We start from the raw sequence: 288,358 nt of genomic DNA on the forward strand, positions 1-288,358 counted from the left end.
AAATTTGTTAAAAACAAACGAATTAACTATGAGAAATTTTGTTAAGAATCTACGCTAACTATTTTCCAGCTAACTGTTCCTAGCTAACTGATTACATTTTATTTTATCGCAATTTAATTCTCGCAATTTTATTTATTGTCATTTAATTTCTGTTATTTATTTTACGCGCTTTAAATATCGGGACACGTATACAAGGTTTTGACATATCATATCGACGCATCTATATATATTATTTGGAATAACCATAGACACTCTATATGCAGTAATGCGAGAGTTAGCTATACAGGGTTGAGGTTGATTCTACAATAATATATATACTTTGAGTTGTGATCGAGTCTGAGACATGTACACGGGTCACGATACGTATTAATTAATTCGAATATTATATATTAAACTATATATGAATTATTGGACTGTTACTGTGGACTATCTACTGTGGACTAAGAACATTGGACAATCAAATTGAATTAAAATATTGATTATAACATATGAAACTAAACAATTCTTCAAGTTTGCCACTTGATTTCATTCTAAACCTCATTTGTATCTAGACGATTCCAATCTACGTACAAACCATTCATGATTCTTGAAAACACATCAATCGAGAGGATGAACCGACCGCACTTCATCTATGTAAGAAGAGATTGATGCATATAGTTATGCACTTGAAAACTCTCGGAACCTGAGTAAACGTTTAACACGTATATGCGCTAATTCCTTTAGTGTTATTATTACCCAAAATAACTTGGTAATTCCTTTCAAAGTAGCAAATTTTGTCACAGCTCCAGCAAGTCAACTTCGACTTTTCGTTCGAAACAACCTTACTATCACCTTGATTTATATGTATGCTCTTTTATTGTTACCGGGAAACCTTTTATATTTCACCATACTACCATCAGCGTTTAATCATCTAAAAATACAATTCTCCTGAAACCATCTCGGATGGATAACCGATGATTCAGATATCGTAGCATTAAATGCAGAGGAAATAGAAAAATTGTAGATGGTCTAAACGGCCAAAAGTTTGATGATAAAGAAAGGAGTGTTAGGAACGCTCGATATAAAATTTGGTACTGAAAAACAGATTGAGCAAACCATGAAGGAGACCAAGGCCAAATACAAGGACCATACCATATATTCAAAGAAACCAGGTAATTCTGGATTCGATGAAACCTTCAACGAATATCTAGCTCCATACTCATGTTAAAATCTTGCGGAAAAATCTTTCTTCAACAACCATCGAACTTAGAAATTCCAAAATATCATCATAAATATCTTCGATATTTCTGAGGATATTTTCATAAATATTCTCGTCCGAAATTATTTATCTCTTCGTGCAATCTATATTACATCATAAATGAAGCTACTTTAGTTTCTAAATTTCTTTAAAATTTGAGTTTAAATTATGAATATTTTTGAAGTAGTGTTGGGAATTGATGTATGAGTTAGTATAATATAATGACACTTGATCAACGTGATTATATTACAGTAAGTCATGCTGAGTTTCTAAATGGAACGTGATGATTCACAGATTATAACGTCATCATGTGCCATGTTACACAACTCTTACATTCTATCTAATCTATAAACATATCAAGAACATACTTTCTTGATAGTCCTATGAATTTTGGTAATCTAACCAATCAAGATCGTACCATTACCATTTCCTTTTAGAACATTAATCATGTTCATTCTGAATTCCATACCTACGAATTCTGGACCATTACTTGAGAAAAGAAAACAAAAGCATGGAACTCCGAAATAGAAAGGGGGTATAAATCGCAGCAAATAAGAGAGAATATTAACTGTGAATGACAATGATTATAGAAGACGAAATCAGGGACTCCGATATATAAGGGAGAATATAAAGCCCAATAACAACACTGAGGTTACAAACCGTGGATATTAACACGAATAGCAATATAAAGACACGGTATAATTAAGAATAGTACCACCCCAAGGTAATAGAAAAGTAAACAGATTTTTCTGGTGGAAGATTGAAAAGAAGGATGACAGAAATAATAATTAGGAAAATATCAAGGATTAGAATAGAATTAAGCATTTTCACAATCTTTTGGATGTATGAACTAAGAAAGAAAGTATAGGAATGGTGAGAATAATGGAACGGAAGAGTTTAATTTATAATGGAAATATCAGACAGAGTAATCGAGATAGATCACCGTATTTAATTATAGAGATCTTAATTTTCTTACTCGCCGAAGAATCAAATCTCTTAGATTTCGAAGATTTTCTTTAAATCTCTTGAATTCCGGAATTCAACCAAGACAACGTCAAAAGTTAAGACGCACCTTATTTTCTAAATTCAACCATGACTAGTCAAAAGTTATGATGAAACTTGTCTTTCTCATTTCACTATTTAGTGATGGCTTCATTCGTACTCTTCGAGTAATCGAATTATTTTATCAATATAACTCAATGTTGATAAAAAAAACTATTTATCAACTCACATTCGTCATGAAAACATTTTTACTGTTAGCCATGACGACCACACTCAAATTTTGAGACGAAATTTCTTTAACGGGTAGGTACTGTGACGACCCAGAAAGTTTCGACTAATTTTAAACCAAACTCTTGATATGATTTAATATCTTTGACACGATAAGCAAAGTCTGTTATGTTGAGTCTCGAAAATTTTAGAAACTATGTTCATATATTCAAATTACCCTTTTGAATATTTCCGACGATTCACGAACAACTATTTGTAAATAGGTATGTATATATTTAAATATATATATATATATATATATATATATATATATATATATATATATATATATATATATATATATATATATATATATATATATATATATATATATATATATATATATATGATTTGAAATATAATTTATGATGTAATTGTTAGAAAATAATTATGTAAAAATAATAATAATTATTTAAAATATATCTCTATATATAAATAAAGTATATTAAAAATAAATATTAAATATTTGTAATACTCATTTGATGTTTCGATTGATATTAAGCAAGTTAAATTCAAACTATTGTAATTTTAAAATAAACGGTGATACGAAAATGAGTTCCATAAATTTTAGGCTTACTAAAATTATATTTAGGACCTAGTTATTAAATTTCAACACTTTTTATTTTTTCACCCATAAATGAGAGGGACAGTTAAGGTAATTTTTATTTAACAAGTTAATGCTCGAATTTTATACCATAATGACCAAAATGAATAAATATGGTTAATTTAAAAATTTGGAATTTTTTCGAAGACTTTTATCCGCCACTGATTTTCAATGTACCCCAATATAATAATCATAATAAAACTGTCGGTAGGATAAACCAAATATATCGATGGCTTCACTGTATGTAATTTTAGATATTTTCTTTGCATTTACTGTTTCCTTTTTGTTCCTTTCTTTCACCATTTGTTAAATTATGTTTTATCTCCAAATCCCTCATGTACGCCCACTTTTGTAAAAATTGTTTCCTTCTTTCTATTCAAAATTCGATGGCCCAGAACAAAGGATTTGGTATAGTTTCTATTTTCTGTCTCATCAATCTCACAACCCACTATCTCCTTTTCTATTTCTAATTTTGTTTACTAGTACATTCACACCTCACCATTTACATCTTCACAACATCATACGGGTTAAATATATTTATTTATACTAGTGTTATGCATATGTTGAAAAACAACTTGACACATTTCTTCTTCTTTTTATTTCCATCAAGAACTACCACCATCAATCACCTTCTTCATCATCACCACTTGACACCGCCATCATGTCACCACCCATTTCACCACCTCTGAACCACCTATCTTTTCTATATTCATATGCATACATGATCATACACCACCCTCGATAACCAAGAGTCAAACCACCACCTTCATTCTTTCTTGCTCGATCTCCACCCTCACCTATAACCGCCACCATGTGAAATTTATGTTTCTTGTTTACTTGTTCACAACCTCAATCACCTTCGAATGCCACAACCTACAACCTTGCTATCATCTCTCTTCTCTCCCCTCTATTTTGTTTAATCGTGAACTAACCTACAATCACCACACCTCTCCTTTCCTCCCTCTTCTTTTTCTGTTTTGAAACCAAAATTAACCATAGACGTCACCAATCACTAGTATGCTACTTCTGTCTTCTATTTACTTCTGACCGAGACCCAAATTAACACCATTGGTTGAACACCTCTTTAGCCACCAATCACCGCCACTACAACACCATAACCACCATGTCTATACTCGTTTTTCTTTTCTGTTTAAACAATCATCGACAAAGTATACACCATATCCACCACTACTACCATCTTAGCCACTTTAACACATTCAAACCGACACCACTAGATCACCTTTGACAAATCAAATTTATCGTGAGCCATTCCTACTGCTGTGTTTTTTTCCTTTATTTCCGTTTCTATTCGAACCTCAAAACACCACAACAATTGCTGCTACAGTAGCTGTTAAGTTGTTGTTTCTTGCTACTGCTATCTTCGAAATTCAAACCCTTAAAGCAACTCGATGCAGCTACTTCAATCTGTTTCTTTTATTTATATTTTTTCTTTCTTTGTGCTACCGTCGAATAAACCACAACCCACATACCTTATCACTTAGTATTACTGCAGCTACTAGCTGCTATTTTCTGGTTCCTGTACGGAAGCATATGACGATGGGGTATGTACACTTTATTAAAGTTTTAAAAACTTGGAAGTAAAATATATGTGTATATACGCATTATCAAATAAAGTTGTGGAACAAATTAGCATAGCTAGTCAACCATAGTGGACTTCATAAAGTGACGTGCAATATTATTTTATTAGGGTGGTGCCAGCTGTGATCGAAACTAGGAACATAAAGGATAGAAGCAACTTGATTGATCTATTCCTGTTACCAAAGACAAACACCGACACTTTTATTTTATTTTTATTTTTTTCCTTAAAACTTATCTGTTGAATCGTCGAGGGTTGATTTTCCTATATTGGGCCACAATCCAGCTTAAGTTATGTTGGGCCGAGAACTTAGTCACTTGCTTGGGTCGTGAGGATTGTTTTTGGGTCACAGCGTTTTGGTTTTAATATTAGGCCATCATCGAATGACTAATTAAAGTAGATTGAGATGATGAATTCGATGGTTAATGATGATGTACACGATGAAGCTAGATGATGATTTTGATAAGATTATGATGATGATAATTAAAATGATAAATGATAATAATAATGATGACGATAAATGTGATAACGAAAATGATGATGAACAGGTTATGTTATGGTGAGCATTATGAGGTTGTGGTGGTGCTACATATGATGACATATGATATATGATATATGATAATGATTAGGGTATATAGATATTGATTTTATGATGATAATAAAAAAGGATACATGAATTATGATCATAAAGATGATATAATTCTATGATAGTAATGATAATGAAAGACGATGATGATGACTATATATTTGATGAGAAGATGGTGATAATAAGTATGGTGATGTTTAAGTTAAGATAATGATGAAGATATTATGATATGCTAATAATGGATCAAAAGAATAAATGGTTAAGGGAGTTATCGGGTTAGCGGGATGTCGCGGGTTCAAACTCGGACTTGGGCATTTTTTTTAAGGATTACTTCTTTGAGGTAGTTACTTTTTTATTTTTTTTACTTATCATTAATATCATTATAGTTATTAAAATAAATGATAGTAATATTATTATTAGTAAAATCATTATTTTTTTATAATTATTATTATTAGTAGTATTATTATCATTATCATTAATATTATTATTATTATTTCATTATTATTACTATTATTATTATTATTATTATTATTATTATTATTATTATTATTATTATTATTATTATTATTATTATTATTATTATTATTATTGTTATGATTACTACTTTTACATTAACAATATTATTATAACAAATAAGTATTTTCTATATAAGTGTATATATATTCCAACTACCATAATATTATATATATTTATATATAAAGATTATTTATATAAATATTTACATATAACAAATTATTGATTTTTAATATAACATTAAACTATATAAATATTAACTATTTTAAATATGTACAAATTAAATATATAAGATATATAATTTAAGATATAATATATGAATTTGTTTGATTACAAGTATATGTTTTAATAAATATATGAATAATATAGGTTCGTGAATCCGAGACCAACCATACACTTGTTCAATGACGTCATATGTATTTTTACTACAAAATACAGTATGGTGAGTTTCATTTGCCTTTTTACCCTTTATATTTTTGGGCTGAGAGTACATGCGCAATTTTTATAAATGTTTTACGAAATAGACACAAGTAATTGAAACTACATTATATGGGTGAATGATCGAAGCCGAATATGCCCCTTTTGCTTGGTAACCTAAGAATTAGTAAACTGATCTACTAATTGACGCGAATCCTAAAGATAGATCTATTGGGCCTAACGAACCCCATCCAAAGTACCGGATGCTTTAGTACTTCGAATTCGTTTTAATCATGTCCGAAGGATTTTCCGGAATGATAGGGGATATTCTTATATGCATCTTGTTAATGTCGGTTACCAGGTGTTCACCATATAAATGATTATTTTTGTCTCTATGCATGGGACGTATATTTATGAGAAATGGAAATGAAAATCTTGTGGTCTATTAAAATGATGGAAATAAATGTTTATGATAAACTAATGAACTCACCAACCTTTTGGTTGACACTTTAAAGCATGTTTATTCTCAGGTATTAAAGAAATCTTCCGCTGTGTATTTGCTCATATTAGAGATATTACTTAGAGTCATTCATGACATATTTCAAAAGACGTTGCATTCGAGTCGTTGAGTTCAACAAAATTACTATTAAGTCATTTATAGTTTGGATATTAAGAAATGGTATGCATGCCTGTCAACTTTCAATGAAATGAAAGTTTTTCTTTAAAAACGAATGCAATATTTGTAAAATGTATTATATAGAGGTCAAGTACCTCGCGATGAAATCAACTATTGTGAATCGTTTATAATGTATATGAACGGGTCCTTTCAGAAAAAACCTGTTTATCTGGGGATGACATCGAGTCGGGTTTGGACCTTAGGTAATTCAAGACCCGAACTTGATTAAAAAAACCCGTGTCAAACCTGGACCCGCCGGGTCCCAATTTAGTTACTAACTAGCAGGTAAGCGGGTTTTCATACCAGTGTTCGAGTCCTCATTTACTTTCGAACTATCATGTAGACGGGCTTTCTCATAAGTATTCGAATCTTTTTTCGGGTATATGGGCTCGGTAATCGGGTGTAAGACCCGATTATTTGTAGTGTACATAAGTGTAATTAAGATACTTGAAGTGGGGTTTTGTTGTACATATTCATAAAGGGGGGACAGATTCTGATCTGGGGGTGTTGCGCGCCGCGCAGGGTATTGGCGCGACGCGCCAATGGTCTGTGACAGATTCCTTTCTTTTAATTAGATATTTTGAGGGCAAATTGGTAAATTCACTATAGGGCCGACTTTAAGGCTCTAGATTCAGTTTGGTGAGCCTCATAACACCATTTTCACCTACTTCACCTCTTCTAAATTAATTTAGTGGGAGAAAGGGTTTTCTAGAGTGAGAGAACTCAAATCAAGGAAGAAGAAGCCGATTTCGGGTCTAAGTGCAAGCTTTAAAGTTGTTCATCTATCCTCTAGCTACGTTTTGATTGTAGTGGTATGCTCTAATCTTGATTTCCTAATTTAATTTTGTGAAAGGGTTAGTGTTAGGGCTAATGGTGAACTTAAAACCCACTTTGTTAGTAAATTGGGTGTTTTGGGTGAATTTTGATCATGTAGACCTAAATATGATTAACTAGGGTTTTTCAAAGTATTAATTGATGTTTGAGAGCTTAAATTTGTTAGTTAGTTACTAGCACACCTATATCTAAGTAAATGGGTGTTGTGTGGGTTAGTGTATGACTCAAAATGGGTCTGTTGACTTTAAAATGGTCAAATGGGTTATAATGGACCTAAGTTGGTTAATGGTTGTGAAAGATGCATAAACTTTGTATTGAAATGTGTTTTAAACCTATCTTGGCTAATTTTAAGGTTTTGGTGTAAGTTAACCCAATTTTAGGGTTAAGGGTGCAAATGGGTCGAAATTGCACCTTAGGTCAAAATGGCACTAGAATGAAGTTAGTGGTTGACCACCTTGAATGAATGATTGATATGTGCATAATGTAATAGGTGCGTTACATTGAAGTTGAAAGCTCGGTTATCTCTCGCCAAGACTTTGAGGTGAGTGGAAAATCTATATATGTATGTATATGATTTACGTGCCGTATTAATGGTGTCACATAGCCGTTTTGTGACCATAGTTGTGAGACATAGCCGTTTTGTCCACGTTTAATATTTATGCACATAGACGTGTTTGTGCATATAGTGGCGAGTAATAGCCGTGTTTTACTCCCACGATGTATTCCGTATTATTTTGTGCACATAGCCGTGTTTGTGTACATGATTGTGAGTAATAGCCATGTTTTACTCACACATTGATCAAGTGATGCCATAGCCATTTTTGGAACACTTGGGGGTGATGCCATAGCCGTTTTTGGAACACCTCGGGGGTTAGTATACCATAGCCGTGTTTGGGAGCTAACGGTTGTTATGAACATCGATGACTTGTTTCGCGAAGTCATTCCCTTGCGAAGAACTTGGTTAACCATGGTTTATAGTTGTTGAAGTTAGCATTTAATTATTATTATGAATATTATGCTATTGATGTTGCTAGTTGTACGAATTGACGATACTAGCTTGTTTATTGAGACGTTATGCGTTTGTATGCGTTATATGATATCGTGGATGCGAGTAGGTAAGTCTTATATGCATGTATATATTTATTCTACTCACTAAGCGTTAGCTTACCCTCTCGTTGTTTACCATTTTATAGGTTCCGGCGTGGATAAGGGTAAGGGCATACGGTTGGATTAAAGATCCCGCTTATTGTTAGGGGACGATTTTTGGATGTGTTAGCTTTTGGAGTTTGACCATGACTTGGGTAGTTTAATCCCAAACACCATGCTCATCGTGTCGTTTGGTACTTAAACTTTTTGGTGGTCGAAACTCACGTTATGTATTAAACTCGTAAAACGGCCGATGTGGGCCCCGCTTTGTAAAACTTATTTTATGTTTGAATAGTGTTAGTTTTACATATTTGAATATGTTGTTAAAAGCGTTTTGTCTAATTATGTTGGGAAGTGGCCAATCTTTTTCGCGTTTCAAGACTTTTTGGACAGACCAGTTTGGCGCGCCGCGCCAGTAGCTGAACAAACAATTTTTTTTTTTTTTTTTTTTGATATTTTCCGCGGGTTCGATTGTGGCTTGGTTTGGGTTGTTACAAGTGGTATCAGAGCATGGTCTAAGGGATTTAGGTGACTTGAGATAGGCGCCTAGACTTAGACTTTTTGTGTGTGCGTTATGCGGGACTTGTAGGACTTCGGGTCGGATCGGGTTTTGGTTAGTGCATACGTTTATGTGAACTAATCATGCGCTATTGTTTTGTATGGTATTTGAAATCGTCAAGCGAGATAGACGTGGTACTAGTGAGTTAATGCGATGTGCTCGCGTAACAATGATTAGCTACCATTGTTACGGGTTCAAATCGTGTCAAACAAGCGACGTACGACGATTGTTGAGCAAGATGGGGTAGTGTGGCGTATATGTATATGTGTTAAGTCCTTTCGTTCTGTTGCTTAATTTACTTCGTTTTATAGAATGAAGATGAGAAATGGACACGACACCAATGACGAAAGTACGAGTGAGGACGTTGAACTCACGGCCAAGGTTGAGGCCATCTTTAAAAGGCTAAAGAAGGATTTTCTTGACGACGTTCGAAAGGTCTTCCAAGAGTCGGTCGATGGACAAATGACCGAAATGATCAATGATCGAATGAAAGCCGCAATAGAGGAGGCTTTAGAGGCTAGAAACATTTATCCTCGAGGCGAAGGGGGTGAAGGTAATGGTGGGGGTGGAAGGCGGGACTTCCACTACAAAAATTTCAAGGATACTCAACTTCCGATGTTTAATGGGGTGAGGGATCCATTGAAAAGCACTTGTTGGATTTCCGATATCGAAGGAGCGTTCCGTACCGCGGAGTGTCCTCCCGAGAAGAAGACAAGGTATGGGTCTAGCATGTTGCGCGAAGAGGGCAAGTTGTGGTGGGACGATAAAATCAAATTATATGGTGAAGAGCAATGCATGTGCTTGACATGGGAGGAGTTTAAGAAGGAATTTTTCCAAGAATACCGAACTTCTTCCGATCTTGATAAAATCCGGGACGAGTTGCACAATTTGCGACAAGGTTCAATGGACTTGGTTACTCTCAAGTCTACCTTCTTGGCAAAGACTCGTTTTTTTCCGGAGTATGTAGGTGATGATCACAAGTTGATGCTAGATTTCTACCGTACTTTCAGTGATGAGTTGAAGGGTAAGATTAGCCGGGGTATGGCTAAGTCTTTTGAAGATTTATACGAATTGGCTAGGGGTTTTGAGCTGGAGGTTCCAAGAAAGAGTGATTTCGCTTTTTCCAAAAGAAAGTTTGAAGGTTCTAGTCATTCTAACTTCTCAAACAAGAAAAACAAGAACAAGAAGGGGTCCGAAAGCGTCGGAAGTGTGAAGAAGGGTGGTTCAAATACTTTTACGCCTACTTGTTATAGTTGTGGGAAGTCGGATCATTACGCCCGTGATTGTTTGACCAAGTCGGTCACGTGTTTTAATTGTGGAAAGGAAGGGCACAAGAGGCCGGAATGTCCCGATTTAAATAATGATCATGTCAAGAAGTTAGAAAAGGCGGCGGGCACGGCTAGAGGTCGCAACTACTTGATGACCAATGATGAAGCAAAACAATCCAACGAAGTTGTCTCAGGTACTTTTATGGTTAACTCTACTCCGGCAAGGATTCTTTTTGATAGCAGTGCAAATTTGTCGTTTGTGTCTCCAAAATTTGTGCCTAAACTTAATAGACCGTTAGCTAAGTTAAGTCGTCCGGTAGAAGTCGAAATAGCGGACGGCAAGACGGTGCTAGTGGCTGATGTGTGTAAGAATTGTGATGTTGTTTTTGGTGCCGAAAACTTTAAGATTGATCTTATCCAGATGACTTTGGGCGATTTCGATATCGTTGTTGGTATGGATTGGCTCGATCATAATAGAGCCGATATTGCATGCCATGAAAAATATATTCGTGTGAAAACCCCGAGTGGGGGAGAGTTAATTATTCACGGTGATAAGCGTAGAAGACTTGTGCTGATATGCACTTTTGCATGGGCTCGTCGTTTCCTCGATAGTGGTGGCATGGCTTTTTTTGCCCATGTTATTGATACTCGTTATGAGCCACCACCCATTCGTGAAATTCTGGTGGTTAGTGAATTCGAAGACGTTTTTCCAGACGAGTTACCGGGTGTTTCGGCGGAAAGACAAGTTGAATTTCGCATTGAGTTGGTTCCGAGGGCTATCCCCATTACTAAAACTCCATATCGTTTAGCGCCGACGGAAATGCAAGAGTTGTTAAATCAAACCCAAGAGTTACTTGAGAAGGGTTTCATTCGACCGAGTGCCTCGCCATGGGGTGCTCCGGTTTTATTCGAGAAAAAGAAGGATGGAAGTATGCGGATGTGCATCGATTATCGGGAGTTAAATAAAGTGACGATCAAGAATCGTTATCCATTACCTCGGATTGGCGATTTGTTTGACCAACTCCAAGGTGCAACGTATTTCTCTAAAATCGACCTACGGTCCGGCTATCACCAAATGTGGGTCCGTGGGGAAGATATTGAGAAAACGGCTTTTCGAACGCGTTATGGGCATTTTGAATTCGTAGTTATGCCTTTTGGTCTTACGAATGCACCGGCGGCATTCATGGACCTTATGAACCGAGTGTGCCAACCTATGTTGGACAAGTCGGTGATTGTGTTCATTGACGACATATTAGTCTACTCGAAAAGTATGAACGAACATGAACGTCATTTGCATGAAGTATTGAAGACATTACGAAAGGAGAAGTTGTATGCTAAGTTCTCCAAATGTGAATTTTGGCTAAGGGAAGTTCAATTCCTTGGCCACATTGTGAACAAAGACGGTATTCAAGCAGATCTGGGGAAGATAGAGACGGTGAAGAGTTGGAGACAACCGACTACGCCTACGGAGGTCCGAAGTTTTCTCGAATTGGTCGGTTATTATCATCGGTTTATCCAAGACTTTTCTAAGATCGCTTCTTCATTGACGAAGTTGACGAGGAAGAACGCGAGGTTTAATTGGGAGAACGAACAAGAAATTGCTTTTCAATTGCTAAAAGAGAAGTTTTGTCAAGCTCCGGTGTTAGTATTGCCGGAAGGAGTGGAAGACATGACGGTTTATTGTGATGCTTCGTTAAATGGGCTCGGGTGTGTTCTAATGCAAAGAAGTAAAGTCATTGCTTACGCCTCTCGACAATTAAAGGAACACGAAACGAGATATCCGACTCATGATCTTGAGTTGGCGGCGGTGGTACATGCGTTGAAAATTTGGCGCCACTACTTGTATGGTGTCAAGAGTACGATTTATTCGGATCATAAGAGTTTGAAACATCTCTTTAATCAGCGAGATTTGAATTATCGTCAACGTAAGTGGATGGATGTGGTGAAAGACTATGATTGTGAAATACTTTATCATCCGGGCAAGGCGAATGTGGTCGCGGATGCGTTAAGTCGAAAGAGTCATCACCCGGCGTTACGATTGGGATTGTTACGTATGATTATTACTAACGATTTTCTTGAAAAACTTAGTGTGATTCAAATAGAGGCTTACGTTCACAACAAGCATGCGGAACGAATCGTGGGGCAATCAGAGTTCATTACCATGGGCTCGCGTGGTTTGTTGTCTTTTCAAGGAAGAGTGTGGGTGCCTAAGATGGGTGATTATCGACAAGTGCTACTTGATGAAGCACATAAGTCAAAGTATTCCATTCATCCGGGCGCGACGAAAATGTATCTTGATTTAAAGAAAGACTATTGGTGGCCGGGCATGAAACGTGATGTTGTGAAGTATGTTGAGCAATGCGTCACGTGTTTGCAAGTTAAGGCCGAGCACCAAAAGCCGTATGGTAAGTTACAACCGTTAGAAATCCCGAAATGGAAATGGGAACACATTACCATGGATTTCATCACAAAATTACCTAAGACGGCGAGAACCAAATTTGATTCGATTTGGGTTATAGTTGATCGATTGACGAAAAGTGCTTTGTTTCTTCCCATTCGGGAAGCGATATCGTCGGAGACTTTGGCTAAGTTGTTCATCAAGGAAGTCATCTATCGACACGGTGTTCCTATATCTATTATTTCGGATCGAGATACCCATTTTACATCTCGGTTTTGGGAAAAGTTTCATGAAGATATGGGTACACAATTGAAATTGAGCACGGTGTATCATCCTCAAACGGACGGTCAAACCGAACGTACGAATCAAACATTAGAGGATATGTTACGGGCGTGTATTATTGATTTTGGTGGTAGTTGGGACGAGCACTTACCTTTGGTGGAATTCTCGTACAATAATAGTTATCATACTAGTATCGGGATGCCACCTTACGAGATGCTTTATGGGCGAAGATGTCGAACTCCAATTTGTTAGGGTGAAGTGGGACAAAGGGAAATCGGGGGTACCGATTTGGTTTTGGAGACGAATAGCAAGATTGATATTATTCGGGATCATTTGAAGAAGGCTCAGGATAGACAAAAGTCGTATGCCGACAAACGTAGACGAACGATCGAATTTCAGGAAGGTGACATGGTGATGCTTAAGGTTTCGCCATGGAAAGTTAGCTCCTCGGTTTATTGGGCCATTTAAGGTTTTAGCTCGTGTTGGTGAAGTCGCGTATCGTTTGGAATTACCCGAAGAGCTTGCGGGGATTCATAATACTTTTCATGTTTCCCATCTTCGTAAGTGTCTTGCGGATGATTCATCTTGGGTGCCATTAGACGAGATTGAGCTAAATAATAAGTTAGAGTATATTGAGGAACCGATTGCCATACTTGATGAGAAGGTCAAAAGGTTGAGACATAAAGAGGTTAGGACTTTTAAAGTCCAATGGCGTCGTAGTAAAGGTTCCGAGTTTACTTGGGAGCCCGAAGAATTTGTGTTGGTTTATCTTCCCTTTTGTCATGCGACTTGGATCGCGAGGACGCGCCCCGATTCAAGTGGGGAAGAGTTGTAAGACCCGATTATTTGTAGTGTACATAAATGTAATTAAGATACTTGAAGTGGGGTTTTGTTGTACATATTCAAAAAGGGGGGGGGGACAGATTCTGATCTGGGGGTGTTGCGCGCCGCGCATGGTATTGGCTCGCCACGTCAATGGTCTGTGACAGATTCCTTTCTTTTAATTAGATATTTTGAGGGCAAATTGGTAAATTCACTAAAGGGCCGACTTTAAGGCTCTAGATTCAGTTTGGTGAGCCTCATAACACCATTTTCACTTACTTCACCTCTTCCAAATTAATTTAGTGAGAGAAAGGGTTTTCTAGAATGAGAGAACTCAAATCAAGGAAGAAGAAGCCGATTTCGGGTCTAAGTGCAAGCTTTAAAGTTGTTCATCTATCCTCTAGCTACGTTTTGATTGTAGTGGTATGCTCTAATCTTGATTTCCTAATTTAATTTTGTGAAAGGGTTAGTGTTAGGGTTAATGGTGAACTTAAAACCCACTTTGTTAGTAAATTGGGTGTTTTGGGTGAATTTGGGTCATGTAGACCTAAAGATGATTAACTAGGGTTTTTCAAAGTATTAATTGATGTTTGAGAGCTTAAATTTGTTAGTTAGTTACTAGCACACCTATATCTAAGTAAATGGGTGTTGTGTGGGTTAGTGAATGACCCAAAATGGGTATGTTGACTTTAAAATGGTTAAATGGGTTATAATGAACCTAAGTTGGTTAATGGTTGTGAAAAATGCATAAACTTTGTATTGAAATGTGTTTTAAACCTGTCTTGGCTAATTTTAAGCTTTTGGTGTAAGTTAACCCAATTTTAGGGTTAAGGGTGCAAATGGGTCGAAATTGCACCTTAGGTCAAAATGGCACTAGAATGAAGTTAGTGGTTGACCACCTTGAATGAATGATTGATATGTGCATAATGTAATAGGTGCGTTACATTGAAGTTGAAAGCTCGATTATCTCTCGCCAAGACTTTGAGGTGAGTGGAAAATCTATATATGTATGTATATGATTTACGTGCCGTATTAATGGTGTCACATAGCCGTTTTGTGACCATAGTTGTGAGACATAGCCGTTTTATCCACGTTTAATATTTATGCACATAGACGTGTTTGTGCATATAGTGGCGAGTAATAGCCGTGTTTTACTCCCACGATGTATTCCGTATTATTTTGCGCACATAGCCGTGTTTGTGTACATGATTGTGAGTAATTGCCGTGTTTTAATCACACATTGATCAAGTGATGCCATAGCCGTTTTTGGAACACTTGGGGGTGATGCCATAGCCGTTTTTGGAACACCTCGGGGGTTAGTATACCATAGCCGTGTTTGGGAGCTAACGGTTGTTATGAACATCGATGACTTGTTTCGCGAAGTCATTCCCTTGCGAAGAACTTGGTTAACCATGGTTTATAGTTGTTGACGTTAGCATTTAATTATTATTATGAATATTATGCTATTGATGTTGCTAGTTGTACGAATTGACGATACTAGTTTGTTTATTGAGACGTTATGCGTTTGTATGCGTTATATGATATCGTGGATGCGAGTAGGTAAGTCTTATATGTATGTATATATTTATTCAACTCACTAAGCATTAGCTTACCCTCTCGTTGTTTACCATTTTATAGGTTCCGGCATGGATAAGGGTAAAGGCATACGGTTGGATTAAAGATCCCGCTTATTGTTAGGGGACGCTTTTTGGATGTGTTAGCTTTTGGAGTTTGACCATGACTTGGGTAGTTTAATCCCAAACACCATGCTCATCGCGTCATTTGGGACTTAAACTTTTTGGTGGTCGAAACTCACGTTATGTATTAAACTCGTAAAACGGCCGATGTGGGCCCCGCTTTGTAAAACTTATTTTATGTTTGAATAGTGTTAGTTTTACATATTTGAATATGTTGTTAAAAGCGTTTTGTCTAATTATGTTGGGAAGTGGCCAATCCTTTTCGCGTTTCAAGACTTTTTGGACAGACCAGTTTGGCGCGCCGCGCGGGGTTCTGGCGCGCCGCGCCAGTAGCTGAACAAACAAATTTTTTTTTTTTTGATATTTTCCGCGGGTTCGATTGTGGTTTGGTTTGGGTTGTTACATCGGGTATACGGCCCAAGTAATCGGGTATACAGGTCGGGTAATTGAACTCGAGTCTTTTTTCGAATATACGGGCCGGCTAATCGATTTTGTGTCTAAAACATCCCCCGACCGGGACAAACGAAAAGTTAAAAACCATCCCATACCCGACCCCAGACCCATTTACCCAGCCCGAACCCGACCCAAAATATCGAGTTTTGTGTTTCCCCATCGGATACCGTTTTTTGCCATCGCTACGTTTACTTGATAGTTCGTAAGTAAATGAGGACCATTTGGAGAAAAAAGAGTTGGATTCTCACCAAACCCTAGAGAGAGAAGAGTTTTAGAGAGAGGAAGCTTCATTTGGAGAAAAAAGAGTTGGATTCTCACCAAAGCTCGGGTTTTTAAAGTTGTTCACCTCGTTCCTAGCTACGTTTTGGTTGTTGTGGTAAGTTCTAACTCCGAATTTCATTGTTTGATTTGATATTTAAAGTTAGGGTTTGAACTTGATTTGTAGAGAAACCCATTTAAAACTCTTGAAGTGAGTTTGTTGATGCTAGTAATCGGGTTTCTTGTTATTGTTGGTGGATTTTGGGTTGGCGAACAAATTGGTCTTGTTTATGACTTGTAATTGGGTTTAATCACTAGGTTTAGTGATTATGGAAGTATTGGAACCCTTTTGGTATGTTTGAAAAACTAATTTTGGAATTGAGTCAAAATTAGGGTTTTTGGGTGATTTTGAGATTGATAAGTGTTAAACACTTAAGTTTAGGTTCTTTTGGCTTATTAGGACCATTTTCACTTGTGATTAGTGATTAGTGGTTAGTTTGGACGCGTTTGGTGTTTGTAAGTGCAATTGGTCGAATTTGCACTAAGTGTCGAATTGAGTTGGTTTGTAAATCCACTCTAAGTGTGTTATTGTATTTGTGATAATGGATTAGGTACTTTCCATTGACGTGTTGCGGAATTACTCGGTTGCATTCATCAAGGCGAAAAGGTGAGTGTTAATATCCTATGTGCATATGTATGTGTAGGATTGGTGCGGGTTGGGTGAAGCGGTTCTCGGTTATAGAGATCACTTCACATATAGGTTCATGATAGCTCGGTTTGCACGATTATCTTATTGTTAAGTTGTGAATTTCGGTTAGAGCGGATTCATGGTGACTCGGTTTATACGGTCATCTTATTGTTAAGGTTAAGTGTTTAGCCTTGGTTGTAGGTTCGGGGATATTATATTATCTTATGTTTTGATATTGATGTGTTGTAGCTAGCCCTTCGGTTGTAGCTTGGTAGTGTTGTTCATAACGTTGTGAGTGAACTTACATTGATTTTGTAGCTAGTGGTATCGCAATTGTACGGTAAGCTTAGTTTTGCTTGCTATATGCTCGGATGATCCGGTATGTGTTATTTGATATTGTGTGGCGTGTCCATTTTATGCATATATATGTATGTAGTATATTCTCACTCACTAAGCGTTAGCTTACCCTCTCGTTGTTTACATTTTTATAGATTTGCTTGGAGACGGTGGCTCGGGTAAGCGTGGGAACTAGTGGACTCGCATAGTTGCTTTAGAAGATCTTGCTTTTGGATTGATTAGGATTGGGTAGCGTATCCCCAATCGCCATGCTCGGTCTTTATTTTGTGTTAAAAATCATGTGGTCGAAAACTTGTAGTTTGTACGAAAGTCGTAAAACGGCCGATGTGGGCCCGATCTCGTAAAACTCATTTTATTATTGGAACGTATTAGTTTTAACTAATATAAATTGTTGTGAAGAGCGTTTGGTCTAAAAGTGTCGGGAAGCAAGAGATCTTTTTGCGAAAATTGGAAAAAGTGGACAGCGGGCTGTCCGGCCCTATGCGCGCCGTTCACAGGTGTGGGAGCGCGCCGCGCACCCCATCTGGACAGCTCAGTTTTAATTTTTTTTTTTTATGCTGCGTTTTTGGTCGTTAACGGGTTGGGTTGTTACAAGTGGTATCAGAGCATGGTCAAAGGGATTTAGGTGACTTGAGATAGGTGCCTAGACTTAGACTTTTGTGTGTGCTTATTTGTTGCGGGACTTGTAGGATTACGGGTCGGAATGGGTTATAGTTAGTGCCTTTTTTGTAAGTGGACTAACGTTTATATTAGTAATGCGGATATTATTAATATATTATTGTGTTGTGATAATAATTCTCGCGTGTGTTGTTGTTGCGTGGAATTTGTTTGTGTTTGTTTATGACATCAAGCGAGGCGGTCGTTGTACTAACAAGTTGATACGGCGTGTAGGCGTAATAAGGACTTGCAAACCTTATTACAGGTGCAAATCATGTCTAACAAGTGATGTACGACGAGTGTTTAGCAAGATGGGACGGTGTTGTGCGTGTGGTTTATACGTTCGTGATCTAATCGTTTGCATTCCTTAGAATGAAAACGGAAGATGGATGCGGAACGAGTGAGCCTATTCACGAAGAGAAGGATGAGTTAATGTTAAAGATTGAGGCCGTGTTTGAACAGTATGTCTCGGTTTTCACCGGCAAAGTTAGGGAAGTAACCAAGGAGTTGGTCGAAGGACAAATGACGGAAATGGTCCGAGACCAAGTGACTAATGTTGTAAAGGAAGAGTTTGAAAAGAGGTTTCCTAAACCTCGAGGTAGTGATGATGAAGATGTACTTGCAAGGTTAGGATTACATGGTGCTCATGGTAAGAGGGCACGAAGTACGCCTGAAGGCGTCGGGAATGTGAAGAAGAAGAGTAAGAAGGGTTACAAGCTCACGTGCTTTAAGTGTGGGGAATGAGGTCATTTGGCACAAGATTGTACGGTGGTGCCTTTAGGCTCAATCAGGTGTTTCATTTGCCAGATGGAGGGACACCGAAAGTCAGAGTGTTCCGAATCGCATGACGATCGAGTTAGGAGGTTAGAGCGCGAATACATGATGGGTAGTGGTGCACGAAAGCCCAACAGCGCTACATCAGGTACCTTTAGTACGAAATTATATGTTGTTCGTTTGTAATAACATGCGGTATGTTCGTAAGTCTTAGCTAAACTTTATTCTCCGTTGGAGATAATTCGTAGCAAGCGGGCGGTTTACGTTTATGGTTCCGGTTTGCTCTCAGTAGAGTGTATAAGTGGTGTGTTGTGCCTTGATCCTATGGTGCGAATCCTTGGGTGCTTAAGCATTTTGGTTGGTATCGGGTGGTTAAGCTCGTTTGAGTGAGACCCTTAAAGTCTCAATGGTGTTGTGCATGTTATTGATATGGGTGACGTTCCTAATGGAAGTACCCTATGGTGACGTTTGATTGTCAGGCGAAGGGCGTAAGACTTGGTGCAACCAAGCATTCCTTAGTATTTGGGAAATGTTTCTACCAAACCATGGAAATGGGTTTTGGTGTTCGGTCGTTAAGTGCGTGTTCGCTTTCGTATTGAAGTTGATGAACCATGAGGTTCGTCGGGTAGATTGAAACTCTTGAAATCGAGTGTTGATCTCGATGCATGTTGGTAAAGGAGTCTACGTGACGCGACATTAGGTGTCTTTTTATACCTACTAGCTTGGTGTTCGACTCCGATTGTGTTGCGGTTACATTGTACTTAGGGTACCGAAGTGAAACCCTTAGGTTCATGAGCGATCGGGTAAAATTCGACAAACTAAAGCAATTGGATGATTGCGAGTGTATAGTTCATGTAATTTGTGGTACACTTTTTGTTCGAAGTGTTTAAGGATAGGTTAGGATCCTTGGTATGCTCAAAATTGTAGCAAGACGTGGTGATGGGCCGTGTGAACCCAATTATTGGTAAAGTCTACCTTTGGTAGCATTGTGCGGGTGTACGAGATGCGGTTATGGAACGTAGTTCCAAGTGGGGGAGTTACACTCCCGCAGGAGGAGGTTTTAGTGTGAGATTTCGGACAATGCTTTTGGTAGATCCGAAATTTGTGTCAGGACCTAGATTTAGTCGATTTGTGGTAGGGTACAATTTCGGTTAAATTGTACTTATGATTTTGGATTTGAAATATCACCAAGGTAGTAATGTGGTAAATCTCGTTGAGAGATAATGGACGAGTATGGTGAGCAAGGTGAAATCCCTCGGTTAAGGGATGTGCGTATCAGATCCTCTTTTAGAGAACTATTGTTGGGTACCTATGTTTGATATAGGCGGTTCTTGCTCGATTTTGTGAATGGTTAGTGGTATCCGTTAGGATTCACTATGGCGTAGCAGAGCGCGATGTTACGCTACTCGTTGTTCGAGGCCAAAAGGGATCGTTGACTGGTGAAGCATGACCTTCGGGGTCCTCTGACTTCATCATGAGATCATTGATTGGTGAAGCATGACCTTCGGGGTCCGCTGACTTCATCATGGGATCGTTGATTGGTGGAGCATGACCTTCAGGGTCCTCTGACTTCATCATGAGATCATTGATTGGTGAAGCATGACCTTCGAGGTCCGCTGACTTCATCATGGGATTGTGGATTGGTGGAGCATGACCTTCGGGGTCCTCTGACTTCATCATGAGATCATTGATTGGTGAAGCATGACCTTCGGGGTCCGCTGACTTCATCATGAGATCGTTGATTGGTGGAGCATGACCTTCGGGGTCCGCTGACTTTATCATGAGATCGTTGATTGGTGAAGCATGACCTTCGGGGTCCGCTGACTTCATCATGGGTGTAGTGTTATATCGGTGAAGCATGACCGTTGACGGGGTCCGCTGACTTCTTTCGGTGTTGAGATTTGGGAAGTGGGTCGCGTGTAGTTTTCTGCCAGCCTTCTTGTTATTGGATGTGTGATCTATTAGTTGTTTTATACGCCAATGGTGGGGTCGTAAGGGCCACGTTGTGTGAACTAACGGTGGTTTTATACGCCGGTGGTGGGGTCATGGGGACCATGTCGTGGGATTAGTGAGGCGATAGCCGTGTTTCGCTCACATGTTGTTACGGGTGTAACAATAGTCGATTTTTGTGCACCTTGGGTTTAGCGTTGCGATAGTCATTTTGGACGCTTTCGGTCTTAGCCGTTGCTTATGATGTTAGGATAGTGGCGTATTGGTTGTATTGCGCGCTACAAAGGATGTTTAGTGGTAAGTGTAATCCGTAAGGATTTTTGTGGTTCGATCTTCAACGTTCGGATTGTTGACTTTAGGTTGAGACTTGGTCACTTTTAGCGTTGTCCTTGGTAAAGGTACGCTAAGGAATTGATATCTCGGTTCAAGATTTGCTGAGTTTTCCCGATGTGAGGGATTGAGTAAGGTTTAGTGCACGGATTGTGACTTGATAAATCGCGTGTGACGATTTTGGTTGTTAAAAGCGATTCGTTGGGAAGAATTGCCTAGGAAAGTCGGTTTGGGACTTACGTTTAAGGACCGTGGAGCGTGGTCCGTTTGGTTAAGTGACAAGGATCACGAGAACGTGATCGATTCTAAGTGGGGGAGAGTTGTAAGACTCTAATATTTATTGTACGGGAGTGTAATTATGCTACGTTGAATGCAGGAAGTATTGTGGAATTAAACGAAGGTCAGAATCTGCCCAGACTGTTGTGCGCGCCGCGCACAGTTATGGGTGCGCGCCGCGCACCTTGCCAGCAACAGATTTCAGCCTTTTTCTATTTTGAGTTTAATGAAGGGCAATTTGGTCATTTCACTTGAGGCCGGATCTGTGGGCTTTATCAGTTGGTTTGGATCCAACTTTGGATCATTTTCACATCCATTCATCACTCTCATCTTCAAACTCTAGAGAGAGAAGAGTTTTAGAGAGAGGAAGCTTCATTTGGAGAAAAAAGAGTTGGATTCTCACCAAAGCTCGGGTTTTTAAAGTTGTTCACCTCGTTCCTAGCTACGTTTTGGTTGTTGTGGTAAGTTCTAACTCCGAATTTCATTGTTTGATTTGATATTCAAAGTTGGGGTTTGAACTTGATTTGTAGAGAAACCCATTTAAAACTCTTGAAGTGAGTTTGTTGATGCTAGTAATCGGGTTTATTGTTATTGTTGGTGGATTTTGGGTTGGCAAACAAATTGGTCTTGTTTATGACTTGTAATTGGGTTTAATCACTAGGTTTAGTGATTATGGAAGTATTGAAACCCTTTTGGTGTGTTTGAAAAACTAATTTTGGAATTGAGTCAAAATTAGGGTTTTTGGGTGATTTTGAGATTGATAAGTGTTAAACACTTAAGTTTAGGTTCTTTTGGCTTATTAGGACCATTTTCACTTGTGATTAGTGATTAGTAGTTAGTTTGGACGCGTTTGGTGTTTGTAAGTGCAATTGGTCGAATTTGCACTAAGTGTCGAATTGAGTTGGTTTGTAAATCCACTCTAAGTGTGTTATTGTATTTGTGATAATGGATTAGGTACTTTCCATTGACGTGTTGCGGAATTACTCGGTTGCATTCATCAAGGTGAAAAGGTGAGTGTTAATATCCTATGTGCATATGTATGTGTAGGATTGGTGCGGGTTGGGTGAAGCGGTTCTCGGTTATAGAGATCACTTCACATATAGGTTCATGATGGCTCGGTTTGCACGATCATCTTATTGTTAAGTTGTGAATTTCGGTTAGAGCGGATTCATGGTGACTCGGTTTATACGGTCATCTTATTGTTAAGGTTAAGTGTTTAGCCTTGGTTTGTAGGTTCGGGGATATTATATTATCTTATGTTTTGATATTGATGTGTTGTAGCTAGCCCTTCGGGTGTAGCTTGGTAGTGTTGTTCATAACATTGTGAGTGAACTTACATTGATGTTGTAGCTAGTGGTATTGCAATTGTACGATAAGCTTAGTTTTGCTTGCTATATGCTCGGATGATCCGGTATGTGTTATTTGATATTGTGTGGCGTGTCCATTTTATGCATATATATGTATGTAGTATATTTTCACTCACTAAGCGTTAGCTTACCCTCTCGTTGTTTACATTTTTATAGATTTGCTTGGAGACGGTGGCTCGGGTAAGCGTGGGAACTAGTGGACTCGCATAGTTGCTTTAGAAGATCTTGCTTTTGGATTGATTAGGATTGGGTAGCGTATCCCCAATCGCCATGATCGGTCTTTATTTTGTGTTAAAAATCATGTGGTCGAAAACTTATAGTTTGTACGAAAGTCGTAAAACGGCCGATGTGGGCCCGATCTCGTAAAACTCATTTTATTATTGGAACGTATTAGTTTTAACTAATATAAATTGTTGTGAAGAGCGTTTGGTCTAAAAGTGTCGGGAAGCAAGAGATCTTTTTGCGAAAATTGGAAAAAGTGGACAGCGGGCTGTCAGGCCCTGTGCGCGCCGCGCACAGGTGTGGGTGCGCGCCGCGCACCCCATCTGGACAGCTCAGTTTTAATTTTTTTTTTTATGCTGCGTTTTTGGTCGGTTAACGAGTTGGGTTGTTACATGATGGTTCCGGCTTCCGAGCGTGTTTTTTTAATCGGGTTCAGATCTAGGATTACCTAAACCCGAATCCTAGCTCAATGCCATCCCTAATCAAGGTTGATGATCTAGAAAAAATTGTAAATGTTACATGTCAATAAGTTAATTAGTTATTGTATAATAAGGATTTGTCATGGTGAGATGAGGAAAAGGACTTTCATCAACCGATAGCTCGTATGTTATGTTTTATCGCCATAAAACATAACATAAATATAGCAAAAGAACTTTCATTAATCGATAAAAGGACTTATCAAAAGATAGAAGGGGTCCTGATAGGTTTCGCAGTTTTAAAACGCAACCTAACCAAAAAAAAAACCACAAACGACTATCTAAAGACGAGCAGAGCAAGAACAAAAGAGATCCAAAACACACAAACACAACCAACAACAAAAATACCTAAACACAACCAACAACAAAAGAACCTCTAATATAAACAAAATCAACAACACACATGACTTTGCAACTAAAAACACCACAAAACAAAACATAACTCATCAATGCCACAACCAACCATCGCAACTTATAACGACGATTTCTTCCACGCAAGTTAGGTTGAAGAACCTTACCTTCGACCTTATCCATCGTCACAAATTCACCCAAGCAAGTCTTATACGAGTAAGATTTTGGAGAACGGACTCACTTTACTAGCTAGGAGTTCTACTTTCTAGAATTGAGCATATGCCCCCTTCTACTTTCTTTGCTTCCGTTGTATCTTCGCGTCCTCCCTTTTCTTTTGTACGAGTCACTGCCATTCGATGGTGTGAAAACACTTCCCGATGTCAAATTCCAAAACCAACGGTAGGTTCCCTGCTGGACGATATAACAAGTTTACTAACAACCGGTGCGAGCCCGAGCACTTTTTCAAAGAAAGAAACCGGAAATGCACCTGTTGTACCACCCAACTCGAATCCGTTGTCAACTCTAATATTGTCCGCTTAGCTCGTAGACACAACTTTTTCTCGGCGACCACTCACAAGGAACACTTTTCCTAGGAGGTCACCCATCCTGGTAGTTCCTTCGCTTAAGCACGCTCAACTGCAGCGTACTCACGCACCTGCTATGCTCGTCGTCTCAAAACGTGTTGTGTCATTTAAGTGTGACAATTACTTATAATCTCATGATCACTCATGTATATGGACAATGTGGAATTTGCCTAAGGTGTTAAAGGTGTGGGTAAATGGACAATATTGTGATCATGTTAAGTTGAGGTGTTACATATACATAGTAAAGTGGACACTTATTTTAAAACGGAGAAATTATACGAAACATATTCTAAATTGCTAGGGGCAATATATGAACTAAATACTCAAGAAACTTGTTAATTTCACTCCTATATTGTCTGATCAATGAAAAAACATAAAATTTTAGTCATGGTGGCTCAAAATAAGAATGGATTTTTTTTGTTCGTTAGATTTTAGTATATCCTCGTCGGTAATGAAGTTCTCATTTGTAATAAATATATACATATGTTATAAAAATAATATATGTAATATGTATATTATGTATTATTGAAATTTAAAAGGGGCGGGTGTATTGATTGAGTCTTTTCGAGCATACGAGCTAGAGGTAATAGGACTTGTATCTAAAACCGTTCCAGGATCTGAATCCGCATTTAAACCATCCCAATACTCAGCCCTAGACCTGCGGACCCGGCCCGACCCATCCCAAAAACATCAAGTTTCAAATTTCCTTGTCAGATACGAGTATTTTTGGCATCCCTATAAGTGCGTTAAGTTAAATACGAACTAATACACATATATTAATGGGCTCCATCAAACGGTTTTATTACTGTGTTATGTAACCGTGGGACAATCGTATCCCATTATATTTACGTCCAAATTTCATCCATTTGTCAACTTGTTCATCATATACAAATACATATAATGTGATAGATTTTTACGCAAATGAGTTAAAAAGAAATAAAGACAAACCATATCATTCTAAAGAAGAGCAGAAATAAGTAGTTTACAGATTAGATATGTTTAATAAAAGGACATAACCCAGTTCTATGGTGAAATTCCTTTTTGAATAACCATTACTACCTACTATTTAAGTCTAAGCTTCACAAATGTAGATAATCATGATGCTAACACACTGATCAATGAAGTTTGCACTATTTCCTGGAAAACAAACCACATGATCATAGTATCAGCACATGAATTAACAAAGGGTCCATGTCTGACTTTTTTGGGTCAATTGAGTTGAGATAACCTTCATATTATAAAGGTTATAACACGATATTTGGCTTTAAAAATATACATTAACACAAATACAGTAAATATTTGGCTTTAAAAGGTCATGTTCTTACCTAAGCAACCGATATGGACCCGTACAAGAACCAGTCATATTCACAATCCTTGTACAAAACCATCACTAGCTCGATACAAATGATGAACCGTCTCCTGTTGAACCAAACATACACCCCAAATCAAATAAGAGACATTATAATGAATATGAATTTTTTAACGAGGGCTGTCGTTAACACGCATAAAGGTATAGCGGTTATATGTACACTTTAAAATGACGGTTACCAAATAGTACAATACCTTTATGCACGTTAACGACAATCCTAAAGGCTGTCGTTAGAAATATTCTAATGCATAATCATGATTTATGAGCAAACACAATATTTTGGTTACTTACATTGATACAACTCCCTCCAACTTTTGTGTTCAAAACGGGTCCCAGTGGATGCACTCGATCCTTGTCACTTGAACCCCGAGACACTTTCATACCATTACTTCCTTCAGTCAACGAAAACCCAAAGAGTCTGCAACTATTTTTAGGCTCTTCCTGATGAATTTTCAATGGACTAACGATGTCTTGACGATTTTGACCACTTAACGGATTCATATTATCAGTATAACACAAACGATATGTGTTTGGATTTTGACTTATTGCTTGCTGAAACCGTAAAACAGATGACGGTGAAGATGATGTTGACGACGTAGGAGTCCAAAATCTTCCACAATTCGGTATTCTTTCACCATATTGAAGATTTGGACTCATTTCTTGACCTTGCAACACCCGATTATTAAATCTTGATAATTCACCAAATCCAACGCTCGTTTGGTTTCGGATATCATCTCCTAAGGGAGATATTTCATTACAACGGTAAAAACCGTAAATTTCTTGACCTTGCAAGACCTTGTGGAATCGCATTGATTCCCCCAAGTTTGATGCTCCAGTTGACCAATCTGTTAGAAAAAAAAGTCAACAGTCAGCACCTTTCACTATGTTTCTTAAATGTTTTTAATGTAAAAAAGTCAAACACGGACCTTTCGAAACAGGTAAACCAGTTCGTGTCCTTTTCAATAACGGTGACCCAAAGGTTCCGGTATCTGAAACCAAACCACATCGTTCGATTTCCCATGGAGAAACTCGATTTGGCCTCGTAATTTCTCCATCATCCCACCTTACCTGTAAATATATGCAGAATGTACGATATTTTAGACGTTTGGCCGAAGTCAAACCAAAGTCAAACCATTTAGAAGAATGGAGTAAATGTTATGAAAAAGTAAAGGTGTAGAAAATTACCATTAAGCACCTCCATTTTGATCCAGGCCACCTAGCAGGATCGATATCATTAACGCCTTTAATGACTCCCATTGACCTGTTAAAAGTCAACATAAAAAACTGTGTTACTTATTTTGCAAGATACAGTCGGGAAATTTTATTTTCAGATGACACTTCTAAAAATCATAATATGTTTTGAACCTTCGATCTCCTGCATCTTCTGTTTCGACGCGCAATTTAAACCTCGTTCCAGGAGAAAACGAGTTAGCAAGACTATGCATGAACCGAGTGTATGGCACTATGAACTCCGACGAGCCACCCCTAGAATTTGTTATTTAAGTTATAGGTCATTATGGTAATTTCACAACTTATGTACTAAAACTAAAACCTTACTTACTTTGGATTGTAATAGACATTGAATGAGCTTCTTTGAGATATGGAATTGACTACTGTTGAAAAGTCAAAGTACATAAGTTGTTGACTACAGAGAGAAGATGAAGTAGAAGCAACTCTCACTTGTGTGGCTCTTCGGATGCCTAACCTTAGTACTCCATCATCACCTCTGAAAAATATGAAAGAGTTAGAGTAAAATGACGAAAGTGCCCCTACGTTTCTAGCTCACGTGTACCTTAGGAATAGTACTGCGTCCCCGCACACAAGCTTTTTCTTATTTACATATGCGCTCCACCCCGTTGTAAGCAAATGTCTCCGAGGTTGACCTGCAAGAATACAAAAAAAAATTCAATTATGAACAGACAATTGACGGTAAACAAGGGTAAAATAAATGATTAAATAATTAATATTGTTTAGACCTCGGTAGATATGTCGGAATTTCCATTCAATACCATGGAGATCTTTAGCTATAATCTCTTGTGAAGGCCTTTGTTGCTTATAATCCTACCATAAATAACAACAAGGGAACCATTTAAGTCACACATTTGAACAAAAACCTTTGACTCTAAGTTTTTATATAATAATTTACCAGGGGCGGAAAGCAGTCTTCAGCGGCCCTACGAGGTACCGAAAATCCTCCATGAGTGCTAGTATCAGAGGCGGTAAGGGTCTTGCAAAACATATGGGGCGTTGTTGACTTTTCATATACCCCGTTATCATCTTCCGCATATTCTACTCCACGTCCACCTTCACGCCATTTTTGCTCTAGCTGTTTGGGGTCAATAAAAGCATTTAGAAATAAATTGATACTCAATCGGTAATTCATTAGTTGTTCATATTTTAAGTGTAGACGAACAATAGCGTAATCTTGCTTGAATTACTAAAAAACACTATAACTTCTGAATGATTCTAAATTCACACCACTTAACATTTGAATTTGTGGTCCTTTTATGTAAGACAAACACTAGATAGAACATCAACAGCCCCTTTATATAATGTGCATAGTTTCACATTCAAAATACTATTTTATTCATTAGTTTGTGTAATTAGGTTAAAACAAAAACAAATGCATCTTGGATCTATATAAATATTCATAAACTTATATTCTTCACAGCCAGTAACCTAGGATAAACAAACTTCATTAAACATAAACATTGTAAACATAAATTATTACTACAAAATCTTTAAAATTAAAATGCATACAAACCTGAGGATCTTGCACCAGTGAAACTTGAGCGTAAACATCATCAGTCCCAGCCTCAGCCTAATTTCATCAAATTTACACCAATTAAACCATATATTAAAACCCTATGAAAAATTAGTTCACTAACAAATTAATAAAAGCTTACATGAAGTTTGACATCAAGAACACGGCAGAACACATGAGGAGGAAGACCAAAGTCGCCGGAAATGTGAAAATTACCGGCGGATTGCAGTTGTTCAAGGTGGCCTTGAGGGCAGTATACTACGGCGTTACCTTTCTTAGGTAATGATATCAAAGGTCCAGCACAAGCATGCCATAACTCCAAACAGCACACCACCGGAGTTGAACCAACTGCCGGCAACAAATCCGCCGGAGCAGAACCAGAAGACTCCGACGACGTAGAAACCTCGTCCGTATCGTCGTTAACCGTATTCAAATCAATTAAACCACACATCATCTCGAAAACCCAGTAACAAAATCCAAATCTATTTCTAACCCGGAACCAAAATTCAATTTTCACCCAACCCACTTTGCAACCCACAAACAAAATTCAATTTTTCTTCAAACCCAGAAACAAAATTCAATGTTTCTTCAAACCCAGAAAGGAATTAGCAATTCATGAAAATTAAAAAAACAAATAAGATTGGAAACTTGTTAAATACAAATACCAACTTTATCTTTTTGTTCTTTTTTAGGGTGGTTTTTGTGTCTCAGTAAAAGCAAAGTTTGATTTTGCATAATTGGTTCCACATCAGAAATTTCACATCTTTTGATTGAATTTTGTTGGTGGTGGTGGTGTTTAAATAATAAATATATAACTGTGATTGCTGCAGAAGTTGCAGGTAAGTTTGCAGGGGTGTCAGTGAAAAGAGGAGAGAGAGAGGGGTTGGGTGGCTGCCGGTGACGACGCCCTGTAATTCCGGGAGGGTGTCAATTCTGTCCCCTTCACATTTTCAAACAAACAAATCTCTCTTGTGTCGTGGTTCTTAGTAACACATATGTGGCTTGTGAATGAGCTACTTTGTTAGCATTTCGTCACCATTTAAACCCAGGCTAATCATGTTGTATTAATTTCGTTTTTATTTTATTTTTTATATATACCAAAGGTTTTAAGAAAGTTGTTTGAGCATTAAATATTTGATTTCAAATCGTTTAATTTGAATATTGGATCGAATTTAAATTAATTAAAATTAAATTAAATTTTGAAAATAATTTTTCGATTGATTGAAAGAAACTGGAACAGAATTTTAATTTCAGTTTTTGATTTTAAAATTTTGAAATTCGATTAAATCGAAAACGAATTCAAAGTCGAGTTTAACCTAACAATGATATTTTTATAAATATATTAGTATACTATACATGTGTGATTTTTTGAGTTTAATTTGAGAAAATTATTAAAAATTAAAAGAAAAATAGCTCTAATATGATTGTGAATATATATATATATATATATATATATATATATATATATATATATATATATATATATATATATGATTTAAAATATGAAATTCACATACGCTAATATTTTCATGATTTGTGATTTCGAATATGGTTATATGATAACAGTTATCATTAATTATATTTAATTATTTTGTATTCTATACTTATACTTTACACGCTTTTTCTTTCTCTAATTGTTGTGCCATTATTGTTTTCGGCATCCACTCTCTGCCGGCCCACCTTTAGTGATTGCTCTCTATGTCGCAGCATATCTTCTTTGACGCTACCCTTTGCCTGGTTCTCTGGTTCATGGTTCATGTTTCTCCATGTTATTCGATGCTCATGGTTCTCAAGAATGGTGAGCATTCAGTTGTTTAATGTGTGATTTTTGATTGCTATTTTCTTTTTTCGATAGGTTTTCAATGGCTCCTCTATTTATTGGTGTTGATTGGGTTTGTGGTGGTGTTTATTGTGATTTTGTTGAGCCAATTACCTATATATTATTTAGATGATAAAATAGTTTTATGAACATTAACGTATTTATATGAAACCAGCATATATTTAATGTTTAAAATATATTAACAATATGTAAAGTTGTGTCTTAGTGTACTTGTTTGGTGATGCATGACTTATCAGCATAATATTAAGTCGAGAGTTGAGAGAAAGATTAAGCGATAGTAATTAGAATCCAATCGGATCCATTAACAATGGATATGAACGACTTAACATCCGATTCGATGAATATAAAAATGGATAAAATAAGAAATGTTACATGCAGAGTCATGTGTACCGCTAATTGACTCCTTACCCTCAACAATCAAGGCTAATGAAGTTTGATCCTTGATATTATCACCTATTCTTTCCAAACATATTAGGGGATTCTTTAAGATAAGTAAGATTAGGGTTTTTTGTTTGTCCGAAAATAACAACGGAAGTATTGTAGGGGGTGCATACAATTCTCTTGCTAATTAAAATGTTTATACTGTTAAGTAGATAATTAAGCAAATAATATAAATGTAACATCCCGGTTTTCAATCCCAGCTTTAAGTCGCACCACGGAGGAAAGGGGCGCGCCACGCCTCAGAGCTAGAGCTGAAGGGTGATCTTTTAGAAAATGACTGATGAGAATTTAGACTTAGGGTCGCGCCGTGGGCCGGGAAGCTGCGACGCGCCTTAACACTTGGTCGGGTGCTGATGTCTTTTTTCTAAAACAAATAAATGAAGGGTGTTTTGGACTTTTCACATTGTGGCCGAGTTTTAAGTCATAAATTTGGTCTCAAACCTTATCCTTATCCCATTTTCATCTACTCAAACATTTACTTCTAGTGAGAGAGAGTTAGAAACCCTAGAAAGAGAAAGCTTGTTTCAAGTAAAGAGGTAGCTAGTTCTCACCATTTGGAGCTTAGATCTTGTTGCATCCACTTGCTAGCCATCTTTTAGTGTTGTGGTAAGTTTCAATTTCAAGCTCTAGTGTTTAGTTTGGGTTATGGCTAGAGTTTTGTTCATGGGTTAGTTATAAGCCCCATTTCCATGATAAAGGGGTATTTTGGGTAAGATTCATGTAAATAAACCTAAAGATTCATAATCTAGGGTTTTATGTTGAAATTAGGGTTTGGTGAGTCTTAAAGGTTGGTTGAATCACTAGCACACTTAAGTGTTAGTGAAATGGATGTCATTAGTGTTTATGGGTGACTCAAATGCAAGTATTGACCTTGAAATGGGTCAAATGGGTGTTGTGACCCAACTAGCAAGATGAGATGTTTATTGCTCAAAACTTGTACTAGTTAGTGTGCTTAGACTTTAACCACTATCCATTAGTGATTTGTAATAGTCTGGACCTAATGTGGGTGTCATTAATGCCAATGGGTTATAATTGCACCTTGAGTCATTAATGCATTAGGGTTGTGAGTTGGTGTGTAGTCCAATTTGGTCATGTATTAATTGTGCAATTAATCTAATAGGTACATTGCGTTGAAGCTTACTAGATTTTGGTTTCACTTTCACCAAAGTGACAAGGTGAGTGGAATAATTATACGTGTATGTATATGGTGTATTTACTTGTGTGGGAAGCGATGTGGGTTTAAAGTTCGTGAGTTCGATACCACATCGTGTTTGCCATTAGATGAGGGTTAAAGTTCGTGAGTTTGATACCTCAATTGTCATGTGGGTTGGCGTGTGATGTGGGTTTTAACTTCGTGAGTTCGATACCACATTGTGCGTGAGGGGGGTTTAAGTTCGTGAGTTCGATACCACTCATGGGGTTGGTGATACAATGCGTATGTACACTAATGGTTGTTGTGAACACCGATGGTCTTTCGCGAGTACCATTCCCTTGTACTTATGGTTAACCATGATCGTGTGTCGGTAGTAGTAGCATTTATACCGTGATGATTATATGCTATTAAGTAATGCTAGCTTGTGATGGTATGAGAACTTTAGCATGTACTTTGAGATTGTATGCTAATTAGATTGCTAGCATGTATGCGGTAATTGTGTAGGTGATTGCAAGTAAGTAGATTATATATGTATATGTATAATTATTGCATTCACTAAGCGTTATGCTTACCCTCTCGTTGTTTATTCTTTTTAGGATCAGGTGTGGACAAGGGCAAGGGAAAGCTTGTGGATTAGAGACCTCCATTTAGTGGGCTATTGGAGGATATTTTTTGGACTCGACCTATGTTGGGTTGTTTAACCCCAAACGCCATACTCATGTTTTGTTTGGAACTTAAACTATTGGGTCGATGTTATATTTTGGATTGTATTAAACTTTTGATTCTCGATGTATTGTACAAAACGTTTTCATGACATTAAACTAGTATGGTGGTTGTTTATTTTCCGAAAACGTAACGTAGTGTTGTATAACATTATTAATGTTTAAAAAAAGTAGTCGGTTTAATGACGGGTTGGGTCATTACAAGTGGTATCAGAGCATGATCTAAGGGATTTAGGCGACTTGAGATAGATGTCTGGACTTAGACTTTATTATGCATGCATTTTATGCGGGACTTGTAGGATACGGGTCAGAACGGGATTGGTTAGTACCTTAGCGTAGGTGAACTAACTATGTGGTGATTATATTGATTTTGTGTTTTCAATCGTCGAGCAAGATAGTCTTTGTACTAGCGAGTTGATGTGACGTGTTCGCATAACAATGATTAGCTACCATTGTTACAAGTTCAAATCATGTCGAACGAGAGAGGTACGACGAGTGTTGAGCAAGATGGGGCGGTGTGGTGTGTGTGTGTGTGTGTGGTTTTCGTGTGCTTCGTTGCTTAACTTATTTCATTTTGTAGAATGAAAACAAGAAATGGGCATGACAATGGAAGTCCAAGTGACGAGAATGACTTCACGACTTGAGTGGAAGCCATCTTGGAAAGCCATAACGTAAATTTTCTTGCGAAGGTCAAGAAAGTCTTTCAAGAATCGGTTGATAAGCAAGTAACGATCTCATAAAGGAACAAATGGGCTCTATTATTCAAGAGGAGTTTGAACCCCTAGACCTCAAGGCATGTATGTGGAGGGTGATGCAGGTGATGTTGGAAGGAGAGACTTCCTTTACAAGAACTTCAAAATCTCTCAACCTCCCACGTTTGATGGTGAAAGAGATCCGCTCAAGAGTACTCGTTGGATCTCCGATATCGAGGGGGATTTTCGTACTAGTGAATGTTCTCTTGATAAGAAGACAAGGTACGGTAGTAATATGTTGAGGGGCGATGCAAAGCTATGGTGGGATGGGAGAATTCAAATCTTTGGTGAAGAGTAATGTATGAGCTTAACTTGGGAAGAGTTCAAGGCGGAATTCTTTAGAGTATACCAAACTCAAGCCGATCTTTCTCGGTTAAGAGATGAGTTGCGTAATTTGAGGCAAGGGTCAATGGATTTGAACACTCTCAAGTCCACTTTCTTTTCAAAGACCCAATTTTTCCCGGAGTACATCGGTAATGGTCGAATGTTGATGGAAGACTTTTATTGAACTTTAAATGACAACTTGCAAGAGAAGATTAGTAGGGGATCGGTGGATTCTTTTGATAGGTTGTTTGAGGTGGCGAGGGGTTTTGGGTCACTTGTCCCGAAAAAGAATGATTTCACTTTTAGCAAGAGAAAGTTTGAAGCTAAAAGTCATTCCAACAAGAAGAGCAAGGGTGCGGCCAAGAAAGTCGGAAGTGTGAAGAAAAGTGCTTCCGGAGTTCACGTGTTCATGTGTTATAATTGCGGGCAAAGGGCTCATATGGCTAGTGATTTCCCGAACACATTGATATCGGCTAAAAAGTCACGTTTTCACCCGGTATTAAGGCCCAAAAACAAGAAAGATTCAAACTTTATCGAAAAAATACCCACTTCGTCGGTTAGAATTGAAGAACAAGTAATTACGAAGATGGTGCAAAAAGAATCAAGAGAATCAGAGCTAAAACAAAGATTCTAGAGCGAAAACGGTGAAAGACAAGAAAACAAGTTACGATCCAGGAAAATCAGGCTGACCAGGCTAACAAATGGCCTGCCATACGGCTTGCCAAACGGCCTGCCAGTATGGAAAACGGCCTGCCAAACGGTCAGATCAAACGGGCTGGATAAACGGCTTGCCTTAGCAAACGGCCTCCAAAAATGGCCTGCCAAACGGCCTGCCAGCCGTTTGCAGGAAAAAAACTTGTTTATTTAAAGGGTCTTTGTCATTCATTCCAACACACACTTCAATTCACTTCTTTCTCTCTCTTGTACAATATTAGCCATACTCTCAAAGCCTTCGACTCCATGCGGGAAACCTAGTACCCGAACGCTGAAGATTGTATTAGGAGCGGTCTGGAGTCTTGAAGTTGTCACTTTTGTATTCGGAACTCGTTTAATCTACTGGTACTTCTATCCCTTATCTTTATATAATGTCTTCTATCATTATGTTATGTGATATTGTTGCCATGATTAACGAGTGGTTATCTTTAGTGTATGCTATGATGTAAGCAGTTATAATGCCGAAATAATATTATGGTTTGTGTATGCTGTTGAAATGCTTTCCGATTATGCTTTAAACTCAATCGCTTTTCCAACTAATAGAACGTAGTTATTGGCTTTGTTATTGGGAAGTCGTGAACCCCAATTCAGAGTACACTATCTGTGTCACCCCTTGGTAAGAGAAGTCTATCAGATACAACGTAAGATCGACTGAGGCACACCAGTTGTAGTAAGTCTATCAAGCTTTGGATTCCGACTGAGGACTCTTTCGTAGTGAAACATCTGACTAGACCCTTAGTAAATTGTCGGTCCCAGACCATGCTAGTGTAGTCATCAAGCATATAAACTTCGTACGTGCATGCTGAAGCACAGCGGTTGTTGTAAGCTGTACCTCTGCTAAGTAAGGCCATGGAACCCGGTCAGTGTTGATTAGTACACTGCTCCATAATGCGGTCTCAAGCATTGCACCCCGCTTGAGGTATTCTTAGTTAATTAAGGAACTGTTTGTTTAGACATATAAAGGATTGGACCGTTAGGATAACCGAACGTGTTCATGGAAGTCAGCTTGACTTGGCCATGGTGTTCTTTATGGTTGAACTCTTTTTAAGGGCCTAACTATCTTTTAAAACCAATCATTAACGAAAGCATTAAAACACATCACGTCTCTCGGATATGGTAAACCAAGTATTCTATTATACTTAAGAAAGTTTAGACCATTGTGGAATGTTAATACGTCACCCAACCGATTCACTCAATTAGATGAGCCGTCTGATCCTGTATGCCTGTAGTCAGACTGCACCGGCGTCGGGGGTAAGGGACGTTGCTGTCTATTCAGAATCTTCAAGCCTAACACAGTACCCAGTGACATGTCTTATGACATGGGCGTTTAGGACCAGTGTAATGAATACAAGACCTCTGCCTATTCATGAGCCAGCATTCCATAATCTCGGCAGAATAACTGATGAAGTCATAGTATGCACTCACTTTAACTTTATCTGAATTACGAATTTTATCGCATTTACTTTATCTGTCTTATAAATTAGAAAATCCCAAAATTAAGTAACCACTACTCCTTCCTAACAATCTTAGGCTTAAATATAGGTTCGATTCTACTGATATCTCAAAAATACGACCATACTTCCCTTACTCATACTGAGGAGTAGTACGATTTAGGCCCCGCTAAATATAAATTTAAAACAGTACCTTCCCCCTAGGTGGCTGATCCTGGCGCGCTGCGGCCCGACGACACCGCACGAATAAAAACCGTCCATTTCGGCCATATCACGGGGGAGTATAAGTTTTTGGCGCCACTGCCAGGGAACTGGTATCAGGAAATACAGCTCTATATCAAACTTATTCACAAGCATTTAGTGGAACCTAAGAAAGACAATTATACACGGACTTGGTTGTTGGATTTTCCTAACAGTTGCCAATTATATTGGGACCAAAAGGATCCTGCCTCTCCGTAGTCGGCCTGGCCACTTGGTTTGTTGAATAGTTCATGCGAAGCTCTGTTACCGAAATACCAGGGAATCTGTAGCCAGAACCAAAAACATATTCAACCATAAGAATAGTTAGTTAATTAAATTAGATTACCTTAAATTAGATTACTTTAGACTACCTTAGATTAAATTAGATTACATTAGATTACCTTAAATTAGATTACTTTAGACTAGTTTAGCTTACTTTAGATTACTTTAGAAATTTAGTTTATTTGCTAAAAATTAAAAACAAAAAAAGGCATACCCAGTGTATGACCCAAACCCGATCTAGACCAGGGCCGTTGTTATTCGTACCTAATCCAGACGCAATAATCTCTAAAGCACGCAAGGAATCACAAATCAGAAATCAAATGGCGTTACGCGTTACTTTAGCAGAAAATACTAAACCCTCGATTGAAGGTCGAGGAGGACCGATCAGATTTCTAGAAATTCCAGGACACTCGTTTGAGTTAAAATATCACATCATCCAGCTCATTCAGAATAGCTGTCAGTTTCATGGATTACCGAATGACAATCCTAATTCTCACATTGATAAATTCATATCTCTTTCGAACTCCTACAAACAGCCAGGGATAGGACAAGATATAATTCGGCTATACTTGTTTCCCTATTCTCTAACTCATCATGCTCAAACTTGGTTCGAAGGACTGGAAAAAGATTCCATCACGTCATGGACGGAGATGGCTACTAAATTCCTAACCAAATATTTTCCTCCTTTTAAACAAACCAAACTAAAGAATGACATCATTAACTTCAAATAAAGTTATGATGAATCTCTTTACACTGCATGGGAGCGATTCAAAACCCTGCTGAAGCAATGCCCTAATCACCAGCTAGAACGGTCAGCCCAAATATGTACCTTGTACAATGGTCTTACGGTAAATCATAGGACAACAATAGCTAAATCAGAGAACTGCTGATAAGCTGTTGATAAGTTGACTCAGTTCATTCAAGGACAACAATAGCTAAATCAGAGAACTGCAGCCAGACAAGATCAGACAGAGATACTAATGAGAAACCAATTGGCTCTGCTTAAAAGTCTAGAAACGCAGCTCAGACAGTTATCACAACGCCTTGAAACCCGACTGCAGGGAATATTGCCAAGTAATACTATCCAAAATCCCCACATAGAAGAAGCATAACAAATGGATTCCGTAATCCCAGAGAAAGAACCATGGAGAAGGTCAGCCAGGCTCAAGAACAAATCAACATATACTCAGAAGCTGACTCCGGAAACTCCAGTTCGTGTACCCTATCCTGGAAGGCTACAAGAAGAACCATCCAAGCTTGATTCCTTCAAACTTGATGGAAGATTCCTGGACACTATGTCCAAAGTTCCCAACCAGAAGAGATACATCCGAAGGCTTCTTTATACAAAGGAGAGGATACAAGACTCTAACAAAATTCCACTGAGTGAAGAATGCTCTGCATTACTCAGGAACTCTCTACCACCGAAGCTAGGAGATACGTTTTCCCGTGTTCAATCTACAAATCTGGAACCATTCATGCGTTAGTAGATTTAGGAGCAATATCAACCTAATCCCCTACTCTCTCTACAAGATATTAGAGTTAGGAGACTTGTCACCAACTAAAATGACAATCCAACTTGCCGATCATACAATTCGATATCCTAAGGGCATAGTTGAGAACGTCTTGGTGAAAGTCGACAAATTCTTGTATCCTACGAATTTCATAGTAATGGATATTAAGGAAGACCTACACACACCAGTAGTGTTAGGAAGACCTTTCATGAATACGGTTAGGACTGTCATTGATGTGTACAAACAAACCTTGATCTTACGATCACATGGGAAGAGCGTTACCTTCAAAATTGACTGACCAACCGATCTTTCTGGACAGGCAGAGATGTTTGCTATTTCCACCAGACGGATCACTTCCGATGACAAGTCTTTACCACCAGCCGATGATATCGAGATGGGTGTCGAATCACAGCCTGTAGACGACCCAGAAATGGAAGAAGAGGATCCTAACGAAGAAATAGAGGAATAGGAGAAATCTAAAGAGGAATAGGAGGAATCTGAAGAGGAAGAGGAAATGGAAGACGTAAAAGAAAATGCGACAATACCCGCTCCAAGCATTGAGCGTCATGAGGAAATAATGAGGCTTGAGACAGAAGATCACAGTTTAATCATTCGCTTCAAGAAAAAGACCGACAAGGGTGAGGTCAAGGATATAGAAATTGACTGCAAGTATCAAACTGGAGAATCAGAATACTGAAGAAACCCGTTCATCAGACGCATCCTCAGAAGAACAATACACCAATGATGACGATGTAGAGCAACATGAAGACATTCTGAATAACTCGCACTCTCCAACCGAACTGTAAGACCCTAATCAGTTTGTACAGCAGTGTAATTATGTCACATAGAGTGTGGGTGATGTTGTGCAGTTAAACAGAAGTCACTGAGTGAGATGAGCCTAGTGCGCGCCGCGCACACTAAAGGGAGTGCTCCGCGCACCCCTTACTGTAGCCGGGTTCCAGCTTTTTAAATCAGATATTTTGATGGGCATTTTGGTAAATTCACTTATGGACGGGTTAAGGACAGATAGGTCAGTTTGTGGAGCACCATTACTCCATTATCAACAACCTTATCACTTTAACTTTAATTCTAGAGAGAGATTGTGATTTTTGAGAGAGAAAGCTTAAATCCAAGAGGAAAGAGCTTGTTTTGGGTTAAAGTTCAAGCATTAAAGTCGTTCATCTTATCTCTAGCTTCGTTGTGGTGGTTGTGGTATGTTCTAATTTTATTTTCCTTACTTTGATTTAGTGTAAGGGTTAGGGTTTGAGTAAATGATGAACACAAAACCCATTATTTTTTGATCTTGGGTGTTCTTGGGTAAAATTGAGTCTTGAATACTAATTGGTGACTAGTCTAGGGTTTCAAAGTATTAAATGATGGTTATGAACCCTAATTGGTGAGTTAATTGCTAACACACCTAGTTATTTAGTAAATGGGTGTTGGTTAGTTAGTGGATGACCCGAAATGGGTGTGTTGTCTTAAAATGGTTATTTGGGTAATAAATTGACCTAGTTTGGAAAGATGGGTATGAATTACCTTAATTATGTATTAGTTGGTGTTGTTGGACCTTAATCACTAGCTTTTAAGTGATTAGTGGTGGTCTTGACTTTAATTGGGCGGTTTTGGTATAAATGGGCGATTTAATACATTAAGTCATTAAATGCTCATGTGTAAGTGTTAGTATTGAGTCCACTTAGCTTGTGTGTTAATCAAGTACTTATTATATTAGGTACTTTGCTTTGAAGCTTGTGGAGGTTGAAATCGTCATCTAATTGTTAAGGTGAGTGGAATAATTATATGCGTATGTATATAATGTATCTATTTGTTGTAGCATGAAATGTGTAGTGTCGAGGTGTTAAGACACCATGTTTCACGTGAAGAGTGTAGCATCGAGGTGTTAAGATGCCACTCGGGTGTAGCATCGAGGTGTTAAGATGCCACCTAGGAGTGTAGTGTCGAGGTGTTAAGACACCACTCCGTAAAATAATGAGTGTTGCATCGAGGGGTTAAGATGCCACTCGGGGTGATGTGCCGAGGTGTTAAGGTGCCACCCTAGGGGTTAGTGGTGCGAGGTGTTAAGTGCCCTAATGGATGTTATGAACACCGATGGCGTTTTCGCGAGCGCCGTTCCCTTGTACTATTGGTCGACCATGGTTACTTGTGTTGTAAGTATATTATATCATTTCGAGTTATATTATTATGCGGTTGTTGCTAGCTTGTGGTATTGGAGATTATAGCTTGTTAATGTGACGATAAGCTAATTGTGTTGCTAGCATGTTTGCGGTTTGTGTAAGTGTATGCAAGTAGGTATAATTATATATGTATTCGTATAATTATTGCATTCACTAAGCTTTGCTTACCCTCTCGTTGTTTACCATTTTATAGGTTCGGTTTTGGACAAGGGTAAGGGCATCGTATTGGACTAGAGATCTCGCTTGATGCTAGGGGACGCTTTTGGCTTTAGTAGCTCTTGGAGTTTGACCGGTAGTTGGGTAGTTTAATCCCAAACGCCATGCTCATTGTGTAGTTTGGAACTTAAACTTTTTGGTGGTCGAAACTCTAAACTTGTATTAAACTTGTATTTTGGGTCGTGTGGGCCCCGCTTGTAAAACATCATTTTTATGTTTGATTCGTGTTAGTTTTACATATATAAGTTTGTTGTGAAAAGCGTTCGGTCTAAAAATGTCGGGAAGTGGTCCATCTTTTTGTGTATTAAAAACAGTTTGATCAGAGCCTGGAACGCCTTGTGCGCGCCGCGCACTTTCAGTGGAGCGCGCCGCGCACCACACCTGAGCAGCAGTTTAAATTTTTTTTTTTTTTGGGACTGTTTATGGTCGGTTATCGGGTTGGGTTGTTACAAGTGGTATCGGAGCATGGTCTAAGGGATTTAGGTGACTTGAGATAGGCGCCTAGACTTAGACTTTTGTGTGCGCGTGTATGCGGGACTTGTAGGACTTTGGGTCGGATCGGGATGGTTAGTGCATAGGTTTATGTGAACTAATCATGCGCTATTTGTTTGTGTTGTGTTTAGCAATCATCAAGCGAGATAGGCGTTGTACTAGCGAGTTAATGTGACGTGCTCGCGTAGTAATGACGAGCTACCATTACTACGAGTGTAAATCGGGTTAAACAAGCAATGTACGACGATTGTTGAGCGAGATGGAGTAGTGTGGCATATATGTATATACATATGTAATTGTCCGTTCGTTTTTGTGGTTTAAACCTATCATGATAACGGAAGTACAAGCGAGGACGCCGAGTTTTCGGCCAAGGTTGAGGCCGTCTTTAAAAAGTTAAAAGCGGATTTTCTTACGGACGTCCGAAAGGTCTTTCAAGATTCGGTCGATGGGCAGGTGACCGATTTGATAAATGAACGAATGAAGGCCACTATCGAAGAGGCCCTTGATGCTAGAAACCTTTATCCTCGCGGTGAAGGAGGTGAAGGAAGGCGGGACTTCTATTATAAGAATTTCAAGGACACTCAACCCCCGATGTTTAATGGGGTGCGAGATCCTTTGAAGAGTACATGTTGGATCTCCGATATCGAGGGAGCTTTCCGTACCGCGGAATGCCCTCCTGAGAAGAAAACAAGGTTTGGTTCAAGCATGTTGCGGGAGGAAGCTAAGTTGTGGTGGGACGATAAGATCAACTTATATGGCGAAGAACAATGTATGGGCTTGACTTGGGAAGAGTTCAAGAAAGAGTTTTTCAAATAATACCGAACTTCTTCCGACCTCGATAGAATCCGGGACGAGTTGCACCATTTGCAACAAGGTTCCATGGATTTGGTTACCCTCAAGTCCACATTCTTGGCAAAGACTCGTTTTTGCCCGGAATATGTTGGTGATGATCATAAGCTCATGAAGGATTTCTACCGTACTTTGAATGATGAGTACAAGGGGAAGATTAGTCGGGGTATGGCTAAGTCTTTTGATGAATTGTTCGAGTTAGCTCGGGATTTTGAGCCGGAGGTTCCAAGAAAGAGTGATTTCATGTTTACCAAAAGAATGTTTGAAGGTTTTAGTTACTCTAACGCCTCAAGCAAGAAGAGCAAGAGGGGGGCCGAAAGTGTCAATAGTGCAAAGAAGGGCACTACCGGTGGGTTTTCTTATACGTGCTACAATTGTGGGCAACCGGGTCATATGGCTCGTGAGTGTCCGAAACCATCTTCCGGAAACAAAGTCACTTGTTTTAATTGCGGCAAAGAAGGGCATAAGAAGCCGGAGTGTCCCGACTTGCGAAACGACAATGTGAAGCGGTTAGAGAAGGCGGCAGGTACGGCTAGGGGTCGCAACTACTTGATGACTAATGATGAAGCCAAAGAATCGAACGAAGTTATCTCAGGTACTTTCATGGTTAATTCTAATCCGGCGAGGATTCTTTTCGATAGCGGTGCAAATTTGTCGTTTGTGTCTCCTAAATTTGTGCCTAAACTTAATAGACCGTTAGCTAAGTTAAGTCGTCCGATAGAAGTCGAAATAGCGGACGGCAAGACGGTGCTAGTGGTTGATGCGTGTGAAAATTGTGATGTTGTTTTTGGTGCCGAAACCTTTAAAATTGATCTTATTCCAATGACCTTGGGCGACTTTGATATTGTCGTTGGTATGGATTGGCTCGATCATTATAGAGCCGATATTGCATGCCATGATAAGTTTATTCATGTGAAGACCCTAAGTGGGGGAGAGTTAAATATTCATGGTGATAAGCGAAGGAGACCGGTGCCGATATGCACTTTTGCACGGGCACGTCGTTTTGTTGTTAGTGGTGGCATGGCTTTCCTTGCTCATGTTGTTGATACTCGTAATGAGCCACCACCTATTCGTGAAATTCCGGTTGTTAGTGAATTCGAAGACGTTTTTCCGGACGAATTACCGGGTGTTCCGGCGGAAAGACAAGTTGAGTTTCGTATTGAGTTGGTTCCGGGAGCTACTCCCATTGCTAAAACTCCTTATCGTTTAGCACCAATGGAAATGCAAGAGTTGTTAAATCAAACCCAAGAGTTGCTCGAGAAGGGTTTTATTCGACCGAGTGCTTCGCCATGGGGCGCTCCGGTGTTATTTGTGAAGAAGAAAGATGGTAGTATGCGTATGTGCATTGATTACCGTGAGTTGAATAAAGTGACGATCAAGAATCGTTATCCATTACCTATGATTGACGATTTATTTGATCAACTTCAAGGTGCAACGTATTTCTCTAAGATCGACCTAAGGTCCGGCTATCACCAAATGCGGGTCCGTGAGGAAGACATAGAGAAAACGGCTTTTCGAACGCGTTATGGGCATTTTGAGTTTGTTGTGATGCCTTTCGGTCTTACGAATGCACCGGCGGCATTCATGGATCTTATGAACCGAGTGTGCCAACCTATGTTGGACAAGTCGGTAATAGTGTTCATTGACGACATACTAGTCTACTCGAAAAGTATGAACGAACATGAACATCAATTGCGTGAAGTATTGAAGACGCTACGAAAGGAGAAGTTGTATGCAAAGTTCTCCAAATGTGAATTTTGGCTAAGGGAAGTTCAATTCCTTGGTCATATTGTGAACGAAAACGGTATTCAAGTAGATCCGGGGAAGATCGAGACGGTGAAGGATTGGAAGCAAACGACCACGCCTACGGAAATCCAAAGTTTTCTCGGATTGGCCGGTTATTATCGTCGGTTTATCCAAGATTTTTCTAAGATCGCTTCTTCGTTGACGAAATTGACAAGGAAGAATGCGAGGTTTGTTTGGGAGAACGAGCAAGAAATTGCTTTTCAATTGTTAAAAGAGAAGTTGTGTCAAGCTCCGGTGTTAGTGTTACCGGAAGGTGTTGAAGACATGGTGGTTTATTGTGATGCTTCCTTAAATGGTCTCGGGTGTGTTCTAATGCAAAGAGGTAAAGTCATCGCTTATGCCTCTCGACAATTAAAGGAACATGAAACGAGGTATCCGACTCATGATCTTGAGTTGGCGGCGGTTGTGCATGCGTTGAAAATTTGGCGCCATTACTTGTATGGTGTCAAGTGTACGATTTATTCGGATCATAAGAGTTTGAAACATCTCTTTAATCAACGAGATTTGAATTATCGCCAACGTAGGTGGATGGATGTGGTGAAAGACTATGATTGTGAGATACTTTATCATCCGGGTAAGGCGAACGTTGTCGCGGATGCGTTGAGTCGAAAGAGTCAACATCCGGCGATACGAGTTGGATCGTTACGTTTGATTATTACCAACGATTTTCTTGAAAAGCTTGGTGAGATTCAAATAGAGGCTTATGTTCACAACAAGCATACGGAGCGAATCGTGGGTCAATCGGAGTTTATTACTATGGGTCCGCGTGGTTTGTTGTCTTTCCAAGGAAGGGTGTGGGTGCCTAAGATGGGTGATTACCGACGAGTGCTACTTGATGAAGCACATAAGTTAAAATATTCCATTCATCCGGGCGCGACAAAAATGTATCTTGACTTGAAGAAAGATTATTGGTGGCCGGGCATGAAGCGTAATGTTGTGAAGTATGTTGAGCAATGCGTCACGTGTTTGCAAGTAAAAGCCGAACACCAAAAGCCGTATGGTAAATTGCAACCGTTAGAAATTCCGAAATGGAAATGGGAGCACATTACCATGGATTTCATAACAAAGTTACCTAAGACGGCGAGAACCCAATTTGACTCGATTTGGGTAATAGTTGATCGGTTGACGAAAAGTGCTTTGTTTCTTCCCAATAAAGAAGCAATATCGTCGGAGGCCTTGGCTAAGTTGTTTATCAAGGAAGTGGTCTCTCGACACGGGGTTCCTATATCTATTGTTTCGGATAGAGATACTCGTTTTACATCTCGGTTTTGGGAAAAGTTTCACGAAGATATGGGTACGCGATTGAAATTGAGCACGGCGTATCATCCTCAAACGGACGGTCAAACCGAACGTATGAATCAAACTTTGGAAGATATGTTACGGGCGTGCATTATTGACTTCGGTGGTAGTTGGGATGAGCATTTGCCTTTGGTGGAATTCTCGTACAATAATAGTTATCATACTAGTATCGGGATGCCACCTTATGAGATGCTTTACGGGCGGAGGTGTCGAACTCCCATTTGTTGGGGAAAAGTTGGTCAAAGAGAAATCGGGAGTACCGATTTGGTTTTAGAGATGAATAACAAGATTGATATTATTCGGGAACAATTGAGAAAGGCTCAAGATAGACAAAAGTCGTATGCCGACAAACGTAGACGAACGATCGAATTTCAAGAAGGCGATATGGTGATGCTTAAGGTTTCGCCATGGAAGGGTATTATTCGATTTCGAAAATGGGGAAAGTTAGCTCCTCGATTTATTGGTCCCTTTAAAGTTTTAGCTCGTGTTGGTGAAGTTGCGTATCGTGTGGAATTACCCGAAGAGCTTGCGGGGATTCATAATACATTTCATGTTTCCCATCTCCGTAAGTGTCTTGCGGATGATTCATCATGGGTGCCGTTAGACGAAATTGAGCTAAATAACAAGTTGGAGTATATTGAGGAGCCGATTGCCATACTCGATGAGAAGGTCAAAAGGTTGAGGCATAAAGAGGTTAGGACTTTTAAAGTTCAATGGCGTCGTAGTTGATGGAATTCATCATATTAACAAGTTTCATATAAGTACATGTCAAAACCGATTTCAACATTTAAGCGGAAGCATTTTATAAACAAATTGATATGAAGTTAACCTTTTATTTGAATTCCATGAATGCATCAAGTCATGAAATTATGCTTACAAATAATAACTAGGAAGTAAGAATGTATTTACCTCCTCAAGTCAATTGAGGGTGTGTATGAAGAACAAAGTGATGAACAATGTGTAAAAGCCCAAGCTTTTAATGCACCAACACTACCCTTGATGTAGTTAGACTTTGGAACCTTAGTGAGCTAGTAAACCAAGCTTCAAACCCACTTGTTTCTTCTACCAAAACCCGGACAGCAGCTGCCCAAATGATGATGACGAATGAAGTCTCAAAATGATGAAACCTCAAGGAGAAATACCCCAAACTTATCACTAACACCTTGAAGTTTAGTTAGGATTTTATTACACAAGGAAATGAGTTTTTGTTTTCACTCAATACTCCTTCTCTTACACACAAAAAGTCGGCCAGCTGCAGCAGTTTTTGAGAGAGGAGTGTTTTTATTACTTGATGGTTTTTGAATGCATGTAGAAGTCCAACTTTGGTACAAGATACAAGCATGCTTATTAGGACTTGTGCCACCTTAAACTTAACAAAAGAAACAAGGCATGGGTGTGTTTCTTGGGCACCAAAACCGTCCACCCATGGGGTGGTCAAAAGAGTTTTTTAATTTTTATAAAACATGTTATTTTTATACATGTAATAAAATCCAAGAATATTTGTTAAGTTAATTTCCTTTTATAAACCATTTTATAAAATATAACACAACTTAATTATTTAAAACCTATAAATAATTAAATCCTCATCATATAAATTATCCAAATAATTTATCTCAAGTAATAATATTTTAGAAAACCGATTTTCTAAAATCCAAGCGTTGCGTATACATTTAATGATCCATTCATTAAAATTAAATACGATTAAGGTGTCGGTAAGCTTGTTATTGGGTATGACCCGACTTGGATCATAACATATTAGCCACATTAATTAATTATGTCTCTCGGGCATACGAAAAACCTTCAATCTCCCACTTGCACGAGAAACATAAGAAATTAATGCAAGTGACGGATACCACCTAACGACCGTCCATCACCCCCAATATGTTATGACTTTTGCCATTCAATAACATCATCCCTTTCGAGTTCCATCTCGAATATGAATAGGCGAATCTTTTCATTGTATCTTTTCATCCTAGATGTCATGTTAAATCCAAGAGACACAGAGTGATCACTCTCTTCTAGATTTAACTTTATCAGGCCTTAGACATCTGACTCTCAATGAATAAGAGGGATAAATTCCATCTTGACTACATACGTCTTAAATATATACCTTGCATTGTACCTGAGCTCTTCCTTATGAACTACCATATTTCAGAATAGCGAAGGAAAGAATCAAGGCACAATATTTGGTAAATATCCGAGCCTAATATGCATCTCAGGTCAGAGGATACAATGATATTCACCTTTACTCAAGATTACCTGTGATCAACCACAAAGGCTCCATTTAGTAAATCTTGAGGGCGGGTCTTCCAATATTTGTATCCTACAAATATCTATGAACCTTGGTTGCAACCTTGCCCCATATTCATCCCGTGAATGCATACCAATCCAAGTTCATAATAGTCTAAACCTCACATTCGCTCCCACAAATGTGATCGACTACGGAATTTAGAATAATTACTTATTCATGGATAAAATATGCAAAATAGGAACATAACTCAAAATAAATTAATACCATAATTATATTAATGAGTTTGAATAATTTCGTTCCGTTACAATACTTAAAACAGATCATGACCAATCACTAGAATATCGAAGTCCTAATGCACTAACATGTCCTGCATGTTTTGGTCCATGTAAGAGCTTCGTGAGAGGATCCGCTATATTAAGATCTGTGTGAACTTTGCGAATACATATCTTTCCCTTTTCAACTTCATCCCTAATGTAGTTGAATCTCCGCTCAATGTGACGGGTCTTTTGGTGAGCACGAGGTTCTTTGATTTGAGCAATCGCACCCTCGTTGTCACAAAAGATCTCAAGAGGGTCCTGAATGGAAGGGACTACTCCTAAGTCGTCGATGAATTTCTTTATCCATGCAGCTTCCTGAGCTGCCAATGATGCGGCGATGTACTCCGACTCTGTAGTGGATAATGCAACAACATCCTGTTTTGAACTCTTCCAAGAGACTGCACCTCCATTTAACGTGAAGACATAACCGGATTGTGATCGAGAATCATCTCGATCAGTTTGGAAACTCGCGTCCACGTAACCTTTTACAGCGAGTCCCTCCTCACCAGATCCATATATTAGAAACATATCCTTAGTCCTCCTAAGGTATTTCAATATACTTTTAACAGCAATCCAATGACTGTTTCCTGGGTTATTCTGGTATCTACTTGTCAGGCTAAGAGCGCATGACACATCCGGTCTAGTGCATATCATTGCATACATGATTGACCCAATGGCAGACGCATATGGGACTTTCTTCATTCTCTCCTGTTCATCTTTCGTGGTGGGGCACTGAGATGAACTGAGAAGTGTTCCCTTTTGAATAGGTACCAAACCTTTCTTAGAGTTCTCCATCTTGAACCTTTTCATGATCTTTTCAATGTATGCACTTTGATTCAAACCTATCAGCTTCTTGGATCTATCCCTGTAGATCCCAATCCCCAAAACGTATTGTGCTTCTCCAAGATCCTTAATGGAGAAGCATTTACTTAACCAAGTTTTAACTCCTTGCATTGCCGGAATATCATTTCCAAATAATAATATATCATCCACATATAGTACAAGGAACATGATAGTGCTCCCACTAGCTTTCTTGTATATACAAGCTTCATCACCATTTTTAATGAAGCCAAATTTATTGGCCTCCTCATTAAAACGATGATTCCACATTCTAGATGCTTGTTTCAATCCGTAGATTGACTTCTTTAACTTGCATACCTTTTTAGGATATTTCGGATCAACAAAACCCTCAGGCTGAACCATATAGACATCTTCCTCAAGATGTCCATTTAGGAAAGCGGTCTTGACATCCATCTGCCATATTTCATAATCATAATGAGCAGCAATGGCAAGTAATATCCTAATAGACTTTAGCATCGCCACAGGCGAAAAAGTTTCATCATAGTCAACCCCTTGAGTTTGAGTGAAACCTTTTGCTACAAGTCTAGCTTTATATGTATCCAAGTTTCCATATATGTCGGTTTTCATTTTGAACAGCCATTTACAATCAACTAGCCTAGAGCCAGGAGGTTGCGCAACAAGTTCCCAAACTTGGTTGTCATACATGGATTGCATCTCAGCGTTCATGGCTTCCTGCCATTTATCTTTATCAATCCTTGATAAAGCATCTTGGTAGTTTGTTGGTTCATCCAAATCAACCACATAGCAACCATCCATGAGAAACCCATATCTCTCAGGAGGATTACTAATCCTACCAGATCTGCGAACGGCTTGTGTATTTTGATCATCCATTTGATCACTCTCAACATTTTCATGTTGAGTGCTAGTGTCAACCAATTGTGTATCATCTACTTGATCTTGAACCTCTTCAAGATCTATCTTCCTTTCACTATTACCTTCCATTAGGAACTTAGTTTCAAGGAATTCCGCCTTTCGAGCAACAAATACATTTTGCTCGGTCGGATCATAGAAATAGTATCCCATATCATCCTTGGGATATCCTATGAAGATACACTTCGTGGATCGAGCATGCAACTTATTAGCATTATAGCGCTTTGGATAAGCTTCACATCCCCATACTTTCAAGTATGAAAGAGAAGGAGGTTTTCCAAACCACATCTCGTGAGGAGTTCGTTCCACTTTCTTGGTTGGGGCCATATTTAAAATATGAGCCGCGGAGCATAGACAATAACCCCAAAACGATAGAGGTAACGAGCTTCTTGCCATCATAGATCGAACCATATCCATTAGGGTTCGGTTCCTCCTTTCGGACACACCATTAAGCTGTGGTGTCCCTGGTGGAGTAAGTTGTGAGATAATCCCACAACTCCTAAGATGATCTTGGAAAGCATCGCTTAGGTATTCACCTCCTCTATCGGTATGAAGTACCTTGATTGTCTTGTTGAGTTGATTTTGTACTTCGTTTTGATACTCTTTGAATGCTTCAAAAGTTTCGTCCTTATGTCTTAACAAGTAGACATATCCGAAACGACTGAAGTCATCAATGAAAGTAACGAAGTATCTTTCACCATTCCTAGCTATGGGCTTAAAGGGTCCACATACATCCGAATGTATTAATCCCAATAAGTCCTTAGCCCTTTCGTAGGTCCCTTTGAAAGGTGCTTTAGTCATTTTGCCTTGTAAACAAGATTCACATACATCAAACGAGTCTAGTTCATTTGATTTCAAAAGTCCATTCTTTTGAAGTGTATGCATTCGGTTCTTGTTTATGTGACCAAGGCGGCAATGCCATAAGTAGGAATCACTCAAATCCCTTTTGAGTTTCTTGGTGCTTGTATGGTATATTGAGCTACTAGATGATGTGTCATCATGAACCAATTCATAAATTCCATTTGAAGGTGAAGCCTTAAAATAGAATACATTATCTAAATAAACGTGGATATCATCATTAACAAAATTAAGATAAAAACCACATTGTTTTAAACGGGAAACTGAAATAATGTTTCGACATAAATCCGGTGCATACAAAACATTGTTCAAAATAAGTTCCAAACCACTTGGAAATTTTAATACAAAGTCTCCTTGAGCCTTCACTTGCACTTTGGCTCCATTACCCATAAAGAGACTTGATGTTCCCGTTTGCTTGCTACTTCTTTTGAACCCCTGCAAAGAATTGCAAATGTGAGTTCCACATCCAGTGTCTAATACCCATGTATTAGAAGAAGTAATACTAAGCTCTATATATACCATATATATGTTACCTGAGGATTGCCCCGCATCCCTCTTTTCCTTCAACTCCTTAAGGTAGACCGGGAAATTGCGTTTCCAGTGACCCATTTCACCGCAACCGAAGCACGGGTCTTCCTTGGGGTTTGCTTGTCCGGCAACCTTTTGCTTCTTGTTCTTGTTTTTGGTTGGGGTAACCACCCTCCCCTTTCCCTTGCCTTGATGGGCGGGTCCTTTCCTCTTAGCCGCCTTTGGCTTAGAGGTGTTGTTACCTTTGGACCCACCATCATTGATCATTAGCACGGGTGAAGCCCTCTTACCCATGCTAGTTTCCGCCGTCCTTAACATGCCATGAAGTTCACCAATGGTCTTATCCATCCCATTCATATTGTAATTAATTACAAATTGGTCAAACCTCTTTGACAGGGAGTTTAGGATAAGATCAGTGGCTAGCTCATTAGATATGTTGAGATTAAGAAGGTTTGCGCGATCAATAAGGCTTTTCATTTTGAGGACATAAGAGGATACGGATTGGGTGTCATCCATACGACATGCATGTAAAGCTCGAACCGTTTCGAAGCGCTCGACACGTGCTTGTTGAAGGAACATCTCCTTCAATTGCGTAATCATGTCATATGCACTATGATGTTCGAAATCCTTTTGGAGTTCGGGTATCATAGTCCCAAGCATTAGGCAAGCGACTTGCACCGAATTGGCGCAATACTTATCCCAATAAGCCATGCCTTCCGTATCATCCTCGTCGGGTTGATTAATGGGGTCTTCCAACACATATGCCTTATCCTCAAGTTTGAGGACAATTCTAAGATTACGGAACCAATCCATAAAGTTCGTATGGTTGAGTTTGTCTTTCTCAAAGAGAGACCTTAATGATAGGTTGTTTAGGTTAAGTGGTGCATTTTGCGTGTTGTTGATGTTATTGGCGGCCATCTACAAAATTTAACAAAGTTCATTTAAGTATTGATTTTAAATTTAATAAACAATACCCTTTTATATTGTAATTGACTTATTAAATATTAGAATCCAACGGTAAATCAAATTTCAGTTAGGTGACCTTTATCCCGTTATTTGATTTAGCTAGGTAGTCATTTATATGACAATTGCAATCTTTTTGCAACTTCTAAATTATGGGATCATGCAATCCTTTTGCATGGCATATTTATCCCATCAACACCTATTTGTTCCTCATGCTTCGGTGACCCTAAGTTCATGATTCTCAAATCAAGTCGTCCTATTTGTGTAAACATGTAAAATTAACATACAAGTGGTTAGGTGACCTTTATCCCACAAGCATGCGAATTTTACCTTAACCATATTAGTTAGCTCTTAACGGTTAGGTGACCTTTATCCCTTTATGAGTTCCCTACTATGTTCAAGTGTCCCACAAAAGGATGGCGTTTAACTTATTTACCTTATTTTAGTTTAAGGGATTTTAAGTTTTCATAAATTCTAGTTTAAGAAAACATTTGCTATTCACCAACATGCATTTGGTATATAGCCAATTGAAAAACCTATTTTCATGTCTTTAGTAATAAAACCAATTACTTGATATAAACCATTTTATATACATTGTCATCATGTCCTTAATAACCATTTATTAAGGTCTTTAGTTGCTTTTAATTTAACCAATTAAATTGTCATCTTGCATGTTATTAATACGTCTAATTTAACCAATTAAATTGTCGTTTTGCTTGTTGTTATCTTGTGATTAATTGTATCAACCAAACATACAATACAATAAACAAACAACCACACATGCAAAACAAGTATGTTCACAATCTAGCCATTTTGGTGGACATTTGTTTAGCCGAAAACAAATGTCACCGAGTTAAGGGGTAATAATACAAAGTAGGAGATTTCAAATCTCCCACTTAACCTTGCATCCATATGTTCCTTGTGTTCTTCAAGTCTTCATCATCTTGTATCTTCATTTTACAAAATATGTATCCTAATACATTTTTATCTAGAAAATGAAAATACAACCTATTCTATTTTACATACCAAATGTAAAACAAATTACATAGCCAAAATAAATATTACATCCATTTAATGAATTAATATTACATACCAAATGAATATTACAAATTAACCAAACATACAACCATAACATGCATTCAACACAAGGTCAACGCTATGATTGTGAACATGAACATGCAACCAAATATGACCAAATGAAAGAGCCCAAAACCTACTTTTGGAACCCAAACAATTCGGCCACCATTACAAACCCACCCAAACCCGAACATTTTTACATTCCATATTCATGCATGTGCATGGAATGCAAATATAGTGGGTTTAAAGACCATATTGAAGCATATTTCAACAACTTCGGCTCTACATACCATTGATGGAATTCATCATATTAACAAGTTTCATATAAGTACATGTCAAAACCGATTTCAACATTTAAGCGGAAGCATTTTATAAACAAATTGATATGAAGTTAACCTTTTATTTGAATTCCATGAATGCATCAAGTCATGAAATTATGCTTACAAATAATAACTAGGAAGTAAGAATGTATTTACCTCCTCAAGTCAATTGAGGGTGTGTATGAAGAACAAAGTGATGAACAATGTGTAAAAGCCCAAGCTTTTGATGCACCAACACTACCCTTGATGTAGTTAGACTTTGGAACCTTAGTGAGCTAGTAAACCAAGCTTCAAACCCACTTGTTTCTTCTACCAAAACCCGGACAGCAGCTGCCCAAATGATGATGACGAATGAAGTCTCAAAATGATGAAACCTCAAGGAGAAATACCCCAAACTTATCACCAACACCTTGAAGTTTAGTTAGGATTTTATTACACAAGGAAATGAGTTTTTGTTTTCACTCAATACTCCTTCTCTTACACACAAAAAGTCGGCCAGCTGCAGCAATTTTTGAGAGAGGAGTGTTTTTATTACTTGATGGTTTTTGAATGCATGTAGAAGTCCAACTTTGGTACAAGATACAAGCATGCTTATTAGGACTTGTGCCACCTTAAACTTAACAAAAGAAACAAGGCATGGGTGTGTTTCTTGGGCACCAAAACCGTCCACCCATGGGGTGGTCAAAAGAGTTTTTTAATTTTTATAAAACATGTTATTTTTATACATGTAATAAAACCCATGAATATTTGTTAAGTTAATTTCCTTTTATAAACCATTTTATAAAATATAACACAACTTAATTATTTAAAACCTATAAATAATTAAATCCTCATCATATAAATTATCCAAATAATTTATCTCAAGTAATAATATTTTAGAAAACCGATTTTCTAAAATCCAAGCGTTGCGTATACATTTAATGATCCATTCATTAAAATTAAATACGATTAAGGTGTCGGTAAGCTTGTTATTGGGTATGACCCGACTTGGATCATAACATATTAGCCACATTAATTAAATATGTCTCTCGGGCATACGAAAAACCTTCAGTAGTAAGGGTTCCGAGTTTACTTGGGAGCCCGAAGAATTCGTGTTGGTTTATCTTCCCTCTTGTCATGCGGCTCGGATTGCGAGGACGCAATCCGAATAAGTGGGGGAGAGTTGTAAGACCCTAATCAGTTTGTACAGAAGTGTAATTATGTTACATAGAGTGTGGGTGATGTTGTGCAGTTAAACAGAAGTCACTGAGTGAGCTGAGCCTAGTGCGCGCCGCGCACACTAAAGGGAGCGCGCCGCGCACCCCTTACTGTAGCCGGGTTCTAGCTTTTTAAATCAGATATTTTGATGGGCATTTTGGTAAATTCACTTATGGACGGGTTAAGGACAGATAGGTCAGTTTGTGGAGCACCATTACTCCATTATCAACAACCTTATCACTTTAACTTTAATTCTAGAGAGAGATTGTGATTTTTGAGAGAGAAAGCTTAAATCCAAGAGGAAGGAGCTTGTTTTGGGTTAAAGTTTAAGCATTAAAGTCATTCATCTTATCTCTAGCTTCGTTGTGGTGGTTGTGGTATGTTCTAATTTTATTTTCCTTACTTTGATTTAGTGTAAGGGTTAGGGTTTGAGTAAATGATGAACACAAAACCCATTATTGGTGATTTTGGGTGTTCTTGGGTAAAATTAAGTCTTGAATACTAATTGGTGACTAGTCTAGGGTTTCAAAGTATTAAATGATGGTTATGAACCCTAATTGGTGAGTTAATTGCTAACACACCTAGTTATTTAGTAAATGGGTGTTGGTTAGTTAGTGGATGACCCGAAATGGGTGTGTTGTCTTAAAATGGTTATTTGGGTAATATATTGACCTATTTTGGAAAGATGGGTATGAATTACCTTAATTATGTATTAGTTGGTGTTGTTGGACCTTAATCACTAGCTTTTAAGTGATTAGTGGTGGTCTTGACTTTTTGGGCGGTTTTGGTATAAATGGGCGATTTAATACATTAAGTCATTAAATGCTCATGTGTAAGTGTTAGTATTGAGTCCACTTAGCTTGTGTGTTGATCAAGTACTTATTATATTAGGTACTTTGCTTTGAAGCTTGTGGAGGTTGAAATCGTCATCTAATTGTTAAGGTGAGTGGAATAATTATATGCGTATGTATATAATGTATCTATTTGTTGTAGTGTGAAATGTGTAGTGTCGAGGTGTTAAGACACCACGTTTCACGTGAAGAGTGTAGCATCGAGGTGTTAAGATGCCACTCGGGTGTAGCATCGAGGTGTTAAGATGCCACCTAGGAGTGTAGTGTCGAGGTGTTAAGACACCACTCTGTAAAATAATGAGTGTTGCATCGAGGTGTTAAGATGCCACTCGGGGTGATGTGCCGAGGTGTTAAGGTGCCACCCTAGGGGTTAGTGGTGCGAGGTGTTAAGTGCCCTAATGAATGTTATGAACACCGATGGCGTTTTCGCGAGCGCCGTTCCCTTGTACTATTGGTCGACCATGGTTACTTGTGTTGTAAGCATATTATATCATTTCGAGTTATATTATTATGCGGTTGTTGCTAGCTTGTGGTATTGGAGATTATAGCTTGTTAATGTGACGATAAGCTAATTGTGTTGCTAGCATGTTTGCGGTTTGTGTAAGTGTATGCAAGTAGGTATAATTATATATGTATTCGTATAATTATTGCATTCACTAAGCTTTGCTTACCCTCTCGTTGTTTACCATTTTATAGGTTCGGTTTTGGACAAGGGTAAGGGCATCGTATTGGACTAGAGATCCCGCTTTATGCTAGGGGATGCTTTTGGCTTTAGTAGCTCTTGGAGTTTGACCGGTAGTGGGTAGTTTAATCCCAAACGCCATGCTCATTATGTAGTTTGGAACTTAAACTTTTTGGTGGTCGAAACTCTAAACTTGTATTAAACTTGTATTTTGGGTCGTGTGGGCCCCGCTTGTAAAACATCATTTTTATGTTTGATTCGTGTTAGTTTTACATATATAAGTTTGTTGTGAAAAGCGTTCGGTCTAAAAATGTCGGGAAGTGGTCCATCTTTTTGTGTATTAAAAACAGTTTGATCAGAGCCTGGAACGCCTTGTGCGCGCCGCGCACTTTCAGTGGATCGCGCCGCGCACCACACCTGAGCAGCAGTTTAAAATTTTTTTTTTTTTTTTGGGTCTGTTTATGGTCGGTTATCGGGTTGGGTTGTTACACGAACCAGGTCAAGGGGAGTCGGACTCTTCCTCAGATCGAATTTCGATTATATCCACACATGCAGACATGATCACCTTCATCAATGATACCGATGAATTTGACAACATTCTCGAAGCCATCCAAAAATTAACCATTGATTTTTCGCTACGCTTAACAGAACGAATTATGGCTATCTGAGAGGAACACAACCTCTATCTCTGAAGAGAAGACAATGATGCTGAAATCCTAGAAGAACGCATTCAATACTTTATCAATTCTCTTCACGATCATATCTACCAAGAAGAAAGGCAACGAGATCACAATTTAGTGGTTCACACTATTCTTGAGACAAGATTATGTCGAGATCAGAAGATCATTTACTCTAAGATCTATAACGCCTTAGCCGGATCTGCATTTCCGTTCTCACGAAACCAACAATCACTACTGACTCTCATCCAAAAGCATATGGATCTTTCCACCGGACGCCCGACTTATCACTCTGATTTGCAAATGATCGAGGACATTCACAACCTTTTCGCTCTCTTGGAAAGAGATAATTTTGAAAGCACACCAGACAGACTAGTGATTTACGTAACAATTGATCACCATGCTGATCTGATTATCAAAGAGTTACGAGATGCTGTTACGGAGGAAGTAAGGCGAAACAATTCGTTCTCTCATCTTGAACCATATCGAGTCAACATTCCCACCTATGTTACAAAACATATATCACGTATCTTCCACGAATCCACAGATCCTAGTTTCACATTTAAAGCTGGATGTCGGGAGATATACTCAAAGACGGTGACATTAATGCTCGGATCAGGATTGCTGTTCACTTCTTTTCAGCTTCGTCTTTTAACAAATCTGTGCAAAGCTACAGACTCTTACTGTGGAGATCATAATTCCGAAGACTTCGAGATTCTAAAGATACAGTTTCTAACGTTATTTGAAGACCTCCGAAATGAGCATCCTATCAGAGAAACAATCACCACCAGCACTGCCTCTATGATTGACATTTATAGGTCAACCAGCAGAGCCGTGGATCATATTCTCATCGGACTTAAAGACTTATCAAGAGCCGAAACTGCGCACTACTTATCATTCAGAAGATCTTCAAGAGAAGTATCGAATCTTCTTCCACTATTGGTCCGACACTTTCTCAGGATTTACCCGCCAAGACTCACCTTCCCTCGAGAAGACCAAGATCACAGCCATCAGCAAGGAATGTTTGCTTTTTAAAGCATCACTACGGTCGAGCCAACGACCTTAAACAAAAGCGCTTCTCGGGAGGCAACCCATGCAATAAAGTAGAGTAGAAGAATAAAGGATGACAAATGAGCCGATAAAAGACGCAAGGATTGGAAGCCAGCCGCATCTGCTAGGGGTATTTCTTTCTTTTCACTACTTGATCAAGATTCAAACTATGCCACATCCTAGCTTATTACTAAGTGTGGGATAACACCTAATTAAAACACTAGACAAATACTCCCAAATCTTCAACTAAAACTCCTAAGTGTGGGTGATATCGGCTAAAAAGTCATGTTTTCACCCCGGTATTAAGATCCAAAAAAAAGAAAGATTCGAACTTTGTCAGCAAAATACAGACTTCGTCGATTAGAATTGAGGAGCAAGTAATTACAAAGGCGGTGCAAAAAGAATCAAGAGAATCGGAGCTAAAATGAAGATTCTAGAGCAAAAACGGTGAAAGACAAGAAATCAAGTTACGATCCAGGAAATCAAGGCTGATCAGCACCAAAAACGGCCTGCCATACGGCCTGCCAGTATGGATTACGGCCTGCTAAAAGGCCCAGAAAACGCCCCCAAGAAACGGGCTGCCATTCAAACGGGCTGCCAAATACGGGCCACCATACGGCCTGCCATACGGCCTGCCAGCCGTATTTTGGCAAAATCCTAATCTATTTAAAGGGTCTTTGTCATTCATTCCAACTGATGTCAAAGCAGAGGGGTATAAAATACTATTAAATTTTATTAGAAAATACTATTAAATACGATACAATTTTACACAAGATATTTATTTATTTATAGAATGGATATACTTAAACCTTGCTACAACACTTATAGGCAGTGTACCTAATCGTACAGTAGTGTAGTTTTTAGTAAGTCCGGTTCGTTCCACAGGGAGATCTTTAAGCAAAGCTCAACGCTATATTAGTTTACTTTTATAAAAATACAAATATATATATAAGTGATATTATTATTATAAAGGGGGGTTTTTACCGTTTAATGACCGGTTTGTCGATTTTAAAACTTTAGTCGCAGTTAAAACCTAATGTAAAATATAAAATAAATACAAGACTTTAAATTAAAGCGTAAAGTAAATAACGATAATGAAATTGCGAATAATAAAAATGCGATAAAATTAAATTGCGATAATTAAAAGTACGATAATTAAAAGTGCGATTAAATAACAATAAAAGTGCGATAATTAGAAGTGCAATTAAATATAAAATAAAGGAAATTAAATATGAAATAAAAGAATTATGCTTATTTAAACTTCCGTAATCATGATGTTTGACGTGTTGATTTTAGTTTTATGCCCATGGGTTAATTGTCCTTTGTCCTGGATTATTCAATATGTCCGTCTGGTTTTTGTCCATAACAGTCCATCAGTCATAAATATAAATTGCAAGTGTCCTTGTCAAATTATTATTATACCCGAAGATAAATATTCCAACTAATTGGGGATTCGAATTGTAACAAGGTTTTAATACTTTGTTTAATGAATACACCAGGTTATCGACTGCGTGTAAACCAAGGTTTTACTACTTTGTTAACAATTACACCAATTACCCTTGAATGTAATTTCACCCCTGTTTCAATTATTCTAGTGGCTATTAATCCATTCCCGTGTCCGGTTAAATGAACGATTATTCGTACAAATAAATACCCCGCCCATCGTGTCCGATCGAGTGTATATGGTAATTTATAGGGACGCCCAATTGTAAATCTTTATATTAACATTAACAAACTTTCATTTAGTTAAACAAATATAAAGCCCATTAATAGCCCATAGCCTAGTTTCCACAAGTGTCGTTCTTTTATCCAAACCCCAATTATGGTACAAAGCCCAATTACCCAAATTTAATAATTAGCCCAACATCATGATTACTTCGTTTTAAATAAGCATAATAATAACTTAGCTACGAGACATTAATATAAAAAGGTTGAACATAACTTACAATGATTAAAAATAGCGTAGCGTTACACGGACAGAATTTCGACTTACACCCTTACAACATTCGCTAACATACCCTTATTATTAGAATTATAATTAAAATTAAAATATAAATTATAAATATAAATATATTACTTCGTATGAAGAGAAGGAAAAAATGATGATGTGTTTTGATCAGAATTCGGGTTGATTTATAGCCAGGAATGAAATTTGGGGCTCCGCGACTCGCGGCCAAATAGCCTTCAAACTCCGCGAGTCGCGGAGAGGTATTTTCACTTTACACCCTTGGAGTTTCTGGCTGCCGATAGTTTTTAATATATATATATAATATATATATAATTAATATAATTAATTATATATTATATTATATTTATATACATAGTTAACTTGTAATTTTTAGTCCGTTGCGTCGAGCGTTAAGAGTTGACTCTGGTCCCGGTTCCGGTTTTTTTGAACGTCCTTGCGTACAATTTAATATCTTGTACTTTGCGTTTTGAATCTTGTACTCTTGTGATTTTGAGACGTTTCTTATCAATAATTGGAACCTTTTTGATTGTCTTTTGTTCTTTTGAGCTTTTTGGTCGTTTGCGTCTTCAAATCGTCGAATCTGTCTTTTGTCTTCACCTTTTATTATTTAAACGAATATCACTTGTAAATAGAACAATTGCAACTAAAAGCTTGTCTTTCTTGAGGAATAATGCTATGAAATATATGTTCGTTTTTAGCATTATCAAATATTCCCACACTTGAGCGTTGCTTGTCCTCAAGCAATATTGTCTTGAAATACTAGAATCACTTTTTTATTCTTCACACTTTGTACATCAGTGATTTCTATACGGCGGTATAAACAATGGTAGTAACGATATGGTTTACAGTCCCACATGACTATAAAAATTTAGATCCATTAAGGAAATTGGATCTTTATGAAAACATTTGATCTTTCGAAATCTAGTTTTTACCCTAGATAAGTTTTCCGGAATAACCCTTTACCGGTGTTTGCAAAATATTTTTGTGGGTTTGGTGGGTTTCAGATTTGAAAATTTTAGCTCAAAACTTGCGGTTTTGTGTCACCCACTTGCTAACCTTGTATTTGGAAAGCAACACGTCCAGTTTACTTGTTCCGTATATTACCTTTCGGCAAACTACCGTCCGGTTGTAAAGGAAAGCGTTGAACAAGCAACTGTTAAGGCAATGTCCCGTGACATGCTTTTAATTATGGTCTATAACGTGTCGGATGCAATTACTATCCTTGGTAGGAGCAATAGTAAAAGCTCACCCTTATAATTTTTCGGTCTGGCACAAGGTCCTGTCTTTGACCATGCTATGCAACCACCGTTCTTACGGTTGACACCCGATTTAATTCAGGTGACCTAATGAATTCCAGGTGAATTCCTAGGATTTTACGTTCAATGGTAATGAACGCATTGAAAATGGGTTTTCAGAAAACAAATCGGTTTATAATTTTGATCAAAATATTTTCTCGTTCAAGCTCGAGTTTAGATATCATTGAATTCCATGAGTTTGAATTCTCAATCTTTAAGGTCAATCTCTAGGATTGAGTAATATCAGTCTTAAAAGCTGATTTTTAATCTTTAAGGAGATTATCCTTTCTGGGGATCTGATTCATTAGTCTTATCCAGCTAATTTGCACGGTGCCTCCCCATTGTACGAGATAAATCCTTCTCATGGTTAGGATAAATCTGACCACTTGGCGACCCTGTTTAATGCTGAGGTCCGTGGATTTCCTGCTGATTTTAGTGATGACTTTTCTAGATTTTTCGTCAACCTACAGCTGGTCTGAACGACAACTTCATGACCTAAATCAAGAAGCGCGTGTCTTTTTCGGAAGACTTTACTTCCTTTTAATGATGGAATTGATTCATCGTGTAGATCCATCTCTTCTTTTCTTTCATTGGGTAAAACAGTTTAGTTTAGTCCAAAGCAAAAGTATTTTCAGTTATTTGTTACAAATATATGTGACATATGTTTAAAATAACTTGGTAAATTTTCCCACACTTGGCTTTTTATTTTTCTTTTTATCGTCCTCTATTCCATTTTAAATGAATTTTAACATTTTAGTTTGTTTCTCAATTTATGTCCTTTCCGAGGTAACAATAATTTCGGTGTTAAAACCTAGTTTTATCGTTCATAAATATGTATAAACATGATTTTAATTCATTTAATTGAAAATTTTGAAAAATTTTACTAGAATTGGGTAGTCAGTATATAAGACTAGGGCTGTTCTTTTTTATCAGAGAGCACTAGATTCTAATACAACTACTGCTTTACTAGTATTTTTAATGGTAACCAAGTGTTTAATATAAAAATTTTTAAAATCCGAAAGAATTTAACCCCTTCCCACACTTAAGATCTTGCAATGCCCTCATTTGCAAGAAATCAGTAACAATTTAAATTATTGAGGGTGATTTGTGTGAAAATGATTAAATTTTTACCAAAGTTTCCAAATATATTGGCGTTTGTTTGCTGAATGATAAATGGTGCACGTCATTTGTTCATTCCGTCTTGTTGTTATTTCACATACATTTTGCATCATTGTCGTCAAAATTACTTGCTTTTGCTGAACTTAATGCCAGTCTTTGAAAACGCGTTATTTTACCCTGTTGTGTACATAAGATAAACTGCAAACATATATACATATTTTTGAAGTTTGGTATATTACCCCACATTCAAAAATTATTAAAATCTAAGAATAAAAGTTAGATAAATATAAAAATGATTACAATATTAACAAAAAATATTAAACATATCAATAATTACAAATTACAAAATAAAAATAAAAATAAGTAAACTAAGGATGATATTGGTACCAATAGGGGTTCCACGCATAACCATAAGTGCTATAGAATGCCTCGGCAGGGTCATACGTAGGATATGGTGGCTGCATCTCTATCGACCAAGGAGGGAAGACGGGTTTCGGTGTAGGAATATAGTTTCTACCTATATGTTGGCAATGCGCTATGATCTGGTTCTGATGAACTTGCCAATCTTCAAATGCTCTCTGTCTAGCATTTTCGTATTCCTGAGAAGCTATAAACCTTTGCATTTCTTGCATCTGGTTCCCCCCTCCTACATTACCTTGTTCCTGGTTTCTCTCTACCTGTGGATGTCTACCATTGTATCGTACTGCGGCGTTATTTCGCCGCTTCAACACTTTCGCACCATGGTATACATTTAAACCTATAGTGTCGCGGGGTTCCGGCTCTTCTACTAATAATCCCCCCCGACTTATATCCACACCGAGATATTCACCAATCAAAGTAATAAAAATACCACCCCCTATTATGCTATGTGGACGCATCCCTCGAACCATAGCTGATAAATAATAACCCACACAATATGGTATACTTACAGCGCTGTGTGGGTCTCGAATACACATATGGTAAAACAAATCTTGTTCATTTACCTTTTCTTTGTTTTTACCCCTTTGTGTAATCGAGTTAGCTAAAAACCTATGTATTACTCTTAATTCGGCTCTATCTATATCCAAATAAGAGTAGTTTCCCCCTTTGAAACGGTGGTGGCTTGTCATTTGACTCCACACACCGTGTGTATCAAAATTCTCATCTATTTTCCTACCGTTTAGTATCAATCCTCTACAATCGGCAGACGCTAATTCCTCAGGCGTATATATACGTAAAGCCTGAGCCATGTCCAGTAAAGACATGTGGCGCATCGAACCGCCTAACAAAAATCTAATAAAAGAACGATCGGTTAAACTGGCTACCCGATCATTCAACTGTATACTACATAACAACTCTTCACACCATACTTTATATACAGGTCTGCGTATGGTGAATAAACATATCCAGTCATTAAAAGAAGAATTACCATACCTCTGTACCAGTAATTCCCTAATTGGCCCGGCCAATTCTACAGCTTCCAAGGGTCCCCATTCTATGACCCTTGGTACCTCAACAACCTTGGAATGAAGAGTATGCAAACCCCGTTGATATTTTGGATAATCTATCCAAAGTCTGTCAAATCGCAAGTTCGGGTGCAACTGTTCCAAGTGCATATCTGAAAAGGTCATGACTGGATGAGGTACATCCTGCTTGTAGTAGTTATCTACCTCCTGTTGTTCCAAGTTCTCAGCAGGAGCATGGCGGGCTTGGGATGAAGATTCACCCCTTTCAGTCTGCAAAACACATCAAACACAAATTTTGTGCATCCAAATATGCATTAGTGTCAGCAAAATCATCAATCAAAATAATTACAATGACATTATCAATTTATATCAAACTTAAGCTTATTTTCACATTTTTATCAAATCTACACTTTTTCAAATAAGCATATACGAAAATTTTCGCCAAGTTCATAAGCATTCAACTCAAATAACATGTCAAAATAATCATTACTAGCAAATAAACAAGTCTCAAATGGCATTATCTTTCAAAAATCAAGTTCATGAATTTTGGACTTGAAAAAGTCCACTTTAATTCTCAAAATCATGTTTAGGCTCAAAGTTTGGATCATTTAACTACCTAGACATGTTACACTACTCATTTTAGCAACAATTCATGACAAAAATCGGCCATAACCTGTTTATATCAAAAAGCCCCAAATTTGCTCAAGAACACAAACCCTAGATTCTAAAAATTTTGAAGTTTTTGGCTTCAAATCATGTTAACAAGCATCAATCTAGGTTATACATGCATAATATACTAACAATTTAACACTAATTACACTAAAAATTAACAAAATTCAAATTATGAAAATATGCTCAAGAACACACTAAAATTCGGATTTAAAGGTGATTTGGGGTGTAATTGTACCTGTTTTCTTGAGTAGTTCCTAGATATCATCCTTCTCAACATGATTGTAGTGAAAAATTTGAAGATTAACGGTTAAAAATTGAGTTTTTGGGATGATTTTTGTGGGTTTTTTCGGGTTTTTACGAGCAGTATTTGGGTGTTTTTGTGTGTGTGTGAGTGATCAGTTCGTGTGCAGCTGTTTTATTTTTTTCTGTAATTTGGTCCCTCCGCGAGTCGCGGAGGTTTGTACTTAAAACTCCGCGAGTCGCGGAGTTAATTTTTTTTTTTTTTTTTTTTTTTTTTTTTTTTTTTTTATTTTTTATAATCTTTAACTTATAAAACAATTAAGAAATTAATTTTAAAATTTTGTTTCCCTTGTTATTTAGGACGAGGTCGTTTCGGATCGATGTCCTAGTCCGTCCCTCGACAAAATTTTAAAATTTGTCTTTTTGTAGCGATTGTTTTAAAAGCTAAGATTTTTGGGTTTTTTCAATGTTTTTGGCATACTTTAAATCAATAAGATTAAAAATAATGATAATAAAAGTTCTCGTCCCTCCCTCGGGTAAAGCAATTTCGGTTCAGAGACCTAGTCTTCAACTTACGACGAAATTTAAAAATCATATTTTTAACTTAATGAGATAAAGTAAATTTTTGTTTTTAAATTCACACAACTTAAATATAAAATTCAAAATTAAAATTAAAAATTCACACCAAACTCAAAATTTAAAATGCATAAAATTAAAAATTAATATTTTAAAAATTAAAAATTCACACCAAACTTAATTTAAAAATTCATAAATTCATATCAAACTTATATTAATTTTTCAAATATTTACAATTTTAAATATATTGTTTTTACAAAGTTTACAATATTAATTTAAGATTTAAATATTAATTTTAAAAACATGGTAAAAATAAAATTAAAAATCTTTTTGTCTTTTTATTCCACTTTAATCAATCAAATATTATCAAAAATATGCGCCCCTCTTTTCGGTAAAGTAATTTCGGTTCCAAGACCTAATTTAACTCATGACGAATTTTTGAAATATTTTGGGTTGATTGTTTAAAGATATTTATACCTTAAGAATAAACGTTAAATTTCGCAGTGATGTAATAAATTTTTGAAGGATATCAATAATTTCGGTCGCCAAACCTAATTTTATTTAATACCAATTTAATACTTTTTAGCGAACAAATTAGCGTTTATTATCAAAAGGTTAAAAATAAAAATAAAAATAAAAACTGTACAGACATACCTGTGAAATAGATTTCTTAGTTATATGATCTATTATATTCATAAGATAGTCGGTTTAATTGGTCTTCCATGGCTGCATAGGCGTAACCTCTAGCATTCATTGTCTTTTCTTCTAAACATATGAACGGTCCGTCTCTGCATAAAGTAACAAATTCGGTATTTGAATAGGTTTGATTATTTGAACATTTACCTCCATGTGACCATTTTCCGCATTTGTGACATTTTTCTAGGTGTCGTGCTCTTCTTTTCGCTGCGGATTTTGATTTTCCTTTACCAAATTGTAACTTATTATCTTCGCATCTGGATCCTTTTCTAACTCCGTCCATTCTTTCTCTGATTACTGATACTATTTCACTCGGGAGTATGTCATTATTACGTTTAGTGATCAAAGCGTGTAGCATTAGACCATGGTTTAGTTCACAGGCAGTCTTCATTACGTAAAAACCTAAAAAAAATAAAAATTCAGAATGGGGGGAGAAGACTAGTTCTTTAGGGTCTGCTAGGGAAAGACCATACGTGTTCCATTTTCGAGAACTACACGAAAACAGACAATCTAACTCTAACAGAGCTACATATTATCCTTTAAAGACTTGATTCTCCCCACACTTAGTTAGCTGTGGTGTCGAAATTGTGATTAACTTCGTTGTCGACTTCCATCGGACCATGTATGTAATGTTTAACTCTGTGACCATTAACTTTAAATTCAATCCCATTTGAATTTATTAATTCTATCGTTCCGTATGGGAAAACTCTTTTGACTATGAATGGTCCAGACCATCTTGATTTTAATTTTCCAGGAAATAGCTTGAATCGTGAATTGAAAAGAAGAACTCTGTCTCCTTCTTTAAATTCTTTTGAACTTCTGATTCTTTTATCATGCCATTTCTTCGTTCTTTCTTTATAGATTAACGAATTTTCGTATGCTTCATGTCTTAATTCTTCTAATTCGTTTAGTTGACTTAATCGTAGACGTCCGGCTTCATGTAAATCAAGATTACATGTCTTCAAAGCCCAAAATGCTTTGTGTTCAATTTCTACTGGAAGATGACACGCTTTTCCATAAACAAGTCTAAAAGGTGTGGTTCCAATTGGAGTTTTGTAGGCTGTTCTAAAAGCCCAGAGTGCATCCTCCAATTTAATGGACCATTCCTTTGAATTTGATCCTACGGTTTTCTCTAGAATACGTTTTAAAGCTCGGTTGGTATTTTCAACTTGTCCACTTGTTTGTGGATGATATGCGGTGGAGATTTTATGAGTTACTCCATATCTTTTAAGAACTTTCTCAAGTTGATTATTACAGAAATGAGTACCCCGATCACTTATTAAAGCTTTCGGTGTTCCAAACCTTGCAAAAAGACGTTTTAAAAAGTTGACTACAACTCGTGCATCGTTAGTTGGGAGAGCTTGTGCTTCCGCCCATTTAGATACATAATCAATGGCTACGAGTATATATAGATTATTATGAGATTTTGGAAATGGACCCATAAAGTCAATACCCCAAATGTCAAATACTTCACATACTTGGATGACATTTTGTGGCATTTCATCGCGTTGACTTATTTTTCCGGCCCTTTGACATGCATCACAGGATTTGCAAAGAAGGTGTGCGTCTTTGTAAATTGTAGGCCAATAGAATCCAGCTTCATAAACTTTTCTTGCTGTTAGTTGAGGCCCATAATGCCCTCCTGTTGGTCCTGTGTGACAATGGTTTAAAATTTTACTAGCTTCATCTCCAAATACGCATCGGCGTATTATTCCATCGGGACAACTTTTAAACAGATGTGGATCTTCCCAGAAATAGTGTTTTATATCACTGAAGAATTTCTTTCGTCTTTGGTACGATAATCCTTTTTCAAGGAATCCACAAACTAAGTAGTTTGCATAGTCTGCAAACCATGGGATTTCTTTATAATCTATCTTCAATAGATATTCATCAGGAAAGTTGTCTTGTATGGCCGATTCATTCAGAACTTCTAATTCGGGATTTTCAAGACGAGAAAGATGATCAGCGGCGAGATTTTCTGCTCCTTTTTTATCTCGGATTTCAATATCAAACTCTTGTAAGAGTAAGATCCAACGGATTAATCTTGGTTTAGCATCTTGTTTTGAAAATAGGTATCTAAGAGCAGAATGGTCGGTATAGACCACCGTTTTTGCTAGAACGAGATATGATCGAAATTTGTCAAAAGCAAAGACAATAGCAAGGAGTTCTTTTTCAGTAGTTGTATAGTTCGTTTGTGCTCCTTGTAATGTCTTACTAGCATAATATATAGGTTGAAATCGTTTTTCAATCCTTTGTCCTAAAACGGCTCCCATTGCAAAATCACTTGCATCGCACATTAGTTCAAATGGTAGATTCCAATTTGGTGTTATCATGATTGGTGCATTAGTGAGTTTTTCTTTAAGAATATTAAAAGATTTGATACATTCATCTGAAAAGATGAATGGCGCATCCTTTTCTAGGAGTTTATTCATAGGAGTGGCAATTTTAGAAAAATCTTTTATGAAACGTCGGTAAAAACCGGCATGCCCTAGAAAACTCCTAACTCCTCTAACATTGGTGGGATGTGGAAGTTTAGCAATTACATCTACTTTAGCTCTATCCACTTCAATTCCTTCTTTTGAAATTTTATGTCCAAGAACGATGCCTTCTTTAACCATGAAATGGCATTTCTCCCAATTAAGTACTAGATTTGATTTTTCGCATCTAATTAGCATTCGTTCCAGATTAACTAGACATGATTTAAATGTATCACCGAAGACTGAAAAGTCATCCATGAATACTTCCATGCATTCTTCTATCATGTCGTGAAAAATCGCCATCATGCACCTTTGAAAGGTTGCAGGGGCGTTACAAAGTCCAAATGGCATTCTTTTGTAAGCAAAAGTACCATAAGGGCACGTGAATGTGGTTTTCTCTTGATCTTCGGGTGCTATTGGAATTTGAAAATATCCGGAAAATCCATCTAGAAAACAATAGTAACTATTTCCGGCTAATCTTTCCAACATTTGATCTATGAAAGGTAAGGGAAAGTGATCTTTTCTGGTGGCGTCATTTAATTTTCTATAATCAATACATACACGCCATCCTGTTACAGTCCTAGTAGGAATAAGCTCATTTTTCTCATTTGTGATGACAGTCATGCCACCCTTCTTAGGCACGCATTGAACTGGGCTTACCCATGGACTATCAGAGATTGGATATATCAAACCTGCATCTAGCAGTTTAATAATCTCTTTCTTAACTACATCTTGCATATTAGGATTTAGTCTTCGTTGGCGTTGCACATACGTTTTATGACCTTCTTCCATAAGGATTTTATGTGTGCAATACGAAGGACTTATTCCTTTAATATCATGAATCTTCCATGCAATGGCTGGTTTATGAGCTTTCAACACAGAAATGAGTTGTGATTTCTCATTTTCAGTAAGAGAAGACGATATTATTACAGGTAATTTAGATTCACCATGTAAATAAGCGTATTCCAAATGGTTTGGAAGTGGCTTTAACTCTAATTTTGGAGGTTCTTCTATCGATGATTTATATCGATATCTGTCTTCTTCTTTTAGCATTTGAATTTCTTCTGTTGTTGGTTCATATCCATTAGCTATAAGTGTAGCTAACATTTCAGCTTCATCAATTGGTTCATTTCCTTCTCCTAAAGAACATTCTCCTGTTCCTTGTAATTCTGGAAATTCTTCTAATAATTCTGCATGTGCATCTATAGTTTGAATATAATAACATGTATCATCTGCAGATTGTGGTTGTTGCATGGCTCTATCCACTGAAAAGGTAACACTCTCATCCTCTATACTTAGGGTCAGTTTCTTACCGAACACGTCTATCATTGCTTTAGCCGTGTTTAAGAATGGTCTTCCTAATATGAGAGGAACTTGAGAATCTTCTTCCATGTCCAAAACAACAAAATCTACTGGAAATACTAAATTACCAACTTTAACTAGCATGTTCTCCATTATCCCTCTAGGATATTTTATTGATCTATCGGCTAGTTGTATGCTTATTCTGGTTGGTTTTAATTCTCCAAGGTCTAGTTTAGCGTATAGTGAATACGGCATTAGATTTATACTAGCACCTAAATCAGCCAATGCTTCTATTGAACTAAGACTACCCAGAAAACATGGAATTGTGAAACTTCCTGGATCAGATAATTTTTCTGGTATCTTATTCAACAGCACTGCTGAACAATTTGCATTCATAGTAACAGCCGAAAGTTCTTCCATTTTCTTTCTATTTGTAATCAGATCTTTCAAGAATTTAGCATATCTAGGCATTCCTGAAATCACATCAATGAAAGGAAGATTTACATTTATCTGTTTAAACATATCCAAGAATTTGGATTGCTCGGCTTCAAGTTTTTCTTTCTTCATTTTACTCGGATAAGGAAGTGGTGGTTGGTATGGTTTAACATAAGGTTTATCCTTAACTGTGTTATCTTCATTAACCTTTTCAACTACCGGTTCTTTTTCCTTTTCTTTATCAGGTTGTGGTTCTTGTGTAATAGGAATAGTTTCATCAGAAGTTACAGGTATTTCAGGTGGTTTAAGTGTTGTACCACTTCTTGTGGTAATAGCTTTAGCTGTTTCATTCCGGGGGTTAGCGTTTGTATCGCTAGGTAGACTTCCCGGTTTTCTTTCACCTATTAACCTTGCTAGGTTACTTACTTCTTGTTCCAGATTTTGAATAGAAGCTTGTTGATTTCTAAATGCTTGAGCATTTTGTTCATTGGTTTGTTTTTGAGATGTGAAAAACTGCGTTTGAGTTTCAACTAGCTTCGTCATCATATCTTCTAAATTCGGCTTTTTATCTTCGGTTTGTTGTGGTGGTTTGTTTTGAAAATTCGGTCTTTGCTGATTGTAAGTATTATTGGATACTTGTTGATTGCTAGGACCTTGTTGGTTGTTGTATGGAATATTTCGGTTATAATTCTGGTTTTGATTGTAAATCGGTCTTGGCGGTTGATAATTATTCTGATAATTATTTCCAGGCCTTTGGTTTATGTATGAAATATTCTCTCTTTGTTCCATTGTTAATTCAATACTGAGACAATCTTTTGTCAAATGTGGTCCTCCACACTGCTCACAACTAATTCGTATAGCATGAATATCCTTAGTCATCTTTTCCATTCGTCTCTCGAAAGCATCTATCTTTGCGGAAATGGAATCTAAGTCATGGCTAGAATCGGCTCTAGCTGCTTTAGATGATCTAATGATGTCTTTTTCTTGGTGCCACTCATGTGAGTGGGAAGCAGTATTATTAATAATTTTGTAAGCATCAGTTTCGGTTTTCTTCATAATAGAACCACCAGCTGCTATATCTATGTCTTTTCTTGTAGTGATGTCGCATCCTTGGTAAAATATTTGTACTATTTGACAGGTGTCTAAACCATGTTGCGGACATCCTCTTAACAATTTTCCATATCTTGTCCACGCCTCATATAGAGTTTCATTTGGCTTCTGTGTGAACGTAACAATTTCTGCTTGAAGTCTTACGGCTTTAGATGCAGGAAAGAATTGTTTAAGAAATTTGTCAATTAAAACATCCCATGTATCGATCGCCCCTTCAGGTAACGATTCCAACCAATCTTTGGCTTCTCCCTTTAAAGTCCAGGGAAATAACATGAGATATATCTGTTCATCCTCCACTTCTCGGATTTTAAATAGTGTGCAGATCCTATTAAAGGTACGTAGATGTTCATTTGGATCTTCCTTCGGCGCACCACTAAATTGGCATTGATTAGTCACCATGTGTAAAATTTGTCCTTTGATTTCATAATCTGGCGCATTAATGTCGGGATGAGTAATTGCGTGACCTTGGCCAGTGCGTTTAGCTCTCATTCGGTCTTCCATACTTAAAGGTTCCAGATTCTCCATAATTGAATTTGTTGACTCGGTATCACTAGATGGTTCTGATTTAATAGTTCGTTCCTCAACAATCTCTGTTTGAATGATTGGTGGTTCCGGAGGAAAGTTTAATGGTTCAGGATCTATGAACCGTTCCTGAATATTTTCTGGATTCTCAATTGTGAGGTTGGGTTCAAAAAATGGATTATCGGAAATTTGAACTGAAGTACTTGGTCGACTGGATGACGATTCTAAAGAAAAATCAACGGCGGTTATATTTGTTAAACGATGTCTTGATCGAGTTACAGGTGGTGAACGTACAAAAGGTGATGAACGTCTTGCTCGGTGCATTCACAGAATATCCTATTAGTTTTTAAAAGGAAAGAAAAATTATAATAAGTTATCCAATTAATAGACTTTTCTGATTTTGCCCACGTTTCGAATAGCCAAAAGATGCAGCAGAGGGGCAGGATTCGTTTGGTCTCAATATAATTGAGGACTGTTTGGCTCCAATAACCCGGTCCACGTACAAATCCAACTATTACTACGAACCAGAAAATTTTGATGTCTATCAATTTAACCACTTAAAATAAATTTTCGCAATTTTAAGAAATTTAGATAAGAAGTAGAATAAAATTCTAAGTCCTAAAAACTAGAATAGCGAGAAATAAGAGAGAAAAAGATTGCGCGTCGAAAAATGTCGAAAAAGAAAAAAAATGGTTGAAAAATAAAAGGTGACGGGAAAATAAAAGAAACTTATCAAAACTTAAAAATACTTAACTAATTTAACCTTATTACTACAACTAACTTAAAATTATAATCGCAAATTGAAATTACTAATTGGAATGATAATTGATACATAGTAAAAGGTCTAAAAATATTAAAGCTTACAAGAAAAACTAAATCCCAAATGGAAATAACTTAAAAAGAAACTAAAACTTAAAAAGGCGTCGTAAAATTCTAAAGCACCTAAATCTTAGTCTAAAGAAAAAGCACTTAAGGAATTCTACGGCAAAGCCTAAAAATCTAGGAGTAAAAATAACTATAGCTAAAACTAAGTTTAAAATTAATTATGAGCTAAAAAAAATACAAAAGTTACGCTACAACGATTAAAAAGGTACAAAATATAAAAATATATAAAAAGTTGTAAAAAGTACAATTTTTATAAAAAATATTATTTTTATATTATTTATTTAATAAACTATTAATTTTACAATTTAATAAAAACTTATTAAAACTAAATACATATATAAAGTAAAAAGTAAAAATAAAACTAAAATTAATAATAATAATAATAATTAAGTAATTAATAATAATAATAATAAATTAAAACCCGTGATTAGGGTTTTTGTCCGAGTGTCAGAGGCCCTCCGCGAGTTGCGGTGAATAAAGAGGAAAACCCCGCGAGTCGCGGGGATCCAGAAATCAGTTGACAGGTTTTGTTTTTACGCGTTTTTCTTTATTTTTTTTATTTATTTATTTTCTGTTTTCTGTTTTTAATTTAAATAAACGATTTTTAATAAAATTTATATTTTTATAAATTAAAATAAAGATAAAGAAACTTATAAAACTTAAATATTTAACAAAATCCTAAAAATACTTATATTTTTGTTTTTCTTTTTATATTTTTGAATAATTAAAACGTAATTTTTACAAAAACGACTTTTAATAAAAGTAAATAAAAATCTTTTTTTTTTTTTTTTTTCTTTTATTAGCGTTGCGCTTCCGGCTTTTAAGAGTTTCTCCCCGGCAGCGGCGCCAAAAATACTTGATGTCAAAGCAGAGGGGTATAAAATACTATTAAATTTTATTAGAAAATACTATTAAATACGATACAATTTTACACAAGATATTTATTTATTTATAGAATGGATATACTTAAACCTTGCTACAACACTTATAGGCAGTGTACCTAATCGTACAGTAGTGTAGTTTTTAGTAAGTCCGGTTCGTTCCACAGGGAGATCTTTAAGCAAAGCTCAACGCTATATTAGTTTACTTTTATAAAAATACAAATATATATATAAGTGATATTATTATTATAAAGGGGGGTTTTTACCGTTTAATGACCGGTTTGTCGATTTTAAAACTTTAGTCGCAGTTAAAACCTAATGTAAAATATAAAATAAATACAAGACTTTAAATTAAAGCGTAAAGTAAATAACGATAATGAAATTGCGAATAATAAAAATGCGATAAAATTAAATTGCGATAATTAAAAGTACGATAATTAAAAGTGCGATTAAATAACAATAAAAGTGCGATAATTAGAAGTGCAATTAAATATAAAATAAAGGAAATTAAATATGAAATAAAAGAATTATGCTTATTTAAACTTCCGTAATCATGATGTTTGACGTGTTGATTTTAGTTTTATGCCCATGGGTTAATTGTCCTTTGTCCTGGATTATTCAATATGTCCGTCTGGTTTTTGTCCATAACAGTCCATCAGTCATAAATATAAATTGCAAGTGTCCTTGTCAAATTATTATTATACCCGAAGATAAATATTCCAACTAATTGGGGATTCGAATTGTAACAAGGTTTTAATACTTTGTTTAATGAATACACCAGGTTATCGACTGCGTGTAAACCAAGGTTTTACTACTTTGTTAACAATTACACCAATTACCCTTGAATGTAATTTCACCCCTGTTTCAATTATTCTAGTGGCTATTAATCCATTCCCGTGTCCGGTTAAATGAACGATTATTCGTACAAATAAATACCCCGCCCATCGTGTCCGATCGAGTGTATATGGTAATTTATAGGGACGCCCAATTGTAAATCTTTATATTAACATTAACAAACTTTCATTTAGTTAAACAAATATAAAGCCCATTAATAGCCCATAGCCTAGTTTCCACAAGTGTCGTTCTTTTATCCAAACCCCAATTATGGTACAAAGCCCAATTACCCAAATTTAATAATTAGCCCAACATCATGATTACTTCGTTTTAAATAAGCATAATAATAACTTAGCTACGAGACATTAATATAAAAAGGTTGAACATAACTTACAATGATTAAAAATAGCGTAGCGTTACACGGACAGAATTTCGACTTACACCCTTACAACATTCGCTAACATACCCTTATTATTAGAATTATAATTAAAATTAAAATATAAATTATAAATATAAATATATTACTTCGTATGAAGAGAAGGAAAAAATGATGATGTGTTTTGATCAGAATTCGGGTTGATTTATAGCCAGGAATGAAATTTGGGGCTCCGCGACTCGCGGCCAAATAGCCTTCAAACTCCGCGAGTCGCGGAGAGGTATTTTCACTTTACACCCTTGGAGTTTCTGGCTGCCGATAGTTTTTAATATATATATATAATATATATATAATTAATATAATTAATTATATATTATATTATATTTATATACATAGTTAACTTGTAATTTTTAGTCCGTTGCGTCGAGCGTTAAGAGTTGACTCTGGTCCCGGTTCCGGTTTTTTTGAACGTCCTTGCGTACAATTTAATATCTTGTACTTTGCGTTTTGAATCTTGTACTCTTGTGATTTTGAGACGTTTCTTATCAATAATTGGAACCTTTTTGATTGTCTTTTGTTCTTTTGAGCTTTTTGGTCGTTTGCGTCTTCAAATCGTCGAATCTGTCTTTTGTCTTCACCTTTTATTATTTAAACGAATATCACTTGTAAATAGAACAATTGCAACTAAAAGCTTGTCTTTCTTGAGGAATAATGCTATGAAATATATGTTCGTTTTTAGCATTATCACCAACACACACTTCAATTTACTTCTTTCTCTCTCTTGTACAATATTAATCATACTCTCAAGGCCTTCGACTCCGTGCGGGAAACCTAGTACCTGGAGAAGAACGCTGAAGATTGTATTAGAAGCGGTCTGGAGTCTTGAAGTTGTCACTTTTGTATTCGAAACTCATTTAATCTACTGGTATTTCTATCATTTATCTTATATAATGTTTTATGATATTGTTGCCATGATTAGCGAGTAGTTATCTTTAGTGTTTGCTATGATGTGAGCAGTTATAATGCCGAAATAATATTATGGTCTGTGTATGCTGTTGAAATGCTTTCCGATTATGCTTTAAACTCAATAGCTTTTCCAACTAATAGAACGTAGTTATAGGCTCTGTTATTGGGAAGTCACGAACCCCGATTCAGAGTACACTATCTATGTCACCCCTTGGTAAGAGAAGTTTATCGGATACAACGTAAGATCGATCGAGGCACACCGGTTGTAGTAAGTCTAACAAGCTTAGGATTTCGACTGAGGACTCTTTCGTAGTGAAACATCTGACTAGACCCTTAGTACATTGTCAGTCCTAGACCATGCTAGTGTAGTCTCCAAGCATATAAACTTCGTACGTGCACGCTGAAGCACAGCGGTTGTTGTAAGCTGTACCTCTGCTAAGTAAGGACATGGAACCCGGTTAGTGTTGACCAGTACACTGCACCATAACATGGTCTCAAGAATTGCACCCCGCTTGAGGGATTCTTAGTTAATTAAGGAACTGTTTGTTTAGACACATAAAGGATTGGACCGTTAGGATAATCGAACGTGTTCATGGAAGTCAGCTTGACTTGGCCATGGTGTTCTTAATGGTTGAACTCTTTTTAAGGGCCTAACTATCTTTTACCAATCATTAACGAAAGCATTGAAACGCATCACGTCTCTCGGATATGGTAAACCATGTATTCTATTATGCTTAAGAAAGTTTAGACCATTTTAGAATGTTAATACGTCACCCAACCGAGTCGCTCAATTGGATGAGCCGTCTGAACGTGTATGCCTGTAGTCAGACTGCACGGGCTTCGGGGGTAAGGGACGTTGCTGTCTATTCAGAATCTTTAAGCCTAACGCACTACTCAGTGACATGTCTTATGACAGGGGCGTTTAGGACCAGTGTAATGAATACATGGCCTCTGCCTATTCATGAGCCAGCATTCCATAATCTCGGCAGAATAACTGATGAAGTCATAGTATGCACTCACTTTAACCTTATCTGAATTACGAATTTTATCGCATTTACTTTATCTGTCTTATAAATTAGAAAATCCCAAAATTAAGTAACCACTACTCCTTCCTAACAATCTTAGGCTTAAATATAGGTTCGATTCTACTGATATCTCAAAAATACGACTCTAGGTCATACTTCCCTTACTTATAAGGAGTAGTAAGATTTAGGCCCAGCTAAATATAAATTTAAAACAGTACCTTCCTCCCACGAGTGGCTGATCCTGGCGAGCCGCGGCCTGACGACACCGCGCGAATAAAAACCGTCCGTTTCGGCCATATCACGGGAGGAGACTAGTTTTTGGCGCCGCTGCCGGGGAACTGGTATCAGGCAATACTGCTCTCTATCAAACTTATTCACAATCATTTAGTGGTGTCTAAGAAAGACAATTATACACGGACTTGGTTATTGGATTTTCCGAACAGTCGCCAATTATATTGGGACCAAAAGGCTCCTGCCTCTCCGTAGTCGGCCTGGCCACTTGGTTTGTTGAATAGTTCGTGCGGAGCTCTGTTACCAAAATACCAGGAAATCAGTAGCCAGAACCAAAAATATATTCCACCGTAGGATAGTTAGTTAATTAAATTAGATTACCTTAGATTACCTTAGATTAAATTAGATTACCTTGGAATTAGATTACCCTAGATTAGATTACTTTAGATTAGTTTAGCTTATTATAATTTAGTTTATTTGCGAAAAATTAAAAACTAAAAGGCATACCTAGTGTATGACCCAAACCCGATCTAGACCAGTGTCGTTGTTATTCGTACCTGATCCAGACGCAATAATCTCTAAAGCATGCAAGGAAGCACGAATCAGAAATCGAATGGCGTTACGCGTTACTTTAGCAGAATATACCAAACCCTCGATTGAAGGTCGAGGAGGACCAATCAGATTTCCAGAGATTCAAGGTCACTCGTTCGAGTTAAAACATCACATCATCCAGCTCATTCAAAATAGCTGTCAGTTTCATGAATTACCGAATGACGATCCTAATTCTCACCTTGATAAATTCATATCTCTTTCGAACTCCTACAAACAGCCAGGGATAGGACAAGGTATAGTCCGGCTATACTTGTTCCCCTATTTTCTCACTCATCATGCTCAAACTTGGTTTGAAGGACTGGAAAAAGATTCCATCACGTCATGGAAGGAGATGGCTACTAAATTCCTAACCAAATATTTCCCTCATTCTAAACAAACCAAACTGAAGAATGACATCATTAACTTCAAACAAAGTTATGATGAATCTCTTTACACTGCATGGGAGCGATTCAAAACCCTACTGAAGAAATGCCCTAAACACCAGCTAGAACGGTCAGCCCAAATCTGTACCTTCTACAATGGTCTTACGGTAAATCATAGGACGACGATCGATGCAGCAGCTCAAGGGAATCTGATGAACTAAACCGCAGACGAAGCATGGGAATTGCTCGAGAACATGACAATGCATCATCATGACTGGAATAGTGGTGAAACAGCTTCATCATCTGCCCCACTCTCTGCACTTAAAAATCAAACGGAGGCCATCAAATCACTCACGGATAAGATGGAATCTCTTGCTAAACAACTCGGAGAACTGAAGACGCAGCCACAGCAGGTTAACCAAGCTCAAGCTTGTGTTAATTTTACCAACTCGCGACCTACTAAAGAATATCAAGTTGAGTACGAAAACCCTGACGGTTCAGTCTGTTATGTCCAATACCCAGCTCGTCCACCAAATCTCGGATTCAATCAACCACCTAGGGTTAATCAATTTCAGCGAAGCAATCAACCTTTTCGCTATCGCTATCCACCTTATCCAGCCCAACAATCTCAATTGACCAACGATCAACCACTTTCACTCACTGGTCCCCCAGTTGAGGAAAATTCCCCTACCACCCAGATTATAAAAGCAACTAACCCCACTCTTGGAGCTGATGATCAGTTAACTCAGTTTATTCAAGGACAACAACAGTTAAATCAGAGAACTAAAGCCAGATAAGATCAGACGGAGATACTAATGAGAAATCAATTGGCTCTGCTCAAAAGTTTGGAAACGCGGCTCGGACAGGTATCACAACGCCTTGAAACCCGACTGCAGGGAAGATTGCCAAGTAATACTATCCAAAATCCCCACATAGAAGAAGCAAAGCAAATGGATTCCATAATCCCAGAGGAAGAACAGCGGAGAAGGTCAACTAGGCTAAGGAACAAATCGACATATACTCAAAAGCTGACCCCTGAAACTCCAGTTCGCGTACCTTATCTAGAAGGCTACAAGAAGAACCATCCAAGCATGATTCCTTCAAACTTGATGGAAGATTTCTGGACACCATATCCAAAGTTCCCAACCAGAAGAGATACATCCAAAGGCTTCTCTCTATAAAGGAGAGGATACCAGACTCTAACAAAATTTCACTTAGTGAAGAATGCTCTGCATTACTCAGAAACTCTCTACCACCAAAGCTAGGAGATACGGGCCGATTTGTTTTCCCGTGTTCAATCTACCAATCTGGAACCATTCATGCGCTAGCAGATTTAGGAGCAAGTATCAACCTAATCCCCTACTCTCTCTATAAGAGATTAGAGTTAGGAGACTTGTCACTAACCAAAATGACAATCCAACTTGCCGATCATACAATTCGATATCCTAAGGGTATAGTTGAGAACGTCTTGGTGAAAGTCGACAAATTCTTGTACCCTACGGATTTCGTAGTGATGGATATTAAGGAAGACCTACACACACCAATAATGTTAGGAAGACCTTCCATGAATACGGCTAGGACTGTCATTGATGTGTACAATCAAACCTTGATCTTACAATCACATGGGGAGAGCGTTACCTTCAAAATTGACTAACCAACCGATATTTCTGGACAGGCAGAGATGTTTGCTATTTCCACCAAACGGATCACTTCCAATGACGAGTCTTCACCACTAGCCAATGATGTCGAGATGGGTGTCGAATCACAGTCTGTAGACTACTCAGAATTGGAAGAAGAGGATCCCAGCGAAGAAATAGAGGAAGAGGAGGAATCTGAAGAGGAAGAGGAAATGGAAGACGTAAAAGAAACTGCGACAATACCCGCTCCAAGCACTGAGCGTCATGAAGAAATAATGAGGCTTGAGACGGCAGATCATAGTTTAATCATTCGCTTCAAGAAGAAGACCGATAAGGCTGAAGTTAAGGACATAGAAATTGATCCTGCAAGTATTAAAGTGGAGAATCAGAATACTGAAGAAACCCGTTCATCAGACGCATCCTCAGAAAAAAAAGATACCGATGATGACGAGGAAGAGCAACATGAAGACATTCTGAATAACTCGCACTCTCCAACCGAACCAGGTCAAGGGGAGTCGGACTCTTCCTCAGATCGAATTCCGGTTATATCCACACATGCAGACATGATCACCTTCATCAATGATACCGATGAATTTGAAGACATTCTTGAAGCCATCCGAAAATTAACCATTGATTTTTCGCTACGCTTAATAGAACGAATTATGGCTATCAGAGAAGAACACTACCTCTATCTTCGAAGAGAAGACAATGATGTTGAAATTCTAGAAGAACACATTCAAGACTTTATCAATTCCCTTCACGATCATATCTATCACGAAGAAAGGCAACGAGAGCACAATTCAGTGGTTCGCACTATCCTTGAGACAAGATTCTATCGAGATCAAAAGATCATTTACTCTAGGGTTTATAACTCCTTAGCCGGATCTGCACTTCCGTTCTCTCGAAACCAACGAGCACTACTGACTCTCATCCGGAAGCATATGGATCTTTCCACTGAACGCCCGACTTACCACTCTGATTTACAAATGATCGAGGATATTCACAGCTTTTTCGCTCTTTTGGATAGAGATAATTTCGAAAGCACACCAGACAGACTAGTGATTTACGTAACAATTGATCACCATGCTGATCTGATTATCAAAGAGTTACGAGACGCTGTTATGGAAGAAGCAAGGCGAAATAATCCATTCTCTCATCTTGAACCAGATTGAGTCAACATTGCCACCTATGTTACGAAGCAGCTATCACGTATCTTCCACGAATCTACAAATCCTAGTTTCACATTTAAAGCTGGATGTCGGGAGATATACTCAAAGACGGTGAACCTAATACTCGGATCAGGATTGCTGTTCACTTCTTTCCAGCTTCATCTCTTAACTAATCCGTGCAAAGCAACATACTCTTACTGTGGAGATCACCGTTCCGAAGAATTCAAAATTCTAAAGATACAGTTTCTGACATTGTTTGAAGACCTTCGAAATGAGCATCCCATCAGAGAAATCATCAACACCAGCACTACTTCTATGATTGACATTCACGCGTCAACCAGCAGAGCTGTGGACCATATTCTCATCGGACTACAAGACTTATCAAGAGCCGAAACTGCGCACTACTTATCTTTCAGAAGATCTTCAAGAGAAATACCGGATCTGTTACCACTATTGGTCCGACACTTTCTCAGGATTTATCCACCAAGATCTAATAACCCATCCTAATCCATCTGGACGAATACATTACATTTGGTTACATCGCGAGGTACTTGACCTCTATATGATACATTTTACAAACATTGCATTCGTTTTTAAAAGACAAACTTTCATTTCATCGAAAGTTGACGACATGCATACCATTTCATAATATATCCAACTATAATTGACTAAATAAAATCTTGATGAACTCAACGACTCGAATGCAATGTCTTTTGAAATATGTCATGAATGACTCCAAGTATTATCTCTAAAATGAGCAAATGCACGGCGGAAGATTTCTTTCATACCTGAGAATAAACATGCTTTCAAGTGTCAACCAAAAGGTTAGTGAGTTCATTAGTTTATCAAAAACAATCATTTTCATCATTTTAATAGACCACAAGATTTCATTTTTCCATAAATACATCTCATATCAGGCATTTCGCAAACTGCATAGAGATAAAAAATCATTCATATGGTGAACACCTGGTAACCGACATTAACAAGATGCATATAGAATATCCCCATCATTCCGGGACACCCATCGAACATGATAATTTCGAATTACTAAAGCATTCCAAATTCCAGAATGGGGCTTGTTGGGCCCGATAGATCTATCTTTAGGATTCGCGTCAATTAGGGTGCACTAATTCTCAAAATTAGTGATGTTCCCTGATTCTTAGATTACCAGACTATAAAGGGGCATATTCGGTTTAATAATCCAACCATAGAATGTAGTTTTAAGTACTTGTGTCTATTTTGTAAAACATTTATAAAAGCAGCGCATGTATTCTCAGTCCCAAAAATATATATTGCAAAAGCATTTAAAAAGGGAGCAAATGAAACTCACGGTACTGTATTTTGTAGTAAAAATACATATGACGACATTGAACAATTGTAGGGTTGCCCTTGGATTCACGAACCTATATCATTCATTTATATATTAAAACATATATTTGTAATCGAACAATTTCGTATATTATGACTTTACATATTTAATTTGTATATATATATATTTGAAAATGATTATGATTTATATATATATATATATATATATATATATATATATATATATATATATATATATATATATATATATATATATATATATATATTATATAAGTACCTAATTTGTTATATATGAATATTTATATAAAGATTGTTAATATAATTATTTCATACTTATATGTAATATTACTTATAAGTTTATTTTTATATACATAATATCATATAATATTAATAATAGTAAGTAAAAGTTGTATTTGATTATAATGATATTAATAACATTACTTATAATAATAAGAATCATAGTAATAATAATATTATTAATACTAGTAGTAAAAATGATGATGATGATGATGATAATAATAATAATAATAATAATAATAATAATAATAATAATAATAATAATAATAATAATAATAATAATAATAATAATAATAATAATAATAATAATAATAATAATAATAATAATAATAATAATAGGAATTAAAGTAGTAGTGCATACCCTTGTAAATGCTTTTCTAAAAAAAAATTGGCCCAGAACGGAATTGAACCCGTGACCACTTGTTAATCCACAAACACCCTTAACCAGTGATCCATGTATTGTTTTTCTGATTTAGTTCAAAGACTAATTCTTTTAACCCGAAATTTTCTGTTTCTATTCATCTTCCTCTTCATCAATTTATATCGAGTTTTATAGTTTAATCAAAATCATAATACTATGATCATATTCATCAACTTAATCATATTATCAATTTCATCTGCGATTAATATCATCTCAATCACCACATCACCATGAGTATTATCTTCCATTACTTCATGCATCATTAAACATTGAATTTATATGGCCCAATAGAACAATGGTTCTCGACCCAACATTTATTATGTACACAGCCCAATAGTAAACCAGTAGCCCAACAGTAAAAAAAAATGTTTATGTTTAATCGAGTCTGGATCCACAATTTGAGTTGTAGCAGCGATAAAATAAGAAACAGATTTAGAAAGTATGCTTATTATAATATGGTTGTTTTCTTTTTGACTTAAATATATCTTGGACAGCTGCGATTTCCACCCACATCCTTTTCTTAAATCCAAATCGTAATTGCTAGAAAAATTCGGTGCCCCACTATTAAATAATTCCCCCGTAATATAAACCTTTAATAGCAAAAAGAAAATCAAGTGGGGGAGTGGAGTGTCGGCCACAGGAGAAAAGAAAGAAAAAACCCCTTAGCAGTCTAATTCGCTAATAAATATGTTTCTGTAGGTTCGAGGGTTTATAAAACTGAAAAGCAGAAATCATAAGGTGATGTTTGGGGTCGTTAACAGAAGAAGAAATAAGAAAACAGAATAGTTAGTAGCAACAATGAACTGCAGCAGCCTATTCTGTCCTTATTGCATCATAAACAATGAGGGTTTGTGAGATTCATTCGTGGGAGAAAAGAAAAATAATAAAGGAAAGTGGTTCATGGTGATCGACGAGTTATTGGTGGTGTTTGGTTATTCAAACAGAAAAATGAAAAGAAGAAGAAGAAGGCTAAAGTGGTTCATGGTGGCTGTTGTGGGCTTCGAAGTATGATTCTGTGTTGTGTTCAATGTCCAACAAAACAAAGGTAGAAACAAGTGAATTTTCGAAGGTCTTTGGTTTCGTTCGAACAGATACAGGTAACATATTTGGTTTATGAATTGACCCAATAATAAAAATAGGGATATTAGTGAGTAGTAACCTGTATTGATTTTCGTAGATAATGGTTTCTTTATGATTCTATGTGACAACAATAATGATTTAAAGATGATGTTCGTTGAACGTCGAATAACATGGCTGCAGTAATTTACAATGATAATGATGATCACAGGTGGTGGTGGTATTTGATGAGCTTGGGTGGTGATCATAGGTGATGTTAAGTTAAATTTCTATCGAGTAATTAATGATGATGGTGATCGGTTTGGTTTGATCGTTGAAGAGAAAAGAACAGAAGTTAACGAGCATTTTCTTTTTATTTTATGTTTTAATTCCTCAATATAAGTGAATGTAAGCTGTATATAAAGGTGATAATCGAATAATTGAAACCAGTACAAGATATAATCAATTTTTGTTTGGTATAGAAAACTGAGGTCGATGACAACTCATTCACAGACAACAAGTACCAAAATTATGTAGCGGATGAATAAAAAAAATAAATCTGATGGTTACGCTCAATAGAATTTATCTGCTTTGTGAATTGAGATAAACCTTTAACAAGATTACAGACAAGGAATAAATTTTGATGGTGATGTTAAACGGAATACGTATTTATTCATGTATATAACCGTATACATTTAATTATATATATTTATCTATGTTTTATACATGTATATGTATTTATATATATATATATATATATATATATATATATATATATATATATATATATATATGTAATTATATATAATTACATGTTTAACTAATATTAATAATTATCCATGTATTAAGGATAATAATATTATTAACATCTATATTAACAAGAATACTAATATTAATAACAATAAAAATAGTTTTAATATAAAAATAATAATAATACCATTACTGATAATACTCAATATAATAACTTACATATATATTAAATAAAGATACAATTAATAATTTTAATAATGCTAATATTACCAAACTAATATTACTAATAATACTGAAGGTAATAATATTATAACAACTATAATTAACTTGTAATTACAATTAATATTTAATTTATTAATTATATATTATTTTGTGATAACATCTACTGAATATTTAATATTTATATATTTGGTATATATTACAATATAATAATAATTATTAATAGAATTCATATATATACATATAGATTCATAATAATATTTTATATATATTCTGTTTATTACTTTATATATATTTTTTTAATTCCAATTGTTAAATGTTTATTTTATTAACTCAAATTATTATTTATACACTTATATTTATATTTATATCTTTATATATATTTACATAATTTATTTACACAATTGTTCGTGAATCGTCAGGAATAGTTAAAGTCAAATGATTTTATTAAAATAGTTCATAAATTTTGAGACTCACATTACAGGCTTTGCTTATCGTATCGAAATCATATAAAGATTAAGTTTAAATTTGGTCGGAAATTTCCGGGTCGTCACAGTACCTACCCGTTAAAGAAATTTCGTCCCCGAAATTTAATCGAGATCGTCATGGCTAATAGTAAAAATGTTTTCATGACACATGTGAGCTGATGAATAGAGTTTTATTACCATTGGGTAATATAGAATAAATAATTCGATTATTCGAAGAGTATAAATGAAGCTATCACAAAAGAGTGAAATGAATAAATGCAGATTCATCTTGTCTGGTGACGCAGTCACGGTTGATTTCTAGAATTCAAGGGATTTAAAAGAAAATCTTCGTAATAAGATTTGGTTCTTAAGGAAATTAGAATCCTTTTTGGTTAAATGCGATGACCTGTTTCGATTGCTCTGTCAGATATTTCACTATAAATTCACCCTCTTCATTTTCTTTATATTTTGGAGTTCCATACTTTTGTTTTCTCTTCCCGACTTTAAGTTAAGCGAAAAATGGTCCAGAATTCGTAGATATGAATTTCGGAATGAACATAGTTAATGTTCTAAGAAAGAAACGGTAATAGCACAATCTGACTTGTCAAATTACCAGAATTCAAGAGAAAGATAGAACTATCAAGAAATATATTCTTGATATGTTCATAGATTTGATAGAATGTAAGAGTCGTGTAACATGGTACATGATGACGTTATAATCTGTGAATCATCATGTTTCATTAGAAACTCAGCATGACTTACTGTAATATAATCACGTTGATCAAGTGTCATTATATTATACTAACTCATGCTTCAGTTCCCCACACTACTTCAAAAACATTCATATTTTAAACTCGAAGGTTTCAGAATTTAGAAATTAAAATAGTTTCTTTTATGATGTAACACATATAGCGCGAAGAGATAAATGATTTCGGATAACAATAGTTATGAAGATATCTTCAGAAACATCGAAGATATTTATAACGAAGGATATGATGATATCATAGAATATCTAAGATCAGAGGATGATGAAGAATATTATCCACAAGGGTTTAGAGTAAGGAGTAAGGTATTCGCAAAAGACTTCAGCAGACACTGAATCATTTGGATTCTTTGAAGGAAGGTTTAGTCTTTGTGATTTGTTCATAGCCTCCTTCATGTTTTGCTCAATTCGTTTATCAGTATCAAAACTTTTGAGCTTTTTCAGTATGTCGCTCTTTATTATCAAACTTTTGACTGTTTAAACAGTCTTCAGTTTTCGCTGCTTCATCAGCTTTTTCAGAACTCAGAGATCTGGTTCGTAAGCTAGAGTGCTTTTCAGAAATTCAGAGATTCCGAATTGAAATTTATCAGTCTAGAAGATATACATTATAGATAGATATATAACTGTTGATGTAGGAACACTGCGAGATTCAAAATATTGATTGCTGATTCTCAGTAATTGGTATGGCAATTCTTGTTATAAGGTGTGGATAAGTATATGATAGGGTTCTAATGAATGAATATAATGATTTTTCTGAGAGACTTAAGTCAATGAGTAATGAAGTTGCTGGTAAGTTTACTGCTAATGTGGTGGGATATAAACGGTTCTCCGGTAACAATAAAAGAGCACACATATATATCAAGGTTATAATAAGGTTGTTTTGAATGAAAAGTCAAAGTTGACTTGCTGGAGCTGTGAAAAAATTGGCTAATTTAGGAAGAGTTTTCAAAGTTATTTTTGGTAATAGTAACGCCTAAAGGAATTAGCACAGCTACGCGTTAAATGTTTACCTAGTTTCCAAGAGTTTTTCATGTGCATAATTATTTGCATAAATCCTTTCTTCCGTAGATGAAGTGCGGTTGGTTCATCCTCTCGATTGAGGTGTTTTCAAGGATCATGAAAAGTTTGAACGCGGATTGTAATCATCAAGATACAAATGAGGTTTAAGATGAAATCAAGTGGCAAACTTGAAGAAATATTTAGTTTCATATGTTATAATCAATATTATAATTCATTTTAATTATCCAATGTTGGTAATCCAGAGTTAGTAGTCCACAGTTAGCAATTCAATAATTCATATATAGTTTAATATATAATATTCGAATTAATTAATACGTGTCGTGACCCGTGTACATGTCTCAGACTCGATCACAACTCAAAGTATATATATTATTGTAGAATCAACCTCAACCCTGTATAGCTAACTCCAGCATTACTGCATATAGAGTGTCTATGGTTATTCCAAATAATATATATAGATGCGTCGATATGATATGTCAAAACTTTGTATACGTGTCCCAATATTTAAAGTGCGTAAAATAAATAACAGAAATTAAATGACGATAAATAAAATTGCGAGAATATAAATTGTGATAATTAAATTGCGATAAATAAAATGTAATCAGTTAGCTAGGAACAGTTAGCATGGATTCTTAACAAAATTTCTCGTAGTTAATTTGTTTGTTTCTAACAAATTTTATTTTGTCCAATGTTTTCTTCATTTTGCCACTTGTTGGATTCTGATAGGTCAAAATCCAAATATGAAATTGAATGAAAATGGTTATTCCGTGGTGAACAGATTCGTATATCTGTGGATGTAGGTAGGATAGTAAATGACTGTTGATTCAGGTTCGAAGAATGTACAGTGTAACTTATTAATGTGAAATCTAAATATTCCTCGGGTATTACCTACCCGTTAAAATATTTTCACCATTAACAGTTTGTACAAAAGAATTTTAATTACAATCTTTATGAAAACATATATACATATATATTTTCTTCAGACGTAATCATGGATTTAATGAGTCAATGTGATATTAAACTCATCAGATTTACGATTAGAACTATGATACATAATCTCTAAAACATTAGAGTTTACATAATCGTCATGTAGAACAAAGATGATTGATGTAGAACGTCGTGTAGAATGATGATTACGCTCGAGGTACAGATTGTGATGTTGAGGCTTGTGTTGTTGATGGTACGGGTGCTGTTGGTGAAGCTGGTAAGTTTTGCACCATATTTTCCAAGGCTACAACTCGGGCGCGAAGCTCGTTGACTTCTTCTATTATTCCGAGATGATTGTCGGTTGGAACGAGCGGACGAATAAGATCTAGAATCTGAGTTGTTATATAGTTGTGGCGAGATACTCTGGAAATGAGAGAGAAAATAGTGTTACGAACAAGTTCGCCGGTAAGTGCTTTAGGTTCTTCACCAAGAGTGCAGGTTGGTGAGTGGAAATGATTGCCTTCTTCTCGTCTCCATTGATTTAGTCGACTACGAACCATCAAATGAATTGGGGATGGCTGATTTGTTGATTCATTCTGGTGACTCTGCTTTCGGAGCTCGAGTGAAACTCTATGTCGGAATAGCTATCGGAATAACTATCAGAATTGCAATCGGAATCTAAAGGACTCGAACTGGTTGAGGGATTCATCTCGTACGATCAGATGAAGGATTTTCGATAAGAAATAGAATAGGATGTAGATTAGTACCCTACAATACATAATTTACATATGCATATATAATACTATAATCCCATAAGTTACGGAGGAATCTACGGAAGCTGTCAAGCAAAGTCTACAGTAACAGCTACGCTATGATGTGAATTAGCAGATATGCTAAGATATAAATTTTGTCTATACACTAATCATGCAATCAATGCAATAAGATGTGTTTAAACTAAGGATGATAAGCAATTGATTCCCTAAGAATGATATGCAGGTAATTTTCGACACGAAATGATAAGCAAAACTTTTGACATGCAGACACGGTCGAAGTCCAGACTCACTAATGCATCTAAACAACTATCAGTTAGACACACTAATGCAAGACCTGGTTCGCTAAGACCACCGCTCTGATACCAACTCTAATAACCTGTCCTAATCCATCTGGACGAATACATTACATTTGGTTACATCGCGAGGTACTTGACCTCTATATGATACATTTTACAAACATTGCATTCGTTTTTAAAAGACAAACTTTCATTTCATCGAAAGTTGACGGTATGCATACCATTTCATAATATATCCAACTATAATTGACTAAATAAAATCTTGATGAACTCAACAACTCGAATGCAACGTCTTTTGAAATATGTCATGAATGACTCCAAGTAATATCTCTAAAATGAGCAAATGCACAGCGGAAGATTTCTTTCATACCTGAGAATAAACATGCTTTCAAGTGTCAACCAAAAGGTTGGTGAGTTAATTAGTTTATCATAAACAATCATTTTCATCATTTTATTAGACCACAAGATTTCATTTTTCTGTAAATACATCTCATATCAGGCATTTCGCAAACTGCATAGAGATAAAAAATCATTCATATGGTGAACACCTGGTAACCGACATTAACAAGATGCATATAGAATATCCTCATCATTCTGGGACACCCATCGAACATGATAATTTCAAAGTACTAAAGCATTCCAAATTCCAGAATGGGGCTTGTTGGGCCCGATAGATCTATCTTTAGAATTCGCGTCAATTAGGGGTGCACTAATTCTCAAAATTAGTGATGTTCCCTAATTCTTAGATTACCAGACTATAAAGGGGCATATTCGGTTTAATAATCCAACCATAGAATGTAGTTTTAAGTACTTGTGTCTATTTCATAAAACATTTATAAAAGCAGCACACGTATTCTCAGTCCCAAAAATATATATTGCAAAATTATTTAAAAAGGGAGCAAATGAAACTCACGGTACCGTATTTTGTAGTAAAAATACATATAACGACATTGAACAATTGTAGGGTTGCTCTCAGATTCACGAACCTATATCATTCATTTATATATTAAAACATATATTTGTAATCGAACAATTTCGTATATTATGACTTTACATATTTAATTTGTATATATATATTTGAAAATGATTATGATTTATATAGTTATATATATAGATTATAAAAGTACCTAATTTGTTATATATGAATATTTATATAAAGATTGTTAATATAATTATTTCATACTTATATGTAATATTACTTAGAAGTTTATTTTTATATATATAATATCATATAATATTAATAATAGTAAGTAAAAGTTGTATTTGATTATAACGATAATAATAACATTACTTATAATAATAAGAATAATAGTAATAATAATATTATTGATACTAGTAGTAAAAATGATAATAATAATAATAATAAGAATTAAAGTAGTAGTGTATACCCTTGTAAATGCTTTTCTAAAAAGAAATTGGCCTAGACCGGAATTGAACCCGTGACCACTTGTTAATCCACAAACACCCTTAACCAGTGATCCATGTATTGTTTTTCTGATTTAGTTCAGAGACTAATTCTTTTAACCCGAAATTTTCCGTTTCTATTCATCTTCCTCTTCATCAATTTATATCGAGTTTTATAGTTTAATCAAAATCATAATACTATGATCATATTCATCAACTTAATCATTTTATCAATTTCATCTGTGATTAATATCATCTCGATCACCACATCACCATAAGTATTATCTTCCATTACTTCATGCATCATTAAACATTGAATTTATATGGCCCAATAGAACAATGGTTCTCGGCCCAACAGTTATTATGTACACAGCCCAATAGTAAACCAGTAGCCCAACAGCAAAAAAAAAAATGTTTATGTTTAATCGAGTCTGGATCCAAAATTTGAGTTGTAGCAGCGATAAAATAAGAAACAGATTTAGAAAGTAGGCTTATTATAATATGGTTGTTTTCTTTTTGACTTAAAGATATCTTGGACAGCTGCGATTTCCACCCACATCCTTTTCTTAAATCCAAATCGTAATTGCTAGAAAAATTCGGTGCCCCACTATTAAATAATTCCCCCGTAATATAAACCTTTAACAGCAAAAAGAAAATCAAGTGGGGGAGTGGAGTGTCGGCCACAGGAGAAAAGAAAGGAAAAAAAACCCCTTAACAGTCTAATTCGCTAATAAATATGTTTCTGTAGGTTCGAGGGTTTATAAAACTGAAAAGTAGAAATCATAAGGTGATGTTTGGGGTCGTTAACAGAAGAAGAAACAAGAAAATAGAATAGTTAGCAGCAACAATGAACTGCAGCAGCCTATTCTATCCTTATTGCATCAGAAACAATGAGGGTTTGTGAGATTCATTCATGGGAGAAAAGAAAAATAATAAAGGAAAGTGGTTCATGGTGATCGACGAGTTATTGGTGGTGTTTGGTTGTTTAAACAGAAAAATGAAAAGAAGAAGAAGAAGGCCAAAGTGGTTCATGGTGGCTATTGTGGGCTTCGAAGTATGATTCTGTGTTATGTTCAATGTCCAACAAAACAAAGGTAGAAACAAGTGAATTTTCGAAGGTCTTTGGTTTCGTTCGAACAGATACATGTAACATATTTGGTTTATGAATTGACCCAGTAATAAAAATAGGGATATTAGTGAGTAGTAACTGTATTGATTTTCATAGATAATGGTTTCTTTATGATTCTATGTGACAACAATAATGATTTAAAGATGATGTTCGTTGAACGTCGAATAACATGGCTGTAGTAATTTACAATGATAATGATGATCACAGGTGGTGGTGGTATTTGATGAGCTTGGGTGGTGATCATTGGTGATGTTAAGTTGAATTTCTATCGAGTAATTAATGATGATGGTGATCGGTTTGGTTTGATCGTTGAAGAGAAAAGAACAGAAGTTAGCGAGCATTTTCTTTTTATTTTCTGTTTTAATTCCTCACTACAAGTGAATGTAAGCTGTATATAAAGGTGATAATCGAATAATTGAAACCAGTACAGGATATAATCAATTTTTGTTTGGTATAGAAAACTGAGGTCGAAGACAACTCATTCACAGACAAGAAGTACCAAAATTATGTAGCGGATGAATAAAAAAATAAATTTGATGGTTACGCTCAACAGAATTTATCTGCTTTGTGAATTGAGATCAACCTTTAACAAGATTACAGACAAGGAATAAATTTTGATGGTGATGTTAAACGGAATACGTATTTATTCATGTATATAACCGTATTTATATATATATCTATATCTGTATTTAATTATATATATTTATCTGTGTTTTATATATGTATATGTATATATATATATATATATATATATATATATATATATATATATATATATATAATTATATATAATTACATGTTTAACTAATATTAATAATTATCCATGTATTAAGGATAATAATATTATTAACATTTATATTAACAAGAATACTAATATTAATAACAATAATAATAGTTTTAATATAAAAATAATAATAATACCATTACTGATAATACTCAATATAATAACTTACATATATATTAAATAAAGATACAATTAATAATTTTAATAATGCTAATATTACCAAACTAATATTACTAATAATACTTAAGGTAATAATATTATAACAACTATAATTAACTTGTAATTACAATTAATATTTAATTTATTAATTATATATTATTTTGTGATAACATCTACTGAATATTTAATATTTATATATTTGGTATATATTACAATATAATAATAATTACTAACATAATTCATATATATACATATAGATTCATAATAATATTTTATATCTATTCTGTTTATTACTTTATATATATATATATATATTTTTAATTCCAATTGTTAAATGTTTATTTTATTAACTCAAATTATTATTTATACACTTATATTTATATTTATATCTATATATATATTTACATATTTATTTACAGAATTGTTCGTGAATCGTCAAGAATAGTTAAAGGTCAAATGATTTTATTAAAATAGTTCATAAATTTTGAGACTCACATTACAGACTTTACTTATCGTCTCGAAATCATATAAAGATTAAGTTTAAATTTGGTCGGAAATTTCCGGGTCGTCACACAAGACTCACATTCCCTCGAGAAGGCCAAGATCACAACCATCAGTGAGGAATGTTTGATTTTTGAAGCATCACTACGGTCGAGCCAACGACCTTAAACAAAAGCGCTTCTCGGGAGGCAACCCGTATAATAAAGTAGAGTAGAAGAATAAAGGTTGACATATGAGCCGATAAAGACGCAAGGATTAGAAACCAGCCGCATCGCTACTACCTCAAGATTCAAACTATGCCACATCCTAGCTTATCACTAAGTGTGGGATAACACCCAATAAAAGCACTGGACAAATACTCCCAAATCTCCAAGTGTGGGACATTAGGAACATTGAGGACAATGTTCGTCTAAGTGTGGGATGTTGGTATCTTTTTATGCTGTATTATAATAACCCATTACGAAGATTCCAAGTCCTTAAGCCAAATTTCAAATTTTTTGCAAAAGAAACCCTTTTTGAAAGAGTATTTTTGAAAACCTGAAACGTTTGTCAATAAAAATAAGGCTTAAGTAAGGTGGAAATCTTGTTAGATTAAAATCTCTAATAGAGCATTGCATGACTAAGGCATTATCGACCTAAATTGATTATGGTGAGGCACCCCAAATAAGACCAGCATTCATCTTTAATGCTTCACTATTTTCCGTTGAGAGTGCCGATGTCTGTGCTCAGAATCAGAAGTTGCTTTAGATCTACATCTCCAAGCAGCGAAACGTGATTCGGTTGTAATCAAAATAGCTAGCCATTTGTCAAACATAAACCTTCTGCACCTCCACTACTTCTACATCACTACCACATCCACATCACTATTTCTCGAAAAATCCAGAAAACAAGATTCCTTCCGAAAACTCGATGTTATAAACCTCTCAAGTATCATGGCAAAGGTCTTGAAAAAAGTTTACCGGCAAAAAGTTTCTCGAGATGAAGTCTCCAAAAAAAAATGATTTTCAAGTTATGAGAAAAGGAGCAGAACTATATAAAGAGAAACGCCAAAGAGAACTCGACCGGAAATGATTATTAAATGAATAAAAGTTCCAAAGTGCTTCTCGAAATACTTCAGCACTCCTATCTATTCGAATAAAAGTCTGTATAAAGACTGCATTACCCTTTTATCTCACCCCTCAAAAACAACTTCACTACCACTCCAAAATTCCTTTCCCATCATTGACAAATGACCTATAAACCCGAGATTACTACCATTCTCGCATTAGCAGCAAGGATTTGAGTTTTTTTAAAAAGCCTATGACGATGGGTGCAGCATGACTGGCTATGAGTGTATTCATTTCTTAGATCTATAGGGAACCCTAAACACTTGAGTGATTTGAGTGACCCGTGAAAGCTAGCCTATGTCATGTAACCTCCTCGCATGCTTGCAGAGATAATTTCAAATCTAACATAGATTACTCACCTTATCTTTTTTCTCTTATAATAAAAGCAAACCGCTTAGGCTATTAGAAAGGAAACACCGAAAATATTCTTAAAAAATAAGAGTTTGCTAGAGGACAAGCAAAGTCTAAGTGTAGGATATTTGATATCGGCTAAAAAGTCACGTTTTCACCCCGGTATTAAGGCCCAAAAACAAGAAGGATTCAAACTTTGTCAAAAAAATACCCACTTCGTTAGTTAGAATTGAAGAACAAGTAATTACGAAGGTGGTGCAAAAAAAATCAAGAGAATCGGAGCTAAAACGAAGATTCTAGAGCAAAAACGGTGAAAGACAAGAAATCAAGTTACGATCCAGGAAATCAAGGCTGACCAGCACCAAAAATGGATTGCCATATGGCCTGACATATGGCCTGCTAGTATGGAGTATGGCCTGCCAAATGGCCCAGAAAATGCCCCCAAGAAACGGGCTGCCAGTCAAACGGGCTTCCAAATACGGCCTGCCATACGGCCTGCCATACGGCCTGCCATACGGCCTGCCAGCCGTATTTTGGCAAAATCCTAGTCTATTTAAAGGGTCTTTGTCATTCATTCCAACACACACTTCAATTCACTTCTTTCTCCCTCTTGTACAATATTAGTCATACTCTCAAGGCCTTCGACTCCCTGCGGGAAACCTAGTATCCGGAGAAGAACGCTGAAGATTGTATTTGGAGCGGTCTAGAGTCTTAAAGTTGTCACTTTTGTATTCGAAACTCGTTTAATCTACTAGTACTTCTATCCTTTATCTTATATAATGTTTTATGATATTGTTGCCATGATTATCGAGTAGTTATCTTTAGTGTTTGCTATGATGTGAGCAGATATAATGCCGAAATAATATTATGGTATGTGTATGCTGTTGAAATGCTTTCCGATTATGCTTTAAACTCAATCGCTTTTCCAACTAATAGAACGTAGTTATAGGCTCTGTTATAGGGAATTCGCAAACCCCGATTAAGAGTACACTATCTGTGTCACCCCTTGGTAAGAGAAGTCTATCAGATACAACATAAGATCAACAGAGGCACACCGGTTGTAGTAAGTCTATCAAGCTTTAGATTCTGACTGAGGACTCTTTCGTAGTGAAACATCTGACTAGACCCTTAGTACATTGTCGGTCCTAGACCATGCTAGTTTAGTCACCAAGCATATAAACTTCGTACGTGCACGCTGAAGCATAGCGGTTGTTGTAAGCTGTACCTCTGCTAAGTAAAGCCATGGAACCCGGTTAGTGTTGACCAGTACACTGCACCATAACGAGGTCTCAAGCATTGCACCCCGATTGAAGGATTCTTAGTTAATTAAGGAACTGTTTGTTTAGACACATAAAAGATTGGACCGTTAGGATAACCGAACGTGTTCATGGAAGTCAGCTTGACTTGGCCATGGTGTTCTTAATGGTTGAACTCTTTTTAAGGGCCTAACTATCTTTTACCAATCATTAACGAAAGCATTGAAAACCATCACGTCTCTCGGATATGGTAAACCATGTATTCCATTATGCTTAAGAAAGTTTAGACCATGTTGGAATGTTAATACGTCACCCAACATAGTCGCTCAATTGGATGAGCCGTCTGAATGTGTGTGCCTATAGTCAGACTGCACGGGCGTCGGGGGTAAGGGACGTTGCTGTCTATTCAGAATCTTCAGGCCTAACACAGTACCCAGTGACATGTCTTATGACAGGGGCGTTTAGGACCAGTGTAATGAATACAGGGCCTCTGCGTATTCATGAGCCAGCATTTCATAATCTCGGTAGAATAACTGATGAAGTCATAGTATGCACTCACTTTAACCTTATCTGAATTACGAATTTTATCGCATTTACTTTATCTGTCTTATAAATTAGAAAATCCAAAAATAAATATTCACTACTCCCTACCTATCTTAGGCTTAAATATAGGTTCGATTCTACTAATATCTCAAAAATACGACTCTAGGTCATACTTCTGTTACTTATAAGGAGTAGTAAGATTTAGGCCCCGCTAAATATAAATTTAAAACAGTACCTTCCTCCCACGAGTGGCTGATCCTGGCGAGCCGCGGCCTGACGACACCGCGCGAATAAAAACCGTTCGTTTCGGCCATATATCAGTGGGATACACTAGGAACATTGAGGACAATGTTAGTCTAAGTGTGGGATGTTGGTATAATCTTTTTATGCTGTATTAAAATAACCCATTACGAAGATTCCAAGTCCTTAAGCCAAATTTCAAAATTTTTGCAAAAGAAAGCCTTTTCGAAAAAGTATTTTTGAAAACCTAAAACGTTTGTCAATAAAAATAAGGCTTAAGTAGGGTGGAAATCTTGTTAGGTTGAACCAAATCTCTAATAGAGCATTGCATGACTAAGGCATTATCGACCTAAATTGATTATGGTGAGGCACCCCAAATAAGACTAGCATTCATCTTTAATTCTTCACTATTTTCCATTGAGAGTGCCGATGCCTATGCTCAGAATCAGAACTTGCTTTAGATCTACATCTCTAAGCAGCGAAACGTGATTCGGTTGTAATCAAAAGAGCTAGCCATTTGTCAAAAATAAGCCCTTCGCACCTCCCCTACTTCTACTCCACCACCACACCCACATCATCTTTACTATTACTCGAAAAATCCAGAAAACGAGATTCCTTCCGAAAACCCGAGGCTATAAACCTCTCAAGTATCATGGCAAAGCTCTTGAAAAAGTTTACCGGCAAAAAGTTTTTCGAGATGAAGTCTCTAAAAAAAAAATTGCCGAAGAGAACTTGACCGAAAATGATTATCAAATGAAGAAAAGTTCAAAAAAGTGCTTCTCAAAAATACTTCAGCACTCCGAATAAAAGTCTAAAGACTACGTTACCCTTTTATCTCACCCCTCAAAAACAACTTCACTACCACTCCAAAATTCCTTCTCCATCATTGACAAATGACCTACAAGCTGAGATTACTACCGTTCTTGCATTAGCAGCAAGGATTTGAGTCTTTATCAAGCCTATGACGATGGGTGCAGCACGAATGGCTATGAGTGTATTCATTTCTTAGATCTATAGAGAACCCTAAACACTTATGTGATTGAGTGACCCGTGAAAGCTAGCCTATGTCATGTAACCTCCTCGCATGCTTGAAGAGATAATTTTAATCATAAAATAGATGACTCACCTTATCTTTTTGCTCTTATAATAAAAGCAAACCGCTTAGGCTATTAGAAAAGAAACTCCGAAAAGATTATTAAGGAAATGAGAGTTTGCTTGAGGACAAGCAAAGTCTAAGTGTTGGATATTTGATATCGGCTAAAAAGTCAAGTTTTCACCCCGGTATTAAGGCCCAAAAACAAGAAAGATTCAAACTTTTTCGGCAAAATACCCACTTCGTCGGCTAGAATTGAAGAACAAGTCATTACGAAGACGGTACAAAAAGAATCAAGAGAATCAGAGCTAAAACGAAGATTCTAGAGCGAAAACGGTGAAAGAAAAGAAAACAAGTTACTATCCAGGAAAATCAGGCTGACCAGGCCAGCAAACGGCCTGCCATACGTCTTGCCAAATGGCCTGCCAGTATGGCAAATGGCCTGCCAAACGGTTAGATCAAACGGGCTCGATAAATGGCTTGCCTTAGCAAACGGCCTGCCATCCGTTTGCAGGCAAAAATCTTGTTTATTTAAAGGGTCTTTGTCATTCATTCCAACACATACTTCAATTCACTTCTTTCTCTCTCTTGTACAATATTAGCCACACTCTCAAGGCCTTCGACTCCATGCGGAAAACCTAGTACCCGGAGAAGAACGCCGAAGATTGTATTAGGTACGGTGTGGAGTCTTGAAGTTGTCACTTTTGTATTCGGAACTCATTTAATCTACTGGTTCTTCTATCCCTTATCTTTATATAATGTCTTCTATCATTATATTATGTGATATTGTTGCCATGATTAGCGAGTAGTTATCTTTAGTGTATGCTATGATGTAAGCAGTTATAATGCCGAAATAATATTATGGTTTATGTATGCTGTTGAAATGCTTTCCGATTATGCTTTAAACTCAATCGCTTTTCCAACTAATAGAACGTAGTTATTGGCTCTGTTATTGGGAAGTCGCGAACCCCAATTCAGAGTACACTATATGTGTTACCCCTTGGTAAGAGAAGTCTATCAGATACAACGTAAGATCGACTAGGGCACACCGGTTGTAGTAAGTCTATCATGCTTTGGATTCTGACCGAGGACTCTTTCGTAGTGAAACATTTGACTAGACCCTTAGTACATTTTCAGTCCCAGACCATGCTAGTGTAGTCACCAAGCATATAAACTTCGTACGTGCACGCTGAAGCACAGCGGTTGTTGTAAGCTGTACCTTTGCTAAGTATGGCCATGGAACCCGGTCAATGTTGATTAGTACACTGCACCATAATGCGGTCTCAAGCATTGCACCCCGCTTGAGGGATTCTTAGTTAATTAAGGAAATGTTTGTTTAGACACATAAAGGATTGGACCGTTAGGATAACCGAACGTGTTCATGGAAGTCAGCTTGACTTGGCCATGGTGTTCTTTATGGTTGAACTCTTTTTAAGGGCCTAACTATCTTTTAAAACCAATCATTAACGAAAGCATTAAAACACATCACGTCTCTCGGATATGGTAAACCAAGCATTCTATTATACTTAAGAAAGTTTAGACCATTGTGGAATGTTAATACGTCACCCAACCGATTCACTCAATTAGATGAGCCGTCTGATCCTGTATGCCTTTAGTTAGACTGCACAGGCGTCGGGGGTAAGGGACGTTGCTGTCTATTCAGAATCTTCAAGCCTAACACAGTACCCAGTGACATGTCTTATGACAGGGGCGTTTAGGACCAGTGTAATGAATACAAGGCCTCTGCCTATTCATGAGCCAGTATTCCATAATCTCGGCAGAATAACTGATGAAGTCATAGTATGCACTCACTTTAACTTTATCTGAATTACGAATTTTATCGCATTTACTTTATCTATCTTATAAATTAGAAAATCCCAAAATTAAGCAACCACTACTCCTTCCTAACTATCTTAGGCTTAAATATAGGTTCGATTCTACTGATATCTCAAAAATACGACTCTAGGTCATACTTCCCTTACTCATACTAAGGAGTAGTACGATTTAGGCCCCGCCAAATATAAATTTAAAACAGTACCTTCCCCTTGGGTGGCTGATCCTGGAGCGCTACGGCCCGATGACACCGCATGAATAAAAATCATCCGTTTTGGCCATATCACACATCTTCTAACATAATCACATGTTTTAATTGTCGAAAGGAAGGGCACCGAAAGTCGGAATGCCCCGAATTGTATGAGGGTCAAAACAATAAGCTTGAGAAGGCGGCGGGAACGGCTAGGGAATGTAATTATTTGATGACTAGTGAAGAATCCAAGAAGTCCAATGAAGTCGTCTCAGGTACTTTCGTGGTTAACTGTAATCCTGCGAGGATACTATTTGATAGCGGTGCTAATTTGTCGTTTGTGTCTCCAAAGTTTGTGCCTAAGCTTAATCGACCACTAGCTAAGTTAAATCATCCGGTAAAAGTCGAAATAGCAGATGGTAAGGCGGTGATAGGGGTTGATGTGTGTAAAAATCGTGATGTTGTGTTTGGTGTTGCAAACTTTAAAATCGATCTTATTCCGATGACCTTGGGTGAGTTCGATATTGTTGTTAGCATGGATCGGCTCGATCATTATTAGGCTGATATTGCATGCAATGAGAAGTTTATTCGGGTAAAGACCCCAAGTGGGGGAGAGTTAATTTTTCGTGGTGATCAACAGAGAAGGCTTTTGCCATTATGCACTTATGCACGGGAACGTCGGCTCTTTTGTAGCAGTGGTATGGCTTTTCTCGCACATGTAGTCGATACTCGTGAAGAGTCTCCATCCATTCGTAGTATTCTGGTGGTGAACGAATTTGAAATTGTATTTCCGGAAGAGCTACCGGTTGTTCCGGCAGAAAGGCAAGTTGAGTTTCGCATTGAGTTGGTTCCGGGGGCTATCCCCATTGCTAAAACACCTTATTGTTTAGCGCCAACAGAAATGCAAGATTTGTTGAATCAAACCCAAGAATTTCTTGAAAAGAATTTTATCCGACCGAGTGCTTCGCCATGGGGTGCTCCGGTTTGTTCGTGAAGAAGAAAGATGGTAGTATGCGGATGTGCATTAATTATTGGGAGTTGAATAAAGTGATGATCAAGAATCATTATCCGTTGCCTCGGATTGACGATTTGTTTGACCAACTCCAAGGCGCGAATTATTTTCCTAAAATATACTTGTGGTCCGGTTATCACCAAATGCGGGTCTGTGAGAAAGATATTGAGAAAACGGCCTTTCGAACTCGTTATGGGCATTTTGAATTTGTGGTAATGCCTTTTGGTCTAACTAATGCACCCACTACATTCATGGATCTAATGAACAGAGTGTGCCAACCTATGTTGGACAAGTCGATGATTGTGTTCATTGATGACATACTCGTATATTCTACGAGTATGAAGGAACACGTGCATCATTTACGTGAAGTGTTAAAGACGTTGCAAAAAGAGAAGTTATATGCTAAATTCTCCAAGTGTGAATTTTGGCTAAGGGAAATGCAATTCCTTGGCCATATTTTGAATAAAGAAGGTATTCAAGTAGATCTGGGGAAGATAGAAGTGATAAAGAGTTGGGAACAACCGATTACACCAACGAAAATTCGAAGTTTTCTCGGATTTGCCGGTTACTATCGTTGGTTTATTCAAGACTTCTCTATAATCGCTTCTCCGTTAACCAAATTGACGAGGAAGAATGTGAAGTTTAATTGGGAGAATGAGCAAGAAATTGTTTTCCAATTGTTGAAGAGAAATTGTGTCAAGCTCCAGTGTTGGTGTTACCGGAAGGAATCAAAGATATGACAGTTTATTGTGATGCTTCAATCAATGGCCTCGGGTGTGTTCTCAATTCTAATGCAACGGGGAAAAGTCACCGCTTATGCCTTTAGACAATTAAAGGAACATGAAAAGAGATACCCGAATCATGATATTGAATTGGCGGTGGTTCATGCTTTTAAAATTTGGCGCCTTATAAGGTGTCAAGTGCACGATTTATTGGGAAAAAAAGAGTATGAAACATCTCTTTGACCAACGAGAATTGAACAACCATCAACGTCGGTGGATCGATTTTTTGAAAGACTATGATTGTGAGATACTTTACCATCCGGGTAAGGCAAATGTGGTTGCGGATGTGTTGAGTTGAAAGAGTCAATATACAACGATATGAGTGGAATAGTTGCACATGATTATTACTAACGATCTCCTTGTAAAGCTTGGTGAGATTCAAATTGAAGCCATCATTCATAACAAGCATGAAGAACGAATTATGTGGCAAACAGAGTCTATTACGTTAGGTCCGCATAGTTTGTTGTCTTTTCAAGGTAGAGTGTGGGTGCCTAAAATGGGTGGTTACCGAAAAGTGCTACTCGATGAAGCACATAAGTCAAAGTATTCCATTCATTCGGGTGCGACAAAGATGTACCTTGATTTGAAGAAAGAGTATTGGTGGCTCGGAATAAAGCGTGACATGGTTAAGTATGTTGAACAATGCGTTACGTGTTTGCAAGTTAAGGCCGAGCACCAAAAGCCGTATGGTATGTTGCAACCGTTAGAAATCCTGAAGTGGAAGTGGGCGCACATTACCATGGATTTCATTACAAAGTTGCCAAAGACGGAGAGAAACCCAATTCGATACAATTTGAGTAATTGTTGATCGTTTGGCGAAAAGTGCATTGTTTCTTCCCATCTAGGAGGCGATATCGTCGGAAGCAATATCGAAGTTGTTAATCAAAGAAGTGATATCGAGGCATGGAGTTCCAATATCTATTGTTTTGGATCGGGATACTCGTTTTACATCTCGATTTTGGAATAAGTTTCATGAAGATATGGGTACACAGTTGAAGATGAGCACGGCGTACCATCCTTAAACGGATGGTCAAACCAAACATACGAATTAAACGTTTGGAATACATGTTACGGGCGTGTCTTATTGATTTTGGTGGTATTTGGGGTGAGCATTTGCCTTTGGTGGAATTCTCATACAACAATAGTTATCATGCTAGTATCGAGATGCCACCATACAAGATGCTTTATGGACGTAGGTGTCGAACCCCGTTTTGTTGGGTTTAATTGGGCCAAAAAGAAGTCAGGAGTACCGACTTCGTGCTAGAGACGAATAATAATATTGAAATGATTCGGGCTCAACTTAAGGTGGCACAAGATAGACAAAAGTCTTACACCGATAAACGTAGGCAACCTATTGAGTTTCAAGAAGGTGACATGGTGATGCTTAAAGTTTCTCCATGGAACGGTATTATCCGGTTTCGGAATCGAGGGAAGTTAGCTCCTCGATTTATTGGGTCATTTAAAATCTTGACTCGTGTGGGTGAGGTTGCTTACAAATTGAAGTTACCCGAAGAACTTGCAGGGATTCATAACACATTTCATGTTTCCCATCTCTGTAAGTGTCTTGTGGATGACACGACATGGGTGCCATTGGATAAGATCGTGTTGAACAAAAATTTGGAGAATGTTGAGGAACCGATGGCGATCCTTGATGAAAAGGTGAAGATGTTGCAGAATAAAGAGGTGAGGACTTATAAGGTTCGATCGCAACATCGAAAGGGTTCAGAGTTTACATGGGAACCCAAACAATTCGGGTTGGTGTATCCTTCTGCTTGTCAAGCGACTTGGATCGCGAGGACGCGATCCAAATCAAGTGGGGGAGAGTTGTAACATCCCGGTTTTCACTCCTAGCATTGATGATGTAGCGTGGGGGTACGTGATAGTACTATATTTTACTACGAAATACGTTACAAATTACACAAGTTTTAATTATTTATTTACAAATGAGATATACCTAAACCTTGCTACAACACTATAGGCAGTGTACCTAATCGTAGAGTAGTATAGTTTTTAGTAAGTCCGGTTCGTTCCACAGGGAGCGGGCTTATTGCACACTATATTTTTAAACAACTATATTTGTACAAAATATATATAATAATATATAATAATATATAAAAGGGGGTTTACCGTTTAATGACCGGTTTGTCGATTTATATTTTAAGCGAAGCGTATAGTAAATGACGATATTTAAATAACAATATAAAATAAATAACAATAATTAAAATGACAATAAATAAAAGTACGAGGAAAAATGAAATAAAATATATTATGCTTATTTAAACTTCCGTAACCATGATGTTTGACGTGTTGATTTTAGTTTTATGCCCATGGGTTAATTGTCCTTTGTCCTGGATTATTTAATATGTCCGTCTGGTTTTTGTCCATAACAGTCCATCAGTCATAAATATAAATTGCAAGTGTCCTTGTCAAATTATTATTATACCCGAAGATAAATATTCCAACTAATTGGGGATTCGAATTGTAACAAGGTTTTAATACTTTGTTTAATGAATACACCAGGTTATCGACTGCGTGTAAACCAAGGTTTTACTACTTTGTTAACAATTACACCAATTACCCTTGAATGTAATTTCACCCCTGTTTTAATTATTCTAGTGGCTATTAATCCATTCCCGTGTCCGGTTAAATGAACGATTATTCGTACATATAAATACCCCGCCCATCGTGTCCGATTGAGTGTATATGGTAAATTATAGGGACGCCCAATTGTAAATCTTTATATTAACATTAACAAACTTTCATTTAGTTAAACAAATATAAAGCCCATTAATAACCCATAGTCTAATTTCCACAAGTGTCGTTCTTTTGTCCAAACCCCAATTATGGTACAAAGCCCAATTACCCAATTTTAGTAATTAGCCCAACATCATGATTACTTCGTTTTAAATAAGCATAATAATAACTTAGTTACGAGACATTAATTTAAAAAGGAGAACATAACTTACATTGAGTATTTATCGCGTAGTGTTACACGGACAGAATTTCGACTTCAAAAACCCGTAAAATAACCTTTACATAACCCGAACTAATCTAATATAACACTAATCTATACTATATATATATATTTATTTATTTATTATCTTATGGAGTATTATTATTATTATTATGTTTTTTATATATATATTTTTTACATGCAGAACTCGAGAGCTTTTATAGCCAGAACTGAAATTCACTGCTCCGCGAGTCGCGGCCATTTTGGCCTTCCAGCTCCGCAAGTCGCGGAGGTTCCAAAACCAGCCCACAAGTTCAAGATCCAAGGCTGCCGACGGTTTTTATTTAAATATATATAATATATAAATAATTTTTATAATTATTTATATATTATATTATATTTATATACATAGTAGACTCGTAATTTTTTTCCCGTTGCGTCGAGCGTTGAGAGTTGGTTCATGTACCGGTTCCGGATTTTCGAACGTCCTTGCGTACGCTGAGATATTTTGTACTTTGCGTTTCGTAACTTGTACTCTTGTCATTTTTAGACGTTCCTTATCAATAAATTGAACCTTTTTAATTTTATCTTGTACTTTTGAGCTTTTTGGACCTTTGCGTCTTCAATTCGTTATTTTCGCCTTTTGTCTTCGCACTTATTTAATATAAACAATTACAATGAAAATATAATACAATTACAAATGAAAACCTATTATTTAGGAGGGATATTGCTATGAAATATATGTTCCTTTTTAGCCTTATCAAATATCCCCACACTTGAGCGTTGCTTGTCCTCAAGCAATACAGAACTTGAAATAAAAACATACATGAATCACTTTTTTATTCATCACACTTTGTACATTAGTGATTTTGATATGGTGGTATAAACAATGATAGTAACGATGTGGTTAAAGGTGGGTGTGTCTTTTATAGTTGCCTCGGGTTTAGGTCAACGACACTGGCAATCAAATAGCCGATTTACTTTCGGTTTCCAAAGTAAAGTGCACATTTGAAAGGCGGTTTACAGTCCCACATGACTATAAAAATTTAGATCCTTAAGGAAATTGGATCTTTATGAAAACATTTGATCTTTTGAAAATTCATTCTAGCTTTTACCCTAGACAAGTTTTCCGATTTGACCCACCATCGGTGTTGCAAAATATATTTGTGGATCAATATTTTGGCTAAAAACTTTTAGGTTCGTGTAATCCACTGCTATCCCGGTATCGTAAAGCACACATCCAGTTTACTTGTTCCGTATATTACCTTTCGGTAAACTACCGTCCGGTTGTAAAGGAAAGCGATGAACAAGAAATTGTTAAGGCAATGTCCCGTGACATGCATTTGTTCATGGTCTAATTACGTGTCGGATGCTAGTACTATCCTTGGTAGGAGCAATAGTAAAGATCATCCTATGATTTTTCGGTCTGGCACAAGGTCCTGTCTCCGACCATGCTATGCAACCACCGTTCTTACGGTTGACACCCGATTTGGTTCAGGTGACCTAATGAATTCCAGGTGAATTCCTAGGATTTAACGTTCAATGGTAATGAACGCATTGAAAATGGATTTTCAGAAAAACAAATCGGTTTGTATTTTTGATCAAAATATTTTCTCGTTCAAGCTCGAGTTTAGATATCATTGAATTCCATGAGTTTGAATTCTCAATCTTTGAGGTCAATCTCAAGGATTGAGTAATATCAGTCTTAAAAGCTGATTTTTAATCTTTAAGGAGATTATCCTTTCTGGGGATCTGATTCATTAGTCTTATCAAGCTAATTTGCACGGTGCCCCCCCATTGTACGAGATAAATCCTTCTCATGGTTAGGATAAATCTGACCACTTGGCGACCCTGTTTGATGCTGAGGTCCGTGGATTTCCAGCCAATTTTAGAGATGACATTTCTAGATTTTTCGTCAACCTACAGCTGGTCTGGACGAAAACTTCTTGACCTAAATCAAGAAGCGCGTGTCTTTTTCGGAAGACTTTACTTCCTTTTAATGATGGAATTGATTCATCGTGTAGATCCATCTTTCTTTAATAAATCGGGTAAAACAGTTAATTTAGTCCAAAACAAAAACACCTGCAATAACTTTACAGAAACATGTGATAGATAGTTTTTAATTGAATAACTTGGTACATTCTCCCCACGCTTAGTTTCTTTCTTTGCCTTTTTATTCTCCTTTATTTCATTTTAAATGAATTCAAGCGTTTTAGGTTGTTTCTCAATTTATGCCCTTTCCGAGGTAACGATAATTTCAGTATTAACACCTAGTTTTCACCGTTCATAAATATGTATAAACATGATTTTGAATTCATTTATTTGAATTTTTTTTTAAAATTTTCACAAAATTTGGCAAATAAACTAAGTGCAAATCCGAGAGAATTTATAACCCTTCCCCACACTTGAGATCATGCAATGCCCTCATTTGCATGAAATCAGACTATAATTATAAATTCATGAGGGTGATTAGTGTAGAAAAGTAATTAAAAATACCCAGTTTGTAATTACAAAGCTCGTCGAATGATAGATGGCGCGGCTCATCGTTCATTCCTTCTTGTTTTATCACACATATTTTTCTTCAAAAACGGTTGCTTTTCTGAACTGTTTGCTAATCTTTAAAAATGCATCTTTTACCCTAATTTATTATGCATGTTTATTAACGAGTTATGTATTAACCCGAACCCCGAATTTAACATTAAGTGGGGTTAGACTTCCCCACACTTAGCTGACGACATGTGAAGTCGGTAGAATAAGTTCCACGAATTAGAGTAGTGAGCCAGTTATTTACATTTCGAGTGGTGTATAATATATCAATGGGTTTAAAGTTTAGACTCACCAGATTGTCACTACTTAATTCTTTTTTAAGTGTAGCTTTTAGTAAATGGATATGTCTCTTTTCTGGTTCTTGGTCAAATGGATCGATATAAACCGACATACTTATTTCTATAGGGTGGACAATTCCTAATATTTCCTTCCTTTTATTCTCAGGATCAAAGTTTTCACCTCTATTACCCAATTGGGTGAAATTCAAGGTGTCATTATCTATTACAGCTCGTAGTTCATTTTCGGTAGATGACTCTTCTATAGAGAATATTGGGTTGGAAGGTTGTTGAATAGTGAATTTCGGGATCGAAGTAAATTCTTCTTTATTAACGGTCCTTATCAGTCCCTCCATTTTGGTCTCGGGGGTAAAATTTTCAACGTTATCGTTTTCCCATGAGTACCAATTTGTCTCCCTTACTTCTTCTTCATCCATAGAGGCTAATGTGTCGATATGTTGTGAAATTGGTAAAACTGAATAAAAAGTATCATCAGGATAGTTGGTGATTTCGGAGCTCTCGAATTCATCAAAATTCGATGATATGAGATTTTCTTGCACACGACTCCTCAGATCAACAGGTGTGTATTCTGATAGAGTTTCAGCTTGCCGGTTTACAAACTCTCTCATTTGTTCATTTTGAGCATTGAGTTCTTCGAGTTTGATTTTTATATAATCTAAAGAATTTTCAGGCACATAATTTTCCTCGTCTTCTGGTTGTTGAGTTTGGATATATTCTTGGGAATAATCCCAATTTGAATTGTATTCTTCATAATCGTTCCATTCAGGTTCTGTGGGTACGTAATTTTCCATAGGAACGTAATAATAACATTCCCATGTTGAGTGATAATCTCCACAAATTTCACAACCAGTTATTGTTTCGTCGTTCGTGATCCAAGATTGACCGAATGAATTTTTATCAACACTCGTTTGAGAGTATTGATTTAATTGATTTCGGATATCAAAAAGAGTTTCCATAGCCTTGTTTTCAAAATTTTCCATTTTATTGCGATGGCCAAATTTTAGCTACAATGTGGTGCATTTACTAATTATCCTATTAGTTATAAAAATAGAAAAACTTATATAAGTTGTCCAATTAATAGACTTTTCTGCTTTTGCCCACGTTTCGAATAGCCAAAAGATGTAGCAGGGAGCCAGGCACCTTTAAATCGGAAAAGCCACAACTCAGCCACTAACAAATCCAACTATTACTACGAAGCAGAAAAATGTCAACGTCCATTAATTTAACCGCTTAAATAATTTTTCTTTCTTTTTGAGATATTAGATAAGAAATAGAGAAAATTCTAAGTCCTAAAAACTAGAGCGTCGAGAAATAAGAAAGAAATAGATTGCATGTCGAAAAACGTCGAAAAATAAAAAGGTAGAAAAATAGGCGTCGAAAAATAAAAATAAGAAAGTAGCACAAAAAACGGCGTCGCAAAATTCTAAAGCACCTAAATCTTAGTCTAAAGAAAAAGCACTTAAGGGATTTTACGGCAAAGCCTAAAAATCTAAAAATAAAAATAAGCTACGGCAAAATACTAGAACTTAAAACTAGCTACGAACAATAACGATACAAATATTACACTAAAAAAAATATTATTTTTTATACAAATAAAAATAAACTTAAAGTTGTAAAAAGTACAATTTTTATGAAAATATTATTTTTATATTTTTATTTTTATATTTTATAAAAGTATTAATTTTTTATATATTAAAATTAAATATAATTAATTATAATTAATTAATTAAAACTTAAAACTAAATTATATTAATAATAAACTAATTAGGTTTAAATAATAATAAATAAAAATCCGTAATTAATGCGATTTTAGGGTTTCTGTCAGCTCGTCAGGGCGGCTCCGCGAGTCGCGGTTCCACTTGCCTTACAACTCCGCAAGTCGCGGAGGATGTAAAACGTTTTTTTTTTTTTTTTTTATATTTTATATTGTTTTTCTAAAAATATATTTATACAAATATATATTAAAAATATAGCGTTTCACCGATTCCCCGGCAGCGGCGCCAAAAACTTGATGATGTAGCGTGGGGGTACGTGATAGTACTATATTTTACTACGAAATACGTTACAAATTACACAAGTTTTAATTATTTATTTACAAATGAGATATACCTAAACCTTGCTACAACACTATAGGCAGTGTACCTAATCGTAGAGTAGTATAGTTTTTAGTAAGTCCGGTTCGTTCCACAGGGAGCGGGCTTATTGCACACTATATTTTTAAACAACTATATTTGTACAAAATATATATAATAATATATAATAATATATAAAAGGGGGTTTACCGTTTAATGACCGGTTTGTCGATTTATATTTTAAGCGAAGCGTATAGTAAATGACGATATTTAAATAACAATATAAAATAAATAACAATAATTAAAATGACAATAAATAAAAGTACGAGGAAAAATGAAATAAAATATATTATGCTTATTTAAACTTCCGTAACCATGATGTTTGACGTGTTGATTTTAGTTTTATGCCCATGGGTTAATTGTCCTTTGTCCTGGATTATTTAATATGTCCGTCTGGTTTTTGTCCATAACAGTCCATCAGTCATAAATATAAATTGCAAGTGTCCTTGTCAAATTATTATTATACCCGAAGATAAATATTCCAACTAATTGGGGATTCGAATTGTAACAAGGTTTTAATACTTTGTTTAATGAATACACCAGGTTATCGACTGCGTGTAAACCAAGGTTTTACTACTTTGTTAACAATTACACCAATTACCCTTGAATGTAATTTCACCCCTGTTTTAATTATTCTAGTGGCTATTAATCTATTCCCGTGTCCGGTTAAATGAACGATTATTCGTACATATAAATACCCCGCCCATCGTGTCCGATTGAGTGTATATGGTAAATTATAGGGACGCCCAATTGTAAATCTTTATATTAACATTAACAAACTTTCATTTAGTTAAACAAATATAAAGCCCATTAATAACCCATAGTCTAATTTCCACAAGTGTCGTTCTTTTGTCCAAACCCCAATTATGGTACAAAGCCCAATTACCCAATTTTAGTAATTAGCCCAACATCATGATTACTTCGTTTTAAATAAGCATAATAATAACTTAGTTACGAGACATTAATTTAAAAAGGAGAACATAACTTACATTGAGTATTTATCGCGTAGTGTTACACGGACAGAATTTCGACTTCAAAAACCCGTAAAATAACCTTTACATAACCCGAACTAATCTAATATAACACTAATCTATACTATATATATATATTTATTTATTTATTATCTTATGGAGTATTATTATTATTATTATGTTTTTTATATATATATTTTTTACATGCAGAACTCGAGAGCTTTTATAGCCAGAACTGAAATTCACTGCTCCGCGAGTCGCGGCCATTTTGGCCTTCCAGCTCCGCAAGTCGCGGAGGTTCCAAAACCAGCCCACAAGTTCAAGATCCAAGGCTGCCGACGGTTTTTATTTAAATATATATAATATATAAATAATTTTTATAATTATTTATATATTATATTATATTTATATACATAGTAGACTCGTAATTTTTTTCCCGTTGCGTCGAGCGTTGAGAGTTGGTTCATGTACCGGTTCCGGATTTTCGAACGTCCTTGCGTACGCTGAGATATTTTGTACTTTGCGTTTCGTAACTTGTACTCTTGTCATTTTTAGACGTTCCTTATCAATAAATTGAACCTTTTTAATTTTATCTTGTACTTTTGAGCTTTTTGGACCTTTGCGTCTTCAATTCGTTATTTTCGCCTTTTGTCTTCGCACTTATTTAATATAAACAATTACAATGAAAATATAATACAATTACAAATGAAAACCTATTATTTAGGAGGGATATTGCTATGAAATATATGTTCCTTTTTAGCCTTATCAAGCATTAACCCGCGTCGTGGAGGAAAGGGGTGCACGGTGCCTTAGAGCTAGAGCTGAAAGGTGATTTTTTGGAAAATTACTTATGAGAATTTATACTTAGGGCCACGCCGTGGGCTGGGAAGCCGCGCCGCACCTTAACTCGTGGTCGGGTGCTGATGTCTTTTTTCTAAAACAAATAAATGAAGGGTGTTTTAGACTTTTCACATTGTGGCCGAGTTTTAAGCCATAAATCTGGTCCCAAACCATATCCTTATCTCATTTTCACCTACTCAAACATTTACTTTTAGTGAGAGAGAGTTAGAAACCCTAGAGAGAGAAAGCTTGTTTCAAGTGAAGGGGAAGCTAGTTCTCACCATTTGGAGCTTAGATCTTGTTGCATCCACTTGCTAGCAATCTTTTGGTGGTGTGGAAAGTTTCAATTTCAAACTCTAGTGTTTAATTTGGGTTATGGATTGGGTTTTGTTCATGGGTTGGTTGTAAGCCGCATTTCCATGATAAAGGGGTGATTTTGGGTTAGATTCATGTAAACAAACCTAAAGATTCATAATCTAGGATTTTATGTTGAAATTGGGGTTTGGTGAGTCTTAAAGGTTGGTTGCGTCACTAGCACACTTAAGTGTTAGTGAAATGGGTGTCATTAGGGTTTATGGGTGACCCAAATGCAAGTATTGACCTTGAAATGGGTCAAATGGGTGTAGTGTGACCCAACGAGCAAGATGAGATGTTTATTGCTCAAAACTTGTGCTAGTTAGTGTGTTTAGAATTTAACCACTAGCCATTAGTGATTTGTAATAGTTTTGACCTAGTGTGGGTGTCATTAATGCCAATGGGTCATAGCTGCACCTTGAGTCATTAATGCACTAGGGTTGTGAGTTGGTGTGTAGTCCAATTTGGTTATGTATTAATTGTGCAATTAATGTAATAGGTACATTGTATTGAAGCTTGTGGGATTTTGGTTTCACTTTCACCAAAATGACATGGTGAGTGGAATAATTATACGTGTATGTATATGGTGTATTTACTTGTGTGGGATGCGATATGGGTTTAATGTTCGTGAGTTTGATACCACATCGTGTTTGGCACGAGATGAGGGTTAAATTCCTTGAGTTCGATACCTCAATTGTCATGTGGGTTAGCATGTGATGTGGGTTTTAACTTCATGAGTTCGATACCACATTGGGGGTGACGGGACGGTTTACGTTCGTGAGTTCGATACCACTCATGGGTTTGGTGATACAATGCGTATGTACACTAATGGTTGGTGTGAACACCAATGGTCTTTCGCAAGTACCATTCCCTTGTCCTTATGATTAACTATTATTATGAGTCGGTAGTTGTAGCATTTATACCCCAATGATTATATGCTATTAAGTAATGCTAGCTTGCAACGGGATGAGAACTTTAGCCTGTACTTTGAGATTGTATGCTAATTAGATTGCTAGCATGTATGCGGTAATCGTGTAGGTGATTGCAAGTAATTAGATTATATATGTATATGTATAATTATTGCATTCACTAAGCGTTATGCTTACCCACTCGTTGTTTATTCTTTTTAGAATCAGGTGTGGACAAGGGTGATATCGGCTAAAAAGTAACGTTTTAACCCTGGTATTGAGGCCCAAAAATAATAATGTTCCAAGCTTTACCGCTAAAATACTCACTTTGTCGGAAGAAACTGAAGATCAAGTGATTATGAAGCCGGTGCAAAAAGAATCAAGAGAATTGGAGCTAAAACGAAGATTCTAGAGCGAAAACGGTGAAAGATAAGTTACGACCCCAGAAACCAAGTTACGATCTAGCGAAAAAAGCAGACCAGGGCAGGCCATACAGCTTTCCATATGGCTTGCCAAGTATGGATACGGCCTGCCAAGCATCCGAGCATAGAAAATGGGCTGCCCTTCCATACGGGCAGGCCATACGGCTTGCCATACGTCTTGCCATACGGCCTGCCAGCCATATGCAGGCAGAATCCAATTCTATTTAAAGGCCATTTGTCATCCATTTTTACACACACTTCAAATCACTTCTCTCTCTCTCTCTCTATCTCTCTATCTCTTTCTACAATATTAGTCATACTTTCAAGGTCTTCGACTCCGTACGGGAAACCTAGTACCCGGAGAAGAACGCCGAAGATTGTATTAGGAGCGATCTGGAGTTTGAAGCTGTCACTTTTGTATTCGGAACTCGTTTAATCTACTGGTACTTCTATCCTTTGTCTTTATATAATGTATTCTATCATTATGATTTGTGATATTGTTGCCATGATTAGCGAGTAGTTATCTTTAGTGTATGCTATGATGTAATAAGTTATAATGATGAAATAATATTATGGTTTGTGTTTGTTGTCAAGATGCTTTCCGATTATGCTTTAAACTCAATCCCTTTTCTAACTAATAGAACGTAGTTATCGGCTCTGTTATTGGGAAGTCACGAACCCCGATTCAGAGTACACTATTTGTGTCACCCCTTGGTAAGAGAAGTATATCGGATACAACGTAAGTTTGACTGAGGAACACCAGTTGTAGTAAGTCCACCGAGCCTTGGATTCCGACTGAGGACCCTTTCATCGTGAAACATCAAACTAGGCCCCTAGTACATTGTCAGTCCTAGACCATGCTAGTGTAGTCACAAAGCATATAAACTTCGTACGTGCATGCTGAAGCACAACAGTTGTTGTAAGCTATACCTCTGCTAAGTAAGGCCATGGAACCCGATCAATGCTGATTAGTACACTGCACCATAACGTGGTCTAAAGCATTGCACCCCGCTTGTGGGATTCTTAGTTAATTAAGGAACTGTTTGTTTAGACACATAAAGGATTGGACTGTTAGGATAACCGAACGTGTTCATAGAAGTCACACACACTTGGACATGGTGTTCTTTATGGTTGAAGTCTTTTTAAAGGGCTTAACTATCTATTTAAATCCAATCATTAACGAAAGCATCAAAGCACATCACGTCTCTCGGATATGGCATACCCTATGTTCTATTATGCGTAAGAAAGTGTAGACCTTCATGGAATGTTAATATGTCACCCAACCGAGTCGTTCAATTGGAAGAACCGTCTAAACGTGTATACCTGTAGTCAGACTGCATGGGCGTCGGGGGTAAGGGACGTTGCTGTCTATTCAATATTTTCAAGCCTAACGCATTAGCTTGTGACATGTCTTATGACAGGGGTGTTAGGACTAGTGTAATGAATATAAGGTCACTACCTATTCATGAGCTAGCATTCCATAATCTCGGCAAAGTAACTGACGAAACCATAGTATGCACTTTCTTTAACCTTATCTGGATTACAAATTTTATCGCATTTACTTTATTTTATCTTATAAATTAGAAAACCCAAAATTAAGTAACAAACCATTACTCCTTTACTTTAGAATTATCTTAAGTTTTAGTTATAGGTTCGATTCTACTGATATCTCAAAAATACAACCCTAGGTCATACTTCCCTTACTCACCATAATAAGGAAGTACGATTTAGCCCGCTAACTATAAAATTAAACGTATTGCTCTCACCTCTCGATAGCTGATTTTGACGCCTTGCGGCCTAACGATACCGCATAAATAAAACCGTCCGTTTCGGTCATATCAGGTTGAAACAAAGTTTTTGGCGCCGCTGCCGGGGAACTGGTATCAGATAATACTGCTTTTATCAAACCTGTTCACAAGCAATTAGTGGTGTCTAAGAAAGACAATTATACACGGACTTAGTTATAGGATTTTTCGAACAGTCTCAAATTATACTAGAACCAAGAGGATCCTGCCTCTCCGTAGTCGGTCTGGCCACTGGGTTTGTTGAATACTTCATGCGAAGCTTTGTTATCAAAATACCAGGGAATCAATAACAAGAACCAAAAACATAATTAAACTTACGATAGTTATTATCTTAGATTACCTTAGATTACTTTAGATTAAACTTAGATTACCTTAGCTTAAGATCGGTTTAGCTTACTTCTAGACTAAATTAGGAAATTAGCTTATCTACCTAAAATTTAATAACAAGAGGGCATACTCAGTGTATGACCCAAACCCGATCTAGACCAGGGCCGTTGTTATTCGTACCTGATCCAGACAGAATAATCTCTAATCACGCAAAGAAGAACAAATCAGAAATCAAAAGGCGTTACGCGTTACTCTAGCAGAAAACACCAAACCCTCATTTGAAAGTTGAGGAGGACCAATCAGATTTCCAGAGATTCAAGGACATTCATTCGAATTAAAACATCACATCATACAGCTCATCCAAAATGGCTGTCAAATTCATGTACTACCGAATGATGATCCTAACTCTCACCTTGATAAATTCACATCTCTTTCGAACTCCTACAAACAGCCAGGGAAAGGACAAGATATAGTCCGGCTATACTTGTTCCCCTATTCTCTCACTCATCATGCACAAACATGGTTTGAAGGATTGGAAAAAGATTCCATCACGTCATGGACAGAGATGGCTACTAAATTTCTAACCAAATATTTTCCTCCTTCTATATAAACCAAACTTAAGAATGACATCATTAACTTTAAACAAAGTTATGATGAATCTCTTTACACCGCATGGGAACGATTCAAAACCCTTCTGAAGAAATGTCCTAATCACCAGTTAGAACGGTCAGCCCAAATCTGTACCTTCTATAATAGTCCTACGATAGATCATAGGACGGCGATCGATTTAGCAGCTCAAGGGAATCTGATGAACCAAACCGCAGACGATGCATGAGAATTGCTAGAGAACATGACAATGCATCATCATGACTAGAACAGTGGGGAAACAACTTCATCATCTGCTCCACTCTCTGCACTTAATAATCAAACGGAGACCATTAAATCTCTCACAGATAAGATGGAATCTCTTGCCAAACAACTTAGAGAACTGAAGACGCAGCCGCAGCAGATTAACCAGGCTCAGGCATGTGTTAACTGTACCAACCCGTAACCCACTGAAGAATATCAAGTTGAGTACAAAAATCCTGACGGTTCAGTCTGTTACACTCAATACCCAGCTTGCCAATCAAATCCCGGATTCAATCAGCAACCTAGGGTTAACCAATTTCAAAGAAACAACCAGCCTTTTCGCTATCGTTACCCACCTTATCCACCCCAACAATCTCAATTGACCTACAATCAACCACTTCCACTCACTAGACCACTAACTGAGAAAAATTTCCTAACCACCAAAATCACGAAAGTAACCAACCCTTCTCTTGGGACTGATGATCAGTTGACTCATTTCATTCAAGGACAACAACAACTAAATCAGAGAACCGCATCCAGACAAGACCAAATACAGATACTAATGCGAAAGCAATTGGCTCTGCTCAAAAGTCTAGAAACGCAGATCGGACACTTATCCCAACTCCTTGAAACCCGACCACAAGGAAGATTACCTAGTAATACTATCCAAAATCCCCACATAGAGGAAGCTAAGAAAATGGACTCCATAATCTGAAAGGAAGAACCACGGAGAAGGTCAGCTAGGCTCAAGAACAAATCGACATATTCTCAGAAGCTACCCACTCAAACTCCGGTTCGTGTACCTTATCCTGGAAGGCTACTAGAAGAACCATCTAAGCTTGAAACCTAAAAACTTGATGGAAGATTCCTGGACACCATGTCCAAAGTTCCCAACCAGAAGAGATACATATGAAGGCTTCTCTCTACAAAGGAAAGGATACCAGATTCCAACAAAATTCCACTGAGTGACGAATGCTCGGCATTACTCAGAAACTCTCTACCGAAGAAAGTAGGAGATACGGGTCGATTCATTTTCCCATGTTCGATCTACCAATCTGGAACCATTCATGCACTAGCAGATTTAGGAGCAAGTATCAACCTGATTCCCTACTCTCTCTACTATAGATTAGAGTTAGGAGACTTGTCACAAACCAAAATGACAATCCAACTTGCCAATCAATGAAACGACCCAACCCGCTGTTAAACCGTCCCGTAATTTTTTTTCTTCTTTTGTAACAATTAGTACTATTTAAAACAATGCCATGATGATGTTTTCCAATTATATTTAAAACACCTACTAGTACAAAAGACTTTTACAACACACACTACAAAATTTAAAACCATATTTATCAAATCCGATTAAATAACCAAAAGACACTAATAAGTTTTCCGACAAAAGATCGAGCATGGTGATTGGGAATGATGAAACATGACTAGGAACTTTGAAATAAACAGGTTTAATTCACATAAAGGCGGAATTAGTGAATCAAACCATTCTAGTGAATATTGTACTTTTTGGGATTAATTTAGTCAAACCACAACAATGGATGTGTGATTAGATTAACACCTAGAGCTATTTTTCTCCTCTTGAGTGATTTGGGTTGAGAGAGAATCGGACAAGGCTACCAGATCTGAGTGATGTGTGTGTAATGAGAGGCTTAATCTAAAATGAAGAACATAACACTTAAATACCCCTACTGTTGAGTCAACCGTGCGAGTCAGCCGTCACTCGTACGAGTGGGCTGCCTCAGCCGTACGGGTGATCACTCACTCGTGTATGTATACTCATTTTAGATTTGTGACTCAGCTCAACCGTGCGTATGAGCTTGTCAGCCATACGAGTGAGCCTTCACTCGTACGTCTGACTGAGTCTAAGATAGTCAAACTTCCATATCGCGTTCCTGCAGTACCTGTAACCACATATAAACACAGATAGGATAATAACGAGCGATCGTGGTAGCCCATAAACTGAATTACTAATCACAAACGTAGGATAGATGTCTAGGGACTTATAGAAAATGCATCAACAACTCCCCCTAGGACCTAGACCATTGATTACAATAAAGTAAACGACCGTGAAATACATATAAGTCCAAAAGTAACATCAGTTTAACATCAAATACACATCCAGATTCTCTCTCGCACATAAATACTTCAAAAACAAAATACAAACTAGCAACACAGTATTTGACAGGATTCAATTGGCCTGAGCTTGGTTTGAGCTTTGAGCATCACTTTCTCTATTGAGGTAGGCATAGTAGGCATCGATAACACGTTGTTATCTCATAGCTTCCTCCTTTTTATCATCTCTGAATGTAATGTGATGGCGGTGAAGTGTCTCCACATCAAATCTCGACAAGTTTCTCAGCCACATAGGATCCAGAATCCTCACATTGTCAAACTATATGCTTCCATCTTCTTTTTCAATTGCAGTCAGTATCACTGCTTCCTCTGACAATTCGTCATAGAACCTCCATCTGAAGTTTTTACATATATCCTTGGGTAAGGGCATCAACGGAGATTGTTTCATGTACTTGGCTGGACAGAACTTAACAACGCGAATAGGTCCACCTTTTGAATTAAACTTTGTTGGGTGTATGGAAAACCTGGCGGCTGTTGACTTAACGATATCCCATTTCCCTATCTTGTACTCATATCTGAGTGTTCTCTGAAACAACCTAGAAAGGTCACTATCTTCAGCGTTCAACATCTTCAGCTTCGCAAGTTGAATGATCTCAAAGTAAGGTAGAGTTTTGAAGTGACTCGGTCTTGCCATATAATCAACTCCTCCTTCCCTCATGATCGCAAAACAATTTATCTCCTTGAAGTAACCCCAGCTCAAAATTTTACCCTTGGAATACTTCTTGGTTCTCTTTCCCTTTTCATAGAAACTGACAAACTTTGGCTCGAGTTCTGGCTTACTCATCTGATCAGGGTTAACAACATTCTGTTTCCACCAACTCTGATGGATCTCGTCTTCTTCAACGTTTCTGTTAACTTTAACCCTATCACGTTCGAACCACTTATTAATCTCATTCCATACCTCGGATTTAGCTTGCTCGGCTCAGAGTTTCTTCTTCTTTAGCTCAATCTCTTTTCTTTCTTTCTCAACGAGCAGTTTCTCATGTCGGATTCCCTTATTCCTTTCCATTAACACATCAACTTCCTTGATTTACTCCTTGTATACCTTCCTCGCCTCTTCTAATTCATTCTCACCTCACTACTGAAATTGAAAAAGTCACTTAAAGTATCGAGTGACAGATTCGAGTAGGGCTCGAGCGAAGGCATAACAATGTCAACTTCTTCTTCTTCTTCATTCTCAGATTCTGTCACCAATTCATCTTCGGATTCAACAATCACATCCTCTTTCACATTATCCTTAACAACAGAATCTTCAGTCTTTTCATCCGCAAACAAATTATCAAAATCACTTAAGTCAATATTTTGGATTGATTCGGGAGGGACATTAGTAGCTGGCTCTTCTTGTGGAGCCTTGACTTCAGCTTCAACTGTCTCTGCATCCTCTGTATCATTTTCACTGTCGTATGCTAGAGCAGCAAGCTGTTCCACTAGGAAATGACTTGGTGGAACTTCCCCCTTTTCTGCATCATCAAAAATATTTGAATAATTCATATAATATTCAACAGTAAAGACCTCACCATATTCATTAAAGCTTCGAATAGGTATCACTAACAGAATTTCAAAAGAGGGTCCTCCAGTGCCAGCATCTTCTTCATCATCTTTCTCATCATCACCTCCCAAATCAGCGGAATATTCACCTCCATCCGTTATCAACTTAGTTTTACCAGAGGTAATTTGTTTGAGCTTATCGTTCATCTCCTTCAACTTCAACCTATTTTCACTCTTAATAGCCAAAATCTTTTTCTTTAACTTCTCTGTCTTTCCCTTCTGACGGTTCATTCGTTTCCACAACCATTTGTTTTCTTCCACTAACGACTCAATCTTTGCTTCACTAGCCTTCTTCTCCTCAATGGCTTGATTCTCGGGATTAGTAATCTTAGTGGTTAACGACAACAGAAGATTTTGCTGTGTCTTGAATTCTGATGACGTGACCTGAGGTGTTGTGGTGGCGGGTCTCGGTGAGGTAACAACGGCTCTAGTGTCCTTCATGAAACCATAAGGTTTTCTCTGAGCTTGTTGTTTAGAACCTCCATAAGATGACCTCTGAGGTGAGTCATAATTGTGTTTAGTTCTTTTCTCCTTCTTCTTCGGCTGTTTGAAAGTCATTGGTCCTTTACCTTTTCTCTTCCTTTGAATCAAACTAACATCTTCCTCAGTGGCTTCATCATCATCACCATTATTAACATCAACATTATCATCATTTCCTCTTTGAGCTTCACCAGTTGCTCTTTGATTATCACCTCCACCTTCCTCCTCATCAGTAACTTCATAGTTAGAGTCGGAATCGTCATTTCTCTAAGCATTACCAGCTGGACATCTATAATTCTCCTTGATGAGATGGCAAACAAGCTTTCTGTTAAAATCAGGTTTCAAATCCTCTTTTCTTGTTTCCTCCATTCTCCGAAAAGTTATTGGATTTATTAGTTTAAGGTGAATAATATCCTCTTCAAGCTGAAATGTCCCGTTCATATCGATTATAAACGTTTCATATTAATTGATTTCCTTGTGAGGTATTAACCTCTATATGAGATGTTTTTTCAAAGACTGCATTCGATTTTTAAAACAAACCATAACCTTTATTTTATCGATTAAGGTTTAAAATATTATGACGTTTATCAAACAATGATAATCTAAAACATAGCGTTTTCACATGACCATTACATAATGGTTTACAATAATATTACACAACAATATAAGTCTTCAAATGCAGTTTTTAAACAATATTATACAAGCATGCAGACTCCAATCTTGTCTTTATTTAGTATGCAACAGCGAAAGCTCTTAATAATCACCTGAGAATAAACATGCTTTAAACGTCAACAAAAATGTTGGTGAGTTATAGGTTTAACCTATATATTTATTAATTCGTAATAATAGACCATAAGATTTTCAATTTCCATTTCTCAATAACATGCAAACTGCATAAAAATCATTCATATGATGAACACCTGATAACCGACCTTAACGGGATGCATATAGAATATCCCCATCATTCCGGGACTCTCATCGGACAAGATAAATAAAAGTACTAAAGCATCTGTAACTCGGATGAGGCTTGTTAGGCCATATCGATCTATCTTTAGGATTCGCATCAATTGGTGGCAATTATAATAAACAACAATTCTTAGGCTACCAATCTAAAAATGGGCATATTTGGTTCGATAATTCAACATAGAATGTAATTTCGATCACTTGTGTCTATTTTGTAAAACATTTACAAAACTTCATGTATTCTCATCCCAAAATAATAGATTTTAAAAGTGGGACTATAACTCACATTCACAGATTTCCTTCGGAAAAACAACACTTGGCCACGGGTCGATTCACGAACCTATAACAAATATGTACATATTTATCAAAGTATGATTGAAATATATTCACAACATTTTTTATTACGTTCTAATGATTTAAGTTTGTTAAGTTAACAGTCCAACGTTAGTAATCTACAACTAGTTGTCCACAGTTAGATGTACAGAAATAAATCAATATATATTATCTCGAATCAATCCACGACCCAGTGTATACAAGTCTCATGCTAGATCACAACTCAAAGTATATATATTATTTTGGAATCAACCTCAACCCTGTATAGCTAACTCAAGCATTACTGCATATAGAGTGTCTATGGTTATTCCGAAATATATATAGATGGGTCGATATGATATGTCAAAATATTATATACGTGTCTATGGTATCCCAAGATTACATAATATATGTTAGAATACATGTATAATACAATATAAGTTATTTAAGTTATGATTTGTATAGATTTGTTACAAATTTCACGTAGCTACAACAAGCAAAATTATCCAATCTTGTTTTACCCATAACTTCTTCGTTTTAAATCCGTTTTGAGTGATTCAAGTTGCTATGGTTTCATAATGAACTGAAATTTATGAAACTAAATAGAAAAAGTATCAGTTTATAGTCAGAAATATAGGTTACAAGTCACTTTTGTAAGAGGTAGTCATTTCAGTCGAAAGAACGACGTCTTGATGACCATTTTGAAAAACATACTTCCACTTTGGGTTTAACCATTATTTTTGGATATAGTTTCATGTTCATAAGAAAAATCATTTTCTCAGAAGAACAACTTTTAAATCAAAGTTTATCATAGTTTTTAATTATCTAACCCAAAACAGCCCGCGGTTTTACTACGACGGCGTATGTCCGGTTTTACGGTGTTCATTGTGTTTTCAGGTTTTAAATCATTAAGATAGCATATTATATAGATATAGAACATGTGTTTAGTTGATTTTAAGTTAGAAGGATTAACTTTGTTTGCGAATAAGTTTAGAATTAACTAAACTATGTTCTAGTGATTACATGTTCAAATCTTCGAATAAGATAGTTAAATATATATGAATCGAATGATGTTATGAACATCATTACTACCTTAAGTTTAGTAGATAAACCTACTGGAAGTGACAAAAATTGATCTAGCTTCAAAGGATTCTTGAATGGCTTGAAAGTTCTTGAAGTAGAATCATGACACGAAAATAAGTTCAAGTAAGATTTACACTCGAAATAAGATTGTTATAGTTATAGAAATTGAATGAAAGTTTGAATATGAGTATTACCTTGAATTATAAAGATATCTTACTGTAATTAAGAAAGATTTCTTGAGATTGGATGATCACTTGAAATGGATTTGCAAGATTGGAAGTAAGCTAGTAAACTTGAAAGTGTTCTTGAGTTGTTATTTTGTATGTTGATCTAGGTTAGGATTTATGAGCTAGATTGAGCTAGATTTTGATGAAGATGATGAAGAACACTTAGAACAATGGAAGAACACTTGAGAGAGATGAGTTTGATGCATAAAAATTGAAATGGAAATGTGTTTGTGGTAGGTGTAAGTTCACGTGAAAATGGGTCTCTATATAGGCTCCATAAGTTTGTTATTTTGTGTAATCATTCATGCTAGTTGCCAAATTATGGTTCCCACATATGTTGGTGACTCACAAGGGATGCTAATAGCTGATCATTGACGTGTATATACCAATAGTAAATACATTTAGAAGCTGGGTATTGTACGAGTATGAATACGGGTGCATACAAGTAGAATTATTGATGAAAATGAATGAGGATGTAATTGTAAGCAATTTTGCTAAGTAGAAGTACTTTGATATGTGTCTTGAAGTCTTTCAAAAGTTTATGAATACATCTTAAAACACTACATGTATATACATTTTTAACTGTGTCGTTAAGTCATCGTTAGTCGTTACATGTAAGTGTTGTTTTGAAACCTTTAAGTTAACGATCTCATTTAATGTTGTTAACCCATTATTGATTATATCTAATGAGATGTTAAATTATTACATTATCATGATATAATGATGTATTAATATATCTTAATATGATATATATACATTAAATTGTCGTTACAACGATAATCGTTACATATAAGTCTCGTTTCGAAAATCTTTAAGTTAGTAGTCTTGTTTTACATATGTAGTTCATTTTTAACACACTTAATGATATAATTAGTTATAATTTTATCATTTTAAATATAGTGTAACAATATCTTAATATGATACATATGTATTTAGTAAGACGCTGTTATAACGATAATTGTTATATATATCGTTTCGAGTTTCTTAACTTAGTAGTCTCATTTTTATGTATATAACCCATTGTTAATATACCTAGTGAGATACTTACTTATTGATAATGCTAAAAACGAACATATATTTCATAGCATTATTCCTCAAGAAAGACAAGCTTTTAGTTGCAATTGTTCTATTTACAAGTGATATTCGTTTAAATAATAAAAGGTGAAGACAAAAGACAGATTCGACGAATTGAAGACGCAAACGACCAAAAAGCTCAAAAGTACAGAAGACAATCTAAAAGGCTCCAATTATTGATAAGAAACGTCTCGAAATTACAAGAGTACAAGATTCAAAACGCAAAGTACAAGATATTAAATTGTACGCAAGGATGTTCGAAAATCCGGAACCGGGACCAGAGTCAACTCTTAACGCTCGACGCAACGGACTAAAAATTACAAGTTAACTATGTGTATAAATATAATATAATATATAATTAATTATATTAATTATATATATATTATATATATATTATAAACCGTCGGTAAACAAAGAGCCAAACTCCTCTGAGCTGTAAAAGTAATCTCCGCGACTCGTGGAGATTGAAGGCAAAATTCACCGCAAGTCGCGGAGCCCCAAAAATCGAAAATCCCTATAAAGCCAACCGAATTCTGATCATAATATATATCTTTTTCTTCTCTTATCATACGTAAAATTTATATATATATATATATATATATATATATATATATATATATATATATAATTTATATTTTAATTTTAATTTTAATTCTAATAATAAGGGTATGTTAGCGAATGTTGTAAGGGTGTAAGTCGAAATTCTGTCCGTGTAACGCTACGCTATTTTTAATCATTGTAAGTTATGTTCAACCTTTTTACATTAATGTCTCGTAGCTAAGTTATTATTATGCTTATTTAAAACGAAGTAATCATGATGTTGGGCTAATTACTAAAATTGGGTAATTGGGCTTTGTACCATAATTGGGGTTTGGACAAAAGAACGACACTTGTGGAAATTAGACTATGGGCTATTAATGGGCTTTATATTTGTTTAACTAAATGAAAGTTTGTTAATGTTAATATAAAGATTTACAATTGGGCGTCCCTATAAATTACCATATACACTCAATCGGACACGATGGGCGGGGTATTTATATGTACGAATAATCGTTCATTTAACCGGACACGGGAATGGATTAATAGCCACTAGAATAATTAAAACAGGGGTGAAATTACATTCAAGGGTAATTGGTGTAATTGTTAACAAAATAGTAAAACCTTGGTTTACACGCAGTCGATAACCTGGTGTATTCATTAAACAAAGTATTAAAACCTTGTTACAATTCGAATCCCCAATTAGTTGGAATATTTAACTTCGGCTATAAGAATAATTTGATGAGGAAACTCGCACTTTATATTTATGACTGATGGACTGTTATGGAAAAAAACTAGACGGACATATTAAATAATCCAGGACAAAGGACAATTAACCCATGGGCATAAAACTAAAATCAACACGTCAAACATCATGATTACGGAAGTTTAAATAAGCATAATTCTTTTATTTCATATTTAATTTCCTTTATTTTATATTTAATTGCACTTCTAATTATCGCACTTTTATTTATTGTTATTTAATCGCACTTTTATTTTATCGCACTTTTATTATTCGCAATTTCATTATCGTTATTTACTTTACGCTTTAAATTAAGTCTTTTATTTATTTAATATTTTACATTAGGTTTTAACTGCGACTAAAGTCTTAAAATCGACAAACCGGTCATTAAACGGTAAAAACCCCCCCTTTATAATAATAATATTACTTATATATATATTTGTATTTTTATAAAAGTAAACTAATATAGCGTTGAGCTTTGTTTAAAGATTTCCATGTGGAACGAACCGGACTTACTAAAAACTACACTACTGTACGATTAGGTACACTGCCTATAAGTGTTGTAGCAAAGTTTAAGTATATCCATTCTATAAATAAATAAATATCTTGTGTAAAATTGTATCGTATTTAATAGTTTTTCCTAGTAAAATATAAAGCTATTTTATATACACCTCGCATAACAGCCACTTATCATGATATCATGTTAACTATATATATATCCATATATATATCATCATATAGTTTTTGCAAGTTCTAACGTTCGTGAATCGCCGGTCAACTTGGGTGGTCAATTGTCTATATGAAACCTATTTCAATTAATCAAGTCTTAACAAGTTTGATTGCTTAACATGTTGGAAATATTTAATCATGTAAATATCAATTTCATTTAATATATATAAACATGGAAAAGTTCGGGTCACTACATAAGCTTTGGTAGATCTGGTGCAGCGTCATTGATAATCATTTGAAGAAAACGGGCGTAGATGAGATATCTCTGTGTAGAGCTGAAAAGATTTGCTTTGAAGTAATAGAAGACGAATCCTAAGAAATCATACGGAGCCCTTTAGGACAAGTGCCACAAACATACTCTGCACTTTCTCATTCAGCTTATCAAAACCAGCTTTACGTCCACTCAAGCAGTACATTATCACATGAGCAAGATATCTAAACTGTGGAGGCAGAAGAGTCTTCATCAGTTCAGATTTACCAGAAATATAACCAAAATATGCACATCTTTTAAAGCATCCGTGGATTCTTTCTCGATTGATCGTCATATGGGAGCAGTTCTCATCATTAAAACATAAAATCCTCCTTATCACAGTCTTAGAAACAACGATCTCATGCCCTTGAACAGTACTGACCAGTTTAGTCTTAGCTTCTGACACATCAAGTATCGTATTTCTCCAGAATTCCCTTTGGTGACTGTAGTAAGCAGTGCATCAAGTAGAAATAGCAGTATGGATCCTTGATAGCTGAAGAAAAGCTATAACCTCTTTAAAATGATCACCCCTCTCGAGAGTAGTGTCATAGAGGGCGAATTGATTGTTGAGCTCACCATTCTCTCGAATAATCTCTTGTTGAGTAGGCAGGTTAACGGGATTCACTTGAGGATTTACTTGCTCCCCCTGAGCTTCTTGGTTAACAACTGGAACATTGACTTGTTGTTCTGCCATTGGTGATTTCTTAACAAACTGAAATAGCAACCGAAATGTTAGAAATACAACTCACATATCATAAGACATCAAAGCATTTGCAACAAAGTGTCATAACTCATTAAACAGGACAAAACGTGCGAGTGATGCTGTCACACATGTGACTGAGTGGTCAGACGTGCGAGTAACATAGTCACTCGTGTCACTGTTGACACGTTTGAGCAGTAATATGGTTTTAGACAAGGTACACGGTTGAGGCAACATTTATAAGCGAGTGAGTCAACCGTGTGGTGACTCGTACGGTTAATCACACGTGTCAGCTCTGTCAAGCGAGTGAGCAGTCAAATGAAATCAAATGAGTGGGCTCAAAGGTTTACACGGTTAAGCCTTAACCGCGTACTGACTCGTGCGAGTCATGTCCCACGCGTGCGAGTGATGTCACTCGTGCATGTCTGATGAAACCAATATTAAATGCATGTCAACTGAATTTCTGAACCCCGCGACTCGCGGGGTTTGAAGCATTAATTACCGCAAGTCGCGGAGCTTCTCTGACACGCGAACAGAAACCCTAATCCTGCATTAATTACGATTATTAATTATTTATTATTATTATTTAACCCTAATAATTATTATTATTGTTATTAGTTTTATTTTTACATTTACTTTTTATTTAATTTATGTATTTAGTATTAATTAGTTTAATTAAATTGTAAAATTAATAGTTTAATTAAATAAATAATATAAAAATAATATTTTTATAAAAATTGTACTTTTTACAACTTTTTGTATATTTTTATATTTTGTCCCTTTTTAATCGTTGTAGCATAATATTTGTATTTTTCTCTCATATTTAATTTTAAACTTAGTTTTTGCTATAGTTATTTTTACTCCTAGATTTTTAGGCTTTGCCGTAGAATTCCTTAAGTGCTTTTTCTTTAGACTAAGATTTAGGTACTTTAGAATTTTGCGACGCCTTTTAATTTCTTTTTAAGTTATTTCCATTTGGGATTTAGTTTTTCCTGTAAGCTTTAATATTTTTAGACACCTTTTACTATGTATCAATTATCATTCCAATTAGTAATTTCAATTTGCGATTATAATTTTAAGTTAGTTGTAGTAATAAGGTTAGGTTAGTCAAGTATTTTTAAGTTTTTATAAGTTTCTTTTATTTTTTTTCGTCACCTTTTATTTTTCAACCATTTTTCTTTTTCGACCTTTTTCGACGAACTCTTTTTCTCTCTTATTCCTCGCCATTCTAGTTTTTAGGACTTAGAATTTTTTCTACTTCTTATCTAAATTTCTTAAAATTACGAAAATTTATTTTAAGTGGTTAAATTAATAGACATCAAAATTTTCTGGTTCGTAGTAATAGTTGGATTTGTACGTGGACCGGGTTATTGGAGCCAAACAGTCCTCAATTATATTGAGACCAAACGAATCCTGCCCCTCTGCTGCATCTTTTGGCTATTCGAAACGTGGGCAAAATCAGAAAAGTCTATTAATTGGATAACTTATTATAATTTTTCTTTCCTTTTTAAAAACTAATAGGATATTCAGTGAATGCACCGAGCAAGACGTTCATGACCTTTTGTACGTTCACCACCTGTAACTAGATCAAGACATTTAGCAAATATAACCGCCGTTGATTTTTCTTTAGAATCGTCATCCAGTCGACCAAGTACTTCAGTTCAAATTTCCGATAATCCATTTTTTGAACCCGATCTCACAATTGAGAATCCGAAAAATATTCAGGAACGGTTCGTAGATCCTGAACCACTAAACTTTCCTCCGGAGCCACCAATCATTCAAACAGAGATTGTTGAGGAACGAACCATTAAATCAGAATCATTTAGTGATACCGATTCAACAAATTCAATTATGGAGAATCTGGAACCTTTAAGTATGGAAGACCGAATGAGAGCTAAACACACTGGCCAAGGTCACGCAATTACTCATCCAGACATTAATGCGCCAGATTATGAAATCAAAGGACAAATTCTACACATGGTGACTAATCAATGCCAATTTAGTGGTGCGCCGAAGGAAGATCCAAATGAACATCTACGTACCTTTAATAGGATCTGCACACTATTTAAAATCCGAGAAGTGGAGGATGAACAGATATATCTCATGTTATTTCCCTGGACTTTAAAGGGAGAAGCCAAAGATTGGTTGGAATCGTTACCTGAAGGGGCGATCGATACATGGGACGTTTTAGTTGACAAATTTCTTAAACAATTCTTTCCTGCATCTAAAGCCGTAAGACTTCAAGCAGAAATTGTTACGTTCACACAGAAACCAAATGAAACTCTATATGAGGCGTGGAAAAGATATGGAAAGTTGTTAAGAGGATGTCCGCAACATGGTTTAGACACCTGTCAAATAGTACAAATATTCTACCAAGGATGCGACATCACTACAAGAAAAGACATAGATATAGCAGCTGGTGGTTCTATTATGAAGAAAACCGAAACTGATGCTTACAAAATTATTGGTAACACTGCTTCCCACTCACATGAGTGGCACCAAGAAAAAGACATCATTAGATCATCTAAAGCAGCTAGAGCCAATTCTAGCCATGACTTAGATTCCATTTCCGCAAAGATAGATGCTGTGGAGAGACGAATGGAAAAGATGACTAAGGATATTCACTCAATACGAATTAGTTGTGAGCAGTGTGGAGGACCACATTTGACAAAAGATTGTCTCAGTATTGAATTAACAATGGAATAAAGAGAGAATATTTCATACATAAACCAAAGGCCTGGAAATAATTATCAGAATAATTATCAACCGCCAAGACCAATTTACAATCAAAACCAGAATTATAACCGAAATATTCCATACAACAACCAACAAGGTCCTAGCAATCAACAAGTATCCAATAATACTTATAATCAGCAAAGACCAAATTTTCAAAACAAACCACCACAACAAACCGATGATAAAAAGCCGAATTTAGAAGATATGATGACGAAGCTAGTTGAAACTCAAACACAGTTTTTCACATCTCAAAAACAAACTAATGAACAAAATGCTCAAGCATTTAGAAATCAACAAGCTTCTATTCAAAATCTGGAATAAGAAGTGAGTAACCTAGCAAGGTTAATAGGTGAAAGAAAACCGAGAAGTCTACCTAGTGATACAAATGCTAACCCCCGGAATGAAACAGCTAAAGCTATTACCACAAGAAGTGGTACAACACTTAAACCACCTGAAATACCTGTAACTTCTGATGAAACTATTCCTACTCCACAAAAACCACAACCTGATCAAGATAAGGAAAAAGAACCGGTAGTTGAAAAGGTTAATGAAGATAACACAGTTAAGGATAAACCTTATGTTAAACCATACCAACCACCACTTCCTTACCCGAGTAAAATGAAGAAAGAAAAACTTGAAGCCGAGCAATCCAAATTTTTGGATATGTTTAAACAGATAAATGTAAATCTTCCTTTCATTGATGTGATTTCAGGAATGCCAAGATATGCTAAATTCTTGAAAGATCTAATCTCAAATAGAAAGAAAATGGAAGAACTCTCGGCTGTTACTATGAATGCTAATTGTTCAGCAGTGCTGTTGAATAAGATACCAGAAAAACTATCTGATCCAGGAAGTTTCACAATTCCATGTTTTCTGGGTAGTCTTAGTTCAATAGAAGCATTGGCAGATTTAGGTGCTAGTATAAATTTAATGCCGTATTCACTATATGCTAAACTAGACCTTGGAGAATTAAAACCAACCAGAATAAGCATACAACTAGCCGATAGATCAATAAAATATCCTAGAGGGATAATGGAGAACATGCTAGTTAAAGTTGGTACTTTAGTATTTCCAGTAGATTTTGTTGTTTTGGACATGGAAGAAGATTCTCAAGTTCCTCTCATATTAGGAAGACCATTCTTAAACACGGCTAAAGCAATGATAGACGTGTTCGGTAAGAAACTGACCCTAAGTATAGAGGATGAGAGTGTTACCTTTTCAGTTGATAGAGCAATGCAACAACCACAATCTGCAGATGATACATGTTATTATATTCAAACTATAGATGCACATGCAGAATTATTAGAAGAATTTCCAGAATTACAAGGAACAGGAGAATGTTCTTTAGGAGAAGGTAATGAACCAATTGATGAAGCTGAAATGTTAGCTACACTTATAGCTAATGGATATGAACCAACAACAGAAGAAATTCAAATGCTAAAAGAAGAAGACAGATATCGATATAAATCATCGATAAAAGAACCTCCGAAATTAGAGTTAAAGCCACTTCCAAACCATTTGGAATACGCTTATTTACATGGTGAATCTGAATTACCTGTAATAATATCGTCTTCTCTTACTGAAAATGAGAAATCACAACTCATTTCTGTGTTGAAAGCTCATAAACCAGCCATTGCATGGAAGATTCATGATATTAAAGGAATAAGTCCTTCGTATTGCACACATAAAATCCTTATGGAAGAAGGTCATAAAACGTATGTGCAACGCCAACGAAGACTAAATCCTAATATGCAAGATGTAGTTAAGAAAGAGATTATTAAACTGCTAGATGCAGGTTTGATATATCCAATCTCTGATAGTCCATGGGTAAGCCCAGTTCAATGCGTGCCTAAGAAGGGTGGCATGACTGTCATTACAAATGAGAAAAATGAGCTTATTCCTACTAGGACTGTAACAGGATGGCGTGTATGTATTGATTATAGAAAATTAAATGACGCCACCAGAAAAGATCACTTTCCCTTACCTTTCATACATCAAATGTTGGAAAGATTAGCCGGAAATAGTTACTATTGTTTTCTAGATGGATTTTCCGGATATTTTCAAATTCCAATAGCACCCGAAGATCAAGAGAAAACCACATTCACGTGCCCTTATGGTACTTTTGCTTACAAACGCATGCCATTTGGACTTTGCAACGCCCCTGCAACCTTTCAAAGGTGTATGATGGCGATTTTTCACGACATGATAGAAGAATGCATGGAAGTATTCATGGATGACTTTTCAGTCTTCGGTGATACATTTAAATCATGTCTAGTTAATCTGGAACGAATGCTAATTAGATGCGAAAAATCAAATCTAGTACTTAATTGGGAGAAATGCCATTTCATGGTCAAAGAAGGCATCGTTCTTGGACATAAAATTTCAAAAGAAGGAATTGAAGTGGATAGAGCTAAAGTAAATGTAATTGCTAAACTTCCACATCCCACAAATGTTAGAGGCGTAAGGAGTTTTCTAGGGCATGCCGGTTTTTACCGACGTTTCATAAAAGATTTTTCAAAAATTGCCACTCCTATGAATAAACTCCTAGAAAAGGATGCGCCATTCATCTTTTCAGATGAATGTATCAAATATTTTAATATTCTTAAAGAAAAACTCACTAATGCGCCGATCATGATAACACCAAATTGGAATCTACCATTTGAACTAATGTGCGATGCAAGTGATTTTGCAATGGGAGCCGTTTTAGGACAAAGGATTGAAAAATGATTTCAACCTATATATTATGCTAGTAAGACATTACAAGGAGCACAAACGAACTATACAACTACTGAAAAAGAACTCCTTGCTATTGTCTTTGCTTTTGACAAATTTCGATCATATCTCGTTCTAGCAAAAACGGTGGTCTATACCGACCATTCTGCTCTTAGATACCTATTTTCAAAACAAGATGCTAAACCAAGATTAATCCGTTGGATCTTACTCTTACAAGAGTTTGATATTGAAATCCGAGATAAAAGAGGAGCAGAAAATCTCGCCGCTGATCATCTTTCTCGTCTTGAAAATCCCGAATTAGAAGTTCTAAATGAATCAGCCATACAAGACAACTTTCCTGATGAATATCTATTGAAGATAGATTATAATGAAATCTCATGGTTTGCAGACTATGCAAACTACTTAGTTTGTGGATTCCTTGAAAAAGGATTATCGTACCAAAGACGAAAGAAATTCTTCAGTGATATAAAACACTATTTCTGGGAAGATCCACATCTGTTTAAAAGTTGTCCCGATGGAATAATACGCCGATGTGTATTTGGAGATGAAGCTAGTAAAATTTTAAACCATTGTCACACAGGACCAACAGGAGGGCATTATGGGCCTCAACTAACAGCAAGAAAAGTTTATGAAGCTGGATTCTATTGGCCTACAATTTACAAAGACGCACACCTTCTTTGAAAATCTTGTGATGCTTGTCAAAGGGCCGGAAAAATAAGTCAACGTGATGAAATGCCACAAAATGTCATCCAAGTATGTGAAGTATTTGACATTTGGGGTATTGACTTTATGGGTCCATTTCCAAAATCTAATAATAATCTATATATACTCGTAGCCATTGATTATGTATCTAAATGGGCGGAAGCACAAGCTCTCCCAACTAACGATGCACGAGTTGTAGTCAACTTTTTAAAACGTCTTTTTGCAAGGTTTGGAACACCGAAAGCTTTAATAAGTGATCGGGGTACTCATTTCTGTAATAATCAACTTGAGAAAGTTCTTAAAAGATATGGAGTAACTCATAAAATCTCCACCGCATATCATCCACAAACAAGTGGACAAGTTGAAAATACCAACCGAGCTTTAAAACGTATTCTAGAGAAAATCGTAGGATCAAATCCGAAGGAATGGTCCATTAAATTGGAGGATGCACTCTGGGCTTTTAGAACAGCCTACAAAACTCCAATTGGAACCACACCTTTTAAACTTGTTTATGGAAAAGCATGTCATCTTCCAGTAGAAATTGAACACAAAGCATTTTGGGCTTTGAAGACATGTAATCTTGATTTACATGAAGCCGGACGTCTACGATTAAGTCAACTAAATGAATTAGAAGAATTAAGACATGAAGCATACGAAAATTCGTTAATCTATAAAGAAAGAACGAAGAAATGGCATGATAAAAGAATCAGAAGTTCAAAAGAATTTAAAGAAGGAGACAGAGTTCTTCTTTTCAATTCACGATTCAAGCTATTTCCTGGAAAATTGAAATCAAGATGGTCTGGACCATTCATAGTCAAAAGAGTTTTCCCATACAGAACGATAGAATTAATAAATTCAAATGGGATTGAATTTAAAGTTAATGGTCACAGAGTTAAACATTACATACATGGTCCGATGGAAGTCGACAACGAAGTTAATCACAATTTCAACACCACAGCTAACTAAGTGTGGGGAGAATCAAGTCTTTAAAGGATAATATATATTTATGTTAGAGTTAGATTGTCTGTTTTCGTGTAGTTCTCGAAAATGGAACCCGAATGGTCTTTCCCTAGCAGACCCTAAAGAACTAGTCTTCTCCCCCCATTCTGAATTTTTATTTTTTTTAGGTTTTTACGAAATGAAGACTGCCTGTGAACTAAACCATGGTCTAATGCTACACGCTTTGATCACTAAACGTAATAATGACATACTCCCGAGTGAAATAGTATCAGTAATCAGAGAAAGAATGGACGGAGTTAGAAAAGAATCCAGATGCGAAGATAATAAGTTACAATTTGGTAAAGGAAAATCAAAATCCGCAGCAAAAAGAAGAGCACGACACCTAGAAAGATGTCACAAATGCGGAAAATGGTCACATGGAGGTAAATGTTCAAATAATCAAACCTATTCAAATACCGAATTTGTTACTTTATGCAGAGACGGACCGTTCATATGTTTAGAAGAAAAGACACTGAATGCTCGGGGTTACGCCTATGTAGCCATGGAAAATCAATTAAACCGACTATCTTATGAATGGGATAGATCATATAACTAAGAAATCTATTCCACAGGTATGTCTGTACAGTTTTTATTTTTATTTTTAACCTTTTGATAATAAACGCTAATTTGTTCGCTAAAAAGTATTAAATTGATATTGAATAAAATTAGGTTTGGCGACCGAAATTATTGATATCATTCAAAAATTTATTACATCACTGCGAAATTTAACGTTTATTATAAGGTATAAATATCTTTAAACAATCAACCCAAAATATTTCAAAAATTCGTCATGAGTTAAATTAGGTCTTGGAACCGAAATTACTTTACCGAAAAGAGGGGCGCATATTTTTGATAATATTTGATTGATTAAAGTGGGATAAAAAGACAAAAAGATTTTTAAATTTATTTTTTTACCATGTTTTTAAAATTAATATTTAAATCTTAAATTAATATTGTAAACTTTGTAAAAACAATATATTTAAAATTGTAAATATTTGAAAAATTAATATAAGTTTGGTGTGAATTTATAATATGAATTTTTAAATTAAGATTGGTGTGAATTTTTAACTTTTAAAATATGAATTTTTAATTTTATGCATTTCAAATTTTAAGTTTGGTGTGAATTTTTAATACTAATTTTGAATTTTATATTTAAGTTGTGTGAATTTAAAAACAAAAATTTACTTTATCTCATTAAGTTAAGAATATGATTTTTAAAATTCGTCGTAAGTTGAAGACTAGGTCTTTGAACCGAAATTGCTTTACCCGAGGGAGGGACGAGAACTTTTATTATCATTATTTTTAATCTTATTGAATTAAAGTATGCCAAAAACATTGAAAAAACCTAAAAATCTTAGCTTTTAAAACAATCGCAACAAAAAGACAAATTTTAAAATTTTGTCGAAGGACGGACTAGGACATCGATCCGAAACGACCTCGTCCTAAATAACAAGGGAAACAAAATTTTAAAATTAATTTCTTAATTGTTTTCAAAAGTTAATGATTATAAAAAAAAAAAAAAAAACTCCGCGACTCGCGGAGTTTGGAGGGTTAATCTCCGCGACTCGCGGAGGGACCAAAACCCAGAAAAAAAAATATAAACACCCGAACTGATCAGTCCACAACCTCAAAACAGAAAAAAAATACTGCGAACATAACCCCGAAAAACCACCCAAAAACACCCCAAAATCCCAATTTTTAACCGTTAATCACCAAACTTTTTGCTAAAATCATGTTGAGAAGGATGCTATCTAAGAATTACTCAAGAAAAACGGTAAATTTCTACACCTAAACACCATTTAATCCGAAATTTGGTGTTCTTGAGCTATTTTTTCCCCAATTTGATTTTGATGCTTTTTAGTGTAATTAAGCTTAAATTGTTTATGTATTATGCTTGTATAACCTAGATTGATGCTGTTTAACATGATTAGAAGCCTTAAACTTCAAATTTTGAATAATCTAGGGTTTGTGTTCTTGAGCAAATTTGGGACTTTTTGATATAAACAGGTTATGGCCGATTTTTGTCATGAATTGTTGCTAAATTGAGTAGTGTAACATGTCTAGGTAGTTAAATGATCCAAACTTTGAGCCTAAACATGATTTTGAGAATTAAAGTGGACTTTTTCAAGTCTAAAATTCATGAACTTGATTTTTGAAAGATAATGCCATTTGAGACTTGTTTAATTGCTAGTAATGATTATTTTGACATGTTATTTGAGTTGAATGCTTATGAACTTGGCGAAAATTTTTATATATGCTTATTTGAAAAAGTGTAGATTTGATAAAAATGTGAAAATGAGCTTAAGTTTGATATAAATTGATAATGTCATTGTAATTATTTTGATTGATGATTTTGCTGACACTAATGCATATTTGGATGCACAAAAATTGTGTTTGATGTGTTTTGCAGAATGAAAGGGGTGAATCTTCATCCCAAGCCCGCAATGCTCCTGCTGAGAATTTGGAACAACAGGAGGTGGATAACTACTACAAGCAGGATATACCTCATCCAGTCATGACTTTTTCCGATATGCACTTGGAAGAGTTGCACCCGAACCTGAGATTTGACAGACTTTGGATAGATTATCCAAAATATCAACGGGGTTTGCATACTCTTCATTCCAAGGTTGTTGAGGTACCGAGGGTCATAGAATGGGGACCCTTAGAAGCTATAGAATTGGCCGGGCCAATTAGGGAATTACTTGTACAGAGGTATGGTAATTCTTCTTTTAATGACTGGATATGTTTATTCACCATACGTAGACCTGTATATAAAGTATGGTGTGAAGAATTGTTATGTAGTATAGAGTTGAATGATCGGGTAGCTAGTTTAACCGATCGTTCTTTTATTAGATTTTTGTTAGGCGGTTCGATGCGCCACATGTCTTTACTGGACATGGCTCAGGCTTTACGTATATATACGCCTGAGGAGTTAGCGTCTGCCGATTGTAGAGGATTGATACTAAACGGTAGAAAGATAGATGAAAATTTTGATACACACGGTGTGTGGAGTCAAATGACAAGCCATCACCGTTTCAAAGGGGGAAATTACTCTTATTTGGATATAGATAGAGCCGAATTAAGAGTGATACATAGGTTTTTAGCTAATTCGATTACACAAAGGGGTAAAAACAAGGAAAAAGTAAATGAACAGGATTTGTTTTACCATATGTGTATTCGAGACCCACAAAGCGCTGTAAGTATACCATATTGTGTGGGTTATTATTTATCAGCTATGGTTTGGGGGATGCGACCACATAGCATAATAGGAGGTGGTATTTTTATTACTTTGATTGGTGAATATCTCGGTGTGGATATAAGTCGGGGGGGATTATTACTAGAAGAGCCGGAACCCCGCGATACTATAGGTTTAAATGTATACCATGGTGCGAAAGTTTTGAAGAGGCGAAATAACACCGCAGTACGATACCATGGTAGACATCCACAGGTGGAGAGAAACCAGCAGCAAGGTAATGTAGGAGGGGGGAATGAGATGCAAGAAATGCATAGGTTTATAGCTTCTCAGGAATACGAAAATGCTAGACAGAGAGCATTTGAAGATTGGCAAGTTCATCAGAACCAAATCATAGCTCATTGCCAACATATAGGTAGAAACTATATTCCTACACCGAAACCCATCTTCCCTCCTTGGTCTATAGAGATGCAGCCACCATATCCTACGTATGACCCTGCCGAAGCATTCTGTAGCACCTATGGTTATGCCTGGAACCCCTATTGGTACCAATATCATCCTTAGTTTACTTATTATTTTTTATTTTATTTTGTAATTTGTAATTATTGATACGTTTAATACTTTTGTTAATATTGTAATCATTTTTATAATTGTCTAACTTTCATTCTTAGATTTTAATAATTTTTGAATGTGGGGTAATATACCAAACTTCAAAAATATGTATATATGTTTGCAGTTTATCTTATGTACACAACAGGGTAAAACAACGCATTTTCAAAGACTGGCATTAAGTTCAGCAAAAGCAACTAAATTTTGACGACAAGATGCAAAATATATGTGAAATAACAACAAGACGGAATGAACAAATGATGTGCACCATTTATCATTCAGCAAACAAACGCCAATATATTTGGAAACTTTGGTAAAAATTTAATCATTTTCACACAAATCACCCTCAATAATTTAAATTGTTACTGATTTCTTGCAAATGAGGGCATTGCAAGATCTTAAGTGTGGGAAGGGGTTAAATTCTTTCGGATTTTAAAATTTTTATCTTAAACACTTGGTTACCATTAAAAATACTAGTAAAGCAGTAGTTGTATTAGAATCTAGTGCTCTCTGATAAAAAAGAACAGCCCTAGTCTTATATACTGACTACCCAATTCTAGTAAAATTTTTCAAAATTTTCAATTAAATGAATTCAAATCATGTTTATACATATTTATGAACGATAAAACTAGGTTTTAACACCGAAATTATTGTTACCTCGGAAAGGACATAAATTAAGAAACAAACTAAAATGTCAAAATTCATTTAAAATGGAATAAAGGACGATAAAAAGGAAAATAAAAGCCAAGTGTGGGAAAATTTACCAAGTTATCTTAAACATATGTCACATATATCTGTAACAAATAACTGAAAATACTTTTGCTTTGGACTAAACTAAACTGTTTTACCCGATGAAAGAAAAGAAGAGATGGATCTACACGATGAATCAATTCCATCATTAAAAGGAAGTAAAGTCTTCCGAAAAAGACACGCGCTTCTTGATTTAGGTCATGAAGTTGTCGTCTAGACCAGCTGTAGGTTGACGAAAAATCTAGAAAAGTCATCACTAAAATCAGCAGGAAATCCACGGACCTCAGCATTAAACAGGGTCGCCAAGTGGTCAGATTTATCCTAACCATGAGAAGGATTTATCTCGTACAATGGGGGGGCACCATGCAAATTAGCTGGATAAGACTAATGAATCAGATCCCCAGAAAGGATAATCTCCTTAAAGATTAAAAATCAGCTTTTAAGACTGATATTACTCAATCCTAGAGATTGACCTTAAAGATTGAGAATTACAAACTCATGGAATTCGATGATATCTAAACTCGAGCTTAAACGAGAAAATATTTTGATCAAAATTACAAACCGATTTGTTTTCTGAAAACCCTATTTTCAATGCGTTTATTACCATTGAACGTAAAATCCTAGGAATTCACCTGGAATTCATTAGGTCACCTGAACTAAATCGGGTGTCAACTGGAAGAACGGTGGTTGCATAGTGGTCAAAGACAGGACCTTGTGCAAGACCGAAAAATTATAAGGGTGAGCTTTACTATTGCTCCTACCAAGGATAGTAATTGCGTCCGACACGTTATAGACCATAATCAAAAGCATGTCACGGGACATTGCCTTAACAGTTGCTTGTTCAACGCTTTCCTTTACAACCGGACGGTAGTTTACCAAAAGGTAATATACGGGACAAGTAAACTGGACGTGTTGCTTTCCAAATACAAGGTTAGCAAGTGGGTGACACAAAACCATAAGTTTTGAGCTAAAATTTTCAAATCTGAAACCCACACAACCCACAAAAATAATTTGCAAACACCGGTAAAGGGTTATTCCGGAAAACTTATCTAGGGTAAAAACTAGATTTAATTTTCAAAAGATCAAATGTTTTCATAAAGATCCAATTTCCTTAATGGATCTAAATTTTTTATAGTCATGTGGGACTGTAAACCATATCGTTACTACCATTGTTTATACCGCCGTATAGAAATCACTGATGTACAAAGTGTGAAGAATAAAGAAGTGATTCTAGTATTTCAAGACGATATTGCTTGAGGACAAGCAACGCTCAAGTGTGGGAATATTTGATAATGCTAAAAACGAACATATATTTCATAGCATTATTCCTCAAGAAAGACAAGCTTTTAGTTGCAATTGTTCTATTTACAAGTGATATTCGTTTAAATAATAAAAGGTGAAGACAAAAGACAGATTCGACGAATTGAAGACGCAAACGACCAAAAAGCTCAAAAGTACAGAAGACAATCTAAAAGGCTCCAATTATTGATAAGAAACGTCTCGAAATTACAAGAGTACAAGATTCAAAACGCAAAGTACAAGATATTAAATTGTACGCAAGGATGTTCGAAAATCCGGAACCGGGACCAGAGTCAACTCTTAACGCTCGACGCAACGGACTAAAAATTACAAGTTAACTATGTATATAAATATAATATAATATATAATTAATTATATTAATTATATATATATTATATATATATTATAAACCGTCGGTAAACAAAGAGCCAAACTCCTCTGAGCTGTAAAAGTAATCTCCGCGACTCGCGGAGATTGAAGGCAAAATTCACCGCAAGTCGCGGAGCCCCAAAAATCGAAAATCCCTATAAAGCCAACCTAATTCTGATCATAATATATATCTTTTTCTTCTCTTATCATACGTAAAATTTATATATATATATATAATTTATATTTTAATTTTAATTTTAATTCTAATAATAAGGGTATGTTAGCGAATGTTGTAAGGGTGTAAGTCGAAATTCTGTCCGTGTAACGCTATGCTATTTTTAATCATTGTAAGTTATGTTCAACCTTTTTACATTAATGTCTCGTAGCTAAGTTATTATTATGCTTATTTAAAACGAAGTAATCATGATGTTGGGCTAATTACTAAAATTGGGTAATTGGGCTTTGTACCATAATTGGGGTTTGGACAAAAGAACGACACTTGTGGAAATTAGACTATGGGCTATTAATGGGCTTTATATTTGTTTAACTAAATGAAAGTTTGTTAATGTTAATATAAAGATTTACAATTGGGCGTCCCTATAAATTACCATATACACTCAATCGGACACGATGAGCGGGGTATTTATATGTACGAATAATCGTTCATTTAACCGGACACGGGAATGGATTAATAGCCACTAGAATAATTAAAACAGGGGTGAAATTACATTCAAGGGTAATTGGTGTAATTGTTAACAAAATAGTAAAACCTTGGTTTACACGCAGTCGATAACCTGGTGTATTCATTAAACAAAGTATTAAAACCTTGTTACAATTCGAATCCCCAATTAGTTGGAATATTTAACTTCGGCTATAAGAATAATTTGATGAGGACACTCGCACTTTATATTTATGACTGATGGACTGTTATGGACAAAAACCAGACGGACATATTAAATAATCCAGGACAAAGGACAATTAACCCATGGGCATAAAACTAAAATCAACACGTCAAACATCATGATTACGGAAGTTTAAATAAGCATAATTCTTTTATTTCATATTTAATTTCCTTAATTTTATATTTAATTGCACTTCTAATTATCGCACTTTTATTTATTGTTATTTAATCGCACTTTTATTTTATCGCACTTTTATTATTCGCAATTTCATTATCGTTATTTACTTTACGCTTTAAATTAAGTCTTTTATTTATTTAATATTTTACATTAGGTTTTAACTGCGACTAAAGTCTTAAAATCGACAAACCGGTCATTAAACGGTAAAAACCCCCCCTTTATAATAATAATATTACTTATATATATATTTGTATTTTTATAAAAGTAAACTAATATAGCGTTGAGCTTTGTTTAAAGATTTCCCTGTGGAACGAACCGGACTTACTAAAAACTACACTACTGTACGATTAGGTACACTGCCTATAAGTGTTGTAGCAAGGTTTAAGTATATCCATTCTATAAATAAATAAATATCTTGTGTAAAATTGTATCGTATTTAATAGTTTTTCCTAGTAAAATATAAAGCTATTTTATATACACCTCGCATAACAGCCACTTATCATGATATCATGTTAACTATATATATATCCATATATATATCATCATATAGTTTTTGCAAGTTCTAACGTTCGTGAATCGCCGGTCAACTTGGGTGGTCAATTGTCTATATGAAACCTATTTCAATTAATCAAGTCTTAACAAGTTTGATTGCTTAACATGTTGGAAATATTTAATCATGTAAATATCAATTTCATTTAATATATATAAACATGGAAAAGTTCGGGTCACTACACAAGCTTTGGTAGATCTGGTGCAGCGTCATTGATAATCATTTGAAGAAAACGGGCGTAGATGAGATATCTCTGTGTAGAGCTGAAAAGATTTGCTTTGAAGTAATAGAAGACGAATCCTAAGAAATCATACGGAGCCCTTTAGGACAAGTGCCACAAACATACTCTGCACTTTCTCATTCAGCTTATCAAAACCAGCTTTACGTCCACTCAAGCAGTGCATTATCACATGAGCAAGATATCTAAACTGTGGAGGCAGAAGAGTCTTCATCAGTTCAGATTTACCAGAAATATAACCAAAATATGCACATCTTTTAAAGCATCCGTGGATTCTTTCTCGATTGATCGTCATATGGGAGCAGTTCTCATCATTAAAACATAAAATCCTCCTTATCACAGTCTTAGAAACAACGATCTCATGCCCTTGAACAGTACTGACCAGTTTAGTCTTAGCTTCTGACACATCAAGTATCGTATTTCTCCAGAATTCCCTTTGGTGACTGTAGTAAGCAGTGCATCGAGTAGAAATAGCAGTATGGATCCTTGATAGCTGAAGAAAAGCTATAATCTCTTTAAAATGATCACCCCTCTCGAGAGTAGTGTCATAGAGGGCGAATTGATTGTTGAGCTCACCATTCTCTAGAATAATCTCTTGTTGAGTAGGCAGGTTAACGGGATTCACTTTAGGATTTACTTGCTCCCCCTGAGCTTCTTGGTTAACAACTGGAACATTGACTTGTTGTTCTGCCATTGGTGATTTCTTAACAAACTGAAATAGCAACCGAAATGTTAGAAATACAACTCACATATCATAAGACATCAAAGCATTTGCAACAAAGTGTCATAACTCATTAAACAGGACAAAACGTGCGAGTGATGCTGTCACACATGTGACTGAGTGGTCAGACATGCGAGTAACATAGTCACTCGTGTCACTGTTGACACGTTTGAGCAGTAATATGGTTTTAGACAAGGTACACGGTTGAGGCAACATTTATAAGCGAGTGAGTCAACCGTGTGGTGACTCGTACGGTTAATCACACGTGTCAGCTCTGTCAAGCGAGTGAGCAGTCAAATGAAATCAAATGAGTGGGCTCAAAGGTTTACACGGTTAAGCCTTAACCGCGTACTGACTCGTGCGAGTCATGTCCCACGCGTGCGAGTGATGTCACTCGTGCATGTATGATGAAACCAATATTAAATGCACTTTTTAAATCGACGAGATTACATGTTTGTGCATTTTTTGGACCGATTTACATCACAATAGCAAGTATAGGTAGAGTTTAACTCAAAATAATAACAAATAATCATCAAAACACACTTCAATTTAACAAAATTCGACTTATAAACCCTTAGGGTTTCGACACATTTAAACAACAAATTAACCTACTAAAACTTGATGAAATTATACCTAATTGGTGGTGCTGAGGTCAGCTCAATATGCTTAACAAACGCTGTGGTGGAAAAATCGATTGGTGAAGGTCGATTTTAGAGAGAGAAAATGAAGTGGGTGCACAAGTGTGAGTTCCTGTGCTCAGTACCCTCTATTTATACTCTCGTGCTCAACCGTACGGTGGAGCATACGATTCACCATTAACCGCGCGTCTCACAGTGTTACTCGTGCGTGTGACCCATATGTATTAGGACAATTCTAGAACAGGGTCATCCGTATAGTTACCCTCACTCGTGTGGTTACAGGGTCATCCGTACGGTTACCCTCACTCATGTGGTTACTTGTTTGGTTCACACATTAATCGTGCGAGTGAGCCACTTAGGCAATTTCAAATTTTCACACACTTAGGATTTTGACTCGTTTGGCAATCTTAGAGCTAACTAGCACTTTCAATTTAAGTCATAAATCACTAATCCATCAAGTAATGATCATTAACACTTAGGCAGTTGAAAAATCCTAACCAAAACGAGGTTATTACTTTAAACATTCTGTTTCACATGAGTAAGTCCTACAGTGTAATGTCATCTTAAGTTCACTAACACCTTAAATCATTTAAAGTCCTTCAAACAATCACAAGCTCTACAAACTTCTATCTTATGGATTTGGTGGCCAAACATATCTTGATCTTGACAAGGTTCTTTCAGATGTCATTGTGCATTCAGAGGATAATCAGAAAATAAGGAGAAGATAAAGTCTTTATAAGTTTTTTCTGAAATATAATGTCATGAAACTAAAAATATGCAAAGAAAAGACATTCTATCATGAAATGCAATAACATGCAAATCAAAATCTTTTTGTTGTTTTACAGTTTTCAATGCAGACTATCTAACAAACAGATAAACAAACACATAAGTCCACATTCTTTTTATGAGCAAGATGATTAACAATTTTAAAAATGAATCAGAACTGACATATTGAAACGATTTCTGTTGTTCATTCCTAATTATCCAATCTATGTCTATTATCACGCAATTACTGATATCAATCTTCATTAAACATGAACATAATCATTCTGGACACTTCGACAATCATGTTGGCATTAATTACTTGAACAATATAGAGCAATGATTTTTGAGATCACGCTAAATTCATTAATCCTTGATTCTTTCATCACTTATGATTGTGCATTTTTATTAGGTTGTCAATTCATCACGCGTAACTTTCCGTTATCTCTATCCATGTACTTCATTCAAATTGAACAGGATGGTTCTCACGACATTTTGAATAACCCTGTCAGCCTTTGGCTTCTACCAATGTGTTGACAATCTTCAATCTAGTTGGTTCGGTAGATCTTAGAGTATGCTGGATTATCCGAATAGGCGCATAATTTACCGCGGGGATTGGTCTACAGTTAAAGCAGACTTGCCTCATGACCAATCGTCACACGAAATAAATCTCAAGGACCTTAACTTCTTTATGTTCAAGTTGACATGGAAAACGGAATTGAAAGATAAACTTTCATTTATATATTATTTAGAGTATATCTAAGTAAGTATCTTTCCAACTTACAGTCTTAATAGGTATAACTCTAAATTGCAGACGACAAGAATCTTGATAGTTCAGTGTGAACATCGTGATTAAACAATTCAAGCTGCGTGGGTGCGTCACACTAAGAATGATCTGAGTTCTTTATGAGCACATCATGAATCAACATTCTTCATACTTTCAGGACTTTGCCATCTTGATACGCCAATTATTTTTGACTTTGATTTTCTTTTGATATTTCTTTTTCAGCATATCACTGTCTTTTGATATATTGATTTTGAATGCCATCATGAATGGATTTTCCATTTTTATGCATGAACTCATGTTTCTTTGTTGTGTGCTCAGATCACTCGAAGGTATTCTCCCTTAAATGCTTAAACGGTCCTCAATAAGGAATTATACTTTTCGACCTTAGGCGAGAAGGGACACTTACTTTGACATAAACTAATTTTCTCAGATATTTTCGGGGTTTAGTTTCGATTATTAAGTCTTAGGCCCGTGACAACGTGGTATGCACCAGCCAAACAGATAATCCTCAACCTTAAATCCACCCCCAACATTTTCTAGTGATTATCAATTATGATAGGGGATACCCTCAACCGACTGTTGAGTTCCTCAACAATTATCATTAGATACAGTTTCGGAGATAATTAGGTGACTACCTTCAAACGCTACAGATCGTCCATGACTTCTGAATCTTAGATGATCGTTATTCTTATTATGATTGTCTAATGCCAAGAATTCATAATTCACATCTATCAGTACATCACACAACAGATAAACATAAATGTTCAAATCAGTCCTTACTAATCAAATATATCAATTCTCAGTACAGTAATTTCTTCATCTCCCACAAATTAATCAAAACAAGCTCATTTTCGAAATTTTCAACTTTTTAGGGTTTTCTGATGAGGCATTTTATACTTTTAGATATTTTCTGTTGAAACAAATAATCCCCCTAAAATACTAAAACATAAAATCTTTTTGTCTTTTAGCATTTTAAACAAAGGAAATAGAAAATAGCTACAGACTAGCATGCAAACATGAAAGAATTCATGCAAGAAAATGCAGACAGAAAGCAAAAATATGCAATACAGATAATAAGAAACTAAAACCTATATGTCATGCATCCAACATGCAAAGTCTAAAAGTTTGATTAAACCTCATAAACAACATCCGAAATTACTTTGTCTCAATCAACAATGCCATTCATCTCTAAAAGTAGCAAGAACATAGGTTTATCAAATGCCTTAGTAAAAAGGTTAGCCCTCTGGTCCTTAGTACCAATTCTCATAACCTCAATTATCTTTTTCTCATGGCAATCCCTAAGAAAATGATATTTAACACCTATGTGTTTAGTCTTAGAGTGTTACACAGGATTCTTAGTAATCGCAATAGCAGCAGTATTATCAATATAAAGAGGAGAGAAAGAGATTCTTAGTCTGTAATCGTGAAGTTGTTGTTGAATCCAAACAACTTGCGAACAGCAACTTGCAACAGCAATATAGTTAGCTTCACACGTGGAAAGCGCAACTGCAGTTTGTTTCTTGCATTGCCAGGTCACCAGCCTTTCTCCTAGAAATTGACATCCTCCTGATTTAGATTTGTTGTTGATTTTGCAACCTACATAGTCTGAATCATTGTATGCTACAAGATCAAACTTGTCTTCATTTGAATATCAGATGCCAAGATTTGGAGAATGTAACAGATAACGTTGAATTCTTTTGGCAGCTGTAAGATGAACTGTATTAGGATTAACTTGATAACGAGCACACAGACATGTTGAACATAATATCTGGCCTAGATGCAGTGAGATACATAAGCGATCCGATGATTACTTTATAGTATGTAGGATCAATAGGCTCCCCTTCACAGTTCAATGAAATACCATGATTCACAGCTAGCGGGGTCGACACAGGACGTTCTTGAGTCATATCGAAACGTTCGAGTATATCATTTACATACTTTTCTTGATGAAGAAAAATTCCATTATTAGTCTGTTCGACTTGTAAACCAAGAAAGTAGTGTAAGTGACCCAATTTGCTCATTTCAAATTCATCCTTCATCACCTGCTCAAACTCATCGACGAGTTCCTGCTTAGTAGCACCGAAAATAATGTCGTCCACATAAATCTGAACTAAGTTAATATCATCATCTTTAACTTTCGTAAACAGAGTACAATCTACCGTGCCCATTTGATAACCTTTTTCAATCAGATAACTTGACAGACATCCATACCAAGCTCTCGGGGCTTGATGTAAACCATATAGGGCTCTTCGTAAACGGTAACTTTGTCAGGATGAAGATGATCTTCAAAACCCGGTGGTTGACTGACATATACTCTTTCATTTAGCTTGCCATAAAGAAATGCACTCTTGACATCCATTTGGAACACTTTAAACTTCATAAATGATGCAAAAGTCAAGAAAATGCGAATAGCTTCCAATCTGGCAACAGGAGCAAAAACTTCATCATAATCGAATTCAGGATCTTGCTGATAACCTTTAGCGACTAATCTTGCTTTGTTACAGATAACATTGCCATCTTCGTCAAACTTGCACTTCCAAACCCATTTGAGATCAATTACTTTAGCACCATGCGGCTTAGTAACTAGCTTCCAAATATCTAAACGATGAAATTGCTGAATTTCTTCTTGTATAGCCATGACCCAATCAACATGCTTCAAGGCTTCTTTTGTTGTCTTTGGCTCTATTCTAAAAATATGACAGGAGTACTCGTAGTATGCAGCAGCAGCTGTCATATGAGTATCAACTTGACCATCAAACTGAACTTGCCTTCTTGTTCTAACACATGCATTTGGATCTCCAATAATATCAGCTGTAGTTCTGGGAACTGGATGTGCAGGAACTGGTATCTCATGATGTAGATTCGTAGTATCACCAATATCTTCAGGATTATCAGAACTTTCACTTGAAATATCAGATCTGCAGGTATCGTACACTGGATCAACGTCTTGATCTGAACCTTGAATTGGTTCTTTGACAGTGGATAATGGAGTTGGAGTAGGTTCAGATACTTCTGGTTCATTCTATAAATCAAACAGCATTTGTAACTCAACTTCATTCTCCGTCTGATCTGGAGCAAGATTGAATGAGTCAATCAGCTCATCATAGTTATAAATCCAAGGATGACTCTTAGAAGCACTCTTCGTAGGATTCCTTTGGACGTCAACTTCAGACCATTCTTCAACACATCTTGTTTCATTGTTGAAAACTCGCTTGTTAGGAGAACTATACCCAAGAAATACTCCAGTAACCACTTTAGAATCAAACTTACTTCCTGGTTTTCTTTTCAAGATGGTACATGGTGCACCAAATGGTTCTAGATGCTTCAAAGATGGTTTTCTCCCATGCAATAACTCATAGCAAGTTTTACCCAATCGTTTAATAGTCAGAACTCGATTCACAGTGTAACACGCATTTGCAACAGCTTCACTCCAAAAATGAACAGGTAACGATGAATCTACCAGCATTGTTCTAGCTATTTTGATCAATACCCTATTCTTTCTTTCAGCAACACCATTTATCTGAGGAGCGTATGCAGAACTGAACTGCATATTGATACCATTTTCAATATAAAAACCTGCAAGATACTGATTCTTGAATTCTGTACCGTTGTTGCAACGAATCTTTCTTTCTTTTAGATTAAAACATGTCTCTAAACGATTGATTAGCACTTTCAAATTCTCAAAAGTATCAGACTTCTCTTTCAAAAACATTACCCTAGAAAATCTTGAATAATCATCAGTTACAACCAGAAAATACTTACTTCCATCAATGCTTTCAAAGCGAATTGGACCGAAAAGATCCATATGTAACAATTCAAGTGGAGCATAGATTGGATTATACTTCACAAGCTTATGAGCTTTCTTGCTCTGCTTACCCTTATTACACAGAACACATGTTCCTGGAATCTGAAAATATCGAAGATCAACACCTTCTACAAGATTGTTGTGGACAAGGTGATTCATTTTCCGAAAACTTAAATGACCCATACGTTTGTGCCATGTAATAGAATCTTGTTCAGTTGCTTTAGAAACAAAGTTGAAGTAGCAACATTCATATCTAGCATGTATAAATCAGCTTGTCTAGGAGCCTTCATCAAAATCATTTCCGGAGGAATCACAAACTCTGGTTTCAAAATGTAGCTGAATTCGTCATCAAACGCAACCTTGAATGATTTTTCACAGATTTGTGAAGCTGACAACAAATTGTTTGCAAGCTCTTGACAATAGTTCACTTTGTCGAAACTAACTTTTTCATTCTTCAATAAACCTTGAGCTGAAATGTGACCTCCTTTATCTCCAGCAAATGCAACATAACCTCCTTTAATTGGGTGTACATCCGAAAGAAGAGATAGTTGTCCAGTCATATGTCTCGAAGTGCCGCTATCCACTATCCAGGTGTTGTTTGCAGGTACCCTGGTTCCCTGCATATCACATTAACAATATTAATTGATAATGGGAACCCACGCCTGGACGGCAGTAGGTTATCCATTAACACCCATAGCTTGAAATTCCATCCATTTCCCGTTTGAGTCCGTGGAATCTCATCATTTGAAACCATAAACTTAGACAGTTTAGAAGTAGCAATATTGCTCTTCTGGTTTTTCACATTTTGCTCATCTTCGGAGCGACTCATTTGTGGTCTGTTACGAGAAAAGTATTTTCAACGACTAGCTTTTTGTGAGGGTGATCGTGCCTTTGGTTCCCTATCACATTTTCCTTAAAACTTCTCTTTAGAATTTTACCTTTCACAGGTGACACAGATCTATTTAAATTCTTTCTCTTAGGATCTCCATAAATAACATTTGTCTTAAATCTCTTATCCTGACGTTCATTACTTACTGGTGAGTTTGTTCTATGAGCATAAGTTGATCTAAAATTATCATGTGACAAGTCAATCTTATGTCTAGTGGAACGAACTCTTCTAGAACAATAAGCAGCAATGTGTCCAAAGACAGCACAATTAAAATATTAACAAAACTCTCTGTGTCCTCTAAGTTCATACACGTTATTAGAGTTTGAAGATGAAGGATCTTGTTTCCTTACAAACACAGGAGAATCATTTGGTTTATCTTTTGAAACAGGCTTAGGGGTAACAGGAGGAACAGGTCTGTCAGCAAATCTAGGATTTTTTAAAATTTTAATAGGACCTTTTGGTGTTCTAACCCTACTTTTCTTAGAGTTATCTCCTAAACCAGTTTTCCTATCTTCCTCATGATCTAGAGCACCTTCAGCAGTATCATCAGAAGTTGTATTCTTAGTTGAGCTACACTTTTTATTCTTTTCAACGTAATCTTCGTAACTAGGAGGAATACAATCTTCTGGTATACCGTCAACTACGTTTGCATTAACAAATGTGTTCTAAAAAGGAGGAGATGCAGACTTATATCCAATACCCTTGCCCTTGGTGTCATTAATTTCCACCATTAATGCATTGCACTGTGACGCACTTGCCCAACATTTCATTTTAATTGAAATTGCTTCTAAATCAGCTTTAAGGCATTCATTTTCTTTCTTTAGTTCATTAATTGTGTCAACACGTTTAATTAAAGCTTGATTTATGTCAAAGTTATAACATCTAAGATCATGAAGTTGTTTTTTATAAACTTTGATCAGCTCTTTTAACTCGTTTTCAACTTTAGTGGTCACATGGTCTGCGTGCCATTTTTCTTTCATCTCCACATAAGCCTTTGTTAAATTATCTATGGTTATTTTAGATTCAGCGCATTTATCACATTCATTATCAGTAGATGGATCAGAAGATACTTGTTGAGCGTTATTTGATGAAGAAGTCTTAGCCATAAATGCAAAGTAATTTGTCTTCTTTCCATCATCGAGCTCATCTTCTGATTCTGATGAATCTGTAAGAAACTCTAATGTATCAGCATCTTTTCCCAAATGAATCTGTTCAAGTCTGTCCCAAATATCCTTAGCTTTTGTTAACCCAGTGACCTTCTCAAGATCACTTTTTGATAAGCATATATTTAGTAAATCTAATGATTTCTTGTTCAGTGCATCAAAATCAGTTTGATCAAGTCCAGTATGATCAGCTTTAACTTCAACTTCTGAATCTGAGATTTCATCTGAATCATTATCTTCTGAATTTACACTCTAAAGATCTGAACCTTCACCCATGAGAACTAACATTTCCAACTCTTTGGCAATCATTCTACCCCATTCGTCAAGTTCTTTGTCCGCATCAACCAATGTTTCTTCACTTTGATCAGCTTCTAGACTGTCTTCAAACACTGAGGTATCACCATATCTATCCTTCCAACTGTTGTAGTATTAGTCCTCTGACGATGTTGGTGAAAAACTTCTAGATTCAGGTGTGCGAGGAACTGAATCACGTGCCTTCTTGAATTTGTCTTTGACCTGTTTCTGAATCTTCTCCTTTCAAATGGTTCGAGAAAATTCTTCAGCTCTTTCAGCACGAGCAGTCAGCTTCTCAATTAAATTTCGATTAGTGACACACTCTTCTTCAATTTCGTCGATCTTCTCCATGTTAGCTTTGGGTTGTTGATCATCTACATTCAGTTTGATAGACCAATCATCATCATCTCCATGAATGACAACCAAAGCTTTGTTAGGAGTCTCAGCTGTTTCTGGTTCATTTACTTTATCAGTATTGTAAATCTCACGCTTAGTTGTTTGACTCTAAGAACTGTAGTTCTAATTCTTGAACGGATTACGATTACCCTGCTTCTTCTGTTTTGTACACTGTCTTGAAAAATGACCTAATTCTCCACAGTTGTAACAAGTAACAGTATTCATATCAAATCCCAGTTTTGTATCTTTGGTCAGACTAAACGGTTTTCCAGTTCGCTCTTCGTAAACTCTTGCTCTTCTCACAAGATTTGCCATACCCCACATAATATCCATCTTTTCTGCTTCATCTTTATCAAGTTGATGATAATCTTCAGTTGTTAGATGAATGTTACCCACACGACCATCAAGATAACTATCATAGGAATTAACAAGGCTTGATAGTAAATCTATATCTTCACTAAACTTTTCTTTCCCAGCTTTCCTAATGTTCTCAATCTTAAGTGCAGATAGAACATCTGATGCACGGTGTAGATGACTCTGCAGTATTGGAAGTAGGCTGTGATTGATTATTGAGAGAACATGGTGAAACTTGTGGTGGTTACGAAGGTTGTTGGATAGGTGTACTGCTAACATTCAAACCATACATATTCTGATTGTTTATAGCAAAAGCTGTTTGAAATGTTGCATAAGCTGACTTAGGAGTTGTATAGCCATTCGGACAATACATTTTGGTGTCTTGAACTTGTTTAGACCTCTTAACTTTGTTTAAAAACTCTAACTCTTCTTCTTGAAATCTTGCGATAAACGAGTTCACTGTAGCAGTAGCAAGTTCCCCACTTGTTTTCATAGTTAATACGAAACCATTCCATTCAAATGGTAATGCTCCAGCTAGACACGTCACTTTATCTTTTTCAGCAATGGTTACATCATGCTTGTGTAGTTCAGCTAGCAAATGACGACATCTTTCAACCAATTCCGTAATAGATTCTCCGACTTGCCAGTGAAAATGATCAAACTCAGCTTTCAACTCTAAACCTTTTCTAGTTCTGTAAGATGTATTTCCTTCATTGAAAGTACGAAGTGCTTCCCATATCTTGAATGAGTTATCATGACACAGAAATTGATGGAAAATCGGACCATCAAGAGCACTTGTCAAGTTACAGTACATCTTCTTCTCCAAGTTATATTCTTCACGTTCTTTCGAAGGCATATTATGCAATGTATACAATTCATTTATAACTGGTGAACGTGGCCATTGAAATTCGGTTTCAATGTACTTCCAGAGCTTCGTGTCCTGACCATCAGACCAAATCTTATATCTAGACTTCCAAGTAGAATAATTATCCATATTCATTAACCTTGGACATTTCGTACCACTTCCTGATTCACTCTCACTTATAGTAAGTAAGTTCGGGTTATAATTCTTCTCAAAGACTTTGTACAATCTTACCCAAACTTCGTTGCTATCAAGTAAGTCAGGGATGACCATGTGACGACACAAAAATTTTTGACTAAATTTAAACTTGATCTTTATATGTTTTCGACATAATAAGCAAAGTCAATAATGTTGAAGTCTCAAAAATTTTGAACTGTGTTCATGTATTCAATTACCTTTGACTATTCCCGACGATTCACGAACATCAGTGTATAAATAAATATGTAAATATATATGAATTCTATACATATGTAATATTGTAATATATATATATATATATATATATATATATATATATATATATATAAATATAAAATTAAAGATTCAATAATTTATATAACTAGTAAATAATATATAATAAATGGTAATATATTAAACTTAATTACAAGTTTGAATATAATTATTATATTAATATTTTTATCATTAATAGTATTATTATTAAGTAATGTTATCAATAATATTATTAAATAGATTGGTATTATTATCATTAGTATATATATTGTAATGTATAAATATTAAATATTAAATGTATAATATTATATATATAACTATTAAATATTACATAATTAATAAATTGTAATATCAAATGTAATTACAAGTTGAAACATAATTATTATACTGTTTTTATTAATTTCATGAATATTAATATCAGTATTATGAATATTATTATTTTAATATAATATATAGATATAAAATTTGGTACATTTAAACTGTTACTAATATTATTGTTATCTTTACTAATATCATTATTACCATTATTAAGTAATATTATCAGTATTATTAATAACGTTATTAATATTATTATTAAAATTATTAAAATTTTATTAACATTATTACTATTACTAAAATTATTAAAATTATTATTATTATTATAATGCAACTTATATTATTATTATTATTATTAATATTATAATTATTAATATCATTATTAACAACATTATTAATTTTTATCATTATCTTTGTTAATTAATATTATTATTATTATTATTATTATTACTATTATTATTATTATTATTATTATTACTACTATTATTATTATTTCTATTATTATTATTATTATTATTATTTTTATTATTATTATTATTATTATTATTATTATTATTATTATTATTATTATTATTATTATTATTATTATTATTATTATTATTATTATTATTATTATTATTATTATTATTTTGTACTATAATACGGTATTACTAATATAAGTACTATTATTTAGTATTATTATTATTAATATATTTATTACTTAATAATATTTAATTATATATAATATTATTATTATTTCTATTCGATTGTTGAAACTGGTTACCACATGTTTGAAATTCGATTCCTGTCCATATCACAGATCAATTACAATCTAATATTACTGTTAAATCATGTACTTAATTACACCATATAATTCGCGTACGGCAATATGAAAGAAAAAGGGAGAAATTCAAGAAAACCCTTCGTAACACCTCTGTTCTTCACTTTTTAGCAAAATTTTCGAATTAGAGTGTTATTTAAAAATCTGTAAATGCAGTGTTGTTAGAAATAATGTGTTTAAACTACCTGCAAGGTTTATTTTAAAAAATCGAGTTCGAATTTGAGAGTCAAACCTTTATTTTAAAAAGTCAAATAATATGTTCATCAAGAAATTCGAAGCTGTTTTAAAGTTTCTGTTAAAATTAATGATTCCTAAAGTTTCTAGGAGGGACGTGCTATCTAATTCAAGTGGTAATTTTGATTCAAAACATTCAGAAGTTCGAAAATAAATTTTGAGTTCATCGTGACATTTTTTGGGCTGTTACTGCTTAATTTTTTTTTCATCACACCTGTTTCTGTTGATCAAGTATATCACAGAAAGTCGAGTAAGTTTTAATTCCAAAACGTAATTCAAGCTGGTATTGTTATTTTAATTTTATTTAAACCTCTGATCGATTTGAATGTGATGATGAGGAAGAAAAGAAGGAAATAATTAAACTCGGGTTAAATGAAATTGGAACGTACTCAAATTCAGAAAAACAGAAATGATGCACTGGTTTAAGGAGTTTTCGGGTGAGCGAGAGGTCACGGGTTCGAGCCCGGGTTGGTGAAATTCTTTTTAGAAAAGCTTCTTAGAGGGTATACACTCTTATTTTATTTTCATTATTATTATTATTATTATTATTATTATTATTATTATTATTATTATTATTATTATTATTATTATTATTATTATTATTTTCATTATTATTATTATTATTATTATTATTTTCATTATTATTATTATTATTATTATTATTATTATTATTATTATTATTATTATTATTATTATTATTATTATTATTATTATTATTACCTTATTATTATTATTGTTATTATATTATTGTTGTTGTTATTATTACTATTATTATTAGTTATTATTATTTTTACAAGTATTATAATTGTTACTATTATTAATATTATCATAATTATAAGTATTATATCTAATATTATTATATTATTAAAAGTATTAATTATGATATTACTATTAAATTTAAAACTTTAATATTAATATCATGAATATGTTTATTATTATTATTCTTATGAAAGTAATATAAATTATTATCATTTTCGTAAATATTAGTATTAATAACTTTTTATAAATAATAGAAGTGTTAATGTTGACATAAGTAATATTATTATCACAAGTATTATTATTATGTAAGTACTAAAATCAGTATTATGACTATCATTAACAGTAAAATCAATATTGTTACAAGTATTATTATTAATATCACCATTATTATTACTATGATTCTTATTATAATTATTAATATAAGTAATGTTATTATTATTAATATTATCATTATAATCAAATATAACTTTTATTTACTATATTATTACGTATATAAAAATATACTTATAAGTAATATTACATATAAGTATGAATATATTATATTAACAATCTTTATATAAATATTCATATAAAACAAATTAAGTATTTTATATATATATATATATATATATATATATATATATATATATATATATATATATATATATATATATATAACTATAAAAATAATAATCATTTTCAAATATATATACAAATTAAATAAATAATATATAAAGATATAATATATGAAATTGTTCGATTACGATTATATATATTAATGAATATACAAATGATATAGGTTCGTGAATTCGAGGCTAACCCTGCATTGTTCAGTTCCGTCGTATGAATATTTTTACTACAAAATATCGTATTGTGAGTTCATTTGCTCCCTTTTACTCATTACATTTTTGGACTGAGAATGCATGCAATGTTTTAATAACTATTTTTATAATATTTATATGCGTGAGTTTCATTTGCTCCCTTTTACTCTTTACGTTTTTGGGCTGAGAATACATGCAAATGCTTTATTAACTGTTTTACAATATTTATATGCGTGAGTTTCATTTACTCTCTTTTACTCTTTACATTTTTGGGACTGAGAATAAATGCGCTATTTTTATAACTGTTTTACTAAATGCTTTTGAGATATATTTTTGAACTGAGAATACATGAACTGTTTTTATAAATGTTTGACGAAATAGACACAAATACTAAAAACTACATTCTATGATAGAATTATTTGGATTCAGAGGTTCGATTTCTATAAAGATTGTGTTATCGACCATCGGTGAGATGATTTTGTCATTGCACGCACGCATTAGCTCCCGAAATGGTTCGATTTTGTAGTTAGTAACGGAGATATGATTTTGTCATTGCATGCATGCATTAGCTCCCGTTTTAGCTACCATCGACGAGATGATTTTGCATTGCACGCACGCATTAACTCCCGATGTATTGTATTGTATTGTATTTGACTTTGTAGTTAGTAACGGAGAGATGATTTTGTCATTGCACGGACGCATTAGCTCCCATTTTAGCTACCCTCGGAGAGATGATTTTGCATTGCACGCACACATTATCTCCCGTTGTAAAATTATATTGTATTAACTACCAAGGTGAGATGATTTTGCATTGCATGCACGCATTAGCTACCGGTGGTGAGTTGTTTGAAAGGTTCCGGTATTCTTCATATGAATGATTTTGTAGCGACCCGACCAAATCGTCATTGACGGCGCCGACTACTTAGGTCCCGTTACGTGGTCGTAGTCCCTATATGAGACTCGTTTGACCAAAATTATGTCGCATTCATTTGAAAAGTACAAGACTTACAAAGTTTAGTTTAACAAGCGGATCGACAATAAGTTTAAGTTTACAAAGTTATAAAGTATGAATGAAATAACTTGCGACATAATTAGTTTAAAACCACAATTGCTATAAATAGCGTAAGTATGTAAACAATATGTTTGAATCCAAAGGTGCTATCACTAGCGTATGCATGTATGTATGCTTGACTCCAAGCAAGAAATCAGAGTGTATGCATGTATGCTTGACTCCAAGCAAGTATGAATGTACGCGGAAGCATGTATCAAATAGCCATGTATGAACCTGAGAAACATATAGAAAACTGTCAACGAAAAACGTTGGTGAAATCATAGGTATTAGTAAATGTTATATTTTGAACCACAAGATTTAGTATTTCCATAAATTGATCATCCAAAAGTTGCATTCCAAAAGTTGGTTCGCGAGCACCCGATTATCAAAGCTTAACATTCCTTCCATTGTATACCCCATCACTTAGTGCTAGAACAAACACTGATTCTCGAAAATATATTTCATCCGTAGACGGTAGCGAACCGTCAAGGATGAGGGTTGTCAACCCATATGGCCATATAACATAAGTTCTCGCTTACACCCGGCAAGTGTAACTAATGATAATCGAATTGAGGATTTTGTTCTAAACTCGCTGTAGAATGTTTGTTTTCACACTTGTGTTCAAAACATAAAAGTAAGTAGTACAAGATGTAACAAAGTATATGTTTCTCAGCCCACAATTTAAAAGTATAAAAAGTTGTTGAAAAGGTGGGACTATGATCTCACCTCGAGTGCACGAGTATAAAAGTACTTCACAAAGTACGTATGCATGAAAGTTGCTTAGCCTTGACCTAAACAAGTAAGTTATATCAATTAACCGGTTACGACACAAGGTCGGGTGAAATGTGTTCAATTAGTCCTATGGCTCAATACGACTCGATTAATATAGCATGTGAAGCAAATTGTCATGTTTCATGCAAGGTACAAGTATAAAAACATGTTAGAACGATTGCACAAATATTTGGTTAAGTTTGATTAAAAGTCAAACTTTGGTCGGTCAAAGTCAACGAAAGTCAACACGTTCGGGTCGGGTTCCGAACTATTTTTCTGAGGTTTTTAATCATATATGAACATGTTAGAACAAGTTTCATGTGAATCGGAGGTCCGTAGTATGCCAAACATTTTCCTAAATTTGACAAAGTAGGTCAGAATCTGACCACGGCATATGCCGCGCCGCGGCCAGAGGTGTCGCGCCGCGACATAACACGTGGTCTGGCACCAGGTCAGTTTCAAGGTTCAAGTCTTGGTCAAAACTTCAAACAATCGCAAAACGCAAACCGCAAACAATTAGAAGACGTATCTTATACCGTTGGAAAGCTCTTTTGACAAGGAACACAACTAAACACAAATCCTCAAACAAAAACATCATTTACAAAAATCGAATTCTCGTCATGTGATCAATAAACGCTCATTTCAAAGCCTCAAGTTCATCAATATGCATTTTAAGTTCCGGGAATCCAATTTACACATGTGATATGCCGTTTTGAAGGTAATGAAGCATACATTACAACTAATCACTAACAATTAACATTCCATGGCATTCAAGCATCAAAAGTTCATGTCAAGAACTATCAAACCCTAGTCAAGAATCACAAAATCATTAATCGGTTTTTGAAGTTTTCTTAATCAACCTACACATCCAAACGAAGCTAGTGATACTAGTAACACAATTAAAACATGCACTTTAACAATCTAACAACATTAACTCATCCAAAATCAAGGATTAAGCAAACCCATTTCAAATGTTCAAACTAGTTACTCAAAACAACGAATCGAGCAAACAAAACATATATTCATGTTATACACGAGCCATAGACACTAACTAACACCATTTCAAGTCAAAAACACGAATTTATAGAAATCTAGAGTTTTTAGAAAGTTACCCAAACGAGATGAAGTTGGTATCAAATTGTAGAGGATGAAGAGAGGATTCCAAATATGTAATTTGTTTTGAAGTTTGCTTCGCGATCCGGATTTAGATGATGATTTATGTTTGTGTTCTTGAGAGAAAAAAAGAAAGAAAGAAGGAAAAAGAAATGGATGAATGAGGGGTGGAGGTGGTGAGTGGTTGACTAGTCAACTACTAGCCACCTCTTTGGTCAAGTGGCGGAACTAGTCCCTCAAGTTTCAGAGCGGGTGCGGGAATTAACCAAACGAATATTTTTAAAACGCAAGTTAACGAGGGATGTTATAATTAAATGACGGAATTATTGTGAACGTTAGTCAACGGAAACTACGAATTTAAATAACGAAAGGTATTATTTAAAAGAAAAAGACGGTGTTAAAAATAAATTTAACGGAAAAACGCGGGATGTTACATTATCCACAACTCAAAAGAAATTTCGTCCCGAAATTTAGTTGGAAGTAGTAGTCGTTGAATCTTCCTCGAGATCTTGTGTTGCCAATTCTACGAATGAGGGAGAAGTACGTTCTAAGGTATTTCAACGAATTTTGACGGTCGGGATCATGTGTTGTTTTAAGGTTTGGCTTCACGATTTATGGTTTCAACCGGTCCTCCTAGGAAGTGAGGGTTATCGTCGATAGTGAGTTCATCAAAGGAGATAACAAGTTCTCGTTTCGCAAAACACGTCTTTGAGTTAATACATCGAATGTAGGATAAACGGAGACCCCAAAATGAGTCGGAAAAGTCTAAACGGCTAGCGACGGGTCCAAAACACCCCAAGAATTTAAAGGATCAAAATATCGCGGATTTAGCTTCCTACGTTTCCCGAAACGGATTGCACCTTTCCAAGGTGCGACTCTTAACGTGACGCGGTTTCTCACGTGGAATTTGAAATGTTTACGTCTAACATCGGCGTAGCTCTTGGTGATTACGAGTCGCGTAGGGTTTTACCTGAATATGGATAACTTTTCTCGGTTGTTCATGAATAACCTCGGCCCCGGTGAATTGATCATCGTTTACTTGGTTTGACAAAGGAGAATGACGTTTCCGGTCACATGTGGTTTCAAAAGGAGTGACGTTAAAACTCGAATGAAAATCATTGTAGTACGAGGATTCGGTTAAAGGAAAATACTTTTCTCAAGTAAATTTGAAGTTGGTAATACAAATTCGTATTATGGTTTTCAAGACTTAAATCGTATGTTTGTTCGGTCCGTCGGGTTGTGGATGGTACGCGGTACTCATGTCTAAACGCGGTCCCGAGGCTTTTTGTAAGGTACCCCAAAATCTAGAAGTGAAACGAGGATCTCGATCCGAAACGAAGTATATCTCCACAAGATATATTTTGAACAAGTTTTTGTTTCTCAAGAATTTCGCGCCGCGAAAGATTTATCGGTTTCCGAAAACGTTCGTCGGGGCAAGTTCTCATCGGTTTCTGAAAGAAAAACGTTCGTCGGAACTATTCACCCTCGAGGTGAATACTAGTATAACGTGGAGAGTCTCTTCCCCCATTGAGAGTTTAGAGTAAAGATTTCCTGAACCGGAAGTACGAGTGTGATGAGAGAGAAATTTCCGCCTCGGTGCGAGCATAACGAGTAAATCGTAATTAGTCAATAAGACTGTGCGAGGACGAGATAGTATACACGTGTAACATACGGTTGAAATCGAGAGGAATCGGTAATTCATTCGGAAGCATAAGTATAGTTCGACAAAATTCGAAGGGGTGTCCCCGGTATGGTTGTTATCAATTTTCTCGGGGTTTTCGGATGTCCAAACATGAAAGGATGAAGTCATGTACATGGCACATGGTGGTGTTTAGGTTGATCGAGTCTAACCACCATCACGCGTCACTAGAACTTTGGTATGTCTTACCGTAATATAACCACGTTGATCGAGTGTCGTTATATTACGCTAACTCATACCTCCATTCCCACATCACTCTATAGATTCAAGTTCGTGTCATCGCGAAAATCTAAAATGAACAAAATGTAACGACGTCTCAAACGTGACTCGTATTAGATCGAAATAGTTTCTACAACTCTAAAGAAGCGTTTCCCCGCGGGAAGTGTATAAATGATTGTTAACGTCAAATCGGTTCGATTCAAACAATAATGTATTTAGGTATGAAAAGAGTAACGAGTCATGATAACGAGTAGCACGCAACTGTAGTGATAAATGTTGATGACGATACTCACCTAGAGTAGTGATGGTAGTAACACCAGAAAGTAGATAGTAAGAAACACCAGTGGGAAACCGATAGTAAGTTGAAACGGTGGCAAATAACAATCCGGGAGACGGAGTTCCCGAACGAGTGTGACTAACGAAGTCGTCGTCATCCATACGTGTATGAATCATGAATTTACGTGTGTTACCAAAAAGTGGCGGAATACGAGTTCGTATGATGAAGGTTGGGTACCATTAAAAAGTTTGCCTAAGAATGATTCAAGTATAATGCACAAGTAGTCAAGTAAGTGCTATCTATAGCAAATGTATGTCAGAATGCAATGGCTAACTATCCGGTTGTAGTCTAGACTCACTAATGCGTCCTAACGACTCTGTTAGACACACTAATGCACGTTCTAGTTCCCTACAACCAACGCTCTGATACCATCTGTAGCGACCCGACCAAATCGTCATTGACGGCGCCGACTACTTAGGTCCCGTTACGTGGTCGTAGTCCCTATATGAGACTCGTTTGACCAAAATTATGTCGCATTCATTTGAAAAGTACAAGACTTACAAAGTTTAGTTTAACAAGCGGATCGACAATAAGTTTAAGTTTACAAAGTTATAAAGTATGAATGAAATAACTTGCGACATAATTAGTTTGAAACCACAATTGCTATAAATAGCGTAAGTATGTAAACAATATGTTTGAATCCAAAGGTGCTATCACTAGCGTATGCATGTATGTATGCTTGACTCCAAGCAAGAAATCAGAGTGTATGCATGTATGCTTGACTCCAAGCAAGTATGAATGTACGCGGAAGCATGTATCAAATAGCCATGTATGAACCTGAGAAACATATAGAAAACTGTCAACGAAAAACGTTGGTGAAATCATAGGTATTAGTAAATGTTATATTTTGAACCACAAGATTTAGTATTTCCATAAATTGATCATCCAAAAGTTGCATTCCAAAAGTTGGTTCGCGAGCACCCGATTATCAAAGCTTAACATTCCTTCCATTGTATACCCCATCACTTAGTGCTAGAACAAACACTGATTCTCGAAAATATATTTCATCCGTAGACGGTAGCGAACCGTCAAGGATGAGGGTTGTCAACCCATATGGCCATATAACATAAGTTCTCGCTTACACCCGGCAAGTGTAACTAATGATAATCGAATTGAGGATTTTGTTCTAAACTCGCTGTAGAATGTTTGTTTTCACACTTGTGTTCAAAACATAAAAGTAAGTAGTACAAGATGTAACAAAGTATATGTTTCTCAGCCCACAATTTAAAAGTATAAAAAGTTGTTGAAAAGGTGGGACTATGATCTCACCTCGAGTGCACGAGTATAAAAGTACTTCACAAAGTACGTATGCATGAAAGTTGCTTAGCCTTGACCTAAACAAGTAAGTTATATCAATTAACCGGTTACGACACAAGGTCGGGTGAAATGTGTTCAATTAGTCCTATGGCTCAATACGACTCGATTAATATAGCATGTGAAGCAAATTGTCATGTTTCATGCAAGGTACAAGTATAAAAACATGTTAGAACGATTGCACAAATATTTGGTTAAGTTTGATTAAAAGTCAAACTTTGGTCGGTCAAAGTCAACGAAAGTCAACACGTTCGGGTCGGGTTCCGAACTATTTTTCTGAGGTTTTTAATCATATATGAACATGTTAGAACAAGTTTCATGTGAATCGGAGGTCCGTAGTATGCCAAACATTTTCCTAAATTTGACAAAGTAGGTCAGAATCTGACCACGGCATATGCCGCGCCGCGGCCAGAGGTGTCGCGCCGCGACATAACACGTGGTCTGGCACCAGGTCAGTTTCAAGGTTCAAGTCTTGGTCAAAACTTCAAACAATCGCAAAACGCAAACCGCAAACAATTAGAAGACGTATCTTATACCGTTGGAAAGCTCTTTTGACAAGGAACACAACTAAACACAAATCCTCAAACAAAAACATCATTTACAAAAATCGAATTCTCGTCATGTGATCAATAAACGCTCATTTCAAAGCCTCAAGTTCATCAATATGCATTTTAAGTTCCGGGAATCCAATTTACACATGTGATATGCCGTTTTGAAGGTAATGAAGCATACATTACAACTAATCACTAACAATTAACATTCCATGGCATTCAAGCATCAAAAGTTCATGTCAAGAACTATCAAACCCTAGTCAAGAATCACAAAATCATTAATCGGTTTTTGAAGTTTTCTTAATCAACCTACACATCCAAACGAAGCTAGTGATACTAGTAACACAATTAAAACATGCACTTTAACAATCTAACAACATTAACTCATCCAAAATCAAGGATTAAGCAAACCCATTTCAAATGTTCAAACTAGTTACTCAAAACAACGAATCGAGCAAACAAAACATATATTCATGTTATACACGAGCCATAGACACTAACTAACACCATTTCAAGTCAAAAACACGAATTTATAGAAATCTAGAGTTTTTAGAAAGTTACCCAAACGAGATGAAGTTGGTATCAAATTGTAGAGGATGAAGAGAGGATTCCAAATATGTAATTTGTTTTGAAGTTTGCTTCCCGATCCGGATTTAGATGATGATTTATGTTTGTGTTCTTGAGAGAAAAAAAGAAAGAAAGAAGGAAAAAGAAATGGATGAATGAGGGGTGGAGGTGGTGAGTGGTTGACTAGTCAACTACTAGCCACCTCTTTGGTCAAGTGGCGGAACTAGTCCCTCAAGTTTCAGAGCGGGTGCGGGAATTAACCAAACGAATATTTTTAAAACGCAAGTTAACGAGGGATGTTATAATTAAATGACGGAATTATTGTGAACGTTAGTCAACGGAAACTACGAATTTAAATAACGAAAGGTATTATTTAAAAGAAAAAGACGGTGTTAAAAATAAATTTAACGGAAAAACGCGGGATGTTACAGATTTTACAGCAGGAGTAGACCTGCACAGTTTGTTTTCTAAATAAGAGTATCTTGTGGTCTATTATACTATTGAAAATGATTATTTATGATAAACTAATAAACACACCAACCTTTTGGTTGACACTTTAAAGCATGTTTATTCTCAGGTATTAAAGAAATCTTCCGCTGTGCATTAGCTCATTTTAAGGATATTACTTGGAGTCATTCATGGCATATTTCGAAAGACGTTGCATTCGAGTCGTTGAGTTCATCAAGATTATTATTAAGTCAATTATAGTTGGATGTATTATGAAATGGTATGCATGCCGTCAATTTTCAATGTAAAGAAAGTTTGTCTTTTAAAAACGAATGCAATGTTTGTAAAATGTATCATATAGAGGTCTAATACCTCTCCATGAAATCAACTATTGTGAATCGTTTATAATGTATATGAACGGGTCCTTTCAGTTGGTATCAGAGCGGTGGTCTTAGCGAACCAGGTCTTGCATTAGTGTATCTAACTGATAGTTGTTAAGATGCATTAGTGAGTCTGGACTTCGACCGTGTCTACATGTCAAAAGTTTTGCTTATTATTTCTAGTCGGAAATCAGCTGCTTATCATCCTTAGGAAATTACCTGCTTATCATTCTTAGTCTAGACACATCTTACTGCTTTGATTGCATGAATAGTGTATAGACAAAATTCATATCTTAGCGTAACTGATAATTCATATCTTAGCACATATGTTACTGTAGACTTGCCTGACATATTCCGTAAATTCATCCGTAATCTACGAAATCTTTTGTTCTATAGATATTCTATGTAATTAAAATACCATCCGATAGTCGGGAATCATTTCATATCAAAAAATCCTTTATTCAATCGTACAAAATGGAATTCGCCACTAGTTCAAGTCCCTCGGATCCCGATATGGAGTTTCACTCGAGCTCCGAAAGTAGTGTCACTAGAATGAATCAACCAACCAGCCATCTCCAATTCATCTGATAGGTTCGTAGTCGACTTAACCGATGGAGACGAGAAGAAGGCGATCCTTTCCACCCACCAACATGCACTCTTGGCAAAGAACCTGAAGCAATTACCGGCGAACCTATTCGAAACACCATTCTGTAAGACCCCAATATTTATTTTACACAGAGTTTTAAATGATGTACGTATCGTAGGTGAAGCGTGGTATGGAATAGAAGCTCAGAACCTGTTCAGAGGGTTGTGCGCGCCGCGCACCTTGAGGTGAGCGCGCCGCGCACCTGGTCTGCGACAGAAATCTGACTTTTTCAAATTAGAGTTTGATGAGGGGCTTTTTGGTCTTTTCACTTGAGGCCGGATGTGAGGCCATATCAGCTGGTTGGATTCAGTTTTGGATCATATTTCACATCCACAAACACTCTCAAGTATCTTAGAGAAAGAGAGGGAGATTTCTAGAGAGAGATTTGGGGTTTTGGAGAAGAAGGAGCTTGAATTGATCAAAGTCTCGGGTTTTAAAGTTGTTCACCTCATTCCTAGCTACGTTTTGGTGGTTGTGGTAAGTTCTAACTCCGAATTTCATTGTTTGATTTTGATAATCAAGTTAGGGTTTGAACTTAAATTGATGAGAAACCCATTTAAACTCTTGAAATGAGTTTAGTGATGCTAGTAATCGGGTTTATTGCTATTGTTGGTGGATTATGGGTTGGTGGACAAATTGACCATGATTAGGACTTGAAATTGGGTTTAATCACTTAAGTTAGTGATTATGGAAGTATTGAAACTCATTTAGGGTTATTTGGTTGACTAGTATTGACTTTGGGTCAAAATTAGGGTTTAGTGATGATTATGACCCAATTGGCGATTTAATGAGGCTAATAAACTTAAAATGGATTAAGTTTAAGTATAAAACCGAGTTAAAGGTGTTTTGGTGTCGAAATTTGTAAATGGTGAGATTTTGACCTTATGGGTCAAAATTAGGGTTTATGGGCAATTTGGGGACTGATAAGTGTTTAACACTTGTGTTCGGGTTTATTTGGCGTATTAGTACCATTCTCACTTGTGTTAGTGATTATTGGTTAATTTTGGGCGCGGTTTGTACTTGGAAGTGCATTTGGGTCGAATTTGCACTAAGTGTCAAATTGGGTTGGTTTGTAAATCCAATCTAAGTGTGTTATTGAATTTGTGATAATGGAATAGGTACTTTCCATTGGCGAGGTGCGGATTACTTGGAAGCATTCATCAAGGCGACAAGGTGAGTGTTAATATCCTATGTGCATATGTATGTGTAGGATGGGTGCGGGTCGGGTGAGGTGGTTCTCGGTTATAGAGCTCACTTCACATATAGGTGGATTTGATGGACTTTTGTATGAGTCCAAATGGCACGGTTTTGTGTTTTGGTTGACCATCTTTGGCGAAGTACACGTTCATGTGTACATTATCACACGTGGTTGTGATTTGGATGTTGTAGCCCCGATATGGTGGATTTTATAATCCCGTGACCGTGGGTTTGAGTTGGAGAAGTGAATCGCATGTGGTTTCGGATTCACGATGATGCGTGTGGTTTCGGTTATCTTATCAAATCAATCTCGTGTAGTTCGGATTCATGGTGACTCGTGTAGTTCGGTCATCTTATTGAGGTAGTAATCTCGTGTGGTTCGGATTACTAAGGCTTGTGTAGTTCGGCCAACCTCGATGATGTGGAGATAGTAATCTCGTGTAGTTTCGGATTACTAAGGCTCGTGTAGTTCAGCCAATCTTCATTGTGGTACTTGGTTCTCGGTATTGGGTTAAGGGGTTAACCTTGTGCGTTATATATATATTGTTATATATTAATGTATTGTTGTGGTGTAGCTAACCCTCCGGGTGTAGCTTCTTGGCGTTGTTCACATCGTCGTTGGTGAACTTATAATTGTTGTTGTATCTTTAGCTCGTTGCTTAGAGATCGTACGGTATGCTTAATGTAGTGCCTTATATATGGATGCTTCGGTATGCGGTATTTGTTATTTCGTGGCGTGTCCATTTTATGCATATATATGTATGTAGTATATTATCATTCACTAAGCATTAGCTTACCCTCTCGTTGTTGACATTTTTATAGATTGCATGGATGCGGTGGCTCGGGTAAACGGGGACTAGTGGATTCGCATAGTTGCTTTAGAAGATCTTGCTTTTGGATTGATTAGGATTGGGTAGCGTATCCCCAATTGCCATGCTCGGTATTTATTTTGTGTTAAAAATTATGTGGTCGAAACTTGTATTTTGTACGAAAGTCGTAAAACGGCCGATGTGGGCCCGGTCTCGTAAAACTCATTTTATTATTGGAACGTGTTAGTTTTAACTAATATAAATTGTTGTGAAAAGCGTTTGGTCTAAAAGTGTCGGGAAGTCGAAGATCTTTTCGCGAAAAATGGACATTTTGATCAGAACTGTCACAGGCCTTGTGCGCGCCGCGCACAGGCAGTGGTGCGCGTCGCGCACCCTTTTGTCTAGTTTAAAATTTTTTTTTATTCCGCGTTTTTGGTTGGTTAACGGGTTGGGATGTTACACATTCTCACACCCATTTCCAGAGTATCTCGCCACGATTATATTCTATCTAAAATTCTAAACCTTATTCATTCGCTCGTTCTGACCGACAATCATCCCGGAATAATATAAGAAGCCAACGAACTTCGCGCTCGAATAATCAATTTGGAGAATATGGTGCAAAAATTTATCAGCCTTAGCAACATCACCGGCACCAACAGTACCATCAGTAACAGCACCAGTACCATCAACAATCCACGCCTCAACATCTCATTTTGTACCTCGAGTATAACCATCGTTCTACGTATCATTCTACATCAATTATCTTCGTTCTTCATGACGATTATGTAATCTCTAATGTTTTAGAGATTATGTATTCTAGTTCTAACGGTAAAGCAAATGAGATTAATATTATATTAACTCATTAAATCCATGATTACATCTGAAGAAAATATATATGGAAGTATATTTTCATAAAGATTGTAATTAAAAATTCTTTTATACAAATTGTTAATGGTGAAAATATTTTAACGGGTAGGTAATACCCGAGGAATATTTAGATTTCACATTAATAAGTTACACTGTACATTCTTCGAATCTGATTCAACGGTCATTTACTATCTTACTTACATCCACAGATATACGAATCCGTTCACCACAGAACAACCATTTTCATTCAATTTCATATTGGGATTTTTTACTTATCAGAATCCAACAAGTGGCATAATGAAGAAAACATTGGACAAAATAAAACTTGTTAGAAATAAACAAATTAACTATGAGAAATTTTGTTAAGAATCCACGCTAACAAAATCCTAGCTAACTGTTCCTAGCTAACTGCTAATTCCTTATTACATTTTAATTATCGCAATTTATTTTATCGCAATTTAATTATCGCAATTTTATTTGTTGTCATTTAATTTCTGTTATTTATTTTACGCATTTTAAATATCGGGACATGTATACAATGTTTTGACATATCATATCGACGTCATATATATATATATATATATATTATTTGGAATAACTATAGACACTCTATATGCAATAATGCTAGAGTTAGCTATACAGGGTTGAGGTTGATTCTAAAATAATATATATACTTTGAGTTGTGATCGAGTCTGAGACATGTATACAATGGGTCACAATATGTATTAATTAATTCAAATATTATATATTAAACTGTATATGAATTATTGAATTATTAACTGTGAACTAATACTGTGGACTACCAACATTGGACAATTAAAATGAATTAAAATATTGATTATAACATATGAAACTAAGCATTTCTTCAAGTTTGCCACTTGATTTTATCTTAAACCTCGTTTGTATCTTGACGATTACAATCTGCGTTCAAACCTTTCATGATTCTTAAAAACACCTCAATCGAGAAGATGAACCAACCACACTTCATCTACGGAAGGAAAGATTTATGCATATAGTTATGCACCTGAAAACACTCGAAACCTGAGTAAATGTTTAACACGTATCTGTGCTAGCTCCTGTGGCATTGTTATTACCGAAAATAACTTTGCATTCCCTTTTCAAATTAGCCAATTTTGTCACAGCTCCAAAAAATCAACTTCGACTTTTCATTCGGATTAGCCTTATTAAAAACCTTGTTATATAAGTTGCCTTTCGTCATCGTTACCGGAAAACCGTTTATATCCCACCATATTAGCTGTAAACTTACCAGCAATTTCATTGATCTGTGATTTTCCGAAAAATCATTATATTCATTGAAACCTTATCATTTACTCATCCGAATCTTGTAACAAGAATTGTCATACCCATTACCGGAAATCAGTAATCAGTATTTTGAATCTCGCAGCGTTTCTACATCAACAGTTATATGTATACATATAACATTTATCTCTTAAAATTTTGTTCTTCCATTCTAAAAATCAATCAGTTTACGAATCAATACTCTGAATTTTTTAAAAAGCTGAATAAAGCAGTAGAAAATATAGACAATCGTAACTGTCAAAAGTTTAATGATAAAGAATAGTGTGTTGGCAAAGCTCAGAAAAGTTGGAACTGGAAAACGGATTGAGCAAATCATGAAGGAGACTGTGGACAATCACAAAGACTAAATCTACCTTCAAAGTATTCAAATGATTCAGTGTCTGCTGAAGTCATTAACGAATACCTTGCTCCTAACTCTACAATTCTACGGACAAATCTTCATTATCATCCATCGATATTAGAAATTCTAAGATATCATCGTATCTTTCATTATAAATATCCTCGATATTTCTAAAGATATTTTTATAGCTATTCGTATCTAAAATCATTGATCTCTTCGCGATATCAGTGTTACATTAGAAAGGAAACTGTTTTAATTTCTAAATTCTGAAAAATTCAAACTTAAGATATGAATGATATTGAAGTAGTGTTGGGAACTGAAGCATGAGTTAGTATAATATAATGACACTTGATCAACGTGATTATATTACGGTAAGTCATGCTGTGTTTCTAATGAAACATGATGATTCACAGAACATAACGTCATCATGTGCCATGTTACACGACTCTTACATTCTATCTAATCTATAAACACATCAAGAACATATTTTCTTGATAGTCCTATCTTTTCCTTGAAATCTGGTGATTTGACAAGTCAGATTGTACTATTACCATTTCTTCTTAGAACATAAACTATGTTCATTCTGAAATACATATCTATGAATTCTGGACCATTATTCGCTTAACTTAAAGTCGGAAAGAAAAAACAAAAGTATGGATCTCCAAAATATAAAGGAAATGAAGAGGGTGGATTTATAGTGAAATATCAGACAGAATAATCAAGACAGATTATCGCATTTAACCAAAGAGGATCCTAATTTCCTTAATTATCGAAGAACCGAATCTTATTATGAAGATTTTCCCAAAATTCCGAAAATCAACTGTGACTACGTCACCGATTAAGACGAACCTACATTTATTCATATCAGTCTTTTATGATAGCTTCACTCATACGCTTCGAGTAATCGAATTATCTTATCCATATTACTCAACAGTAATAAAACTCTATTTATCAGCTCATATTCGTCAGGAAAACATTCTTACTGTTAACCATGACGATCTCGATCAAATTTGGGGGACGATATTTCTTTAACGGGTAGGTACTGTGACGACCTGGAAATTTTTGACCAAATTTAAACTTGATCTTTATATGTTTCCAACATAATAAGTGAAGTCTATAATGTTGAAGTCTCAAAAATTTTGAACTGTGTTCATGTATTCAATTACCTATGACTATTCCCGACCATTCACGAACATCAGTGTGTAAATAAATATGTAAATATATATGAATTCTATACATGTGTAATATTGTAATAAATGGTAATATATTAAACTTAATTACAAGTTTGAATATAATTACATTATTAATATTTTTATCATTAATAGTATTATTATTAAGTAATGTTATCAATAATATTATTAAATAGATTGTTATTATTATCATTAGTATATATATTGTAATGTATAAATATTAAATATTAAATATATACTATTATATATATAACTATTAAATATTACATAATTAATAAATTGTAATATCAAATGTAATTACAAGTTGAAATATAATTATTATACTTTTTTTATTAATTTCATGAATATTAATATCAGTATTATGAATATTATTATTTTAATAGAATATATAGATACAAAATTTGGTACATTTAAACTGTTACTAATATTATTGTTATCTTTACTAATATGATTATTACCATTATTAAGTAATATTATCAGTATTATTAATAACGTTATTAACATTATTACTATCACTAAAATTATTAAAATTATTATAATTATTATAATACAACTTATATTATTATTATTAATATTATAATTATTAATATCATTATTAATAACATTATTAATTGTTATCATTATCTTTGTTAATTATTATTATTATTATTATTATTATTATTATTATTATTATTATGATTATTATTATTATTATTATTATTATTATTATTATTATTATTATTATTATTATTATTATTATTTCTATTATTATTATTATTAGTATTTTCTACTATTATACGGTATTATTAATATAACTACTATTATTTAGTATTATTGTTATTAATATATTTATTACTTAATAATATTTAATTATATATAATAGTATAACACTGACATGTAACATAATTGGAATTTTTATATCTGTTTTATTATTTTCTTTCTATTCGATTGTTGAAACTGGTTACCACATGTTTGAAATTCGATTCCTGTCCATATCACAGATCAATTACAATCCAATATTACTGTTAAATCATGTACTTAATTACACCATATAATTCGCGTACGACAATATGAAAGAAAAAGGGAGAAATTCAAGAAAACCCTTCGTAACACCTCTGTTCTTCACTTTTCATTATTATTATTATTATTATTATTATTATTATTATTATTATTATTATTATTATTATTATTATTATTATTATTATTATTATTATTATTATTTCCTTATTATTATTATTGTTATTATTATTGTTGTTGCTGTTATTATTACTATTATTATTAGTTATTGTTATTTTTACAAGTATTATAATTGTTACTATTATTAATATTATCATAATTTTAAGTATTATATCTAATAGTATTATTATTAAAAGTATTAATTATGGTATTACTATTAAATTTAAAACTTTAATTTTAATATCATGAATATGTTTATTATTATTATTATGAAAGTAATATAAATTATTATCATTTTCATAAATATTAGTATTAATAACTTTTTATAAATAATAGAAGTGTTAATGCTGACATAAGTAATATTATTTTCACAAGTATTATTATTATGTAAGTACTAAAATCAGTATTATGACTATCATTAACAGTAAAATCAATATTGTTACAAGTATTATTATTAATATCACTATTATTATTACTATGATTCTTATTATAATTATTAATATAAGTAATGTTATTATTATTAATATTATCATTATAATCAAATACAACTTTTATTTACTATATTATTAGGTATATAAAAATATACTTATAAGTAATATTACATATAAGTATGAATATATTATATTAACAATCTTTATATAAATATTCATATAAAACAAATTAAGTATTTTTAATATATATATATATATATATATATATATATATATATATATATATATATATATATATATATATATATATATATATATATATATATATAACTATAACTATAAAAATAATAATTATTTTCAAATATATATACAAATTAAATAAATAATATATAAAGATATAATATATGAAATTGTTCGATTACGATTATATATATTAATGAATATACAAATGATATAGGTTCGTGAATTCGAGGCCAACCCTGCATTGTTCAGTTCCGTCGTATTAATATTTTTACTACAAAATATCGTATTGTGAGTTCATTTACTCCCTTTTACTCATTACATTTTTGGGCTTAGAATACATGCAATATTTTAATAACTGTTTTACATTATTTATATGCGTGAGTTTCATTTGCTCCCTTTTACTCTTTACATTTTTGGGCTGAGAATACATGCAAATGCTTTATTAACTATTTTACAATATTTATATGCGTGAGTTTCATTTACTCCCTTTTACTCTTTACATTTTCGAGACTGAGAATACATGCGCTGTTTTTATAACTGTTTTACTAAATGCTTTTGAGATATATTTTTGAACTGAGAATACATGAACTGTTTTTATAAATGTTTGACGAAATAAACACAAATACTAAAAACTACATTCTATGATAGAATTATTTGGATTCAGAGGTTCGATTTCTATAAAGATTGTATTATCGACCATCGGTGAGATGATTTTGTCATTGCACGCACGCATTAGCTCCCGAAATGGTTCGATTTTGTAGTTAGTAGCGGAGAGATGATTTTTTCATTGCACGCACGCATTAGCTCCCGTTTTAGCTACTATCGGCGAGATGATTTTGCATTGCACGCACGCATTAGCTCCAGATGTATTGTATTGTATTGTATTGTATTCGACTTTGTAGTTAGTAACGGAGAGATGATTTTGTCATTGCACGCACTAGCTTCCGTTTTAGCAACCATCACAGAGATGATTTTGCATTGCACGCACACATTAGCTCCCGTTGTAAAATTATATTGTATTAACTACCACGGTGAGATGATTTTGCATTGCACGTACGCATTAGCTACCGTTGGTGAGTTGTTTGAAAGGTTCCGGTGTTCTTCATATGAATGATTTACAGCAGCAGTAGACCTGCACAGATTGTTTTCTAAATAAGAGTATCTTGTGGTCTATTATACTATTGGAAATGATTATTTATGATAAACTAATGAACTCACCAACCTTTTGGTTGACACTTTAAAGCATGTTTATTGTCAGGTATTAAAGAAATCTTCTGCTGTGCATTAGCTCATTTTAAGGATATTACTTGGAGTCATTCATGGCATATTTCGAAAGACGTTGCATTCGATTCGTTGAGTTCATCAAGATTATTATTAAGTCAATTATAGTTTGATGTATTATGAAATGGTATGCATGCCGTCAATTTTCGATGTAAAGAAGGTTTGTCTTTTAAAAACGAATGAAATGTTTGTAAAATGTATCATATAGAGGTCAAATACCTTGCAATGAAATCAACTATTGTGAATCGTTTATAATGTATATGAATGGGTCCTTTCAGAACAGATGTAACCGGAGGCCCAGGACTGTTGACCAGAATCTAAGTCATGGCATTCGAGATCCACAAGCTATCCCCATAAATGGTAACCTAGACATCATCCTCTTACGACCGTAAGTAGCGGCGAAGTTTGTAAATTTTGTACGTTATCTTTTAATTATAACCTTCACGTTATAGGTGTATAAATACAACTCATTAATATACTATTAATGTACTTAATAATTAAGTATATATGTGTTAATATAACTTAGTGTAATTAAGGTGTTACCATATAGATAGGTTTACAAGTTATAGTAATAATATTATTACTTTAATTATCCTTTAATAAATCAATCATCATCATAGAATCTTATCATGTTTTTCATGCATATATAATATAATCTTTGTACGTGTTACATACATATAGTCATACATGTGTTACATATATATATACACCTACATGATACATACATATATATTCTTTATTCTTATATTATATGTATATGTTTATAGCTATAATATATGTACTTATTATGTATGTGTTATATTTATATAATTGAAAGGTGGTACATATATACATATACATATATACTCATACATACACACACACGTACATATACATACATATATACACATACATATACACGCATGTATATATATACATATATACACACACATATACCTACAACATATACATGTACATACGTACGCATGCATACATGCATGCATGCATGCATTATTATCATTATTATTTTACTAATCGACCTTCAATATTACTAATCATGCTCATAAATCATAACCTTTTTATTTTATTAATCATATTCATCAACCTTAAACTTATTAATCATAAGCATTATCCATAAACTTTTAACCTTATTAATAACTTCAAGTACAAAATTCATGATCAATTCTTATTCATATTTAATCTTTTAATCATCTCTATCTCATTAATATATTACTTCACATTCATAATACTTTATCTAACATAACTAACTTTATGATCAAGATCATAATTAACAACATAATACTTAAAAGTAATAGATTAAAAGTAAGATTAACATAGGGTTTTTAGGTATACCTTAAGAGATTAAGATCAAGAAAAAAGGTGGCGACGGAAACCCAAAACACAGCAGAAAAACACAGCAACAATGGGACCAACGAGCAGGCTGTTTGGGTCTGTTCTGGGTCACGAAATACAGCAGCAACAGGAGCAACAGGAGCAACAAAAGTCAATCTTAAGGGCTATTTTAGATGTCCAAAATTAGCAGGAAAAAGGGCTGTTAGGTGGCGGTTTGTAACAGCAACAAACGAGGCTGCAGGAGGGCGGTTTGGGACTGTTTTGGGTGCACAGAAACAGCATTAGAGGCTGCAGAATGTGGCGGACAGGAGGCTGCAAAAAGGCAGCAAACAGTGGAAGTGATGGGATGGTTTTGGACTGCAGAAAACTGCAGTAAATGGTGGTGTTGGTGGGCAGTTTACAGCAGCTCAAAGCTGCGAATTTAGGGTCGAAAATAGCTGCAAAAAAGGCTGATATTGGTGGGCTGCAGATAACAGCCGAGAAGAAAAATAAATGGCTGTGGTATGTTGATGTTGGTTGCCGAGCAGAAAAGAGAAAGAGAGATGGTTGCGTATATTTTTTTTTGTTATGCAAATTATGATGAGCTAGATGGGTCTTTTTATTGGCCATGTATTTAGAGTTTGAATCCAAATCAATTTGCTTAAATATGATGAAAAGATTAGGATTAGGATTAGAAGTTGTGATTAAGTTAGGATTCTTCATTCCACTTAGATTAGGATTAGTTTTTGTCACTTATCTCTTTAATTTGTATTTTATCTATTTTTTTTAAAGCTAGCCAAATTTTTTTATTTATATTAATATTAATTTTTTTCTTTTTATATCGGCTATATAAACATTTATATATATTTTATGTTTTTTTTATAATAAGTATCATTAATTTTATTTAATTAGACCTACAACTTTATTTAATTAAAATTGTTTTCCAAAATTTTATTAGTTTAGGGAAATGTCACATTTTATTAATTACCTAAAGTTTAATATTTATAATATCACATAAATACATAAACTTTAATTAACAGAGAGTGTCGACTAAAAGTTTACTATTTGGTCAACGTTTTGTCAAATAAAGTTTAGGAGCACACAAAACCCTAAGGGCAATTTAGTAAAATAGAAATGGAAAAGTGAGGGTCGTTATATGATAAGATTTAAAAGGGTTTAATAAAAGTGATACTAATATAATGGTAATAATAATAAAACATATAAACTATTATTATACTATAACATTAAAAGTTAACTAAATATTAGTGATATAATACAAATTAATAAAAACTATAAAGTATAATAATAATATATTAACGTGTCATATTTCTATACGCACCTAAAATGTGAAAACTATAATCATACCGATAACTTATGGCTTATACGAATCTCACCGCTACTTACGGTCGACGAGATGATGTCGCAGAGTGTTTATGGGAATAAGGTTTTGGATTAAACGAAAGGTTGTAAACTATGTCCAACTGAAAGTTCCTGACCACCGCATCTGGTCATCTTTAGACTTACTTGATAGCATCGAGGTTTGCGTAAGTTGTACAAGGTCTAAACTTGATTATAGTAGACACAACTTGATTGCAAACTCATCAACTCTAATGAACACTTACTCGTTGGATTGAACAAACTAATGAGCAAGTTTATATCTCTAGGTTGAGATCCCGGTTGTTTACTTCCGTTCATTTCATTTCTTGTGGATTAACTTCGACTGCTATATAAGGTGAACTTCATAGCCCAACTTTTTAACTTTCTTTATATACTTATTTTAAACTTTTGGGTGAGACACATGCTGCTTTTAAACTGTTTTACAATTTAGACACAAGTACTTAAACTTTTAACTGTGCTGCCATCCTATGTTTCATGCTAAATTCCTACCATGATATCGTTAATTGCTTAACGAACGCAAACTTAGTTAATGTGAGTAGTCCTACTGAGAGCGACGTCTCTATCCAGGTGACCGTTGGTCAATGGATACATGTTAATGATTCAACGACACGAACGAATAAAAAGTGTTTAGGGTAACTTATGTTTAGTCTCGATATCATAACTTCGGCACTTACTCCTGAACGATGTCTCTACATCAAACTTGATAACTAAATCTTGTGGTCTAAAAACGATTATAAACCTATGTTGTTCACTCAACCATTTTTGGTTGACACTTTAAGCAAGTTTTTTCTCAGGTGAAGATTGCTAGAGATTATTTGCTACTTGGACTATGCTGCTTTGGAGTCTACATTTTATATTATTGCATTAAAACATTTATGTTTACATTTACATTTTGGGTTTACATTTGTAATGACTATTTAATTCAGCTGCTTTAAATACATTAATTTTAATAAAAACGTCTCATTTAGAGTCGTTCTCGCTTTACACTTGTGTTTTGGTATTGGTTAGTCACTTATGACCCCCGATCCCATTTTGAGGGTGTGACATGATGTCACACCCTCCAGTGTTGCGATGGTTTTTACGTGTCGTTAGGCGTAAGGTGCACTTCAGGAAGGGTGAATTAGGGTTTAATATATGGGTAGTAGTGGAGGTATGAGCAAGAGCCATTCTTTAAAAAGCGCGAATTTGAAGTTAGGTAATCTAGGCATCTTTAGTTAATTAGATGGAAATTTAAAAGTGATGTGAGCTTCGATAGGAGGCATGGATACTATGACGGTGGTCTGTGTTGGGCCTAAATGGCTAAATATCTTACATGATAATAAACACGAGAAGTTATTTTAATCCATTTTTATAATATTATAATATATATATTATAAAAAATCATGAAAGTAAGTTAAGATTAATAACAAACCTTATATATATATATATATATATATATATATATATATATATATATATATATATATATATATATATATATATACATATATATATATATACATATATATATATATATACATATATATATATATATATACATATATACATATATACATATATATATATATACATATATATATATATATATATATATATATATATAATAAATGTTCATAAAAAAATATAATAAATGTTCATAAAAAAACAGGATTACAATAAGCTTCTTGAGTTCCCTTCTCGCAGAACCTCCGTTACTTATTTACATACTAACTAACAAAGAAAGAAAGAACCAAGATAGAAACTATTCTAGAGAGGTGTATTCAATCAACTGATTGATCAGTCTATTTACAGGAGGAGTGAGTCGCCAGTTTTCAAGCACGAGTTGCCATTTTCAAGATTTATAAAGATTCGGATCACCAGTTTGGCACTTGGATCACCAGTTGTGGCACCTGGTTGCCAGTTTTGGCACCTGGGTCTCCAGTTTTATCACCTGGGTCGCTAGTACGAAGGCTCGAGTCACCAGTTAAAAGATTTGGGTCGCCAGTTGAAAGATTCAGGTCGCCAGTTGAGCGAAAGGGTCGCCAGTTGAGTTAATTTGGTTCCCAGTTAGCCTAAATAGGTCCCCATGTAGCCTAAATTGGTCGCCAGTTTGGCTAACTGGGTCGCAAGTTGAGTTAATGCTTTTCGTATTCGTCGTATACTGGTTTTCGATAATACGTTGTTGGATACTGGTATGCATTTTAAAGTTCAAAAATTGCACTTTATTGAGGTTCCATAGATTTATAATAGCGCCACACAATCCCTTAAATCACTCATTGATGTTAGTGCATTTCGCGTTGTATTTGAAGTATTGTGTGATTAGGGTTTTGTGTGTGTTTCAGTGTATGTAAGTCTTGGAACATCTTGATCATTGTATATGAATCAGATAAGCTTCTAATCTTTGGTAGATCTTCATATACATCTCCTAAGTAAGTGCAAGTATCCCCGGTTGGTAATCTTGAGCTTCCGTGGTGGTCATCCGGCTGAATCATGAATTAGGGTTTTTGAAAACCCTACTTTGTACTTGTCTTGTATTTCTTCAATTAAGCTTTGTAGAACAAGACTCTGAGATTTCATATTTTATTTTACGAGTCTTTGAATCCCTGATTTAAGATTAACTAGGTCGGATGTACCCCCTTTGATAGAGAATGTACTAAAAACCGTGTTAAAAACCCACTCTTGGATAGAAATTATACCATTATGGCCTCAATAGTTGACACAAAATTTTCATGCATGGGAAAATTAATAGTTGTATGCCGTATAGTCTTCACTCTACTAGCTAGATTTCTAATAATTTTTTTGATTGGATGCTCCTTAGTCTATTTGGTGTTATGAACTGGCGTAGTATTTGTTAAACAATAACATCAGAATCATCAGAAGGCACCACAACGTGCACAACATTAGTTGAGAGTTGTGTCTCTTTCTTAGTAGAAATAGTGCAATTCTGAGATCCTTCAGAGATAGACGTCAACTGACCATTTTCAAGTTGAAAAACTTCATTAGAACAGCAGGTTTAGTTGATATAGGGCAAATAACATTGGAAGGTCCAAGTCATCAACTGGAATTACCAACAACAGGGATTTGAGAGGAATCTGCCTCTGGTTCTTTTTCATCAAGATTTTGTTGAGATGGCTCTTCAAAGATTAAATCCACATCTTCGTGATTAGAAGACATAGTGGGGACATTTTCAATTGTAGACCATATATGCCTTAGACATATTAAAATAACCAAGAAAAATTCTTTCACCTGCTTTAGCATTAAAATTTTTCCAAGCTGATCCTTATTGTTGAGAATGAAACAGGGTATGCCAAACACATAAAAAATCTAGTGGCGGGTCTTCTTCCTTTCAGAACTTCATATGTCGTCTTTTGATGTCTTTATGCAATTAGAGATCTATTATGGGTAAAAACAAGCAGTGTTGACAACTTCTGCCCAATAAGAATTTTTCAGCCCAGAATCGGGTAACATAGATCTTGCAACTACAACGGGAGTTTTATTTCTTCTTTCTGCAAAACCATTCTGTTGAACTGGTCTCATAGTAGAATTTTTTTTTTTTTTTTTGTAAAATACCATTTTCAGCACATAATTTCTCAAGTGTAGAAATCTTGAATTATGTACCATGATCGCTTCCAAGTTGTTTCACCGATTGTCCATTCAGCAGTTTCATCCTTTTGATAAAATTGGTAACTTCATTAGTAACATCACTCTTTTACTTCAAAATTAATACCCAATTATACCTAGAGTACTCATCAACAATGAAAAGTCTGAATCTTTTCCCACTACAGCTGGCAATGTCGACAGGACCAAACAGATACATGTGAAGTAGGTGAAACGGTTTCTCAACAGATGATATCTACACAGACTTGAAAGATGCCCAGTGATGCTTACCCTTTTCATAACCAGAACACAATATGTCCTTAACATAAGACATTGTGGGAAACCCAAACACTAAGCTTCTACTAGAAACTTTATGAATATCATTGAAGTTGAGATGTTACAGTCTCTTGTGCCATACCCATTTAAGGTTCTCCGCTTAATGTGAAAACAAGTTTTAGTAGTAGTTATAGCTGAATTCATGTCAATTTGATACAAATTCTCATGACGTTTTGTAGTAAACAATGGTTTCTAGTCTTATCAAAAATATTGCCAAATTTTTTTTTAATGGACTGTCTACCTCTTGTTTTTTAGTTGGTTTATGCTGATTAGATTGTGTTTAAGGTCAACATCATATGCCACATTGGTGAAAGTGGTATTCTAATTAGTTAGAGTACCAAACCCCTTCATGTACCCACACGAATTATCTCCATAACTAACAAGTGGACCATCCTTTTCATAATAGTCTGTCAGCACAGACTTACATCCGGTCATATGTCTCGAACATCTACAATCGAAATACCATATTTGTCTATTTTGAATGCATTCCACAGTAACAAAGATATTTTTTTTTTTTGAGAACCCATCCAAGAATGAGTTTTGGAAGAGTCATCTTTGATGACTTGATCTTCCTTTCTGTTGGTACTAAGGACCATCAGTGTGAGTTTGGGTCTAGGGTCTAGGAACAAGTGGATAAACAAGACTATCAACTTAGGATTTATTACATTGCTGAGACATATGATGTTTGTTACCACATGTATAGAACTTTCTGTTCTTTTGTGGTTGTTTGTGCTAGTTGGAAGTAAACGGGTTTTAAATCTGACTCTGCTATTGGTTATTATTGGTAACAACCAGTAAGAGTTTATCCAGCTTTTAAGCGAGTGGAACCTCATTAATTACGGTACTAGCTTCTCTAACCTTTTCTCCATTCTCCATGATTAGTTTCATGGACATGGCTTACATTTTTATAATTTTGTAAGCATATTTGGCAAAATAGCATCAGGGTCAGTTTCAAGTACATGGTCCATGATAGCAACTTTTGTAAGGGCAACATCAGCATAATCACCAGCAAAAAATGCTTCCATTTGGGCTGGTCCCTGCTCGTGAACGCATTTAGAAGTTTACTAAGAGAGGTGCACCAAGAAGCAACAACCTTCTTCAGCTACAAGCTAGTTCTTAACTTCTGACGCTTCATTTTGGAAAGAAAAATTTTGAAATTCAAGATTTGAAATTTTTTCTTTTAAGACTTCAATTTCAACAAATTTTCCTTTAAGCTTATTGATGTGCGTAGAGGTGTATACGAAATAGTTATTATTTTTACTACGAAATACGATACAAATAACACAAGTTTTAATTATTTATTTACAGATGGGATATACCTAAACCTTGCTACAACATTATAGGTAGTGTACCTAATCGTAAAGTAGTATAGTTTTTAGTAAGTCCGGTTTGTTCCACAGGGAGATGGCTTATTTCACACTATATTTTAATTAACTATATTTGTACAAAATATATATAATTATATATAATAATATATAAAAGGGTTTTACCGTTTAATAACCGGTTTGTCGGTTTTATATTTTAAGTCACAATTAAAATCTAATGCAAAATATAAATGACGATAATTTAAGTGCGTAAAATAAATAACAATATAATAATTATGCTTATTTAAACTTCCGTAACCATGATGTTTGACGTTTTGATTATTTATTACCCTGGGTTAATGGTCCTTTGTCCTGGATGTAATTGAACCCTATATGGGTTTTGCCCATAATAGTTCATCGGTCATAATTATAAAATGCTCGGCAAATTTAACCTTATACCCGAAGTCAAATATTCCAACTAATTGGGGATTCGAACTGTAACAAGGTCTTAATACGTTGTTTAATGAATACACCAGGTTATCGACTGTGTGTAATCCAAGGTTTTAATACTTTGTTAACAATTACACCAATTACTCTTGAATGTAATCCACCCCTGTTTTAATGAGTCCATTAACTATTAATCCATCCCCGTGTCCGGTCAAATGAACAATAATTCGTACTTATAAATATCCGGCCCATCGTGTCCGATTAAGCGTATGTGGTTATATAAAGATACGTCAAATCATAACCTTTATATTAAATTAATGAGGTATCGTTAATTTAATATAAAGCCCATTAATAGCCCATAGTCTAATTTTCACAAGTGTCATTCTTTTGTCCAAACCCCAATTATGGTACAAAGCCCAATAACCTCATCTTTAATATTTAGTCTAACATCACGATTACTTTGGCTTAAATAAGCATAATAATAACTTAGTTACGAGACATTAATTTTAAAAAGGAAAACATAACTTACATTGAGTATTTATCGCGTAGTGTTACACGGACAGAATTTTGACTTCAAAACCCGTAAAATAACCTTTACATAACCCAAACTAATCTAATATAAAACTAAACTAATATTTATATATATATATATATATATATATATATATATATATATATATCTTACAGAGGGAGTAATATATTTATTGTGTGTATTTCGGCCAGAATTCTGTGGCTTTTATAGACCTGACTAAACTTTTGGGGCCATGCGATCGCATGGCTCCCCTTTGTTATTTCCATGCGATCGCATGGCATAGAAATCCAACTCACATTGCCTTGGACACTAGCTTGTCGACATGATATTTAAATATATATAATATATATATAACTTATATAATTATATATATATATTATATTATATTCTTGTGCATAGTAGACTTGTAATTTTTGGTCCATTGAGTCGGGCGTTGATAGTTGGCTCAGGTCCCGGTTCCGGATTTTCGAACGTCCTTTCGTATAATTTAATATCTTGTACTTTGCGTTCCGCAACTTGTACTTTTGTCATTTTTAGACGTTTCTCATCAATAAATTGAACCACTTAGATTGTATCTTGTACATTTGAGCTTTTTGGTCATTTGCGTCTTCAAATCGTCGTTTTCGCATTTTGTCTTCGCACTTATTTAATATAAACGATTACAACTTAAAATAGGACAATTACAACTAAATAATTTACATATTTGGAGGATATTGCTACTAAATATATGTTCATTTGGAGCACTATCAAATATCCCCACACTTGAACGTTGCTTGTCCTCAAGCAATACAGAACTTGAAATTAAATTACACGAATCACTTCTTTATTCTTCACACTTTATACATCAGTGATTTTGATACGGCGGTATAAATAATGATAGTAACGGTGTGGTTTACAGTCCCACATGACTATTAAAAATTTAGATCCTTTAAGGAAATTGGATCTTTATGAAAACATTTGATCTTTTTGAAAATTCAATCTAGATTTTACCCTAGATAAGTTTTCCGGAATAACCCTTCACCAGTGTTTGCAAAATATTTTTGTGGGTTTTGTGGGTTTCAGATTTTAAAATTTTAGCTCAAAACTTGCGGTTTTGTTTCACCCACTTGCTAACCTTGTATTAGGAAAGCACACGTCCAGTATACTTGCTCCGTATATTACCTTTCGGTAAACTACCGTCCGGTTGTAAAGGAAAGCGTTGAACAAGCAAAAGTTAAGGCAATATCTAATGACATGCAGATTTTCATGGTCTAAAATGTGTCGGATGCAATTACTATCCTTTGTAGGAGCAATAGTAAAGATCACCTTATAATTTTTCGGTCTGGCACAAGGTCCTGTCTTCGACCATGCTATGCAACCACCGTTCTTACGGTTGACACCCGATTTGATTCAGGTGACCTAATGAATTCCAGATGAATTCATAGGATTTTACGTTCAATGGTAATGAACGCATTGAAAATAGGTTTTCAGAAAACAAATCGGTTTTAATTTGATCAAAATATTTTCTCATTCAAGCTCGAGTTTAGATATCATCGAATTCCATGAGTTTGTAATTCTCAATCTTTAAGGTCAATCTCAAGGATTGAGTAATATCAGGCTTAAAAGCTGATTTTTAATCTTTAATGAGATTATCCTTTCTGGGGGTCTGATTCATTAGTCTTATCAAGCTAATTTTCACGGCGCCCTCCCCATTTTACGAGACAGATCCTCTCATGGTTAGGATAAGTCTGACCACTTGGCGACCCTGTTTGATGCTGAGGTCCATGGATTTCCTGCTGATTTTAGAGATGACTTTTCTAGATTTTTCGTCAACCTACAGCTGGTCTGGACGACAACTTCTTGACCTAAATCAAGAAGCGTGTGTCTTTTTCGGAAGACTTTACTTCCTTTTAATGATGGAATTGATTCATCGTGCAGATCCATCTTTCTTATAAATATATTACAGTAATTAGGGTAAACTGATTAAATTAGTCCAAAACAAAAGCACCTGCAATAACTTTACAGAAACATGTGATAGATAGTTTTTAATTGAATAACTTGGTACATTCTCCCCACACTTGGTTTTTTTCATGCGTCTTTTTATATCTTAATAAATAAATTCAAGCATTTTAGTTGTTTCTCAATTTATGTCCTTTCCGAGGTAACGATAATTTCATTATTAACACCTAGTTTTCATCGTTCATAAATATGTGTAAACATGATTTTGAATTCATTTAGTTGAAAAAAATTTTAAAATTTTCATAAAATTTAGAAAATAAACCAAGTATAAACCCTAGAGAATTTATAACCCTTCCCCACACTTGAGATCATGCAATGCCCTCATTAGCATGAAATCAGACTCTAATTATAAATTCATGAGGGTGATTAGTGTAGAAAGTGATTAAAAATACCCATTTTGTAATTACAAAGCTCGTCGAATGATAGATGGTGCACCTCATCGTTCATTCCTTCTTGTTTTATCACACATGTTTTTATTCAAAAATGGTTGCTTTTCTGAACTGTTTGCTAATATTTGAAAATGCGTCTTTTACCCTTACTCATCATGCATTTTTATTGACGAGTTATGCACTAACCCGAACCCCTAATTTAATGTTAAGTGGGGTTAGACTTCCCCATACTTAGCTGACGACATGTGAAGTCGGTAGAATAAGTTCCACGAATTAAAATAGTGAGCCAGTTATTCACATCTCGGGTGATATAAAATATATCAATGGGTTTAAAGTTTAGACTCACCCGATCGGCACTACTTAATTCTTTTTTAAGTGTAGCTTTTAGTAAATGGATTTGTCTCTTTTCTGGTTCTTGGTCAAATGGTTCGATATACACCGACATACATATTATAGGGTGGACAATTCCTAACATTTCCTTCCTTTTATTCTCGGGATCAAAGTTTTCACCTCTATTACCCAATTGGGTGAAATCCGAGGTGTCATTATCTATTACAGCTCGTAGTTCATCTTCGGTAGATGACTCGTCTATTGAGAATATTGGGTTGGAAGGTTGTGGCTGGATTGAAGCAAATTCTTCTTCATTAACGGTCCTTATCGGTTCCTCCACTTTGGTCTCAGGGGTAAAATTTTCAACGTTATCGTTTTCCCAAGAGTACCAATTTGTCACCCTTACTTCTTCTTCATCCATTGATGGATCGATGATTTCGTCGGTAGAGGCTAATGTGTTGATATGTTGTGAAATTGGTAAGACTGAATAAAAAGTATCATCGGGATAGTTGGTGATTTCGGAGCTCTCGAATTCATTAAAATTTGATGATATGAGATTTTCTTTTACAATACTCCTCAGATTAACAGGTGTGTAATCTGATAGAGTTTTAGCTTGCCAATTTACAAACTCTCTCATTTGTTCATTTTGAGCATCAAGTTCTTCGAGTTTGATTTTCATATAATCTAAAGAATTTTCAGCCACATAATTTTCCTTGTCTTCTGGTTGTTGAGTTTGGATATATTCTTGGGAATAATCCCAATTAGAATTTTATTCCTCATAATCATTCTATTCCGGTTCCATGGGTGCATAATTTTCTATAGGAACGTAATAATAACATTCCCATGTTGAGTGATAATCTCCACAGATTTCACAACCAGTTATTGTTTCGTCATTCGTGATCCAAGATTGACCGAACGAATTGTCATCAACACCCGTTTGAGAGTATTGATTAAATTGATTTCGGATGTCATAAAGAGTTTCCATAATATTCTCGAGATTTTTCATAATGCGCTTATTACCAAATTTTAGCTACAATGTGGTGCATTTACTTAATTATCCTATTAGTTATAAAAATAAAAATTATATAAGTTATCAAATTAATAGACTTTTCTGCTTTTGCCCACGTTTCGAATAGCCAATAGATGCAGCAGGGAGCCAGAACCCTTTAAATCGGAAGCTCACAACTCAGCCACTAACAAATTCAATTATTACTACGAAGCAGAAAATTTGGATGTCTATCAATTAAACCGCTTAAAATAATTTTTCGTTTGGAAAATAAAAATCTATTTCCTAAAAACTAGCGTGTCGAGAAATAAGAAAGAAAAAGATTACGCGTCGAAAAACGTCGAAAAATAAAAATAAGAAAGAAAAACGTCGAAACTTAAAAGTCTAAAAACTAAATCTAAAAAGTTGCGCCTAAAGGTCTAAAGGTAAATGCAATTTTATTCGGAAAACGGAAATTACTTATAAGGCACTAAAAAAATTAAAGCGAAAAGCGGCGTCGCAAAATTCTAAAGCGTCTAAATCTTAATTCTAAAGAAAAAGCACTTAAAGGATTTTACGGCAAAGCCTAAAAATTAAAAATATAAAATAACTACGGCAAAACTAAATTTAAACCTATATAGCGAACGATAAATATTACGAAATAAACGATAAAAATACTAATTATAACTAAAATGATAAAAATACAAATTTTATAAAAATATTATTTTTATATTATTTATTATATAAACATATTAAACTATATAATTAATAATAATAATTAAAACTTAATATTACTAATTAAAACTAAAATTAATAATAAATTAATTAAAACCCTAATTGATTTAAATAATAATAATTATATTTAAAACCTACTTGTAATTAATGCCCGAAATCAGGCCTGTCAGGTCACCCCTGCGACCGCATGGTTTTACAACACCCGGCTCATGCGATCGCATGGGCCTGGGTTCCAGGTTTTTTTTTTATATTGTTTTTCTAAAAATTATATATAAAAATATTTACACAAATATATATATTAAAAATATAGCGTTTCGCCGAGTCCCCGGCAGCGGCGCCAAAAACTTGATGTACGTAGAGGTGTATACGAAATAGTTATTATTTTTACTACGAAATACGATACAAATAACACAAGTTTTAATTATTTATTTACAGATGAGATATACCTAAACCTTGCTACAACACTATAGGCAGTGTACCTAATCGTAAAGTAGTATAGTTTTTAGTAAGTCCGGTTCGTTCCACAGGGAGATGGCTTATTTCACACTATATTTTAATTAACTATATTTGTACAAAATATATATAATTATATATAATAATATATAAAAGGGGGTTTGCCGTTTAATGACCGGTTTGTCGGTTTTATATTTTAAGTCACAATTAAAACCTAATGCAAAATATAAATGACGATAATTTAAGTGCGTAAAATAAATAACAATATAATAATTATGCTTATTTAAACTTCCGTAACCATGATGTTTGACGTTTTGATTATTTATTACCCTGGGTTAATTGTCCTTTGTCCTGGATGTAATTGAAACCTATCTGGGTTTTGCCCATAATAGTTCATCGGTCATAATTATAAAATGCTCGGCAAATTTAACCTTATACCCGAAGTCAAATATTCCAACTAATTGGGGATTCGAACTGTAACAAGGTCTTAATACTTTGTTTAATGAATACACCAGGTTATCGACTGTGTGTAATCCAAGGTTTTAATACTTTGTTAAGAATTACACCAATTACCCTTGAATGTAATCCACCCCTGTTTTAATGAGTCCATTAACTATTAATCCATCCCCATGTCCGGTCAAATGAACAATAATTCGTACTTATAAATATCCCGCCCATCGTGTTCGATTAAGCGTATGTGGTTATATATAGATACGTCAAATCATAACCATTATATTAAATTAACGAGGTATCATTAATTTAATATAAAGCCCATTAATAGCCCATAGTCTAATTTCCACAAGTGTCATTCTTTTGTCCAAACCCCAATTATGGTACAAAGCCCAATAACCCCATCTTTAATATTTAGTCTAACATCACGATTACTTTGGCTTAAATAAGCATAATAATAACTTAGTTACGAGACATTAATTTTAAAAAGGAAAACATAACTTACATTAAGTATTTATCGCGTAGTGTTACACGGACAGAATTTCGACTTCAAAACCTGTAAAATAACCTTTACATAACCCAAACTAATCTAATATAAAACTAAACTAATATATATATATATATATATATATATATATATATATATATATATATATATATATATATATATATATATATATATATATATCTTACAGAGGGAGTAATATATTTATGGTGTGTATTTCAGCCAGAATTTTGTGGCTTTTATAGACCTGACCAAACTTTTGGGGCCATGCGATCGCATGGCTCCCCTTTGTTATTTCCATGCGATCACATGGCATAGAAATCCAGCTCACATTGCCTTGGACATTAGCTTGTCGACATGATATATAAATATATATAATATATATATAATTTATATAATTATATATATATTATATTATATTCTTGTGCATAGTAGACTTGTAATTTTTGGTCCGTTGAGTCGGGCGTTGATAGTTGGCTCAGGTCCCGGTTCCGGATTTTTGAACGTCCTTTCGTATAATTTAATATCTTGTACTTTGCGTTCCGCAACTTGTACTTTTGTCATTTTTAGACGTTTCTCATCAATAAATTGAACCACTTGGATTGTATCTTGTACATTTGAGCTTTTTGGTCATTTGCGTCTTCAAATCGTCGTTTTCGCCTTTTGTCTTCGCACTTATTTAATATAAACGATTACAACTTAAAATAGGACAATTACAACTAAATAATTTACATATTTGGAGGATATTGCTACTAAATATATGTTCATTTGGAGCACTATCACTTATCATTAAAATTTTAATTTCAGCGTTAGATTTTTCTTCCCTTTTGTTACATCTACAGAGATCAATTCTCAAGTAGTCAAACATTTTAGATTTTTCGTCATCAGTATAAGTTCAAAAGTTTTCTAAATTATACGACAATTAAGCTTTCCATTGAAGAGAGTCTATTTTGAATTTGGCTTACCTCATATCAGCATGAATTCTACTACCATTACCTTCCTCATCAACTTCCTTGGCCATCAAATACATTCATCTATCAAATGAACCACAAGTGTAATTCTCACCAATATCACTATATGATGATGAAGATGATGATCTGGTTGCATCCATGATATTCGGCCACTAGAACCTTTTCTGGTTTTTTCCCTTCTTCTATGCCTTTGAGTTTTCCTTTAGCTGTGCCTTCTAAGGTTTATACTTGTTTTTGTACTTATTTGACTTTGAGAATGAGTTAGCTTGTGTGGATGGTTTCCTCCACATGCACTTAGATGCAAAGTATCCCAACCTTCCACAGTTGTAACATTCTGATTTAGGACCAACTGTAGACTTGTTAGGAAAACTCGAACTAGAGCTTTGGCTTAGTTTGTATGGTCTGATGTACTTTTTTGATTGAACTTTCTGAAACGCCTAGCCAGCAGAGTCATACCCTCAGCAAATCCTTCTACATCATCACCATCACTGCTTTCATATCACTCAGTCACACTCACATCATTTCCATCTGTTGATTCTTTTTCAGCAACACACTTTTTGGGCCAGAAGAGCTTTATGTTCTTTTCTTTTGGAAGCAGCAACAAGAGCAGCTTCATCATTTTTGGAAGATGTGCCTGGAGCAGATTTAAAGTTCTCTTTAAGATTCAACTATAACATAGCTTCTTCCTTCTCATGGTTCTATAGAGTTCCTTAAAGAGATGACTTATCGAAGTCTTTTAGTGTTTGAGTTGTTCTAAGAGGGTCAGTAACAGGTATCCACTTAGGTTGCAAAAGTGAATGGATTTTTTAACTTGTTCAAAAACTGAATAATTTACATTAGTTGTTTCAAGATTACTCAACAGAGAAGTGTATCTAATAAAGGTCTCTTTCAAAGTTTCATTTTTGTAAGCGAAGAATAATTTATAATCAAGTTTTAAAGCAATTATTTTGTTTTGTCGAACCTCGTCTTTTCCTTCATAAGTCAGGTTAAGATAGTCTCTTGTAGCTTGAGTAGTTAGTTTACCTTTTATCATTTTAAAAACCTGATTAGGGAGAGAGATAGCTATGCAGTTTTTGCTTTTGAGTCAAGACTAACACGATACTTATCTTCATCCTTCCATCTATATGGAGGAAGGACCACATCCCTTGCTTCAGTACTATGAGTGCCTTCAGTTGCGGAATAACATTTAAAGTTACAGTCGGGACATAAGGAATATTTTTGACAATACCATGCATGAGGGGGTCACCTGATTCAAAGTGAAACATCATCCTTTTTCTCCAGGTCTGATAATCATTTTCTTCAAAACTTGGGTGGTCTATTAGAAGAACCATTTTCGAGATACGATGTGTTTAAAAAGTTGGCCATTGAGAGATTCAGATTCAAGATATTAAATTATCCAGACTGGAAGCTCTGATACTATTTGTTGGTCCCAATTAACAACATGAAGTATTGCAGAGGGTGAATACAATTTTTTATGCTAAATCCAACAAGTTCAAACAGTTAAGTATAAATAGAAAGAAAGTTAACAAGAGTCAAAGTAATTTTCACCTTATTCTTTAATCGAAAAAATATGTCACAAAATCACGGTTATCTTATAACAGAATAGATAACCGGTTAATACAGATTATTATACCATGATAGCTCAGCACACACTGAAAGCATATACAAGTTTTACGTACTCAAGTTACAATAGATCCATAGACTAACTAAAACATTCGTTGAGTGTTGCTATTTATAGAGAGTCTATTAACCATGTAAGCTATCTATTAACCGCTGGTCCAAACTATATTGTACTTCGACCGACTGGTGTAATACCATACTTTTGTTATTGTATCACAGTGGAAGTTACACACCTATATTGCATATATTAAACACACAATATCGAGTTACACAAAACCACTGATGTTACTTAATTATATGTTAGTTATAATATTGTTTATACAAAACATCGGAGTTATATTAGTGTCAAATATCACTTCAGACCCTGCTTCACCCATCCCAAAAGCATGCAGCACTTTACATGTAGGGAAAGAACACTGTGGGAGAATTAGCGCACCGCTATGTGAATGGTATATGGATATCACTATAAGCTTCAAGCACAGCTTAAGGCACGGGTCACTGAGCATATAAACACAATAAGAGGATCGACTGCTTGTACCGGCCTTTAACTACTAGCTGATCGGGTTCCTGAATCACTGTTTTAGTTCTCCTAACGTGACACACTCGTTATTTGAACTATACCACCAACCAGTAACACTTGCACCCAATACACATTCGTCAAAAAGATATTATGAGGGAAGTGTTGACCCCTTCTGTCAAAAGGCACTATGACGGTATCACTTGGTGCACATAGTCACATAGAATCACTTACACTGATCATAGATTCACACTACACATTCCAATCATAAACATGGCATTGGTCACTACACTTGTCACTATATAATCACATCCAAAAGGATAGTCCCACTCACCTGCATACACAAGGCAGTAACTCAGAAGTCTTGTTTTACTAAGCCTTCGGATTTTCGTTTATCGCCTGAAAAAAACATAAACAAAAACAGTGTAGTGTGCTAGCATAATTAGACACATGGGCAGCATAACGGCTTAATAACGACAAAAAAACATCAAGCTACAGAACCACACCATGCTGATACACATTCATACGGATACAGTGAAATGTCCCGTTCTTATTGATTAAAAACGTTCCATATTAATTGATTTCGTTGCGAGGTTTTGACCTCTATATGAGACGTTTTTCAAAGACTGCATTCATTTTAAAATAAACCATCACCTTTATTTCATCAATAAAGGTTTAAAAAGCTTTACGTAGATTATCAAATAATGATAATCTAAAATATCCTGTTTACACACGACCATTACATAATGGTTTACAATACAAATATGTTACAACAAAATAAGTTTCTTGAATGCAGTTTTTACACAATATCATAAAAGCATGGACTCCAAATCTCGTCCTTATTTAAGTATGCGACAGCGGAAGCTCTTAATAATCACCTGAGAATAAACATGCTTAAAAACGTCAACAAAAATGTTGGTGAGTTATAGGTTTAACCTATATATATCAAATCATAATAATAGACCACAAGACTTCATATTTCAATACACATCCCATACATAGAGATAAAAATCATTCATATGGTGAACACCTGGTAACCGACATTAACAAGATGCATATATAAGAATATCCCCATCATTCCGGGACACCCTTCGGATATGATATAAATTTCAAAGTACTAAAGCATCCGGTACTTTGGATGGGGTTTGTTAGGCCCAATAGATCTATCTTTAGGATTCGCGTCAATTAGGGTGTCTGTTCCCTAATTCTTAGATTACCAGACTTAATAAAATGGGGCATATTCGATTTCGATAATTCAAGCATAGAATGTAGTTTCACGTACTTGTGTCTATTTTGTAAATCATTTATAAAACCTGCATGTATTCTCATCCCAAAAATATTAGATTTTAAAAGTGAGACTATAACTCACTTTCACAGATTTTTACTTCGTCGGGAAGTAAGACTTGGCCACTGGTTGATTCACGAACCGATAACAATATATACATATATATCAAAGTATGTTCAAAATATATTTACAACACTTTTAGTATATTTTGATGTTTTAAGTTTATTAAGTCAGCTGTCCTCGTTAGTAACTTACAACTAGTTGTCCACAGTTAGATGTACAGAAATAAATCGATAAATGTTATCTTGAATCAATCCACGACCCAGTGTATACGTATCTCAGTATTGATCACAACTCAAACTATATATATTTTGGAATCAACCTCAACCCTGTATAGCTAACTCCAACATTCACATATAGAGTGTCTATGGTTGTTCCGAAATATATATAGATGTGTCGACATGATAGGTCGAAACATTGTATACGTGTCTATGGTATCTCAAGATTACATAATATACAATACAAGTTGATTAAGTTATGGTTGGAATAGATTTGTTACCAATTTTCACGTAGCTAAAATGAGAAAAATTATCCAATCTTGTTTTACCCATAACTTCTTCATTTTAAATCCGTTTTGAGTGAATCAAATTGCTATGGTTTCATATTGAACTATATTTTATGAATCTAAACATAAAAAGTATAGGTTTATAGTCGGAAAAATAAGTTACAAGTCGTTTTTGTAAAGGTAGTCATTTCAGTCGAAAGAACGACGTCTAGATGACCATTTTAGAAAACATACTTCCACTTTGAGTTTAACCATAATTTTTGGATATAGTTTCATGTTCATAATAAAAATCATTTTCTCAGAAAAACAACTTTTAAATCAAAGTTTATCATAGTTTTTAATTAACTAACCCAAAACAGCCCGCGGTGTTACTACGATGGCGTAAATTCGGTTTTACGGTGTTTTTCGTGTTTCCAGGTTTTAAATCATTAAGTTAGCATATCATATAGATATAGAACATGTGTTTAGTTGATTTTAAAATTCAAGTTAGAAGGATTAACTTTTGTTTGCGAACAAGTTTAGAATTAACTAAACTATGTTCTAGTGATTACAAGTTTAAACCTTTGAATAAGATAGCTTTATATGTATGAATTGAATGATGTTATGAACATCATTACTACCTTAAGTTCCTTGGATAAACCTACTGGAAAAGTGAAAAATGGATTTATCTTTAACGGATCCTTGGATGGCTCGAAGTTCTTGAAGCAGAATCATGACACGAAAACAAGTTCAAGTAAGATCATCACTTGAAATAAGATTGTTATAGTTATAGAAATTGAACCAAAGTTTGAATATGATTATTACCTTATATTAGAATGATAACCTACTTAAGAAACAAAGATTTCTTGAGGTTGGATGATCACCTTACAAGATTGGAAGTGAGCTAGCAAACTTGAAAATATTCTTGATTTTATGTAACTAGAACTTGTAGAATTTATGAAGAACACTTAGAACTTGAAGATAGAACTTGAGAGAGATCAATTAGATGAAGAAAATTGAAGAATGAAAGTGTTTGTAGGTGTTTTTGGTCGTTGGTGTATGGATTAGATATAAAGGATATGTAATTTTGTTTTCATGTAAATAAGTCATGAATGATTACACATATTTTTTGTAATTTTATGAGATATTTCATGCTAGTTGCCAAATGATGGTTCCCACATGTGTTAGGTGACTCACATGGGCTGCTAAGAGCTGATCATTGGAGTGTATATACCAATAGTACATACATCTAAAAGCTGTGTATTGTACGAGTATGAATACGGGTGCATACGAGTAGAATTGTTGATGAAACTGAACGAGGATGTAATTGTAAGTATTTTTGTTAAGTAGAAGTATTTTGATAAGTGTATTGAAGTCTTTCAAAAGTGTATAAATACATATTAAAACACTACATGTATATACATTTTAACTGAGTCGTTAAGTCATCGTTAGTCGTTACATGTAAGTGTTGTTTTGAAACCTTTAGGTTAACGATCTTGTTAAATGTTGTTAACCCAATGTTTATAATATCAAATGAGATTTTAAATTATTATATTATCATAATATTATCATGTATGAATATCTCTTAATATGATATATATACATTAAATGTCTTTACAACGATAATCGTTACATATATGTCTCGTTTAAAAATCATTAAGTTAGTAGTCTTGTTTTTACATATGTAGTTCATTGTTAATATACTTAATGATATGTTTACATATCATAGTATCATGTTAACTATATATATATATCCATATATATGTCATCATATAGTTTTTACAAGTTTTAACGTTCGTGAATCACCGGTCAACTTGGGTGGTCAATTGTCTATATGAAACATATTTCAATTAATCAAGTCTTAACAAGTTTGATTGCTTAACATGTTGGAAACATTTAATCATGTAAATATCAATCTCAATTAATATATATAAACATGGAAAAGTTCGGGTCACTACAGTACCTACCCGTTAAATAAATTTCGTCCCGAAATTTTAAGCTGTTGAAGGTGTTGACGAATCTTCTGGAAATAGATGCGGGTATTTCTTCTTCATCTGATCTTCATGCTCCCAGGTGAACTCGGGTCCTCTACGAGCATTCCATCGAACCTTAACAATTGGTATCTTGTTTTGCTTAAGTCTTTTAACCTCACGATCCATTATTTCGACGGGTTCTTCGATGAATTGAAGTTTTTCGTTGATTTGGATTTCATCTAACGGAATAGTGAGATCTTCTTTAGCAAAACATTTCTTCAAATTCAAGACGTGGAAAGTGTTATGTACAGCCGCGAGTTGTTGAGGTAACTCAAGTCGGTAAGCTACTGGTCCGACACGATCAATAATCTTGAATGGTCCAATATACCTTGGATTTAATTTCCCTCATTTACCAAATCGAACAACGCCTTTCCAAGGTGCAACTTTAAGCATGACCATCTCTCTAATTTCAAATTCTATATCTTTTCTTTTAATGTCAGCGTAGCTCTTTTGTCGACTTTGGGCGGTTTTCAACCGTTGTTGAATTTGGATGATCTTCTCGGTAGTTTCTGGTATTATCTCCGGACCCGTAATCTGTCTATCCCCCACTTCACTCCAACAAATCGGAGACCTGCACTTTCTACCATAAAGTGCTTCAAACGGTGCCATCTCAATGCTTGAATGGTAGCTGTTGTTGTAGGAAAATTCTGCTAACGGTAGATGTCGATCCCAACTATTTCCGAAATCAATAACACAAGCTCGTAGCATGCCTTCAAGCGTTTGTATCATCCTTTCGCTCTGCCCATCAGTTTGTGGATGATAGGTAGTACTCATGTCTAGACGAGTTCCTAATGCTTGCTGTAATGTCTGCCAAAATCTTGAAATAAATCTACCATCCCTATTAGAGATAATAGAGATTGGTATTCCATGTCTGGAGACGACTTCCTTCAAATACAGTCGTGCTAACTTCTCCATCTTGTCATCTTCTCTTATTGGCAGTAAGTGTGCTGATTTGGTGAGACGATCAACTATTACCCAAATAGTATCAAAACCACTTGCAGTCTTTGGCAATTTAGTGATGAAATCCATGGTAATGTTTTCCCATTTCCATTCCGGGATTCCGGGTTGTTGAAGTAGACCTGATGGTTTCTGATCCTCAGCTTTGACCTTAGAACACGTCAAACATTCTCCTACGTATTTAGCAACATCGGCTTTCATACCCGGCCACCAAAAATGTTTCTTGAGATCCTTGTACATCTTCCCCGTTCCAGGATGTATTGAGTATCTGGTTTTATGAGCTTCTCTAAGTACCATTTCTCTCATATCTCCAAATTTTGGTACCCAAATCCTTTCAGCCCTATACCGGGTTCCGTCTTCCTGAATATTAAGATGCTTCTCCGATCCTTTGGGTATTTCATCCTTTAAATTTCCCTCTTTTAAAACTCCTTGTTGCGCCTCCTTTATTTGAGTAGTAAGGTTATTATGAATCATTATATTCATAGATTTTACTCGAATGGGTTCTCTGTCCTTCCTGCTCAAGGCATCGGCTACCACATTTGCTTTCCCCGGGTGGTAACGAATCTGAAAGTCGTAATCATTCAATAATTCAATCCACCTACGCTGCCTCATATTCAGTTGTTTCTGATTAAATATGTGTTGAAGACTTTTGTGGTCGGTATATATAATACTTTTGACCCCATATAAGTAGTGCCTCCAAGTCTTTAATGCAAAAACAACCGCGCCTAATTCCAAATCATGCGTCGTATAATTTTGTTCGTGAATCTTCAATTGTCTAGACGCATAAGCAATCACCTTTGTTCGTTGCATTAATACACAACCGAGACCTTGCTTTGATGCGTCACAATAAATCACAAAATCATCATTCCCTTCAGGCAATGACAATATAGGTGCCGTGGTTAGCTTTTTCTTCAATAACTGAAACGCTTTCTCTTGTTCATCATTCCATTCAAATTTCTTCCCTTTATGCGTTAATGCAGTCAAGGATTTTGCTATTCTGGAAAAGTCTTGGATGAACCTTCTGTAGTAACCAGCTAGTCCTAGAAACTGGCGTATGTGTTTCGGAGTTTTTGGGGTTTCCCACTTTTCAACAGTTTCTATCTTTGCCGGATCCACCTTAATACCTTCTTTGTTCACTATGTGACCGAGGAATTGAACTTCTTCCAACCAAAATGCACACTTTGAAAACTTAGCGTACAATTCTTCCTTCCTCAATACTTCTAACACCTTTCTCAAATGTTCACCGTGTTCTTGGTCATTCTTTGAGTAAATAAGTATGTCATCAATGAAAACAATGACAAACTTGTCAAGGTATGGTCCACACACTCGGTTCATAAGGTCCATGAACACAGCTGGTGCATTAGTTAAACCAAACTGCATGACCATAAACTCGTAATGATCGTAACGTGTTCTGAAAGCAGTCTTTGGAATATCATCTTCTTTCACCCGCATTTGATGATACCCGGAACGTAAGTCAATCTTTGAATAAACAGACGAGCCTTGTAGTTGATCAAATAAGTCGTCGATTCTCGGTAGTGGGTAGCGGTTCTTGATGGTAAGTTTGTTCAACTCTCGGTAGTCGATACACAACCTGAATGTACCATCTTTCTTCTTGACAAACAAAACAGGAGCTCCCCACGGTGATGTGCTTGGTCGAATGAATCCACGCTCTAAAAGTTCTTGTAATTGGCTTTGCAGTTCTTTCATCTCGCTGGGTGCGAGTCTGAAAGGAGCACGAGCTATTGGTGCAGCTCATGGTACAAGATCTATTTGAAATTCAAAGGATCGATGTGGGGGTAATCCCGGTAATTCTTTCAGAAATACATCGGGAAATTCTTTTGCAATGTGAACATCATTGATGCTCTTTTCTTCAGTTTGTACTTTCTCGACGTGTGCTAGAACAACATAGCAACCTTTTCTTATTAGTTTTTGTGCCTTCAAATTACTAATAAGATGTAGCTTCGTGTTGCCCTTTTCTCCGTACACCATTAAAGGTTTTCCTTTTTCTCGTATAATGCGAATTGCATTTTTGTAACAAACGATCTCTGCTTTCACTTCTTTCAACCAGTCCATACCGATTATCACATCAAAACTCCCTAACTCTACTGGTATCAAATCAATCTTAAATGTTTCACTAACCAGTTTAATTTCTCGATTCCGACATATATTATCTGCTGAAATTAATTTACCATTTGCTAATTCGAGTAAAAATATACTATCCAAAGGCGTCAATGGACAACTTAATTTAGCACAAAAATCTCTACTCATATAGCTTCTATCCGCACCCGAATCAAATAAAACGTAAGCATATTTATTGTCAATAAGAAACGTACCCGTAACAAGCTTCGGGTCTTCCTGTGCCTCTGCCGCATTAATATTGAAAAATCTTTCGCGGCCTTGTCCATTCGTGTTCTCCTGGTTCGGGCAATTTCTAATAATGTGGCCCGGTTTTCCACATTTATAACAAACTACATTGGCATAACTTGCTCCGACACGACTTGCTCCACCATTACTCGTTCCGACACCATTTGTTCCTTTCGTTCTATTAACCCCTGGTCCGTAGACCTCACACTTCGCCGCGCTATGACCATTTCTTTTACACTTGTTGCAAAATTTGGTGCAGAACCCCGAGTGATACTTTTCACACCTTTGGCATAGCTGCTTCTGATTGTTGTTATTGTTGAGGTTATTATTGTTGTTGGGATGATTGTTGTAGTTGCTGTTGTTGTTGGGCCGTTTGTTGTAGTTGCGATTGATGTTGCGATTGTTTGGATAATTGTTGCGATTATTGTTGTAATTGCTGTTGTTGTATTGGTGATTCTTATCACCGTTTTCCTCCCACTTTCTTTTGACTTGCTTCACATTGGCCTCTTCAGCAGTCTGTTCTTTAATTCTTTCTTCAATCTGGTTCACTAGTTTGTGAGCCATTCTACATGCCTGCTGTATGGAGGCGGGCTCGTGTGAACTTATATCTTCTTGGATTCTTTCCGGTAATCCTTTCACAAATGCGCCGATCTTCTCTTCCTCATCTTCGAATGCTCCCGGACACAATAGGCACAATTCTGTGAATCGTCTTTCGTACGTGGTAATATCAAATCCTTGGGTTCGTAACCCTCTAAGTTCTATCTTGAGCTTATTGACCTCGGTTCTGGGACGGTACTTCTCATTCATCAAGTGCTTGAATGCTGACCACGGTAGTGCGTACGCATCGTCTTGTCCTACTTGCTCTAGATAGGTATTCCACCATGTTAACGCAGAACCTGTGAAGGTATGCGTAGCGTACTTCACTTTGTCCTCTTCAGTACACTTACTTATGGCAAACACCGATTCGACCTTCTCGGTCCACCGTTTCAATCCGATCGGTCCTTCGGTTCCATCAAATTCCAAAGGTTTGCAGGCAGTGAATTCTTTGTAGGTGCATCCTACACGATTTCCTGTACTGCTAGATCTAAGGTTATTTTTGGTATGTAGCGCAGCCTGTACTGCGGCTATGTTTGAAGCTAGAAAAGTACGGAATTCCTCTTCATTCATATTCACGGTGTGTCGAGTAGTCAGTGCCATTTCCTTCAAAATAGTCAAATGGAACAAGTTAATCATACTGAATATTAAGAGTAGTTAATAGTATTTCGTAGCATAATATGAACTCATTTATAAAAGCTTTTTCTTCATATAAGCGTTTTATAAGTTTAAATTCGGGTAGTACCTACCCGTTAAGTTCATACTTAGTAGCTATTATACAATTCAACTACTACAATTCTATATGAAAAACTGATTATAATAATATTTCGCGTTCAAACATTTACACAATATTTTACAAACTTACAATACCGCTTATTTTACATATAGCATGAAATATAGAACACAATAAATTTGATACAAGATGGTTGTGAAGATAATTCTAGCTAGTACACAAGTCGTTCAGCAAAGGCAATAAAGTCACGTAATTCATACGTCCAGAAACAAGTCATGCATTCTGGTTTTACTAGGATTACTTCCCATCCTTGGTCTTGTGGAACATAACCGTTATGGCCGTTGATAAGACAGCGTGTTGTAACGTCGTCAAAGGGACGAGGGTTACGTAATGTCCAACAGTCCCGTAACAATCTAAAAACCTCATTTCTTACCCCAATTACCGACTCCGTCACTTGTGGGAACGTTTTGTTTAATAGTTGTAGCCCGATGTTCTTGTTCTCACTTTGGTGAGAAGCGAACATTACTAATCCGTAACCATAACATGCTTCTTTATGTTGCATGTTAGCCGCTTTTTCTAAATCACGAAGTCCAATATTCGGATATATTGAGTCAAAATAATTTCTTAACCCATTGAGTAAAATAGCATTTGGGTTCCCCGCAATATATGCGTCAAAGTAAACACATCGTAACTTATGGATTTCCCAATGTGATATCCCCCATCTTTCGAACGAAAGCCTTTTATAAACCAAAGCATTCTTGGAACGTTCTTCGAATGTCTTACAAACTGATCTCGCCTTAAATAGTTATGCCGAAGAATTCTGACCGACTCTAGACAAGATTTCATCAATCATGTCTCCGGGTAGGTCTCTTAAAATATTGGGTTGTCTATCCATTTTGTGTTTTTATACTGTAAAATAGACAAGAGTTAGATTCATAAAAAAAATACTTATTAATACAAGCAATTTTTACATATATCATAAAGCATAAGCACACTATATTACATATATTACACCACACGAATACAACTATCTTATTCCGACTCGCTTGTTTCTTCTTCTTCGGTTTTGGTTCGTTTTTCCAAGTTTCTAGGGATATATGATGTTCCCCTAATACGAGCCGTCGTTTTCCACATTGGTTTAGAAAAACCTGGTGGTTTAGAGGTTCCCGGGTCATTGTTACAACTTAAGGACTTCGGGGGTTGACGATACATATAAAGTTCATCGGGGTTGAAATTAGATTTCTCTATTTTTATGCCCTTTCCCTTATTATTTTCTTTTGCCTTTTTAAATTTAGTTGGGGTAATTTCTATAACATCATCGGAATTCTCGTCGGAATCCGATTCATCGGAGAATTGGTAATCCTCCCAATATTTTGCTTCCTTGGCGGAAACACCATTGACCATAATTAACCTTGGTCGGTTGGTTGAGGATTTTCTTTTACTTAACCGTTTTATTATTTCCCCCACTGGTTCTATTTCTTCATCCGGTTCCGATTCTTCTTCCGGTTCCGATTCTTCTTCCGGTTCCGACTCTTCTTCCGGTTCCTCTTCGGGAACTTGTGAATCAGTCCACGAATCATTCCAATTTACATTTGACTCTTCATTATTATTAGGTGAGTCAATGGGACTTGTTCTAGAGGTAGACATCTATCACATAATATCAAACGCGTTAAGAGATTAATATATCACATAATATTCACATGTTAAAAATATATAGTTTCCAACAAAATTTGTTAAGCAATCATTTTTCAAGTAAACACGGTCGAAGTCCAGACTCACTAATGCATCCTAACAAACTCGATAAGACACACTAATGCAAAATTCTGGTTCTCTAAGACCAACGCTCGGATACCAACTGAAATGTCCCGTTCTTATTGATTAAAAACGTTCCATATTAATTGATTTCGTTGCGAGGTTTTGACCTCTATATGAGACGTTTTTCAAAGACTGCATTCATTTTAAAACAAACCATAACCTTTATTTCATCAATAAAGGTTTAAAAAGCTTTACGTAGATTATCAAATAATGATAATCTAAAATATCCTGTTTACACACGACCATTACATAATGGTTTACAATACAAATATGTTACAACAAAATAAGTTTCTTGAATGCAGTTTTTACACAATATCATACAAGCATGGACTCCAAATCTCGTCCTTATTTAAGTATGCGACAGCGGAAGCTCTTAATAATCACCTGAGAATAAACATGCTTAAAAACGTCAACAAAAATGTTGGTGAGTTATAGGTTTAACCTATATATATCAAATCATAATAATAGACCACAAGACTTCATATTTCAATACACATCCCATACATAGAGATAAAAATCATTCATATGGTGAACACCTGGTAACCGACATTAACAAGATGCATATATAAGAATATCCCCATCATTCCGGAACACCCTTCGGATATGATATAAATTTCGAAGTACTAAAGCATCCGGTACTTTGGATGGGGTTTGTTAGGCCCAATAGATCTATCTTTAGGATTCGCGTCAATTAGGGTGTCTGTTCCCTAATTCTTAGATTACCAGACTTAATAAAAAGGGGCATATTTGATTTCGATAATTCAACCATAGAATGTAGTTTCACGTACTTGTGTCTATTTTCTAAATCATTTATAAAACCTGCATGTATTCTCATCCCAAAAATATTAGATTTTAAAAGTGGGACTATAACTCACTTTCACAGATTTTTACTTCGTCGAGAAGTAAGACTTGGCCACTGGTTGATTCACGAACCTATAACAATATATACATATATATCAAAGTATGTTCAAAATATATTTACAACACTTTTAGTATATTTTGATGTTTTAAGTTTATTAAGTCAGCTGTCCTCGTTAGTAACCTACAACTAGTTGTCCACAGTTAGATGTACAGAAATAAATCGATAAATATTATCTTGAATCAATCCATGACCCAGTGTATACGTATCTCAGTATTGATCACAACTCAAACTATATATATTTTGGAATCAACCTCAACCCGGTATAGCTAACTCCAACATTCACATATAGAGTGTCTATGGTTGTTCCGAAATATATATAGATGTGTCGACATGATAGGTCGAAACATTGTATACGTGTTTATGGTATCTCAAGATTACATAATATACAATACAAGTTGATTAAGTTATGGTTGGAATAGATTTGTTACCAATTTTCACGTAGCTAAAATGAGAAAAATTATCCAATCTTGTTTTACCCATAACTTCTTCATTTTAAATCCGTTTTGAGTGAATCAAATTGCTATGGTTTCATATTGAACTATATTTTATGAATCTAAACAGAAAAAGTATAGGTTTATAGTCATAAAAATAAGTTACAAGTCGTTTTTGTAAAGGTAGTCATTTCAGTCGAAAGAACGACGTCTAGATGACCATTTTAGAAAACATACTTCCACTTTGAGTTTAACCATAATTTTTGGATATAGTTTCATGTTCATAATAAAAATCATTTTCTAAGAATAACAACTTTTAAATCAAAGTTTATCATAGTTTTTAATTAACTAACCCAAAACAGCCCGCGGTGTTACTACGACGGCGTAAATCCGATTTTACGGTGTTTTTCGTGTTTCCAGGTTTTAAATCATTAAGTTAGCATATCATATAGATATAGAACATGTGTTTAGTTGATTTTAAAAGTCAAGTTAGAAGGATTAACTTTTGTTTGCGAACAAGTTTAGAATTAACTAAACTATGTTCTAGTGATTACAAGTTTAAACCTTTGAATAAGATAGCTTTATATGTATGAATTGAATGATGTTATGAACATCATTACTACCTTAAGTTCCTTGGATAAACCTACTGGAAAAGTGAAAAATGGATTTATCTTTAACGAATCCTTGGATGGCTCGAAGTTCTTGAAGCAGAATCATGACACGAAAACAAGTTCAAGTAAGATCATCACTTGAAATAAAATTGTTATAGTTATAGAAATTGAACCAAAGTTTGAATATAATTATTACCTTGTATTAGAATGATAACCTACTGTAAGAAACAAAGATTTCTTATGGTTGGATGATCACCCTACAAGATTGGAAGTGAGCTAGCAAACTTGAAAATATTCTTGATTTTATGTAACTAGAACTTGTAGAATTTATGAAGAACACTTAGAACTTGAAGATAGAACTTGAGAGAGATCAATTAGATGAAGAAAATTGAAGAATGAAAGTGTTTGTAGGTGTTTTTGGTCGTTGGTGTATGGATTAGATATAAAGGATATGTAATTTTGTTTTCATGTAAATAAGTCATGAATGATTACTCATATTTTTTGTAATTTTATGAGATATTTCATGCTAGTTGCCAAATGATGGTTCCCACATGTGTTAGGTGACTCACATGGGCTGCTAAGAGCTGATCATTGGAGTGTATATACCAATAGTACATACATCTAAAAGCTGTGTATTGTACGAGTATGAATACGGGTGCATACGAGTAGAATTGTTGATGAAACTGAACGAGGATGTAATTGTAAGTATTTTTGTTAAGTAGAAGTATTTTGATAAGTGTATTGAAGTCTTTCAAAAGTGTATAAATACATATTAAAACACTACATGTATATACATTTTAACTGAGTCGTTAAGTCATCGTTAGTCGTTACATGTAAGTGTTGTTTTGAAACCTTTAGGTTAACGATCTTGTTAAATGTTGTTAACCCAATGTTTATAATATCAAATGAGATTTTAAATTATTATATTATCATAATATTATCATGTATGAATATCTCTTAATATGATATATATACATTAAATGTCTTTACAACGATAATCGTTACATATATGTCTCGTTTAAAAATCATTAAGTTAGTAGTCTTGTTTTTACATATGTAGTTCATTGTTAATATACTTAATGATATGTTTAATTATCATAGTATCATGTTAAATATATATATATATATATATATATATATATATATATATATATATATATATATATATATATATATATATATATATATATATATATATATATATATATATATCCATATATATGTCATCATATAGTTTTTACAAGTTTTAACGTTCGTGAATCACCGGTCAACTTGGGTGGTCAATTGTCTATATGAAACATATTTCAATTAATCAAGTCTTAACAAGTTTGATTGCTTAACATGTTGGAAACATTTAATCATGTAAATATCAATCTCAATTAATATATATAAACATGGAAAAGTTTGGGTCACTACATACAGGCCCCATCTGTACGGATACAGGACCCATCCATACAATCCATACAGATACAGAGAGCTGTATCTGTACGGTTACATGCTAAATCCATATGGTTGCGGTGTCTCATACGTACAGTTGCAAGCTGTACTGATGTAGTTCATCAGGAGCAGCAATAGTTTCAACGGGTTTTGCACTCAATTCTAGTTTTTGGTTTGTTTTTGAAACTAAAATCATTCAAAGAACATACATAACACATGTATGAACTAATACTAACATCTTTTCGACACAAACAACACATAAAATACTTGATATGATCAAAAACCCACTTTAACACAATTTTTTAAACAACAATTAAACTAACATTTAAACACGAAATCGATTCATGATTACTTTGTTTATGCTACTGAAAACATAAAGAATCGATTACACGGTTGGATTTAATACAAAAACAAGAATCAAGGATTAGGGTTAATGATCTAGGGTGTGTTTTATGTATGTGTGTTGAGATAGTTTCCAAAAAAAGAAAACATAACAACTACACCTTGATAAAGATTATCTTGAAAAGCTTTAATAAATGTATCTTGATAATTTCAAGCATTTGGTCGATAAACCATCACAGTAAACTGACTTAGTAGTTTAATTATTGTAATTTATATTTTAAGTACTTTTTTCGAATTTAGTAGCTTGTAATTTTTTATTTTTATGAATATTTATTAGTTTTTACTAAATACGGAGTAATGTATTAGTTTTATATAATAAAATGGAAAAATAAAAAAACATGTGAACTTTACAATTATTTTGTAAGACCCTGTTTCTATTTCTGATTTTGCAGTAGATCGGGACGCCGTCCAACCTTCGGGATGCCGTCCAGCAAACAAGGACGGGACGTCGTCCAAGATTCGGGACGCCGTCCAGCAAAGAAGGACGGGACGCCGTCCAAGATTCGGGATGCCGTCCAAACGGTCTGTCGAGCCAGCTGTTTTAATTAGTTTAAAAAGGGGCAAAATGGTAATTTCACTGGGTGCCGGTTTGGAGCCTTCAAGGCTGATTCATTGATCACTTTGGATCATTTCTCACCAACCAAAAACACTCCCAACATTATCTAGAGAGAGAGGAGAAGTTCTAGAGAGAGAGAGGTGGATTTGGAGAAGAAGGAGTCGGATTCTCGCAAAAGCTCGGGTTCTAAAGTTGTTCATCTCGCTCCTAGCTACGTTGTGGTGGTATTGGTAAGCTCAAACTCCGAATTTCATTTGTTAGATTTGATGTTCAAGTTAGGGTTTTGAGCTAGATTGTTATGAAACCCTTTTAGATGATGAAATGGGTTTATGGTGACTTGTTATTCTTGTCACTTGGTGAAATGTCCCGTTCTTATTGATTAAAAACGTTCCATATTAATTGATTTCGTTGCGAGGTTTTGACCTCTATATGAGACGTTTTTCAAAGACTGCATTAATTTTTAAAACAAACCATAACCTTTATTTCATAAATAAAGGTTTAAAAAGCTTTACGTAGATTATCAAATAATGATAATCTAAAATATCCTGTTTACACACGACCATTACATAATGGTTTACAATACAAATATGTTACATCGAAATCAATTTCTTGAATGCAGTTTTTACACAATATCATAAAAATATGTACTCCAAATCTCGTCCTTATTTAAGTATGCGACAGCGGAAGCTCTTAATAATCATCTGAGAATAAACATGATTAAAACGTCAACAAAAATGTTGGTGAGTTATAGGTTTAACCTATATATATCAAATCATAATAATAGACCACAAGATTTCATATTTCAATACACATCCCATACATAGAGATAAAAATCATTCATATGGTGAACACCTGGTAACCGACATTAACAAGATGCATATATAAGAATATCCCCATCATTCTGGGACACCCTTCGGATATGATATAAATTTCGAAGTACTAAAGCATCCGGTACTTTGAATGGGGTTTGTTAGGCCCAATAGATCTATCTTTAGGATTCGCGTCAATTAGGGTGTCTGTTCGCTAATTCTTAGATTACCAGACTTAATAAAAAGGGGCATATTCGATTTCGATAATTCAACCATAGAATGTAGTTTCACGTACTTGTGTCTATTTTGTAAATCATTTATAAAACCTGCATGTATTCTCATCCCAAAAATATTAGATTTTAAAAGTGGGACTATAACTCACTTTCACAGATTTTTACTTTGTCGGGAAGTAAGACTTGGCCACTGGTTGATTCACGAACCTATAACAATATATACATATATATCAAAGTATGTTCAAAATATATTTACAACACTTTTAATATATTTTGATGTTTTAAGTTTATTAAGTCAGCTGTCCTCGTTAGTAACCTACAACTAGTTGTCCACAGTTAGATGTATAGAAATAAATCGATAAATATTATCTTGAATCAATCCACGACCCAGTGTATACGTATCTCAGTATTGATCACAACTCAAACTATATATATTTTGGAATCAACCTCAACCCTGTATAGCTAACTCCAACATTCACATATAGAGTGTCTATGGTTGTTCCGAAATATATATAGATGTGTCGACATGATAGGTCGAAACATTGTATACGTGTCTATGGTATCTCAAGATTACATAATATACAATACAAGTTGATTAAGTTATGGCTGGAATAGATTTGTTACCAATTTTCACGTAGCTAAAATGAGAAAAATTATCCAATCTTGTTTTACCCATAACTTCTTCATTTTAAATCCGTTTTGAGTGAATCAAATTGCTATGGTTTCATATTGAACTTTATTTTATGAATCTAAACAGAAAAAGTATAGGTTTATAGTCGGAAAAATAAGTTACAAGTCGTTTTTGTAAAGGTAGTCATTTCAGTCGAAAGAACGACGTCTAGATGACCATTTTAGAAAACATACTTCCACTCTGAGTTAAACCATAATTTTTGGATATAGTTTCATGTTCATAATAAAAATCATTTTCTCAGAATAACAACTTTGAAATCAAAGTTTATCATAGTTTTTAATTAACTAACCCAAAACAGCCCGCGGTGTTACTACGACAGCGTAAATCCGGTTTTACGGTGTTTTTCGTGTTTCCAGTTTTTAAATCATTAAGTTAGCATATCATATAGATATAGAACATGTGTTTAGTTGATTTTAAAAGTCAAGTTAGAAGGATTAACTTTTGTTTGCGAACAAGTTTAGAATTAACTAAATTATGTTCTAGTGATTACAAGTTTAAACCTTCGAATAAGATAGCTTTATATGTATGAATCGAATGATGTTATGAACATCATTACTACCTTAAGTTCCTTGGATAAACCTACTGGAAAAGAAAAAAATGGATCTAGCTTCAACGGATCCTTGGATGGCTCGAAGTTCTTGAAGCAGAATCATGACACGAAAACAAGTTCAAGTAAGATCATCACTTGAAATAAGATTGTTATAGCTATAGAAATTGAACCAAAGTTTGAATATGATTATTACCTTGTATTAGAATGATAACCTACTGTAAGAAACAAAGATTTCATGAGGTTGGATGATCACCTTACAAGATTGGAAGTGAGCTAGCAAACTTGAAAGTATTCTTGATTTTATGTAACTAGAACTTGTAGAATATATGAAGAACACTTAGAACTTGAAGATAGAACTTGAGAGAGATCAATTAGATGAAGAAAATTGAAGAATGAAAGTGTTTGTAGGTGTTTTTGGTCGTTGGTCTATGGATTAGATATAAAGGATATGTAATTTTGTTTTCATGTAAATAAGTCATGAATGATTACTCATATTTTTGTAATTTTATGAGATATTTCATGCTAGTTGCCAAATGATGGTTCCCACATGTGTTAGGTGACTCACATGGGCTGCTAAGAGCTGATCATTGGAGTGTATATACCAATAATACATACATCTAAAAGCTGTGTATTGTACGAGTACGAATACGGGTGCATACGAGTAGAATTGTTGATGAAACTGAACGAGGATGTAATTGTAAGGATTTTTGTTAAGTAGAAGTATTTTGATAAGTGTATTGAAGTCTTTCAAAAGTGTATAAATACATATTAAAACACTACATGTATATACATTTTAACTGAGTCGTTAAGTCATCGTTAGTCGTTACATGTAAGTGTTGTTTTGAAACCTTTAGGTTAACGATCTTGTTAAATGTTGTTAACCCAATGTTTATAATATCAAATGAGATTTTAAATTATTATATTATCATGATATTATCATGTATGAATATCTCTTAATATGATATATATACATTAAATGTCTTTACAACGATAATCGTTACATATATGTGTCGTTTAAAAATCATTAAGTTAGTAGTCTTGTTTTTACATATGTAGTTCATTGTTAATATACTTAATGATATGTTTACATATCATAGTATCATGTTAACTATATATATATCCATATATATGTCATCATATAGTTTTTACAAGTTTTAACGTTCGTGAATCACCGGTCAACTTGGGTGGTCAATTGTCTATATGAAACATATTTCAATTAATCAAGTCTTAACAAGTTTGATTGCTTAACATGTTGGAAACATTTAATCATGTAAATATCAATCTCAATTAATATATATAAACATGGAAAAGTTCGGGTCACTACAGTACCTACCCGTTAAAATAAATTTCGTCCCAAAATTTTAAGCTGTTGAAGGTGTTGACGAATCTTCTGGAAATAGATGCGGGTATTTCTTCTTCATCTGATCTTCACGCTCCCAGGTGAACTCAGGTCCTCTACGAGCATTCCATCGAACCTTAACAATTGGTATCTTGTTTTGCTTAAGTCTTTTAACCTCACGATCCATTATTTCGACGGGTTCTTCGATGAATTGAAGTTTTTCGTTGATTTGGATTTCATCTAACGGAATAGTGAGATCTTCTTTAGCAAAACATTTCTTCAAATTCGAGATGTGGAAAGTGTTATGTACAGCCGTGAGTTGTTGAGGTAACTCAAGCCGGTAAGCTACTGGTCCGACACGATCAATAATCTTGAATGGTCCAATATACCTTGGATTTAATTTCCCTCGTTTACCAAATTGAACAACGCCTTTCAAAGGTGCAACTTTAAGCATGACCATCTCTCCAATTTCAAATTCTATATCTTTTCTTTTAATGTCAGCGTAGCTCTTTTGTCGACTTTGGGCGGTTTTCAACCGTTGTTGAATTTGGATGATCTTCTCGGTAGTTTCTTGTATAATCCCCGGACCCGTAATCTGTCTATCCCCCACTTCACTCCAACAAATCAGAGACCTGCACTTTCTACCATAAAGTGCTTCAAACGGCGCCATCTCAATGCTTGAATGGTAGCTGTTGTTGTAGGAAAATTCTGCTAACGGTAGATGTTGATCTCAACTGTTTCCGAAATCAATAACACATGCTCGTAGCATGTCTTCAAGTGTTTGTATCGTCCTTTTGCTCTGTCCATCAGTTTGTGGATGATAGGCAGTGCTCATGTCTAGACGAGTTCCTAATGCTTGCTGTAATGTCTGCCAGAATCTTGAAATAAATCTGCCATCCCTATCAGAGATAATAGAGATTGGTATTCCATTTCTGGAGACGACTTCCTTCAAATACAGTCGTGCTAACTTCTCCATCTTGTCATCTTCTCTTATTGGCAGAAAGTGTGCTGATTTGGTGAGATGATCAAGTATTACCCAAATAGTATCAAAACCACTTGCAGTCCTTGGCAATTTAGTGATGAAATTCATGGTAATGTTTTCCCATTTCCATTCCGGGATTTCGGGTTGTTGAAGTAGACCTGATGGTTTCTGATGCTCAGCTTTGACCTTAGAACAAGTCAAACATTCTCCTACGTATTTAGCAACATCGGCTTTCATACCCGGCCACCAAAAATGTTTCTTGAGATCCTTGTACATCTTCCCCGTTCCAGGATGTATTGAGTATCTGGTTTTATGAGCTTCTCTAAGTACCATTTCTCTCATATCTCCAAATTTTGGTACCCAAATCCTTTCAGCCCTATACCGGGTTCCGTCTTCCCGAATATTAAGATGCTTCTCCGATCCTTTGGGTATTTCATCCTTTAAATTTCCCTCTTTTAAAACTCCTTGTTGCGCCTCCTTTATTCGAGTAGTAAGGTTATTATGAATCATTATATTCATAGATTTTACTCGAATGGGTTCTCTGTCCTTCCTGCTCAAGGCATCAGCTACCACATTTGCCTTCCCCGGGTGGTAACGAATCTCAAAGTCATAATCATTCAATAATTCAATCCACCTACGCTGCCTCATATTCAGTTGTTTCTGATTAAATATGTGTTAAAGACTTTTGTGGTCGGTATATATAATACTTTTGACCCCATATAACTAGTGCCTCCAAGTCTTTAATGCAAAAACAACCGCGCCTAATTCCAAATCATGCATCGTATAATTTTGTTCGTGAATCTTCAATTGTCTAGACGCATAAACAATCACCTTCGTTCGTTGCATTAATACACAACCGAGACCTTGCTTTGATGCGTCACAATAAATCACAAAATCATCATTCCCTTTAGGCAATGACAATATAGGTGCCGTAGTTAGCTTTTTCTTCAATAACTGAAACGCTTTCTCTTGTTCATCATTCCATTCAAATTTCTTCCCTTTATGCGTTAATGCAGTCAAGGGTTTTGCTATTCTGGAAAAGTCTTGGATGAACCTTCTGTAGTAACCAGCTAGTCCTAAAAACTGGCGTATGTGTTTCAGAGTTTTCGGGGTTTCCCACTTTTCAACAGTTTCTATCTTTGCCGGATCCACCTTAATACCTTCTTTGTTCACTATGTGACCGAGGAATTGAACTTCTTCCAACCAAAATGCACACTTTGAAAACTTAGCGTACAATTCTTCCTTCCTCAATACTTCTAACACCTTTCTCAAATGTTCACCATGTTCTTGGTCATTCTTTGAGTAAATAAGTATGTCATCAATGAAAACAATGACAAACTTGTCAAGGTATGGTCCACACACTCGGTTCATAAGGTCCATGAACACAGTTGGTGCATTAGTTAAACCAAACGGCATGACCATAAACTCGTAATGACCGTAACGTGTTCTGAAAGCAGTCTTTGGAATATCATCTTCTTTCACCCGCATTTGATGATACCCGGAACGTAAGTCAATCTTTGAATAAACAGACGAGCCATGTAGTTGATCAAATAAGTCATCGATTCTCGGTAGTGGGTAGCGGTTCTTGATGGTAAGTTTGTTCAACTCTCGGTAGTCGATACACAACCTGAATGTACCATCTTTCTTCTTGACAAACAAAACAGGAGCTCCCCACGGTGATGTGCTTGGTCGAATGAAACCACGCTCTAAAAGGTCTTGTAATTGGCTTTGCAGTTCTTTCATCTCGCTGGCTGCGAGTCTGTAAGGAGCACGAGCTATTGGTGCAGCTCCTGGTACAAGATCTATTTGAAATTCAACGGATCGATGTGGGGGTAATCCCGGTAATTCTTTCGGAAATACATCGGGAAATTCTTTTGCAATGGGAACATCATTGATGCTCTTTTCTTCAGTTTGTACTTTCTCGACGTGTGCTAGAACAGCATAGCAACCTTTTCTTATTAGTTTTTGTGCCTTCAAATTACTAATAAGATGTAGCTTCGTGTTGCCCTTTTCTCCGTACACCATTAAGGGTTTTCCTTTTTCTCGTATAATACGAATTGCATTTTTGTAACAAACGATCTCTGCTTTCACTTCTTTCAACCAGTCCATACCGATTATCACATCAAAACTCCCTAACTCTACTGGTATCAAATCAATCTTAAATGTTTCGCTAACCAGTTTAATTTCTCGATTCCGACATATATTATCTGCTGAAATTAATTTACCATTTGCTAATTCGAGTAAAAATTTACTATCCAAAGGCGTCAATGGACAACTTAATTTAGCACAAAAATCTCTACTCATATAGCTTCTATCCGCACCCGAATCAAATAAAACGTAAGCAGTTTTATTGTCAATAAGAAACGTACCCGTAACAAGCTCCGGGTCTTTCTGTGCCTCTGCCGCATTAATTTTGAAAACTCTTCTGCGGCCTTGTCCATTCGTGTTCTCCTGGTTCGGGCAATTTCTAATAATGTGGCCTGGTTTTCCACATTTATAACAAACTACATTGGCATAACTTGCTCCGACACTACTTGCTCCACCATTACTCGTTCCGATACCATTTGTTCCTTTCGTTCTATTAACCCCTGGTCCGTAGACCTCACACTTTGCCGCGCTATGACCATTTCTTTTACACTTGTTGCAAAATTTGGTGCAGAACCCCGAGTGATACTTTTCACACCTTTGGCATAGCTGCTTCTGATTGTTGTTGTTGTTGTTGCGGTTATTATTGTTGTTGGGATGATTGTTGTTGTTGTTGTTGTTGTTGTTGTTGTTGGGCCGTTTGTTGTAGTTGCGATTGATGTTGCGATTGTTGGGATAATTGTTGCGATTATTGTTGTAATTGCTGTTGTTGTTGTATTGGTGATTCTTATCACCGTTTTCCTCCCACTTTCTTTTGACTTGCTTCACATTGGCCTCATCAGCAGTCTGTTCTTTAATTCTTTCTTCAATCTGGTTCACTAGTTTGTGAGCCATTCTACATGCCTGTTGTATGGAGGCGGGCTCGTGTGAACTTATATCTTCTTGGATTCTTTCCGGTAATTCTTTCACAAACGCGTCGATCTTCTCTTCCTCATCTTCGAATGCTCCCGGACACAATAGGCACAATTCTGTTAATCGTCTTTCGTACGTGGTAATATCAAATCCTTGGGTTCGTAACCCTCTTAGTTCTGTCTTGAGCTTATTGACCTCGGTTCTGGGACGGTACTTCTCGTTCATCAAGTGCTTGAATGCTGACCACGGTAGTGCGTACGCATCGTCTTGTCCCACTTACTCTAGATAGGTATTCCACCATGTTAACGCAGAACCTGTGAAGGTATGCATAGCGTACTTCACTTTGTCCTCTTCAGTACACTTACTTATGGCAAACACCGATTCGACCTTCTCGGTCCACCGTTTCAATCCGATCGGTCCTTCGGTTCCATCAAATTCCAAAGGTTTGCAGGCAGTGAATTCTTTGTAGGTGCATCCTACACGATTTTCTGTACTGCTAGATCCAAGGTTATTGTTGGTATGTAGCGCAGCCTGTACTGCGGCTATGTTTGAAGCTAGAAAAGTACGGAATTCCTCTTCATTCATATTCACGGTGTGTCGAGTAATCGGTGCCATTTCCTTCAAAATAGTCAAATGGAACAAGTTAATCATACTGAATATTAAGAGTAGTTAATAGTATTTCGTAGCATAATATGAACTCATTTATAAAAGTTTTTTCTTCATATTAGCATTTTATAAGTTTAAATTCGGGTAGTACCTACCCGTTAAGTTCATACTTAGTAGCTAATATACAATTCAACTACTACAATTCTATATGAAAAACTGATTATAATAATATTCCGCGTTCAAACTTTTACAAAATATTTTACAAACTTACAATACCGCTTATTTTACATATAGCATGAAATATAGCACACAATAAATTTGATACAAGATGGTTGTGAAGATAATTCTAGCTAGTACACAAGTCGTTCAGCAAAGGCAATAAAGACACGTAATTCATACGTTCAGAAACAAGTCATGCATTCTGGTTTTACTAGGATTACTTCCCATCCTTGGTCTTGTGGAACATAACCGTTATGGACGTTGATAAGACAGCGTGTTGTAACGTCGTCAAAGGGATGAGGGTTACGTAATGTCCAACAGTCCCGTAACAATCTAAAAACCTCATTTCTTACCCCAATTACCGACTCCGTCACTTGTGGGAATGTTTTGTTTAATAGTTGTACCCGATGTTCTTGTTCTCACTTTGGTGAGAAGCGAACATTACTAATCCGTAAGCATAACATGCTTCTTTATGTTGCATGTTAGCCGCTTTTTCTAAATCACGAAGTCCAATATTCGGATATATTGAGTCAAAATAATTTCTTAACCCATTGCGTAAAATAGCATTTGGGTTCCCCGCAATATATGCGTCAAAGTAAACACATCGTAACTTATGGATTTCCCAATGTGATATCCCCCATTTTTCGAACGAAAGCCTTTTATAAACCAAGGCATTCTTGGAACGTTCTTCGAATGTCTTACAAACTGATCTCGCCTTAAATAGTTGTGCTGAAGAATTCTGACCGACTCTAGACAAGATTTCATCAATCATGTCACCGGGTAGGTCTCTTAAAATATTGGGTTGTCTATCCATTTTGTGTTTTTATACTGTAAAATAGACAAGAGTTAGATTCATAAAAAAAATACTTATTAATACAAGCAATTTTTACATATATCATAAAGCATAAGCACACTATATTACATATATTACACCACACGAATACAACTATCTTATTCCGACTCGCTTGTTTCTTCTTCTTCGGTTTTGGTTCGTTTTGCCAAGTTTCTAGGGATATATGATGTTCCCCTAATACGAGCCGTCATTTTCCACATTGGTTTAGAAAAACCTGGTGGTTTAGAGGTTCCCGGGTCATTGTTACAACTTAAGGACTTCGGGGGTTGACGATACATATAAAGTTCATCGGGGTTGGAATTAGATTTCTCTATTTTTATGCCCTTTCCCTTATTATTTTCTTTTGCCTTTTTAAATTCAGTTGGGGTAATTTCTATAACATCATCGGAATTCTCGTCGGAATCCGATTCATCGGAGAATTGGTAATCCTCCCAATATTTTGCTTCCTTGGCGGAAACACCATTGACCATAATTAACCTTGGTCGGTTGGTTGAGGATTTTCTTTTACTTAACCATTTTATTATTTCCCCCACTGGTTCTATGTCTTCATCTGGTTCCGATTCTTCTTCCGGTTCCGATTCTTCTTCCGGTTCCGACTCTTCTTCCGGTTCCTCTTCGGGAACTTGTGAATCAGTCCACGAATCATTCCAATTTACATTTGACTCTTCATTATTATTAGGTGAGTCAATGGGACTTGTTCTAGAGGTAGACATCTATCACATAATATCAAACGCGTTAAGAGATTAATATATCACATAATATTCACATGTTAAAAATATATAGTTTCCAACAAAATTTGTTAAGCAATCATTTTTCAAGTAAACACGGTCGAAGTCCAGACTAACTAATGCATCCTAACAAACTCGATAAGACACACTAATGCAAAATTCTGGTTCTCTAAGACCAACGCTCGGATACCAACTGAAATGTCCCGTTCTTATTGATTAAAAACGTTCCATATTAATTGATTTCGTTGCGAGGTTTTGACCTCTATATGAGACGTTTTTCAAAGACTGCATTCATTTTAAAACAAACCATAACCTTTATTTCATCAATAAAGGTTTAAAAAGCTTTACGTAGATTATCAAATAATGATAATCTAAAATATCCTGTTTACACACGACCATTACATAATGGTTTACAATACAAATATGTTACAACAAAATAAGTTTCTTGAATGCAGTTTTTACACAATATCATACAAGCATGGACTCCAAATCTCGTCCTTATTTAAGTATGCGACAGCGGAAGCTCTTAATAATCACCTGAGAATAAACATGCTTAAAAACATCAACAAAAATGTTGGTGAGTTATAGGTTTAACCTATATATATCAAATCATAATAATAGACCACAAGACTTCATATTTCAATACACATCCCATACATAGAGATAAAAATCATTCATATGGTGAACACCTGGTAACCGACATTAACAAGATGCATATATAAGAATATCCCCATCATTCCGGGACACCCTTCGGATATGATATAAATTTCGAAGTACTAAAGCATCCGGTACTTTGGATGGGGTTTGTTAGGCCCAATAGATCTATCTTTAGGATTCGCGTCAATTAGGGTGTCTGTTCCCTAATTCTTAGATTACCAGACTTAATAAAAAGGGGCATATTCGATTTCGATAATTCAACCATAGAATGTAGTTTCACGTACTTGTGTCTATTTTCTAAATCATTTATAAAACCTGCATGTATTCTCATCCCAAAAATATTAGATTTTAAAAGTGGGACTATAACTCACTTTCACAGATTTTTACTTCGTCGGGAAGTAAGACTTGGCCATTGGTTGATTCACGAACCTATAACAATATATACATATATATCAAAGTATGTTCAAAATATATTTACAACACTTTTAGTATATTTTGATGTTTTAAGTTTATTAAGTCAGCTGTCCTCGTTAGTAACCTACAACTAGTTGTCCACAGTTAGATGTACAGAAATAAATCGATAAATATTATCTTGAATCAATCCACGACCCAGTGTATACGTATCTCAGTATTGATCACAACTCAAACTATATATATTTTGGAATCAACCTCAACCCTGTATAGCTAACTCCAACATTCACATATAGGGTGTATATGGTTGTTCCGAAATATATATAGATGTGTCGACATGATAGGTCGAAACATTGTATACGTGTCTATGGTATCTCAAGATTACATAATATACAATACAAGTTGATTAAGTTATGGCTGGAATAGATTTGTTACCAATTTTCACGTAGCTAAAATGAGAAAAATTATCCAATCTTGTTTTACCCATAACTTCTTCATTTTAAATCCGTTTTGAGTGAATCAAATTGCTATGGTTTCATATTGAACTCTATTTTATGAATCTAAACAGAAAAAGTATAGGTTTATAGTCAGAAAAATAAGTTACAAGTCGTTTTTGTAAAGGTAGTCATTTCAGTCGAAAGAACGACGTCTAGATGACCATTTTAGAAAACATACTTCCACTCTGAGTTAAACCATAATTTTTGGATATAGTTTCATGTTCATAATAAAAATCATTTTCTTAGAATAACAACTTTTAAATCAAAGTTTATCATAGTTTTTAATTAACTAACCCAAAACAGCCCGCGGTGTTACTACGACGGCGTAAATCCGGTTTTACGGTGTTTTTCGTGTTTCCAGTTTTTAAATCATTAAGTTAGCATATCATATAGATATAGAACATGTGTTTAGTTGATTTTAAAAGTCAAGTTAGAAGGATTAACTTTTTTTTGCGAACAAGTTTAGAATTAACTAAACTATGTTCTAGTGATTACAAGTTTAAACCTTCGAATAAGATAGCTTTATATGTATGAATCGAATGATGTTATGAACATAATTACTACCTTAAGTTCCTTGGATAAACCTACTGGAAAAGAAAAAAATGGATCTAGCTTCAACGGATCCTTGGATGGCTCGAAGTTCTTGAAGCAGAATCATGACACGAAAACAAGTTCAAGTAAGATCATCACTTGAAATAAGATTGTTATAGTTATAGAAATTGAACCAAAGTTTGAATATGATTATTACCTTGTATTAGAATAATAACATACTGTAAGAAACAAAGATTTCTTGAGGTTGGATGATCACCTTACAAGATTGGAAGTGAGCTAGCAAACTTGAAAGTATTCTTGATTTTATGTAACTAGAACTTGTAGAATATATGAAGAACACTTAGAACTTGAAGATAGAACTTGAGAGAGATCAATTAGATGAAGAAAATTGAAGAATGAAAGTGTTTGTAGGTGTTTTTGGTCGTTGGTGTATGGATTAGATATAAAGGATATGTAATTTTGTTTTCATGTAAATAAGTCATGAATGATTACTCATATTTTTGTAATTTTATGAGATATTTCATGCTAGTTGCCAAATGATGGTTCCCATATGTGTTAGGTGACTCACATGGGCTGCTAAGAGCTGATCATTGGAGTGTATATACCAATAGTACATACATCTAAAAGCTGTGTATTGTACGAGTACGAATACGGGTGCATACGAGTAGAATTGTTGATGAAACTGAACGAGGATGTAATTGTAATCATTTTTGTTAAGTAGAAGTATTTTGATAAGTGTATCGAAGTCTTTCAAAAGTGTATAAATACATATTAAAACACTACATGTATATACATTTTAACTGAGTCGTTAAGTCATCGTTAGTCGTTACATGTAAGTGTTGTTTTGAAACCTTTAGGTTAACGATCTTGTTAAATGTTGTTAACCCAATGTTTATAATATCAAATTAGATTTTAAATTATTATATTATCATGATATTATCGTGTAGGAATATCTCTTAATATGATATATATACATTAAATGTCTTTACAACGATAATCGTTACATATATGTCTCGTTTAAAAATCATTAAGTTAGTAGTCTTGTTTTTACATATGTAGTTCATTGTTAATATACTTAATGATATGTTTACTTATCATAGTATCATGTTAACTATATATATATCCATATATGTCATCATATAGTTTTTACAAGTTTTAACGTTTGTGAATCACCGGTCAACTTGGGTGGTCAATTGTCTATATGAAACATATTTCAATTAATCAAGTCTTAACAAGTTTGATTTCTTAACATGTTGGAAACATTTAATCATGTAAATATCAATCTCAATTAATATATATAAACATGGAAAAATTCGGGTCACTACACTTGGCGGGTTTTGGGTCGGTTGACGATTTGGCCTTGATTAGGCTTTGATTTGGAGTTTAATCACTTGGATTAGTGATTATGGAAGTGATGGAACCCTTTTTGGTTGAGTTTGGTTAACTAATTTTGAAATGGGTCAAAATTAGGGTTTTGGTGTCAAAATGGGTATGACACGTGTTTAACACTTGTGTTCGGGTTTAATTGGTGTGTTAGGACCATTTTCACTCGTGTTAGTGATTATTGGTTAGTTATGGCGCGGTTTGTGCTTGGAAGTGCATTTGGGTCGAAATGGCACTAAGGGTAAATTGGGTTGGTTTGTAAGTCAACCCTAATTGTGTTGTTGTATTTGTGATAATGGAATAGGTACTTTCCATTGGCGTGTGGCGGTTTATTTGGAAGCATTCATCAAGGCGACCAGGTGAGTGTTAATATCCTATGTGCCTATGTATGTGTAGGATGGGTGCGGGTCGGGTGAAGTGATTCTCGGCTATAGAACTCACTTCACATATAGGTGGACTTGATGGGCTTTTGTATGAGTCCAATTGGCACGGTTGTGCATTTTGGTTGATCACCTTTGGCGTGATGCACGTTTTGTGTGCACGTTATCACAAGTGGTTGTGATTTGGATGTTATAACCCCAATGGCGAAGGGTTGATATTGTTGTGATGTGGATGACCCCGATGTGGTGGATTTTATAATCCCTTGACCGTGGGTTTTGGTATTGAGAAGTGAATCTCGGGTAGTGCAGATTCATGATGACTCGGGTTGTGCGGTCATCTTATTGATGAGGTAATGAATTTCGGGTTGTGCGAATTCATTAAGGCTCGGGTGGTACGGCCAACCTCGGTTGTTGAATTGGTGGAGTAGTGAATTTCGGGTTGTGCGAATTCACTAAGGCTCGGGTTGTTCGACCAATGTTCGTATGATTGAGGTTAAGGAGTTAACCTTGTAGTTTGGTTACCCATTTATGTACGCGTATTTACTTATATTGTTGTAACTAATCTTGCGGTTTGACTTGGTGGTACGTTAGGTATAACATTGCTTAGTTATGCTTGGATTGTGGTATGTGACTCGTATTTGTGTGTTAGCGATGCGCATTTCATTTTATGCATATATATGTATGTAGTATATTCTCACTCACTAAGCGTTAGCTTACCCTCTCGTTGTTTACATTTTTATAGATTGCACGGATGCGGTGGCTCGGGTAAGCGCGGGGACTAGTGGACTTGCGTAGTTGCTTTAGAAGACTTGCTTATGGATTTGATTAGGATTGGGTAGCGTGTCCCCAATCCCATGCTCGGTCTATGTTTTTGTATAAACTAATGGGTCGAAATAGTCACTTATGGTATTTTGGGTCGTTGTGGGCCCGGTGTCATAAAACTCGGTTTTTATTATGAAAAACTCTTAGTTTAAACTATTGTAATATATTGTGAAAGTGTTTTGGTTTAAAAGTGTCGGGAAGCGGGTTTTTCACCCGCGTGTGTTTGTAAACTGATCAGAATCTGGCAGCACATCTGGACGCCGTCCCAGATGGCTGGACGTCGTCCTGGTTTTTACAACTGGACGCCGTCCAGATTACTGGACGGCGTCCAGATCAACTAGCTCTCAAATTTTTTTTTTTTTGTGGCACATTTTTGGAAGGTTAACGGGTTGGGTTGTTACAAGTGGTATCAGAGCATGGTCTAAGGGATTTAGGCGACTTGAGATAGGTGCCTAGACTTAGACTTTTGTATGTGCTAAATTGTTGCGGGACTTGTAGGATTACGGGTCGGAATGGGTTTAGTTAGTGCCTTGTTTATAGGTTGATTAACGTTTATATTAGTAATGCGGATATTATTAATATATTATTTGTGTTGTGATGATAATTCTCGCGTGTGTTATATCGCGTAGAATTTTGTTTGAGTTTGTTTATAACATCGAGCGAGACGGTCGTTGTACTAACAAGTCGATAGCGTGTGTGCGTAATAAGGACTTGCAAACCTTATTACGCGTGCAAATCGTGTCTAACAAGTGATGTACGACGAGTGTTTAGCAAGATGGGACGGTGTTGTGTGTGTGTGCTTTATACGTTCGTGATCTAATCGCTTTGCATTCCTTAGAATGGCGACGTGAAATGGGATCGAGAAGAACGACGTAGAGCTTAACGCTAGAGTTGCGGCCGCCGTCGCGGAGCAAATGAGAGCGTTTCGAGAAGAAATGGATAGAAAGTATTCCGAACTTCAAAGTAGTGGTGAAATGGAGCGTTATCTTAAGAGCTTCATGAGAACTAAACCCTCGATGTATGATGGGAAACCGGATCCTTTGGTGAGCACAACTTGGATTTTGGATGTTGAAGGGTGTTTTCGTACTATTGATTGCCCTCCCGAGAAAAAGACGAGACAAACTACTAGTTTGTTACGGGGTAGGGCGAGGGATTGGTTGGATGGTAAGATTGATCTTGTCAGTGGCGAGACATTTATGGATTTATCGTGGGACGAGTTTAAGGAGGAATTCTTTGAGGAGTTCCGGACTTCGGCCGATTTGTGGGAATTACGTAATGACTTGCGAAATTTGTGACAAGGATCTATGGACTTGAATACTCTCAAGACGACCTTTATGTCGAAGGCTCGTTTTTGCCCGGAGTATTTGGGAAACGATCGCTTGTTAATGGGGGATTTCTATTGGACCTTGAATGATGACTTGAAAAGTAAAATTAGCCGGGGTCAAGCGAAATCGTTTGCGGAATTATTCGACTTGGCTAGAGGTTTCGAGTGGTATACGCGATCAAAGATGTGTGAACCTTCAAGTAAGAGAAGGGTTGATTCGTACGGCGCCCCGAGTAAGAAAAATAAGGGTGCAAGTGCGAGTACGGGTAATGTGGAAAAAGGCACGATGGATTCTCGTGCACCTAGATGTTTCAATTGTGGTGTTAGGGGCCATAAGTTATGGGAGTGCACAATGCCGAGAAGTGATGACGGGATGTGCTACTATTGTCATAAGGAGGGGCATCGCAAGCCGGATTGTCCCGAGTTGGCGGCGGTGAATGCCGCAAGGAGACGTTGAGGTACGTTTCATTTTAATAAATATGTCATTTGAATATTTATTTATGTGGAGTTTAAGTTCGGATTTGTTATTGCATTGTGTTGTGCATGTTATTGTTAAGGGTGACGTTCCTAATGGAAGTACCCTATGGTGATGTTTTGATTAATGGGCGAAGGGCGTAAGACTTGGTGCAACCAAGCATTCCTTATTATTTGGAAATGTTTCTACCAAGCCATGGAAATGGGTTTTGGTGTTCGGTTGATAATCGCGTGTACGCTTTTGTGTTGAGATTGGTGAACCGTGAGGTTCGTCGGGTGGTTGGAACCCTTGAGATCGAGTGTTTTGAATCTCGATGTATGTTGGTAAAGGAGTCTACGTGACGCGAAATTAGGTGCCTCTTTCATACCTACTAGCGTGGTGTTCGACTCCGATTGTGTTGTGGTTACATTGTACTTAGGGTACCGAGATGAAACCCTTAAGTACATGAGTGACTAGGTGAAGCTGACAAGCTATAGCAATTGGATGATTGCGAGAGTGTTGTTGTGTAATTTGTGGTACACTTTTCGTTTGAAGTGTTTAAGGATAGGTTAAAATCCTTCGTATGCTCAAGGTTGGAGCAAGGAATGGTGATGGGTCGTGTGAACCCAATTGTTGGTAAAGTATACCTTTGGTAGCATTGTACGGTTGTACGAGTTATGACATTAGAACGTAGTTCCAAGTGGGGGAGTTGCACTTCCGCCCGAGGAAGTTGTAGTGTGAGATTTCGGATGATGCTTTTGGTAGATCCGGAAATTTGGTCGGTTTGTGGTAGAGTACAATTTCGGATAAATTGTACTTATGGTTTGAATTTGAATTATCACCGAGGTGGTAATGTGGTAAATCTCGTTGAGAGATAATGGACGTGTTTGGCGAGCAAGGTGAAATCCTTCGGTTAAGGGAGGTGTGTGTCGGATTCTCTTCTAGAGAAGTATGGTTTTGTGCCTATGTTTGATATAGGTGGTTTCTTGCTCGAGTATGGTGACTGGTTAGTGATATCCGTTAGGATTCACTATAGCGTAGCAGAGCGCGATGTTACGCTACTCGTCGTTCGAGGCCAAAAGGGCTTTGATTGATGAAGCATGACTTTCGGAGTCCGCTGACTTCATCATGGTATTGTGATTAATGAAGCATGACCTTCGGGGTCCGCTGACTTCATTATGGGAGTATGCGATTGGTGAAGCATAACCTTCGGGGTCCGCTGACTTCATCATGAGCGAGGTGTGATATCGGTGAAGCATGACCTTCGGGGTCCGCTGACTTCATCCGGTGTTGAGATTGGTGGAGCATGACCATCGGGGTCCGCTAACTTCATCAAGGGAGTAGTGTTATGTCGGTATGGTGTAACATTATCGGGAAATGCGAGTACCGGTGGGAAATGCGAGTACCGGTGGGAAATGCGAGTACCATTCCTGAGTTGTGTTGTGGGACGTGAATATCGGGTTGTTCGTATTCACAATATTTCGGGTAGTACGATTGTCCCTGTTGGTTGGACTCATAGTTTGAGGTAGTGAATGTCGGGTAGTTCAGATTCACTAAGGCTCGGGTTGTACAGCCATCCTCGGTTATACTATGTGGCGTTGGTGGTGAATATCGGGTTGTGCGTATTCACGATGACTCGGGTTGTGCGGTCATTTCGTTGTGAGATATATGGATTGGGTAGGTGAATTTTGGGTTGTGCGAATTCACTAAGGTTCGGGTTGTTCCGACCATCCTCCATATGTGTTCAGGCTCGGGTTGTTTCGGCCATGTTGAGTTGTGATCTATCGGTTGTTTTATACACCGATGGTGGGGTCGTAAGGACCGTGTGGTTTGATCTATTGGTTGTTTTATGCACCAATGGTGGGGTCGTAGGGACCATGTTGTGTGAACTATCGGTTGATTTATACACCGATGGTGGGGTCGTGAGAACCATGATGTAGGATTAGTGATGCGATAGCCGTGCTTCGCTCACATGTTGTTACAGGTGTGACGAATTGTCAATTTTGGAACACCTTTAGATTAGCATTTCCATAGTCGTTTTGGGCGCTATCGGTTTTAACCATTGTTATGATGTTACGGTAGTTGCGTATCGGTCGTATTGCGCACTACAAGGGATGTTTAGTGATTGGTGTTATCCGTAAGGATTCGTTTGGTTCGGTCTCCATCGTTTCGTGTTATTGACCTTAGGTTGACTTGGTTACTTTTAGCATTGTACTCGGTAAGGATACGCTAGGGAATTGATATCTCGATACGAGATTGGTTGAGTTTTTCCCGTTGTTAGGGAATGAGCATGGTTTTAGTGCTCGAGATTGTGAATTGATAAATCGCGTGTGACGATTTAGTTGTTAAAGGCGATTCATTGGGAAGGATTGCTTAGGAAAGTTGGATTGGGGCTATGTTTGAGGACCGTTGAGTGAGGTCTGTTCGGTTACGTGTTGCAGATCACGAGGACGCGATCGTGTTTAAGTGGGGGAGAGTTATAAGACCCTGTTTCTATTTCTGGTTTTGCAGTAGATCGGGACGCCGTCCAACCTTCGGGACGCCGTCCAGCAAAGTAGGACGGGACGCCGTCCAAGATTCGGGATGCCGTCCAGCAAAGAAGGATGGGACGCCATCCAAGATTCGGGACGCCGTCCAAACGGTCTGTCGAGCCAGCTGTTTTAATTAGTTTAAAAAGGGGCAAAATGGTAATTTCACTGGGTGCCAGTTTGGAGCCTTCAAGGCTGATTCATTGATCACTTTGGATCATTTCTCACCAACCAAAAACACTTCCAACATTATCTAGAGAGAGAGGAGAAGTTCTAGAGAGAGAGAGGTGGATTTGGAGAAGAAGGAGTCGGATTCTCGCAAAAGCTCGAGTTCTAAAGGTGTTCATCTCTCTCCTAGCTACGTTGTGGTGGTATTGGTAAGCTCAAACTCCGAATTTCATTTGTTAGATTTGATGTTCAAGTTAGGGTTTTGAGCTAGATTGTTATGAAACCCTTTTAGATGATGAAATGGGTTTATGGTGACTTGTTGTTCTTGTCACTTGGCGGGTTTTGGGTCGGTTGACGATTTGGCCTTGATTAGGCTTTGATTTGGAGTTTAATCACTTGGATTAGTGATTATGGAAGTGATGGAACCCTTTTTGGGTGAGTTTGGTTAACTAATTTTGAAATGGGTCAAAATTAGGGTTTTGGTGTCAAAATGGGTATGACACGTGTTTAACACTTGTGTTCAGGTTTAATTAGTGTGTTAGGACCATTTTCACTCGTGTTAGTGATTATTGGTTAGTTATGGCGCGGTTTGTGCTTGGAAGTGCATTTGGGTCGAAATTGCGCTAAGGGTAAATTGGGTTGGTTTGTAAGTCAACCCTAATTGTGTTGTTGTATTTGTGATAATGGAATAGGTACTTTCCATTGGCGCGTGGCGGTTTATTTGGAAGCATTCATCAAGGCGACAAGGTGAGTGTTAATATCCTATGTGCCTATGTATGTGTAGGATGGGTGCGGGTCGGGTGAAGTGATTCTCGGCTATAGAGCTCACTTCACATATAGGTGGACTTGATGGGCTTTTGTATGAGTCCAATTGGCACGGTTGTTAGTTTTGGTTGATCACATTTGGTGTGATGCACGTTTTGTGTGCACGTTATCACACGCGGTTGTGATTTGGATGTTATAACCCCAATGGCGAAGGGTTGATATTGTTGTGATGTGGATGACCCCGATGTGGTGGATTTTATAATCCCGTGACCGTGGGTTTTGGTATTAAGAAGTGAATCTCGGGTAGTGCGGATTCATGATGACTCAGGTTGTGCGGTCATCTTATTGATGAGGTAATGAATTTCGGGTTGTGCGAATTCATTAAGGCTCGGGTGGTACGGCCAACCGCGGTTGTTGAATTGATGGAGGAGTGAATTTCGGGTTGTGCGAATTCACTAAGGCTCGAGTTGTTCGACCAATGTTCGTATGATTGAGGTTAAGGAGTTAACCTTGTAGTTTGGTTACCCATTTATGTACGCGTATTTACTTATATTGTTGTAACTAATCTTGCGATTTGACTTGGTGGTACGTTAGGTATAACATTGCTTAGTTATGCTTGGATTGCGGTATGTGACTCGTATTTGTGTGTTAGCGATGCGCATTTCATTTTATGCATATATATGTATGTAGTATATTCTCACTCACTAAGCGTTAGCTTACCCTCTCGTTGTTTACATTTTTATAGATTGCACGAATGCGGTGGCTCGGGTAAGCGCGGGGACTAGTGGACTTGCGTAGTTGCTTTAGAAGACTTGCTTATGGATTTGATTAGGATTGGGTAGCGTGTCCCCAATCCCATGCTCGGTCTATGTTTTTGTATAAACTAATGCGTCGAAATAGTTACTTATGGTATTTTGGGTCGTTGTGGGCCCGGTGTCGTAAAACTCGGTTTTTATTGTGAAAAACTCTTAGTTTAAACTATTGTAATATATTGTGAAAGTGTTTTGGTTTAAAAGTGTCGGGAAGCAGGTTTTTCACCCGCGTGTGTTTGTAAACTGATCAGAATCTGGCAGCACATCTGGACGCCGTCCCAGATGGCTGGACGCCGTCCTGGTTTTTACAACTGGACGCCGTCCAGATTACTGGTCGCCGTCCAGATCAACTGGCTCTCAAATTTTTTTTTTTTTTTTGTGGCACATTTTCGGAAGGTTAACGGGTTGGGTTGTTACATATTTGATACGAATATTGACATTTTGGGTTAATGAAGATCAAATAGTTACCTTGTCACGTCACATACATTTTTTCACTTTTTAACTAAAAGTGCACTATTTGTCTGTGACGTCTGGGAATGGCAATTGATCTGATATGGATCGGATGATGCCATATCCACATCCATTTCCATTTAATTTTTGTTCATCCATATCCATATCCATTTAATTTTTTTTTCATCCGTCCATATCCACATCCGTTGGATTAAGCGGGTTAAAGGATGTCCGTTGGATGTCAAATGAAATATTAATCTAACGACGATTTTAACAACTTAGTATAAATGTAAGTATTTGATCTATATGGCTTTAGTTTTCTACACATTTTTTGATTGTAATTCGTCTTCGATTGTGAATTAATTGAGCAAAATATGTTATGATATAAGTTAATATACGTTTAAATGAATGTAAATATGTAACTTTGAATATTGTTAGTAACAATTTAATAATTGTGACGATCATAACCCTTATATTAGTTAATAATTTAAGAATTTGTAGGTTATATGTATATGTATTTTGATATGTAGATGTATATACATTAGTTTAGTACGTATATATGTACATATAGATGTATTGTGGGTGGTAGTGGATATATCCATGGATGACAAATTGTTATTCATATCCGATCCACAAAATATTTAGATCATCTATATCCATATCCATATCCATATCTATTATTCGTCCATTTACATCGTTCTTATCCATTATAAATGGATCGAATCGGATCGATATTCATGGATGGAATATTCATTGCCGTCCCTAGTAACGTCACATGAAAGTTAAAAACAGTCAGCCCAAGTCTTTTTAACAAGTGCATTCATTTATTTTATAATATGATTTTTTTATTATATATCATCACATAATTTTTTTTCAAAATCCTTTTGACACTTACTAACGTAACTTTTTTTTATGTAACGAATAACACTCTAATGAACGAGCACATTTTTTTTGTAAGCGAGGAAACCCTCCTATGAACGAGCACATTGGCTCCCCATAGAAGGTAAAACTTCGAGTAACACTCTAATGAACGAGCACATTAGTTCTATCTTAAAGGTAAATGTTGGACATTAGTCTACATTTTCTAGCAAACAATTTGTGACTCACATTTAGTATACAAATACAAATTGTCTTTTGCATGTGTATGGAGTCAAGAAATGTGGCTTTAGTATGCTTAAAGAAAGAAGGTTAAAATTCTCTTCTTCTAATCACATGTCAAGTTGGTTGTTATTGTAGCAAAGTTTGGTTTTGTTTCCTACAAGTCAAAGAAGTAAAGTAACAAGTGGCTAGAAATGTCCAAGTGAAGTGTATGCATGTATGCCTTCATCTATAAATAGGTGATCATGCAAAAAGAAGACATCATCACAAAAAGGAAAAACATAGTTGAGCGATAATATCAACGGAGTGTGTTTTTGTGAGGTCGAGAGTTTATTCTTGTAAGGAGTGTAAAAGAGTGTACGGGAAACTTAGATTTTATCCTAAAATCTAAGGGGCTTGGGTTAGGGTTAACTTATAGTGTACTTTTTCTTGTACCGAGATCTTTTATATTATAAGAATAAAGGGAACTCTTGGGGGTGGACGTAGGCAGGGTTTTTCCGAACCACGTTAAATCGTCGTGTTATCAGTTACTTTATTGCTTTCTATTATTTCTCGCAAGTTTGTCTCAAACAATTATATCCTCGCTTCCGCTGGTGTGGGTGCGTTAGGCAAATTGTCATAACAAGTGGTATCAGAGCGTATCCAGGTTTATCGGATATTTTTTAGTTTGAGATGGCGGGAAATAGCGGTATGCAGTTTAAAGTGGAGCCATTTGATGGAACCGGGAATTTCACCTTGTGGCAAGAAATGGTGAAGGATGTCTTGGTTCAACAGGGCTTGGCAAAGCCGTTGAAGGGTAAAAAGGACAGAAAGCCAGAAAAGATGACGGATGACGATTGGAATGACATCGAGGAAAGATGTGTCAGTACCATTCGCCTTTCCATCAGTAATAAGATCATTAATAATGTCAGTGGCGAGACTACCGCGACGGGGTTGTGGGTGGCTCTCGAGAAGTTATATCTCGGGAAGAACATGACTACAAAGCTAAGTTTGAAGCGTGATCTGTATCGGTTGAAGATGGAGGAAGGTGGGAATATCATTGAACACATGAATGTGTTTAATGGTCTGGTTGATCAACTTGCAAAAGTTGATGTTAATATTGAGGAAGAAGATAAAACCCTTATTCTTCTTACCTCTCTTCCTAGTTCATATGATATATTAGTTACTACGATTCTTTACGGAAAAGCTACTGTAAAGATGGAGGAGGTAGTACCGGCACTCTTATCTCAGGATAAGAGACGAAGATCCGATGACCGTTTTGAGCATGAATTTGCTATGGTTGGTCATGGAAATGGAAGGTTTTTCGGAAAAAGATCTGGTGATAAAAGTAGGTCCAGATCAAGAGACGGAATGAAGGGTGTCCAGTGCTTCAAATGTCAAGAGTGGGGTCACTACAAGAAAGATTGTCCACTCTGGAAGAATGGTGAAGATAAATCTGGGGGTTCATCAGCTGCAGTAGCAGTTAATGAGTCAGTTAATTTGGGAGATGTTCTCACAATCTCCAAAAGTTCTACTTCTGCTCAAGATGAATGGATTTTAAATTCGGGTTGTACAATGCATGTGTCTTCCAAGAAAGCTTATTTAGATAAGCTAATATTAAAGAAGGCGGGGGTGCTCACTTTAGGTGATGGTTCAACATGTGATGTTGAGGGTGTTGGCATGGTGAAAATAAAATTGTTTCACGGAGTTGCTTATACACTTGGTGGCGTGGCGTACACCCCAAAGATGTGCAAAAATCTAATTTCCTTAAGCCAATTAGATTCTCAAGGATACGGCTATTCGGCCGTAGGTGGAGTTATGAAAATCACACTTGGCGTGAACGTCCTGATGATTGGAGAGAAGTATGAGGGTTTGTATCGTTTGGTGGGGAGTACTAGATGTACTCGTATCTCGAAGGTTTGGAAAGTGTGCACACGGGAAATTGATCGGGAACATGTGACGACATGTTTGATCAAGTTAGGCGATGGTGAGAAGGAAAATCCTACTGTGGGAGAGGTGATTCGAGACTCCTCTCCGGAGTCAACTATGTAAGTTGACAGGGTCAGCTGCACATGTTTATTGGCCGTTTTATTTGAATCAGGGTTCAGGACCGAGGTGATTCAAGATGTGTGCAGCGGTGATAACGGAGGCCAATGGGGAAAATACTGGGCGATAGTATTTTCGGTGATGAAGAAAATAAATGTTCGTCAAGGTGGAGATTGTTGGACATTAGTCCACATTTGCTAGCAAACAATTTGTGACTCACATTTAGTAGACAAATACAAATTGTCTTTTGCATGTGTATGGAGTCAAGAAATGTGGCTTTAGTATGCTTAAAGAAAGAAGGTTAAAATTCTCTTCTTCTAATCACATGTCAAGTTGGTTGTTATTGTAGCAAAGTTTAGTTTTGTTTCCTACAAGTCAAAGAAGGAAAACAACAAGTGGCTAGAAATATACAAGTGAAGTGTATGCATGTATGTCTTCATCTATAAATAGGTGATCATGCAAAAAGAAGACATCATCACAAAAAGGAAAAAACATAGTTGAGCGATAATATCAACGGAGTGTGTTTTTGTGAGGTCGAAAGTTTATTCTTGTAAGGAGTGTAAAAGAGTGTACGAGAAACTTAGATTTTATCCTAAAATCTAAGGGGCTTGGGTTAGGGTTAACTTATAGTGTACATTTTCTTGTACCGAGATCTTTTATATTATAAGAATAAAGGGAACTCTTGGGGGTGGACGTAGGCATGGTTTTGCCGAACCACGTTAAATCGTCGTGTTATCAGTTACTTTATTGCTTTCTATTATTTCTCGCAAGTTTGTCTCAAACAATTATATCCTCGTTTCCGCTGGTGTGGGTGTGTTAGGCAAATTGTCATAACAGTAAATTTCCTACGGCTTCACTAGGAATCCGGTATTACATATGATGTATCACATGAGATATCAAAGTTTACGTTCTCTACGGCTTCAATAGAAACGGGTAATGTGTGTTACATTCTGTACAGGCAATACATATGAAGTATTTAGATGTGGGACTTTAACATGAGATATCAAAGTTTACATATCACGAAGTCAGCTACAAAATCAAAAAGAGATGGACAAAATAGTACACATCGCCCTTCAATGAACAAATGTATAATATGTTCTTATTATACATACATAAGTGTAAGTATAGAAATAAGAATTGCTAACGTTGGCCTCTATTTTATTTATTTATTAATTTTTTCTTTTTAATGTAAAGTGTAAAGTGTATGGGATGTCAGTATTGTACCAAATAAGCTAAAAAATCGTAAGTCATTTTTTTTTTATTTTTTTTTTAACGTCCACATCAAAATAGACAGTTTGTAGGTTAGCTAATATCTTTTTCTAGTGTAAAACTTAGATATTAATTTCAAGTAGATTGCTAAAAATAGAAGCTGGTCCGAGTGTTTGTTTGTGTATGCTAGAAACGCTAAAACTATGGTAATCTTGTAAATGTCAATCAATCTATTAATGCTAGATGTCTTCTTTATAGGCTTTGAGGCATAGAATAAGGGTCTGTTTGGTTGACATAATCTCATAGAATTTAAAAAAAAAAAAAAAAAAAAAAATTAGAATTGAATTTCATCGTGTGGTATGTTTGATTGACGAAAATTAAAGGTGTTAGATAGCGTTGGATACTTAACAATTCACCACTAAAAGGAAATGACATTCCCTCAAAAGTGTGATGAAATTTAATTCCACTCATATCTTCAACATTCAAAAAAGAATTCTATGTTATGCACTTATTGCATTACGCTTAAGTGATGGAATTTTACGATTACGTATCGCATTTATGTTTCGCGTTTTCGATTAACGTTGTTGATTTGCGTTTTCGACTCACGTTTACAATTCGTGTTTTTATTTCGCGTTTTCGATTCACATTTTCGATTTTACGTTTTCATTTTGTGATTTTGTTTCGCGTTTTCGTTACGTGTTTTCGTTTGCGTTTATGATTCACATTTACAAATCGTGAATCTGATAACTTAAACGTGAATCTGAAAAATAAAACTTGAAATTGAAAACCGAAGAGCAAGTCTAAAAAATAATTTCATAGCATTTATCAAATTTGAATTCCTTCAAAATCGGATTTCAATTTTTTTAACGCATTCAATTTCTTTCATAAACATCCTTTCTTTCAAACGGGGCAAGTGTAATGTTACAACATGTTAACTACATTGGTTTTGCTTTCTCCTATTACTCCGTATTATTTACTTGTTGCCGATCATAAAGTATACCGATCCTTTCAAAGTAGGGTTAAAGCCAAAAATAGGCTACAAACTTACACAAATGTACCGATGTCGCCCACAAACTCATTTCCGTCCTACTGTCGTCTACAAACTTACAAAAAGTGTACCGATGTAAACAAAAACTTTCAAAAAGTGTACCAATGTAAACAAAAATGACTTGCTACCGGCTAAACTAGTTAAAATCAACACGTGTCGTTCGTGGATTGGATCTTAATTCGTAAAAAAAAAAAAGAATTATCAAGTCAAAATTAGTATGTAACAGGTCAAAACTATAAAATGTTGATATTAGCACATTTTTTGAAAGTTTGTAGGCGACAGTAGAACGGAAATGAATTTGTGGGCGACATCGGTACATTTGTGTAAGTTTGTAGCATATTTTTGGCTTTAACCCTTCAAACTACTCTAAGAATACAATTACAAGTTACTAGTGTGTTTCCATTTATTTCAATACTTGGCGTAGAAAAGTAGAATACTATGAGTTGTCATACGACTTTTGTTTGTAGACGACAAATTCGATCATAAGATTTGTACGAAACACATTTGATTGATAGAGAATTGCTAGTCCGGTGATTGAAAGTTACAATGATCTTTCGCTATACATGTCGGATTAAGGTACTTATAAATAAGCCATATGTATTCATTTAAGAAATACAATGATAAATATTACATTTGTTTCAACCATACGCATACATACTTCGCCTCATTACATACGAAATACCAAATCATAAAATTTTGCCGTATCCGCCTAAAACATTACTATACCTCCATCTCGGTGGATGAATTATATGTGTTTGATTTGTCGTGAATCAAAACATTTTAATGCATAGTCTTTTAAAATTGATGCACTCGTTTTGTAGGTGCGTCAAAAATCAAACGTAATAATAATACTGTAGGATTAATGTGCAAAGTACAACATATAACTATATGGCCAACTTCTTTTGAGCTTTCGGGGTCACACATATATACACCGAGACGTCAAATAAAATATATATATGATGTATATATATTACTCAAGTAACAAAATTGTAAATCGAAATTAATTCATTTACTATTCATATGAATAGGAAATGAAACGAAATTAATTAATTTACTATTCACATAAAAGCGACATGATAGAAATTATTAATTATAAGTTACATGACATACCCCTAAAGTCTTTGAGAAATACGACTTTTTAAAACCAAATCAAAACGAAATATGATTTTATTGACTAATGAAAAACTATTTTGTTTTGAACTCCCGTGACATGTGAAACTCAACCACTACAACTCAACTCTATTATTACAAACCTTTTTCTATATATTGATTCGATGATCAAAATGATAAAAACATATACATACAACAAAGAATTGGAGAGAGTTTCATAAGTACGTACATCATATATCCATCTCAAAACTAGCTTTGAGAGCATAATAAAAAGTAAAAGAAAATGCAAAGTGAAATCGTATGAGGAGTATTACTTTTTAATTGTTTCACACCATTAATCAAGGGTTGATTAATTTGTTACTTGAGTTTGGACTAGCATCCATTGACGGTCGTTTGAAGTGTAGTGTGGACTATCCTAAGAGACGGTCATATTTTTGATCGTAGGTTTCTCTCCTTTAATCAGTTTCTTCAAGAAAGGTATATCGTTTACTCACTTTGTGAATTACATATTTTGACAATTATTAGTGGTGTAACTGTATCTTTAGGATCGTTAATCATGTGCATGTTTTATTAAATTTAAATATATGAATATTTAATTTTGTAAATGGTTTATAAAATAATAATTGATTATTATTTTAACTATCCGCTGCGTTAATCTGATTTAAAAATACACACGATTTTTCAACAGTGGTATCCGAGCCGCTTTTACACCATCTTAATTGTCGTGTGACTATTCTTTAGATTTAGCTTTGTGGTATATAGGTGAAAGTCGAAACCTTTTTGGTTTTTAAAGTCAACTCGGTTGATCTAGACTTAACCTCATGACGCACAAATATGATTGAAAGAATATCAATATTTTAAATTGTATATTTAATTGTTATGGCTTGAATATTTATTATAATTATTGATTATTTTATTCTATGGTTATACTCATGCATTGTAACCATGGACAAACCATATTTAAGTTTTAATAATGTAGTTATTAAAATTATGATTGCAAACATAGCCCATAATGCCCCGACCTATGTATGATTGTTGTGATTGTTGATTACGGCAATATTAAGTCATATTGATTATTTATTTTTATAAGAAAGACCATTTTGAAGCCAAAGTTGTATTTTATTTATTTTTCAATTTTATAGTATTTATTTATGTTTATTCTAAATTGTAAAAGTATTAGATTAGTTGTATTTTTTAATTTTAAATAAATGTAATAAGATGAAGATTGAAGATATAGATGCAACGTGAAGTTTGACTTAGAGGATGGCGAACAGGTCAAGTTAACAACGATGGCGTTTGTCAAGTTTTTCACTTGGTTATTGAATCAAGTGGGAGCTACAATATTACCCTTAGTTTGACCTCTTGATCCCATGTCAGCTCATGGGATCAAGCATAGGATTTTTGGGCTAGGCTATGTGTGTATGATGCATGATTGTGTTTTATTTTTGCATTTATATATAATTATTGATTATAATATATGCTAAATGTTTTTGAAAGGAAACATTAAATAAAACCGGTAACGAGTTTCAAATATTAATATTGTTGATTTTAAAAAGTTGAACGCTAATGAGTTTAAAGTTAAATAATTTTGAGACTTAAATTACATATGTTTTTTTATGGAAACATTAAATAAAACTCTAGACGAGTTTCAAAGATTAAAATTGATGATTTTAAAATAAGTTAAACTCTAACGAGTTTAATGTTAAATGATTTTGAAAGTCAAATAATATATATGGACGATATCTTTTAAAACTGTTTTAAAACGATACACGTTTGTGTATTTGTTATTTTTATATTCTATAAATTAAATAAAAAATTAGATCACAAACATAATCGACATATACAATTGGTTAAAAAAAAATTTAACTAATAGTGTAGCGAATCTTGTGTGCATGCATTATTCGTTGACACAAACTTTTTCCAAAATACCCGTCAAATTTAAGTCATGCCATCCAATGAGCTTGTAAATACTCCTCGTTATTTTTCTGATCTAGTGAGACTAGGCTGAATTATAGCGACGAGGTGGATTTTTCATCTAGTGAGACTAGCGTGAATTTCCACTGTTTTCAAATTGGATGACTTAATCGTATTCACGGTGAGACCTGAGTTCGAGGCAATGATGGGACAAACATGACATTAGATAATAGTGGTTTGTTGGACTACATATATCTCTAGGTCTCATAAAGATCTAAGAGTTGTACTTGTAATGCAATTGGTACCCGCTACCTACCAATAGACTCCATAACTGCTAGCTGATCAACAGATGTGGCTATGGAGCCTCTATGTGGATCTTAGGCTTTCGTAAATTAATTGTTTTTTAAAAATATTATAAAAACTTGGGTAGTTAATTTATTAAAGCTCAATATCGAAAATACTAAATTGAATCTTATATCTGTTGTAGATATCAAATAATCAAAACGTAAACCAAAATACACTTCCTTCTTTGTTGGAGAAGGATAAACTCAATGTTCAAACTTCCTAGACTGGCACTGCAACCTGAGAATTGTTCTCAAGCATAATTGAAAGTTGAATAAAGTTTAGAACCCATATCCTTTCTTCCTGTTGTGGCAGTTGCCGCTGCTCAGCAAAATGATTATCGAATGTTGCTCGATGACCAGGAAGAAATAGGATTGAAGGGTGAAAAAGAATAAGCCGAATACTTTGTAGAAGGAAAATGACATATCATTTTCTAGGAAAAATATTCCACCTTCCAAGAAGGAAAGCCCAACAAAAGACGCCGAATGTTTCCATTGTGAAAAGGTTGGCAATTGGAGAAGGAAGTTGTCCTATCTTCCAATCTGAGCTGCGAAAAGGCAACGCTGGTGAGACTAGCAAATCAGGTATATTCCGTATATAGTTATATACTTCTTCTAGTGATTCCTAGATCTTTGTTAACTGGTTGTGGCCTACACACCTGTAACAATATGAAGGGAATGAGAAGAAGTAATAGACTGAAGAAAGACACACTGAATTTGCAAGTAGGCAAGGGGGATCAAGCTTTTGTTAAAGCTATTGGTACCTCTGAACTTACTTTTCTAAGTGGTCTTATTGTTTTGTTGGAACAATAGCATTATGCTCTCAATACTGGGAGCGACATAGTTTGAAAGATGTTAGTATTGAACTTGCATTTACACACTTAGGTATTTCAGTTTCTAAGGATAATATATTTATCTTAATACCTATCCACGTGATGGTATTTTTGAAATTGATATGCATAGTGTTATTTCAAATGAGAATTCTGTGTATACCTACATCGCCAAAGTCTTCAAGCAAGACTTGAATAAGACCTATCTATGACATTGTCATATTGGTCATATAAACAAACAATGCATTTCAAAACTCCAATCTAACGGACTTTTGGAATCAATTGACTCTGAGTCATTTGATGTATGCGAATCATGTTTATGTGAAAAGATGACAAATGCTTCTTTCTCCGATTTAGGTAAAAGAGCTAAAGATCTTTTAGGACTAATACATACTGTTTATGTAGCCCTTTAAGAACAATGTATAGATTTAGTTAATTTTACTTCATTACATTTACTGATGAGTACAGTAGCTATGATTATGTTCACTTGCTGAAACATAAACATAAAGCTATTTTAACATGCAAAAGTATTCCAAAATGAAGTAGATAATCAGCTTGGAAAGACCATTAAAGCACTTCTTTCCGATGGAGTAAGTAAGTTTATGAATCAAGAGTTTTTTGGACCACCTAAAAAATTGTGGGATTGTCTCATAGTTCACTCTACCTTACACACCACAAAACGATGGTGTGTCTGAGTAAGAGGAATCGAACTTTACTTGATATAGTTTGATTTATGATGAGTCTGATTTTTCTACTACCGTCTTTTAGGGATATGCATGAGAGTCTGCTGCAGGCATACTCAATGTAATTCCAACTATGAAGGTAGAAAAGGCACCATATGAGTTATGGCATGGGAAGAATCCCAAGTTGTCTTATTTAAAAGTCTGGGGTTGTAAAGCGTACGTGAAGCATGACACTTCAAACAAATTAGAACCCAGAACTATCTAATGTTACTTTGTACGATACATAAAGGAAACAATGGGTTACTACTTTTACTACCAAGCTAAAGACAACGTGTTTTCTGCTCAGTCTGCTGAATTCTTGAAAAGAGATCTTCTCTTACAAGAAGTCAGTGGGAGTAAAGTAGATCTTGAAGAAATTCAAGTACTTTAAAGTAACATACCTTCAGTAAGCACTAGCAATCCACACGTTGAAACTGAGCGCACTGTTGGTGAGCCAGAACGTGTTACACCTGCACTTTATAGATCTAGTAGTACTCATCGGCTTATGAGGTTTAATTATCTTCTTAATTCAGATAAACCTCAACTAAGGGATTATGATGAACCCTCTAGCTGCGTGAGGTCATATCAGATCTTGAATCTGAAAATGACTACATTCTATGAATACAGATATGCAGTCCATGAAGGATCTTCAAGTATGAGACTTGATTGATCTTCTACCCAATTGTAAGACAATAAGGTAAAAATTGGTCTTCAAAGGAAGACTAATATGGATGGTAATGTAAACACTTTTAAAGCTCGATTGGTTACAAAAGGTTATGATGAAAGTTTTTCACCAGTCGCGAGCCTTAAAACAATTAGGATACCTATTGCCATGGTTACTTTTCATGATAATAAAATATGGCTAATGGATGTCAAAACCGCTTTCCTAAATCGCGACCTAAGCGAGGACGTATATATGGTTCAGCCGGATGTAACACCCCGTTTTCAGTTACGTGTTATTTCGAACGACATTCGAAATACGAGGCATGTAAGTGTATATTTGGATCCCAAATAAAGTTTGAGTTGATGTTCTAAACCCTTACCATTGGATAGTAAATCTCATTACGTTTCCAACGATATTTGATTCATCAAAAACGGAGCTACGGTTTGAAAGTTACGACCAAAACAAGTTCAGTTTCAGACTCAGTTCAGTGGGACTCCGTCCAGATTTTGGGACGCCATCTACCAGTGAAAGGTTGGACGCCGTCCAGCCATTTTGGACGCCGTCCAAATGGCCTGACAGGCCAACTGTTGGAATTTTAATGAATTTAAAAGGGGTATTTGTGTCTTATCACTTGGGGGTCGGTTTGGAGCCTCTAAAACTGATCCAATCACCCACCAACACTCTCATCTTCAAACCCTAGAGAGAAGAAGTGTTTTTAGTGAGAGAGAGCTCCATTTGAGGAAGAAGAAGGGTGAAACGGGTCAAGTCGCGAGTGTAAAAGTTGTTCATCTCATCCTTAGCTACGTTGTGATGGTGTTGGTAAGTTCTAACTCCGAAATCCATTATTTGATTTTGATATTCATATTAGAGTTCGAGCTTGATTTTGTTAGAAACCCTTTAATGGTTGCGAAATGGGTTTGTTGTGGTTAGTAGATGGGTTTTGACCCGTTATTGGTGGTTTAGGATTGATGATGAATTTGGTCATGGTTTAGGTGTTTAATCACTAGATTGTAAGTGTGTTAGTGTTTAGATGTTCATAAGAACATGTTTGTAAGACAAATAGGTGTTAACCTTGATTTGGTGTCAAACTAAGTTATGGGTCAAGATTTGATGAATCAAGTATATAAATGTTTGATTCAAGTGTTAAATGGTGTTTCTAAAAGTTAATCACTAGTCGTTAGTGATTAAAGGTGTTTTGGGACTTATGTCAAAATGGGTTGACTTAGATGGGTAAAATTTGGTAATGACACTAAGTTTGGATTAATTGGGTGATAAGCACTTTTGTTAAGTGTTAAATGGTGTTTGATATGATTACTACCTAAGTAGTAATTTAGTGTTAAGACCTAGGTTGGTTTAAATGGAGTCAAGTATAATTTAGGTTAAATTGTAGTTGTTGAATGGGTCGGAATTACCACCCGTAGTGGTAATTGGTGAAGTCCACTTTAGGTGTCTAAATGGGCGAATTGTGGATGTAGGTATAAACCCTCGGTTAAGGGTGTTGAAGTCGAATTCTCTCGTAGAGAATGTATGTTGATTGTGTGTATATCTATATGCGTATTATAGGTAAAAGCTTGCTCGGTGGCGTTTGGAGACGACTTACATATATGACTTATGCGGGCATTTCGAGGTGAGTGGAATGATTATACATGTGTGTATATAATGTATGATTCTTTTCCTGTATTTGTTCGATGAGAAATGCGAGTCTGTTTTGTCCTTGTACGAGGTTCGATGTGGGTTTAAGTTCGGGCGTTCGATACCACATCGGTGAAATGTCCCGTTCTTATTGATTAAAAACGTTCCATATTAATTGATTTCGTTGCGAGGTTTTGACCTCTATATGAGACGTTTTTCAAAGACTGCATTCATTTTAAAACAAACCATAACCTTTATTTCATCAATAAAGGTTTAAAAAGCTTTACGTAGATTATCAAATAATGATAATCTAAAATATCCTATTTACACACGACCATTACATAATGGTTTACAATACAAATATGTTACAACAAAATAAGTTTCTTGAATGCAGTTTTTACACAATATCATACAAGCATGGACTCCAAATCTCGTCCTTATTTAAGTATGCGACAGCGGAAGCTCTTAATAATCACCTGAGAATAAACATGCTTAAAACGTCAACAAAAATGTTAGTGAGTTATAGGTTTAACCTATATATATCAAATCATAATAATAGACCACAAGATTTCATATTTCAATACACATCCCATACATAGAGATAAAAATCATTCATATGGTGAACACCTGGTAACCGACATTAACAAGATGCATATATAAGAATATCCCCATCATTCCGGGACACCCTTCGGATATGATATAAATTTCGAAGTACTAAAGCATCCGGTACTTTGGATGGGGTTTGTTAGGCCCAATAGATCTATCTTTAGGATTCGCGTCAATTAGGGTGTCTGTTCCCTAATTCTTAGATTACCAGACTTAATAAAAAGGGGCATATTCGATTTCGATAATTCAACCATAGAATGTAGTTTCACGTACTTGTGTCTATTTTGAAAATCATTTATAAACCCTGCATGTATTCTCATCCCAAAAATATTAGATTTTAAAAGTGGGACTATAACTCACTTTCACAGATTTTTACTTCGTCGGGAAGTAAGACTTGGCCACTGGTTGATTCACGAACCTATAACAATATATACATATATATCAAAGTATGTTTAAAATATATTTACAACACTTTTAATATATTTTGATGTTTTAAGTTTATTAAGTCAGCTGTCCTCGTTAGTAACCTACAACTAGTTGTCCACAGTTAGATGTACAGAAATAAATCGATAAATATTATCTTGAATCAATCCACGACCCAGTGTATACGTATCTCAGTATTGATCACAACTCAAACTATATATATTTTGGAATCAACCTCAACCCTGTATAGCTAACTCCAACATTCACATATAGAGTGTCTATGGTTGTTCCGAAATATATATAGATGTGTCGACATGATAGGTCGAAACATTGTATACGTGTCTATGGTATCTCAAGATTACATAATATTCAATACAAGTTGATTAAGTTATGGTTGGAATAGATTTGTTACCAATTTTCACGTAGCTAAAATGAGAAAAATTATCCAATCTTGTTTTACCCATAACTTCTTCATTTTAAATCCGTTTTGAGTGAATCAAATTGCTATGGTTTCATATTGAACTCTATTTTATGAATCTAAACAGAAAAAGTATAGGTTTATAGTCGGAAAAATAAGTTACAAGTCGTTTTTGTAAAGGTAGTCATTTCAGTCGAAAGAACGACGTCTAGATGACCATTTTAGAAAACATACTTCCACTTTGAGTTTAACCATAATTTTTGGATATAGTTTCATGTTCATAATAAAAATCATTTTCTCAGAATAACAACTTTTAAATCAAAGTTTATCATAGTTTTTAATTAACTAACCCAAAACAGCCCGCGGTGTTACTACGACGGCGTAAATCCGGTTTTACGGTGTTTTTTGTGTTTCCAGGTTTTAAATCATTAAGTTAGCATATCATATAGATATAGAACATGTGTGTAGTTAATTTTAAAAGTCAAGTTAGAAGGATTAACTTTTGTTTGCGAACAAGTTTAGAATTAACTAAACTATGTTCTAGTGATTACGAGTTTAAACCTTCGAATAAGATAGTTTTAAATATATGAATCGAATGATGCTATGAACATCATTACTACCTCAAGTTTAGTAGGTAAACCTACTGGAAGTGACAATAAATGATCTAGCTTTAAAGGATCTTGGATGGCTTGAAAGTTCTTGAAGTAGGATCATGACACAAAAACAAGTTCAAGTAAGATTTTTACTCGAATTAAGATAGTTTATAGTTATAGAAATTGAATCAAAGTTTGAATATGAATATTACCTTGAATAAGAAAGATAACCTACTGTATATAACAAAGGTTTCTTGATCTTAGATGATTACTTGGAATGGATTAGAAAGCTTGGAAGTAAATTAGTAAACTTGAAGGGGTTTTTGAAGTGTTCTTGAAGTGTTCTTCCTATGATGATTATAGCTTGATTCTTGAAGTGATTTTTGATGAATATGGTGATTAACTACTGGAAAAATACGTTCATAATAGTGTGTGTGTGTTGAGAGAGAATTAGAAAGAGAATTGGAAGTGAAATGGAGTGAATGATGAGTGGTAATTGGTGAGTGGTGAGTGGGGTTAAAAGGAGTTCTAGTTAGTTGACTAGCTCATGGTAGAAGTTAAAATTGATTAGTCATACATGACATAATCAAGAGTGGAATCCCATGCTAGTTCCTATTGGTATATACTCATAGTAAGTACGTTTTGAAGCTGTGTATAAAACGGGTAAGAATACGACTAGAATTCTTGATGAAAGAAAAGAATGGAAAAGTAACTGTAACCATTTTCGTTAAGTATGAGTGTTTTGATATATGTCTTGAAGTCTTCCAAAAGTATTTTAATACATATAAATACACTACATGTATATACATTTTAACTGAGTCGTTAAGTCATCGTTAGTCGTTACATGTAAGTGTTGTTTTGAAACCTTTAAGTTAACGATCTCAATTAATGTTGTTAACCCATTGTTTATTATATCTAATGAGATGTTAAATTATTATATTATCATGATATTATGATATATTAATATATCTTAATATGATATATATACACATTTAAATATCGTTACAACGATAATCGTTACATATATGTCTCGTTTCGAAATCCTTAAGTTAGTAGTCTTGTTTATATGTATATAACTCATTGTTAATATACTTATGGAGATACTTACTTATCATAATATCATGTTAACCATATGTATATCCATATATATATCGTCATGTCGTTTTTACAAGTTTTAACGTTCGTGAATCTCCGGTCAACTTGGGTGGTCAATTGTCTATATGAAACATATTTCAATTAATCAAGTCTTAACAAGTTTGATTGCTTAACATGTTGGAAACATTTAATCATGTAAATATCAATCTCAATTAATATATATAAACATGGAAAAGTTCGGGTCACTACAGTACCTACCCGTTAAATAAATTTCGTCCCGAAATTTTAAGCTGTTGAAGGTGTTGACGAATCTTCTGGAAATAGATGCGGGTATTTCTTCTTCATCTGATCTTCATGCTCCCAGGTGAACTCGGGTCCTCTACGAGCATTCCATCGAACCTTAACAATTGGTATCTTGTTTTGCTTAAGTCTTTTAACCTCACGATCCATTATTTCGACGGGTTCTTCGATGAATTGGAGTTTTTCATTGATTTGGATTTCATCTAACGGAATAGTGAGATCTTCTTTAGCAAAACATTTCTTCAAATTCGAGACGTGGAAAGTGTTATGTACAGCCGCGAGTTGTTGAGGTAACTCAAGTCGGTAAGCTACTGGTCCGACACGATCAATAATCTTGAATGGTCCAATATACCTTGGATTTAATTTCCCTCATTTACCAAATCGAACAAAGCCTTTCCAAGGTGCAACTTTAAGCATGACCATCTCTCCAATTTCAAATTCTATATCTTTTCATTTAATGTTAGCGTAGCTCTTTTGTCGACTTTGGGCGATTTTCAACCGTTGTTGAATTTGGATGATCTTCTCGGTAGTTTCTTGTATAATCTCCGGACCCGTAATCTGTCTATCCCCCACTTCACTCCAACAAATCGGAGACCTGCACTTTCTACCATAAAGTGCTTCAAACGGCGCCATCTCAATGCTTGAATGGTAGCTGTTGTTGTAGGAAAATTCTGCTAACGGTAGATGTCGATCCCAACTGTTTCCGAAATCAATAACACATGCTCGTAGCATGTCTTCAAGAATTTGTATCGTCCTTTCGCTCTGCCCATCAGTTTGTGGATGATAGGAAGTACTCATGTCTAGACGAGTTCCTAATGCTTGCTGTAATGTCTGCCAGAATCTTGAAATAAATCTGCCATCCCTATCAGAGATAATAGAGATTGGTATTCCATGTCTGGAGACGACTTCCTTCAAATACAGTCGTGCTAACTTCTCCATCTTGTCATCTTCTCTTATTGGCAGGAAATGTGCTGATTTGGTGAGACGATCAACTATTACCCAAATAGTATCAAAACCACTTGCAGTCCTTGGCAATTTAGTGATGAAATCCATGGTAATGTTTTCCCATTTCCATTCCGGGATTTCGGGTTGTTGAAGTAGACCTGATGGTTTCTGATGCTCAGCTTTGACCTTAGAACACGTCAAACATTCTCCTACGTATTTAGCAACATCGGCTTTCATACCCGGCCACCAAAAATGTTTCTTGAGATCCTTGTACATCTTCCCCGTTCCAGGATGTATTGAGTATCTGGTTTTATGAGCTTCTCTAAGTACCATTTCTCTCATATCTCCAAATTTTGGTACCCAAATCCTTTCAGCCCTATACCGGGTTCCGTCTTCCCGAATATTAAGATGCTTCTCCGATCCTTTGGGTATTTCATCCTTTAAATTTCCCTCTTTTAAAACTCCTTGTTACGCCTCCTTTATTTGAGTAGTAAGGTTATTATGAATCATTATATTCATAGATTTTACTCGAATGGGTTCTCTGTCCTTCCTGCTCAAGGCATCGGCTACCACATTTGCCTTCCCCGGGTGGTAACGAATCTTAAAGTCGTAATCATTCAATAATTCAATCCACCTACGCTGCCTCATATTCAGTTGTTTCTGATTAAATATGTGTTGAAGACTTTTGTGGTCGGTATATATAATACTTTTGACCCCATATAAGTAGTGCCTCCAAGTCTTTAATGCAAAAACAACCGCGCCTAATTCCAAATCATGCGTCGTATAATTTTGTTCGTGAATCTTCAATTGTCTAGACGCATAAGCAATCACCTTCGTTCGTTGCATTAATACACAACCGAGACCTTGCTTTGATGCGTCACAATAAATCACAAAATCATCATTCCCTTCAGGCAATGACAATATAGGTGCCGTAGTTAGCTTTTTCTTCAATAACTGAAACGCTTTCTCTTGTTCATCATTCCATTCAAATTTCTTCCCTTTATGCGTTAATGCAGTTAAGGGTTTTGCTATTCTGGAAAAGTCTTGGATGAACCTTCTGTAGTAACCAGCTAGTCCTAAAAACTGGCGTATGTGTTTCGGAGTTTTCGAGGTTTCCCACTTTTCAACAGTTTCTATCTTTGCCGGATCCAGCTTAATACCTTCTTTGTTCACTATGTGACCGAGGAATTGAACTTCTTCCAACCAAAATGCATACTTTGAAAACTTAGCGTACAATTCTTCCTTCCTCAATACTTCTAACACCTTTCTCAAATGTTCACCGTGTTCTTGGTCATTCTTTGAGTAAATAAGTATGTCATCAATGAAAACAATGACAAACTTGTCAAGGTATGGTTCACACACTCGGTTCATAAGGTCCATGAACACAGCTGGTGCATTAGTTAAACCAAACGACATGACCATAAACTCGTAATGACCGTAACGTGTTCTGAAAGCAGTCTTTGGAATATCATCTTCTTTCACCCGCATTTGATGATACCCGGAACGTAAGTCAATCTTTGAATAAACAGACGAGCCTTGTAGTTGATCAAATAAGTCGTCGATTCTCGGTAGTGGGTAGCGGTTCTTGATGGTAAGTTTGTTCAACTCTCGGTAGTCGATACACAACCTGAATGTACCATCTTTCTTCTTGATAAACAAAAACAGGAGCTCCCCACGGTGATGTGCTTGGTCGAATGAAACCACTCTCTAAAAGTTCTTGTAATTGGCTTTGCAGTTCTTTCATCTTGCTGGGTGCGAGTCTGTAAGGAGCACGAGCTATTGGTGCAGCTCCTGGTACAAGATCTATTTGAAATTCAACGGATCGCTGTGGGGGTAATCCCGGTAATTCTTTCGGAAATACATCGGGAAATTCTTTTGCAATGGGAACATCATTGATGCTCTTTTCTTCAGTTTGTACTTTCTCGACGTGTACTAGAACAGCATAGCAACCTTTTCTTATTAGTTTTTGTGCCTTCAAATTACTACTAATATGTAACTTCGTGTTGCCTTTTCTCCGTACACCATTAAGGGTTTTCCTTTTTCTCGTATAATGCGAATTGCATTTTTGTAACAAACGATCTATGCTTTCACTTCTTTCAACCAGTCCATACCGATTATCACATCAAAACTCCCTAACTCTACTGGTATCAAATCAATCTTAAATGTTTCGCTAACCAGTTTAATTTCTCGATTCCGACATATATTATCTGCTGAAATTAATTTACCATTTGCTAATTCGAGTAAAAATTTACTATCCAAAGGTGTCAATGGACAACTTAATTTAGCACAAAAATCTCTACTCATATAGCTTCTATCCGCACCCGAATCAAATAAAACGTAAGCAGATTTATTGTCAATAAGAAACGTACCTGTAACAAGCTCCGGGTCTTCCTGTGCCTCTGCCGCATTAATATTGAAAACTCTTCCGCGGCCTTGTCCATTCGTGTTCTCCTGGTTCGGGCAATTTCTAATAATGTGGCCCGGTTTTCCACATTTATAACAAACTACATTAGCATAACTTGCTCTGACACTACTTGCTCCGCCATTACTCGTTCTGACACCATTTGTTCCTTTCGTTCTATTAACCCCTGGTCCGTAGACCTCACACTTTGCCGCGCTATGACCATTTCTTTTACACTTGTTGCAAAATTTGGTGCAGAACCCCGAGTGATACTTTTCACACCTTTGGCATAGCTGCTTCTGATTGTTGTTGTTGTTACGGTTATTATTGTTGTTGGGATGATTGTTGTAGTTGCTGTTGTTGTTGTTGTTGTTGTTGTTGTTGGGCCGTTTTTTGTAGTTGCGATTGATGTTGCGATTGTTGGGATAATTGTTGCGATTATTGTTGTAATTGCTGTTGTTGTTGTATTGGTGATTCTTATCACCGTTTTCCTCCCACTTTCTTTTGACTTGCTTCACATTGGCCTCTTCAGCAGTCTGTTCTTTAATTCTTTCTTCAATCTGGTTCACTAGTTTGTGAGCCATTCTACATGCCTGTTGTATGGAGGCGGGCTCGTGTGAACTTATATCTTCTTGGATTCTTTCCGGTAATCCTTTCACAAACGCGTCGATCTTCTCTTCCTCATCTTCGAATGCTCCCGGACACAATAGGCACAATTCTGTGAATCGTCTTTCGTACGTGGTAATATCAAATCCTTGGGTTCGTAACCCTCTAAGTTCTGTCTTGAGCTTATTGACCTCGGTTCTGGGACGGTACTTCTCATTCAGCAAGTGCTTGAATGCTGACCACGGTAGTGCGTACGCATCATCTTGTCCCACTTGCTCTAGATAGGTATTCCACCATGTTAACGCAGAACCTGTGAAGGTATGCGTAGCGTACTTCACTTTGTCCTCTTCAGTACACTTACTTATGGCAAACACCGATTCGACCTTCTCGGTCCACCGTTTCAATCCGATCGGTCCTTCGGTTCCATCAAATTCCAAAGGTTTGCAGGCAGTGAATTCTTTGTAGGTGCATCCTACACGATTTCCTGTACTGCCAGATCCAAGGTTATTGTTGGTATGTAGCGCAGCCTGTACTGCGGCTATGTTTGAAGCTAGAAAAGTACGGAATTCCTCTTCATTCATATTCACGGTGTGTCGAGTAGTCGGTGCCATTTCCTTCAAAATAGTCAAATGGAACAAGTTAATCATACAGAATATTAAGAGTAGTTAATAGTATTTCGTAGCATAATATGAACTCATTTATAAAAGCTTTTTCTTCATATTAGCGTTTTATAAGTTTAAATTCGGGTAGTACCTACCCGTTAAGTTCATACTTAGTAGCTAATATACAATTCAACTACTACAATTCTATATGAAAAACTGATTGTAATAATATTTCGCGTTCAAACTTTTATACAATATTTTACAAACTTACAATACCGCTTATTTTACTTAAAGCATGAAATATAGCACACAATAACTTTGATACAAGATAGTTGTGAAGATAATTCTAGCTAGTACACAAGTCGTTCAGCAAAGGCAATAAAGACACGTAATTCATACGTCCAGAAACAAGTCATGCATTCTGGTTTTACTAGGACTACTTCCCATCCTTGGTCTTGTGGAACATAACCATTATGGCCGTTGATAAGACAGCGTGTTGTAACATCGTCAAAGGGACGAGGGTTACGTAATGACCAACAGTCTCGTAATAACCTAAAAACCTCATTTCTTACCCCAATTACCGAATCCGTCACTTGTGGGAACGTTTTGTTTAATAGTTGTAGCCCGATGTTCTTGTTCTCACTTTGGTGAGAAGCGAACATTACTAACCCGTAAGCATAACATGCTTCTTTATGTTGCATGTTAGCCGCTTTTTCTAAATCACGAAGTCCTATATTCGGATATACTGAGTCAAAATAATTTCTTAACCCGTTGCGTAAAATAGCATTTGGGTTCCCCGCAATATATGCGTCAAAGTAAACACATCGTAACTTATGGATTTCCCAATGTGATATCCCCCATCTTTCGAACGAAAGCTTTTTATAAACCAAGGAATTCTTGGAACGTTCTTCGAATGTCTTACAAACTGATCTCGCCTTAAATAGTTGTGCCGAGGAATTCTGACCAACTCTAGACAAGATTTCATCAATCATGTCTCCGGGTAGGTCTCTTAAAATATTGGGTTGTCTATCCATTTTGTGTTTTTATACTGTAAAATAGACAAGAGTTAGATTCATAAAAAAATACTTATTAATACAAGCAATTTTTACATATATCATAAAGCATAAGCACACTATATTACATATATTACACCACACGAATACAACTATCTTATTCCGACTCGCTCGTTTCTTCTTGTTCGGTTTTGGTTCGTTTTGCCAAGTTTCTAGGGATATATGATGTTCCCCTAATACGAGCCGTCGTTGTCCACATTGGTTTAGAAAAACCTGGTGGTTTAGAGGTTCCCGGGTCATTGTTACAACTTAAGGACTTCGGGGGTTGACGATACATATAAAGTTCATCGGGGTTGGAATTAGATTTCTCTATTTTTATGCCCTTTCCCTTATTATTTTCTTTTGCCTTTTTAAATTCAGTTGGGGTAATTTCTATAACATCATCGGAATTCTCGTCGGAATCCGATTCATCGGAGAATTGGTAATCCTCCCAATATTTTGCTTCCTTGGCGGAAACACCATTGACCATAATTAACTTTGGTCGGTTGGTTGAGGATTCTCTTTTACTTAACAGTTTTATTATTTCCCCCACCGGTTCTATTTCTTCTTCCGGTTCCGATTCTTCTTCCGGTTCCGATTCTTCTTCCGGTTCCGACTCTTCTTCCGGTTCCTCATCGGGAACTTGTGAATCAGTCCACGAATCATTCCAATTTACATTTGACTCTTCATTATCATTAGGTGAGTCAATGGGACTTGTTCTAGAGGTAGACATCTATCACATAATATCAAACACGTTAAGAGATTAATATATCACATAATATTCATATGTTAAAAATATATAGTTTCCAGCAAAAATGTTAAGCAATCATTTTTAAAGAAAACACGGTCGAAGTCCAGACTCACTAATGCATCCTAACAAACTCGATAAGACACACTAATGCAAATTTTCTGGTTCTCTAAGACCAACGCTCGGATACCAACTGAAATGTCCCGTTCTTATTGATTAAAAACGTTCCATATTAATTGATTTCGTTGCGAAGTTTTGACCTCTATATGAGATATTTTTCAAAGACTGCATTCATTTTAAAACAAACCATAACCTTTATTTCATCAATAAAGGTTTAAAAAGCTTTACGTAGATTATCAAATAATGATAATCTAAAATATCCTATTTACACACGACCATTACATAATGGTTTACAATACAAATATGTTACAACAAAATAAGTTTCTTGAATGCAGTTTTTACACAATATCATACAAGCATGGACTCCAAATCTCGTCCTTATTTAAGTATGCGACAGCGGAAGCTCTTAATAATCACCTGAGAATAAACATGCTTAAAACGTCAACAAAAATGTTGGTGAGTTATAGGTTTAACCTATATATATCAAATCATAATAATAGACCACAAGATTTCATATTTCAATACACATCCCATACATAGAGATAAAAATCATTCATATGGTGAACACCTGGTAACCGACATTAACAAGATGCATATATAAGAATATCCCCATCATTCCGGGACACCCTTCGGATATGATATAAATTTCGAAGTACTAAAGCATCCGGTACTTTGGATGGGGTTTGTTAGGCCCAATAGATCTATCTTTAGGATTCGCGTCAATTAGGGTGTCTGTTCCCTAATTCTTAGATTACCAGACTTAATAAAAATGGGCATATTCGATTTCGATAATTCAACCATAGAATGTAGTTTCACGTACTTGTGTCTATTTTGTAAATCATTTATAAAACCTGCATGTATTCTCATCCCAAAAATATTAGATTTTAAAAGTGGGACTATAACTCCCTTTCACAGATTTTTACTTCGTCGGGAAGTAAGACTTGGCCACTGGTTGATTCACGAACCTATAACAATATATACATATATATCAAAGTATGTTTAAAATATATTTACAACACTTTTAATATATTTTGATGTTTTAAGTTTATTAAGTCAGCTGTCCTCGTTAGTAACCTACAACTAGTTGTCCACAGTTAGATGTACAGAAATAAATCTATAAATATTATCTTGAATCAATCCACGACCCAGTGTATACGTATCTCAGTATTGATCACAACTCAAACTATATATATTTTGGAATCAACCTCAACCCTGTATAGCTAACTCCAACATTCACATATAGAGTGTCTATGGTTGTTCCGAAATATATATAGATGTGTCGACATGATAGGTCGAAACATTGTATACGTGTCTATGGTATCTCAAGATTACATATTATTCAATACAAGTTGATTAAGTTATGGTTGGAATAGATTTGTTACCAATTTTCACGTAGCTAAAATGAGAAAAATTATCCAATCTTGTTTTACCCATAACTTCTCCATTTTAAATCCGTTTTGAGTGAATCAAACTGCTATGGTTTCATATTGAACTCTATTTTATGAATCTAAACAGAAAAAGTATAGGTTTATAGTCGGAAAAATAAGTTACAAGTCGTTTTTGTAAAGGTAGTCATTTCAGTCGAAAGAACGACGTCTAGATGACCATTTTAGAAAACATACTTCCACTTTGAGTTTAACCATAATTTTTGGATATAGTTTCATATTCATAATAAAAATCATTTTCTCAGAATAACAACTTTTAAATCAAAGTTTATCATAGTTTTTAATTAACTAACCCAAAACAGCCCGCGGTGTTACTACGACGGCGTAAATCCGGTTTTACGGTGTTTTTCGTGTTTCCAGGTTTTAAATCATTAAGTTAGCATATCATATAGATATATAACATGTGTGTAGTTAATTTTAAAAGTCAAGTTAGAAGGATTAACTTTTGTTTGCGAACAAGTTTAGAATTAACTAAACTATGTTCTAGTGATTACTAGTTTAAACCTTCGAATAAGATAGTTTTATATATATGAATCGAATGATGCTATGAACATCATTACTACCTCAAGTTTAGTAGGTAAACCTACTGGAAGTTACAAGAAATGATCTAGCTTCAAAGGATCTTGGATGGCTTGAAAGTTCTTGAAGTAGGATCATGACACAAAAACAAGTTCAAGTAAGATTTTTACTCGAATTAAGATAGTTTATAGTTATAGAAATTGAATCAAAGTTTGAATATGAATATTACCTTGAATAAGAAAGATAACCTACTGTATATAACAAAGGTTTCTCGATCTTAGATGATTACTTGGAATGGATTAGAAAGCTTGGAAGTAAATTAGTAAACTTGAAGGGATTTTTGAAGTGTTCTTGAAGTGTTCTTCCTATGATGATTATAGCTTGATTCTTGAAGTGATTTTTGATGAAGATGGTGATTAACTACTGGAAAAATACGTTCATAATAGTGTGTGTGTGTTGAGAGAGAATTAGAAAGAGAATTGGAAGTGAAATGGAGTGAATGATGAGTGGTAATTGGTGAGTGGTGAGTGGGGTTAAAAGGAGTTCTAGTTAGTTGACTAGCTCATGGTAGAAGTTAAAATTGATTAGTCATACATGAAATAATCAAGAGTGGAATCCCATGCTAGTTCCTATTGGTATATACTCATAGTAAGTATGTTTTGAAGCTGTGTATAATACGGGTAAGAATACGACTAGAATTCTTGATGAAAGAAAAGAATGGAAAAGTAACTGTAACCATTTTCGTTAAGTATGAGTGTTTTGATATATGTCTTGAAGTCTTCCAAAATTATTTTAATACATATAAATACACTACATGTATATACATTTTAACTGAGTCGTTAAGTCATCGTTAGTCGTTACATGTAAGTGTTGTTTTGAAACCTTTAAGTTAACGATCTCAATTAATGTTGTTAACCCATTGTTTATTATATCTAATGAGATGTTATATTATTATATTATCATGATATTATGATATATTAGTATATCTTAATATGATATATATACATTTAAATGTCGTTACAACGATAATCGTTACATATATGTCTTGTTTCGAAATCCTTAAGTTAGTAGTCTTGTTTATATGTATATAACTAATTGTTAATATACTTATGGAGATACTTACTTATCATAATCTCATGTTAACCATATGTATATTCATATATATATATCGTCATGTCGTTTTTACAAGTTTTAACGTTCGTGAATCTCCGGTCAACTTGGGTGGTCAATTGTCTATATGAAACATATTTCAATTAATCAAGTCTTAACAAGTTTGATTGCTTAACATGTTGGAAACATTTAATCATGTAAATATCAATCTCAATTAATATATATAAACATGGAAAAGTTCGGGTCACTACAGTACCTACCCGTTAAATAAATTTCGTCCCTAAATTTTAAGCTGTTGAAGGTGTTGACGAATCTTCTGGAAATAGATGCGGGTATTTCTTCTTCATCTAATCTTCATGCTCCCAGGTGAACTCGGGTCCTCTACGAGCATTCCATCGAACCTTAACAATTGGTATCTTGTTTTGCTTAAGTCTTTTAACCTCACGATCCATTATTTCGACGGGTTCTTCGATGAATTGGAGTTTTTCAATGATTTGGATTTCATCTAACGGAATAGTAAGATCTTCTTTAGCAAAACATTTCTTCAAATTCGAGACGTGGAAAGTGTTATGTACAGCCGCGAGTTGTTGAGGTAACTCAAGTCGGTAAGCTACTGGTCCGACACGATCAATAATCTTGAATGGTCCAATATACCTTGGATTTAATTTCCCTCATTTACCAAATCGAACAACGCCTTTCCAAGGTGCAACTTTAAGCATGACCATCTCTCCAATTTCAAATTCTATATCTTTTCTTTTAATGTCAGCGTAGCTCTTTTGTCGACTTTGGGCGGTTTTCAACCGTTGTTGAATTTGGATGATCTTCTCGGTAGTTTCTTGTATAATCTCTGGACCCGTAATCTGTCTATCCCCCACTTCACTCCAACAAATCGGAGACCTGCACTTTCTACCATAAAGTGCTTCAAACGGCGCCATCTCAATGCTTGAATGGTAGCTGTTGTTGTAGGAAAATTCTGCTAACGGTAGATGTCGATCCCAACTGTTTCCGAAATCAATAACACATGCTCGTAGCATGTCTTCAAGCGTTTGTATCGTCCTTTCGCTCTGCCCATCAGTTTGTGGATGATAGGAAGTACTCATGTCTAGACGAGTTCCTAATGCTTGCTGTAATGTCTGCCAGAATCTTGAAATAAATATGCCATCCCTATCAGAGATAATAGAGATTGGTATTCCATGTCTGGAGACAACTTCCTTCAAATACAGTCGTGCTAACTTCTCCATCTTGTCATCTTCTCTTATTGGCAGGAAATGTGCTGATTTGGTGAGACGATCAACTATTACCCAAATAGTATCAAAACCACTTGCAGTCCTTGGCAATTTAGTGATGAAATCCATGGTAATGTTTTCCCATTTCCATTCCGGGATTTCGGGTTGTTGAAGTAGACCTGATGGTTTTTGATGCTCAGCTTTGACCTTAGAACACGTCAAACATTCTCCTACGTATTTAGCAACATCGGCTTTCATACTCGGCCACCAAAAATGTTTCTTGAGATCCTTGTACATCTTCCCCGTTCCAGGATGTATTGAGTATCTGGTTTTATGAGCTTCTCTAAGTACCATTTCTCTCATATCTCCAAATTTTGGTACCCAAATCCTTTCAGCCCTATACCGGGTTTCGTCTTCCCGAATATTAAGATGCTTCTCCGATCCTTTGGGTATTTCATCCTTTAAATTTCCCTCTTTTAAAACTCCTTGTTGCGCCTCCTTTATTTGAGTAGTAAGGTTATTATGAATCATTATATTCATAGATTTTACTCGAATGGGTTCTCTGTCCTTCCTGCTCAAGGCATCGGCTACCACATTTGCCTTCCCCGGGTGGTAACGAATCTCAAAGTCGTAATCATTCAATAATTCAATCCACCTACGCTGCCTCATATTCAGTTGTTTCTGATTAAATATGTGTTGAAGACTTTTGTGGTCGGTATATATAATACTTTTGACCCCATATAAGTAGTGCCTCCAAGTCTTTAATGAAAAAACAACCGCGCCTAATTCCAAATCATGCGTCGTATAATTTTGTTCGTGAATCTTCAATTGTCTAGACGCATAAGCAATCACCTTCGTTCGTTGCATTAATACACAACCGAGACCTTGCTTTGATGCGTCACAATAAATCACAAAATCATCATTCCCTTCAGGCAATGACAATATAGGTGCCGTAGTTAGCTTTTTCTTCAATAACTGAAACGCTTTCTCTTGTTCATCATTCCATTCAAATTTCTTCCCTTTATGCGTTAATGCAGTTAAGGGTTTTGCTATTCTGGAAAAGTCTTGGATGAACCTTCTGTAGTAACCAGCTAGTCCTAAAAACTGGCGTATGTGTTTCGGAGTTTTCGGGGTTTCCCACTTTTCAACAGTTTCTATCTTTGCCGGATCCACCTTAATACCTTCTTTGTTCACTATGTGACCGAGGAATTGAACTTCTTCCAACCAAAATGCACACTTTGAAAATTTAGCGTACAATTCTTCCTTCCTCAATACTTCTAACACCTTTCTTAAATGTTCACCGTGTTCTTGGTCATTCTTTGAGTAATTAAGTATGTCATCAATGAAAACAATGACAAACTTGTCAAGGTATGGTCCACACACTCGGTTCATAAGGTCCATGAACACAGCTGGTGCATTAGTTAAACCAAACGGCATGACCATAAACTCGTAATGACCGTAACGTGTTCTGAAAGCAGTCTTTGGAATATCATCTTCTTTCACCCGCATTTGATGATACCCGGAACGTAAGTCAATCTTTGAATAAACAGACGAGCCTTGTAGTTGATCAAATAAGTCGTCGATTCTCGGTAGTGGGTAGCGGTTCTTGATGGTAAGTTTGTTCAACTCTCGGTAGTCGATACACAACCTGAATGTACCATCTTTCTTCTTGACAAACAAAACAGGAGCTCCCCACGGTGATGTGCTTGGTCGAATGAAACCACGCTCTAAAAGTTCTTGTAATTGGCTTTGCAGTTCTTTCATCTCGCTGGGTGGGAGTCTGTAAGGAGCACGAGCTATTGGTGCAGCTCCTGGTACAAGATCTATTTGAAATTCAACGGATCGCTGTGGGGGTAATCCCGGTAATTCTTTCAGAAATACATCGGGAAATTCTTTTGCAATGGGAACATCATTGATGCTCTTTTCTTCAGTTTGTACTTTCTCGACGTGTGCTAGAACAGCATAGCAACCTTTTCTTATTAGTTTTTGTGCCTTCAAATTACTAATAATATGTAACTTCGTGTTGCCCTTTTCTCCGTACACCATTAAGGGTTTTCCTTTTTCTCGTATAATGCGAATTGCATTTTTGTAACAAACGATCTCTGCTTTCACTTCTTTCAACCAGTCCATACCGATTATCACATCAAAACTCCCTAACTCTACTGGTATCAAATCAATCTTAAATGTTTCGCTAACCAGTTTAATTTCTCGATTCCGACATATATTATCTGCTGAAATTAATTTACCATTTGCTAATTCAAGTAAAAATTTACTATCCAAAGGCGTCAATGGACAACTTAATTTAGCACAAAAATCTCTACTCATATAGCTTCTATCCGCACCCGAATCAAATAAAACGTAAGCAGATTTATTGTCAATAAGAAACGTACCCGTAACAAGCTCCGGGTCTTCCTGTGCCTCTGCCGCATTAATATTGAAAACTCTTCCGCGGCCTTGTCCATTCGTGTTCTCCTGGTTTGGGCAATTTCTAATAATGTGGCCCGGTTTTCCACATTTATAACAAACTACATTGGCATAACTTGCTCCGACACTACTTGCTCCACCATTACTCGTTCCGACACCATTTGTTCCTTTCGTTCTATTAACCCCTGGTCCGTAGACCTCACACTTCGCCGTGCTATGACCATTTCTTTTACATTGTTGCAAAATTTGGTGCAGAACCCCGAGTGATACTTTTCACACCTTTGGCATAGCTGCTTCTGATTGTTGTTGTTGTTACGGTTATTATTGTTGTTGGGATGATTGTTGTAGTTGATGTTGTTGTTGTTGTTGTTGTTGGGCCGTTTGTTGTAGTTGCGATTGATGTTGCGATTGTTGGGATAATTGTTGCGATTATTGTTGTAATTGCTGTTGTTGTTGTATTGGTGATTCTTATCACCGTTTTCCTCCCACTTTCTTTTGACTTGCTTCACATTGGCCTCTTCAGCAGTCTGTTCTTTAATTCTTTCTTCAATCTGGTTCACTAGTTTGTGAGCCATTCTACATGCCTGTTGTATGGAGGCGGGCTCGTGTGAACTTATATCTTCTTGTATTCTTTCCGGTAATCCTTTCACAAATGCATCGATCTTCTCTTCCTCATCTTCGAATGCTCCCGGACACAATAGGCACAATTCTGTGAATCGTCTTTCGTACGTGGTAATATCAAATCCTTGGGTTCGTAACCCTCTAAGTTCTGTCTTGAGCTTATTGACCTCGGTTCTGGGACGGTACTTCTCATTCAGCAAGTGCTTGAATGCTGACCACGGTAGTGCGTACGCATCATCTTGTCCCACTTGCTCTAGATAGGTATTCCACCATGTTAACGCAGAACCTGTGAAGGTATGCGTAGCGTACTTCACTTTGTCCTCTTCAGTACACTTACTTATGGCAAACACCGATTCGACCTTCTCGTTCCACCGTTTCAATCCGATCGGTCCTTCGGTTCCATCAAATTCCAAAGGTTTGCAGGCAGTGAATTCTTTGTAGGTGCATCCTACACGATTTCCTGTACTGCCAGATCCAAGGTTATTGTTGGTATGTAGCGCAGCCTGTACTGCGGCTATGTTTGAAGCTAGAAAAGTACGGAATTCCTCTTCATTCATATTCACGGTGTGTCGAGTAGTCGGTGCCATTTCCTTCAAAATAGTCAAATGGAACAAGTTAATCATACAGAATATTAAGAGTAGTTAATAGTATTTCGTAGCATAATATGAACTCATTTATAAAAGCTTTTTCTTCATATTAGCGTTTTATAAGTTTAAATTCGGGTAGTACCTACCCGTTAAGTTCATACTTAGTAGCTAATATACAATTCAACTACTACAATTCTATATGAAAAACTGATTGTAATAATATTTCGGGTTCAAACTTTTATACAATATTTTACAAACTTACAATACCGCTTATTTTACATAAAGCATGAAATATAGCACACAATAACTTTGATACAAGATAGTTGTGAAGATAATTCTAGCTAGTACACAAGTCGTTCAGCAAAGGCAATAAAGACACATAATTCATACGTCCAGAAACAAGTCATGCATTCTGGTTTTACTAGGACTACTTCCCATCCTTGGTCTTGTGGAACATAACCGTTATGGCCGTTGATAAGACAGCGTGTTGTAACATCGTCAAAGGGACGAGGGTTACGTAATGACCAACAGTCTCGTAATAACCTAAAAACCTCATTTCTTACCCCAATTACCGAATCCGTCACTTGTGGGAACGTTTTGTTTAATAGTTGTAGCCCGATGTTCTTGTTCTCACTTTGGTGAGAAGCGAACATTACTAACCCGTAAGCATAACATGCTTCTTTATGTTGCATGTTAGCCGCTTTTTCTAAATCACGAAGTCCTATATTCGGATATACTGAGTCAAAATAATTTCTTAACCCGTTGCGTAAAATAGCATTTGGGTTCCCCGCAATATATGCGTCAAAGTAAACACATCGTAACTTATGGATTTCCCAATGTGATATCCCCCATCTTTCGAACGAAAGCTTTTTATAAACCAAGGCATTCTTGGAACGTTCTTCGAATGTCTTACAAACTGATCTCGCCTTAAATAGTTGTGCCGAGGAATTCTGACCGACTCTAGACAAGATTTCATCAATCATGTCTCCGGGTAGGTCTCTTAAAATATTGGGTTGTCTATCCATTTTGTGTTTTTATACTGTAAAATAGACAAGAGTTAGATTCATAAAAAAAATACTTATTAATACAAGCAATTTTTACATATATCATAAAGCATAAGCACACTATATTACATATATTACACCACACGAATACAACTATCTTATTCCGACTCGCTCGTTTCTTCTTGTTCGGTTTTGGTTCGTTTTGCCAAGTTTCTAGGGATATATGATGTTCCCCTAATACGAGCCGTCGTTGTCCACATTGGTTTAGAAAAACCTGGTGGTTTAGAGGTTCCCGGGTCATTGTTACAACTTAAGGACTTCGGGGGTTGACGATACATATAAAGTTCATCGGGGTTGGAATTAGATTTCTCTATTTTTATGCCCTTTCCCTTATTATTTTCTTTTGCCTTTTTAAATTCAGTTGGGGTAATTTCTATAACATCATCGAAATTCTCGTCAGAATCCGATTCATCGGAGAATTGGTAATCCTCCCAATATTTTGCTTCCTTGGCGGAAACACCATTGACCATAATTAACTTTGGTCGGTTGGTTGAGGATTCTCTTTTACTTAACAGTTTTATTATTTCCCCCACCGGTTCTATTTCTTCTTCCGGTTCCGATTCTTCTTCCGGTTCCGATTCTTCTTCCTGTTCCGACTCTTCTTCCGGTTCCTCATCGGGAACTTGTGAATCAGTCCACGAATCATTCCAATTTACATTTGACTCTTCATTATTATTAGGTGAGTCAATGGGACTTGTTCTAGAGGTAGACATCTATCACATAATATCAAACACGTTAAGAGATTAATATATCACATAATATTCATATGTTAAAAATATATAGTTTCCAACAAAAATGTTAAGCAATCATTTTTAAAGAAAACACGGTCGAAGTACAGACTCACTAATGCATCCTAACAAACTCGATAAGACACACTAATGCAAATTTTCTGGTTCTCTAAGACCAACGCTCGGATACCAACTGAAATGTCCCGTTCTTATTGATTAAAAACGTTCCATATTAATTGATTTCGTTGCGAGGTTTTGACCTCTATATGAGACGTTTTTCAAAGACTGCATTCATTTTAAAACAAACCATAACCTTTATTTCATCAATAAAGGTTTAAAAAGCTTTACGTAGATTATCAAATAATAATAATCTAAAATATCCTGTTTACACACGACCATTACATAATGGTTTACAATACAAATATGTTACAACAAAATAAGTTTCTTGAATGCAGTTTTTACACAATATCATACAAGCATGGACTCCAAATCTCGTCCTTATTTAAGTATGCGACAGCAGAAGCTCTTAATAATCACCTGAGAATAAACATGCTTAAAACGTCAACAAAAATGTTGGTGAGTTATAGGTTTAACCTATATATATCAAATCATAATAATAGACCACAAGATTTCATATTTCAATACACATCCCATACATAGAGATAAAAATCATTCATATGGTGAACACCTGGTAACCGACATTAACAAGATGCGTATATAAGAATATCCCCATCACTCCGGGACACCCTTCGGATATGATATAAATTTCGAAGTACTAAAGCATCTGGTACTTTGGATGGGGTTTGTTAGGCCCAATAGATCTATCTTTAGGATTCGCGTCAATTAGGGTGTCTGTTCCCTAATTCTTAGATTACCAGACTTAATAAAAAGGGGCATATTCGATTTCGATAATTCAACCATAGAATGTAGTTTCACGTACTTGTGTCTATTTTGTAAATCATTTATAAAACCTGCATGTATTCTCACCCCAAAAATATTAGATTTTAAAAGTGGGACTATAACTCACTTTCACAGATTTTTACTTCGTCGGGAAGTAAGACTTGGCCACTGGTTGATTCACGAACCTATAACAATATATACATATATATCAAAGTATGTTTAAAATATATTTACAACACTTTTAATATATTTTGATGTTTTAAGTTTATTAAGTCAGCTATCCTCGTTAGTAACCTACAACTAGTTGTCCACAGTTAGATGTACAGAAATAAATCGATAAATATTATCTTGAATCAATCCACGACCCAGTGTATACATATCTCAGTATTGATCACAACTCAAACTATATATATTTTGGAATCAACCTCAACCCTGTATAGCTAACTCCAACATTCACATATAGAGTGTCTATGGTTGTTCCGAAATATATATAGATGTGTCGACATGATAGGTCGAAACATTGTATACGTGTCTATGGTATCTCAAGATTACATAATATTTAATACAAGTTGATTAAGTTATGGTTGGAATAGATTTGTTACCAATTTTCACGTAGCTAAAATGAGAAAAATTATCCAATCTTGTTTTACCCATAACTTCTTCATTTTAAATCCGTTTTGAGTGAATCAAATTGCTATGGTTTCATATTGAACTCTATTTTATGAATCTAAACAGAAAAAGTATAGGTTTATAGTCAGAAAAATAAGTTACAAGTCGTTTTTGTAAAGGTAGTCATTTCAGTCGAAAGAACGACGTCTAGATGACCATTTTAGAAAACATACTTCCACTTTGAGTTTAACCATAATTTTTGGATATAGTTTCATGTTCATAATAAAAATCATTTTCTCAGAATAACAACTTTTAAATCAAAGTTTATCATAGTTTTTAATTAACTAACCCAAAACAGCCCGCGGTGTTACTACGACGGCGTAAATCCGGTTTTACGGTGTTTTTCGTGTTTCCAGGTTTTAAATCATTAAGTTAGCATATCATATAGATATATAACATGTGTGTAGTTAATTTTAAAAGTCAAGTTAGAAGGATTAACTTTTGTTTGCGAACAAGTTTAGAATTAACTAAACTATGTTCTAGTGATTACGAGTTTAAACCTTCGAATAAGATAGTTTTATATATATGAATAGAATGATGCTATGAACATCATTACTACCTCAAGTTTAGTAGGTAAACCTACTGGAAGTGACAAGAAATGATCTAGCTTCAAAGGATCTTGGATGGCTTGAAAGTTCTTGAAGTAGGATCATGACACAAAAACAAGTTCAAGTAAGATTTTTACTCGAATTAAGATAGTTTATAGTTATAGAAATTGAATCAAAGTTTGAATATGAATATTACCTTGAATAAGAAAGATAACCTACTGTATATAACAAAGGTTTCTTGATCTTAGATGATTACTTGGAATGGATTAGAAAGCTTGGAAGTAAATTAGTAAACTTGAAGGGATTTTTGAAGTGTTCTTGAAGTGTTCTTCCTATGATGATTATAGCTTGATTCTTGAAGTGATTTTTGATGAAGATGGTGATTAAATACTGGAAAAATACTTTCATAATAGTGTGTGTGTGTGTGTTGAGAGAGAATTAGAAAGAGAATTGGAAGTGACATGGAGTGAATGATGAGTGGTAATTGGTGAGTGGTGAGTGTGGTTAAAAGGAGTTCTAGTTAGTTGACTAGCTCATGGTAGAAGTTAAAATTGATTAGTCATATATGACATAATCAAGAGTGGAATCCCATGCTAGTTCCTATTGGTATATACTCATAGTAAGTACGTTTTGAAGCTGTGTATAATACGGGTAAGAATACGACTAGAATTCTTGATGAAAGAAAAGAATGGAAAAGTAACTGTAACCATTTTCGTTAAGTATGAGTGTTTTGATATATGTCTTGAAGTCTTCCAAAAGTATTTTAATACATATAAATACACTACATGTATATACATTTTAACTGAGTCGTTAAGTCATCGTTAGTCGTTACATGTAAGTGTTGTTTTGAAACCTTTAAGTTAACGATCTCAATTAATGTTGTTAACCCATTGTTTATTATATCTAATGAGATGTTAAATTATTATATTATCATGATATTATGATATATTAATATATCTTAATATGATATATATACATTTAAATGTCGTTACAACGATAATCGTTACATATATGTCTCGTTTCGAAATCCTTAAGTTAGTAGTCTTGTTTATATGTATATAACTCATTGTTAATATACTTATGGAGATACTTACTTATCATAATCTCATGTTAACCATATGTATATCCATATATATATCGTCATGTCGTTTTTACAAGTTTTAACGTTCGTGAATCTCCGGTCAACTTGGGTGGTCAATTGTCTATATGAAACATATTTCAATTAATCAAGTCTTAACAAGTTTGATTGCTTAACATGTTGGAAACATTTAATCATGTAAATATCAATCTCAATTAATATATATAAACATGGAAAAGTTCGGGTCACTACAATCGGGTCGATATATGATATGGGTTTAAAGTTCGGGCGTTCGATACGATGTCATATATGTGTGTGTGGGCGTGTAGTGTGGGTTTAAAGTTCGAGTGTTCGATACCACATTACACGTGATGGGTGGGTTTAAAGTTCGGGCGTTCGATACCACCCAGGGGTTAGTGATATAATTCGTTGTACACTAACGGTTGTTGGGAACACCGATGGGAAATTCGAAGTACCATTCCCTTGTACGATTGGTTAACCATGGTTGTGTGTTGTAGTGTAGCATATTATATTATTCGAGCTATATATGCTATTGTTGTGCTAGCTCGTAGTCTTGAAGACTTAGCGTTATACTTTGCATTGGTGTGCTATATATATATATATTGCTAGCGTGTATGCGGTAATTGATTAAGTGTTTGCAAGTAGGTATATTATATATGTATATGTATAATTATTGCATTCACTAAGCCTAGGCTTACCCCTCTCGTTGTTTACCTTTTTACAGGTATTGTGGTTAGAAGCTAGCTAGTTTGTTAAGCTAGATGCATAGGAGCGCTTGGGCTCGATGGGTAGCTTTTGGATGTATGAATGCGGATTGGGAATATGGTAGTCCCCGGGATTATGCTCATGGTATCGGATTGGGTTGTAGAGTCCTAATCCGTCTAAAAAGATAAATGGGTCGAAATCGCTACATTATTTGTTAAATGGGTCATTGTGGGCCTGGTGTTGTAAAACTTATTTTTATTGTGAAAATCTCTTAGTTTTACTTAATATGATGGGTTGTGAAATGTTGTTTCGTTTAAAAGTGTCGGGAAGCGGGTTTTCCGCTCATGTAAGTTGGAACCCGAGGTCAGAATCTGGCAGGTCATTTGGACGCCGTCCAGACCTGCTGGACGCCGTCCTGTTGTTCCTTGCTGGACGCCGTCCAGATAACTGGACGTCGTCCAGATGTATTGGGCCAGAATTTTTTTTTTTTAGTCGTATTTTTGGTATAACGAAGTCGGGTTGTTACAAGTGGTATCAGAGCATAGTCTAAGGGAATTAGGTGACCTTGGAATAGGTGCCTAGTCTTAGACTCATTGGCCGTTGTGCGTTATTTGCGGGACTTGTAGGAATACGGGTCGGATTGAGATTTGTTAGTGCCTTAGAGTAGGTGACTAACTAGGACTACTGCTTGTCCAATATGGGATTAAGTGGGGCCTTATTTCATGAGTAAATTAGTGCCTTAGATTGCTAGTGCCTAATGTAAGTAGGCGAACTTGAACGTTGTTTTAGTGATAGTCACCTAGGTTGTAGGTTGACTTGTTGTTGCGGTGTACTTGTGTACATTTGTTATTATATTGTATGTAGGTGTATATATATACATGTATCTATTTGGTGTGGTGTCCTAGGGATGAATCTACTGGAGAGATTTGAATGTTTGGTGATTTTGAGTGATCAAGTTCACGGTAAGGACTTTGATCATTCGGGTACTAGGAAATATCGCGTGTTATTTTGTGTGAATGTTGCGTCAGTCCGGGTAAAGTACTTTGCGTGACCATGTGAAAATGGTAAGGTACGCATTTGTAATAGTGACCGATCACCATTATTGCGAAAGTGTATCTTGACATCAAGCATGACATGACGAGTACCGAACAGAGGAAACGTGGCATGGTTGGGGTAGATTCGGGATGAATTAGGAATCTTTTATTGGTTTCTAGGATATAGTGGTCTCGGGTGATGTGCTTGTTGTCACATCAAGTTCATTGTTAGTCGGAAGTGTTACGGTGGATTTGATTAGTTAAGGTGAGTGAGTGAAACTCGCGAGATTGGTGTGTGCTTAGCCACCCTAAGTAGTGGGTGCACTATTGAGATTGTCATTGGTTGTAATTATCCATCGTAACTAGGATGACCGATTTATGTGCGTGCGTGTGTGCGACGAGGACTTGAATTCCGTGATGGAATGCGACAAGTCTAATGATTGTAGTTTTGAGTTACACTCGGTAGAGTGTGTGGTTAGAGAATCGTGTTAGGATTCTAGTTGTGAGTCGCCTTGAAAATTGGCGAATCGAGGAATCTTCGGGTCGTTAAACTCATTTGAGTGGGACCCGTATAATGATGATTGTGTTAATGTGTTGTGGCTTAGAAGGTAACATTCGTAATGAAATATCCCTTGTAGTAGTGGTTTTATCTAGATGTAGAAGGGTGTAAAACTTGGTGTTTCCGAGCATCTCCTTAGTGTTAGATGAAGGGCTTCGTTAGGCTATATTGTTTTGGCCTTGTGGAAAATTGTGGGTAGCATGTGATCGCTATGAACTTTTGATAAGACAATAGGCCGTAAGGTTTGTCAAGGTAGGTATGACTTCGGGTCATTATTGTGGAGAGATGGATGACATCAGGTGTTTGGAACCTAAGGATCGAGTTCTAAAATTCGGTAGGTTGTGGCGGGAGTCTGCATGACACTGCGTTAGGTGCCTTCTTACACCTGCTAGTGTAATGTTCAACTCCAGTGATGGTGTGACCACCTTGTGCTTAGGGTTCCCGTGAGATACCCTTGGAAGCATTGGAGATTATAAATGTAACACCCTAGGCAAATCCCACATCGCCCACGAACATGAGTGATCATGGGATTATAAGGTAATACCCACGCTTAAATGGCACAACGCGTTTTGGGATCACAGGCTGAGTAGAAGTGCTAGTACATTGTGGTTAAGCGTGCTCGGGCGAGAGCACTACCAGGATGGGTGACCTCCTGGGAAAGTGCTTCTCGTGTGTGGTCGCCAAGAAAAAGCCGTGCGCCTGCGGGCAAAGCGGACAATATTGTGGTCATGTTAAGCTGGGGTGTTACAGAATGGTATCAGAGCATGGTTTGGCAGCAAATACGTGCGCGTATTTTGTTCCCAAACCCTGAGGCAAGTCAAACATGTCTGTGGGAGTGGGGGCTAAGTGAAAATAGGATATACGTGTGTTAGTTGTGATTGAACTAACTGTTATCCACTAAACTTTTGTGTGAGCTGTTTTGTAGCACAGGTATGGCTGATAGAAACACAACTGGCCCATCTAACCCCGGAACATTCAGAGCACCAGAAGAAGGTGTTGAGTCAGATGATGATCAGAGTAGTTACATCCTTCAGTTAGAAAGCAAGCTAAAAGAGGCCGAGGACAAAATTAATGAGCTTGAATTGGCGAGGCATTCTGGAAATGATGATACACCACCTGGATTCCCAACCGCGCAATCCCAAACGATACCTAATGTGCCCCAGAACCAGTTTCAGAATCAAATACCTAACCAATATTATATGCCACCACAAAACACCTTTACTTACCAAAATCCCATGATGATGAATCCATAGCAAATGCAAATGTTCCATCAACCTTACATGCAACCACCCAAAAGATGTACGTATAAGAACTTCCATGATTGCAAACCCTCCGAGTTCTCTGGAAGTACTGATCCGACTGTAACTCTCAATTGGTTGCGAGAAGTTGAAAGGGTATTTGAAGCGTGTCAGTGTGAACTCGAGCTGAAGGTAACATATGCTAGTAGACTGTTGAAAGGTAGGGTTATGATTTGGTGGGATTCTTTGATTTCTAGTATACCAAAAGAGCAAGTGAGTATGATCACATGGGAGCAGTTTCATGGGAAGGTGTGTGAACAATATTGTAATCCATTTGATATGAATCGAATCAAGACTGAGTTTCTTGAAATGAAGATGACACCTCAAATGACGATCGATGAGGTAGTAGAGAAGTTTATGGATAAACTGAGGTTTGTACAACAATGGGTGCCAGACGAAGCGTCTCGTATCCAGCATTTTGTTAATATCATTCTGCCTGAGTACAGAACTTTTGTTAGAACAGCTACATCATTGTCTCAAGCTGTTGTGATGGCTAAGATGGTAGAAAGTGATGTTCAGGCTGCCAGAAACAGAATGTTTGGTAATGTGCTACAACAAGGTGGACAAGTATCTGGTCAATGAGGATCTAAATTTAAGAAGTCTAGTGGGTTTAAATCGAAGGGTAAAAGTGGTCAGAGTAGTACTGGATCTGGATCAGGTAAAGGGAATTGGTGTCACACGTGTCGATCTTCTCACAGTGGTCAGTGTTCTGAGGCTACAAGAAGATGCTTAAAGTGTGGTGTTGTTGGGCATGAGTCTTCAGCATGCCCGTATCCGAATAGTGTGTGTTGGAGTTGTCAAAAACCAGGGCATCGTGCAATTAGTTGTCCGTCGAAGAGTGGTAGTTCCGGGGCAGGGTCAGGGGCGCGTTCAGCATCAGCTGGAGGGTCAACTGCCTCGAGTGGGCAGAAGAGGAAGAACCCTCCAACAGCAGAGGCTAGAGCTTTTTAGATGTCGGTGGAAAATGCTGTGGCAACCGACGAAGTAATCACCGGTATGTTTCTAATCAACTCAATACCTGCTCGCGTATTGTTTGATTGTGGTGCCAATAAGTGTTTTATGTCCCTAGATTTCTGTGCTAAGTTGAATTTACCAGCTACTGTGTTACCCAAGCCGGTTAGTGTAGAAGTAGCTGATGGTAAGACCACACCCGTCACAACCTATGTGACTGGGGTTTGTATAGAGATAGAAGGGAAGTCTTTCCCGGTGACTTGTTTAGTGTTACCTATTCCTAGCTTTGATGTAGTACTAGGAATGGATTGGTTGAGCTCGCTTAGGGCTAATATTAAGTGTGATAGGAAAATGATTACCTTTCGTTCGACCGATGGAACCCGTGTTGTGGCCCAAGGGGAGCGGGGAGGGTATAATTTTCTGTTGATAACCATGATGAAAGCGAAAAAGTCGATGGCAAAGGGTTGTGAATCATTTCTTGCATATGTGATTGATGTGAAGAAAGAAAAGAAAACAGTGGCCGATATTCCGATAGTATCAGAATTTCCCGAAGTGTTCCCAGATGAGTTACCAGGTCTGCCGCCGGTAAGGGAAGTTGAATATAAGATTGAATTGGTTCCTGGAACAACTCCAGTTGCAAAAGCTCCATACCGATTAGCGCCGTCTGAAATCCGTGAAATGATGTCACAGATTCAAGAACTATTAGATCGTGGGTTTATCCGACCGAGTTCTTCACCGTGGGGTGCTCCGGTATTGTTTGTTAAAAAGAAAGATGGTTCAATGCGTATGTGTATTGATTATCGTGAATTGAACAAAAGAACAGTGAAGAATAAGTATCCGTTACCTCGAATAGACGATTTGTTCGATCAGTTACAGGGTGCTTCATTCTTTTCTAAGATAGACTTACGATCCGGATATCATCAGGTTCGTGTTGCTGAATCAGATATACCGAAAACAGCATTCAGAACAAGGTATGGTCATTATGAATTTCTTGTCATGCCGTTTGGGTTGACGAATGCGCCAGCAATCTTCATGGATCTAATGAATAGAGTGTGTCGCCCGTTCTTAGATAAGTTTGTGATTGTGTTTATAGATGATATACTAGTGTATTCAAAGACCGAAAGTGAACATGCTGAACATCTGAGACAGGTTTTGAACATGTTGAAACGTGAACAACTATTTGCAAAATTTTCAAAGTGTGAATTTTGGTTACGTAAAGTGCAGTTTTTAGGTCATGTGATTTGTGCCGAAGGTATAAAAGTTGATCCGACAAAGATAGAAGCGGTAATGAATTGGAATTCTCCGAAGACTCCGACTGAGATTAAGAGTTTTCTGGGATTAGCCGGTTATTATCGCAGATTTATCAAGGATTTCTCGAAAATAGCGGGTCCGTTGACTAAGTTGACTCGTAAAGATGTAGCCTTTCGATGGACTGATGAACAGGAAAAGGCTTTTCAGATTTTGAAACAGCTACTGTGTCAGGCACCAGTGTTAGCTTTACCAGAAGGTTCAGACAACTTCGTGGTATACTGTGATGCATCATATGATGGGTTGGGTTGTGTATTAATGCAAAGAGATAAAGTAATCGCCTACGCCTCGCGACAGTTGAAAGTTCATGAGAAGAATTATCCAGTGCATGATCTTGAAATGGCTGCAGTAGTGTTTGCTTTGAAACTGTGGAGACACTATTTGTATGGAACCCATTGTGTTATATGTACAGATCACAAGAGTTTGCAGTATATCTTCTCACAGAAAGAATTGAATATGCGTCAGAGACGATGGTAAGAGTTGATCAAAGATTACGATTGTGAAATTAAATACCATCTGGGTAAGGCAAATGTGGTTGCAGATGCGCTAAGTCGTAAAAAGTCAAGTGAAAATGTGAAATTTCTTCGTTTGAATATAACTTCAGATTTGATTAACAGCTTAAAAACCATCCAGGCCTGTGCTTTAGAGGACGAACATATTAAATCTGAACAAATGACCAAACGAAAAGTGGACTTAATTGATGACTCACGTGGACTAAAGACCTTAAACAATCGTGTTTGGGTGCCTAAGCTTGGAGATTTGAGGGATTTAATCATGACGGAAGCTCACAAATCCAGATTGACAGTACATTCGGGTAGTAATAAGATGTATCATGATTTGAAAACAGTGTATTGGTGGCCAACAATGAAATCAGATATCGCCCGTTATGTGGAAAAGTGTCATATATGTGCTCAAGTAAAGGCCGAACATCAGAAACCTTATGGTTCGTTACGTCAGTTACAGATTCCAAAGTGGAAGTGGGAACATATAACGATGGATTTTGTGACAAAATTACCTCGAACTCAGAAAAGACATGATATGATTTGGGTAATAGTGGATCGTCTAACCAAAAGTGCTCATTTTCTTGCTACTCGTGAAACAGCTTCATTAAGTGATTTAGCTGAATTGTATGTGAAAGAGATAGTTAGTCGACATGGTGTGCCGTTATCGATTATTTCAGACAGAGATTCCAGATTTGTGTCGAATTTTTGGAATAGTCTTCAACAGAATTTGGGTACACGTGTGAATTTAAGTACAGCTTATCATCCTCAGACAGACGGTCAGAGTGAAAGAACGATACAGACTTTAGAGGATATGTTAAGGGCTTGTGTGTTAGAATACGGTGGTTCGTGGGATACACATTTGCCGTTGGTCGAATTTGCGTATAATAATTCATATCATTCGAGTATAGGGATGCCGCCCTATGAAATGTTATACGGTCGTCGTTGCAGAACTCCGACTTGTTGGTTAGAAGCCGGGGAGAAACTGTTTGCAGGTCCCGAAATTGTTCAAATGACAGCCGAAAAAGTTGCAATTGCGAGAGAAAAGTTGAAAGCCGCTAGAGATAGGCAGAAAATGTATGCTGATCTGCGTAGACGTCCGGTAACCTTTAATGTGGGTGAACGAGTGTATCTGAAAGTTTCGCCGTGGAAAGGGGTTATCAGATTCGAGAAACGTGGTAAGTTAGCACCGAGATTTATTGGTCCGTTTCCGATCAGTGAAGTGTTGAATGATCAGACTGTGGTGTTAGATCTTCCGCCAGAGTTAGCCGGTATTCATAATACATTCAACGTGTGTTATTTGCGTAAGTGTAAAATCGATGACGAGACACAAATCGTACCACTGGTAGATTTGAAAGTTGATTTGAGTAACAAGTTGGTTGAGGAACCTATTCGAGTGGTCGACAGAAAGGTTACTGAGTTAAGAAAGAAAAAGATCCCGATGGTTTTAGTAGAATGGAAACACAGCTTAGGGTCTAACTTGACGTGGGAGACAGAAGAGTTGATGAAGACCCGTTACCCTCATCTGTTTGAGCAAGACCAGATTCCGAGGACGGAATCTCTTTAAGGGGGGTGGATTTGTAACAGACTGAAACCGGGATTAGAAGTAAGATTTCTTAATTGCCTTAGGTTTATATTTGAGTTTAAAATATGCTTTTATTTTAATTATTTTATTAGTGTTTTATTATAATTGTGTTGTGACCGGTTTGTGACAAGGGTCCCAGAACAGATTGGTTTATTTAATTTGGACTCCGTTAGGACCGCCTAAGGAGATACAAAAGGTTATCAGATAAGATAACTGGTAAATACCTGTGTGATATGGGGTATGAGTTTATAACTCATTTAAGTGTATGTATCTGGATAGTTCTATCCATTTCTCATTTCATCAATAAAACACACACGAACCATACACAAACACATACTTAAACCCTAATTTTATTTGGTGAGCCTTTGGATTAATTGAAGCTAGAGATATATTCCTTGTGATTTCGTGATCAATATAAGGTATGCATATCATAGATTCATGCTTTGATTCTTGCTCTAATTGGGTTTTTGTGTTAAATGAGTTTTTGATAGAAATTAGCTCAAATTTAGTTGTTTGATGTTTGTTATGCTCAATTGATGTTAGAAATAGGTTGTATATATGTTTAGTAGCTTCCATGTGCTTAAAATTTGATCAAAATCGCTCAAAAATCGAGTTTTGGGCAAAAAATGTTCGAAATCAGCGTAAGTGTTCGAACCAGTTGCTACAGTGTCTGCTACAGTATTTTGCTACAGTGTTTTTCTACAGTACCCGAACTGCTACAGTATCACTATTTGCTACAGTATCACTATTTGCTACAGTAACACTATATGCTACAGTGTCGCTATTTGCTACAGTGTTCGAGATTGCTACATTTTCACTATTTGCTACAGTACCACTATTTGCTACAGTACCGAGTTGCTACAGTACCGAGTTGCTACAGTGTTCTGAAATCCCTATTTGCTACAGTACCTTTTATGAAATTGAAACGAGCGTAACTTTCAAACCGTAACTCCGTTTTTGATGAATCAAATATCGTTGGAATCGTATTGAAGAGTACTTTTCAATGATGAACTTTTAAGAAACTAGATCAAAATGTTTTTAGGTCGAAAAAGGAGTTTTAGTGTGTATGTCGTGTTTTGCACGCACCTGTATGCCATTATTGAATGGAGTCATAATGTAGACTCATAAAATTATGAATATATGGTGTTATGACCTAGTTAATCATATGAAATGATTATATTATTTATTGGATATGTATATTAACTTTGTTTGTGTTGTTCTCAGGTTATAAGGACAAGGAGGAAGCTCAGAAATAATAACTGAGCAGTTGCTGGTAATTGGTGAGTGGGTCTATCTCCGGATAGAGTTTAAGTAGCATATCATGCTACTGTGGTTGACTCTTTTACCATGCATAGTGTAGAAATTTCCATGTTAGAATGATATAGTATGCTTGATGTTGTATGTGATTTATGTGTACACTGTGTGAATGACACCAGTCGGGCCTAGGGAGACTGGGGACTCGAAACCGTGCCTAGGAGAGGTTAGAGTCCGTATAAGGTCAACCGTGCCTAGGGGAGGTTGGGTCCATAGGCTACTGATTGTAGAGTATAGTGTGAATGATGCATCCCCTGCATCTGGATAACTATACTGTGAATTGAGTAGCAGGGACTATCGGTAGACTCAAGTCCGATCAGCTAGGAGTCGTGTGCTCGTACAAGCCGCCGATCCTCGTATTGTCTTATTGTATGCTAGTTGGTAGTTAGCATGTGTTGTTGTTAGTATATAGCTTGTGTGTGACTTAAGCTATATCTGTTAGATAGATTCCATTCACTTAGCGGTGCGCTAATCCCCCACATATTCTCCCCTTGCAGGTTTAGGTACTGCTAGTCGAGAAGGGTGCTATTGCAGAAGACATGTTTGACAACCCAACTCTGATGTGGACTTTTGTATAAATAATGTTTTGTGATAACGTAACACCGTTGTGTAAACTTAAACGTAATGACGTGACTTATATTGTGTTTGTTAATAAAGTCTTCCGCTGTGTATTTAAAAAAAAATGGCCGGTGGTACTGTAGCAATAGTGACACGGTACTGTAGCAACACGGTACTGTAGCAACTCGGTACTGTAGCAAATAGTGGTACTGTAGCAATCTCGAACACTGTAGCAAATAGTGACACCGTAGCAAATAGTGACATCGTAGCAAATAGTGTTACTGTAGCAAATAGTGATACTGTAGCAAATAGTGATACTGTAGCAGTTCGGGTACTGTAGAAAAATACTGTAGCAAAATACTGTAGCAGACACTGTAGCAACTGGTTCGAACACTTACGCTGATTTCGAATATTTTTCGCCCAAAACTCGATTTTTGAGCGATTTTGATCAAATTTTAAGCACATGGAAGCTACTAAACATATATACAACCTATTTCTAACATCAATTGAGCATAACAAACATCAAACAACTAAATTTGAGCTAATTTCTATCAAAAACTCATTTAACACAAAAACCCAATTAGAGCAAGAATCAAAGCATGAATCTATGATATGCATACCTTATATTGATCACGAAATCACAAGGAATATATCTCTAGCTTCAATTAATCCAAAGGCTCACCAAATAAAATTAGGGTTTAAGTATGTGTTTGTGTATGGTTCGTGTGTGTTTTATTGATGAAATGAGAAATGGATAGAACTATCCAGATACATACACTTAAATGAGTTATAAACTCATACCCCATATCACACAGGTATTTACCAGTTATCTTATCTGATAACCTTTCGTATCTCCTTAGGCGGTCCTAACGGAGTCCAAATTAAATAAACCAACCTGTTCTGGGACCCTTGTCACAAACTGGTCACAACACAATTATAATAAAACACTAATAAAATAATTAAAATAAAAGCATATTTTAAACTCAAATATAAACCTAAGGCAATTAAGAAATCTTACTTCTAATCCCGGTTTCAGTCTGTTACAATAATAGTGATCGACGGGTGATAGTAATTCGACGGTTGCAAGATTCAAAGTTTAAGAGCATTGTGGTAAATACTTCTTATGAAGTGACGGATGAGCGCATCTTATTACTCTTGAGTGATAGACGGGTGAAGATTACCGGGGAGCCGGTGATGAACTTAATGGTCGGTTAGGCCAAAGGTTATGATGAAGTGTTGATATTGCAGCCGATATAGTTATTGTGTCGGATTGGTCATTCTTCTCCATGAGAGTGAGCAATTGTTGATAAAGGTTCGTTGCGTGGAAGGGTAGGTGATCTCGACTGAGATGCACGACTGATTAAGTAGAGTGGCATATGCCTAGTCGTAGAGGCGTATGTGACACTTTGGTGGAGTTCGATTTGCGAACGATGAAGAACTGTTAATTGTAATTGTGGTATGAGGGTACGATGTTGTCGCGTGTACGACATCTCAAGGGAAGGTGTATGTCGGCTCTGAGAGCCTAAAGTGAATTCGTGGTGACTTGGAGTATATGAACAACGATGAGAATGGTCATTGTGTTTCATGGAATGATAATTCCGCAGGGTGTTATCATCTTGGCGGTGAGAATGTGGAGCCAAATTTTAAGTGGGGGAATTTTTACTGCCGCCCGAGGAAGCTCCGGTGGTATTATATATAGCGAAATGTCAGAGTGTACCGTGCTAAGCCTTAATAGGTATTTGGAGTTCCTAACGAGGAAGAGTGACGGGTTGTTGATGTCGACTCGAGATCGTTCATTACAGTCGTAGGTTACAATTCTGGAATGTTATGCGTAAAGATTGTGATGATGGGATCGAAGGAAGCGGAATTCTTCTTATGAAAGGTGGTCATGTAGTACCATTGTGCGGTGTGAGACCAAATGTGAAGTTTGAGATCTCAAGGTGAGGAAAGAAAACTGCCATTGCAAGTGCTTTTGTGATGCAAATTTGGTTGGTGTGAAACGCGGATAGTACTGTTAAGGGAGTACGAGTTTGATATCGTGGCGAATACTGTATTTTTCCCTATCGGGAAACGTGGTCGTGGGAATTGTCAGTGGATTATTCCACTTTATGGACGATTGTGAGGCGGAGAGTGTCGATTCTGACTGTCTCTCGTAGAGACACGCGGATGTTGTTGTTTGCGAGAGTGTGTACCCTAGTGATGTGACCCGTAGGTTGCATTTAAGTGTCGAGACCATCCTTAGCGGACGGTCTAGGTAGGAAGGTTCAACCGGATTTGGTGACTATTTTGTGAGTCGTGTGGCGAATTGCGGAAATTTTGTGATGATGATTCGCCGTTGACGGGATTTTAGTATACAAGTAGCTTCTATGCTAGTACTAGTAAGCCGTATTGTATGGTTCAGAGGAGAAACCCTATGACGATGTGTTGATGTTTCGTCTAACTCGTGGTGTATTATTGTCGTCCTGGATTAATCCAGTGACGGATAGTCATGTGCGGGTCGATCGATGGGAAAGTGTTACTTCTAAGGTGTTTATTTTGGGGTTACCAAAATTTCTTCGTTGAAGGATGACCCGGATATGGAGTCGGAGGAAGTTTGGTTCTTGGTCTAGAGACATGTGGTGTTTTCGTATTTTTCCTAAGCGGGAATTCTGGACTTCGAGTCTATGAGATATCGCTTGTTGCAGTAGTGCACGCTAGTGATTATTAGCGTGTGATGAGATCTTCGGATTTGCAGAAGATGTTATGGATGTCGGGCTTGGTTGTGTTTCGTAGGATCGTGAGGCGTGACGATGATGATTGTCGATGAATTGTTCTACTCATAGGACGATTGTGAGGCGTATGGTACGAGTTCGGATACTCAGCGTAGGAGCAACGGTTACGATTGTTTTGACTCGTGGGTTGATTACCCGATATTGTTGTAATATGATATGTTAGTGCACGAAGCGAGAATTCGAATGAGTTTACTACTTGTGTGACTCCGCATTAGAAGCGGAAATATTCAAGGGAGAAGTTCTTAACTTCTAGTGTTGATGCGGAACACGAGGACGTGATCCAATTTAAGTGGGGGAGAGTTGTAACACCCCATTTTCAGTTACGTGTTATTTCGAATGACATTCGAAATACGAGGCATGTAAGTGTATATTTGAATCCCAAATAAAGTTTGATTTGATGTTCTAAACCTTTACCATTGGATAGTAAATCTCATTACGTTTCCAACGATATTTGATTCATCAAAAACGGAGCTACGGTTTGAAAGTTACGACCAAAACAAGTTCAGTTTCAGACTCAGTTCAGTGGGACTCCGCCCAGATTTTGGGACGTCGTCCACCAGTGAAAGGTTGGACGCCGTCCAGCCATTTTGGACGCCGTCCAAATGGCCTGACAGGCCAACTGTTGGAATTTTAATGAATTTAAAAGGGGTATTTGTGTCTTATCACTTGGGGGTCGGTTTGGAGCCTCTAAAACTGATCCAATCACCCACCAACACTCTCATCTTCAAACCCTAGAGAGATGAAGTGTTTTTAGTGAGAGAGAGCTCCATTTGAGGAAGAAGAAGGGTGAAACGGGTCAAGTCACGAGTGTAAAAGTTGTTCATCTCATCCTTAGCTACGTTGTGATGGTGTTGGTAAGTTCTAACTTCGAAATCCATTATTTGATTTTGATATTCATATTAGAGTTCGAGCTTGATTTTGTTAGAAACCCTTTAATGGTTGCGAAATGGGTTTGTTGTGGTTAGTAGATGGGTTTTGACCCGTTATTGGTGGTTTAGGGTTGATGACGAATTTGGTCATGGTTTAGGTGTTTAATCACTAGATTGTAAGTGTGTTAGTGTTTAGATGTTCATAAGATAATGTTTGTATGACAAATAGGTGTTAACCTTGATTTGGTGTCAAACTAAGTTATTGGTCAAGATTTGATGAATCAAGTATATAAATGTTTGATTCACGTGTTAAATGGTGTTTCGAAAAGTTAATCACTAGTCGTTAGTGATTAAAGGTGTTTTGGGACTTATGTCAAAATGGGTTGACTTAGATGGGTAAAATTTGATAATGACACTAAGTTTGGATTAATTGGGTGATAAGCACTTTTGTTAAGTGCTAAACGGCGTTTGATATGATTACTACCTAAGTAGTAATTTAGTGTTAAGACCTAGGTTGGTTTAAATGGCGTCAAGTATAATTTAGGTTAAATTGTACTTGTTGAATGGGTCGGAATTACCACCCGTAGTGGTAATTGGTGAAGTCCACTTTAGGTGTCTAAATGGGCGGATTGTGGATGTAGGTATAAACCCTCGGTTAAGGGTGTTGAAGTCGAATTCTCTCGTAGAGAATGTATGTTGATTGTGTGTATATCTATATGCGTATTATAGGTAAAAGCTTGCTCGGTGGCGTTTGGAGACGACTTACATATATGACTTATGCGGGCATTTCGAGGTGAGTGGAATGATTATACATGTGTGTATATAATGTATTTACTTGTACGAGGTTCGATGTGGGTTTAAGTTCGGGTGTTCGATACCACATCGGGTCGATATATGATATGGGTTTAAAGTTTGGGCGTTCGATACCATGTCATATATGTGTGTGTGGGCGTGTAGTGTGGGTTTAAAGTTCGGGCGTTCGATACCACATTACACGTGACGGGTGGGTTTAAAGTTCGGGCGTTCGATACCACCCAGGGGTTACTGATATAATTCGTTGTACACTAACGGTTGTTGGGAACACCGATGGGAAATTCGAAGTACCATTCCCTTGTACTATTGGTTAACCATGGTTGTGTGTTGTAGTGTAGCATATTATATTATTCGAGTTATATATGCTATTGTTGTGCTAGCTCGTGGTCTTGAAGACTTAGCGTTATACTTTGCATTGGTGTGCTATATATATATTGCTAGCGTGTATGCGGTAATTGAGTAAGTGTTTGCAAGTAGGTATATTATATATGTATATGTATAATTATTACATTCACTAAGCCTAGGCTTACCCCTCTCGTTGTTTACCTTTTTACAGGTATTGTGGTTTGAAGCTAGCTAGTTTGTTAAGCTAGATGCATAGGAGCGCTTGGGCTCGATGGGTAGCTTTTGGATGTATGAATGCGGATTGGGGATATGGTAGTCCCCGGGATTATGCTCATGGTATCGGGTTGGGTTGTTCTAACAACCCGTCCTAATCCTCCTGGACAAGTCATCAACATTTGGGTCCATTGCAATGATCGACTCCAAGTAAGGTCCTTAACATGAGCAAATGCACAGCGGAAGACTTAACTCGTACCTGAGAATAACATGCTTTAAAACGTCAACATAAAGTTGGTGAGATATATAGGTTTGATGCTAGCAGCGTTATAACTATGGACCACAATATTTCATATACATAAACATAGTACACTCGCAAGTGTATGGAAAAGTCGTTGAGCACTTGGTAACCATACTTAACATTTAAATCACAGCAGCATATTCTTAAATAACCACTACACCGTACCAAATGTAGCATACAGAAACGAAGTACTGTGCAACCGTTTAAAACTGGTCGTCCAGCCCGGTTGGGGTTGTCAGGCCCGATAGATCTATCAACAGGATTCGCGTTTACGCTCCTCACGTAAATATTAGCTACCAAGTATAAAGAGATATGCCATGGTACAACTCAACGTAGAATTTATTTTTGATCACTTGTGTCCATAACGTAAATCATTCATAAAAACAGCGCATGTATTCTCAGCCCAAAAATATTTAGAGTTTAAAAGGGACTATATACTCACCTAATGTATTTTGTAGTAAAAATACATATAACATCATTGAACACGTATAAGGTTGGCCTCGGATTCACGAACCTATATCATTTGTATATATATATTAAAATATGTATTCGTAATTGAACAAATTTTTATATTATATCTTGAATTATACTCTATATATATATATATATATATATATATATATATATATATATATATATATATATATATATATATATATATATATATATATATATATATATATATATTTTAGTTTAAGTATATACTTAAAATGATTAATAATGATACTTATTTTAGTAATATTATTAATAATTTTAATAATTATAAAATGATATTAATACTAATGAAAATAATAAAAATTTTAATATTCACACCATAGTGGTAATGGTAATACCTATATTAATAATATTAATAATTCTAAGATTTCAATAAAAATACTTTTATTTATTTTAAAATAAATATCAGTAATAATAATAATAATAATAATAATAATAATAATAATAATAATAATAATAATAATAATGTTAATGGTTATATAATAACAATAATCTTAATCATAATCATAATAATAATAATACTTATTGTATTAAAATAACTAAGTTCATAATACTAATAATAATAATCATGTTATAATACAAATAATAATAATAATATTAATGTTACTAATAAAAATAATAATAATAAAAATGATTAAGTGGCTACCTTTAATGAAAGTCGACCCAAAAATATACTGTCCATCAGGGACTCGAACCCATGACCTCTAGTAAACCCGAAACACTCTAGACCAGCTGAGCTAGCCCGTTTATCTGCTTGATATTCGATTCTTATTAATTAAACTTATATTTTCTGTTTCCTAAATTCATCTTCCTCTTCACTATTAATTGGTCGAATCATGAATCAGTATATGATAATATTTGAAATGATGTTGTTAAAATGTTAAACTGAAACAGAAAATCGATCGGTTGTATTTAAATTCCTTAAAACCGAGAGAAATTAAAATAAAAAAAAAATTGCTGTATCAGTTTTCATAAAGAACACGTTGACCTTTAAATCAAACTTCATCTTCTGGGACGTGTTAGCCCTCGATTACAATATGAAATATATTTCAAATCTCTTCTAGAAGCTATAGAAACCGTCAATTTAACCCAAGTCGAAACAGAAACTTCGAATTTTTCAGAAGAACAATTGTTAACTTTTTGATTCTTAAACTTTGAACTCAAAATTCGTTTTCGATAAGAAAAATTAGCATTTGAAACTTGGCAAATAGTTTAAATGAACGATCCCTAATATAACTGCATTTCTACATTTGGTTAATTGTCTCGAATTCGAATTATAAGCAAAAAGTTTTAGGTACAGAGACCCGTCGACCTTTATATAGAAATTTCTGTTTTGAATTTAATTGAATCTGATGTCCTAATTGTTACCTGTGAATGATAGTTGAAAAACTGGTTTGTTTTATAATGAATTCTGATCGACAACAAAATTCGATACAAAAGGAAAATAACAAAAATCGATCCAATCAGATAGTGATAGATATGTTTCTTTCTTATTATTTATTTTATGTTAATAATACAGTAAATATAAATATCAGAATTAATATATCTGATTTCTCTTTTTATTATTTTTATTATTTTTTTTTCATATAATAATAAATTAATAATTATAATATTTTAATATTATACGAAAATAGTATTAAGAATATTTATTATTAACAACAATAATAATTAATAATAATAATAATATAAATAACAACATTATTGATAATTAATAAAAAGTTTTAATAATTTTAATGATATTTCTAATATTATATTAGTAACTATATTATTTAATAATAATAATGACATTAATAAAGATAATACTAATAACATTTATATGATCAGTTATGCTTATCAAATCTCCTTATTATATATTAATTAATAATAATGATATTAATTTTAATAATGAAGTAAAGATAACAAATTAAATGTGTTAAATTTTCCATATCTATATATAACAACTTTATTATAACGCTTATTATTTTACAAATTAGTTCTTACAATTAAATCATAGATTATTTCAAAATATCTTTCAAATTGTGTATATATATATATATATATATATATATATATATATATATATATATATATATATTTTCAAATAGTTGTTCGTGAATCATCAGGCTTGGTCAAAAGGGTAACTAGTTATCCGAATATAGATTTCAAATTTTCTAGACTCAATATCAAGATTTTTGCTTATCGTGTCGGAAACATATAAAGATTAGGGTTTAAATTTGGTAGGAAATTTCCGGGTCGTTACAGTACCCACCCGTTAAAGAAATTTCGTCCCCGAAATTTGGTAGAGGTTGTCATAAATAACAATAGGAATGTTTTCATGACAAGAAAGAGGTAATAATGGAGTTTTATCATTATGGAGATATATAGATAAAACATTTCGATCATGTGAAACGCACGAGTGAAGCTATCACAAAAGAGTGAAATGAGTAGATAAATATATTCATTTCAACCGATGACGTAGTTACTATTGATTTCCGGGATTTTAAGGGATTTAAAAGAAAATCTTGGAAATCTAAAAGATTTGATTCTTCAGCGAATAAGGAAATTATGATCTTATTTGATTTAATGTGGCAATCTGTTTCGATTTTTCAGTCGGATATATTGCTATAAATTCACCCCTTCGTTTCCTTATTTGTCATAACTTACATCTTCTACTCTTTCTCCTTAATTCCTACTTTAGGACATTCGTCAATATGCTCCATCCCAGTCTGATTCTTGATATACTCTTAATTTTCACATCTGTCATTCTTCTTTTTCATCTACAACCAGAAGAATCTATTTACTTCTACTATACTCTGGTGTTTATAGTGTTTCTAATTCTCCCGTGTCTTTATATTGATATTTGCATCGATATACATGGTTTGTAAATTCTGGGTGGTTATTGGGTTTTATATCTTCCCTTATATTTCGATATCCCTACTTCTATCTTCTAGAATCATTGTCATCCACAGTTAATGCTTTCTCCTATTTGCTGCGATCTATACCCCAAATTCTCTATTTCAAAGCTACATTCTTTCGTTTCCTCTTCTTGCGTTTAAGCGTCTCTTGTAATGGTCCGGAATTCGTAGATATGAGATTTGGAATAAACATGGCTATTGCTCTAAGAAAGCAATGGTAATGGAAAAAGTCAAATTACCAGAATATCTTGGAAAAATAGAACTATCAAGGTGATATGTTCCTAATATGTTGGGAGATTGGATAGAATGTAAGAGCCGTGTAACATGGCACATGATGATGGTACTGTGAATCATCACATTCCATTAGAAACTCAACATGACTTACTGTAATATAATGAAGTTGATCAAGTTTCATTATATTATACTAATTCATGCATCAGTTCCCAACACTACTTCAAAACATTCATATTTTAAACTCAGAGATTTCAGAATTTAGAAACTAACACAGTTTCTTTTATGTTGTAACGTAGATGTTACGGAGAGATAAATATTCTCAGATAAGAATACTTATGAAAATATCTTCAGAAATATTGAGGATATTTATAATGAAAAGGCACGATGATATTGTAAATCTTCTATCATTGATGGATAACGAGAAAGATTTGTCTGTGAAGGTTTGGAATAAAGAGTAAGGTGTTTGCTAATGATTTCAACAGGTACGGACTCATTTGGATCCTTTGAATTCAGGTTTAGTTTTCTCGATTTATTCATGGCCTCCTTCATACTTTGCTCAAACCTTTTTCCAGTTCTCAACCTTCTCTTTTTCGAAGTTTTACCAACACACTGTACTTTTGACCGTTAAAGTTGTTTACAGTTTTTGCTGCTTCATCAGCATTTTGAAAACTAGTTCATGGGCCAGGGTGTTTTTCAGAAACTTCACATTCGAAATATGTAACTCTTAGGGATAGACGTTTTCGGTATAACTGGAGAATTACTACAAGATTTTCAAAATACTAATTGCGGATTCCGCCAAAGAGATAACGAGCTGCTGGTATATCTATTAATGATGTTGTGAAATATAAAAGGTTCTCCGGTAATGACGGCGAATGGACAAGGTATAATTATCGACGGTATAATAGGAGTAGTCTTACTGAGAAGTCGAAGTGGAGCTGTAACAAAATTAGCTTCTTGAAAAGGAATTGTAGGGTTTGCTAATAAATGGCAAAGGATTCAACACGTTATGTGTTAAACTATGAATTTGGATTTGAGAGTTTTTAAGGTGCATAAATCTTTTCTTGCGTAGATGAAGTGCGGTTGGTTCATCTTTCCGATCGAGGTGTTTTCAAGAATCATGAAAAGTTGTGAATGCGAATTGTAATCGTCAAGATACGAATGAGGTTTAAAATAGAATCAAGTGGCAAACTTGAAGAATTGTTTAGTTTCATATGTTATAGTCAGCATTTTAACTCATTTTAATTGTCCAAAGTTAGCAGTCTAATAATCCGATTGTTCAATGGTCCAATGAATTAATATATAAACTATATATATAATATTCGAATTACTTAATACGTATCGTGACCCGTGTACCGGTCTCAGTGTCGATCACAACTCAAAGTATATATATATTTTGGAATCAACTCCGACCCTGTATAGCCAACTCCCATCTTCACATATAGAGTGTCTACGGTTGTTCCGATATATATATATAGATGGGTCAATATGATAAGTCGAAACCTTGCATACGTGTCCTGTTATTTAAAGTGCGTAAAATAAATAAATATATATCATGACCCATTATACAACGTGTTGTCTCAGAATTAATCCGACGTATTGTTGTACATGTGTCCCGACAGTATGTACAGTGCAGAAACTAAAATTGCGAGAAGGTAAATTGCGATAAATTAAATGTTAATCAGTTAGCTGGGAACGGTTAGCCGGAACAGTTAGCGTGAAATCCTATCATAATTTAATTAATTCGTTTGTTTCTAACACTTTTTATTTTTGTCCAATGTTTTCTTCGTTATGCCACTTGTTGAATTCTGATAGGTCAAAATCCAAATATGAAATTTGAATAGAAATGGTTATTCTGTGGTGAACGGATACGTATATTGGTAGTTGTAAGTAGAATAGTAAATGATCGTTGAATCAGATTCGAAGAATGTACGGTGTAACTTATTAATGTGAATTCTAAATATTCCTCGGGTACTACCCACCCGTTAAAATATTTTCATCATTAACAGTTTGTACGAAAGAATTTTTAATTATGATCTTTATGAAAATATACTTGCATATATATTTTCTTCAGATGTAATTATGGATTTAATGAGTCAATAAGATTTTATACGCATTTGATTTATTGTTAGCACTTGATTATATGATCTCTAAAACTTTAGAGATTACATAATTGCCATGCCGGACGAAGGTAAATGAGGTAGAACAATACGTAGAATGAAATTAATCGATGTAGAATGATATGTAAAACAAGGAGTATACTTGAAGTACAGATGATGATATTGAAGCGTGTGATGATGGTGGTACGGATTATGCTGTTGGTGCTGCTGCTGGTGTCTCCACACCAGATTCTCCAAAGCCATTACTCGATCACGTAGTTCGTTAACTTCTTATATTATGTCGGGATGATTGACGATTGAAACGAGCGGGTGAGTAAGATTCGAAATATAGGATAATATATAATCGTAACAGGATATTTCTAGAAATGAGAGGGTGAATGGTTTCTCGAACAGGTTCGCCGGTATGTGCTTTCAGGTTCAAAAGGGCAATTTGGTGGATGGAAGAGATCTTCGATGTGAAATGATTTTTCAGATGTCGGATGATGTTCTAGCTATATAGAATATCTATGTATAATACCAAAGATTTCGTAAACTACAGAGGAATTTACGGCATATGTCAAGCAAGTCTACAAATGCGCTAGGATACGAATTTTGTCTATACACTATCGATGCACTAAATGCAGTAAGACGTGTCTAGACTTAAGAATGATAAGCAGGTAATTCCCTAAGGATGATAAGCGATTTCTGACTAGAAATGATAAGCAAAACTTTTGACAGGCAGACACGGTCAAAGTCCAGACTCACTAATGTATCCTAATAACTACCAGTTCGACACACTAATGCAAGGCCTGGTTCGCTAAGACCAACGCTCTGATACCAACTCTAACAACACGTCCTAATCCTCCTGGACAAGTCATCAACATTTGGTTCCATTGCAATGATCGACTCCAAGTAAGGTCCTTAACATGAGCAAATGCACAGCGGAAGACTTAATTCGTACTTGAGAATAACATGCTTTAAAACGTCAACATAAAGTTGGTGAGATATATAGGTTTGATGCTAGCAGCGTTATAACTATGGACCACAATATTTCATATAGATAAACATAGTACACTCGCAAGTGTATGGAAAAGTCGTTGAGCACTTGGTAACCATACTTAACATTTAAATCACAGCAGCATATTCTTAAATAACCACTACACCGTACCAAATGTAGCATACAGAAACGAAGTACTGTGCAACCGTTTAAAACTGGTCGTCCAGCCTGGTTGGGGTTGTCAGGCCGGATAGATCTATCAACAGGATTCGCGTTTACGCTCCTCACGTAAATATTAGCTACCAAGTATAAAGAGATATGCCATGGTACAACTCAACGTAGAATTTATTTTTGATCACTTGTGTCCATAACGTAAATCATTCATAAAAACAGCGCATGTATTCTCAGCCCAAAAATATTTAGAGTTTAAAAGGGACTATATATTCACCTAATGTATTTTGTAGTAAAAATACATATAACATCATTGAACACGTATAAGGTTGGCCTCGGATTCACGAACCTATATCATTTGTATATATATATTAAAATATGTATTCGTAATTGAACAAATTTTTATATTATATCTTGAATTATACTCTATATATATATATATATATATATATACATATATATATATATATATATATATATATATATATATATATATATATATATATATATATATATATATATATATATATATATATATATATATATATATATATATATTAGTTTAAGTATATACTTAAAATGATTAATAATGATACTTATTTTAGTAATATTATTAATAATTTTAATAATTATAAAATGATATTAATACTAATGAAAATAATAAAAATTTTAATATTCACACCATAGTGGTAATGGTAATACCTATATTAATAATATTAATAATTCTAAGATTTCAATAAAAATACTTTTATTTATTTTAAAATAAATATCAGTAATAATAATAATAATAATATTAATAATAATAATAATAATAATAATAATAATAATAATGTTAATGGTTATATAATAACAATAATCTTAATCATAATCATAATAATAATAATACTTATTGTATTAAAATAACTAAGTTCATAATACTAATAATAATAATCATGTTATAATACAAATAATAATAATAATATTAATGTTACTAAGAAAAATAATAATAATAAAAATGATTAAGTGGCTACCTTTAATGAAAGTCGACCCAAAAATATACTGTCCATCAAGGACTCGAACCCATGACCTCTAGTAAACCCGAAACACTCTAGACCAGCTGAGCTAGCCCGTTTATCTGCTTGATATTCGATTCTTATTAATTAAACTTATATTTTCTGTTTCCTAAATTCATCTTCCTCTTCACTATTAATTGGTCGAATCATGAATCAGTATATGATAATATTTGAAATGATGTTGTTAAAATGTTAAACTGAAACAGAAAATCGATCGATTGTATTTAAATTCCTTAAAACCGAGAGAAATTAAAATAAAATAAAAAATTGCTGTATCAGTTTTCATAAAGAACACGTTGACCTTTAAATCAAACTTCATCTTCTGGGACGTGTTAGCCCTCGATTACAATATGAAATATATTTCAAATCTCTTCTAGAAGCTATAGAAACCGTCAATTTAACCCAAGTCGAAACAGAAACTTCGAATTTTTCAGAAGAACAATTGTTAACTTTTTGATTCTTAAACTTTGAACTCAAAATTCGTTTTCGATAAGAAAAATTGGCATTTGAAACTTGGCAAATAGTTTAAATGAACGATCCCTAATATAACTGCATTTCTACATTTGGTTAATTGTCTCGAATTCGAATTATAAGCAAAAAGTTTTAGGTACAGAGACCCGTCGGCCTTTATATAGAAATTTCTGTTTTGAATTTAATTGAATCTGATGTCCTAATTATTACCTGTGAATGATAGTTGAAAAACTGGTTTGTTTTATAATGAATTCTGATCGACAACAAAATTCGATACAAAAGGAAAATAACAAAAATCGATCCAATCAGATAGTGATAGATATGTTTCTTTCTTATTATTTATTTTATGTTAATAATACAGTAAATATAAATATCAGAATTAATATATCTGATTTCTCTTTTTATTATTTTTATTATTTTTTTTTCATATAATAATAAATTAATAATTATAATATTTTAATATTATACGAAAATAGTATTAAGAATATTTATTATTAACAACAATAATAATTAATAATAATAATAATATAAATAACAACATTATTGATAATTAATAAAAAGTTTTAATAATTTTAATGATATTTCTAATATTATATTAGTAACTATATTATTTAATAATAATAATGACATTAATAAAGATAATACTAATAACATTTATATGATCAGTTATGCTTATCAAATCTCCTTATTATATATTAATTAATAATAATGATATTAATTTTAATAATGAAGTAAAGATAACAAATTAAATGTGTTAAATTTTCCATATCTATATATAACAACTTTATTATAACGCTTATTATTTTACAAATTAGTTCTTACAATTAAATCATAGATTATTTCAAAATATCTTTCAAATTGATATATATATATATATATATATATATATATATATATATATATATATATATATATATATATATATATATATATATATATATATATATTTCAAATAGTTGTTCGTGAATCATCAGGCTTGGTCAAAAGGGTAACTAGTTATCCGAATATAGATTTCAAATTTTCTAGACTCAATATCAAGATTTTTGCTTATCGTGTCGGAAACATATAAAGATTAGGGTTTAAATTTGGTAGGAAATTTCCGGGTCGTTACAGTTGTAGAGTCCTAATCCGTCTAAAAATATAAATGGGTCGAAATCGCTACATTATTTGTTAAACGGGTCATTGTGGGCCCGGTGTTGTAAAACTTATTTTTATTGTGAAAATCTCTTAGTTTTACTTAATATGATGGGTTGTGAAATGTTGTTTCGTTTAAAAGTGTCGGGAAGCGGGTTTTCCGCTCATGTAAGTTGGAACCCGAGGTCAGAATCTGGCAGGTCATTTAGACGCCATCCAGACCTGCTGGACGCCGTCCTGTTGTTCCTTGCTAGATGCCGTCCAGATAACTGGACGCCGTCCAGATAACTGGACGCCGTCCAGATGTATTGGGCCAGAATATTTTTTTTAGTCGTATTTTTGGTATAACGAAGTCGGGTTGTTACACCAGAAGGGTTTATGAATCCTAAGCATCCTAATAAAGTTTGCAAGCTTCTAAAATCCATTTATGGATAAAAGCAAGCATCCAGGAGCTAGAATCTTAAGTTTAATGAGAAAATCAAAGTGTTTAATTTTTCTCAAAACCAAGATAAGCTCTGAGTTTACATTAGAGCTAGTGGGAGCATAGTAGTCTTCTTGAACTTATATGTTGATAACATATTACTTATTAGAAATAACATTCCAACTTGCAAGATGTCAAGTCTTGGCTTGGAGAATGTATTTCCATAAAGGATCTTGATGAAGCTACTTATATTATTGGAATGAGGATCTATACAATAGATCCAATTGGCTTATTGGTTTGAATCAAAGTACATACATTATCTTGCAGAGATTTAGCATGTAAAATTCCAAGCATGGAGCTTTGCCAATGCAAAAAGGCATAACGGTGAGAAAGTCTCAAAAGTCCTATCACAGCAGATGAGATGAGACAAATGAAATGTATCACATATGCTTCGGCTATATGATCCATTATGTATGCCATGATATGTACTATACTCGATGTTTCATTAGTTTTGAGTTTGACGAGTCATTGTCAACATAATCCATGT

At 35.5% G+C, this 288,358-nt stretch overlaps 1 protein-coding gene across 1 annotated transcript; it reads right to left on the reverse strand.

Annotated features, from left to right (window-relative positions):
• Positions 1–25,489: 25,489 nt before the first annotated feature.
• On the reverse strand, positions 25,490–29,857 carry LOC139870959 (auxin response factor 3-like). Its single transcript, XM_071858720.1, has 12 exons — positions 28,924–29,857; positions 28,782–28,838; positions 28,164–28,343; positions 27,994–28,078; positions 27,810–27,900; positions 27,579–27,743; positions 27,383–27,502; positions 27,203–27,278; positions 26,944–27,085; positions 26,309–26,862; positions 25,974–26,067; positions 25,490–25,785 (listed from the first exon to the last, which is right to left on the reverse strand). The coding sequence occupies exons 1-11, from the start codon at positions 29,233–29,235 to the stop codon at positions 26,014–26,016; spliced, it is 1,836 nt and encodes a 611-aa protein (XP_071714821.1). The 5' UTR covers positions 29,236–29,857; the 3' UTR covers positions 25,490–25,785; positions 25,974–26,013.
• Between the last annotated feature and the right edge of the window lie 258,501 nt (positions 29,858–288,358).

Source organism: Rutidosis leptorrhynchoides, chromosome 1 (genome assembly GCF_046630445.1).
Source record: "Rutidosis leptorrhynchoides isolate AG116_Rl617_1_P2 chromosome 1, CSIRO_AGI_Rlap_v1, whole genome shotgun sequence".
NCBI classification, from domain to species: Eukaryota; Viridiplantae; Streptophyta; class Magnoliopsida; order Asterales; family Asteraceae; genus Rutidosis; species Rutidosis leptorrhynchoides.

Bases quoted from the DNA above. Each gene is read 5' to 3' on its own strand.
- LOC139870959 (XM_071858720.1), bottom strand. From the start codon at position 29,235: ATGATGTGTGGTTTAATTGATTTGAATACGGTTAACGACGATACGGAC. The intron at 27,901-27,993 runs GTCTAAACAATA...GTATTCTTGCAG, and splicing joins ATTCCGACATATCTACCGAG to GTCAACCTCGGAGACATTTG. The intron at 27,503-27,578 runs GTAAGTAAGGTT...AACAAATTCTAG, and splicing joins AATGTCTATTACAATCCAAA to GGGTGGCTCGTCGGAGTTCA.